The sequence below is a fragment of the Danio rerio genome, chromosome 2 (assembly GCF_049306965.1).
Source record: "Danio rerio strain Tuebingen ecotype United States chromosome 2, GRCz12tu, whole genome shotgun sequence".
Classification (NCBI taxonomy): Eukaryota; Metazoa; Chordata; class Actinopteri; order Cypriniformes; family Danionidae; genus Danio; species Danio rerio.
In genome coordinates this window covers 26,297,049-26,552,062 of record NC_133177.1, presented here as the reverse complement: position 1 = coordinate 26,552,062, position 255,014 = coordinate 26,297,049, and the positions used below count along the sequence as shown (strand labels likewise).

Here is a 255,014-nt window from a genome sequence, read left to right as displayed (position 1 = left end):
TGAACCTTATTTAAAAGGCAAAATTTAAGGGGTTTGACCAGATAGCTTTCCAATTAATATCAATAATTTTTTAATTCCAATAATATTTCCCTCTAGGAGGAAAATTGTGTTTATTTCGTTTCTTAAAGGTTGTTGTATTGACGTAATTGCAGTAATTGTATCTTTAGAGTTAGATTAGAGTGTTCAAAGAAGTTAATAGTGTACAGTTTTTACTCGCATCATTCAATATTTTCTTCTCTGGAAGTCACTCAAAACAAACAAACAAACAAACAAACAAACAAACAAACAAACAAACAAACAAACAAACAAACAAACACATGTTCAACTGCTCCATTAAACTCATTTATTCATTAATTTAATAATTAATTAAATATTTTAATCATGATTTATAGAAAACATTTACTCTGTAAAACATCAGTTCGAACAAAATTTGAACTATTGAAGTAATTTATTGCTCGAGCGTACCAAAATAATACAATAATGTATTGCAAATTCTGTAGTGTTTGTGAACCATCCTATAGCAACATGTTGTATACTGTATTTATTGTCATTTTTTCATTTATTTGTTAATTTTTTTTGGCTTAGTCCCTTTATTAATCAGGGGTCGCCACAACGGAATGAACCGCCAACTTACCCAGCACATGTTTTACGCGACGGATGCCCTTCCAGTTGTAACCCATCACTGGGAAACACCTATACACTCTCATTTACTCTCACACCACAGACAGTTTAGCTTATAATTCTATAGCACATGTCTTTGGACTTGTGGGGGAAACCAGAGCACCCGGAGGAAACCCACGTGAACACAGGGAGAACATGCAAACTCCACACAGAAATGCCAACTCACCCAGCTGAGGCTCGAACCAGCGACTAGTGTTGCTATAAAGTGATCGCCTGTATTTATTGTAGTATTTCCAAATCTTTGTTAATGTTTATTTGTTACAGCATATTAGTATTAATAGGTCGGTGTGTGTTCACGGGTGTAAGTAACTTTAGATAAATTGTCTGTTAAATGTAATGTAAATACTTAAAGTATACGTTAATTTGTACTTCTGCAAACTGTTGTCTGTTGTAGTATTGTAATAATATATCATAGTTGAAGAAACCTACATTACATTACATACGAACAAATACATTCCTGAATGAATCTGCTTTTGAACAAATGATTTAAGCCAGTGATTAACTTACTCATTCTTAAAACAGAGCCTGCATATGAAATTGCCTATTAAGAGTTACATTGCAACCTCTAAATTAATTATTTTATTAGTGTGTAATTACAATCACAGTGTTGTCATTGTAGTTTTTTAATTTTTCGTTAATACATTTTCTTTTGGTTTAGTCCCATTTATTAATCTGGGGTCGCCACAGCAAAATAAACACCTAACTTATTCAGCATATGTTTTACACAGTGGATGCCCTTCCAGCCGCAACCCAGCACTGGGAAATACCCATACACACACATACACTTTTTACAATTTAGCCAACCCAATTCACCTCGCATGTAGGTCTAGTGGGGGAAACCAGGGAAACAGACCTTCTTGCTGTGAGGCGACAGTGCTAACCTGAGCCACAGTGTCGCAAAACTGTAGAATTGCCACAACAAATGAATTCAAGTACTTTACTATAGTGTAGGAATATGTCCATATATGGAATTTGCCTACATTACGCTTAAATGACGGAATGAATCTAAAACAAATACTGTACTTTCCTGAACAAATCTGCTTTTAAACTAATTATTTAAGTCAGTGACTCATTGACTCATTCTTAAAATCACAGGCTCCATTCAAATTGCATATTTATACTTTACATATACATTAATCACATTGCAACTATTAAAAACAATTTTTATTCATATTATATTGATGTGTGTGTGATCTGAACGTACATTCATCAGTTGTCTGTAGTTTTTTGTTTTTGCCAAAATTATTTTTTCACATGCTGTTTATATATAGAAGTTATACAGTTGAAGTCAGAATTTTAGCCCCCTTTTGATGTTTTTTCTTTTTAAACATATTTTCCAATAATAATAATAATAATTCTGACTTAAACTGTATATATAATCTGCCATTAATAACACACTGTTAAAGTTAATGATTCAGTGATTCACTCCTCACCACAGAACTTACTGAAAGTTTTTTTTTTTCTTTTTACTATTAATCTATGACCAACCAAAACCTGGGCAAAACACACTCATCAAAGATTTGATTATAATAATCAGAACATTCCCATAAAATATAAAGATCTTTTTTTGCCACTATCTCACTCACAGTAACTGAATGTCCTACCTTAGCTATGGTCATCATATACAGTTGAATTATTAGCCCCCCTGAATTATTAGCCCCCCTGAATTATTAGACCCCCTGTTTATTTTTTCCCCAATTTCTGTTTGATAGAGAGAAGTTATTTTTTCAACACATTTCTAAACATAATAGTTTTAATGACTAATTTCTAATAACTGATTAATTTTATCAGTAAATAATATTTTACAAGATATTTTTAAGACACTTCTATACATCTTAAAGTGACATTTAAAGGCCTAACTAGGTTAATTAAGTTATATAGGCAGTTCTATAGACTACCAAAAATATATAGCTTAAAGGGGCTAATAATTTTGTCCTTAAAATGTCGTTTAAAAAATTAATAACCGCTTTTATTCTAGCCGAAATAAAACAAATAAGACTTTCTCCAGAAGAAAAAATATTATCAGACATAATGTGAAAATTTCCTTGCTCTGTTAAACATCATTTGGGAAATATATAAAAAAGAAAAAAAATTGAAGGGGGGCTAATAATTCTGAATTAAACTGTATATAAAGGCTTGCAAAAGTATTCATGCCCCTTGAATCTTTACACATTTTCTCACATTACAATATGTGAAAGACCAACGCAAAGTGACAAAAAAATGTGAAGTAGACAGAAAATTCTACATGAGTTCAATTTTTTTTACAATCTCTCCATCTAATCTGACTTAGCTTCAATTATTTTGGAAGGAAGAATGGGCAAAGATTTCAGTCTCGGATGTGCAAAACTGGTAAAGACATACCTTAAAAGACTTACAGCTGTAATGTCAGCAAAATAGGGGTTTCACAAAGCATTAACTCAGGGGAGCTTATTACTTTTGTACACTGCACTTTCCAGTTTCCAATTTTTTATTTTTTATTTCTTTTTTATTAAGGGCTACCTAGTTGCTAAAAAATTATATCTAGCACTTATTTTCTCTTTAAAACAGGATGATAAATTTCTTTGTTGTGGCAATGCATTCAATATTCCTACCTAAATCAAAAAAAGAAAATTCTAGACCAGGGGTGTCAAACTCAATTCCTGGAGGGCTGCAACACTGCAGAATTTAGTTCCAGCCCTGTTTCAACACACCTACCTGTAAGTATCAGACAAGCCTAAAGCACTCAATTAGTTTGAGTGTGTTTAATTAGGGTTGGAACTGAAGCTGCAGCCCTCTACAGTTTGACTTTTAAATTTTAGAATATATTTCACCATTGCAAAAATTTCAAAAACACATGGTTATAAAAAATGCTGTAGCATAAATAACCATTCTTACTTTTACACTGGTAATCGGCTCATCGTTTCCGCACTTAACACCAGCAGATTGTGTTTCATTTTAAAAGAGCGATGTTTGGGGATATTGAAAAGAATATCAACAGCTTTGGGTGGCCTATATTTAGTGGTGTTACTAAACTCAGCGGTGTAAAGTACAGGCAAGCGGATATTCTCTCTGCATGAGTTCTCACCGATTCAGTCTAGTGACCTTTACCAGTTACTCTATACTATAATGACCCATGCTGGCTCACACGTGTAATTCATTGCATTACCCGAAAACGGCTTACCATAATGAAATGTTTTCATTTCTCATAATGAATCATCCAGTTGGAGCCATGGACAGGTCAGAGCTTGACAGCCGGCCAGAGCTTTTAGCCTTATTTTCAGGTTTAATGTTGCACTCGTGTGGTTCTTTCTTTCTTTTTCTTTCTTTCTTTCTTTCTTTCTTTCTTTCTTTCTTTCTTTCTTTCTTTCTTTTTTTCTTTCTCCTTTGGCTTAGTCACTTTATTAATCTGAGGTCGCCACAGTGGAATGAACCCCCAACTTATCCAGCATGTTTTACACAACACATGCCCTTTTAGCTGCAACCCAGTACTGGGAAAATACCCATACACTCTTATTGACACACATGCACTACAGGCAATTTAGTTTATTCAATTCACCTATAACGCATGTCATTAGACTATGGGGGAAACTTGAGCACCCGAAGAAAACCCACACGAACACAGGGAGAAAATGCAAACTCCACACAGAATTGGCAACTGACCCAGCCGTGACTCGAACCAGTGACCTTCTTGCTGTGTGGCGACAGTGCTATTAACTTTTTTCTCTTTATCGATTTCTCTTTTTCTTTCTTTCTTTCTTTCTTTCTTTCTTTCTTTCTTTCTTTCTTTCTTTCTCTTTCTAGCAAATAATTTTTTCCTTCACTTTTCCTTCCTTTCTTTTTTAATTATCTTTCTTTTTCTTCCCTTTCCTTTCTTTTTTTCTTTCTTTCTTTCTTTCTTTCTTTCTTTCTTTCTTTCTTTCTTTCATCCTTCCTTCCTTTCTTTCTTTATTTCTTTCTTTCTTTCTTTTTTCCTTCCTTCCTTTCTTTCTTTCTTTTTTTCTTTCTTTCTTTCTTTCTTTTTTCCTTCCTTTCTTTCTTTCTTTCTTTCTTTCTTTCTTTCTTTGTTTTTCTTTCTTTCTTTTTCTTTCTTTCTAGCAAATACAGTCTTAAAACTAAAAGTTTTTTTGGCATCAATGGCTAAAGAACCTTTAACATTCATGAAATCTTTTCATTCCATAATATTTTTTTCTTCTTTAAATTATTAAAATTTTCTTCACATTAGAAATGGTTCTTTTAAGAACTCTTCACAAACTGATTCTTCAAAACATGCATTTGAAAGCTTTATTTTAAAGAGTTTTTAAGAGACATTTCTTTATTTAGATTTATCATGATGTTTGACTTTTATATATTGTTTATTTTTATGTTTATTTATTAACTGTAAATGAAGTTTGTTAAGCAAATGTTAAACTATTTATTGCATTATTGATAAGGTAAATAAACATTTGCTTGTTTGCTAGTTTATGCACAATGTGCATAACAATGTAAATAAAGTATTGTTTTGCAGTAAAATTAAAGCCAACAGACATGCAAACACACATTGATACACTCTAAAGTCTTTTACACTTTTTTTTAATGGTTCTCATCTTTTAAAAACCTTTTTATCTTTTAAAGCATTACAGGTTTAAAAACTTTTAAAGGTTTCACTAGCTGCTCATGTTTTTGAAGATTCTCTATAAATCACATGAACTACACTGTTGTCCCACCACGAATTGTAATGCTTGTTTCCCGAGCCCACCCTGCAAACCACCCTCTGACACATTACCATGGTCTAGCACCCACTGCAGCAGCAACATCGAAATAAAACAGTAATCTAACTAATTTGAAACATTTCAGCCTGATTTACAGGCAAAGCTGTGAAATATGACTTTAATAATGGATACAAATGGCTTCGCTGCTGTCTGTCTGAGAAACGCGGAGGAGAGTAGAAACTTGTGAAAAAGGCGGCGCGTTTGGCATATTTCTGGCAACACATTTGTTATCAATGAAATGTGAAAATTACTGTGGTGCGACTGTTATGGTTCTTGCAGACTGAACTGTTGATGAAGTCGCTGTCCTGTGGTTGTGCCGTTATTGAGCAGAAGGTGCTTTTATGTGTCAGACTGTGGCATGTGTGTGGTGCCAGTGGGCTGATGGGATTGGTGCTGCCCTGCAGTTTACGAGCCAGCTTGTTTGTTTCACTACTTCATAACAGTGTGACTTTACTGTTGACAATTTGTGTCAATAAGGTATTTAGCTATATTTAGAAACTTTACAATTTTGACAGACTGAAAAAACATCAACCCAAACGGAAAACTTTTTTATTATTAAAACAGTGCAGCTTAATTATACTTGTTAAAACTGTGCCCAGAACATTGAGGGAGCATTTTCTTTTAAACCACTACTGTATGACCTATTGGGTCATTGCACTCACTTCAGAAGTCATTACACCTCAGAAGCTACTTTGACACTTGTTTGGTCCTCGGCAGCTCTCTCATGTTTTATGCACATGCCTTGTACGACCCAAAGGTGAATGGCCTGCCCCGTCTGACACCAATAATATGCATAAGGTAACAGAACAAATGGGATCAAAGAGTGGAGCCTTCATGCTACATCTGCACACAGACCACTCATACAGGCATGTTAGAGTGTTTCTTTGCTTTTACACTATCAGCTATTGAAATTTAGCTCTTTATGGGACACGTTTCACTATAAGCTCCTTCTATGATGGCCATGTAATGTCAGACAGAGCTGTTCCCCTTCGGATGGGGAACTCAAATGCTATAAGTGGATTAAATCCACATATGGGGATTTTGTACAGAAAGCTAATTGTCTGAAAGAGAATGTAAGTGGGCCAATGAAATGCCTAATGAATTGGCAACATCAGTTTGCGCACCTCATGCTTGTTGCTATCAATTTAGCATAAAAGCACAGGGAAAGCAAGAAGACACATCCTTTTCGCTTCAGATACTTCTACAGGCTTCTGAGTGAGTCGATGAGGGTTCCTCCTGCTGTTATCCAGCGATTTCGGGCAAATAAGAGTGATCACCCAGTCCAGAGTGTGTACGCGCAGCGGCAGACGGTCGAGCTGGGCTTCTCTCTTGCCTGGCGTTCTTTGTGTCCGGTCCTCCAGAGCGATGCGTATAAAGTTTTTAGGATGGCGCTCCGACTGTGCGTTTCTGGATGCGGTGGTTTCCTGTCCCTGGATGATGGGCACGAGCAATGTGTTGCATGTCTGGGGGTCTAGCATGTTAATGCGGTGCTCGCGGGCAGTTCATGTCATCATTGCGATGCCATGTTTGTTACGCAATTAAGATCGCGGCTAGCCCTTTCAAAAGAGCGAACTACCCCAGCTGTCCCCTGCACTGCAGCGGGCAAATGGACAGGTCTGAGGATTCCAGTGGGAGAATATCCATCGCCTCTGGGCCAGAGGACCTCCCGCTTCTCCAAGCGCTCTATCAAAGCTACGATCAGAGAAAGCCATCCGTCTAACTAGATGGTAGCCCTTACGCTCGATTACATCAGGGACCAGAAGTCCACTGCGGCATCGGAGGGTTGGCTTTCATTGTCCGATGATGATCCAGACCCGGTCGCTCCCTCCGGGCAGGTGAGTGCTGTCAAACGGATCCTAAAACGGACATGATAGCTGAGATTTCCCGGGCTGCTTCGTCAGGTTGGAGATGGTTTATGCCTCAGCTCCACGGCCGGACTGACTAGATGGGTGCTACGTAGAGGACCAGAGGTCCAAGCCTTCGAAGCCTCTTGTCCCTTCTTCCCAGAGGTGCACAGTAGGCTCACGCAGTCCTGGAGGGCACCTTTTTCTGCCTGTGCTGCGTGTCCCTCCACCCTCACCACTCTTGACGGTGGAGCAGCCAGGGGGTATGAGGCGATTCCTTAGGTCGAGCGCGCCGTTGCGGTCAATCTTTGTCCGTGTGGTGCCTCTTCTTGGCGGGGTTCGCCTCTTCTCCCATCGGTAGGTTATCTGCCTCCCCCAAAGCAAGAGCTTACAAGGCTGTGGGCCAGGCTGCTTCCGCCTTGCTCGCTATGGCCACCTACCAGCGCTACCAAGCGCAGTCGCTGGCCCAGCTGCACGAGGGTGGGTCCGATCCAAGCTAGCTACATGAGTTCCGCACCGCAACAGACTATGCTCTTCAGACCACTGCATGTGCGTTGGGGAGGACGATGTCCACATTAGTGGCCCAGGAGCTCCACCTCTGGCTAAACCTTGGGGATATGTGTGAAGTCGACAAAGTCCACTTTCTTGACTCCCCCATATCCCAGGCTGGCCTGTTCGGCGACACCGTCTGTGAATTCACCCAGGAATTCACGGCGGTGAGAGAGCAGTCTGATGCGATGGGTAATGTCATCTATCAGCGGGACCGTAAGCCCCCTCTGCCCGCTGAGCCATCCACATCTGCTACTTCTCATGGAGCACCTCGAAAGCAGGCAGCACCCCCTGCCCAGGGCGCCATCGCGAAGTGTACCTGAGACAGGTCATCTTGAGAAAAGGGAATTTGCCAATTATTTGGGCCGGGACCCATTTCCAATAGGAATTCCGATAGGAGATTGCTGTCCTCCTGGCGAAGGATGTAATCGAGCCGGTCCCTCCAGCCGAGATGGAGAGCGGGTTTTTACAGCCTATACTTCATCGTGCTCAAAAAGACTGGTGGGTCACGGCCAATCCTAGATCTGTGCATTTTGAACCGCTGTCTGCACAAGCTGTCGTTCAGAATGCTCTATCCTCCGGTGCGTTCGTCCTCAGGATTGGTTTGCAGCAATAGACCTGAAGGACGCGTACTTTCATGTCTCGCGTTCGAAGGTCGAGCTTGGCAATAAAAATTTCTCCCCTTCAGGCTCTCTCTGTCTCCGCGGGTCTTCACCAAGCTCGCGGAGGGTGCCTTAGTGCCCCTTCGGCTCGCAGCCATCCGCATATTCAATTATCTCGACGACAAGATGTTCCGGCACCTCCACCTGTTGGGGCTTCAGGTCAACCAAGAAAAGAGCAAACTCGCCCCCGTGCAGAGGATCTTTTTTTTCTAATGCTGAACTGCTTGAGAGAGTTCGACAGCAAAATAGTGGTCCCACTGAAGTTATTTCAGTGGCTCCTGGGGCATATGGCATCCGCAGCCGATGTCACGCCGCTCTGATTACTCCATATGAGACCACTTCAGCACTGGCTTCAAAATTGAGTCCCCAGACGCGCATGGCACGCAGGCACACACAGAGTCACTGTTACTCCGCTGTGTCGCCACGCCCTCAGCCCTTGGAACGACCCCTCGTTCCTACAGGCTGGAGTGCCTCAAGGACAGACGTCCAGTCATGTTGTTGTTTCAACAGATGCTTCCAGCACTGGCTGGGGGGCTGTGTGTTGCGGGCTTGTGGGAAGGAACCTAGTTGCATTGGCATATCAATCGCCTATAGCTGTTGGCAGTGTTCCTCACTCTCCACCGCGTTTTTCTGGTGCTGGAGCAGCAGCATGTGCTGGTCAGGACGGACAGCACGTCGGCGGTGGCGTCTATCAACCGCATGGGGGGTATTCGCTCTCGCCACATGTCTCAGCTCGCCCGTCATCTGCTTCTCTTGAGTCATACACGGCTGAAATGGTGGCGTCATTCACATTCCAGGCAAGCTTAACTGTGCAGCCTTTATGTCCTGGAGAATGGAGACCCCACCCTGAGTCAGCTGATATGGGCACGATTCGGGGAAGCCCAGATCAATCTGTTTGCTTCCCCTTAAGAACTCACATTGCCAGTGTTTTTTTTTCTGACCGAGGGCTCTCACTGCACGGATGCATTTGCCCAGAGCTGGCCTCGAGGTATGCGCAAATATGCATTTCACCCAGTGAGCCTGCTTGCGCAGTTGCTGTGCAAGGTCAGAGAAGACGAGGAGCAGGTCTTGCTAGTTGCGCCCCTCTGGCTCAACCGGACCTGGATGTCAGATCTCTCCCTCCTCGCGACGGCCCTCCCCTGGCAAATCCCTTTGAGAGAGGACTTACTCTCTCAGGGACAGAGCACCATCTGGCACCCTCGCCCCAATCTTTAGAACCTCCACGTGTGGTCCTTAGACGCGAGGAAGACTTAGGTAACCTACCAACTGCAGTGGTTAATACCATCACTCAGACTAGAGCCCCCTCCACGAGGCGTGCCTACGCCCTGAAGTGGAGTCTATTCACTGAATGGTGTGTCTCTCGCAGCGAAGACCCCCGAAATTGCCAGATCAGCATTGTGCTTTCTTTCCTCCAAGAGAAGCTGGAGAGCAGGCTGTTGCCCTCCACACTCAAGATTTACGTGGCTGCCATCTCCACTCATCATGGCACTATCAGCATCGTGGGAAGGCATAACCTCATCATCAAGTTCCTACCAAACCGTTTAAAGACCAGGTAGTGAGCCTGCAAGTGCTGCCCCAGGAGGACGCAGACCCAGCCCTTTCATTACTTTGTCCAGTTTGCGCTTTGCAAATTTATCTGTGCCACACTTAGAGCTTTAGATCATCTGAGCAGCTCTTTGTCTGTTATGGTGGTCGGCAGCAGGGAAGTGCACTCGAAACAGAGGCTGGCCCACTGGATAGTGGATGCCATCTCCCTTGCTTACCAGAGCCAGGGCGAGCCGTGTCCCCCAGGAGTGCGTGCGCACTCCACTCGGAGCATCGCATCCTCTTGGGCGCATGCACGCGGCGCCTCTCTAACAGACATCTGTAGAGCTGCGGGCTGGGCGACACCTAATACATTTGCAAGGTTTTACAATCTGCGAGTGGAGGCGGTTTCCTCAAGGGTATTAGTTATCCCTTGGTGATTGAGAAAACAACTCAGTTAAGGTGTTGAAACACGCTTGCTGCGCCATTCTCCCCAACAGAAATATGAGCGCTTATTCACTCTGTCAGTAAAGATCCCCGCTTTGGTGAGCTCTGCAGATTTTTCCGAGGCCCCCAGCACTGACTCAGCAGAGGAGTCACTCACTGGCCCCCTACAATGTAGGTCTGCCCTCTGGTCAGCCTGCATTTTGGGTATAGGTGCCCGCTATGCGGGATCCCCACTAGGCGATCCCATATGCTTATTCACCTCACAGGCGGACACATGTCTTCCCTCTCCGCTAACCATCTTATATGTGTACTCCCCCTTCTCAGGGTTAGTCCATATATTCTATCTCCCCATTTGGTTAGCAGGTGGCCTCCACAGCGTCCTCCCCTTCGGGACTGCACGCTTTCTCAACGTACTGTTAATAGGAATTTAAATTCCTAGAAATTATCTAGACACTTGCAGCTCCCGAAAAATATATTTAAATCCATAAATCTTCTTCGAAGTGGGATAATTAAGGGCCAGGGATCATGCTGGAAGACCACGCCTCTCTATGATACAGGTGCACTAACGCTATGCCTGGCTATCCTCTCATCGGAGGCAAAGGTAAGGTGCAGTCATTTTCCAGACATTTCTCCATACTTGGATTAAATCCAATTATAGCATTGTAGTTCCCCATCCGAAGGGGAACGCTCTGGTTACTAAAGTAACCCTTAATGATATCGCCATAATGATTGTTCCTTAGCTGTAGATATCAGTCTCTTCAGCTTAAAAAAGAATGTGTCTTCTTGCTTTTCCTGTGCTGTTATGCTAAATTGATTGCGGGGAATGAGGGTTACTTTAGTAACCAGAGCATTTTGTAATATTATGTCCATCTGCTGCTGAAAGTTTGACATGTATTCTCATTTATCCTACTTTTTTTTTTTTTTTTTTTTAAAAACAGTTTTTCATCAAACATTTAATCACCAATTAACAATAGGGTTTCAGTGCTGAAAAAATCTGCATTTTTTCTAAATGAATAATGAATCAGCAACTTACATATTAAGACAGACTGCTGGTGTTTTTTAATAAAAATTTAAATGGGTCATCATGTGCTTTATTCCTGATGGGTTACTGGCAGTTGGACAACATAATGTACTTTTGAGGCTTTTTTTTGTCAAGAATGTAGTTGTTTAGATTGCAACTATGCAGTTTATTTATAAGTATAGTGTATATTTTAAATATTTATTATTTCGGAGATGCAGTATGTCGGAGGCCATCAGCCTGTCATTGAGAAGAGCAAAGATGGTTGACGTCCATCCACAAGATGGCGACAGAGACTGCATAAGAAGACCTTAAAAACAGCGCAATTTATAACTACAGCTAATCAAATCATTATTAAACTGGGGACTTTCTAAGTCAATCTTTCTTTTTTGTATGTTGTAGTACTGTATTTATACCATATAATTGTAGTGTACTGAGTGTGAGATGGAACTCGCATAACAGGAATGTGTGTATTTTGTGTTGGCCAATCTTTGTATAACCCTGAGTTACTTTTTGGTTCTGTTTGTTTCTAATAAGACTTCTGTTTTTGTTACTGCAGACTAGTATAGTCAACAGAAAGAATAAAGAAATGCTCGCATGTGTTTAGTGTTTTTGCTTATCGCAAACACAACAGTAATCTGGTAGTGATTGTGCTGCTTTAGATATTTCGGGCTTTATCATCTCCCAATCGCAACAGAGAGATACTGCGAAATCTCTGTGGACTGATGGCATTTCAAGCTGTTCAGCCTTATAATCTTAAAATGTGAGTAAAATCAACTGTTTTGTCATTACTTTAGACATTACGCTAAAGAATCATTCAAATGCTAGCTCTAAAGTGACGTTGGTGAAGTAGCAACGGTTTCTGCTGTTCTGACGTCAGCTTCAGATGTGAATGAATGGGTCCCTCTTACAAAAGGGTTTTTAGAATCTCTGTGTAATTTTTTTTTTATCCATGATTATGTTGTTGAACTGTTGTATGAACGCAATATCACATGAGTAGCAGAGCGATATGGCTTTATATCGTCACTGGTGGGATACTAAAACAGGTCACACACCGGATGTGCAGCTCGGCGCCGCAACAGGGCGCACACATGACAGTTGGAAGCACACCAGACGCACACATTTGTATGTTATTTAAAATGAAACTATTCAGAAGGCGGGCGCTCTGTGGCGTGGCAGAAATATGAACAGTGTCCTAAGTCTTGGCTGGCTCTCCGCGGACAGCCGCTGACTTGCGATGCCGGTTTGTGTACCCAGATAGAAACCTATATTTAGGATCCTGAAATGCATTGCGCTGCGTGGCGCATTGCGGAGTGACGCTTCTGGTGTATGACTCCCTTAAGGCACTCAGCCTGCGACCTCACCACAACGCAGACCTCCCACCAGTGCTGATATACAGCCATATCACACTCATGTGATATTGCTCATATATCTAAACTAGAATCAATGACTAACTTATTAAGACAGAAAGTTTTTGTTCTTGACAGCATTAGCCATTTTGATTGAATCAAATGAATAAATGTAAGAATAAATCAATCATTCAACAAGAAACAGACTCACTGCCACCTACTTTAACTGCCAATTTCAATTTGATATTTAAAGGATCCTTTTATCAATTATATTAATAAAATCAATAAACTGTTGTTTCAGTTCTTAACAATTCAGGCTCATATCAGACACTAAATGAAAGGCAGAACCAGGTGAAATGCAAGTGTTTCTTGCTAGTTTTAGCCCAACACAGTTATCATGTTCACTTCCACTGCAAAAAAAAAAAAAAAAAAAAAAATGCATTGCTATTTTGAAGCAACTGCTATAGGCATTGAGGCATTTGTTAGTTCCTGAATAAATGATTTATTCTAATATAGTCTATTACTGTGTATAGTCATATTCTAACTGCATGAAATGCAAGAATAGCATGAAAGATGTCGAACACACAATTAAGAAATCTGGAAAATGTTCCCACATAAAAGTTTACAAAGCAGCCTTATAAGAATCTTAGCCCAGTTTTTAATTCTTTAATCAGAAGAAAAGCCATGGCTACCAATCATAGATGACGATGCCGATTTGAAATGAACATGGGAAGAGTTTCACAACATGCATCTGCTGCAGAAAGAGTTAAGGAATGTTGTTCATTGTCACATGACGAGAGAGAAGACAGGCAATATTGAGCAGCACCTCCCCACAGAGCGCACATCTTGCCCGCAGATGTGCTGATACCACAAACACTTCAAAGTGCCTCCCCTCAGACCAACTGATATTCTGACGCCAACTGTAAATGTCCTGGACACGCAGAGTGGAAAATATGAAACCATTGAAATGGCTTTGGAGGAACTCCTGCAGAAAAAAAGAAGTGCTTCTATTGTGACACTGTGAAAACTTTGAACAAAGGAGTTGTCTTATTGAATCTGAAAGTGAATCAGGCTTTTGCAAGAGAAAAAAAAGGGGAATATATTTTTAGGGATAAAAAAAGTCTTGGCATGTGAGCAGTTTTTGGCTGTGTTTTTAAGAAGTGTCAAATCCTTTTGTACCTATAAAAAAAGTTTGGGTTTTTTCTGTTTTTAAAAGAGGTCTCTTTTGCTAAAAACCATGAAGATTTTATAAGGTGAATGGGATGGTATTGCACAATTACAAATACACATGTCTTACCTTTTGAGACCAGTAAGATTTTTTTATTCCAAAGAAGTAATCAGTATATTCAGGAAAGATGCATTAAACTGGTCAGAAGTGACAGTTTTTTTTGATTATTAACTTTGATCAAGGGGGTGATTTCCATTAACTAATATTGCATACTCTAGTATGCTAGTGTTTATTATTATTGAATACATAATATTTATTAGATACTAGTAATTATAGATAATGACTGTATTTATATACTAGTTATTTAAATTAAATATTTATTAGATGTGGAGTACCTGAAGGACTATACCTGTCAAATATATAAACCAGTTAGAACTGAACAGTAGAAACCTCATATGGCTGATGCCCATAGAAATCAATCAAAACTAAATGCAAATTTTATGTGTTACTAATAGCAACAGAATAGTTACAAGAGTAACTAAACTAATGAAAGTGTACTAGTTTCTATTTAGTTTTCTGTATTAAATAAATACAATCTAGTAAGTAATGATAAAGTACTTAAAGTCACTTCATAAGGGGTTTAACATGTTGTGTGGTAATAGTGTGTGAATATAGCCTGCCATTTTTATAATCACACTTCATTAAAACAGTCTGCAGAAACACGTTGATTGACTTCTCCCTTTGTACATGTAATCAGAATTGGAAAGTCCCGCTCATTAGTGATGATTAGCATTAACAGCCCAGAGTGAGAAGCAGCCTGCTACAATCTCATTTGAATTTAAAGTGACAGCCACCTAAATGGCACAATTTGGATCAAAGCCTAAAAGGGGCAGTTTTAAGTTTTAAAATATCATTTGTGTGGTATTTTGTTCTGAAACTTTACATAAAAATTCTAGACATCAGCGCTGTATTTTAGGCATTGTAAAAATAGGCAAACTGTAATAGATGTGCTTTAAAAGAAAAGGTACTAGTCGAAAATAAGTGCTAATAACATGAAACAAGGGAAAAAAACTACAGGCTTTAAAGGGATAGTTTATACAAAACTGAAAAATCTGATTTCATTTTGGGAAATGTAGGAAGCACGGACTTCCAGAGTATTTGTTTTTCCTGTGTGTCAGTGGTTAGCAATTTCTAACATTCCACAAAAAATATTTATTTTTTATAACAGAAAAAACAAATCTTGTAAGGGCTTGAAACCACTTTAAGGGTGAGTAAATTTTCTGGTAGTCCTACATTATATAATGAATATTATATAAATATACGCATGTATTATCAGGGTTGGGCAAAGATACATTAAAATGTATTTTAAAATAAAATACCAAATAGAATTCTTATTAAATTCAAACCTTATTCAATTCAATTTGAATTCAGTTTTGTTTATAAAGCACCTTAAAACAACACAGTTGACCAAAGTGCTGACAATAGAGAGTAAAACAATGTGTAGCACAAACTTTAAAAGAAAAATTAATAAACATAAAATGTACACATCTCACACTGTGCTAAAAGCTGGATTAAACAAGTGGGTTTAAAGAAGATTTAAAAACAGTAATGGAAGAGGCTTGTCTAATATATAACGGCAGCTCATTCCACAATTTTGGTGCAGTCACATCAAAAGCCTGATCCCCTCTGAGCTTTTGACTTGTCCTGGGCACACCCAGGAGGAGCTGGTCAGCTGACCTGAGTGAACAAGAAGGTGTGTAAGGACACAGAAGCTCAGAGAGGTAAAGGGGTGCAGCACCATTCAGATACTTAAAAACCAAAAAAAAAAAAAAAAAAACTTAGAAATAGATCCTGAAATGCGGGCAGCCAGTGAAAATAAAATAAAACCGGGGTTTTATCCTTAGGTTTAAGTGAATAAAAAAAAAGCTACACAATACAGCAGTCACAAAATGTATCAAAATAAAATACTGTATTTTTGTATTTTAAAAATACAACAAAATACTTTTAGAAATTAGCATGACATCAGCCCCTTTACCATTAAACTGTCTCTTTAATATTCAAAGTAAAAACATGATTTCTGAAAACTTCTAAAAAGTGTTATCGGTTTTGCAAATAAACTCATCATATACCATATCCTGCTGTATAATCTGTCAAATTTTAGGACATCATTATATACGTGTTTCATATGTTGTGTCACTTTGACATCTTTAGGCATAAATCTTTCCTCTTCATTTACTATACATTGCAACTATACCTGATGTTCAACTATTCTGCCATATAAAACAGCCAAAGAAGTAATTGCCACTTTAGCAATTATTTTTTATGTTGCTTGTTTTAAAGACAAACGTTTGGCATCAGCAATTATTTCAAAACTAATTTTATCTGTACAGTATTCTCTTTCTTCAAATGTTTAATATTTTTTCAGTTATTCTTCAAATGGAATCGTTAATAATGTCAAACGAACCAATAAGAGGGTGCATCTATATGATGTCACCATGTAGACTTCTTACAAAGTATTTTACATTCAATCATTTTCTTGTCGGCTTAGTCACTTTATTAATCCGGGGTTGCCACAGCGGAATGAACCACCAACTTATCCAGCACGTTTTTTTACGCAGCGGATGCCCTTCCAGCCGCAACCCATCTCTGGGAAACATCCACACACACTCATTCACACAAACTCATACTCTACGGACAATTTAGCCTACTCAATTCACCTGTTCTGCATGTCTTTGGACTGTGGGGGAAACCGGAGCACCCGGAGGAAACCCACGCGAAGGCAGGGAGAACATGCAAGCTCCACACAGAAACGCCAAACTTCTTGCTGTGAGGCGACAGCACTACCTACTGCGCCACTACGTCGCCAAGTATTTTACAGTATTTTAAAATTACAAAAATACAAGACACTAAAGTATTTTGATACAAAATATTAATCAAAAGGTCATGATTTGCACTCATTAAATAATTGCTTCATACAATTTTTTTTTACATTCTTTGGATGATACAAAACACAAACGTTTCGGCACAATGCCTTCCTCAGTGTGTGACACGATTCTCTCACTCCACTCTTTTGTCCCACAATCAATCATATTGCATCATTAGCTAGACGGCCACTCGATGATTAAAAACAATCTCATTTTCATTTTAATATACCATAATTAACCACACAAGAAATATTTACCTCCACCTTCAAAAACATTATTTCACAGGAAAATAGCATTTCAATCATCATCATTCACTTATTCATGTTTACATCAATACAATTAAATTCCAACAGTCTAAAACATTAAAAAAATAAATGTTCATCTCATTATTTGTATCATTGCATCTTCAAAATCCATGATACACAATATAGCTAAACTGTTAAAGAAACACAGAAAGGTCCAATTTCTCATTAATTTCTCTTGGTGTAAGTGATTTGATTTTATGAATCCAGAACACTTCTCTTTGTAATAATCTTTTGTTCAGATTACCTCCTCTATGTGACTTAAACACTTCTTTGATTCCTATGCATTGTAGTTGTTTAACATCATTTCCAAAATCTATAAAATGTCTTGCGATTGCAAAGTTATATCTTGTCTTCATATACTTGATTTACGTTCGCTAATTCGCAACTTCGACATGATGACTTCCCTATGTATATCTTTTGGCATGGATATTTTAACATGAAGACCACATTACAGGTAGAGCAGGTTATGCATGTTTTTATTTTCATATTTTTACCTGTTGCTGGATTCAAAAATTCTTTACACATTCTTTACACTCAATTTCTGCATGCAAAACAACCTTGTATAAAGGTGGATTTCTTATTTCTAACTATATCGGAGTTAATCATCATACAAAATATTAAGCCATTTCCATCAACTATGTCAAATACAAATTACAAAATACCATTTTGTATTTAAAATACATATTTGAAATATTTGTATCATAAATACTGCCCATCCCTGTAGATTATATATACATATAAATATACAGCATAGAGATCACTATGCAAAAACGTTGACCAGAATCAAATCCCCTATAAAACCAAATATAGTGAAATAAATGAATATCCTTTTGCTTAATCCTGAACTCCATCAATAAATAAGTATACAAGAGCTTTTCATCCATGACTGTCTACCAGATTAGCTGAAAAGCAAAAAAAAAACATGACAGTAAAACAAGCACATGTTCTTTTAATTTGAAGGCCAGAGGAACTCGCACCTGATCTTGTTGGGAGATCCCGCCATGATAGATGTATAAGTTAATAGGGAGTGTGTTTAGAGTGAATGTTATGACACCGCTGAAGTGGCCTGCTGCTTTTGCACTGGTTCACACTTGACAGGCTCAGACAGTTCAGCTCCATATGGAACATATATCACTCAATCTTCCTAACTGCTGCACTTATTAAACTCGCTTTAACACATGGCAAGCGGGCTTCACACTGCAAGCCTCTCACTCTCTCCGTGGTCAGCTATATTTGACTACTGCAGGAGGATTTGATTATGGCGAAATACTGAGATCTGTCATCTTTGCAAGCTCGGCCATAAAGACATTTTTTTATTATTTCTCTGTGGACTTTACTGCTTCACACTCAGTTGAAGCGACACAATGCATACACACTCTGCACATTTATATCTGCACATTTATATAGAAAGAGCTGTTTGTGTGTTTTGGGTGCCATTTTTGCCTATTTTTCTCAATCTGTTAGTTTTTACCTCTCATTTTAATTATATTTATAAGAATTCAAATCTTGTAGAAGTTTTGCTTTTGTTGTTTTGGGCAAAAAAAGTGGTAGTATGCTGTATACAGTATATGTGTGGTGGTAACTTCTCTTTAACTTTTTCAGTCAAGTCTTTTTCCATAATTGCAATCAAAAGGTGTACATTAGGTGTGCACAGTACTGCCGCTCCCTATACGCAGAGTACGCAGGCTGCATAAGGCACCAACTCCGGAGGAAGGCACCATCTCGATGGCTCAAAAATAAAATATTAATATTTATTTTTGTAATATTAACCTAAACTGAGTGTAAATAAAATATATCGATAATATGTCGATAAATACATTTTAAAAATGCATTTTATGGCAAATGCAAAAAACAGGGGATGCAACTTTTTTCCGTGTGCGCGTACGAGCTTATGTGCACCACAGCCTACTTGTGTCTGCGACTGCTAACAGCTTATGATTATAAATGATGCAAGTTGCAACTCTATGCCAGAGAAAAGACAACTGGAGCCGAGAAGAGAAAAAAAGTACAAGATGAATCCCGTGCATTACTTTCAGGTAACTTGTAAATGGTTGGTTTGTTGGTTGTAGCCAACATTAAGTCATTAATAGCCTATTTGTTGAGTTTATGAAGCACTGATCAGCATCAGCGCTGGTTTGTCAACTTGTCTGCGTCAAACTGTAACCAGAAATATCCTTCTTTCAGTTAATATAGCCTTCTCTGAAACGGTGAATATTACACTTAATTTTATAAAGGCTAGATTATTATTTTATTTAACAAACCAACACAATCTCACAGCAACTTGTGTTTTGGTGCCGAAGCATATAGCGGAGTTGTTTTGAAGCCCCTCACCCCAAAGTTTATTTGTTATTTTTTATTCTTTTAAATAATGTAGCCTAGTTGTCTTTTTAATGATTAATAAAGGAATTATAATGCATTGTTTCCTTATTTATCTTTATTTTAAGTAGCAGAGTATTTACAGCTAATGAATAGGCTATTTCTGTCTGTTCGCATCCCGTCCCTTTGTGCCACCTGGTGGCATAGTCACAAACTGCGGTCCTACCTAAAAAAAAAGTTATTTTTCTTTTAGAGCGGCGGCGGTACATCGTGCGGCAGTAATGGCCATATTAAACTCTTACCAACTGTATGTTCATAAATCTGGAAAACATTATATTTTTGGTTGTTCAAGTAAATTAGTGAGGCTAATATTTACCTTTGTCAACAACTGCACCAAATATCTGCATGATTTATTGTTGTTTATGTTTTTTTGCTTTGCTGCTGTACATTGTGTTTTAAACTATGATAGGACATGTTCTATGACTATTCATAATAGATCAATCCATTTGCCCCTCCTCCCCATGTTGATGCTATACACAAACTCAGTTATTATTATTATTATTATTAACTTGTGCAATACTTTACAATTCTGTTTGCACACCAGTTACATACACATGCACAGCACGATTATTTCACTGTATGTATTATTTAGTATAATTTAGTGCAGTTACCTTTGTTTATTGTTTCGTCTATTTCTATACATTTCATATTACTGCTGTAGTCTCTGAGAGCTGACAAGTTCATTTCATTGTATCGGTGCACTGACTATAAAATCTCTTCAGTCTTTACATCAGTAGATTGGTGTGCTTTTAATAGGCCAGTTGTTTTCATTTTTACATAACTACATGAAATAACAAAACTGACTAAAATTCTGTGGTTTCTGAAAGATCAATAACTTAACAATTACTAAAGGTGACACATTTAATATTAAAGATAATTAAACAAAATTACAGGTGCTGTATGTAAGTTTTTGACTCTTCTAAAGCATAAAATATCATAATATATTTGCAGATATTTAAGAAACATTCTTGTTTATCTGAAAAACAATGCTAAAGTCAGTTAATCTGCTTTGAAAATGTGTGTTACGTGCTGGAACATCTGTCTTTGTTTTAATTCTTTTAAATTGCCCAATGTCACTTTAGCCAATTATATTTCAGCAGCCCAGGTTGCCTTGTTGGAAAACTGCTATTTTATTCATTCATACAGAAAGACTCTCAAAGCATGCGTTGGTGACTGAAATGTGACCTCCGGTGGACAGTAGCAGACTCCAAAATAAGACGCAGATTTACATGAGGTAATTTATTAGAAATTAATATTAATATTACGAACGTAAACATTAGGTGAGCAGTTTACATTGTAAACCCGTGTAATAACAACACGCTACAAAACGAGATTTGCAGTGATGAGCAATTTGGCTGTTTGCAACAGACGAAACACAACAGAAATTTAAATACAGCCATTCAGATCCACAAAATATGCCCTCACTCACAAAATGGTGTGGTTTATAATCTAATTAGTACGTAATAAACCTCTTTAACATTATTAAATGTAGATGCTGAATCACTGATATATGTTGGCTTGCACCGAGTCAGTTCTAAAGTTCAATTTTAAACAGTTTATTTTATTTTCAAGATCTAAGGTGAACTATCTGCTGCTGGTTTCAGTAGTTTTGCAATAAATGTTATGTAAAATGTCATTTAAACTCACATTATTAGCATTTAACACTGAATAAAGCACATGAGGTGTACCTGCTGTGATCATCTCATCAGATTTTCTGTTGTTCAGCTGCAAGAAATAGAAGCCTTCTAAAATATACAAAAACTCCTTTTAATATAAAAAATATTCCTTTTGTCACGTGCCAACATATCTAACATACATACTGCACCTTTAAAGGTAATAATGTTATAAATAATCTTGTTTCTTGCACAGACCTCTCATTTTGCTTAATATAACCTTAATCATCAAGAGCCATGAGTATAAATAAACCAATGTGACTTTCAACTAGACAACTTGTTAGTCATTCACACCAATTAAATTGGTTGTTTAAAAGAAATACTGTCCATTCCCAACAGGTTTAAAGGAATTTTTAATGAACAAGTAATGAGTTATTTGTGAACTATGTCTGCTGATTTATGTCATCATTTAGTCACAGTCATCATATATCAACTGAACATGAAAAGTACAAATTAACATCAGTTCTGGACACTTGTAGCTTCCGCAGAAATGCAGTGGTGTTTTATTTGGACCAATTTAAAGCCTGATCTTTATAAACATACCATATTATGAAATCTCGGTTTGGGTGAAATTACTCATTTATTAATAGCCACGTCCCATTTTTGCAGTGCCTGGACCACATCCTGCTCAGTGAATAAGCTGGGAGAAATGTGCAAACCAGGATGCAAATTTTACAAACAACGAAAAGATATTGTCTCATACTAAAGACCTAAAAACAACACCTCTGTTGCAGAAAATGCAACACTAATGACAAATTGTCTTTAAATTGACTAGATCAGGTTTCACGAGGGACAATAGTCTGAACCAGCTGCTTATTTTCTCATTATCATAAATGATGCTCAAAAGAACACATAAACTATTTTAAGCCCAGGGTGAAGGGGAGAAATGGGAAAAGCGCAGCCACACATAGTGGGTTGCTGTGTTCGCCAGCGCTCTCTTGCTGATGGCAATATTGAAGTAATCTCAACCAGATGTTAATTAATGGCTTTTTAAGAGATCTCAGGGAGCGAGGTGGAGAAGCGGCCCAGATTTGCGCTCTGATCTTGGGCTCGCTTGCTCTGTGCCAAGGGCCCGGAGCTCTGCAATAACACACATCATCTGACGGCTCGGCTTCATAGCAACCGGCTTGTTTACACGGACAACACTCGCCACAGGGAGGCTATTCGTAGGCTTCTCTCACAAAAAAAAACTATCTTTCCCTACAATTATGAAAAAATGATATATGAAAAAAGCAGAGTCTGAAGAGTTTACTACAGGATGCCAAGAAGACTGGGATTTTCTTCACTGCATGTGTGTCTTTCTATATACACAGAGCCTCATAAGTGAAATGAAAAGGCTAATGAAGGTGATTCATCATTTGTTTGAAAATTAAAAATTTTTTTTTTGGTTAAAGTCTTTAACCTTAATAACTTAATTATATTAAGTATATAATCAGCAAGACTGCAGGTGGGATTTTTTTTCCAGTGAATTTTTGTGAATTATCATTGGACCATTATGGGGCAGCAAGTGAGTGTTTTTATGAGTAACTGAATTATTCATCTATTGGAGCTACAGTATTTGTACAATTTAGAAACCCTTATTATTGGTGACACCGGTTCCTAAAAGGTGCTATAGGGTGCATTGATTTAATGTGTGAAAGTGTGCTCTGATAGTTATGTGGCTTAGATATGTTAAAACATTCTCCATGACCAGTTTTATGGTATCATTTAAAAGCACAAGATTTGTCTTGAAATAAAATCATGAATATTAAGGAGCTTTGCTCTAAATCTGGGTGAAATATAGGATGAATTATAGTTATACTTGACAAATGGGACAGACAGAGATGCATTTAGAGTTGTAGGTTTAATGTATAAAACATCAGCAGGAATTAATGCAACACAGGCCTATTGGGAATATGTGCACAGGGATACATTTTTGAGAACCAAGAAATATGTACTCGTGGTTACATATGGCTGAATTATTTGTGCAAAACGAACACTAAGACGCAGTACAGTTTGGTAACTATTTATTTTTTGTACTGTACTTCAGAATGTATATATGCTTTACTTGTGTTAGGAAAACTTTTAATTGGACTAAGGGGTGACCTCAAAATGTATAAAATAGTAGGTTGTCCCAATGCTATCTCACTCCACTTCGTAATTTTTTGATTTAGTGGCTAATTCATACTACTTTGTACAATGTAATTTATGCATTTTAGTACAATTTGCTCATCCTCTGATAATGGTTTTGGGGTGCGGTTTGGTGCCACGCTTTTTTTAAGCCTAATTTTTTACATTTTCATACAACTGAACTAAACTGAATTTGTACAAATTCACCACTAAACTAACAAAATGCAATACAGTTACATTTCCCCAGTTGATCAGGCTGCTTCTCGAATTTAATCTCAGTTGTGAAAAGCAGTTATATACAGAAGTACTTACAGATCAACCCAGTCAAAGTATTGTTTAAAACTACTTATAATATAAATAAAAGTCACTTTGTTAAATTGCAGAATTTTCTACATTTTCAAATGTTGTCTGAGCAGAGATCAAAATCCCATAATCCAATACAAAAGCAGAAATGAACAGAAAAACACCAGTGAATCCCAAAGCTATGTAGACAACTGTTAAAATCAATGATTTGAGATTTTATGTTCTGTATAATAATAACTATAATTCAGACCAAAAACTAGAATATTTACAAAATCATCCACAACACAATTCAATACAAGTTAAAAACTCAATTTGTAAATACACAAATCCAATTCATAAATTTAAAACACGATTCAAAAATACATAAATCCAAAACGTAAATTCAAAACACAATTTAAAGATCCAAAAATCCAATTAGTAAATTCAAAACACCATCCAAAAATAAACAAATCCAATTTGTGAATTCAAAACACGATTCAAAAATACACAAATCCAATTCGTAAATTCAAAACACGATTCAAAAATACATAAATTCAATTCGTAAATTCAAAACTCAATTAAAAAATACACAAAACCAATTCGAAAATTTAAAACACTTTTTAAAAATACACAAATTCAATTAAAATTCAAAAAACAAAAAAACAAAAATTCAAAACACAATTCATAATATACAAAAATCCAATTCATTTGGCAAAAAAATGTATGATTTTTCTTGTGAAAAACAGGTTTTGAATTTACAATGTAGATTTTGTAAATATGAATTGTGCTGTTCACAAAATATACTTTCACAAATATATTATTTTTGAGACTGATGGCTCCATAGTAGCGGCTTTAACCCTAAAGCTGTGTTTTTTTTTGTGTTTTTTTCAGGATCTCAGAGCTTTGCACAGGTTTATGGGTCTCACAGTGCCAAAGCGCACTTTATTTGCTCCTCATGTGCACAAGTCTGGTGCTGTTGAGTCACTCTCGATGGTTTTGATCAACAGAACACCATGTACTTCCTTTGTTCCCTAATACAAACCAAACACGAAAACAACTGTGCATTGTTATGTGAGGGATGAGGTTTACACGCATTACTAATTAGATGTAGGGTTGGAGAAAAAACAGCTCTAATCTAAATTTAGACCTTTCTTGGATCTGCTCAGAATAAACCCAGCATTTTCCATTTTCACAGCACATCCAACCTCAGGCAAATAACATATAATTGAAGAACCAAATTGGACTATTAGCAATGCATGATTCAGCTTGTTTGTGAATGACAGAGCGTTATAAGAAACACGACAAGCGGTTGCAATCATTTCTGAAGTAATAAAGCAGCAAATCTGGAGACTTCAGGTATTTCGCCTCAGTCTTTCTGACAATATTTGACATCCGCGATCAAGCTCTATTCAGCCACAGGCCCCACCAAGCCTGACAGGAGGCATTTGTGTTAGTGAGTGTTGTTTGACGCCAAACTTGAAATGATTTCCATCGTCTCTGCTGCCAGATTCTGCTTCAGGCCTCCTTTTGTTCTCCAGTGGGCATTGCAACAATTACGCGACTGTAATGCTAATGGTGGGTTATAATAGACATTGCACTGTTCCCTCCAGACTCAGGATCCCAATAGACTGAGATTACCTAGGCAAACCTCAGCACAGATGGGCAGTGGAGAAGTCCAATTGGTAACAGATGTGAGCCCCTTGAAACGCTGGCTTGGATACCACAGATATTTAAGACCTCAAGGCCATCACAATATTACCGATCAACTACAAATGCAGCACATGTTGTCATAAATCTAATAACACTTAATTATTTTAGAGCTGCATTGTAAAATCACGTTCTGAATGCAAACGAATGCCAAGAGTGCGTTTTAATATTGGGTGCACCATGTGACACACAAGTTGTGTATTTGGGTGAGGCCCAATCATGTCTAATAAACATATGGGAAAAGCATAATAAACCGAGGAGAATGGCTACGAACGCTTGTCCGAAAACCCCAGAGGTGAAGCCCTACACTCAATTACTTCTCTAAACATCCCGCTTTCTCTCCGTATGAGGCTGAGAGACTCACTCAAGCTGTAATCGCTCCGTATCTGGGCAGGAGTTTATTTACGGGGCTGAAGGAAAACAAAAGGGCATTTTGAGCCTAACTAAATAAACTGGCTATTAACCCTGTCCTCCACTTAAACTAATGGATTTAGCCAGTGTTTGCTTTTACTGATACTTGCACAAAGGGTGACATTTAAATGGTGTTAAATAGGTGTGACAAGCTCATGGATGTTGTTGTGGATGTTATACTGCTTTTGTCAGCTGAAAGGTGTCATCACATTAGTCACATTTTAGGGCCAGAAAAGGTTGTCAGATGTCAATAATGAGGAATTGGGGTATACTTCATTGGCAACACAATTAATTAAAGTACTGAAAGTATAAACAAAAAAGGAGTATTAAATAAAACTTACATCATTGCGAAAAGAGGCATAATTCATAGTTTTTTGTATGCTTGTCATACATTAATGCTTCACACATTATGTATTAGTCAAAGATAACACAAGTAAACAAATCATTCAGTTTTGTAAATGAGTCTGTGTGAAAACGTTTTTTTCCCCTATACTGCGTGGGACACCATTAGCAGCAACAACTACAATCAAGTGTTTTTGATGATTTGCAATTAGTCTGTTACATTGCTGTGGAGGAATTTTAGTCAACTGATCTTTGCAGAATTATCGTAATTCAACCACACTGGAGGGCTTTCAACAATGAACTGCCTTTAAAAAAATTTTTTGGCATCTCAATAGTATTGAGGTCAGGACTTTTACTAGGCCACTACAAAAACTTTTTTTTCCTTCAGCCATTCAGATGTGGACTTTCCAGTGTGCTTTGAATCCTTGTCTTGCTGAGTAACCCAAGTTCGCTTCAGCTTTAGGTCACTAACAGATGGCAAGACATTTTCCTTACGGATATTTTGGTACACAGCAGAATTCATAGATGGGTTCAACAAAAGCACATTCCACAAATTATCACCTGCAAAGTCTGTTTATAAAGTTTAATCAGTTTTCGTTAAAATTCCCTATGTAAAAAATGAATATGAGTTGTATTTCCAACTGTAGTTCTGTACAAGCTAAGAGAGCTGATCTGGCAAAAGTACACACATCCTTTACTTAAGTAGAAGTACAGATACTCATGTTTAAAACGACTTTGTAAAAGTTGAAGTACTGACTACACTTTTGTACTTAAGTAAAAGTAAAGACGTACATCCTCAAAAATGTCCAAAAGTAAAAAAGTAAAATGTACAATTTTAGATAGAAAGACCAGAGAAAGCCCACGCAGTATGATCGGAAGGGGACAAAAGGCTTAAGCAAAAATGTTTTTTGAACTGGAATGTGTCTCTCTTGTCTACCTGTGATCCGAACGAGCAAAAGGTGCCTTATTACAGTCTAAACAGGGCAGCATCAGCCATGTTAAATTCGCTGACTCCTTCTGTCACATCTGCTTAGTCATCCTAGCCTTTCTCATAGTAATCTTCATAAACTAACGCATGCATGGTGGGCGATAGCCTTGAAAAGGCTGCACAGTTCAGCACGCAGGCGCGCAATAAGGAAAAATAGACAGACTGCATCAAAACTGCATTCATATTGCGCAATGACAAGAAATATTATAGATCGTGCCACCAAACACATGAAAACAAAAGTAACAACCGTGGTTTAAAAAATGGAAGAAGTAGAAAGTACAGATATTTCTGTAAAAATGTAACAAGTAAAAGTAAAAAGTTGTAAAGTACTGATACCAGAAAATCAAGTACAGTAACAAAGTATTTGTATTTTGTTACTTTCCATCACTGAGCTTAATTAAGTGCACCATACAGGTATTTAGTCCTTTGTAAAGGACATATTGTCCTTTGTAAAACCACACGACTCACTCTATTTTTACTAAAAAAGAGCAAATGATAACGCATAAGCTAATGAATTGAGGTGTACCCTCTGTGGCTGTGTTGCGTGTTATTATGTTCAGCATCACCCAGGACTAAGCCAACTTTTGCTGACAAGTAGTATCTGGGTTCAGACCAGCCACAGGCCTCAGGAAGTTTTCTTCAACCCCACATGTTTAGTTGGCGGTCAGACACATCAGCTGGAGTTATATCCTCTGCTAAGCAGTTTCCACAGGACAGCACACCCAATTTAATGCAGATAGGAGGTGCTTCCAGACAGTTTTTTTTTTTCTGTGGTCACAGCTGCGCTTAAATTTTAGGCTGCCAATCTCAATGACTACTTTGTAAATAGCAATCTTTAAAAAAGTTAGTTGAAAAAAAAAGAGACTAAAATGATAATTTTATGCTATGACTTATTTTAATATATAAAAGTGCTGAGGTAGGACAAAACCTCTTTACTGTATGACTCATAATTGTTTGATAGATTGTCAGACTGTGTATAAATGGTGGGGGATGGCAAAAATTATTCATTATATACAATATATACACTTACCAACCACTTTATTAGGTATACCCGTCCAACTGCTCAATAAAGCATGATAACGTGCCATGTTATAAAGGGCGAATCATCTCAGACTGTTTTCTTGAACATGACAATGAGTTCACTGTACTCAAATGGCCTCCATAGTCACCAGATCTCAATCTAATAGAGCACTTTAGGTGTATGGTGAAACAGGAGATACACGTTATGGATGTGCAGCTGACAAATCTGCAGCAACTGCGTGATGCTGGCATGTCAATATGGACCCAAATATCTGAGGAATATTTCCAGTACCTTGTTGAATCTATGTCACGAAGGATTAAGGCAGTTCTAAAGGCAAAAGGGAGTCCAACCCAGAACAAAGTGGCCGGTGAGTGCACATTGTAATTGACCCTTTGCAAAACACCACTCTACTTCACTAGTGCTACCCTACTAATTTGTGCACTCTCCAAGAAAAAAGTTAATTTCTGAAGAAAAAAAAATACATATGGATTTCACATAAAAGCAGACATAAATATCCACTATATGTATACAAGGGATATATTCAGGATGTGAAAGTAATTCAAAATGAAAAAAAGAGATAGAAGCTATATTCTACAAATATCGTGATGGAAAGTTTGGATCTTGTACATATGATTACATGCCCCTTAACGGTCCAATAACAGCAAATTTTACTTTTACAACAGTCTTTCTTTTTTTTACATCAGTCTTGAATTCATTCATCAGATGACAGTGCCACTGATTGACAGTTGAGGCTAGGATGAAGGATACAATTGTATATTGCCTTGCCTTTCTGGATACACGCAATCTGGGTGGAAAATCCCATAAAGCTGTTTATGCTAACCACCTATGTTACTCTACTATGATGCCTGTCTGACAAAATGGCATAAAGTGAGGGTATAAATAATGGAGTTATTTTATTATTAAATACTGGAAATACTGGAGGGGGGACCACTATGGGGTGTTCGTCAGAAACCAATCATCTGAAAGAGTAAAAAATCGGGCCAATGAAATGCCAATCAGTTGGCGGCGTCAGCGTGCACAGCTGGTGTAAAAGACAATGAGTCATACTATAAAGTAGCCGCTAGTGCAATGCTCGACATCCTTTTGAGCTGAAGAGACTTTCACGCTCAACAGCTAAGGGACAATCATTGTGGCGAAGGTACATAGCATTAACGTTCATCCCCTCAGGGAACGAAGGGTTACTTAAGTTACCGTAGCGTTCCCTTTTGGATGGGGAACTCCAATGCTATGTGGAAACTTCCACTTTGGGGAAATCTATGGAAAACACCACAACGAAAGAACCTTACCGTGTCCCTGGCGAAGGGTGTGCCACGCAGTAGAGCGAGTGCATCTACAACGCCGCATAATGCAGTCTTCCAACGTGTCCCCTGGCCCTTACTGACCTTACTTACCTGTTCAGGTTTAGCCATATTTTACGGGGATACAAAAATAACCTAGTAAAAAGGGTTTTTAATATGACAGTTTGTGGAGAAAGCGTTCAGTCCCGATAGGGAGGATGCTGCGGAGTTCACCTGCAACCCAAGGAGGGGAGACCTGGTGACAGCCTGTGGACTAGCCCTGAAAAGGGAGGAGTACATAAAAGAGGATGGTTGAGGGGGGGAAGAAACCTCCTCCTCTGAGTCCGCAGAGAGAGTAGGTCCTCTCTCAAAGGGACCCACCAGGGGGGGAGAGTTCTGCGAGTTGCGAGGAGGGAGAGTTCCGATTTCCAGGTTCGTTTGGGCAAGAGAGGCGCAGCTGGCAGGACCTGCTCCTTGTCCTCCTTGACCTTGCACAGTAATTGTCGAGAAGTCCTCTGAGTGATCTACCAAAGCATGGTTTCATTGATTTCATCAACTCCCTCAATCACCTGTCAAACCTGTCTTCACCCTGGTCATATAAGCATAAATACAATACATATATAACTCTCTAGATACACACTTTAGGTCGCTACTGTTTCAAAAACCATTTGCAAGTCTGGCACATGATTGCTTTTGGTTTTCTGTGACTTCAGGCCAGTGGGTACTAGATATTGATATGGGTTTTAGGGTTTTGACAAATCCTGCAGCTAACCATGACCAAAGTTTGATTGTGTATGAGAAAGCATCAAGTAACCTGGCTTTTGTACAGGAAATGGAGATATATTGCCCCTAATTGTAATTAAAAACATGAGTGAAGTCTCTGATGGGAACATTTTCCCTGAAGAATGTTCAGCTTCCACTAACTGGTGTGCTCAATTCATTCACAGATGACAGTTCTAAGGCCAACCACTCATGAAAGCCCTGTTTAAAGTGCGTTTATACAACAGTTAGTTCTAGTCTTCAGATTTGATTGGTTGAACAATGTTTTAACAGCACTGATATACAATGCTAAAGTTTTTCCACTGAATTGTGGATAATTGCAGAACAAATGGAAAACACTGTAATTAAGTTTATGATTATTACACACTTTGCTCATGATTTTTTCTATATAAACACAATAAACAAGTCTTTTAAGAATTTTCAAGTTTAAATGCAATCACTAAATGTAAAAGGCCAAGCATAGGCTATGAATAAACTACATCTTAATCACATGACTTCAACATCACATCAAATCACAAATGACACCATATTTTACCTATTTCTCCTAAAACACAGGCGTTGCTCTGCAAAAACAATCTGCATTTACATGCATGCCTGAAAATGGATAAAAGATGTATTATTCATGCTAGGCCAGTAGTTGCCCATGATAATGGTATAGTTTCAAACATGCTTTGAAAGACTATTGAATATGAATATGAATATTTTAATGAACCCTCTACCGCATAGTGTTGCCATATGGCAACATACTATTTGTTCATTTCCCTGCCCCTATTTATTTAAAACCAAAGTTCTAATTTTTTGGGGGTTGGAAATAGTTTAGCCGGGTTATTCTCATGAAACCAGTAAAACAACATGGCACTTAAGATATACTTAAGTATAAAACTTAGTAATTTGTTAACAAAAAAACATTATAATAAAGACAACGCTGTTCTCTACGAAGCACAATGTGTAATTTCAACATAATTTATTTATTTTTTATCATTTTACTGCATTTTCTACTGAAATTCTCATTACCGAAACGTGTCCATGCATGTTTGAACGTGTGTTATGTTGTAATTTAAACAAATTAGCATAAATTTTTTTGAATAAAAACAAATTAATTGTTTTAATAGTTTATCTTGCATGACAAAACAAATAGTTTACAGAATATTCATGTATAATAACAATTAGAAAAAAATTAAAAATTAGGTGTCCGTGACAGATGTTCTCATCCTCCGCAACCATTTTAAAGTCCTGTTTAAACACACATAAAGAGTTTAAATAAAGTTTAATTTTGTATAAAGAAGCACATGGGCCAGTTGTTTTCAGATGACTGCCAGAAAAAAAATCTTTTTTATTTCTCCAGTATAATGTAAATAATGTAAAATTTTCTCCTGCCAAAATGGTTACACGACTTTTTGATTATCATTACCGAAACAGGAAGTTTTCTACATTTACATAATTGTTAGATTTGCAAATTTTTACGAAAACAAACTTTTTTAAAGACTTAAATTTTATCCACTGAGATTTTTTTTAAAATCATCATAGCTTCCCTATTATTTGCAAAACATATTGAGGCACCTTATTCTCCGCAACTCTTTTCTCATATACCGCAACCATTTGGGGACAGTTGCGGTAGAGAGAACATGTGTTTCGGGAATGAGAATTTAAGTAAAATTGCATACTAAATTCAAATAACTCTTTTGAATTTAATGTTAATTTTAAAATGTACTAACTGTTTATATTTTGCTTTGATTTGTTTCAGTTTAAACAGTCAGCAATGAAAAAAAGAAAATCTTTAGCAAAAGCTAGGTTGGAAAAAATTGTACAGCAACCCAGAACTACTTGAGGAGTATAGAAGGAAAGAAAGAGAGAGGTTAAATTTGAAGATGGCATAGCAGGAGTAATTACTAAAAGAAACGCTCTACAGTGTTAGGAAATCTAATCATTTAAGTTAATAATTTATTTTTGATCTGCACACACGCAGTGTACAAATGCGCATACACACACACAAACATACACACACACACACACAGAGGGCCCTATTATACACCTGGCGCAATGTGGCGTAAGGCGCGACGCAATTGTTGTTTGCTAGTTTCAGCTTGGTGCAAGAGTCGTTTTGAGCTTTTGCATCACGCTGTTTAAATAGCAAATGCATTTGAGCTCATATGTTCGCCTATAGGCATTCTGCTCTAAAAAGGAAGGCGTTCTGAGGAGCATTGCTGGTGCGGTGCTATTTTAAGAAACTATAATAGATTTTTCAATAGACCAGAACAAAGTAAATTGTAAAATATTACAAAGCATTTTAGATTTTCGATTTAAATAATTTTCTAGCCTACATAAATATAAAAAAACAATACCTTCATGCCTTCTTCATCTCGGGAGGCTTTTTCAGTTCATTCATAACAATTTGCTTTTGTATAATGTTAGCATTATTAGCAGTATTATTTATTATCTACATATTTATATTTGTTTTATTAAAAACAAGCTTAGATTTGCCCAACTGTCAGGTTTTAGACCATATGGGGCATAGCATGTGTTTTAGGATATAACTCAGTTTTTTGACCACACTTCATTATTATTGTTCATTTTTTCATTTGCTGGAAATTAGAACTGAATTTAGAAATAGTTCTGAAACAAATCTTTGCGCTTAACAAACAAAATTAATAACTTACAGGCTAATTGACGTCTGTGCATAAAAGGTTTTCCTATTAGATCATGCATTACGACACAAAGCAGATTTTTCCATCCTTATATTAGCAAAAGTGGATTCTGACACACCCTGAATGCGTTTACCCCCTACGCTTTGCATTTTGCGCATGTATCGTCAAAATAGAGCCAAGAGTGAGAAAGAGAAAATAACCAAATATGTCAAATATAACATTTATAAAATATTTTGTTTGCAAAAATACTAATTCACCATGATTCTGAAAAAAGATGCTAAGTGGGAAAAACAAACACACTGCATCATACAAAACGTTAAGCCTTTTGTGTAGTCTCTTAATAGCCATATGTAGTTTTTACGGTAATCAAAATACAAAACTTTACATTTCAAATCACTTTGTCAAACAACAAATATCGAAACTTTGTCAGAAAGAAGTATTTTAGCTTCTCTAGAAAGGAATTCCCAAGCAGCATTGTAGATATAGTAATACTAGAACCTAGTGTTTGCACCATGTCATTGCATGAGCAGAGGGTGCTAATCTTCTTTTTGAATTTGTTTTTAAATGGCAGTCTTTACTTTACCTGGATATACCAAGTGTATCTGTCTGTGGACTGCAAGACAGGCGTAACATGTAGTTGCGTAACTTGTAAGTTAGAGAGGCGCAATTTGCAGTAATGGAGATCCCATTGAACCATGTGAGATGTCACAACGAGATGTTGTTGGCAAGATGGTGGAAATACTTACAAGAGATCATTTTCACCAAAGTTTTCTCCAAATTTTTCCACACCCAATTAATTTGATATATTATTATATTTATTCATTTAGCAATTCGCTTACGACTTTGAGCACATCAAGTATGAAGTATACGGTTGGGTTTAGGGTTGTGGCTGGTATAGGCGTTAATCACTGTGATGGTTGGGTTTAGGTGTGGAGTAGGTGTAGATGTTAATAACTGATGGGTACATCGCCATCATGCCGACAACATAGAGTGACATGTGCGTCTCCATGATTTTAATTCTGCCTCTACTACAAGTTATGCCCCCTTCATGTTATGCCCCTGTCTTGCAGTCCGCAGACAGACCCTACTCGGAAATACGGCACTAATTTAAACTTAATAAAAAATAAAAAATGTTTATTTTTGGGCAAAAAATTGTTTTCAATTGGGCAAATGCATGTTAATTTACTGCATAAATATACATTTTTACCACAATCCCCCCAAACAAAATTCAAAATAATAAAAATATTACAGTGTTTCCTCTAGGATTTTTTCCAGCTGTGGCGGCAGGCCTTTTACACAGATCTACCAACAACCTGTGATGTTATTTCAATGACAAATGTCGTAAGCGCAGTATTACAAGTCGAGATCACATTTATGTAATAGCCTACAGCATGGGGATCCCTTTGCTTGCGCGCCGATTTCCTCTGCTCGTGCACAAAACTTCTTGCACATCCCCTCAAATATTAGCCGCTTCAAGAGCATGCAGATCTTCTTGTGTGCTCACAAATGAACGCTGCTGAAGTGTGATTTAGTGTGTTTAAGTCTCCAGCATTTATAAGATTTGCTAGGAATATTTTTGAATGTCTCTAATAGGCCTACAGAGCAATATTTATGCATCCTGAAGTAAAGTGAAATGGCTATACGTCGTGTTTGCTGGCCTCACGCATCATGCACCTGTCAGTCAGACAGTCAGCACATAACCTTAAGGGTAAACAAATGATGCACAGCACTACTACGGTTACAAAATAGTTTGCACTGTTATAATTCACTTACCTTTCAGTACGTTTTGGTGCGAGTATCACCCGCTATTAAAAAAATAAAATGTTTTGAATGAGAAGCTGTAATGTAGTCGTGGCGGGATGAATTTTGGCATGGCGTCCCGCCATGGAAGAATGAATGTAGCGGAAACCATGTATTATATAAATATGATTGCTAAATCATTTTAGCTAAATATAATAAGCTAAAAACTGTGGGTACTTTAGTTGTGCATCCCTTTTTGACTGGCTAAGCCCACAAATTTGATTCCCAAATAAGGGACACCAGAGGGTTAAAGCTGTACTAGAGACCACACTATCTAGTGAGGATGTTGATTTATTTCAGCTTATCCAAGCAAATGGACATTTTTCTTTGAAATTAAAGTTATGTTTTAAAGCACAAATAATAAAGCAAATTTGAAATTCTGTGTTGTTTTTTCTACATTAAATGTTGAACAAAATCTAATAATATACTTAAAATGATTAACCTAAATTCTGCAACCTGTTAATCATTACCGCAACCAATGTTCCTTAAGAGATATTTTGCTTTTCAATGCATGTGCATAATCTACAAATTATGTCCTTTTAGGTTAGCCACATTATTTTGAAAACACATCAGGTTTTATTAAAATACATTAAAAAAAAAGTGTTGTCAGTTGTGTACGGTGTTTCGGTAATGAGAAAAACAATAAAAATAAAAAACCCTGTTAATTTAAAAATAAATGTTGTTTTAGAATCTAAAATAATTTCACATCACTGTTAATGATCCCTTTTTAAAAAATGTCAAAATGAATTAGCTTTTTTGTAATAATCATTTTAGCAGACTGTTGCGGTAATGAGATTTTTTTATTACTTGTTTTGGAAATCATGCTCAAAAAGGTACTAAATGATGTGTATATATTTTTAAATTAATGTTGACAAATGCTCCAGACTTTGTTTAAATTATCTGCAAAACCAAAATTTAATTTAAACATTTTTTTTAAATTCATGTTTGAAAATTTTTAAACTACATTTTCGTGAGAATCACCCAGCCAATAATGTGCTTTGGTTAAGTCATATTATGTGCAGTGTTTTTCTGTGGTGTGATTTCTGACAGACTGGCATTTATTGTGAGTAGTTGCTAAATGCAAATGAAAATTTCAATAAAAATAAAGGATCAACTCATGTCAGATCCCCCAAAAAATCTGAGAATTCCTCTCCAGTAAGTTATGATGACATATTTACAACTCAAAAAGGTATTTATCAAGTTATTAAGTAATTAAATCAATTAAATCAAAACAAACAACATTTCAAAGAACAATTTTTTAATTATAAGGAAAGTTCATTAAAAAAAATTTCCCCAATTTTTACAGCACTTTAATTTAAAAAAAGAAAGAATTTCTTAATTTCTAAGAAAAGAAAAACATTCAAATATTTTATTTATAGATCTATTATAAAGCGTGGAGTAGAGGGTTAATAGCTAAACGCTGAAAATGGTATTGTTTAAAAGACTCCTGTTTATGTAATGTAATTTATTACAGTTTTTTGAAGTTACTTAGTCTAGGCAAATGTTTAAGACCACATGCTATGCACAACCATCTTAAATGAATTATATATTAACATTACCCAATAGCCAAACTGCATGTTGTATTATCCAGCATGCACAGGATGTTAGATTGACATCGTACCCCAATGTCGTGGGAACGTTGCATTTTGTTTGGAAATTAAAATCAGGTTGATGTCAGGACTCAACGTCAGGGCGACGTTAATGTCCAACGTCAACCTAAAATCAACCAAATATCAACGTCTAATGATGTTACAGTTTGACATTGTATGGACGTTGCCACTATGGCATCTATCAGATGTTGGATTTTGGTTGTCATACCTGATGAATAAATGTCAGTATTTGACGTCAATATGTCGTTGGTTTAAGATGTTGACTCGACATTGGATTTTGGTCATTTTCCAACACAACCTAAAATCAACCAAATATCAACGTCAAAATAATGTTGTCAGACGCTGGCTAGACATTGAATTTAGGTAACCTGACGCCACAACCTAATTCTAACCTAATATTAACGTCTTATGTTGTGTGCCTGCTGGGTAAACATAATCAATTCTAACATAAGACATTAGAAGTGTCACATGCTATATATATATAAGGTAAAATTCACCCAAAAATGTTTTTAAAAAAATGCGAAATCACATGTGAGCTGATGCATTGTTTGTTTACTACCGAGAAGACACAATCATGAAACAAGAAAGGGTCCAGGGGCACAAATGATGTCTACTTTAGTGAACAGAACTTGCATAGGCTGTGAATAACAGCTAATAAAGTTGTAAATAACGTTCAGTTTGTTGCACAGAGCGATCATTTGGGAGCCGCGCGGGAAGTATGATTTGCAAGTATGTTTTTTTCTCAGACCGACAGCTGTCATGACATGAGTGCACTCAGCAGTGAAAGTGAAACCAAAAGCGTGCACATCATTTAAATGATAATATCGCAGTTATGATCATTGAGTTATGATAACGACAAGCATGTTTTTTCCTTTATATAGCCTGTATAATGTTAAATATATTGCAAGAGGGAATCTGATAATGACAAATGTCTCATTTTACCAGTGAAAAATAAATGGCCTATTAATGTTGTCAATGACTGATTGCAAGCATATGTCTCAAACATAAATATTCAACTTCAGAATTATGAAGAGTTGTATTCTGATGCCATCCCTTTACTGCGCATTAACGACCAGGACTTATATAAAGCTTATTCAAATCCACCACTCCAAGTCTATACAAAATGTAGCCTTTTAACCAACAGTGGAGCTACACATAGGCCCAATATTATTGTTGTTTTACCATATGTTTGATAATAACAATAATAATAGCCTACTCTTATTAACCTTTATTTTACATCTACATAATCTTGAGAAAGTCATGATCTTGATTTTAAGCAAAACAAAATTGTGATTCTTATTTTACCCAGAATTGTGCAGCCCTAGACATAAGTACACCAGTAAACACTATAAAACAGACAAAATGGGGATGTCCAACAAGTGACCACTGACGTTAAGAACGGTATAAAGCAGATGAAATCAAGATATCTTCTGAGTGATGTTAGCAAACATTAAAAATAGATACCTTTAGACGAGGTTTGCAACGTTCAGAGAATGTCTCATGTTTGCTTGACTGTCTCTTGTCAGTGCAACGAGTTCCAACGTAGGTCTGTCCAGGCCTGGTTCACGAGTTGAAAAGAGCACCATCGAAGGTCTCTGCATCCCAAACTCACAGCAGATGTTGAGAGCTGCAAACACACAAAGGAAATCAAAGCACTGAACAGGAGCGAAGAAGCTATCAGAAGCTAGTAAGAGAGACACGTCTTCCGGAGTGAGGTCAAGGTTTTTGAGCATGTGGACTCTTTAAACACAGTGATTAGTGAAGGTTGTCAATCAAAGATGTGGCAGTGCGTGAGTGTAATACACATATGCAAGTACATTCATGTTCTTTTTCTTTGGCTGTTTCCCCAAAGCCTTTCTTTATCAAGCATAATGCAATATCTTTTTGTCGAAGCTGAGGGCCAAAAGCACCTCTGAACTCAAGCTGCTGTGTTCTTGGATCTGGCTTGATATTCTTTAACCTTGTCTTGGGGAAAAACCCAACTGGCAATTTCCTGTCTATAAATCATGTCAGGTTTCTGTCATGCTCAGCAATAGATGGATTTTATAAATTAAAAGCTTTTCCCAGAAAAAATATCAAAGGATGTGTGTTTAAAATAGTTTAAACATGATTTATGGTACATGATTACATGCATACATGATTTATGATACATAATGCAATTCACAGCGCAGATTATTTGCTTATCTTTTTTTATTTTTATTAATATACATTTGTTTTAAATTGTTATTGTATGTTGTCATTTTTTTGCCGTTTTTTTTTAAATACAATACAAATTATTAAGGACTTTTAGATGAAAGTTTTAGATGAAAGAATTCTGGGTTTTCCTACTTTGGGATCTAAAAGGGGCCAATGTATCCAGGGGCTGTATGTATAAAGCTGCTCAGTGTAGAATTTTACTCTTAAGTGTGTCAAAATTGTAAGAATGACTTCACTTTACTTTTATTTCTAGACTTAAGATTAAGTGTGATTTATAAAGGTTCTTAAGTGTTAAGACTTGGTCTTAGCTCCTGAATTTTTAGGAGTGTTTGGGATGCATCTTAACCTAGTTAGGAGTAACAAGATGGCAGCAGAGTGGAGGAGACCACGCATATTTCAGGAACAAAAAATGTGTTGCAATTAAATAATGGCAGGGGTTTGCTAAAACTTGATCGTGAAGGTTTTCTTTTTGTAACTAATCTAGTCAGAAATGCAATAACTTCTCACACTCTACGAAACAATGCCTTAACTGCAGAAATGAAGGTAATAATGACACTGCGTTTTTTTGGTAACTGGAAAGATGCAACAGTGCATCAGCAATGACTTAGGCCCATCACAATCCACAGTCAGCAGAGTCATAAACAGCACTACAGCAGCAGCACTAACAACACCAAACATAATAAGGCAGTTCATTGACTTTCCAAGTGACCTCCAAACTATAGAGCAAGAGCAAGCAGCTTTTATGAGGATTGTGGCCTTCCCTGGAACCTTCTCTTTCCTTGTTGGAGCCATTGATGGCACTCAAGTTCGCATAATTGCTCCGACTGTAAATGAGGAGGCATATGTCAGTAAAAAAGCATTTCACAGCATCAATGTTCAGGTTGTGTTTGATGCCAATTACAAGATTCTGGATTTTGTGTTAAAATGGCCAGGGATAACACATGTTGCTCAGGTTTTTTCAGAGAGCGGCCTCACTGGGTTCTTTGAACAAAATTATGTATACAGTTGAAGTCAGAATTATTAGCCCCCCTAAATTTTTAGACCGCTTGCTTATTTTTCCCCAATTTCTGTTTAAGGGAGAGAAGATTTTTTCAACACATTTCTAAACATAATAATTTTAATAACTCATTTCTAATAACTGATTTATTTTGTCTTTAAAAGACACTTTTTAAGACACTTCTATACAGCTTAAAGTGACGTTTAAAGGCTTAACTAGGTTAATAAAGTTAACTGGGCAGGTTAGGGGAATTAGGCAAGTTATTGTATAACAGTGGTTTGTTCTGTAGATTTATCAAAAAAATATATAGCTTAAAGGGGCTTATAATTTTGTCCCTAAAATGATACATAAAAAATTCAAAACTGCTTTTATTCTAGCCGAAATAAAAAAAATAAGACTTTCTCCAGAAGAAAAACTATTATCAGACATTCTGTGAAAATTTCCTTGCTCTGTTAAATATTTTTTGGAAAATATTTTAAAAAGAAGAAAAATCGAAGGGGGCTAATAATTCTGACTTCAATTGTATATATATATATATATATATATATATATATATATATATATATATATATATATATATATATTCATTCATTCATTTTCTTTTCAGCTTATTCCCTTTAATAATCTGGAGTTGTCACAGCAGTATGAACCGCCAACTTATGCTGCATATGTTTTATGCAGCAGATGCCCTTCCACTTACTCAACACTGGGAAACACCCACACACTTCTGCATTCACACGTACACTCGGCCGATTTAGCTTATGCAATTAAACTATACCACATGTCTTTGGACTGTGGGGGAAACCGGAGCACTTGCCAACCCTTGCCAACATGGGGAGAACATGCAAACTCCACATACAAATGCCAACTGAACCAGAGACCTTCTTGCTGTGAGGTAATTGTGCTACCCACTGCGCCACCATGACACCCGATGTCATGTAAACATTACTGTAAAAAGTCATTTGACAAGTTTTACACCATATTTTATAAATAAATTATACAGTCTTTTTTCCCTAATATCCCATTTTTGCTTCCTCTCAGTGTGCCATGACAAATTGATTTGACATTTGTCTTCAGGCATCATTTTAGAAAGAACTATGGCTTTATGGATTTGGCCTGAATTCGTCTTTTGTCTTAACACACTAGTAATGTATTCAGTCTTAGAAACACAATTATCATATTTTCATTGATGGAGCCATGTGTTTTCCATCAGATCTCCTCATTGTGCCAGCACAGTCTGGCGCAGAGAAAGTCCTCACACTGTGACTAACACTCGTTCTGTCTGCAGGAATCTGTATTAGATATTAATAGGCAGTGCTGTGAAGTTGAACCTTAGGTGTGAGCTTTTTTTTAAAGTTCTAACATGCTCTAAACTGCTCCCTTTCTCATATAATCCCATACAAATTAATGTGGGAGTGTCACAAAAATGGCAACAAAATTAACAAAAATTAAGAAATAATTCAAGAAAAGTATACCAGTTGCAAGAGCAACAAATATTAACTTGATATCTTGATCATTTGGACAAGTGGCAGACGGTAGATTTTTCCAATGATTCATCTGTGGAACTGCATCTCAATCATCACAAATACTGCAGAAGACCTATTGGAGCCGACATGGACCCAAGATTCACTAGAAATCAATCAAGTTTGGAGAAGATAAAATCATAGTTTGGAATTACATTCAGTATGGGCGCATGCGAGAGATCTGCAAAGTGGATGGCAGCATCAACAACCTGAGGTATCAAGACATTTGTGCTGCCCATTAAATTACAAACCACAGGAGAGGGCAAATTCTTCAGCAAGAGGCATTGAAGATAAATCCAAAGGATCTAGATGAACTCTGGGAGTCCTGCAAGAAAACTTTCGTTGCCATTCCAGATGACTTTATTAATAAGTTATTAGAGTTATTGTAGAGATGTATGGATGCAGTCCTCCAAGCTCATGGGGATCATACACAAAATAATTATTTTCCACTGCACCATGACATTAAATTTTATACTGTACATTATTTCTGTTAAGTTCTGTTAAGCAAAGTCAGACCTAACTGTTGTAAATAATTTTCCTAAAACTTACCTTACCTAAGAATTTTGTCAGGTAGTGTTTTGTATATACTGTATGTATGTATGTATGTATGTATATATATATATATATATATATATATATATATATATATATATATATATATATATATTTGCAATCAGAATTTTTAAACCCCCTGAAATATTAGCCCCCCTGTTTTACAGCTTAAAGTGACATTTAAAGGCTTAACTACATGTATGTTAATTAGGTTAAATAGGCAGGTTAAGGTAATTAGGCAAGTTATTGTATAACGATGGTTTGTTCTGTAGACAAGCTGAAAAAATATAGCTTAAAGGAGTTAATAATTTTGTCCTTAAAATGGCTTTTAAAAATTTTAAAACTGTTTTTATTGTAGCCGAAATAAAACAAAAAAGAATTTCTCCAGGAGAAAAAATATTATCAGACATACTGTGAAAATTTCCTTGCTCTGCTAAACATTGGGAAACATTTGGGAAATACTTAAAAAAGAAAAAAAAACATTCAAAGGGGTTTAATAATTCTGATTGCAACTGTGTGGGTGTGTGTGTGTAAGTATATATATATATATATATATATATATATATATATATATATATATATATATATATATATATATATATATATATATATATATATATATATACACATACATACATACACACACACAACACAATATAATATAATATAATATAATATAATATAATATAATATAATATAATATAATATAATATAATATAATATAATATAATATATCCACACTGAATCAAAGCACCTTAAAGTCAAGTTTGCTTACACTTAAATGCCTCTGCTATTTCTCAGTTTCAAGTGCAGCTCTGATCTTTCTGAATGGGAAACATCAATCAATCAATTCGCATTAATGGTAGGTCTGAAGCTTGAGTAGCATCCCAACACACTGACTGCAGTTCACACAACTATACACACAGTTCTGGTTTTAAATAAATCAGGTAGTGTGTTCACATTACAAATTCCAAAATGTGTGAAATGACAAACATCTTTAAAGGAAGTCTTGTATGGCGTAATAAAACTTAAATGTAATCTCTTACTGAAATATTTAGTAGAATATACATAAAATGTTTACATTATTTAAAACAAAATCCTCGTCCTTTTATACATTTTGGACTAAATGGCACACGATTGTTTAGTAGGCGTGGGTTACATTTTGCATCGTTGATGCCAAATGATTGCATTCGGTGATCTATTGCTGTTACATATTGATATTTGTACTGCAACACAAATCAAAAAATTTAAATACAGACAACATGATTGTATTATTACGTTTGAGGGCAACATGAGAAGTGATGCCAGTCTTCCCAAAGAAGAGAAAAAGAGAATGCAATATCCCAGCTGGCAACTTGAAGTGAAAACAAATATTGGCGTTAAAAAAAAAAAAAAAAAAAGTCAAAAATTGATTACAGGACAGTGAATTTAATATAGTTTTGACATGCACGTTTACATGCATTGTAAGGTTAAAAAATCCAGTGTACTTTAGGAATCTGGAACTGAACCTTTCAGATTGTTCTTACATTATAATACTTTTTGTGTTGTTATTTTGGTGATCAAAATGGGATGATTGGATGTTTTATGGATGTCAATGTTTTTATTAAATCGATTTGCATTTTAACATCATGCATTACATCATCTCATTTTGACATCAAGGCAACAGTATCTGGCAGCAGACTTGCACATGCAATCTGAGACTCGCACAATGAGACACATGCACTCATTAGAGCTAATGTCCCTGTAAGGGGGTACAGTTAGGGACAGGGTTATTTAAAAGCATTGCATGTAGTGCCAGATTGCATGTGCAACCATCAAGGTGCCCACTGTGATAAAAATTATCAGAAATCTAATGTTTAGTGGGATATATCAATGCTTTACCAATAAATAATTCAATAAATCAATCTCTCACCTGCACTATTTTAATAAACACTGTTATTGATTGTGGCGACACGATGGCTTAGTGGTTAGCACTGTTGCCTCACAGCAAGAAGGCCACTGGTTCGAGTGCTGCCTGGGCCAGTTGGCATTTGTGTTGACTTTGCACGTTCCCCTGTATTGGTGTGGGTTTCCTCCGGGTGCTCCGGGTTCCCCCACAGGCCAAAGACATGTGGCATAGGTAAATTGAATCAACTAAATTGGCTGTAGTATAATTGTGTGAAAGAGTGTGTATGGATGTTCCCAGTACTGGGTTGCAGCTGGAAGAGCATCTGCTGCCTAAAACATATGCTGGACAAGTTGTCGGTTCATTTCGCTGTGGTGACCCCTGTTGAATAAGGGGACTAAGTCAAAGGAAAAATAATGAATGTTATTGTTTGTTATTACAGACAGCAAATTTGAACAGTTTATAGGTTTCTGTAAATAAACGAAATAGTAATTGACTTAATAGAAAACACTTAGTTATTAACTAAAAATGTACAAAAATTAAAAAATGCCTCTGAAAATCACTTTCAGGGACATAAATTGCTAAGTAATTCTCCAACCATGATCCACAACAACTGTCTCGCATCTCTGTCTAAGTTACAGGCTCTGCTCCTGAAACCATAAAAATCCAAAGCCAAAAGAGGAAAGCTTTGAAACCAAGCCTGCAGATAAAATCTGAATTTAATAGACAAATGAGGGAAAATTGGATTAGCGATCCAATCTGCGCAGTCATCTTACATCTGTTTTTGGGAAACTGCACTGCTCGTATCACCGCCTGTGATCTGAGTCCTCCACGCTGCCATTGGCCTTCATCACTCAATAACTGGGCTAATGGCCTAACACTTCCCATTAATAAATGACTGCTCCTCTTGGCCTCTCGCTCCTTCAGAGGTGATATTCATCATCGCTCTTAATTTTGTTTATCTTTTCATGCTCTCTCCCCTCTGCGATGCCCATCAATTAGCTACCTTGGCCTGCCTCTTCGTGGCCTCAGCCCGTCGTCCCGCAGGGTCATAGGGTTAATATAAGAATGAGCCTAATTTCCAAACAGCTTTAAGTCCCGTGAGCTATCTGGAATGTGAAGAGGTGATTCTTAAATGTTGCTGTCCAGGCCAAGACGATCAATATATCATGGACAAAGACAGTCGAGAGGATAATATAAAGTAAATGAGCATTGTTGCTGTGTTTCAGCTCTGCAGTTAGAGTTGTTATTGGCCCATTTGCTATACATTGCAGCACTGAAGTCAGAGAATAACAAAACATTAATAAGATCACTCTCTGTATTTGGGATCTGTTGTTTGTTGTTTTAGATTTGATACTGTTTTCATAAGTTTATTATTTTGGGGGCATGCTTTTCAGTCAGTAGGAAGGAAGAGGTTCTCCACTGATCACTTTTCACCAATTTATTTTTTTTTATATATTTTTTTTATTATTAATTTCAATGAACACTTTTTTTTTTGCATTTTACTTTTTTTTTTAAGTCAAGCCATTTAGTCTAAACTAACATGCCTTCACATAGAAGTGACTCTTTTTCAACAGTTTTTGGCTCTTTTTCAAATTGTTTTTCCACACAATTTGTAATTGAATTTAATTTATACATTTTATATCTAATTTCACCAGTTTTTGACACTCAAACAAATATTAATTTAATATACAAATTTGTTTAAGGTAAGTGGTTGCAAATCATTTATTTGGGCTTAATTTAAACAAACAAATTAAGTTGAACTTTGCTTTAATTCATTTGTTTAAATGTAGCCCATATAAATGTATTGCTTACCACTTACCTTAAAAAATAAATAGATGAGGTGCTTGGTGTGGTCTGTAAATGATTGAAAAATATGTTCCTTTGGAACCAAAACTTTGTTAATTGCTTAAATATCCTGAAAATGTGTCAGTTAATGCAAACAAACAAACAAACAACAACAAAAAAAAACTTATAGATATCAGCTTTTTACAAACTAAACGTGTTATAACTTTGGTATGGAAAAATACCCTAAGACCTGTTCTTGCACAATGAATAAAGAAAATGTCTAATAATCTTGCTTTTGAAAAATGAACATACATAATCACAGGTAAAGCAGAGACTTTGAAAAAGGGAGGTGTCCATTCAATTCTTTTCTAAATGAATATAGATAAAAATTGGATGTCTTCGGAAAGATGACTATAATTTAAAATTCAATGTAATAATGTTTTTTTGTTTGTTTTTTATTTGTATTTTTTAAAAATATTTTATAGTATTCTGTTTTATAATTTATTTTAAATGTAATTTTTGTCTAACAAATGTTGGGGGTGGGAAATACATTCTGAAATATCATAAAAGTTGATATTTTGTACTGTTTGCTGGGTTCTGTAATATATTTAAAATCAATAAAAAACAAAGTTAATGTTTTTTTAGTAAATACAAATGAATAAATTTTTTTCAGTGTACATGTTAATTTATGCTATTTTAATTTATCATTTTATATCACTTAACATGTTACAAGAGGTCCTTTATAAAAATACATTTAAATGTGGAATTTAGATTTAAAGTTTTAAGATTTAAACTTACAAAATCACCTATTTTCTCTGCAGATCATACTTGAAATATGATTATTCATAAAACTCAAAAACTTTTGAGGCAACTTCAAGACAGGTGCGTTACTTATTTGCTCTTTTTAAAAGGGTTGATCATAATTATTTAATTATTTTATTTTAATTTAAAAAATTAAGCGTGAGATATTTGCTTGCTACCGCAGTATTTCATCTTCATAGAGAAGCACTCTACAAGATCTGCTTTTAATTTAGCCGCTTTCTCTCCAGACAGCTTGGAAAAAAAGTGTAACATGAGACGTAAAAAGACTGTGAGATAAATACAGCGCAGTATTTATTTATAACGCCGCTGGCCACGCATTAGTTATAGATTGTAGCTTTTGACACAGTATGTAAACGAAATTAGTTAAAATAATTGGATTACAATAAATCATTAATAACTACTGGACAAGTTTCATCGCGCGCTGAAAGGGAAAGTTACATCTTTATTACGTGCATTTGGAGGAGACTTAAAGTCAAGACAGCTGGACAATGTAAACTGCGAGACATTTGTAAAATGTAATTGCGGATTAAAAGTGCTTTGAATTTAGTTTTAGACATGTTTTAAATTAGAAAACCTAAAAAGTAAAAGTATTTTTTACATTTCTAAGAATATAGGCCTAGGGCAAAAATGTTAATTAAATAACCTTATATTATTTTTTATTAGGCTCCTAAATTTATACACTTGTTTTGTTTAATGTTATGCATTTCTCCAAATATATTGTGCATCTATATAAAAGCATGTTATGAGTAACGGGATATAAGACCGCCTTTTTTGTAATGCACACTAGGCCTATTAGATATTACAATGATTATTATAAACAGTTCTGGAACGTTTTACATCAGGATCCTTGTAAGATCATAATTATTATCCTGATAAGCGCCTATTGATTTGGATGAACGTGGATTGATCAATTTAACAAATAATCTGCGCAGAACTGCTACAAAACGGGTTTCATTTTATGATAGCCTATCGTGCTCTGTGTTGCTGACAAACCACATCACTGAGCGAGAAAAAAACTACAGAAAAAATATAAAAATGCAATTTAGCTAAATAACATGAATTAATAGCCTAGACTATAACCTGCCAAATTTTTTAGGCCAACCTAAATGTAGGCTATGGGCCATGGCCTGTGATTGATCGAAAAGTCTAAACTGATTAAAGAATACTCATATAGATATATATGATAGTCTATTATAATAGATTAGAATACAATAATATTCATATGTTTATATTGCAATGTTTATTTTCCTGACTGTAACGTTCGTGAAATGTAGTTCTAAAATCCTGAGGTAACAAATGTAACAATAAGCAAATCAGTAGGCTATTTACGACTTAGGCTACATTGTTATATGTGTCTGTTGTCATTTTTAAAATATCGTTAAATGAGATATCAATGTTTCGATCAGAGTTTCAAAGTTTTCACTTCATTCAGCTTTTCAGCTGTAGGCCTAGCCTATATTTTACAATTAGGCAAGGAAAAAGTATGACGGATTGCCACAAACCTAATGGCAAGATACAAAATATAGCCTATTGAAGTGAACAAAAATAGTCTGTTTTATAGCTAGTTGGATCTTCACTGATATTAGCATTACCACACGACCAATATTTCTTTTGCCTCCTAATAATGCACTGCAAGTACGGCTCATTAAAAACAACCGCTGTGATATTTTATCATACGCCAACAAATAGGCTTCTCTTTAACTTTTCCAATGCTGATTATTTTACTTTATTCAGTCTATATTACAATTTTTTTTTATTGCCTACATTTCGGTAAAATATAGAGCTTGCTCGACGATGACGTTTTATTAACCTACTGTAATTTTGTTTTAGGGCAGAAATGTACTGCTTTATCTGTATTCACAGATATAGCCTTAAGTCCAGCACATAAAGAAAATCATGTAATGGAGGCTGATTAAAAACGTTTCTTGTAGCCTATACAGGCCTAGTTTTGTTTCCTTGCGTTCAAAAAAGGCAAAAACCCTCATTCTTCACAACGACTCGAGGTTTCGATATGTGGCAGATTTAAGGGCAGAGTATAACAATAATAATAAAAGCAAAGTCTCGCGCTGGCACCAGGCAGCGAGCTGGGCTTCGAGGGAGAAATGGGATCTTGGGGGAAACTAATGATGAAGAAAGATCTCCTCAATCCAAGCTCCTTAATTAAATGCACGGAAAGAAGGAGAGAGGCTCTGCACATCTGGATTCAATCTGCGCCCCTTTGATGGCATCAAGTGTTCTTTTCCCAGACCTCGGAGGCTGACAGAGGCACACAGGCAGCCTGGAGCCTGAACTCATGTCATTGCGACACATGCGGAGCTCGATCCCCTCCTGTCGTGAGGCTCTTTAAAAGCGCACGCACGCAATGCTCTGTAAACCCACTGAAAAAGAACAACATTTTAGTGTCACATCACGAGCTGACACCAGTGCTGAACGCACGATACTCATGAGAGCTACGCCAGCGTTTATGACTTTGATCATTTTAAGGGTTCGTGTTACTTAGGATCACTTGAGCTTAACAAGGCCGTTATTTCTTGATTCAAACTTTTCTCCACCACACCATGATTTAGTGAAGTTGAAGAATGCTGCTTGGAAACACAAAATGCATGTTCAGTTAAACCCACCCAGCAAACAATTTTGTGTTTAATAGATGTCTAATGGACATCTAAACGTACACAGCCTGGCTAAAACAAGGCTAAACTTGTGTCAGTGAAAACCTAATTGGAATAGCCGAAATAGTGGTCAATTAGACGGATTAAACAGACTTTTTATGTGTAGTCATTCATTTCTGTTATAGTCTTTTGGTCTATTATTACGTTTAGATAGATTTTCACTGACAACCCAAATTTAGTCTTGTTTTAGCCAAGACGACTTTGTTTAGACATCTATTAGACATCTTTTTAAAACAAAAAATGCTTGGCCAACTGTTGAACGTAACTAGATTTACTGACAAATAATGTTCCAGATATACTGCTAGACTAAAATGAGTCAAAATAATAATAATAATAATAATAATAGCATGAATGAATTCAAGAATTCCGATTAAGCCATTTAAGTATGTACTAGCAATTAAATTGAGAAATAAATAAAATAAGCTTATATTGCAAAGGAAATCAGTTAGCCTACTTAAAATGATCCAATGTTTATCACGTTCAAAATGGATTACGTCATTCACCCATTTAATACTTGGTAGGCCTACTGGTTTTATTCTCATGTTACAACAAAACACAGCGTGAGTATAGTGGAAGAATTTTGAATGTTAATTTGACCTCTAAAACTGATTATATTCAAAGAAACAACAACAAAATTAGGCCTACATATAATAAAAAATGTTCTATATTTTTAAAATTCATTTTTAAACAAGAAAACAGCTGTGAAAAAATTATAGTAAAATTCTCAAATATTTTATGATCATTTTCCGAAAATTGCCTTCTTAAAATGTTTATTTCACTTGTTGGGTGAAAGATGACAACAATAATGCCTATAAAACAATAATTCTACACAGGATATAGCCTGCTAAACAAATTCTAAAATACGTTAATCATATTTGCAGTTGTATTTAAGACAGTTTATGCATGAAACGCATTTTCAATGCATTTCTAAAATTCTGTAATTATTTATATCACGTCATTATTAGACTCCGTATTTCAGTGGAGGTGGAAAAAATAGACGTTAAACGTTTAAACACAGACAAAAACATCGCCACGTAATTAGGACTTCTTGTATGTGTATCATCCTTCCCCAGGGCTTTAAATTTTCGTGTATTTGGCTCTCAGGCTCCCCCCTCAGCGCCAGTGTGCGCCGTTTGAAGTACCGGAGAAAGAAGCTGAGAGAAGCTCGTCCGGCCTCCTACCATTGGGCGTAAATCCTTCATCTGTGCCATCAAACCTTCCTCGCCAGTTTACTCATTCCCTCACTCTGGGAATGAGAGGGGAAAGTCTCTGCTGCAGAGTTAAGAGTGGAGTCATCGGCAAAACTTTGGAAACTTTGGAGCTCTTGAACTGGAGATGTTTGTTCTGTGATGCAGTTTCCCATGAAGACGCGCGATTGTCAAATAAAAGAGAGCTAGCAAATACGCCTTTTTTGGATTCACAAGACGCCGATCTACGGATGTAAAAACAGAAATCGATAAATTTGTCGAGTATAGAGTGGTTGTTTATGGTCGAAACGTAACCCATGTTGGTTGTAGGTAGAGGATATCTTGGGTTTCGTCAATTTGCGTCATGACTTCCAGCTATGCTCATGTAATGGACAGACAAGCCACACTACCAAACCGACTGGAGACTGCGATCACCGCGAATCAGGATCATTTACAGGCTAAAAAGAACTTCTCCGTGAGCCACCTGTTGGATCTGGAGGAGGCGCGGGAGATGGTGGGAGCTCAAGCGGAGGAAAGCGCAGGGGAGGCGGGCAGGAGTATGCTGGAGTCTCCGGGACTCACCAGCGGGAGCGACACTACACAGCAGGAGAGTAAGTGCTGGAGAACAAAATACGAGCCTTAAAAAAAAAAAAGGAGAATCTGGATTATAGTCAATGGGCTTTCCAAATTATATATTTTTTCATAGCAAAGGAAGATTTAAACTTCAAAAGTCACACAGGGGAAAAATGGAAAAGTGTAGCCACTTCTTAAATTACGCAGGCAATTTAGGATCTCCTAAAAAAGGAAATATATTTACAAATAATTTGTACATGCTAATATACATTGATTGTTATCTATTGTTGATAGCACATGCAGTAATAGATGTGATTATCACATTAGCAAATGCATGACAATGACATGCACCAATATGAGGGTCATTTTTTTGACATGCACTATTCTGTAGGGACACAGTGAGAATGAAAACACATTCTTCTTCGTTTACCCTATATGCGTTTGTTTACCAATTTACTTTAATTAATGGAAGTGTTTCAAAATGTTATAGACTATTCCAACGGTATACACGTTTAAAAATAGGCCGTTTAAAAATAAGCCAACGTAAAATGTAGCAAATATATTCTTCGATATCCAAGCTTGTTAAAATAAAATATCTTTATCTATTAAATAAAATTAAAAGTATATTACTTTTGCAGACTTCTAGTAGGCCTACTAGTCTAATGCATGTACGGAAGTCGAGAGAGTCTGTTAAATTTCAGTAGGCCAATTTCTATTTATTTAATATTTACTTCTCAGTATAGAAAACAATAAAACATCTGCAAAATGCATAATAGTAAAAACATTTGAATGCTCAAAAATGCAATGGATGCATCAGCTATCTTTCTGAATGTGATTCGAAAAAATAGTTCAACTACGTTTTAAAAGATATATTACTTAAAAAACTATAATTTACTATCGTACTAAAGTTACTATCGTATTACTCTATTTAAAACTTTATGGAAATTGCTGTAAACAAGTGATCATGCAACCATGAATCAAACCAAATAGTCTTGTTTATTTGACTAAAACTATGTTGATTTGAATTTTTAAAAAGCTCACTTTTAAGGTATTTTTTCGTCAACCGAAATACTAATTAAAACGAAATTAATTTTAAGGGGCCTAGCCTAAATAATAACAGCGTGTTTTCCGTCGGACTAAATAGTACAACTAGGCCTTCAGCAACACGATTTTAAGCATCGTGCGAATGCATTTAGGCCTCTGTGTTTCATTAATATGTTTATTCATGTTGCCTAGTTATTTTGTTAAATAATTTAGCCAACATTTTAGACAGGACTGCTGAAGTGTTGCATTCAAAATATGAATGAGAGAAACCATATAGCCGAACTGAAGATCACCTTATAGACCTATAAGCGCATAGGCTATCAGTTGGCAAAAGACGATAAAGTTTAAATGTTTTTTGCTGTCAAATGTAGACCTGTTCAAGCTCTAGGCCTGCAGTACTGATAACCTCTGCTTTCAACTTCTCGACTTTACGGCCTTGGAGAAATTGGGGCGAATCAATTCGTCACTGTGGTGTTTTCTCTCTACTTCTCTCCGGGAGGTTTTATGGGGCGATTTAAGAACTGATTGATGCATCCAGAAAGTAGCAAGTCTACAACGATTTGCATTTTTCCTACACCAAAAAAAAAAAGGCCTAGATATTATAATTAGCATTTACCTCTAAATCAGCCACAAACTATAGAAAGAAAAAGTAGGATAAAGAAGCAAAAGTACAGAAGACAATTTATATAAGAGACTGTTAAACTTTTTTTCAGGCAATTTAACAAAATCTGTATATTAAAAATAACTGTATAATTTCGTCCTTTTATGTTCCATTTCTTTTGGTGCAATTTAATTTATGCAAGAGAAAAATAAGACTGGAGAACCTAAAATATTTACACATTAATAATTTATTGTTCTGTAGTCTACATGTAAAAAAATCTTTAAAATTAAATCTGTTTTGCAGACCAAAGCAGCAAACATCATAAACACGAAGTTAAAATCTCTCTAAAATTCTGTATAAAAATCATGAAACATCATGACAGAACATAGATAATTACTTATAATTATAATTGTGTTGATATGCTTATAAATGATTATGGCCTGACCATAACTAGATTAGAAAATGATAGTATGCATAATTAGCTAAGCTGTTTTGTGTGTTGTTTAATTTTTCCTTCTTTAGTATTTTTATGTATCATTTATTTTAAAGAAGGATAAATGTAGTGTGTGTAAATGTTTAACCCAGTGGTATGGGTTTGTTCATAATTTACCCAAATTCTGGTTGAAACCCAGCATATACATGTATATACACATTTAAATTGCCTTAATCAAATTCTGATCGCCTATTAAACAATTATTAAACACTCCCAGAGACATTTTAAGAAATGTCTGTTTCTTTTGGTTGAATTTCCTACACAAACACTGTCTCACTAGGATTTACTGAATTGTAAAAATAAATACTTATTTAAAATGAGCAGCAAAAAAATTCTTGTTTTTTTTTTTCGGGGCAACTTAATTGTTTTAGGTTCAATCCACTTAAATTTGTAAAAATTAACGAGTTAGCTTAATTCCTTCATGTAGTCTCAACACAAATCCAGGCTGTGTGGAAGCCAGCCTTTTTACAGTGCAAGAATCTGACCCACATTATAATTTGGATATTCACGTCATATTAATATTTGACTATTTGTGCGCCTCCAGACGAGCAGCTCAACGCAGAGGAGAAGAAGAAGCGTAAACAGAGGCGAAACAGAACCACGTTCAACAGCAGTCAGCTGCAGGCCTTAGAGAGAGTGTTTGAGAGGACGCATTACCCCGATGCTTTCGTCAGGGAGGACTTGGCACGACGGGTCAACCTCACTGAAGCACGAGTTCAGGTTAGAGATTTGTATTAGCCTGTGTTTGACCTTCTCCTTTCTAATGGTCTCCATCATGATAGATCTCCATCTATGCATGACAAGCTCAACACCTTTCTTTAATTTCCAGGTATGGTTTCAAAATCGACGGGCTAAGTTTCGACGAAATGAACGTGCGATGCTGGCAAGTAAAAATGCTTCATTGCTCAAGTCTTTCTCAGGAGAAGTAACAGCCGTAGAGCAGCCCATTGTCCCACGACCCGCACCCAGACCCAATGACTACCTGTCCTGGGGAAGCTCACCGTCATACAGGTAGGAAATCCAACACTTTTTATATGACTGCCTAAATTCACCATTATTTCATCAGAGGGAATATTTGTAGTGCTGGATATTGTAGGTTATTCATAAATGTATGATATTAGACATCAACTTTAGCATATTAACTAAAATGTGAATGCAATGTACTTGTGAATAAATGTTTATAACATTTCATGTCATAACGAAAAATGTGCAAAGTATTTTATGACACAAATTAACTTGTCAAAGGTTGAAATAAAAATGTATATATAATAACTGAGAAAAATTATCAGTAAGATTTCATTTGTTAATATTGGTAAACAATAAGTTTACATAAACTACGAACAGAAAGACTATATTAATTTTAGTTCACATTCAATTTAACATATACTAAACTACTGAATTAAAAATGTTGTTAATGCGTAATGAAGATGCATTGATGAATAAACACAACAAATGTATTGCTTATTCTTAATTTCACCTAATGCATTAACTACTGGTATTTAACGGGACTTTATTGTAAAGTGTTACACAATGTGTGGCAAAGCAGCTTTACATAAAAGTGCAAATACAAATTTGTTTAAATCATCATAAAGCTCTGTTAAACTTACAATATAAAACCATAAATTAGTAAAACAGCTGATTTAGACTGCTTGAGTAAAAACATAAGTGAAATGTAAAAAAAAAAAAGTAATTTCTAAATACTTTTGTATTAGTTCTGGGCAAAGATTAATCACATCCAAAATAAAAGTTTGTTTTGACATATGTCTGTGAATAATATATATATCTATTACGTACAGTGCTCAGCATAATTGAATACACCCCATTTTGAAAATGAATTTTTTTCCATTTCTCAGTGAATATAGGCAATGCTATTTGGTGCATTTAAACAAAACAGATTTATTAAACATATATTTATTAAAAGAATACCTTAGTCACCATACAAATTTAGAAATTGAAAGATAATACAATTCAATTCAGAGCAAAATATTGCAAAAAAAAAAAAAATTTAATTCTCCAAAATTTCAAATATATTTTTCATTTTTTTGCTTCTCTTGCTTTTTCCTCTTTTTTTAAATTTGTATTTAATATTTTCTATAACATAAATTTTGGTGTCCTGGTTTCTGGACCGTAAGTTATCATAAGTTATTTTGTTAGATAAGCTCCAGATTTGGCTTCAGTACTGACTTATCTAATGTATATGCACAAATATAATGTTGTATAGCTTCCTATTAAAAATATGAATTTAAAAGGTAGATTTGTGAAGGGTGTACTTATATATGCTGAGCACTGTATATGTGATACACACATAATACACGACTATACAAAACAGTTTTGTCACAAATATATTATAATTTAGATAATTATTTCATGTGCATATTAATATTATGTCTAAATATATATAAAAAAAATCGAATATATGCATGCAGATAGGCATGGGCTGGTAAAAAATTGCATGATAGATGGTATGATGGTATGAAAGATGGTATGATAACTTTGGATAAAAATCTCACGGTTTCATGGTATAGTTATTACTGCTTTAAAATATGTTCCCGGGGGTCACGGGACAATCAGGAGGGGTCACTTGGTGATTTCCAAAAATCTATTTCCTTTTATTAAACTATTATAATTACAATATTTTATTTTTATTCTAATCTACTTGGGTCTATTGGTGTGTGTGCATTTGTATATTTACAACCACCTCGGAGGATATTGGGGGTCGTGAGTCGCTGACATTGTTGTTTTAGGGGTCGCGAGCTGAAAAGTTTGGGAACCCCTGGTCTATAGGATGTTGTTGTGTAAGTGATTAGTTTTTCAGATGTTTTTCATTTGCTGCAGTTTATACTGGTAACAACTTTCATATACCTTGAAACAGTATAACAGAACATTTTAGCAGTTTTAAAACCGTGAGTTTAACAAACCATGGTAAATCTTGAAACCGGTTATCATCCCATGTCTATGCATGTGTGTATTTATATATGTAATACATATGCATAGTACACACACATATATATTATGTCAAAACATTTTTTTTATTTAGATATGATTAATCACAATTAACCATAATTAAACTTTGCCCAGAACTATTTATTATATCTTATTTGATCATTTATTTATGTATCCCTAAACTCACCCTGCTGAAAAATCTAGCTTAAACCAGCATATTCTGGTTGGCTGGTTTTAGCTGGATGACCAGCTTGGTTTTAGAGGGGTTTTGGCCATTTCCAGGCTGGTTTCAGCTGGCCAGGCAGGAAAATGACCAGCTAAATGCAGCTAAAACCAGCTTGACCAGCCTGGTTTAAGCTGGACATTGCTGGTTTTGGCAGGGCTCCCAGCCTGTATAGGCTGGTCAAGTTGGTTTTAGCTGGTCATCTTCCATCCTGACTAGCTAAGACCAGGCTGAAAATGGCTGGAAACCAGCCTGGAAATGGCCAAACCCCTCTAAAACCAGCCTGGTCGACCAGGTTAAACCAGCCTAGGTTGGTTTAAGCTGTTTTTTTCAGTAGGGCACCCATGAACCTTAGTCCATGTAAGCAAGTACACTTTAAGTACACATTCTGAAAGCAACCGAAAAATAAAAAAAATACAAATCTTCTTACATTTTTGCTTACATTAATGTAAAAAAAATCCCCAAAAAGAGGGTGTCTCCCTGTGAAAACATACATACATACATACATACATACATACATATATGTATATAGATATAGGAATAGATATCAAATATGTGCTTCTTATGTTCGAAATTATTTAATTATTTACTATCAATAAAAAGTGTTAAATCTGATCTTGACAGCCTGTCCTCTTTATTACAGTGCCATGGCAACTTATTCTCCCTCGTGCGCCAACAACACAACAGCCCAGGGCATGAATATGGCCAACAGTATCGCCAACCTGAGACTGAAAGCCAAAGAATACAGCCTGAACCAGGTACCCACTGTCAACTGAAGCGGGCAGCTGGGCTGTCAAAGACTCTCAGAACAATCCCAATGTCCCAGCCCCAAATCTATTGACATAAACAACGTTTTCTGTCCTCCTCTATGTGTTTTACTCTTATCCATCAAAGAACAGAAGCAAACGAGAACAGCTCCAAGGCACCAAGCTTTCCTAAAACCAATGATTTACATTGAACCGTCATGTTCCTGGTATGTGGGGAAATGACATGTGGGAAAATTGAGTTTTGGACAGCACAAAATGGAAAGTTTTCCCTGTTCACACTCACTGTGGCAGCGTAAGCGTGGTCAACCCTTTTGGAGATCGTGGCTTACTATAGATTTCTTTCTTGAGACTCCTGCCGACCACAGGGATTTGATGACCTCTGCGGAATCCATATACTACAATCTTGCGGACATCTGGGGAGTTTTTAGGATTTCCCCTTGATTTCTCATTGGAACTCGTAAATGCGCACTGAGGCCACAAATTGGGATTTGGATATTTTGGTTATTTGGGAACAGAGTGAAATTTGGCTTTCCTGTTACTGGACTCTAAAATCACTCTTCACTGTTGTCCGTTTAAAAAACATGCAAGGGGGTATCGGTTCATTTTGGCATATACAGAACTCTGGCCATGTATGTAAGTGATGAATTCAGAGCTTTGTTGATTATACCCCATTATATTTTCTAAATATATGCATAAATATGTAACATTACTTTGCAATAAAGATGTCCTAGCAATGTAATGTCATCAAGTTTCAGGGGTAGAGTGTCCTTAAAAAAGTTTGTGGGACGCCAGAGAACTATTCAGCATGAATTCAGCATAACCCGAAAAATGAACATTTACTCACCATTTATTCACCCTAAAGTAGTTAAAGTTCTTAATAAATATCAGTTTTCTCCTGTTGAACACAGAAGATGATACTTTGAAGAATGTTAGAAACCATTAGGAATTGGAATCCATGGTTGCAAAAAACTACTTTAGGAGTCAATGGCTCAACAATCTATGAAATATATTATTTTGTGTTCAACAGAAGAGAGAAACTTCTGGAACAAGTTGAGTGTGAGTAAATGATTGATTTTGGATGAACTTTCCTTTGAGTTAAGGTACATGTACAGGGTTCTTACACCTTTTCCAACTTCAAATTCCAGCACTTTTCAAAGACTTTCAAGGTGCATTTTTATGCTTTTCCGGCACCTAACAACCACAGTAAATTATGTTTATATATGCTGGATGTACTTTTTACATTTAAATCCATTGTGCTATTTAAAAAAAACACATCATGACATTTCAACCTAAATTCTTGAACACTTTGGAGCAGAGATTTATTGGGATTGTTCACCCAAAAATTGCAAATTTAAAAAAAAAAGTTCAGTTATTGGATGAAGCATCTTTTTAATTTTGGTCTCTTTCTAGCTAAAGTTGACATCTAAAAAAATGAGCTTACAGTCAGATTGTATTTGGGTGTAGTACCAAACTTACATGAGCAGTCGTTCATGATATTTCATGTGCATTGCTATTCAAAATTCATGTAACAAATGAAAACTTTATGAGTCTGAGAATATTCCTGCAGCAAATTAATGAACTTGTCCTATGTTAATTGTTTTGAAAATCAGTCACCAAATATGGAGACCCTAGTTTGTAAGCTTTCATTAATATTACTTTTTATTATTGTCAATATTACTTTAGGTTAGGATTAAGGTACTGTTGTAACTGTATGCAAATGTCCCACCAGTCAAATGGTAACAGTTTAGTAGTTAAACTATTCCTGAGCACTGCGTTTGGTGTTTTTTAGGTGCAAATATGCATTCTGCGTAAATGTCTCCTAAATAAGTGCATTCGGTCAACATTTTGCAAGAAAAACTGGTTGCATGGCAAAAATTTTATGCATTCACACAAATGATCCAAAATATATTTTGAACTTGCATAGATTAAATCTCGGACGCATATGCAACCAAAATCGGCAATTTCGAGCCCTGCAATTTCAAATTCAAGCAGGTTCAAGCCCTTTGTCTAAAATCCAAGCACTTTTCTAACCTTGAAAACATTAAATTTTGCAGACAAATTGTTGATCAACAAAAAATCTGCTTGGTTTGAAAGCTACTTCTGTTTGAGTTGTTCTGTTAATGACAAGGAACTTTTGGTCACACTTTACAATAAGGTTCATTAGTTAATGTTAATAAATGCATTTAATAACATGAACAAACAATGAACAATACATTTACTGATTTTAGACAAAGGGCTTGAACCTGCTTGAATTTGAAATTGCAGGGCTCGAAATTGCCAATTTTGGTTGCATATGCGTCCGAGATGTTCATGTTAGTTAACGTTAGTTAATGAAAATACAGTTGTTCATTGTTAGTTCATGTTAACTCATGGTGCATTAACTAATGTTAACAAGCATGGACTTGGATGTTAACAATGCATTAGTAAATGTTCAATTATGATTAATAAATTAAAGTGTTGTTCATGCTAGTAAATGCATTAACTAATGAACCTTATTGTAAAGTGTTACTGAACTTTTTTATACACAAAATTAACATAGTACTTTAAGAGCCATTACAGAGAAAAAGATTATGAGACCACATGAAAATTTTTTAGCATTTATTAAGTATGAGTGGCTATAAAGGTCTGATAGCATTTCTTCCAAATTTCAAATACAAATAGTAAAATTTACAGCGTCTTTTTGTTGTGAGTAAATGACAACTTCTCAGAACAACAACTGTTTTTATTTGTTGTGACTCAAAATTTGGGTTCTTGAAGGCCTTGTAAAATTAAAAGATTTTTTTTTAGATTTTATTATCAGCATGTTAGTCTTAAGGATATCTATAATACAGTGTCTTCCAAAAGAGTGACAAAAAGTACATCAAGAAGATTTTTATGATGAGAATGCCTGCAGCATGTCACTTTAGCCTAAATGGATCACCTCATACTTCAGTTTCTCACATTTAAAGGTTATTAGGGAAAAAGTGTCAGTAGTTTACAGAACAAAACATAAAATTAGTTTTTACGCCAACACAAATACCACAAATTATTCTGGAAAAAATAAAATTTTTCATATGGCCTCTTAATTTTTCTCTATAGCAGTATATGTCTCTTATTTTGCAGATGGTTCTGTTGCTGGCAAGTAGTTGCACATATTAGATATCAAACCCTAATACATTATGTATGTATGTATAGCCTCGGAGGAGGCATTTTGGATTAAAACTAGATGAAACACGTCCTCCCACAATACTGGCCCTCTGAATCTGTGCCATTACGCAACAGAAGAAAAGCCAGGTGAAATCATTCAGAAACCCAAGAGCAGTGAGAGTTTAAGACACAAGTGTGCAGACGTAGCATTAGCTTTTTCAAAGCGAAACTGCTCTTTCTTCCTCTCAGTGTGAACATCTACCTTTAAACTGTAAAATAACTTCTCGTCAGGACTCCTGTGGGGCTTCGTCAGAAGTTTAGCAGAAATTCCTGCGGCTCTTTTCCCCTCCGCCCGTTTTCAGCTTCCCTCTTTTCTAGGGTAAACAAAAGCAAGGAAACGACAAAATTTTAGCTAATCAAACTGGTCATTTACAATGTGATCCAAACACTTCAAGTGCTGTTGTTCTTCCCCTGCCAGCTATCGCTCCATTAAAGTGTGTGTGTATATTTGCTTTGGATTTGAAAACGTTTTAAAGGTTGAAGAGAGAGAGGAAAAAAAAAAATTTGGCTGACAGAATCATTTCTGAAAAACAGCCTCTGCCATTTTATTACCTGATGATGGAGACTTTGGTGTCACACGCTGAACTTTAGTTTCTTTAAAGGGCCGACGCTGGTAAATTTTTTTGTTGAACGGGAATGTTTACTTTCAAAACAGTCTGTTTATGGCACAGGAAGCGATCGTTTGAGTTTAAGTGGCCGCGAGCTGTTTTTGAATGGCTGACACTGGCTTGTTTATGTACCTGATGGCTCCCTTGGTCGGCTGATTACATGTGACCTCAGGTGACCTCACAGACAGTCCATTGGAGGAAGGGGGAGCCGGTGAGTTGTTTTTCTTTTCATCTGTCTTTCAGCTCCATGAAAGAAATCTGTCAGCTGTCGTCGCTGTAATGCAGCTCTTTAAATATCGCCTAGTGGTTTGTTTATGTCATGTTTCGCAGATTGAGACTCTCAAGCACAATTATTTTTCTTTTTCTTCAATTTGTCAAAACATTAGGAATATGATCAATTTCACATAGGATATTGGCTGAAAATTAATTATTATTGGTAGTATTAATAAAATTAGTTGTTATTTGGCTATTTATACGTGCATTTTCTTTATTTTACCATTTTGATTATTGTTTCAGTCTAACTCTCACTTAAAGTAAGTCATTCACTTACAGTTGTTTTCAATGCTTTTTGAGGCCTGTAAGTTTTTTTTTAAAATACAAAAATATTTAGACATTTTAAAAAGTACAGTTGAAGTCAGAATTATTAGCCCCCCTGAAAAATTAGCACCCTGTTTATTTTCCCCCAATTTCTGCTTAACGGAGAAAAGATTTTTTCAACATATTTTTAAACATAATAATTTTAATTACTCATTTCTAATAACTATATTATTTTATATTTGCCATGATGACAGTAAATAATATTTGACTAGATATTTTTCAAGACACTTCTATACAGCTTAAAGTCACATTTAAAGGCTTAACTAGGTTAATTAGTTTAACTAGGTAGGTTAGGCTAATTAGGCAAGTTATTGTATAACGATGGTTTGTAGACTATCGAACAACAGTATAGCTTAAAGGGGCTAAAAAATTTCCTTAAAATTAATTTATAAAAATTTTTAACTGCTCTTATTCTTATCAAGATAAAACAAATAATAATTTCTCCAGAAGAAAAAATATTATCAGACATTACTGTGAAAATATCCTTGCTCTGTTTAATATCATTTGGGAAATATTTAAGAAAGAAACAAATTCAAAGGGGGCCAATAATTTTGACTTCAACTGTATATAAATTACAGAAAAATTATAACAGCCTCTGTAAAAAATATTAAGCAGCACAAATAATAAAAATAAACGCTGATAATAATGAGAATAACTTTAGTCAGAAGACAATGTTGTTTGATACCAAACAAATGGCTGCCTTGTGCTTTCCAAAAGCAGTTGGCTTCGGCCTCTTTCATCCAATCCAATAAGTCTGGATTTGGACCATCCCTGATTGCTTGACCTTTAGTGGTTAAGGACAAGAATTGTGTTTTTCAACAATCCAACTCTGAGCTGTTTCTTAAATGATGCATCTATATTAAAATTCCAGTCATTATTCCAATTGTGATGCCTTTAATGTGGCTTCTCCCCACAAGCTGGGCTCGTTCCATCCAATTTACGGCGGAATCTTTATGATCCAAGCAGTTCATGAGTCAAACCCTTTCCAAACACAGCCAGCCTCTGAGGACCTGCAATATACGGGATGTTCACTTTGGAGAGGGAGCCATTTCCTATTTCGACAGTTTTTTTAAAACCATTTTTTTTAACATAACCCTCTTTGAACCATTTATATCAAGGTCGATGGGCCTTGAACGGTTTCTTAACAAAGTGAGTCTCTGGATGGAGGGATTTTTAATGACACATGCGAAAACCTGGACAGAATCATTACTGTCCTCACGCCAACATCAACCAAACACCTAAGAATGAACATATGACAAAACATGTAAGTATGTTCTCAGATGGGACGCTATGCGTATATATCTTTATTCGCACTTTTGATTTCATAAAAAAACAAAAAAGTTCTGCATGTGAGAGATGTGTGAGGAAGCCACAAAAAAAAGAAAGAACAAACAAGTTTCATGTTGTCTCCTCCGTCCCCCTGCCCAGGCGTCCATCTTACCTTTCACAGCCGGGACTCGCTGACCCCAAGTGCTTCCAGATGTCGTCCAGATCTGACCCGAGCCCCGATCATACGTCCCTCCTCAGCCGCGAGCCCACTGACAGAGGCTCCCCGTGGACACACAGCTCACCCCCATCAACCTCCACATCTGGAGCCCATTAGCAAGGAGACAGTCAGGGAGAGAGAGAGAAAATGGGGTGGGGGTTCAGTTAAACTAGCATTGGCTGGAATTGCAGTTTGATCTTTACTCAAGTCGTTACCTTTAAAAACGAGACACTTCTCTTATGTGTTGCTTCTTCTAGAAAACATCGGGTATTAACTTGATAAAACGAAGGAAACAAAAGATAGTTATTTAACTTAATGTAATTTTCCCTTGATAAAATGATAATGTTTGACAAATGTTGAATGTGATGTTTAGATGAATTAAAATGGCCGTCATTTTAATAATAAACAAACAGTAAGAATGCTACAGTAAAAATTTATAAACTGTAGCTTTAACAGTACAGTTTACTTAGTACAGTGCAGTGTTTCTTCTAGGATTTTTTCCATCTGTGGCAGCAGGCCTTTTTTTTACACAGATCTACCAACTATCTATGGCGTTATTATTTCAATGTCAAATGTCGTGACTGCAGTATTACAAGTCAAGATCGCATTTATGTTATAGCCTAGAGCATGCGGATCTCTTTGCTTGCACGCTTTTTCCTCTACTTGTGCACAAAACTTCCGAACACTTCCGAAACACTAGCTGGCAGTAGGTTTTCATATTCCTCTGTGTCGTGTTTCTTTGTAAGTGTTATGTTTTTCTAAATGCTACCTTAACAGCTAGTAGCTAAAACTCGCTTATTCTGAGGCGGGAACCAGTGGACGTGCAACAATTTTAAGGTAAACAAAAAACGTTCCACCTGGACCTCCTTCACAGGACTTGACACTTGTAAACACTTGCTCCAACGCGTTTTCGTGGCTCTTGGTCCCGCCCACACACATCAGAGCTAACAAGCCGACAAATCACAGAGCTTGCGCTACGTGTCGTTGCAACGTGTAGTTACGTTTTTTAAGAGGTGCGCAGTGTAAATGAAATTAAGAGGTGAAGTATAAATCAGCCTTTTATTCATACAAAAATCATGCTAACACCATGCTTAGTTGTGTTAGAAACATGCTAAATCATGTTGGAACCATGCTAACAACATGCTAATTCATAATAGAAAACATGCTAGCAACATGCTAATTTATGCTAAACATGCTTATTTATGTCGGAATCATGTTAACAACATGGGGATCAATGTTAAACCATGCTAACAACATGTTTATTTATGTCGGAATTATGTTAACAACATGGAAATCAATGTTAAAAACATGCTAACAACATGTTTAATTATGTCGGAATCATGTTAACAACATGGGAATCAATGTTAAAAACATGCTAATAACATGGTAATTCATGCTAGAATAATGCTAGTTACATGTTAATTCATACAATGATCATGCTAATACCATGCTAATTTGTGCTAGAAACATTGATTACATTGTTGACTGCATGGATTGTAAACATTCTTTTAGCCAACTTGATACTTTTTCAAACTAAATAAATTACTTAAAACAGGCTTTCTCAAGCCACCATAAAGTTTGACCTCAAACTTTAACTAATTTATGCTGGTATCATGCTATTACCAACCACAGACACAGGGATCAACGTTAAAGCTTTCTACTGACTTGCTTCAGTCTTTAAAGTGGTTACATTGTTGACTGCAGGGATTTTAAACATTTTTAGCTAACTTGATACTTTTTCAAACTTAATAAACTACTTAAAATAGGCCTTCTCATGTCACCATGCACAACATGCTAATCAATGGTAGAAACATGCTAATAACATGGTAGTTTATGCTAGAATAATGCTAGTTACATGTTAATTCATACAAAAATCATGCTAATAATACCTATTCTACTTTGTGTTAGAAACATGCTAATTTATGCTGTAACCATGTAAACTACATGCTAATTCATGATACAAACATGCAAGCAACATGCAAATTTATGCTAGAAACAAGCTAATTCATGCTGATAACATACTAATTTGTTAGACTCGTGCTAATTCATACTATTACCAACCACAGGCACAGGGATCAACTTCAAAGCTTTTACTGTCTTCCTTTACGCCCTATTCACACGGGGCTTCAGCGTCAAAGCTTGACAGAGGGCGTGTCTGAAGTTGGAGCTGAAACGATCGTCATAGAAGCGTCAGCCAATGAAATTCAGTCAGCAATAGGCCACTGTCTGAGCTGGTGTATTTGCATACAGCGATCTGATTGGCTGACGCTTCCGTCGGCGCTTGAAAAGTTGAGCTGGTCCCAACTTCTGCAGCGAGGAACGCTTCTGAAGCGGCGCCGACGGATCCACAATGCAGTTCGGCAACGCCTGACGTCACCCATTCAAAGTGAATGGGAAGCGTTGACGCTGATGCCCCGTGTGAATAGGGCGTTAGTCTTTAAAGAGGTTACATGATTGTTGACTGCAGGGCTCTTAAACATTCTTTTAGCCAACTTGATACTTTTTCAAACTAAATGAACTATTTAAAACAGGCTTTCTCAAGCCATCAAAAAGTTTGTCCTCAAACTTTAACATCTAGGTGCATTCTAATGTTGATACATAATGTTAAAGCATTAATGTATGTGTGTTACCATGTTTTAGCAAATAAAACACTAATGTTCATTCATTCCTTCATTCATTTTCTTTTTGGCTTAGTCCCTTTATTTATCAGGGTTTGCCACAGGGGTATGAACCGGCAACTTATCCAGCATATGTTTTATGCAGACATAAACATATACACACACACACACACACACTATGGCCAATTTAGCTTATTCAATTCACCTATAACGCATGTCATTGGACTGTGGGGGAAACCGGAGCACAAAAGTGGATACTTGTTGAGCTCACAGCAACCTTTTGCATGTTAAACATTATGAAATGAAATCAAAAACAGATCAATATTTTAAGATTTGTCAGGTGATTCATAATTTTGGCCAGTTGGCCACGACTGTATAGATGACACATCCCATTCAGATTTCATATGTTTATATCAGGCTTTTACGGGGTGTTGATGAACTTAAATAAAATATATGGCTGTGTGAATGAACAAAAAGAAATGATCTTAGATCAAGTGCATTTTCTGTGAAACTGGACCACATAAAACCCAATACACCCCCCAAACACCCCAAAGTTACCATGTATTACATTAATGTGAGTCATTGTTTTGTAATTGTTTTCCATGTCAAATCAACTGTGAATTAGTCTTTAAAAAACCAAATGTGCACCTCTATTGTTTAAATTGGTAACATTTTGTGCTGTTACAGTTTGGCAACTCTAAAAATGGAGAGAAGTTCTGCCCAGAAGATAAGTCTTTATGAAGAAACAATAAAAATAATAAAATAATTTGAGGGAGAGGTGCAATGATTTTATAATCTACTTGACCAAAATCCTATAAATATCAACGGATAGGCAAAATAAATTAAACTCTTCAATCTTTAAATCTGGGTTTCTGTTTAATTAAAATAATGTAATATTTAATGGTATGATATACGACATAGGTTTAATAAGTTAAATTGTTCTCTGATATCTACATAGTAGGTTTCTCCAGAGAAGGTTTAATATGCTTATTTATCAGTCCATAGAATCAGAATATATGGTTTATGTCGTGAATATTAATAAGTGCGGCTCCTACACACACAGACACACACACACACACACACACACACACAGCATGATTGTCCAGTACACGGACACATAAACACAATCAGAGTAAAGTTAACCTATTTTGCTCACCAGATCTGTTGTGGATAAAGGCTAAATTGTAATTAAACTTGACAAAAGAGAGGGACAAAGATGTATAGCGTTGTAGAAAACAGCCAGGACTGAGTACCAACCTCTGCATAACTTTAACGTACGGAACAATGAACATGACAGTTGAGCGATTTGACACGAATCAGCAAGCATCTACATGTTTTTGTTGAAACATAAATGTCACAATAAACATGATAAATTAACAAAAAAAATTAACTCAACATACCTTTTGCTTCTCCAAAGTGGCGATTAATGAATGTGCAATCTCTAAATCTTGCATTTTGCATTCTGTAGCGATTTTGAACATGCCTCGTGCTGTGGTTGCCCAGTAACACAGATTGGGGTTCAAATTGGGGTTCGCGTTTTCAAAATAAAAGTCCTACACACACACACACACACACACACACACACACACACACACACACACACACACACACACCTTATCAAATCATCTTATAATATTATCAAATGCAATCTGAGGCTATATTAATTATCTCTTAGCATTTTTATGATCTCAGAACACCAGTTCAATAGTATCTCTTCAAGAGTTGGTGTGCTCTTGATGACACTACTACTCATTAGGTCCGGATGATTGACATAAAGTAGGCTTACATGCAAATGAGGAGGGCTTGGCCTGTGAGTCTCATGACAGTTTTATTTTCTGATTGGATCGTTGTCCACCTGGGTTTACACTTAAGGAATTTCTATGAGAACAAGAAAACAGTGTCTGAGGGTGTTTTTACACCTGCCTTATTTATTTTGGTTGAATCGCAATCGAGTTTGTTTTCCTTCTTGGTGTGGTTCGTTTGGGCAAGCATTATGTAGCAATCGCACTCGAGAGGCCACTACAAGCAGACCAAAAATGCGTATCGAGACCTCATTGAAGAGGTGGTCTCGGTACACTTTCAAACAAACCCTGGAGCAGTTTGCTTGTGGTGAGAACATGATCTGAACTAGAACAGACCCAAGCGCATAAAGTACTGCGCCTTTTTGGACTAATCCAGCTGCCGTAATTCGATGTGATGTACACTATGGGATGTAAAGGAAAAATATTTGTTGACAGCACTTTACCAACAATTTTAAACAGAGAGAAAAACATTACCTGATAAATTGTCTGTAATATTTCGAGAAGATGACCATGTCACAGTTTAGCTAAATTATTTCACCCCCTCCTGAACTGACTTGTTTTCCAGCTGTAGTCGTGCTTCATTTTCGAAATGTATGTTTTGTCTAAAGTGATGTATACAAACTATATAGTATACTATGATCAGGGATACAATCAGCCAGCATAGTCGTCCCTCTATAGTAAAAAGCGGCATGTTGGTTCTGCTTGTTTACTTGCAACAGTTCCATTGGCATTTTCCTGCATAATAATTTTAACCAATTGAAAATCAGGTTAAGAAATACGTTTAATAACATCTGGCCAATGAGTGGTGTGGATTTTGTCAAAGGACTGCATTTTGGTTCTTTTCAACAGGTCCCAACCAAAGCAATTGATGTGGTGTGAAAAGCTTAAAAAAATGGCAGAAAATGCTACAATGTATCATTTGTATTGTTACCCATGGTTCAGACCAAATGAACCGAACAGCAGATGTGAAAGCACCTTGAGGTTCACAGTATGTCCATTTCCATATACTGATCTTTTATTATTTTATTATGCCTTGGTATACCCAAATTTTCATTATAGGGCACCTTTAAAAAAGGCCACTAAATCAAAACATGTAATAATTCACAGTAGACATAATTCATATTATATATTGTCATCAATGTCTTATTAAATCCATTAATAAATGTTTCTTAAACATGGCGACGCAGTAGTGCTGTAGGTAGTGCTGTTGCCTCACAGCCAGAAGGTCACTGGTTCGAGCCTCGGCCGGGTCAGTTGGCGTTTCTGTGTGGAGTTTGCATGTTCTACCTGCATTATCATGGGTTTCCTCCGGGTGCTCCAGTTTCCCCCACAGTCCAAAGACATGCGGTACAGGTAAATTGGGTAGGCTAAATTGTCCATAGTGTATGTGCGAATGAGTGTGTGTGGATTTCCCATGATGAGTTGCGGCTGAAAGGGCATCCGCTGCGTATAACATATGCTGGATAAGTTGGCGGTTAATTCTGCTGTGGTGACCCCTGACTAATAAAGGCACTAAGCCGAAAAGAAAACGAATGAATGAATGGTTCTTAAACATTGTCAGACACATGTAAACTTGAGTTATATAAAATAGTTTATTGTCAAACATATCTCTGTACAGACTGTACTTACTCTTTTATTCTGTAAACATAGTTACTCTCCTTCTCTGATTTTATTGTCATTTAGCGATTTTCCATTTTTTCTTAACCATGTAAACATCTTGATAAATGTAACCTTCTTTAGTTGAAAAATAAAACTCTTTGAAATGTATCTGTATAAAAAAGTACAATTGATTTATATTCATTTGATACATTTATTTACAGTATTTAAGGCAAGTTCATTATTCAAGTAACTGTAGTTAAATAAACTTAACATTCAAAATAGACATTTACTTGACCTTTTCAGCAGATATGATATTCAATTACAATAACTAGTTTTGTAACTAGTTACATTCAACATCTAAAAAACACATCTACATTTTATCATACAAACTTAAAAAATATTTAACTTATCAAAACATGACTGAAGTTCTTTGTAAACAACTTTTCAGTGAACGCAATAAAAATACCATATATTTCATAGTTTTATCAGAAAAGCAAAATTAATATTCAAATTAAATGCATCAAGAAAAAGACTTCATAATGAACAGTATTTAGTCAATAAACTGGAAACATTTGCAGCCATCAGTCAAATCTGACCTCTCAATCATCTAATCTTTCCAAATTACTTATTTCTCTTTTTTTTTAACAATCTGATAATGGTTACCAAACGGCTGCCTGAGAGAACTGCTCCATAATAAATCTCATTGCACACTGGACATGTCACATTTTTTAAACTAGTTTTCAATGATTATGTGTACGTAGATTGGCACTTGTATTTCACCTATGCTCCCATAGTATTTTAATACCTGCAACTGGAGTGCAGAAGGGATAGAAGAAATGCTCTCAGCCTCAACCCATTGTTCCTCTGTACATTTACATTTAGTCATTTAGCAGAAGCTTTTGTCCAAAGTGACAACAAGAGGCAATACACACATGTAGGGCTAATTATACAAAGAAACTAGTAGTGCTCTGAGTAAAGAGAGTAAAGAAGGTTTTTATTAGAGAGAGAGAAAAGAGTGTTTCTACAGGTGGTTTGTCAAGCCCACTCACCTTTGTGAAGCACAATGTTTTTTGCTTTGTTTGTTTGTTTTACAGATATGGAGTGATTGTAAGAAATAGTTTAGTCCAAACAGAAAGTGAGCCCTGGTTTTGTTCACATGAGATCAGGTGATTGCAGAAGAGATGGGTTTTTTAGTTGTTGTTTGAATGATATTAATAAATCAGTAGTCCATATGGTAATGGGAAGATCATTCCACCAGTAAGGAAATTGAATGAAAAGGTTTGGAACGTGACTTATAGCCTCTTTATGATGGCACCAAAGGCAGTGCCCACTCACCAACTGAGGCTCCTGAAGGGGATATAGAGCAGGTGGAGCACTGAGGTCTGCGGGATCCGACCAGATTTCTTGCAGTACGGGAATAAATTTCTTAATAAAACATGGTAGCGGCCGGTAACTCTGGTGTAATTTGAACAGGAGCAGATGGGCTTACAATATAGCGTTCCTGAGTCCAGACGTTATTTCGGAACAGCAGTTCCTCAAAGTTTTACCCCTTCAGCAGTCACAGGACTGGAACCTCAGGTTTAAGGTGACACTCGTGTCTTGTCCCAAAGGGGCAAACAAAAGACATTAAGCCTAAAATCCTTACACAACCTACAGTTTTATCTGTTATCTCTCTCTTTTGGAAGTACCCAAAAGTGTGAGGAACAGCTGAGGAAAAACTTCTTCTTTGGCTCTCGGCGAAGGCGGTCGCTCTTTTCCCGCTCCGTCCCATATCTCTCCTTGCTAGCATGTCTTGTCTCGTCTTATTCTATCTCTGAGGCTCTCCTTGTCCTGCTTTCCAAACGAAAAAGGAATTATGGATTTGATCAACTGGTCTCTGAATGCAATTGACACCATCTTCTCAACGAGATCGCTGGGCTCCGGGGAACCCAGCTGTCCTGCGGGGACGCTCGCAGCTGGATATGTGATGGACGGGTGGGAGAAGTGGAGAGTCCTCTGTCTAGCTGCTCTGTCTCTGGAGGATATTGAAGATATCTACCTATTCGGAACTTTGATAACAGGGTTTCTGCTGATGGGCTTATGCGGGGCCCTGGGATATCGGAAACTGATAAAAGCGGTCAGCGCAGCTCAAAACCCCACTAGGCTGGCCGGCTTGATTGAAACACTGATGGGTAGGGTCGCGAATCAGACTATGGTCCTTGACCGCAAACTGGAAACCATCGAGGTGAAGCTAGCGGCTCTGCAACAAATTTTGGCCAGATCGGGAGACGAGTGATGGACATTAAATATCTGTGAAATTGGCAGATATTGACCTAAAGTGGAAGTATCTTACTGTCTTTTTTCGGCTCTCCTCTTACTCCTGCCAGACGGCCTTGGCTGGAAGTAAACAACTCCCTGGGATAAGCAAGATAAGCAGACGCTCTGAAATTCCTGCCCCTGTCAAGGACACCTGCGGGACTCTGGACTATGCAGGCTCACACACACACACAAACATATCTACAGATAAACATTCACCACCGATCCCCATCCAAACGCCTTCGTGTGCTTTTACCCACGTGGGGCGTGGGCGGGGCTGTGACAAGCGCCGGAAATGGCTGCTGGGCCAGTTGGCTGCCCGCACTCAACGGACTGTTTTCCATTACCCTTGTTCCCATCCCCTCTGTCTATGTTGTGTCTTGCCGGTGTGCTTATGCTAAGAAAGGGCTGTTTTTCTCCCTTTTCTCACTTTGTCCTAATGAAGGGCAAGCTGAGGGGGTGTTTTTTAGCCTAACTGTCCAAATGTATCTTTCTTCGTTTCTAAATGCTACCTCCTAAGATCTGTCTCCCCTGAAAAGTTGTTTGTGATGTTTTGTGTATGGTCTGGGGGGTCCAATTTTCGCTATACGAAAGTGTAGTGACAAATAAAGGCTTGATTGATTGATTGATTGATTGATTGATTGATGATGGCCATAGCAAAGGCGAACGGAGATGAATGTGAGTTCCAAAACGCATTTAAATTGGTAAAAAAAGAAGCACACAGCACATTTTTACCATGATTTTAGACGCAATATGTGAATAGACCATAAAGATTTAACCTGAGAGATACATTACAAGCACTGATCTGTAATAGATAAGTGATAACAAGCTGCGTGAAGCGATTACAAGTTACAACACACAATTAAATACATCATTTGCAAACTACACAAAACAAGGCAAGACTTTCAATCAGGGCCGGTGCGTCAATAGAGGCAACCTAGGCGGCCGCCTAGGGCAGCAGAATAGAGAGGGCGGTGTCCGTGAGACTACTCTCACCACCAGCGCCATCAGTTATATCTGCGTCTAGGGCGGCAGAATAGAGAGAGCGGCGTCCGCGACACTACCCTCAGCACCCGTGCCCTCAGTTATACCCCCCAACTTTCGCTTTAGGGTTGAGGGCGGCGTGACCGTCCTTTGCCTAGAGCGGCCCTGCTTTCAATGACACCTGTTATGATCCGCAGGAAGAAGAAACTGGTCCATATGTACAACTGTAACAAGTAGCCTGCTGACAAAGTTCTGGTCAAAGTCCCACACATAATAGTCTCTGCTGCCCATTCCTTTAATATCAAACGGCTGACGAATCCCACGTTGCAGTGTAGGTTTTGTATCAAAAATCAAAATCTGTACTACATATTTGGTCATGTACCGTATCGACATCCATACGTTCAAGAAAAAGATCCGAACCCAACACGATTTATTTGTTTGACTCTGAGTTGACTGTTTCATCAAAGAATCCTAAGTGTTAATCACGGCGCACTTTTAGATTTAAACCTCAGCTGGATGTTTTCATTCACTTAGTGTTGTGTAACACACACTGCATGGAAGCTCATTTTCATCACCAATAATAGTTAATAGGCTCGTTAAAAACTGGAAGCTGGGAAGCAAAATGATCTACTCAAGAAATGTATGAGGAAGCCATTATAGGTAAACTCATGAAAAATCAAAGCAATAAAATTACTGTGATAACTGCTGTAAAATGAAGGCTGTATGCATAATATATGTGTAATGTTATATCCATAACTTATTGTGTGGTAATGGGTTGCCAGGCCATGTTTAAATCTAGACCTCAACTAGTGTATATACATTAGAATTGTTCAGAGCATTGCCGTTTGTATTTTCAATCTGATACAATTCATGTTGTTGTAGCAATACGATGTTTGTTTGTTTTTTCATGGCTGATGGTTCTAAATGCTTTCAGATGATTCTATATGCTTTATAGCATATTGCTTTTAAATGTATAAATACAATTATACATTTGCAATTAACCAGTTAACAATGATATTAATAGTGCACTGTGTTTAAAATTGTATGACTGATATAACTTGATTTAATAATTAATGTTTATGTTTTCTGTAGAACCACAAATCTTTCCACCTGTTACCTATGTATATGAAGCAAGTGGGGAATGAGGAAACTATAAATGATTAACAAGGCTGATGCATTCTAACTGATGGACCACTGGCAACTCAGTAGAATACCTCACCACTCTGAGAGTCCTGCAATAAAACACGCATACAGAAATATGAGACATTACTACTGTCTGATCGTATCTGCAGATCCATATAAAAAACACAACCAGACATTAGGATGCAAGTACAAACTCTTGCTTTACTATTTAATGCACAGACTACAGTGAAGCTGAATTATTACCCTCCATTAACAAACAAGGTCAATCATACTGCAATCTGTGCTACCTCATCAGAATGTGCAATTGGTCATGCTTTATCTAATAATCAGAGGTAGCGCATCTTGCCAGCTTCAAATGCCTGTTACAATAAACTACTATACAGTTTTAAATAAGGATGTGAAAACATGGGCAGCACATTTTGTCAGCTTCAAATGTCTATCAGAATGAACTGTTTAAAATGTGTTTATTGTTAATTAGAATGGAAGTTCATTCCTATAGACATTCAAAGCTTACAACATGTGCTCCCACTGTTTTTACATTTTTATTTAAAGTGGTAGTTCATTCCGATATACATTTGAAGCTGACAGGAGGGGCAACTCCTGATGAAACAAGAGATTGAGCTACATTTCTGGAAAAAGTAGCCCAAATCGCCAGAACACCTGTTACTGAACCTTTGAGGCAGGTTTAAATAAAAACACACTCACAAAAGTATAATGTGTCCAGTTTATAATGTGGGTCATCCTTCAGATCTGACAGCAACTTCATTTTGGATTTTGATAGTTTATTCCAATAGAGACTCAGATCCCTCAAGCTTTCAGGGTTTGATCTCAGAGCTGAAGCCAAAGCATCACAGCCTACATCTGTGACACCCCAATCATTTAACCTTTAGAAAAAAATTACAATTTTCTTACTCACATTTCAATCCTTAAAGAACAAGAACAAACTTAATGCAGGAAAATGTATGTTTGTTTGATTTTTGTTCACAGAAAATCAACGTTTCAAAATATTTCAGATGTTGTTTTTAATATTTTTTTAAAGGGTTGATTCACTACGATATCGTATTTTAAACTTCAGTTGATGTGTAATGTAGATGTGTAAACATAAACAACATCTGAATGTAATGTGCTTAAAAATTAACGCAAAGGTAGACATTGGCTTTTAGCATAGCAAAGCCTAGAGTGAATGAAGTTTGGGAACTACAAAAAAAAAATACATCTGGGCTGGTAAGATCACAAACGCTTTAGCTTTTCAACACGCACATTCACCACGCACAGCAAAGGGGCGTGGTCAGAGGAGATGTAATGTATTAGCAGAGATAGCTAAAATGCCGCTCAACGCTGCAATTTTCACGACACAAAGAGAGAAGTGCTAACAATTTAATTTTAATTATGTTACAGAGAATTATAAAAAAATATATTGCTCTAGCATTTGACAAAGGACAGCTTCCAGAATCTCTCTCTGTTTAGTGCTGGATTCAGCTAAAACTTTTTATAGCTGACACGGTGGATTGTGAGCCACAACCTGTAAGTACTTTTATTTATTCAAATTGACCTATTACATGCACAGCTTCTAGCGTTAACAGGATGTTGTAGCGAGGATGTAAACAATGGGAAATGCTGTTTGGCACCGCTAAAAATTAAGCTACAAATTCAAATTTATCTGTCCAACTGTGTAAACACAGTCTTTAGCAGTCTCTCTAAGCGGCCGAATAACAAACTCGCAAAAGATAAGTGAGTGCTTTATATTACTTACGCTTATTCCGAATATATTTTAAAAACACTTGTCAGGTTTTATTTTAGAGAGCAGGCGTGAGGTTCAGCTGTTTTCTTGTGTCACAGCGCAAAAGCATGTGTAAAGAGCAAAAACTAGAGTTACTAATATACCTTCACATGACTCACAGCAGTATAATCACTCTTTCTGTCCAGAGAACAAGATGATTGTGATGTGAAATTGTGTATTCCAGTATCTCTCATTCCTGCAGTATTGTTTTATTACAACATTAAGCAACTCATTTGTTCATTAATTTACAGTTAAATAACACTTCATGTGTGAGAGTCAAATGTGATCTTACCAGAGTTTCTCCAGCTTACAGCGAGGATGCTCTAGTACGGCACAGAAAAAAGTGACTGAATCTCCTAGTTTATTCCTGGACAGATCAAGATCTCTCAGTTATGAAGGGTTTGATCTCAGAGCTGAAGCCAAAGCAGCACAGCTTTCACCTGTTAAACCACAACTAGCCAACCTATAGAGTACAATGATCAATTATTAAAGAGATAGCCTGAAATAAAAGCCCAAATCAACATGTTTAAAGCACTGAGGTCTTAAATGACAGAGCAAAAAACATGATCATAGAACAGTTTCATTCAAGCAGGATATACAGTTGAAGTCAGATTTATTAGCCCCCCTTTAAATTTTTTTCCCCCAAATGATGTTTAATAGAGCAAGAACATTTTCACAGAATGTCTGATAATATTTGTTCTTCTGGAGAAAGTTGTATTTGTTTTATTTCGACTAGAATAAAAGCAGTTTTTTATTTTTTAACACCATTTTAAGGACAAAATTATTAGCCCCTTTAAGCTATATATTTTTTTCTAACCTGCCTAGTTAACCTAATTAACATAGTTAAGCCTTTAAATGACACTTTAAGCTGTTTAGAAGTGTCTTAAAAATATCTAGTCAAATATTCTTTACTTTCATCATGGCAAAGATTAAAAAAATCAGTTATTAGAAATGAGTTATTGAAACTATTACGTTTAGGATTGTGCTGAAGAAAAATTACTCTCCATTAAACAGAAAATGGGGGAAAAAATAAACAAGGGGCTAATAATTTTGAATTCAATTGAACACCTATTCGCTTTAAATAATATGATAAATATAAGCTGCATTTATCTGATAAAAGCTTTAATGTTGAGAAATTATATTTTAATTTATGCATTTATTACTATTATTAATATTATCATCATCATTAAAAATACTTTAATTCATCAAAGACACTAGAAATTATAAAAAAATATTATTTAAACAGATTTTTATTCCAAATAATGTTATTCTGATTGAGTCCTGCAAAATAAAATATAAAATAATTGACACAAAAATATGAATGCAAATACGTTTTAATCCATTTTCAACAAGAAAATAATAATAATATTAAAGCTGCAAGCAGCGATGATAGGGACCTCGCACCCGGGCTCACCGCCGCCCGTTGGCCTCAGGATGACAGAGAACAGCGAACAATATTAATTTAAGCCGATTTATATAAAGAACCTGAGAAAATCACACATTCATGCCAAACTTTCTCTTGTCAGCAGGTGGCGCTATGACTGTGACTCAAGATTTGCATGTAGATGCCTTCAGTAGAGGAATCTTATCCACCGTGTGAATTTTCAGCCAGATCGGACATTGTTTGGCTGAGTTATATGTAATTTCCTGTTGCCAGCAGGTGGCGCTATGACTGTGACTCGATGTTGGCATGTAGATGTCTTCAGGAGAGGATTTTAATCAACCATGTAAATTTTCAGGCTGGTCAGACTTTGTGTGGCTGAGTTATAAGCCAAACTATCTTCTGCCAGCAGGTGGCGCTATGACTGTGACTCAATATTGCAATGTAGATGTCTTCAGGAGAGGAATTTAATCAACCATGTGAAGTTTCAGGCAGATTGGACATTGTGTGGTTGAGTTATAAGCATTTCCTGTTCAATGGCAAGGCGTTGAGGTTTGTCATGCCGCCACGGACACGCGCTTCTACAAAATCTCTAGATCTTTACAATATATCATCGCTAGAGCTTTCAAATAACATCACTCAAATTTGCTGCTGATATAATAAAGTTTTCGGAAGGAGTGTATTACAATTTAAAACATGTCATTTCCTGTGGCCAGCAGGTGGCACTATAACTCTATCTGGATATCAGCATATAAACGTATTCAGGTCAGGACTGTTATCAAATGTGTGAATTTTGAGGCAGATCGGATAATGCATGCCTGAGTTATAACGACTTCCTGTTTTGTGGCGAATCGTCAAAGTTTGCAAGGCCGCCACGGACACGCCCATCGATGAAAACTCTAAAGCTTCGCAATTTAACATAGCCAAGGCCTTTAGATGGCAAAACCAAATTTTGGTGTTGATCAGATAAAATCCCTAGGAGGAGTTCGTTAAGATACAACGCCTGGAAATGGCAAAAATGCCACTTTTTCGCAGTAGGAAGTTAAAAATAACTGACTTCCTGTTGGGTTTGAGATATGCCTTCAAGAGACTTTTTCGTATGTTTTGGCATGTTTGAGGTGTGTGCCAATTTTCGTGCATGTGCGTGATTCGTATATCGGGGGCTCGTCCGATTAATTTTTGTAGGTGGCGCTGTCGAGTCATTTTGCCACGCCAACTTCAATATTGTTATGTGGATGTGTTCAGGAGAGGACTTTTATCAACCATGTGAAGTTTCAGGCAGATCGCACATTGTGTGGTTGAGTTATAAGGACTTCCTGTTACATGGCGAAGCGTTGAGGTTTGTCATGCCGCCATGGACACGCCCCTCTGCAAAAACTCTAGATCTTCACAATATATCATCGCTAGAGCTTTCAGATAACACCACTCAAATTTGGTGCTGATACGATAAAATTTGTGGGAGGAGTTTGTCACACTGTAAAACATGTCATTTCCTGTGGCCAGCAGGTGGCGCTATAACCGTATCTGGATATAGGCATGTAAACGTGTTCAGGTCAGGACTCTTATCAAGCGTGTGAATTTTGAGGCAGATCGGGTAATGCATGCCTGAGTTATAACGACTTCCTGTTTTGTGGCGAATCATCAAAGTTTGCGAGGCCGCCACGGACACGCCCATCGACGAAAACTCTAAAGCTTCGCAATTTAACATCGCCAAGGCCTTTAGATGACAAAACCCAATTTTGGTGTCGATCGGATAAAATCCCTAGGAGGAGTTCGTTAAAATACAACGCCTGGAAATGGCAAAAACGCCACTTTTTGGCCGCAGGAAGTCAAAAATATCCAATTTCCTGTTGGGTTTGAGATATGGCTCCAAGAGACTTTTTCGTATGTTTTGGCATGTTTGAGGTGTGTGCCAATTTTCGTGCATGTGCGTGATTCGTGGATCGGGGGCTTGTCCGTTTAAATTTTCTAGGTGGCGCTGTCGAGTCATTTTGCCACACCCCTTTCCGAGACCCATAATAAATGTAAATTTTCACCACTTCTGAGGCGTGTGCAAAGTTTCGTGAGTTTTCGGGCATGTTTAGCCCCTCAAAACCGCGATTCATTCCGCGGAAGAAGAAGAAGAAGAAGAAGAAGAATTAAAGCTGCAAGCAGCGATGATAGGGACCTCGCACCCGGGCTCACCGCCGCCCGGTGGCCTCAGGACGACAGAGAACAGCGAACAATAATATTTAAGCCGATATATATAAAGAAGCCAAGAAAATCACACATTTATGCCAAACTTCCTCCTGTCAGCAGGTGGCGCTATGACTGTGACTCAAGATTGGTATGTAGATGCCTTCAGTAGAGGAATCTTATCAACCATATGAATTTTCAGGCAGGTCGGACGTTGTTTGGCTGAGTTATAAGCCAAACTTCCTGTTGCCAGCAGGTGGCGCTTTGACTGTGTTAATGTTGATATGTTGATGTCTTCAGAAGAGGATTTTAATCAACCATGTGAAGTTTCAGGCAGATTAGACATTGTGGGGCTGAGTTGTAAGCAAAACTACCTTCTGCCAGCAGGTGGCGCTACGACAGACTCAATGTTGTTATGTGGATGTATTCAGGAGAGGACTTTTATTCACCATGTTAAGTTTCACGCTGATCGGACATTGTGTGGTTGAGTTATAAGCCAAAATTCCTTCCGTCACTAGGTGGCGCTATGACTGACTCAATATTGGCATGTATATGTGTTCAGGAGAGGACTTTTATCAAGCATGTGAAGTTTCAGGCTGATCGGAAATTGTGTGGTTGAGTTATAAGCATTTCCTGTTCCATGGCGAAGCGTTGAGGTTTGTCATGCCACCACAGACACGCCCCTCTGCAAAACCTCTAGATCTTCACAATATATCATCGCTAAAGCTTTCAGATGACACCACCCAAATTTGGTGCTGATACTATAACATTTGTGAGAGGAGTTCATTACAGTGTAAAACATGTCATTTCCTGTGGCCAGCAGGTGGCGCTATAACTGTATCTGGATATCGGCATGTAAAGGTGTTCAGGTCAGGACTCTTATTAAACGTGTGAATTTTGAGGCAGATCGGGTGATGCATGCCTGAGTTATAATGACTTCCTGTTTTGTGGCGAATCGTCAAAGTTTGCGAGGCCGCCATGGACACACCCGTCGACGAAAACTCTAAAGCTTCGCAATTTAACATCGCCAAGTTCTTTAGATGATAAAACCCAATTTTGGTGTCGATTGGATAAAATCCCTAGGAGGAGTTCGTTAAAATACAACGCCTGGAAATAGCAAAAACGCCACTTATTCGCCGCAGGAAGTTAAAAATATCCGACTTCCTGTTGGGTTTGAGATATGGCTCCAAGAGACTTTTTCGTATGTTTTGGCGTGTTTGAGGTGTGTGCCAATTTTCGTGCATGTGCGTGATTCGTAGATCGGGGGCTCGTCTGTTTAATTTTTATAGGTGGCGCTGTCGAGTGATTTTGCCACGCCCACTTCATTATTGTTATGAGGATGTGTTCAGGAGAGGACTTTTATCAACCATCTGAAGTTTCAGGCAGATCGGACATTGTGTGGTTGAGTTATGAGGACTTCCTGTTCCATGGCGAAGCGTTGAGGTTTGTCATGCCGCCACGGACACGCCCCTCTGCGAAAACTTTAGATCTTCACAATATATCATCGCTAGGGCTTCCAAATAACACAACCCGAATTTGGTGCTGATACGATAAAATTTGTGGGAGGAGTTTGTTACGATGTAAAACATGTCATTTCCTGTGGCCAGCAGGTGGCGCTATAACTTTAACTGGATATCGGCATGTAAACGTGTTCAGGTCAGGACTCTTATCAAACGTGTGAATTTTGAGGCAGATCGGATAATGCATGCCTGAGTTATAACGAATTCCTGTTTTGTGGCGAATCGTCAAAGTTTGCGAGGCCGCCACGGACACGCCCATCGACGAAAACTCTAAAGCTTCGCAATTTAACATCGCCAAGGCCTTTAGATGACAAAACCCAATTTTGGTGTCGATCGGATAAAATCCCTAGGAGGAGTTCGTTAAAATACAACGCCTGGAAATGGCAAAAACGCCACTTTTTCGCCGCAGGAAGTCAAAAATATCCAACTTCCTGTTGGGTTTGAGATATGGCTCCAAGAGACTTTTTCGTATGTTTTGGCATGCTTGAGGTGTGTGCCAATTTTCGTGCATGTGCGTGATTCGTGGATCGGGGGCTCGTCCGTTTAATTTTTCTAGGTGGCGCTGTCGAGTCATTTTGCCACGCCCACTTCCGAGACCCATATCAACCTGCTATTTACACCGCGTTTGGTGTGTGTGCAAATTTTCATGAGTTTTCGGGCATGTTTAGACCCTCAAAAGTGCCCCGATAGGGGGCGGAATAATAATAATAATAATAATTAAAGCTGCAAGCAGCGATGATAGGGACCTCGCACCCGGGCTCACCGCCGCCCGGTGACCTTACGATGACAGAGAACAGCGAACAATAATAATTTAAGCCAATATATAAAAAAGATCTAAGAAAATCACAGATTTATGCCAAACTTCCTCCTGTCAGCAGGTGGCGCTATAACTGTGACTTAAGATTGGCATGTAGATGTCTTCCGGAGAGGAAACTTATCAACCATGTGAAGTTTCAGGCACATGGGACATTGTGTGGCTGAGTTATAAGCCAAACTACCTTCTGCCAGCAGGTGGCATTATGACTGACTCAATATTGTTATGTGGATGTGTTCAGGAGCGGACTTTTATAAACCATGTGAAGTTTCAGGCAGATCAGAGATTGTGTGGAGATTGTGTTTTAAGACAAACTACATTCTGCCAGCAGGTGGCGCTATGAAAGACTCAATATTATTATGTAGATGTGTTTAGGAGAGGACTTTCATCAACCATGTGACATTTTATGCAGATCTGACATTGTGTGACCGAGTTACAAGCCAAAATTTCTTCTGCCAGCAGGTGGCGCTATGACTCTGTCTCAATAATATTATGTAAATGTGCTCAAGAGAGGACTTTCATCAACCATGTGAAGTTTCAGGCAGATCGGACATTGTGTGGCCGAGTTACAAGCAAAACTACCTTCTGCCAGCAGGTGGCGCTATGACTATGACTCAATATTATAATGTAGATGTGCTCAGAAGAGGACTTATATCAACCATGTGAAGTTTCAGGCAGATCGGACACTGTGTGGCCGAGTTACAAGCCAAACTACCTTCTGCCAGCAGGTGGCGCTATGACTGACTCAATATTATAATGTAGATGTGCTCAGAAGAGGACTTTTATCAATCATGTGAAGTTTCAGGCAGATCAGACATTGTGTGGTTGAGTTATAAGAAATTCCTGTTCCATGGCGAAGCGTTGAGGTTTGTCATGCCACCACAGACACGCCCCTTTGCAAAAACTCTAGATCTTCACAATATATCATCGCTAGAGCTTTCAGATGACACCACTCTATTTTGGTGCTGATACGGGAAAGTTTGTGGAAGGAGTTTGTTACAGTGTCAAACATGTCATTTCCTGTGGCCAGCAGGTGGCGCTATAACTGTAACTGGATATCGGCACGTAAACCTGTTCAAGTCAGGACTGTTATTAAATGTGTGAATTTTAAGGCAGATCGAATATTGCATGCCAGAGTTATAAAGACTTCCTGTTTTGTGGCGAATCAAAGTTTGCGAGGCCGCCACGGACACGCCCATCGATGAAAACTCTAAAGCTTCGCAATTTAACATCACCAAGGCTTTAAGATGACAAAACCCAATTTTGGTGTTTATCAGATAAAATCCCTAGGAGGAGTTCGTTAAAATACAACACCTGAAAATGGCAAAAGCGCCACTTTTTCGCCATAGGAAGTTAAAAATATCCGACTTCCTGTTGGGTTTGAGATATGGCTCCAAGAGACTTTTTCGTATGTTTTGCCATGTTTGAGGTGTGTGCCAATTTTTGTGCATGTGCGTGATTCGTAGATCGAGGGCTCGTCCGTTTAATTTTTCTAGGTGGCGCTGTCGAGTCATTTTGCCACGCCCACTTCAATATTGTTATGTGGATGTGTTCAAGAGATGACGTTTATCAACCATGTGAAGTTTCAGGCAGATCGGACAGTGTGTGGTTGAGTTATAAGGACTTCCTGTTCCATGGCGAAGCGTTGAGGTTTGTCATACCGCCACGGACACGCCCCTCCGCAAAAACTCTAGATCTCTACAATATATCATCGCTAGAGCTTTCAGATGACACCACTCAATTTTGGTGTTGATACGATAAAATTTGTGGGAGGAGTTTGTTACTCCGTAAATCATGTCATTTCCTGTGGCCAGCAGGTGGCGCTATAACTGTATCTGGTTATTGGCATGTAAACGTGTTCAGGTCAGGACTGTTATTAAACGTGTGAATTTTGAGGCAGATCTGATAATGCATGCCTGAGTTATAACGACTTCCTGTTTTGTGGCGAATAGTGTAAGTTTGCGAGGCCGCCACGGACACGCCCATCGACGAAAACTCTAAAGCTTCGCAATTTAACATCGCCAAGGCCTTTAGATGAAAAAACCCAATTTTGGTGTCGATCGGATAAAATCCCTAGGAGGAGTTCGTTAAAATACAACGCCTGGAAATGGCAAAAACGCCACTTTTTCGCCGCAGGAAGTTAAAAATATCCGACTTCCTGTTGGGTTTAAGATATGGCTCCAAGAGACTTTTTCGTATGTTTTGGTGTGTTTGAGGTGTGTGCCAATTTTCGTGCATGTGCGTGATTCGTGGATCGGGGGCTCGTCTGTTTAATTTTTCTAGGTGGCGCTGTCGAGTCATTTTGCCACGCCCACTTCCGAAGCCCATAACAAACGTAAATTTTCGCCACTTCTGAGGCGTGTGCAAAGTTGCGTGAGTTTTCGGGCATGTTTAGCCCCTCAAAACCGCGATTCATTCCGCGGAAGAAGAAGAAGAAGAAGAAGAAGAAGAAGAAGAAGAATAATAATAAACGGAGCAATTCCAATAGGGCCTACGCACCGTTTCGGTGCTCGGTCCCTAAGCCCACTTCCGAAGCCCATAACAAACGTAAATTTTCGCCACTTCTGAGGCGTGTGCAAAGTTGCGTGAGTTTTCGGGCATGTTTAGCCCCTCAAAACTGCGATTCATTCCGCGGAAGAAGAAGAAGAAGAAGAAGAAGAAGAAGAAGAATAATAATAAACGGAGCAATTCCAATAGGGCCTACGCACCGTTTCGGTGCTCGGTCCCTAATAATAATAATAAAAAACGGAGCAATTCCAATAGGGCCTACGCACCGTTTCGGTGCTCGGTCCCTAATAATAAGAAACGGAGCAATTCCAATAGGGCCTTGCACCGTTCGGTGCTCGGTCCCTAATAATAATAACTATACCAATAAAAAAAAAATTAAGATATGTTTAAAAAACAATGATCCCATCTGCTGTTTCTTGTGAATGAATCATAAAAAATTGTAAGTCAATTGTGAGTCAAATATGAACTTACACCATTTTCTCCAGTTTAGAGTGCGGATTCTCCAGTACAGCACAGAGAGAAGTCACTGAACTTCTTAGATCATTAAATGCCAGATCCAGTTCTCTCACATTTTCAGGGTTTGATATCAAAGCTGAAACCAATGCAGCACAACCTTCATTTGTGAGATCATATTTAACAAACCTGTGGAGAACAGTGACACACTCTTCACTCTCACACACAAAGCAGGGTGATACAATCACTTAGGCAAGAGCCTCCACAATGAATAGTGCCAATGCCCGGAAGTGGAGTCTGTTTGGTTTGCTGAATCCTGTGCTTGTTGTTCAACCCTCCCTTTACAAAAAATAACTGCAGTAAATTGTAGTATAACTGCAGTTAAACTAAGTACAATTCCAAAGTTGCAATACACTGAAATAGAAATACAGTTAAAATACAACACAATAAAATTCAACAGCAGTATAAGTTGCAGTAAACTGGAGTAAAAACAAGTAATCTCTGTTATGTTCTCACTATCATAACATTTAAAATACACTCTTGAATACACTAGGCTAAATAACACAGCTACAACGGGAGTACTTCACTTCTTCACTATTTTATTTACAAGAGCACACAAACATAAGCAGTAACGTGTGGGTGCCACCTAATGGCACTGGGGACAATGGCAATATCACATACATAACATTTCCTCCCCTCTTAAACAGAAACAACTCAAAAACATTTTTCAAAAACACAACTATAATACCTTTATCTATTTTACTCTAGAGGTAGAGGGTAGACTGCCTCTTGCCTCGAGCCAGTTCGGAGATTATTCTGCCCCAGATCAGAACAGGCTCACTAACATAACTAATTATAGCTTAATTCAGCAGCTTCTGTTTTCTTATAATGTCAGACGGTTGGGTGGTTTAATCACTCTTGCTGGATAACGTCTAATCTGTGTTGGTGTAATGTCATGTTGTGTCTGACACTCTTCTGATATGTCATTGTTAACATCTTGTTCCCTTGTTAGTGATGCAGAAGAAGTGGCATCTGCAGAGGTCTGTACAGGGGCAGACACATTCTTGTTATCAGGCAAGTCTGTTGAAAGCTTTTCAGCTGTTTGTTTTGGAATAGACAAAAGTTGATCAGCATGACGCCTCCATTCCTCAGAAGTACCCACATCCACAGTATAGGATACTGGACCACTTTGAGCCGTCACCACTCCTGATGTCCATTTCTCTCTTCCCCTGTAATCACGAGCAAGCACAGCATCACCTACTCCAAACTGTCTTGGTCTCAAATGACCTTCTCTGCGGAGAATTTGAGATACTTGGGAGAGCCGCACTGCCGCTGTCACACTGGGTTTTAGGGCATCAAGACGTGTGCGCAACTGGCGTCCCATAAACAACAAGGAAGGGGACTCTTTTGTCGTTGGGTGTGGTGTGTTGCGGTATGTCAGCAGGAATGTTTCCAGCCTTTTTTGTAGAGTAGAAGATCCCTTAGAAACTTTCAGTGCTTGTTTTAGTGACTGAACAAACCTCTCAGCCTGCCCATTTGTTGATGGGTGATAAGGAGCGGAACGAATATGCTTCACGTGATTGGTTTTCAGGAAACTCGCAAACTCCTGAGAGACAAATTGTGGTCCATTATCACTCACGAGGACTTCAGGCAGACCATAATGACTGAACATGTTCCTCAAAACATCAATGGTTTTCTCTGCTGTCGTTGATGTCATGACTTGCACCTCAGGCCACTTTGAATGCGCATCGACCACGACTAGATACATGTGACCCTCACATGGCCCAGCAAAATCTACATGTATGCGCTCCCATGGTTTACTTGGCCATTCCCATGGATGGAGAGGTGCTTGTGATGGCATTTTCTGTATTTGTTGGCATGACTGACACATTTTCACTTGCAACTCAATGTCAGCATCCAGACGCGGCCACCACACATAGCTACGAGCAATGGCTTTCATTCTGACAATTCCTGGATGTCCAGTGTGCAGTTCTTCCAGCACTCTTTTCTGTAGTTTGTGTGGAACCACAACTCTCATACCCCTCATCAAACATCCATGTTGGACAGACAGCTCACTGCGTTTGGAGATGAAGGGTGAGAGTTCATTATTATCTGTCAGGCTGATAGCTTGAGTTCCTTGTAGAACCATTTCGACCACTGTAGCCAAAATAGAGTCGCTCATAGTCTCTCTTCTAATATCAGTGGCACTAACAGGGAGTTTTTCCATCTGTCCGAGGTAGAACAGCTCTACAGCATCGTTCTTTTCTCTATGTTCTACGTGCAATGGCAGACGGGAAAGACCATCTGCATTTCCGTGATGTTCGGCTCTTTTGTACTCAATAGTGTAGTTGTGTGCAGACAAAAGCAATGCCCACCTTTGCATACGTGCCGCCGCCATTGATGGAATTCCATTTTGTGGCCCTAAGATTGTAGTAAGGGGGCGGTGATCTGTGAAGAGTGTGAATTTTCGTCCGTAGAGATACTGATGGAATTTCCGAACTCCAAACACAATTGCCAGAGCCTCGCGCTCAATCTGCGCGTAATTCTGTTCTGCCTTGCTAAGCGTGCGCGATGCAAAAGCTATAGGCTTTTCCTCACCACTGGGTAACATGTGTGAGATGACAGCACCAATGCCATATGGTGATGCATCACACGCAAGTCGAATTGGGTTCTGTGGGTCGTAGTGTGTCAAGACATTTTGCGATACTAATTGTTCCTTTGCCATTTTGAATGCAGCATTGCACTCTGCCGACCACAGCCAGCGCTTTCCCTTGCACAGCAGAGAATTCAAAGGATTCGCTATAGTCGCCAAATTGGGTATGAACCTCCCATAATAATTTAACAAACCAAGGAATGACCTCAGCTGTGTGACGTTTGATGGGGGTGGGGCATTGACAATTGCGCTCACTTTTTCAGGCGACTTGTGCAAACCTTCAGCGTCAATTATGTGACCCAAATATTCCAGTGAGTCCTTGAAAAAGTCACATTTTCCTTTTTCCACATGCAAGCCAAACTCCTCCAGGCGTCCAAGAACTCCATCCAAGTTTTCCAAGTGTTCAGCTTCCGTACGCCCAGTAACAAGAATGTCATCCAGATAGCAATGGACATTAGGAAGGCCCAATAATACTTGATCCATAGCTCTTTGGAATATTGCTGGCGCGGAGGCAATCCCAAAAGGAAGACGAGAATATTGGAATAGCCCTTTCTGTGTGGAAATTGTGAGGAACTTTGAGGACTCCTCCTCCACCTTCATTTGGAGGTAAGCATGGGACAAGTCTAGTTTACTGAAACATTGTCCTCCTGCTAATGAAGCAAAAAGGTCCTCGATGCGTGGTAACGGATAGTGTTCAGTGTGAAGTACAGGGTTTATTGTCACTTTAAAGTCCCCACAGATGCGCACTGCTCCATTTTTCTTCACCACTGGAACTATTGGAGTAGCCCATTCACTATACTGCACCGGTGTCAAAACTCCCATTTCAGTGAGACGGTTCAACTCCTCTTCAACTTTTGGACGCAGGGCATATGGGACTACTCTGGGCTGACAAAACTTTGGTTTATGTTCAGGTTTCAGCGATATTTTAGCTTTTATTTTCTTCATTTCCCCTAATTGTTTAGAGAAAACAGCGGTATGTTTTTGCAGAACACCATCTAGTGTCTTCAGTTTGACTGTTCTTATTTCTTTCCAGTTAAGTTTAATCCGACGCAGCCATTCTTTGCCGTAAAGTGGTGGATAATCTCCCTGCACCACATACAATGGAAGAACAGCTGTCTGTTTCCCCATTTTTACATGAACGTCAATTACACCTTCAGGGCGTAATGCTTGTCCTGTGTATGTTCGAAGAACAATGTCAGTTGAGCATAAGGGCAGATGTTTCAGTATTTTATTATAAGTCTCTGTTGAAATTAAAGAGACTGCTGCGCCTGTGTCCAGTTCCATTTCAAGTGGCAGTCCTTCAACTTCTGGTTTCACCATGATACTGGACTTTTCTCCTGGCTGCGACAGTTTATACAGAGCTAAATCATTGTCTGTTTCATCACCGCTGGATACTGCATCAGCATCAAGATGGTGAACATTTCCTTTTTTACTATAGCCTTTATGCTTAGCTTCTTTTGTTGACCGTGCAGCTTTTACTCTGTTTCCATTCTTTGTTTTTCTATCATCGCTACTCTTTCTACAAACGTGACTGATATGGCCTTTTTTTCCACACGTGTTACAAGTTTTGTCCTTAAACCAACAATCTTCATCACTATGGTTATTCTTTCCACATCGTTTACATTTGTTTACAGTCTTAATCTTTGTAAAAGCGTTTACCGTCAGCGATCCACTGAGTTGATGCGCTTCACGTGACGCTGTTTCCATGGACACCGCCAGTTCTACCGCTCTATGAAACGTCAGTGTAGTTTCAGTCAACAAGCGCTTTTGCGTGGCTTCGCTCTTCAAACCACACACGAATCTGTCACGGAGTGCATCATCCAGATGACCCCCGAATTCACAGTGCTCAGACAATCCTCTCAGCACTGCAACATACTGTGTCACCGTCTCGCTCTCCTCCTGATTCCGCCGGTGAAATCGAAAGCGCTCCGCGATGATCAGGGGCTTCGGAGAAAAATGCTGCTGTAGCGTGTCTGTGATCTCTTTAAAACTTTTCTCTCCCGGCTTGTCCGGCGCGATCAGACTTCGGAGCAATCCGTATGTTTTCCCTCCGATCACGCTGAGCAGCACAGGCACTTTTTTGTCAGCATTAATGCTGTTTGCTTCTACAAAGTGCTCAAATCGCTCAATATAGGTGGTCCATGGTTCCACGCTTTCCTCAAAAGCTTCCATATGGCCTATAGTAGCAGCCATTCTAGCTAATCTAGCTCACTTTTGCTACGCAGAGAAAATAAAGTTCAGGTGCGCCTATCTACTCACGATTCACTGTGGTAGGTCCATGGATAAATTAATCCACCTCGTCGCCAAATATGTTATGTTCTCACTATCATAACATTTAAAATACACTCTTGAATACACTAGGCTAAATAACACAGCTACAACGGGAGTACTTCACTTCTTCACTATTTTATTTACAAGAGCACACAAACATAAGCAGTAACGTGTGGGTGCCACCTAATGGCACTGGGGACAATGGCAATATCACATACATAACAATCTCCTTTACTGCACTTGTATTGCTGTAGTCTAATATGCTAATGGTGTGGTAAGAACTGTACTGCACTTTTGTTACAAGGGGTTTGTTTTTCAACATCTTTCAAGAATATTTTGTACTTTTTTGAGAAATTTTTTTTAATTTAAGTAATTTTCTAATTAGAATATTAAGAGTTTATTTGCAAAATCAAATAATAAAAAATACCTGCAGTGAACTGAACAGTACAGCAGCAGTAGCCTATATACAAGTATAACTGTGGCAAAATTCAACACATCGGCAAAATTGCAGTATAATGAGGTATAAACAGTTCAACTACATTGCAATAAAGTTCAACAGCAGTTAAATATGCAGCACAACTGAAGTAACATTAAATAAACTGAGAGGGGCAATATTGTGATATTTTATATAATTTATTGCACTCAGGTACATAAATATCAAAAGTGCACTTTAGTTTTATTATGTACTACAGTATTGTACATGTATTTCTGTAGTTACTTATACTTCTGAGAAGTGCAATACAATGTATTGTGGTAGACCATTGTACACCAAGCAGGAAGAGTAATAGTTGTACTGCTGTTGTATTGAAGAAGTACTTCAGTTGTATTGCAATAGTGGTATGGAAGTTGTGCTGTTGTAGTACTTCAGTTGTACTGCGGTATAGTTGTACTCCATTATGGTAGTAGTATCACTATTTGTACTGCTGTTGTGCTGTAATAGTTATTCAGTTGTATTGCAGTAGATGTACTGCAGTTGGTTTTGTTGTAGTACTTCAGTTGTAATGCAGTAATAGTGCAATATACTTAAATGATGCAGTTTTTTTGTGTCCAAAAAACTGCACGTTTCAGAAGTTAACTAAACCTGCAGTATTCTTAAAAAAAACTGCAGTCATCATCAACACTTTCCCTGTGACAAAATTCTGTGCTCATTTTAGTCAACATAAAAAATATAGTGGTAGCGCAGAGTTGTAAAGATTTTTTTTTTCATTAAAAATCACACTAGCTATGTTTCCATCCAAAAATGCGAATAAACTTTATACGCAAAACTGGATTATCGCATAAAAGACGTGCGAATAAAGCAGTGTTTCCATCCAAGTCAAAGCGAACAAAATCGTCACTTCTTGATTAACTGCCGCCAAATATCAACAGTAAAAACAAAATTTACTCCAGTAGGAGAAGCTGCATCAATCTTTTCTTCATCTAATAAATGATTTGGGCCTCAGACGGCAATCCTGACCCGCAGTGAATTTGCGGTGGCGTTTGAAGGTGTCAGACGCGGAGCATAGACGCTCTTGATTCTGGAGGTCATTAATATAATAATAACACTAATAGTGAAATGATTAAGGCGTTTTAGAATGACCAAAACAACATTTCAGATGTTTTACAGTGTGCTCAGCCTGCTGGTTTTTCCATTTACACACATTTTGATCATCACATGATCTCTTAACAAAATCACATGACCCTTTTTAATGCGCATACTGAAATTTGTGCAGTAAAAGTGTTTCCATCAAAGTTTATGCACATCATTTTCTTATTGGATAAAAAGGTTATTCTACTTAGTTAAGCTCATAAGTTTATTATGTGAATTTTCAAAATGTATGCGCATCTTTGCTTTCCATGTGCATATGCAAAATGCGCATTAAAATAGGTAGATGGATACATAGCTGCTGATATGTTTTCAAAATTGTTTCATTTCCATAATTTCTGATGTGTAATAAAATAGGGTGATGGAAACATTGCTAATAATACTTACCAAACTGATGTGGATTCTTTAATCACAGGCAGCAGCTTCTTCAACACTTCCAGTCTGGTCGTTTCCACTAACAAATTCATTAATTTCGAAATTTTCCAGCTTCTTCTCTGCTGTCAAAAACACAAAAACCACAGCTGACCACTGAGATGAAGAGAGTTTGGTTTTATGTAGCTGTTCAGTTCTCAGATACTGTCGTACTTCCTCCACTAGTGAATGGTCACCCAGTTCGTTCAGACAGTGAAACAGATTGATGGATTTCTCTAGAGAGAAAACGGTGCTGATCTTCGTCTTGACGTACTCAACTGTGTCCTCACAACTGTCAGAGTTTCTTTTTGTCCCTTTCATTTGTCCCTGCCGGAGATTCTGAATTGACTCCACTGACAGACCCAACAGAAACCGTAGGAAAAGATCCAGATGTCCATTGTTACTCTGTAGACCCTCATCCACAGCTCTCTGATGCAGGTTAGACAAAGGAACATGTTCAAACGTAACTTGCTCAAAGACATTTATGTTTTTGTTTAGACAGGAAAGGTGCGCATAAAGAGCCGTTAGATGTTCCTGAATGCACAGATGAACAAAGGTGAAGACTTTCCTCTGACACAAAACCAACTCGTCTCTGAAGATCTGAGTGCACAACCCTGAGTAAACAGATGCCTCTGTCACAATAATGCCACAGTCTCTCAGGTCTTCCTCATAGAAGATCACATTGCCTTTCACAAGCTGCTGAAAAGCTAGTTTCCCCCGACTGAGGATCATGTCTTCATCTCTCACCTTGTACTCATAGTGCTTCCCACGTTTGACGTTGGTTTGCAGGATCAGGAAGTGTGTGTACATGTGAGTGAGAGTCTTGGGAATCTCTCCACTCTCTGCTTCATTCAACATTTTCCCTAGTACAGTGGCTGAGATCCAGCAGAACACTGGGATGTGGCACATGATGTAGAGGCTCCTGGAAGACTTCAGGTGTGAGATGATTCTGTTGGCCAAACTCTGATCTCTGATCTTCTTCCTGAAGTATTCCTCTTTCTGAGGGTCTACGAAACCTCGTACCTCTGTCACTCTATGAATACAGTCAGATGGAAGGAGATTTGCTGCCGCTGGTCTGGAAGTGATCCAGATGGGAGCAGAGGGAAGCAGATTCCCCACAATCAGATTCGTCAGCAGCACGTCTACTGAGGCTGATTCACTGACATCACAAAACCTCACAGTGCTCTTAAAATTCAGAGACAGACAACACTCATCAAGAACATCAAAAATGAACAACACGGTATATTTATCATCAAATACTTCAATGTTCTTTGTTTCAGGGAAAAAGGCATGAAGAAGATTTGGAAGTCTGAGCGTTTTGTCCTTCATCAGATTGAGCTCTCTGAAAGGAAGTGGAAATATGAGCTGGAGGTCCTGATTCTCCTTCTTTTCAACCCAGTCCACAATAAACTTCTGCACAGAGACTGTTTTTCCGATGCCAGCGATTCCCTTTGTCAGCACAGATCTGATGGCTTTGTCTTGTCCAGGTAAACGTGTAAAAATGTCGCTGCATTTGATTGGTGTGTCCGCTGTTGTTGATCTCCTGGATTGTGTCTCAATTTGTCTTACCTCATGCTCATTACTGATCACTCCACTCTCGCTCTGTGTGATGTAGAGTTCTGTGTAGATCTCATTCAGGAGTATACATTTTCCCTGCGCCGCTGTTCCCTCACAGAGGCTATCAAACTTCTTCATCAGATTTGACTGAAATGTGTTGAGAGCTTCATGTCTGTAAAAGTCTTTACATTAATTAAGCACAATATCTTTAGGTGTTCATTGTCATCATCAGCATTATATAGCTTTTATAAATATGTTTACCAAAGATCAGTCTGTGTGTCTCCACTCTTAAAATGTACAAATTGTTCTGTAGACCCATCACTCATAGACACACAGCTGAGGTCTGGTTTTGGTGTCTTCCGATGAACTGAACTACAAAAAATAGATGCTGAGGTTAATGGATCTCTCTTAGATCTTGTGATCTGTTATATTTATTATAAATATAAGTTATAAATTAGAAATTTTAAGTTAGATCCACTTTTTTGTTGTTGCCAAAAACAATTTTTACAGCACTTCAAGTTAAGCCATTCTAAGAAAAGAAAAACAGTCAAATAATTTTTTTATAGATTTATCATAATGCATGCAGTAGAGGATTAAGTTTAAATTTTCTTCACTTTCGCCAATTGGTGAAATTTTTTCCTCGCCACTAGATCTGTAGAGCTGTGCATCGATGGATTTGCTCTTCAGTGTTTGGACTCTCAGTAGTGATTATTAAACCACACTGAACTGAGCTAAACTGAACTGAACTTAAACTTTAAAACTGAACTACGCTATTTCAGTTTACTATAATCTTTTATGTGAAACTGCTTTGACACAATCTACATTGTAAAAGCGCTATACAAATAAAGGTGAATTGAATTGAAGTTTAACCATATTAAGCTGTTATAATGGACTTAAATAGGGATAAAACGTTAAATGTGACATTGTTCACTTTATCCATAGAATCAGGACTTGCTCTTATGCTAGTAGTTAGTGTTAATTACAAGTAAAATTTCAGATATTTTTGATGTGCTCCACTTGCAGAGGTATGTTAAGCTTTTTCCTTGCATACTGTAATTAACTTAAAACACATCACGTGAAAATTATTACTCACTAAAATTGAAGCTCATTCTTTTGACATCAGAAAGTGTTTGTTATGAGTAAAATTTGATAGAAATGTGATTCCTTTTGCTTGCTGTTAAGAATAAATAAAGCCACGTTAAGCCTTTTTCCCTTATAATGGACTTCAATGGGGAGACAATGCTTGACGTGACGTTTTTTACTTTATCTATGAAATTGGGACTCTTTCTTTTTACAGAAGTTAGGGTTAATTACAAGAAAAGTTTGACAGAAATGTAGGTTTCTCTGGTTGATGTTTAGGTACATTAAGCCAAGTTAAGCTTTTTCATGTTAACCGTTTTAATCTCCCAAAATAATACATTTAGACTGAGAGTTAGATAAACAGGTTCAGGAAATATTAGGTTGGTATATATTAAATATGCTTAATAAACAAACAAGAATTATAAACGGTAGGGAAAAAATAAGAAAAATAAATTGCTTCAAAATGGACAAAATTTTTTGTTAACAAACCCACAGAATTAATACGGTCTTAATTTAATTTAACGGTCCTATTTACACTCACAGAGAGCAGATTCAGACTCTCCAAAACAATTGTCCACGTCCGTTTCTTCTGAGTAGGTTAAATGTAGTGTTTTCTAAAAAAAAGATTGTTAAACGAAAATATGTAACACCTTTAACATGCGGAAACTGTTGATGCGGAAGCCACCTGTGTTCTCTTTCTGAGCACTCACCTTGATTAGCTCTTTAGATAGTCTTTTTGATTAGAAAAATGAATAAACATCTGTCGTTAAAGCACGCACGGCTACATGTAACTCATGACGTAGCTTTATATCGGATCAGCTACTAACATGGCGAGATATCTTTTTCCTTCCACTTTTGATTTGGGACGTGCGGTGGTAACGTCATTTTTACATGATGTCAATTGCTAGATGTTTTTTTAGAGTAAACATATATTATTACTAATGTGCTAAATGTGGGCTTCGTTCAGTAAATGAGTATTATTTTGTTTGCATGATTTTAGAGCAATCACGATTTCACGGTTATTATGATTATTATACATTCTCAACTTCTAATTTTGGAGTAGTGAAATCGACTTACCGATCGCGCTTTATGCAATGCTAATTTTCTCAATTGCAGCTGTACATTGTGTCGTTCTCGTCTGGCCAAACATAAGTGAAAAATAAAAGTTATTATTATTATTAGGCTAAGCATTTATTTTACAGTAATTTTAAAGGTATAAATGATATAATTAAGAAAAGTGCATTGCTTAATTTTAGAGGCAGAAAAGTCACAGTCCAAAGACATGCTCTGGTGAATTGGGTAAACAAAAATTGTGAGTAGTGTATGTGTGTGTGTGTGTGTGTGTGTGTGTGTGTGTGTGTGTGTGTGTGTGTGTGTGTGTGTGTGTGTGTGAGAATGAGAGCGTATGGGTGTTTCCCAGTGATGGGTTGCAGATGGAAGGGCATCCGCTGCATAAAACATGCTAAATAAGTTGGTGGTTAATTCTGCTGTGGCGACCCCTAATTAAAAAAGCCGAAAAGAAAATGAATGAATGAAAGAATTAGATAAGTATTAAAGACTAGAAATAAAGAAAGCACCACAAGTGAGCCTACATATAAAAAAATAAAAATAAATAACTTTAATATAAAACATAGGTTTAATAGCCTACTAAGTAGGCCTATTGAGTAAATTATACTAATCATACAGGCATATGTGCACGCAATTCACTCCCAAAATTGCAGTCTGTTAATTGTCGCCAAGTGTGTTAATGTGAGGACAGTAGCCTACACCGGAAGAAAAGAAGTGCCTATATTTTTGTTAGAAAAATCTTTTTTTTTTAATCTTTTAACTTTATCTTTTTTTTTTATGGGTACTTATCAACAAAATAAACAAGAAGAACAAAAAACATTTGATGTCAAATTAAATGGGTTCAAGGCCTTGATTCCAAGGTCAAAACAAAATCACATTTATTGTCTGATTTTATGTAAACAAAAATTCATTCATTCATTCTCTTTCCTTCAGCTTATGCCTGATTTATCACGGGTCACCATAGTGGAATGAGCCAGCTTATTCAGCATATGTTTTACACAGCAGATGCCCTTCCAGCGGCACCCCAGTACTGGGAAACACCCATATACACTCACATTCTTACACACTCGTACACTACAGCCAATTTAATTCATCCAATTCACCTATAGCGCATGTCTTTGGACTGTGGGGAAACCACCTGGAGGAAACCCACGCGAACACGTAAAGAACATGCAAAATCCACACAGAAATGCTAATTGGTCCATCTTCTTGCTGTGAGGCGACAACCTGCTTGTAGTAAAAAGTTTTACCTGTAGTAATTTTGTACCTGTAGAATGAAGTATTACATTCATTTGGAGAAACCTTGTGTTATAGACATCCACTCTTTTATCACATCATTCACCCTCAGCCAGCTCACCACAATAACACATAAATCTGGCAGTCAACTGGAGCTTATTTATGCAAGACATTGCATTTCACAAATTGTCACCACTAAATATTGCAAATATAAGTAAACAGAAATAATGTACAGTATAGTTTATAAAGTCATGGTGCAGTGAAAAAATTATTAATTATGTATTATTAATTATATGACTCCCATGAACTTGGAGGACTGCCTCCATACATCTTACAATACAATACAATGACTCAAATAACTCATTAATAAAGTCATGTCGAGTGGCAAAGAAAGCACTCTTGCAGGACTCCCAGAGTTCATCAAAATTCTTTGGATTCATCTTCAATGCCTCCTCCATCTTTCCCCACACATGCTCAATAATGTTAATGTCTGGAGACTGGGCTGGCCAATCCTGAAGCACCTTCACCTTCTTTGCCCTTAAGAACTTTTATGTGGAGGCTGAAGTAGAGACGGAGTGCTATCCTGCTGAAGAACTTGCCCTCTCTTGTGGTTTATAATGCAATGGGCAGCACAAATGTCTTGATACCTCAGGCTGTTGATGTTGCCATGCACTATGTAACCCCAAACTATGATTTTTCCTTCACCAAACTTGACAGATTTCTGTGAGAATCTTGGGTCCATGTGGGTTCCAGTAGGTCTTCTGCAGCAATTTGTGATGATTGGGATGCAGTTCAACAGATTATTCATCTGAAAAATCTACCTTCTGACACTTTTACAAATAAACCCAAATGAAGTTATTATTTGTTGCTCTTGCAACTGGGATCGATGACAAGACTTTTGTCAGGTAGTGCACATAATACATGTGTTATTTAAGAAAGGACCAATACAAGGATTGTATATGTAAATGGAACTTTTGTCAGTACACAATTTATTTAGACCAGCTTTTTCTTCTTCTGAATCACAACCTTTAAATGTAATTAAAATGGTTGCCTCTTTAATTTCTGTTGGTTTCAAAATATATATTTAGTTGTGTTTGCTTCATGCAGCTTTGTACTGGTGGCTATGAGGCTATTCACGTATCACATCTAAAACCGTGTGGAAAGTCAAAGATGTTGGTAAGTCAAACACCATATACTGCGTGCAAATTTGCATTGAGCTGCTCTTTAGCCCAAATGAACTGTACTGTTCATTCTCTAATGCTTTAAAGGAAACTCCCTGTTTCCCTGAGTGAAGGAAACAACAGTACACTAAAACTGCAGGAGAAGGAAAACAGGTCTGAGCGGAAGACGGCATGAGAGAGTTTTTCTAACAAAGTAGCCACACCATAAATCCTCAGAGCGGCTTATGGAAGGAAGTAGTGATATTATACATATGTCCCAGAGGCTTTGCACCTTCCTCCCCAGGCTGATTAAGAGGCCTCATTCATAAAGGCCAGAAACAGGCCCGCTATTGTGCTGCCTTATCATAATTCATCCATATATTCAATTCAATCAGCCCCCTGCTGCTGCTCAAAATTACCTCTGATTTATACACTTAATTATGAACCAGAGAACAGCACTGTCATGAAAGGAAAACTAGCATATTATTATTACGTCGAGTTTGATTTGAGAAATGAAAGACATCAAGTGATTCATCCATTTTGATGAACCTGGTTTGAGTTTATGATTTATCACCTTATATATACATTCAACTTTTGTTTAACAAATTACAGATTGTTCAATGCAGGGGTTCCCAAACTTTTCAGCCCGCGACTCCCAAAATGACAATGCCAGTGACTCGTGACCCCCAATATTCTCTGAGGTGGTGGTTATAAATACAGAAACCTTGTATGCAATGATGCACACACACACACCAATAGACCTAAGTCTATTCTTTGTTTTTTTTATGTATGTCAGTGCTGTAAATGGGCTAGAAAGTTTAACCTGATGTTACAAAATCAATCTGCTGCATCTGACAGTATTGCTGTGTCTTTAGTATAATGCAATTACCAGAGAAGTCGCAATCCAATAGAACTATTAACTATAAGCAACTATAGTAACTATATAGTTTATAGTAACTATAAACGACTATTTATTTCTCTTCAGTAGGTTATTGATAAAATACAGTAAGTCTTAAGGTTTAATGAAAAATAATTTATTTTTGAAAATCACCAGGCGACCCCCCTTTATTGACCCGCGACCCCTCTGGGGGTCCCGACCCCCACTTTGAGAACCTCTGGTTCAATGAACAAAATGAATCTTTTTCAGAAAAAAAATATTGTTATTAAAATTAAAAAGCTCTGAGTTATAAAAATAATAGTTGAAGTTTTTGTTTGTCAGTGATATTCATTCATTCATTTTCCTTCAGCCTAATCTCTATTTCAGAGGTCGCCACAACGGAATGAACCACCAACTATTTTAGCATATGTTTTACAAAGTGGTTGCCCTTCCAGCTGCAACCCAGTATTTGGAAACACCCATACAGACTTATTCACTCACTCATAAACTATGGGCAATTTAGTTTATTCAATTCACCTATCCACCTTATTCTTAGAGTACGAGCGGGCGCAGCCATTTGAATCTTTTTGGCTTGAGACTATCGGTCTCATTCACTTCCATTCGTTTTTAGACATTAAAAACAGCTTGTTTTTGCTTGATGTTGCAAACTGATATTTTCTTATTATATGATTCTGCTTTGTCTGTATAGTCATGAAAACACTTGTTTGTAGAGCAAGTTTGACCGTTTTCTGCCGTTTATTATTCCTAGTAATTTCTCTCATATGGAGCTGAATCGGAAGTTCTAAAACAATCCCAAAAAGGAGCACACTTCCGCATTGAAGAATACGGTCAATACCGCATATGTTTGGACTGTTGGAGAAACTGGAGCAAACCCACGCGAACACACAAACTACACAGAAATGCCAACTGTTCTAGTCGGGACTTGAACCAGCAACCTTCTTGTTGTGAGTCGACAGTGCTAACCACTAAGCCACTGTGCCACCCTAGTCCATGTGATCCTTTGCTGTAGACTTTTATTACAGAACGATGGAATGTTAAAAAGGGGCAGGGTTTATTTTTGCACTCCTCTTATTGACCTTATTCTTCAATGCAGAAGTGTGCTCGTTTTTGGGATTGTTTTAGAATTTCCGATTTAGCTCCCTATGGGAGAAATGACTAGGAGTAATAAACAGCAGAAATGGTCAAACTTCTTGTGTTTATGACTATACAGACAAAGTAGAATAATATAATAAGAAAATATCAGTTTGCAACATCAAGCAGCAAAACATGCTGTTTTTAATATATAGAAACTAATAGAAGTGAATGAGACCCGAAGTGTCGAGTCAAAAAGATTCAAATGGCTGCGCCCGCTCGTACACAGAAAATAAAGTGATTAATTTTTCACTTGCAGTAAACTAATAGTTGTAGGGGCGTTGCTAAGCATATTTAGATTTTGATTTTTGATTGAGAATGTTTGATTAATAAAAATTTTGTAATACAGAAAAATGATGCACTCAGTAAGGTTTATTTATTAAAAATTTTGTAAATACAATTTAATTTTATGATTTTTTTATTGATATACTTTCTTGGGAACAATATTCATATGTTTTAGTATTCTCCTGTATTTTTCTATATTTTTTGTTATTTCATATTTTGGTATAATAATAGCATAATATATAATTTATATAATATAGAAATATTTATTTATTTTATATATATATATATATATATATATATATATATATATATATATATATATATATATATATATATATAATTATTAATGAAGAGTTTAAGCAAAAAACAGAAATTAAATGAATTATAAAGCAACGTCAGCAAGGATACATTCAAAACAAAATAAATGTTATATAGTATTTAGTATGGAATAGAATTTAGTATGAAACATTTTCAGCAAAATGTTTCATTAGAAATGTATAGTTTTATTTTATAAAGTTTTATTTAGAAAAATGATGTACTGTTCTTTTGAACTTTTGCGCTGCAAAAAGGATGCAGCTATCAAAATTGTTAAAAATACATGTTTCTTGAGCATAATTTCTGAAGACTGAAGCGATTAAAGTTCAGGTTTGACTACAGTCATTTTAACATTTTACAATATTACAACATTAAAATGTTGGGTTTCACAAAAATCTTTCATGTTGTCCCAACACAAAGGGAACCAATGATGCAAAGTCAACTTTTGTAAGCTGTTTGGACAGAACTGTGTATTGTGTCCTGTCCACTGTCATATTGGAGTGATATAAACGCAAGTCTCTTTTTAAAGGGCCATGACACTCCCCACTTTCGGTTCAGGTCAACCTCAGAAGGCAAAGGGCAGGAGTGGGCGTGGCCAGCAGAGCAGGGAAGAAGGAGGGGAGCGAACAACTGTTGTGTTGTCAGTTAGCTCACAAAATGAGACACAAACCGTGAGGAGACGCTTGAGTTCATAGTTAACAAAGTTAAAATGCAAAGAAATAAACAGTAATTTAATGCCCTTCTACATTTTTTATTTGTAATTTCATATACACACAACTACAATTTAGATCATCATAAAGATAATAGTGTTCATATAAACACTATAAATGAGGGCTTTTCCCTCAATCCCCGAGTGTGAATGCAGACTCAGTGCAGCAGGTCTCTTTTAACCATTAGCTCTGCTAAATCCTTTAGAGGATTTAGGCAAACACAGCAGCACCGCGATGTGTCTAAATGTAAACGAGCTCCTGATAAAAGACAAAGTCCGCCTTTCTCCAATTCTCTTACTGCTCTCCCAAAAAAATGCTTGCTGCACACAAACACCTTTGCTGTATCGGCCCTAACAGCATTGCGGGGAAAAATATGTAACAAACCCTGTGGATCATGGAAACAAACACATACAAGCCTTCATGAATCCGTGGACGCCTTCATGGTCCGTGGACGCTGTCTCACCCATCAACGTAGGATCTCACTGCTTCACACTGACAGGTCTGTCTTGCCTTCGAAAAGCATGCGCAGTCATGAATAAAAAAGAAGCAGGCTCTTCTCATAAGATAAGAAAACTCAGCTATGAATAATAATGAAAAACCGGCGCGTCATCTTTGCACTTGCAGTTTGCGCTACGTTACTCACCTATTTTGATCCTGCCCTAAAAATCATTTTAAACCCGGAAGATTAAATTAGCTGACAAAAGATCATAATTATCCAGTTTTCCCCAAAAGTAAAGCTGACAGGTGCTAACATTCTCTTAACTCACACAATTTTTTAAACATCTCAAAAAAAGTACTCAAGGGTTTTGTGAACCTTTAAAATTGACCAACATCAAAATAGGATCCAACTGCAAACTGCACTTTTCATTTCAAAAAGGCTTGAAAAAACTTGGTATTTTTGATTAGTGACCTTATTTCAGCTTCAACCGTGTCTGTCTCTATCACTGACTGCTGTTTATCTGATGTAAAGCATGATGAGAAGCAGACACGCACATCGGAGCGGTGGGCAGGTAGAAGCAGCTCATTTAGATTTAAAGCCACAGGCTGCAAAAACAGCTACATTGTACTCAGACACCAAAGTGTGCATATTCTAGATTATATAATAAATACTCTGATGGGTATTTTGAGCTCAAACTTTACAGACACATTTTGGAGACACCAAAGTCTTATCTTACATTTCGTAAAAGGGGTAAAATAGGTGCCCTTTAAGTTAAATTAAATTTAAAAGGATTGAACATAAAAAATAAGCTGACCCACACAAAGAATTAAGAATTGTGTTGTTTCAACTATTAAATTAACAATTTGTAACAAATTAAGCAATAAATTGTCATTTTAACAAGCAGCAAAAGTTTTATTTTTATATTGTTACTTTGTATTTGGCCAAGTAAATACATCTTTGAGGGCATAGGTACAGGTATAGTAAAAAAAAATAGTTTAAATCTCACAGACCTTAAACTTTTGCACAACATTATTTGCCCCCTATTTCTTGATATTACAGTTATAATAGTTGTTTCCACTTAACATTGTACCTAACAGGCCTTTATCACAGCATATCTGATTACCTGAAGTGCTCTTCGAAGCAGTGTATCATTTCGGATTCCTAACTGCTGTCAACTTAGCTAAAGTTGCGCCAAAAAGAAGGTTCACTTGGTGAAGGAGCAAAGTAAAGTGAAACATTTGGAGCTGGACAAGAGATACAGTATTTAAAGTATACATTTGACTACAAAAGTAAGTAAACTCCTGCATTAATTTGACGTATAGTCAGTTATCCTGTTAACTTCTGCTTATTAGTTTATTTAGTTAAGAATGAGAAGTTTGATTGCAGTGGAACTCATTAATTCATGAGTAGCTTCCTGTATATGAAATCATTTAAGGTTTCAGTCATACTAATGAGATATTTAATAACATAACTCTCATGCCTATGATTGTTCTCTCCAAACAGACTCTGGTCAGGAGGCCACAGAAAATCTGCCTTTAATTTCCTGTCTGGCAGCAAACCCACAGCCTCAGTTTACTTTCCAATTACCAATTATGACTAATTGTCAGCATGGCGAGGAGATCTCAATCATGTTAAATGCTATTATCAAATTCTTTACATCTGATTCCAGTGAGCGAGTCTTGAGTTGCACCAATTCCCCTCGAATGCATGTTGGATTTATAAGATTGATTTAGCTCTTATTTAAATACAGCTTATTTAATGCCAATAAGTCTTCTAAGAATGCTCTAAGAAACAAAGAAATAAAAAAACTAGTGTTCCTAGCATGCAAACTTCATTATGTCATACGCTGACTTGTTGCAGACTCACCATTGAAACGGAAATCTCTGCCACAGATCACTGATGACCAAGAGTTTTCGTTCGCTTTTATCATATTCAGACAGGAAGCAGTTAGAAAGCCTGCATAAACAAAAAAAATACAGTGCAGAAATTAATCCGGTTGATCTAGCAAGACAAAAACATGCTTGAGTCATCTGTTTTAAATCTGCCGGTAATTGCGCTGGATAGTATTTTAATGATCTTCACTCTCTCTTTCTCTCAGTCTCTTTTTCGTTTCTCTCTCTCTCTCTTTCTCTCATTTGGTTTTGATTTGGGTCGATCAGGATTTCTGCCAGAGTATTTCACAAACACACTGGTGGGCAACCGCAGTAAGCCCTGCAACTGGATTCCAATGTGGGTTTTATTTACATGCTAGATTTACAAGATTCTCTAATTCATTTTCCAGTCCTCCCTAATTAGGGATAAAATTCTGGGTTCTCATGCCCTTGATGGGAGATGTGAGTGTCACACTGAATCATTTTCAGGAAGTAAAGTAGGACGAAAAATTAATGGAACATTTCTCTCTCTTTTTTTGCATTTTATTTGTTAACGACAGTATTTTAAATGTAAATAACCAAACCAATTCTTAAAGCTCGGATGAAGTGAAAGTTGCTGAGACTTTTATTTCAGCATGTTGATGTGCTTTCAACTGAAACACAATATTGAGTAGGCGAGGGACTTTATTTCTGAGCTTCATTCCCTTGTAGCAAACTAATGGTAAAAGCATAAATATGAAAATTGTATTTAAAGCTGTCAAACTGATTCCAACAAAGAAGCACCGATGCTCCAAACTTAGAAGCAAAAGGTCAGACTTGTTCTTGCTTCGTCCCAATTCGCATAATATCCATCCTAAATAATATTAGAAATAGAATATTAGTATTAAAAATAGAATTAGTGTGTCTCAAACCATAGTATGTTGAAAAGAGTATGCCAAACGTTCCCTGATGGTCTACTATTTCTGGTAAAAATTAAAATTGCGGAAGTGTTCATACTCTAACTGCTAATATTGCCCACAATACATTGCACATTTTACTAGAACTACAACTTTGGTAAAAAGTGTAAACAAACTACAAACATGGCAGACATGCAAGACCAACCATCAAGCAGAGAGGCTTCAGTAAAGTTGTTTGAATGAATATCTAGCCAACTGGAACATATTTAAATAGCATTTTCTGTTTTATATTTAATCTGCAACAACAATGTGTACTTATATCAAGATATGTTTGGAAATTAACCTTTAAATGCGTAATTACCCAAAGACCTGAGGAGATTTGTCATGCCATGAAAGACTCACGAATTGCAGATTACCCTGCTGTTGCTTTTCCAATGAGGTAGATAATTACATATGAAAGAAATGTAGATGATGTGACGAGATGATTGACGGCACGTAACTAACAACATAACGATCTGTTAATGAGGAAGTAGTATGTCCCAAAGTTTGTATATTTTTCAGTTAAACACTCAGAAGTATATACTTTTTTTTTTTTTCAAAAAACAGTACAAACTTTTAGGGTCTGTTTAAGTGTGGGAATTGGGACACAGCAATTGTTTGTGTCCATAAGCGCATACTTCCATACTATATAGTACATAAAACAGTATACAAGCCAAGTAATATGTTTAGAAGGCAAGACGCATAGATATATGTGAAGTTTATTTATAAACTAACTTCGAGAGGATCATGTGCTGATGATTGTATGCAGCCAGCCCCGTTCCATATACAGCCATCTTCGTTTTGAAGAATCCCCCACGGTGGCCCAGTGGTTAGCACTGTTGCCTCACAGCAAGAACGTCACTGGTTCTAGTCCTTACCAAGCCAGCCATCGTTTACACTTTCTTCCCGTGCTCACATGGGTTTCCCTTGGGTTCACCGGTTTCCTCCCACCATCCAAAAACATGCTCTGTTCATTAGCTACTACAGCAGTGGAGTTCTCGAGATCTACCTGATCTCAAACTCTCCTCTCGCCTTGCAAACGGAGGGAGCCCTGGGCTCGAGGATCTTATGAGCTCAGGGCTCTCTCCTGGGACAGCATGCCAAACAAGCTTTACAATCAATCATTAGCTAAGTGTAAATTCTTGAAACACTAGATATCGCATATGGACCCTGAGCATGCGTCAATAGCGCCACCATATTTGTACAGTGCTCCCAGGACAAATGTCATTCAACCTTAGTCAAGGCTAAAGCCAATCTGAAGATGCTGGACTATAGCGCTGTGTACAGGTGTAGTAATGCGCAAACAAAGCACCAAGTCACAGTTAATACTCAGCTAATGCTAGTTTTGTTAAATAAAAAAATAAAAAAAATATGACAATAAGATGCTGTGGTGCCAGAATTGTGTATTATTGTCGGCTAAGTAAATGAGTCGTTCACAGAGATTCATTCACGAATCGCTCCCTCAGTTAGAATTAGAAGCAAGAGAGGGGACATGAAGATGATCAAATTTAACAGGGAAGGTGGATAATACTTTTCAATGCACACAAACACTTGCTCTTTGTCTGCTATGCCCGTGCAGTCACTTATCCAATGATGTTGAAAAGTGATGTAAAGCTATAATTTTTATAATTTAAAAAAAACTATTTGCATACTGACCACTGGGAAAACTGCCGATCATAGATATATGTGTAAATGTGCATAAATCTCTGGCTTTGAATGGCCAATCCTCCACTATACCTTGGTCCCACATTCATTTCAAAGGAGCGCTACCCTGTACTAAAATGGCGGCTCTATTGAGGCATTCCTTTCAATAGACAACAATAATGTAGGTGACATCCAATGTAAATATCTATGTGCAAGAATTACCAGATGACCTACTTCTTTCGGCAAGATTCTGAAGTGAGCATCAGATAGACGCTATGCTATCCCATGATGCCATGCGAAAGAATTCATGAATGGGAGTGAAATAATGAAAGTGACGTGAGTAGGTTAAGTGATATTGATAAATGGCAGATGTACAACAACGGAGCTCCATTTATATTACTAAGATTCATTCTATTTCATACTATATATGTACTTTTCGAACAGTCGTGTAGTACATTCAATTCAATTCGTTTTTATTTCTATTGCGCTTTTACAATGTAGATTGTCTCAAAGCAGCTTCACATAGAAGATTATTGTAAATTGAAACAGTTTCAGTCCAGTTTTCAGAGTTGAAGTTCTGTTTAGTTCAGTGTGGTTAAATTTTCACTGCTGAGAGTCCAAACACTGAAGAGCAAATCCATTGATGCGCAGCTCCACAAGTCCTGAACCAAGCAAGCCATGGCGACAGTGGTGTGAAACAAACTTCACCAATTGATGAAGTAAAGGAAAAGCTCGAGAGAAACCAGACACAGTTGGGAATGACCATTTCTCCTATGGCCAAACGTCTTATGCAGAGCTGCAGTCTATTCGCCAGAGGCTGGAGAAAGCTAGACATCCATCGTGGAGAAGCTGCAGATGGGAAAGATCACTGGATGGTGTACAGGCTGGCCCTTCAGGATCAATGCGAGGATTCGTCTGTCCGTCTTATGCTCTCATGCTCTCCACTCAATTCAAATTCAAATGTTGTTCCTACTCGAGTAGTACTGTAGGTGATTTCAGACGCGGCCTTTGATTCACACACCCTTCTAAATTCAACCACTTTCTGGTTAGATGTTTCCAAAGGACTGTCCTCCTCCAACAATTGGCCCAGTAAACAGCAGACACAAATCTCACTGATTAAATGGAGAAAACTAAGGTTTGTGACATGTAGAGCCCATAATTCAGTAAATGCAGCTGCGGCTTAATGGTCAGAAGGTTGGATTTGTGATCTAAAGCTTGCATGTTCGAGTCCCGACACTGGCAGGGGTTATATATGGTGAGAGTGAATAACTCCCTTCCACCCTCAATACCAAGGCTGAGGTGAATCTCTTGAGCAAGGCACTAAACCCCAATGCTCTATGTATGTTAACGATGTATGTGTGAGTTGCTGTGGATAGAACCGTCTGCTAAATTAATAAGAAAAAATACAATGCTTTATATTTCACAGAAACAACAAACATATGTTAGTTAATTTCCACCCAATTCAAGCTGCAGCTTGCTCTTAGGAAAACACTCTGTGTCCACCCCATACAGCTCCTACCAAGTGCAATTGTCAAATGAAATCGCCCACAAAAAAGTTGTACTGACTCTTGACTCAGAGTGGAAAGAATTCCCTTTTTTTTAAATCTGGAAACTCTGACTACAATATCTGGGGGAATAAACGAAAGACCACTTAAAGGGTGGAGAGCAAAGGCGTAGGTTTTGGTTTTCCATCATTATCATCAGCATGCAACTACACAGAATACCAAAAGAGAGTTGTCCTTCCCTGCCATCGCACAGAACGACAGAAAAGATGTGTGAGGAAACAATTAATTTTCCCACACTACAAATGTTAACAAGCACTCTTCAAGTGCCTCAAGTATTTAACAAACTGACTTGATATAAGCCACATGCTTCCTGACATCAAAACACAGCACACATAAAAAACTGGCATGGTATGGGTGCTTTAAAGCTAAGAAAGGAACACTGAACACTAGAGTTTTACCCTTTTTGAATCCATTTAGCCAATTTCTGGGTCTGGTGGGGGCACTTTTATCATATCTTAGCATAGATTATGGGATCAGATAAGACCAGGGGTGACCAAACTCAGTGCTGGAGGGCTGTTGTCCTGCAAAGTTTAGTTTCAAACCCAATCAGACACCCCTGGGCTAGTAAATGGAGCTCTTAATAGACTTTCTAGAAATATCCTTGCAAGTATGTTTAGGCAAGTTTGGAGCTAAAATCTGCAGGACACTGGCCCTCCAGGACCAAGTTAACTTTTCGGTAGTTACATATGTTACAACCCTATGGTTGTCTTGTCTCATCTGTTTCTCTGCTTTGCCTAGAACAGGGGTTCCCAAACTTTTCAGCCCGCGACCCCCAATATCCTCTGAGGTGGTTATAAATACAGAAACCTTGCATGCAATGACGCAGACACACCAATTAAATTTGTGTAAGTGCTTTAAATGTGCCAGAAAGTATAACCTGATGTTATAAAATCAAAATGCATCTGACGCTATTGCTGCCTTTAATATAATGTAATTACCCCAGGGGTCGCAATCCAATAGAACTAGTAACTATAAGCTACTATAGTAACTATAAACGACTATTTTTATTTTCAGTATAGTTATGGATAAAATATGTTAATTCTTATGGTTTAATAAAAATAAATAGATTTTTGGAAATCACCAGGCGACCCCCCTTCATTGCCCCGCGACCCCTCAGGGAGTCCCGACCCCCACTTTGAGAACCACTGGCCTAGAACACATCTGATTGGCCACTTCCAGCTGATTGCTTGTTCCTGATTGGCCTACAGTGTTTTAAAAGCCATGACACAATTTGCTTGGTGGCCATCTTGTTCTGCTCACTTGCTTTGTGTTTGTTGAAACGTTTGTATGTTGTACAGTGCAGAGCATCATATGTTAAAGTTGTGACCACTGAGATTTGTGAGTACTGTTTGTTTTGTGTTTGCTTTGTTTATGGTAATTTATTCCACTGGTTGTTTGACTTTTTTGCTTGGTGACATTGATTTTTGGATCGTCCCTTAAATGTGGTGGCCTGTTCTGTAAATACTTTGTAAATGGTGTATATAAATTGGGATAGTAAGGAGTTTAACACCCTTTTATTTGTAAAACATTTTGACCTCTGTCTTCGTGTTAGGTAGTTAGGATAGTTAATTGTATTTTTTTTTCTTTCATTTTGGATCATGTAAGTTAGAGATTTGAAATAAAAGAATTTTGTTTCTTATTTTGACCTTGTCAGCTCCCGAATTCAGACAATAAATCAATGGCTGTTTCTCAATATGTGTTCTTCAGCGGTCTTGCGTCCTCGTGTTCTCGTGAAATGTCATCATCAGCTGCCTAAGTTCAGTTCCAATACTCAAGACCGCAAGTACGGAGGACGCGTGAAACTTCCCGGATGTGTTCTTGATATCGAGGACGCACCGATGCAGACTTGAGCACCGAACTCGGTCTGGAAGTCCCAGAAGTCATTGCGACTGGAGGTGGAAAGCGCTGCATTTTATCTAGATTTATTATTAAAGTTCAGAGATATGAATTATTTACCTCAGGAGTTTCCCTAAATGAAACGGTGAAAGTAAACATTACCATGGACATCTTAATAAAGGAATAAACACATTAAGGGTGTTTGTTTGCTGAAATTCGTATTAAAATCTGTTTTATTTATATTGTGCAACATAGATTTATAATGTTTTTATGCAAAGTATATGTAATAATGTTCGTTTTGTGGGAAGAAGAAGGCAGGGTCGGCGATATCAGGTAAGCACAAACTTTTATTTATAATGCTGTGTGTGTGTGTATGTGCGTGTCGAGTCTGCAAGTGGACAGGCTCTCCTCTCTCCCGGCTTCTCCTTCTCCTCCCCTTATGAAGGTGTCTCTCCGGCCCAATCACTCGAAAACACAGGTGTTAATAATTATTTATGATTAGACCACTGACCAGCCGCCGGTGTCTCCGCCTGCTCTCCCCCTTTCTGGGTGTTCGATCACGCCTTCCCCACCACAGTATATATTTTGAAAAGGGGAAAAACAATAAATCGCTGTATGAATGCTGTAATGTTTAAATAATTTACCATTTAAAACACGTGAAGGTCACGTGACCATCAGGAAGAACGCAGCATCTCAATTCTCAAAGGACACGTTCTTTGCCCTCGCGGTCTCCTGAGTTCGTTCTTCCGAGGACACCTGGCAAGACCGCTCTCCACAAGAACACAAGTCCGTTCTCTGCGTTCTTGGAATTAAGAAACAGCCTTTGTTTTCACTTTCTTTGCCTTGTCTTTTATGTTGTCTTATAACAACATCATGTACTAAGACAGTCAAAGTTGCTGTTTTTTAGGCTGATACGGATAGGAACTTTAATTCCAGCGTAATAATCAAAAAACCTTGCTGCTGTACCATGACTGCAGCAGGCACAATGAAATTTACAGAATCAAGACCTGAGTAAGAAAATTAACTCTTTGCTAATTTTTGAGCAAGATGCTAATGCCTAATGTTAATGCTAAGTCTATGCCAGGGGTCACCAATCTCGTTCCTGGAGGTCTGGTGTCCTGCAGGGTTTAGCTCCCAACTGGCCACAACACACCTGCCTGGGTGTTTCAAGTATACCTAGTAAAGCTGCGGTCACATTAGAGTTTGAGCATGCGATATTCTGGTGTGCGACGCTGCGAAAAGGGGCGGGATTAAAAAAGCTTATTAGACATTTTTAAAAGCGAGCGATTACTCCATGTTTTAAATTTCTGTCCAGAGATGTCATGTTTTGATCCTCGATTGTTCTCAAGCAGTCAAGTGATGCGATTTTGCAGGTCAGAGTTCACCAAGCTTGAACTTTACAACTCTGCGAAGCATGACCCCGCGTTTCCGGTCTGACGCTGAAAAGATTCGAAAATGGTAAAACTCGACTGTTTAACTCTAGGGGGTTGTAAAATCTTAAAAAAAAAAAAAATAGGTGTTACTTTAAAGTAAATTTGTCTGAATGTCATCAGGACCAACCTAATTAGCATCAACCTGAACACCATTCTCCTACTTTGAAGATCATATAAATACAACTACTTCTGCATCAGTTTAATTTTAAAGTGATTGAAGAGAAATGTCAGTTCTTAGCAAGACTCTGAATGGCTCTTTCGTGCCAGTTGAATCTGGCTCTTATAGCTGTGTGCTGTACATCAGCACTATCGGTTTTCAGCCAGCCCTCAGTAGGGATCGGTGAGGAATGCAGTGCATTTCCCTTCTGAAAGCCCAGTCTGGCTTCAGCCTCATGTCACATGATCAGCTCCTCATCATCAGCCTCACAAACTCCAGCCACTGACAAATTATCTAAAATGGGGCAAATATTAACACAGCGGAGTAGCTGCTGGGTGACTCTGAAGAGCACAATGGTTTTCTGTGCTCTGACGGATGATCAGACATGTCTATGTGTGCAATACATATAACACAACCACACAGCACCATCTAGCATGTGCTACGGTCTAATTCTCTGTGATATTTTGTCCTTGAAATAAAAGCAAAAAACCATATAATTGTTGTTTTAGGACAATGTTTATGCCACTTACAATATAATAGTGTTATATTATAAATATGTCTGTCTTAAAGGGATGGTTCACCCTAAAAAAACATCAGTACTCTCCCTTTACTAGGTCCAAACCTTTACTGTTATATTTCTTCTGTTAAACACCAAAGAAGATATTTTGAAGAAAACTAAAAACCAGTAACCATTGAGTTCCGTAGTTTTTGTTTTTTCATAAGATGAAAGTCAATAGTTACAGGTTTTCAGTTTTCTTCAAAATATCTTCTTTGGTGTTTAACATAATAAAGAAACCCATTTCCACAAACCGGAAAGTGTTTTTTATGAGTGTAATACTCATTTGATGATGTCTAACATGAATTTAAACATCATACCTGTAAAGAAAGGGCAAAGATAGCATCTAGTGACTTTATTTGAAACTTCACTTTGTTTTCATTTTGAGCGTTTGTTTTCAAGTAGACCACAATACTGCAGTGCTATTTGCTATGGGTGATAATGAGTTTCTAACTGCGTGCTTGTGTCATGGGAATAATTTTGCATCACTACAATGTTTTGTAGTCACATCCATATATTGTACTGTAAGTCAATAAAGTAGTTATTGTGACAGGCCTATGTATGCAGACACAAAACACTGTTACTGAAAGCTTCATACTGCTCAGTGTGTCTATATGACATGACTTTATAAATCTGTTCTTTATAATTCCTCCACTTTTCAATGAGCATTCATGTTTTTGATTATAATTAATTTATTATCACTTTGATTAAGTTTAAATAGCACCACAAAAATAGACTGCTGCTTCAGCTTTGCTTATGTGTGTGGTGTGAAAGCTGTTATCCGTTAATAACTGAAAAATCATACTCAAGTAAAAGTACCATTGCTTACTCCAAAATGTAGTGCAAGTAGAGCAAAGTATCTGTTGTAAGTATTACTCAAAGTATGAGTAAAAAGTAACTCTTTTAAAAGTACTCAAGAGTAGTGAGTAATGATTATTACTCTGTGAACGGCTGATGCGTGTGTGTAAACGTAATATTCTGTAGTGCATTTATACAGAAAACACCTGCTATCTTCATATCAGTGACATTCAGTCAAAACAGTCATTGCGTGTAAAGATTCTGGACATATTGTTGGACACTCTTATTGCTTCCAAACAGTTTGCTGCATGTCTTAAGGTAGTTCAGTATGATGCGATTTGATTGGACAGATATCGCATGATGTATTTTCCTAATCCCCATACACAGGAAATAATAAAGTAGTGACTGTAGGACAGATTGAAGGAAAGTAGTGGATTAAAAGTACGATACTGCACTAAACATGTACTCAAGGGAAAGTATAAGCACACATTTCTAAAACTACTTAGCAAATTACAGATCCTGAGAAAAACTACTCAATTACAGTCGCTTGAGTATTTGTAGTTTGTTACTTTACACCACTGAAACATTTGTTAGTGCTCGTTCACACTGGATGCATCTTTGCTTCTAAAAATGCAGGACTCAGTGCTCAGGAATGGTTTAAAAAAAAAAAAAAAGCAGAGCATAAAGCACAAGTGTATCCAGTAAACAGAAACTTGCAATAGTTTTCCGGCCTCTGAGCTCTTTTAAATTGGTCCACTGCTTTGGAACTGATATTGATGAGTAGAGATGCATGTAAAAGTTAAAGATTTAGCAACTTGACAGCATCTAAAACGCACCGCTCACACGCATGGCGTTTCAAAAGACATAATCGTAACTTCACACATGTTCTGCAAGCACATGTTTACATTGAAAAACAATGGAAAAATAGCACATTGGAAAGGAAAGACAGCATAATACTATGATAAAAAGTTAGCTTATCCATGGACATGATTTCTGCAGGAGTCTAGAAGAATAAAACAAAGATGGCAACCTCCATGATTCCACACTCAGTCACAGCTTCATGCCCACACATTGTGCCTTTAATATGAATTTAAAATGTATGTAAAAGCAGGCGTCACAATGGCGCAGTGGGTATCACAAAAGCCTCACAGCAAGAAGGTCGCAGGTTCAAGCTTCGACTGGGTCAGTTGATATTTATGTGTGGAGTTTGCATTTTCTCTCACTTGGGTTTCCTCCAGATGCTCCGGTTTCCCCCACAAGTCCAAAAGACATGCGGTAAAGGTGAATTGGGTAGGCTAAACTGTCCGTAGTGTATGAGCGCGAATAAGAGTGTATGGGTGTTTCCCAGTGATGGGTTGCAGCTGGAAGGGCATCCGCTGCGTAAAACATATGCTGGATAAGTTAGTGGTTTATTCTGCTGTGGCGACCCCTGATGAAGAAAGAGACCAAGCCAAAAAGAAAATGAATGAATGATTTATGTAAAAGCAATTTCGCATTCGAAATCTGTGCTAAAACCTTTCCTACAGATTCTACAGTAGTGTCGAAGCAATCCAGTGAAGTAGGTTTGCGTGTCAGAGCATAATATGGCCCTATACTTTAAAGAGACAATTATTATTGTGTAAGTGCTCTGTAGAGATCGCTATAAGCTTTACCAACTCCATAATCGAGATGATTTACGGCTGTGCGGAGTGCATGTTTCTTGTCCACAGGCAGGTCATTTGAACAGCAGCTGTCTAAACACAACACACGTGGTGTGGGTGTGAGCGATCCAGTGGCAGCATGTTCTCTCTTCCTCCCTCTACATCCCTTCATCTCGCCCTTTTTCTGCAGAAAGACAGCGAATAAAACTCATCAGTTCCTACCACACTAAATCACATCAACGGAGACGCCGATGTGACAGACCAAACTTAAGCCTCTCTTCCTGAAACTCTGAGTACGCAATACTTATTTCATGTCTAGTAATGCATTTGTCTAGCTATTCATGGACAAACTCCAGTTCATTTCCCGACTTTTTTTGTTTGTAGCATATTTTAGCACTGAATGTTGAATTCTGGCTTCAGTTTTCTAACATATGGCACCAACATGGTCCGAAGAGATTCTCCACAATCGGCCATTGGAAATATGACTATGTTAGTCATTGATAATCAGGCCTTGGGGTCTGAATCATGTTAAAGGAGAAGAATGAATACATGTCGTTCTTGGAAAGCACGCTTAAGTTCATGTTGTTCCCAGGCCCTGCTGGTTAGAGGTCCAGTATGCAGAGATATCTGGAGGAGAGAACTGCCTCCCCCCATAATAACTGATGGGTCATTGACAGCTTGTTTTCTACTGGGTCTGTCACTGCCAATCACTCTCTCATGATGGAGTGGAAAAGCTGAATAAAGGGCCAATGACTGAAGGTGTATCTGTTAGTTGTTTTATTCTATTTAATCTACTCCACTGTTGAATTTATGTGGAACTGTTTTGTAGGACAGCTATGAAATTTGGCACACAGACTTGAATTTGAACCCAAATTCATACAAACATGTCTTGACCTGCCAAGATCACATAACTAATGATACACTACAGCATATAACATAACATTTACTAGTTTTAAAAAAGGCAGAAAATCAGGCGCTGCTTATGAAATTCCAACGTTTGTAAGACAAATTTTTGAACCGATAACCTTTCGTGAATGTAGAACAACATTCATGTGCAAAACCTGAGTCTTGACCTTGTCACTGGCCTTTAACCCTAAACCCAATTTATTCATAAAATCAGGAAAAGGATTTGTGAATGAGAATGTGGCACACGTTCCTATAACTCTTTGATTTATAACTGTTAAAAACTAGGGCTGCACAATATATTGTTTTAGCATTAATATTACAATTAGCGCATCCGCAATATTCAAGATATGAGTTGAGTCTAGAATATAGCTGACCAGGAGCCACAGAATTTTATTTAATTACTGTTTTTATATGGAATTTATATAATTTATGGAAAAAAAAAAATCTTTCTCAGAATTTTTGTCTTGTTTGTAGTCCAGATATCTACATTTCAAAGCGAAGACAAGATTATTTTACTAACCCCGCTGTCAGATAATTTTGCTTACTTAAAAAAAAAAATTCCTAAATTTGACTTATTTCTTCTCAAGTTAAAAAACTATTTATTTTACTTGATCTGAGAATGTTTAGATATTTGGACTAAAAACAAGACTATTCAAAGGAAGAAAAGCATTTTTGCATTGTGATTTTTTTTATTTCTGTACCTGAATACTGTTAGGCTCCCTTAACAAACCAAATTAGTCAAATATCAAATAGTGCTATTCAAACTATCTTGTGAATCTGTATTCATATCGTAATATTTATTGCAGAAAAATAAAATATCGTAATGTCAAAATTTTCAAGATCGTGCAGCTCTAGTTAAAACTCTAACTTATGATTGTTATACGCCTAAACTCAATTGGTAAATGCATCCCTGAAATCTAATTGGTTGATTGGAATGTTGTTCCAGGAGATGTTGATCCAACATGTTCCACTTGGTTAAATCATGTTAACTGTGTAGATCTATGAAATTTGATGTGACTTAGACATCACTGTATGAAGCAGTCTAGGGCTATTTTTGGCCAATGGCACAGAGTGCTAAAAAAATTTATGACGAAATATAAAAAAAACTTGCATTTCTGTCTGATAAAACAGACTTATAGAGAGGATTTGTTATGCGAAGACTTCAAAAACTTCTTTAGATATTAAATGTCTGTCTACTTCCTGGGTCTAAAACTATTCAGAGGTAAATATAACTTCAACAGTTTTATCTCTCGTCTCTTTTAAAAGGTAAAACAATTTTGTTTGTAAACTTGGCTCTTCAAAGAAATTAAATCAGAGCATGATGGCAAAAATTAGTAAAGAATTTTTGAAATTATTTGTGTCGTGAATGAAAGTGAAAATTAGGGGGCCCCTAATAGTAACTCTGGGGGTCAGCCCAAATTGACCACACAACACCAATTTGTGTGCAGCGCCACCAACTGGTTAAAAGTGATTGGCCATTTCAAAGAATTCCTAGTGATAGTATTTATGGTTTTAAACATTCATTCATTTTCTTTTCAGCTTAGTCCCTTTATTAATCTGGGGTCGACACAGCTGAATGAACCACCAACTTTTCCAGCACATGTACTGTATTACACAGCGAGTGCCCTTCCAGCTGCAACCTATCACATCTGACACATACACACTCATTCACACACATACATACAGAGAATTTAGCTTACCCAATTCACCTATACCATGTGTTTTTGACTTGTGGGGGAAACCGGAGCACCCGGAGGAAACCCATGCGAACACATGGAGAACATGCAAACTCTACACAGAAACCCCAACTGACCCAGCCGAGGCTCGAACCAGCGACCTTCTTTCTGTGAGGTGAACGTGCTACCCACTGAGCCACTTTGTTGCCCCCGTATCAAAATATTACATCATGTAATGAATTAATTAATTTATTTTCCTTAGTCCCTTTATTCAGGGGTCACCACAGCAGAATGAACAGCCAACTTATCCAGAATATGTTTTACACAGCGGATGCCCCTACATCAGGGGTGTCCAAACTCAGTCCTGGAGGGCTGGTGTCTTGCTGAGTTTAGCTCCAACTAGCTTCAACACACCTACCAGGACGTTTCAATATATATTGTGTAAGAGCTTGATTAGCTGGTTCAGATGTGTTTGGTTAGGGTTGGAGTTAAACTCTCCAGGACACCGACCCTCTAGGACTGAGTTTGGGCATCCCTGCCTTACATCATAAAATCATATATACTATTTAATTTCAAATAAGTCGATTTCCACTTCAATTTACTTCAAATCTACTTTATATTCATATATCATCTCTCAAAATCCACCACATAGTTAAACTGTCTAACAAGCTTCAAAAAGATGAAAAGACTTTGAACTTCCAAAGAGCCTTTTGAAAACGAACACTGAAAGTGTTCTTCGTGAAACTAGTACTTCAGCCACACTGATTGTCTTTGGATGTAAAAACAAACATTTATAGCCTTGGAAAAAGCAGTTTGATGGATAATAAACAGACATATTTCCAGATGATGTAAGATGTTGAAAAATGAATATAGCCATTTTTAAAAAATAGTAATAAAGCACAGAGTAAACTTGTCAATGCACAGGGGACCTATAAAAGAAATTATATTTATTGCTGATGATGTTTTATCGCTCGGCTCACCGCTCTTTCAACTTATTAAACTAACGACTAAACTTGAAGTCAGAGTTGAAACTATGAAACATTCCAATTATTTAAACTTTGAAACATTCTGTTTATTTAAACGTCAAACTATGAAACATTCTATTTATATAATGACGAGTGCATGATGTTTCTAAAGAGCCAAACAAGTAATAAAGCAGAGGTTTTATGCACCAAATGCATGATCAGAAGAAACGGCGACATTTGAAAAGCGAACAAAACAAGAAACCGCTTCCATCTGTTTAAGCTTATTGTTGTAGGCCTCTTGTTCACTTCAGGTCTACTTTATTCACTTCAGTTTTATTCTTGCTGATCATGTTTTGTTCTTTAATGATTCATTCCCCCACCCCCACACCAACAGTTTCTATTTCCTGTTGTTGTTTTCAATTAGGCTGGGAAGTCTTTAAATGTCCCTCAGCGTTTAAACCTGTCTGATCCGCTCTCCGTCATGTTTTTAATCATCTTTAATGAGTGTGCACAGTAAATGTTTAGGACCTGCTAGATGTTTGATTGCTGCCAATATGGATGTGATTGGTAATTGTGGCCTCTGGGATTCCCCCAAATAAAAACCACACCAGAGTTATTATCTCTCTGAGGGCTTCACCTCCTGGATTTTACCCTTTTCTTAACTAACATTGCTTGCCATCTGACTAAAAGGCTTGAAAAAGTGTTGGGTTTTAACAGGGGATGGAAAAAAACAGGCTCTTTCTTGTCAGCTGTGATCATGTATGATCCAGAAAATTCACAATGAACTATTACACTCACCGGCCACTTTATTAGATGTACCTTACTAGTACCGAGTTTGACCCCCGTTTGCCTTAATCCTTCGTAGCGTAGATTTAACAAAAGGAACTGAAAATATTCCTCAGAGATTTTACTCCACATTGACATCACAGCATCACACAGTTGCTGCAGATTTGTCAGCTGCACATGCATTACGTGAACCTCCTGTTCCACCACATCCCAAGGGTGCTTTATTGGATTGAGATTTGGTGACTGTGGAGGCCATTTGAGTACAGTGAACTCTTTGTCATGTTCAAGAAACCAGTCTGAGATGATTCATGCTTTATGACATGGTACGTTATACTGCTTGAAGTAGCTATCAGAAGATGGGTACACTGTGGGCATAAAGGGAAGGGTAGGCCGTGTTGTTGACACGATGCTCAATCGGTACTAATGGGCCCAAAATGTGCCAAGAAAATATCTCCCACATTATTACACCATCACCCTGAACCATTGATACAAGGCAGTATTAATCCATGTTTTCATGTTGTTGACACCAAATTCTAACCCCACCATCCGAATGTCACAGCAGAAATCAAGACTCATCTGACCAGGTAACGTTTTTCCAATCTTCTATTGTCCAATTTTGGTGAGCCTGTGCAAATTGCAGCCTTAATTTTCTGTTCTTTGCTGACAGTAGCACCCAGTGTGGCATTTGTGCCCACAGAACTGCTGTTCACTGGATGTTTTCTCTTTTTCTGACCATTCTCTGTAAACTCTAGAGATGGCTGTGCATGAAAATACTCAGACCAGGCCATCTGGCACCAACATGCAACATTGAACATGCCACGTTCAAAGTCACTTAAATCACCTGTTGCTTGGTTTGAACTGCAGCAGATCGTCTTGACCATGTCTACATGACTAAATGCATTGAGTTGCTGCCATGTGATTGGTTGATTAGAAATTTGCGTTAACAAGCAATTGGACAGCTGTACCCAATAAATTATTATTACCAATTTCTGTTATGTAAAAACCTGTAATTTCTACACATGTTAAAGCTGTTCCATGTTTAAGTCAGGAAATTCCAGCATTCCTAAAAGATAGCTCGCCCAAAACTGAAATTTCTTTCATCTTTTACTCACCCTTTTCTCATCACAAACCTGTTTGGAGTTTTATTTTTTTTTTTTTCATCTTAAGTTTTTTGTAGTTTCATCTCTACAAAAGAAAATCCTTTGAAAAGTGCTGAAAACCAGTAAACAATGACTTCCTATTTGATTTTCCTACTATGGGTGTGAGTGGTTACTGTATTCAAACATTCTTCAAAATATCTTCTTTTGTGCTCAACAGAAAAAAAGCCATAAAGGTTTCAAGTGAGTATATTTAGATTTTTGGCTGAACTATCCCTTTACACAGGCAGTTCTGGCACCTCCATCTGGCCACTTTAAGTTTCATGGGCATTACAGTTTCTCAAAATGTACTCATTGGCCACTTTATTAGGTACATCAATTAAATTGCCTTATTCATTCATTCATTTTCTTTTCAGCTTTGTCCCTCTATTAATCTGGGGTCACCACAGCCGAACGAACTTATCCAGCATGTTTTATCCAGCAGCGATGCCCTTCCAGCCGCAACCCATCACTGGGAAACATACATGCACACTCATTTACACACACACACTCATACACTAAGGACAATTTTAGCATGCCCAATTCACCTATACCACATGTCATGGTGGAAACCTGAGCACCTGGAGAAAACCCATGCAAGCACGGGGGAAACATGCTAACTTCATACAGAAATGCCAACTGACCCAGCCGAGGCTCGAACCAGTGCGCTTTTTGCTGTGAAGCGAACGTGGTAACCACTGTGCCACCACATCGCCCAGTTATGTTGCTTTTTAAAGCAAATATCTAATCAACCAATGACATGGCAGCATTTAAGCATGATGTAGTCATGGTGATCTGCTGAAGCATCAAAATGAAAAAGAAATGTGACTGAAGAGACACAGGGTGCTTCTCAATTATTATTCTTGCATTCTCGTTCCCTTTATATTATTTTAAACTACAGTTCACGCCATTAACAAAAAATTAACTAAGACTTTTACCTCAATAAACTACTAATTAGATGCGTATTAATAGTTATTAAGTTAGAAGTTGGGTTTAGGTATTGGATAGGATTAGGGATGTAAACAAGATCATACTTTATAAGTGCTAATAAACAGTTAATATCTTAATAATAGACAAGTAATAAGCCAGTAGAAAATACTCTAAATTATTACTTTAACTAAAGTGTAACCGATATTATAATTTCAATTTCAAAGGAGGAAACAGGCAGATCACAATACAGGCACATGCACAGACACCAGTTTCCTTTTTATGGAAAAGCAAAGAGATTCATTTTATTTAAATAATTATTAGTAATGTACCTTTAACAGACTACATTAAACTTCAAGCGTTTTCAAGCATTTCCAGAACCCATGAGAATCGGTGGACTGTGTCATAATAAAAGCTCTGCTGCTTTTGTGCCATGTCGCGCTCGTCTCTAATCAGCAAAGGGATACATGCACAGCAAGGGTTTCTCAGACACTGACAATTTTAGGTTTGTGGTGATTTTAAATTTATAAGACCCCTTTTACAGCATCGATGTTGTAATGCATGTAAAACATTTTAGTTGTTCAGGCATAAAATGAGATAAGAAAAGTCATAAGAAGCAGCAGGCGAGCTCTGAAAGTCCATTGAAAATACTAGGGTAAAATAAATTTCCACATTTTAAAGACATGGAGCAGAACAATAGAATTTCATGCAGTTTGATCCGAGACCATTTTATATTTTATATCAATCAAGCAGTGAAGATCACTGATTTTTAAAGAAATCAGATCTGAAATGTGGCTATTTTGTAATGTAATTTGCATGACAGTTCACCAGGACTGATTGAGCTGGCTTACTGAAAAAAAAAATCTGTAAAAACAAATCTGCATATTTCCTATTGCTTTAACACTCCAGTTTTACTTTGACAACTTTTTATTACCATGATAATATATAAATATATAAACATAATATATAAATGTAATAATAATTATCCGCTAGCACATTGTCTGTTTTCATACATTTTCGTTTTCCATTCTAGTTTAATTTAATAAGAGTTCCAGATCTTCAAGGAATCTTGTGTCATTTCAGAAAGCATATTACACCTACACTGGCTGACCTACAAGACAACATGCAAATAAAGTATATAAAAAGAATGGTTTCTTTAAGATTTTGTCTTCATTGCAAACAGATTTGTGCCTAATGAGGAGCAGATTATGGTATGATTCTGGTTTAAATTAAACAGCAGGCATTAAGAGCTGTGGGAGGCACACACTAATGTATTTTCCATGTTTTACTAGAGTGTTTCTAATGTGTATCAGAAATACAGCACTCGTTAAGTTTTAATAAAACTATACATTTTAACAAATAAACCACAAATCAAAGTTGAGCCCAAAATACCTCAGCTTTCTCTGAAAGTGTTCATAATCTGCCTGAAAGGCTTCTTGTATACTGTAATTTCCATACAACATGCTTACTGTTTAAAACTCAAACACAAGAAAGGTGTGCATTGTGCAGCGTTTCTGAAACAATCTATTATTACACGATAACATAATGGATAATTCACAGTGGTTTCTATAAATGCTGTTCCAATTAGTGATAATTGCCCTTTAATAGAATACAGCTGAGCGTATGCTTTAGATTTATGTCCTAAGCCTCAAAACAATGATGTTATTAATAAATATTTGGGTGGGATTTCCCCCGTGGGCATTAGTGAGCAGTGTTGTACATGACAGAAGATGAATTGATCAGAGGTAGAACTCGAATGCTTGTCACATTCACAAATAAATGAACTCCAACGTTGGATAAGCAAAAATCCTGTTCATTATTCTCAATACTAACACACACTTATACACGTTCTAAAGACGATACAGTATGTAGCGATAAAGAAAATTCTATCATTATCATTAAAATTAGTATTCATAAGTTTTAACGAAAGTTTTATAATGTAAAACTCTATAAAATGAATAGCCTGCATGATTATTGGACAACATATGACATATTTCATTCATTCCATGAAGATGTATTCACCTCTAGGGTTCTTTTGCCACCTTGTGGACAAAAACATTACAGCAGGTAAATAAAACTGAAGTACAAGCACCGGACACTTTATAAGGTACACCTGTCCAACTGCCGTTAACGCAAAATTTCTGATCAGCCAATCCCATGGCAGCAACTCGATGCATTTAGGCATGTAGACATGGTCAAGACGATCTGCTGCAGTTCAACCTGAGCATCAGAATGCAAAGAGGGGTGATTTAAGTGACTTTGAACGTAGCATGGTTGTCGATGCCAGACAGGCTGGTCTGAGTATTGCAGAAACTGCTAATCTACTGGGATTTTTACGTGCAACCATCTCCAAGGTGTTAATTGCCTGAAATAGAGAAAATTTCCAGGGAGCAGCAATTTTGTGAGCGCAAATGCCTTGTTGATGCCTGAGGTCAGAAGAGAATGGTCAAATTGATTCGAGGAGGTCATAGAAATGCAACAGTAACTCAAATAACCACTCGTTACAACTGAGGTATGCAGAAGAGCATCTTTGAACAGACAACACGTCCAACCTTGAGGCGGATGGGCTACAGCAGCAGAAGACCACACCAGGTGCAACTCCTGTCAGCTAAGAACAGGAAACATAGGGTACAATTCACACAGGCTCACCAAATATTATTATGCCCACAGTGTGTCCATCTTCTGATGGCTACTTCCAGCAGGATAATGGGTCATGTCATAAAGCATGAATCATCTCAGACTGGTTTCTTAAACATGACAATGAGCTTACTGTACTCAAATGGCCGCCACAGTCACCAGATCTCAATGCAATAAAGCACCTTTGGGATGTTGTGAAACAGGAGATTCGCATCATGGATGTGCAGCCGACAAATCTGCAGCACTTGCTTGATGCTGTCATGTCAATATGGAGCAAAATCTCTGAGGACTATTTCCAGTACTTTGTTAAATCTATGCCACAAAGGATTAAGGCAGTTTTGAAGACAAAAGGGGTCCAATCCGGTACTAGTAAGGTGTACCTAATAAAGTGGCCGGTGAGCGTATGGAATCAGTTTCTTCTTTAACCGCACAGATGCAGTTTTTAGGCATTTAAGCATTATTTTTAACTGGGTTAGATTTATATATTTGTCTAGATTCATCAGACAGCAAGTAATTTTAGGAAAATAAGAATCTGATGTTTGATAAGATTCTATGGGCATCCATCAAGGCTCAGTATTTGGACCCTTCCATTTTTTTTCCCTTTAAAATGTATATTAACTGTCAATATACTGAAACTGCAACCATATTGCTTTTATAATAAATGCATTTCTTGGATAAAAATCCTTGATGGCTAATCATTCTCTATGTTTAAATGGTGATAAAACAGAGATTACACTTATTCACCAGCTCTGTTTATGTTTGATGTATTGCTGGTTTTGACTACAGAAAATGTTATTACTGACATTTCACTTACTAAGGCTGCATTTATTTGACCAAAAATAGAATAAATGCAGTAATATTGTAAAACATCACAATTGTTTTTGTTTGTTTTGCCATTGTAGAAGCAAAATATTTATATTAAATATGCTTTTTTACTTTCAGGATTCTTTGGTTAATTTTTAATACATTAATATTTACAATAAAACAGTAAGAAGAGCATAAAACAATCTTTTGTAACATTATACACATCTTTAGTCTAACCTGTACTCATTTTAATGCATAATTTTTCATAAAAAATCTGCAGTGTGTATTACTTGGTTTCCATTTCAAGAATCTGATTCAGTTTTCCAGACAATGTACAATTAAAAAAAACACTTTTATTTAAAAAGCTGCTTTGAACAAGACTTGAAATATATTATATAATACAATTCTTTGTTTTTACAAACATTCTGATTTGATTTGACTGATTCCACAATAAATAGCGTGTATTTAAGTTTATTTATATGCGGAACAGCTTTTATGATGTGCGTTTTAAAAGCCTTAAGCATCATGCAAGATCAGGTGACCAGATGCAACTGCTCACTCTGACACTGCATTCACGCTAATCAGTAACTAGTTACAATGTATCAAATCAAGATACAGAAATATCCGTTCATAAAGAACATTTGTTCTGTTCAGAAAATGATATGAACAGAAAACATGTCAGACACGTCTTTCATATGAAAACAATTATGTATATATGAAGAAAAAAAGCTAGTGGTTCCTGAAAAAAATTGCACATCATTTTGGAAAAATATAAAGAGTAGCTCATTTCCAGAATGATTGGTCACCATTGACTTCCACTTCCAGTTGATGAACACCATTGACTTTTGTATTTTGTTTTGTCAGTGGTAACCAATAAATGTTCAGATCCCAACATTTGTTTCAAAATATTTTCTGTTGTGTTCAAATCTCACTCCCTTAATATAAATCTTGAAATGACAACACATGGCCTTATGTCCTTGATTTAAAACATAATCTTCCCTTTTTGTCTTCAAAGAATTCCCTTAGATGTGTTTATTTCAACCATCTCCTGAAATGAAAACATGCACTTTGCATTGACAATTCCATTAAAACCTCTGTAGTTTTGCAGTCCTTTATGATACAGTAAGTGCTTTCTGTAAATAAATTCCCTTAATGTCATGATTTAAATATTTGAACTCAACATATAATCATAAATAAAAACAATTGACAAATAATAAAAATACCAACAATATAATAATGTTAGTCCCTTTATGAAGCGTGTCTATAAGACTGCTGGGTTTAGTGAAAACACATAAATGCAATAACAAAAACTATTTTAAACTAGATAATCTGAGCACATCTTTGGCTCTCAGTGAACACAAGATGAACCTTGAAATTCCCTTATATGTGAAGATATAAGTGCTCTATGACTTTACTGGCATACATTTGCCTGTGTGAAAGATTATCCTGATCTAACCTTCACCACTGGGATGGAAATGTCAACCAAAGTGTCTCTGCATGGGATCTGAAGAGTTTCTGCTGTGTGTTCAGTTGACTGAAGGCTGTTCGGAGCTCTCTGAATCCTCATCACTTTCCATCAGTCCAGCCACTTCTGGAAGATCTACAGAAACACAATGTGGAGAAACACATTTTAGATGTGACAGTTTATTAAAAAAGAAAAGCACAACAGCAACATTTATTGTTTGTCTGTTTTTTTTCCACCAAGGGTACATTGCATTGACAAGAAATTTAAATATATATATTTTAATATTAATATTTAAATTTAACAAATTAAAAATAATTTATTAATTCTGGAGAAAATCTAAATCATGGTTTCCACAAAGGCATTCAGAAGCACTACCTCTTTTTACATTTATAATAGCAGGAAATGTTTTTTAAGCAGAAAATCTCTATTTTTGAATTAAGGCTGCGCAATCGAACACTGCGATATTTTGTTATTCTGCGATATAAATTGCGGCAAAAATCCAATTTTACCTGAAGACGTGAATAGCTCTCTTTGGAAATAATTTATCATTTTAGATTAATTTTGACAATTTTGTATGGGAGTGTGCATCTGTATAAAATAAAATAAACAATCTTCAAGCATAGCTAAAAACAATAATGAAAAGGTCTAAATGTGTTTTTCCATATTGTTTGGAATAGTGTAACAGTACAGGTGTACAGTAACTGAATAATCATTCATTCATTCATTCATTTTCTTGTCGGCTTAGTGCCTTTATTAATTTGGGGTCGCCACAGCGGAATGTACCTCCAACTTATCCAGCAAGTTTTTACGCAGCAGATGCCCTTCCAGCCGCAACCCATCTCTGGGAAACATCCACACATACAAACAAACACTCATACACTACGGAAAATTTAGCCTACGCAATTCACCTGTACCCCATGTCTTTGGACTGTGGGGGAAACCGGAGCACCCGGAGGAAACCCACGCTAACGCAGGGAGAACATGCAAACTCCACAGAAAAACGCCAACTTTGCCGTGCTTGCTGTGAGGCGAACGTGCTACCCACTGCACCACTGCGTCGCCCTAACTAAATAATCAAAATGTTAAAATAAAACTGAATCGTCTTCGTATAAATAATCATTGTTAAAGTTACAAACAATACAATTAGTTATGCATGACTGCTTTTAAAATCATTATACAGTAACAGGCCTCAAAAAACATGCAAATGATAAATTATAATCCAGACTCAAGGTTGTGCATGTACACGATGTGACTTTTGTGAAGAATTACATTGTGATATTGATGTTAAAATGACTTATTGTGTGGCCCTAATTAGAAAAACCTTGAAGGATAATATGTTAAATACTGCTGAAATTTTACTTATTTGCAACCACAAAAAAAAAAGATATTTCAAATAGGCAAAAGTTAAAATTCAAATAGTTAAATTGAAACAATATTTCATAATATTACCATTTTACTGTACTTTTCTTTAATAAAGGCAGTCTTGTTGAGCAGAAGAGACTGCTTAAAAGGCATTACTGATATGACATATAAATTATTTTGAAAAGGTAGCCTAAATACATGAAATCAATCTTTTATTATCTGCAATCATTAAATTCTTTAAACCCTCGAGCATCCTTCTGGCCTTTTTTTTTTTTTTCATTTGACTCTTGGTGATCATTTTGGCAGTTAATGCACTTTATGTATTTTTATAAATCTGTTTTTACACTAGGTACAAAATATAGTTCTTCTCATGACCGTTTGGACAACACATTGCCATTAAAACAACAATATTTAATCCCAGTGACATTTAAACAAAAAGTCATCATAGCTAGCAGGCTTCCATTTTGTTGGCAAAGCTCAAAATGTATTACAATTATTAAAAGTTATTTCTAAGTTGGGCTTTTGGAAAAAATCCTTGCTTTTTTCTGTTTTCTGCTTTTGAGCAATGCAGTTTATTTAAATTATGCAACTATACTTATGGCTTTGTACCAGCATAGATAGCAGTTTCTTTTTTCTGCATATACTGAGAATTTTGTAAGCGTATGAGCATCACTATTTTATGTATTATTGCAGACAAAATTAATGTTTCTAATCAGTGACATATTCAAGACTAACAATAAAATACATCGGTGTAGCCTTAAGTACATGAGGAAATTATAATTTTTTTTACCATTATACCTTTTTCTATAAAAAAACATTACAATTCTAGTACCGTCACTAGTTATCTGGACTAGTGACGATAAAGAAAAGGGTAAAAAATATTTTCTTTGCGGCTTAGACCCTTTATCAATGATAAATGATAGGGTCGCAATAGCAAAATAAACCGCCAACTTATCCAGCATATGTTTTACGCAGAGGATACCCTTCCAGCTGCAACCCATCACTGGGAAACATCCATTCACACTCATACACACACATAAACTACAGACAGCTGTATAACATGTCTTTGGACTGTGGGGGAAACCCACGCGAACAGGGGGAGAACAGACAAACTCCACCCAGAAGTGCCAACTGACCCAGCCGGGACTCAAAGCAGCGACCTTTTTGCTGTGAGGTGATTGTGCTACAGTACCTATTGCACCACCATGAAGCCCACAAAATATTATATAGAATAATATTTCTAAAATTTATTTTAATGTATTTACTAACATGAACTAATGAATATTGAACAATGAATATAACAAGTACAGCATTTATTTATCATAGTTCAACATTTACTAATGCATTATTAATATCTAAATTCATGCTTGTTAACATTAGTTGATGCACTTCGATTTAACATGAACTAACAATGAACAAATACTAATACTAATAATTTCAACTAACAATTTTCCTTTTTTTTTTTTTTAAGTTTTCTTTTCCAACCAACATTAACAAAGATGAATAAATACTGTAATACATAGATTGTACATTGTTCGATCATGTTAGTAAATACATTAACTAATACAACCTTATAGGAAAGAGTTACCAAATAATAATTAAAATATGACAGATTTATGATTATGGCACAGACATATTTGTCCTCTAATGCACAAGGGTAAAAAGAGACATCATATTCTTATTCTTTTTTTTTCTCAATCAACATATAATATCATATTTTAGGTTATTATAAACCTCATCTTCTTTACCCTCTAAACTACAATATTCAACAGACACATACCCCATATTATCATCAATTCTTTTAGGGTTGGATTAGATTAAATGACTTTTTATCATACTTTGTAATAAATATGGTTTATGCACATTCAAACCAACACAGCTAGATTCTTTCTCTCAAAAGTACAAGACGTCATGTTATGACCCCTGGTTGATGATTGATGTTGTTTATAATTGTTTCTAAGGTGAAAAAACAAATAAAAAATCACTTTTGGGTTCAGATTTTTGATTGTTAATTGGGAGGCTGACATGTGACCCTCACCCTTTGAGCCATTGCCGTTTATTGAACCGTTCATATGACCTCGCTTAGATACTGAAATACAAAACAACACGTCAGCCATGAGGAGAATCAGTCATCGAGTAACACGATTAAACACAGAAGGTCAAAGAGGAAGTGCGTGTGTAAGGAGTGTCGAGTGTCTTACAGCGCACAATCTTTATAGGCCAGATAAGGATCGTGCAGAGGCTCAGCGCTGCTAAAACGGCCACTCCACCGCTGACGATGACCATGACATAGTGGTAATACCACACACAGGCTGGACAGCAGACCATTGTGCTGGATGAGAGAGAAAACACATATTTAATAAATAAAAAAATGCATCCATACAAGAAAGCAGGCAAAAAAATACACTTACCGACAAGGGTGAAGCGTCTGAATGATCATCACTCCCAGACCATTGGCCACTTTGTCTGTGAAGCTCATCGCACCATAAACAAAAGCCCCGCTATGCTGTCAGGAGGAAAAGAAGTCAGAAACAAGTTAGAAATTTGAACATTCGTGAAGCTAGTCAGTCTGAAGTAGGCATATGATGGTCACGATAGCAATCAAATATTCTTTATTATTATGATGTTGACCTAAGCTTCAAAAAGAGAGGTTTTGTTTTAAGAGGAAAACGAACTCTACATTTGTGTGTGTGTGGCGTTATTGTACACAAATGCTCATGGTGAACGCATTTTAAATTGTAAAAAGATAATAAAAGTACAATACTGTAAGACTTTCCAATAAGCTCTCATTGGTTAGGGTTAGTACAATGTAGGGCTGCACAATGTATTTTCAGCATCAATATCGCAATGTGCACATCTACAATAGTCACATCGCATGATCTGCGATGGCATGTTAAAATTAATAAAACACAACCAAATCTAATAGTGTTAAAAATGTTATTTGTGTGTGTTTTTAAGGTCTGTGACTGTAAGATGTCCAGCGAATGTAACCCATTTGAACATAAAAAGTTTTCCACTTTAACAAAGATGAATTGTGTTTAATTATTTAGTTAATGAAGACTGTACGTTGTAGTTTTACATTTGACTGTTGAATTTCTAAAACCATCATGCCCTGTTTTATTTCATTTTTATCTTTGTTCTATTGTTTTCCTCTATGACTTAATTGATTTTATTTTGTACATTTTTGTATTTTACACAGATGCACTTTGCTACAAAGTCACCCCAATCAATGTCAATGCAACCGTAAAAGCGTGACCAAAAGGGATTGTATTTTTCAATATTGGCATTTTACAGGATTTCTGCAGATTTCATCACATAAAATTTAAGACTTTTTAAGACTCTTTTAAGACAATCATGAATGAAATTTAAAACTTATACAGAGCTAAACACTAAGGATTTTTTTCTAATGGCTCTGTGTTTTTTTTTTATTGCCACAACAGCAAAAAAAATCTAATTGAGTTATTTCTGAGTCACATATTTTAATGTCAAAACAAGAAATATATAATTTTTTCAATATAATACTGCTTTTTTTTAAATGACAAGCTTAACATTGTTAAAAAACATATTTTTAATGGACACGATTACATGAATTATCAAATATATATATGAATGGGTTGAGTAGAACTCCTATTCAATATAATGATTTTCTGTTACGAAACCTCGCCTATTCCATGTTTATTTATAAATATTATGTCCGCTACCCCTTACTTCTGTAAATAGTGCTCTATAATTATCTTGAGGAATTTTTAGTTTTCTTTCCCTGATTAGAGAATGAAATTTGGACAATATATATACTGCGAGTATAAACAGATGAAGTCAGAATCATTAGCCCCCCTTTGATTTTTTTCTTTTTTAAATATATCCCAAATAATGTTTAACAGAGCAAGGAAATTTCCCTGTATGTTTGTTAATATTTTTTCTTCTGGAGAAAGTCTTATTTGTTTTATTTTGGCTAGAATTAAGGTCAAAATTATTAGCCCCTTCCAGCTAGATTTTTTTCGATAGTCTACAGAACAAACCATCAAATACAATAACTTGCCTAATTACCCTAATTACCCTAATTGCTAATAGATAACCTAATTAATCTAATTAAGCCTTCAAATGTGACTTTAAGCTGTAGAGAAGAGTCTTGAAAATATCTAGTCAAATATTATTTACTGTCATCAGGGCAAAGATAAAATAAATCAGTGATTAGAAATGAGTTATTAAAACTATTATGTTTAGAAATGTGTTGAAAAAAAAATCTTCTCCGTTAAACAGAAATTGGGGGAAAAAATAAACAGAGGGGCTAACAATTCTGACTTCAACTGTACGCACGCACGCACGCACCCACACACACACACTGTAAGATGACTAAATCTCTCCAGAATATCAGACCCTAGTAATTCTTATGGAATTTCATGAGACAAGACCACAAGAATTGCTCTGCACTACTATACCGGTCTTTCTAATCTGAGAAGTGATGAAGAAACCAGCTGTTCACCTGTTATATTCAAATCATCCTGATTAAATCTTCCTGACTGTATGTCTTTGACAAAATCAGGGAAGAATGTTGGAATACACTCTTCTCCTTTCACCCCAAGCCCCCCCTTCTTGACCTTTAAGTGACTTACTGATCAGAGCACATTTCACATAAAATGTCCAAGGTTTTAATATGGTGTATAAGGCTTGCAACCTTATATTCATGTTTGGTATCATTTTAAATGTGTCTGTGTGATAGGTAAAGTGGTCTTAATTTCACTGTAACATTTCATTTGTATATGTTGATTTGGTTTTTGGCTTTTTTGATAAGATCTTTGCCAGATGCTCCCTCTCCTTAGAGATGATTACCTCCTCAAAATCACTAGGCAAGGGTCTCAGTGACAGTTTTATTGTCTTGAATTTATGGCTGGTTGTTTTGACTCGAGTATACAAGGTAAAGATGTTATATGGGTCAGGGGGGGATCTTGTAGAAAGACACCCCTTTGCAGCATCTTTAAGACTTAAGCTGCAACGTACTTCTCTGGTCAGGTATGCATTGATAATTTTTTTATTTAAATTTGAGTAATGGATGTTGTATTGTTACAGTCTCATCTCTGAATTGACTTCCTGAATGTTTCATTATGTAATTGGCAGAATTCTCCTGAAATCTTTTATATCCAGTAGATTAAGTGGAGTCTTACGCTACCTTTATGGTCTGGCATGGTTGGATTTTAATTTTAAGACACATTTGACTGTACAGAGCCATTTTGGGCATGTCAGCATGGGGATCTTTTAATCATCTACTCGCTGATTCTAGCAAGATGCATGGGCTTGGCTATTTTTTGCTATTCTTTTAGAAATGTGTTATTATTTGGCAACCGGCCTATTTGAAAATTATTTAATCCTGCACCCTCTGACTAATTTCAGAGTGTCGACAAACTGTCTGTGAGAAGATGCGCAAACCCGGGGCATGGAACTCTAAACGGCATTTGGTCCCTAATGAACGTATAACTGAAGAGTAAGGGAACAGATATAAATCAAAACTCTAAATTAAGTCATAAATGATGAATGTGATCCGTTCTTACAATTAGAAATACAGTCTAAATTTTAGAACCACTTAAATTGGAGTCAGATTAAATTTGGAGCAAAAAACGAATATAAATAAATTCTAATAAATAAAAAAATTCTTTTCAGAAGCACTAAAAAAAGACTAACATGCATTTAACCTTCTACCATGCTGTTAGTTTCGTCATTGGGCAATTAGATGGACTTCTACAATATATATATATACATACACACACACACACACACGCACGCACACGCGCACACGCACACGCACACGCGCACGCGCACGCACACGCACACACACACACACACACACAGGTGTATGTATAAATATATAATTTAAATGTATACGGTATAATATGACTGTTGGTGATTGGATGGATTTTGGACTGGTTGGGTAGCTTTACTTCGACAGAGGAAAATTAAGACCCGCTTAAAATGTTTCAAGACATCGAACACAATATTTCAGTGAATTTAAGAAATTTTAAGGCCTAAAATTTTGCTTTTTAAAATTTAGAAGACCCTGTGGACAACCTGTACAAGTTCAATTGTGCATTACTATTAAAGTTTCTAACTCACACAGACACACACACACAGAAAAACATTTGTTTGATAGCATGTGCTTGATCAATACTTACTGTCTGGTCTCCTATGAGTTCAGCCGTCATGGCAAGAGACATGACCAGGATGGTCGCAGAGCCCACTCCAAGCAGCACCGCTGCCCCATACACCTTATCTCCCATGTGTGTGTCCAGCAGCACCCAATAGGAGAACGCCAGAATCAGCAGCAGACCCAGAAAATAGGTCATCTATCATTGAGAAATAAGAAAAGTAAGTTTAATCAAAATCCTTTTCAAAAACAAAACAAAACAAAACTGTGAATTAAGAAGATTAAGGGCCTAAACTAAAGATTTAAAGGGAACCTGTATATATATTTATATATATATATATAACCTTAAACCAAATTCAATTCATTAATGAGTCTGTTAACATGTAAAGATCTTTATAGAAACTAAATATCTTCCAAATAATATTTTAAGCCCATTTATAATGTTATTTTTCAAAGTACAGTATAGTACAGTATTTTATAAATTGGGTCTTTTTACAATCAAATATTTAAATCTTCAAAAGAAATATTTATTTTAAAACACTGTAAACCCCTGCATTACTGGATTCTGTAAATTGAAAGCAAAAGAAAAAAAAATTCTAAATAAATACCAAATAAATAAATACTATACCAAAGGGATTTCTTTACCTTTGTTGTTATCAAAAGTTTATTTCAAAAGACAAAAAAGTCTTTGTGTTTTTCATATTCTCATAATCTAAATAAATAGATAAACCTTTCATACCAATTGAGAAATACTGTGCCAGTTATGTGCAGCATTTTAATATAAAGAAGTATTAAAACGTGATACTGGTAATTCTGTCAAAAGGGCAATTTTTTATTTTGTTCTCTTTTTCACATTATTTTTTGCACTACTGCTTTAAAAGAAACTGCTCACCAGAGGGGTATCCACTACCTTATTTTGAAATGTGGAAGTTATTATTTCTGTGAAGGTTTTAAAATTACAATTAATTTAACATTATGGGTAAATAAAAACAGAAATAAAATATTGCTGAAAATGGAAACAAGTAAACAGTCTAACCACTTAAACTACAAACCACTAAATCTGACACTGAAAACACATTAAATTTAAAATCTCATGATAATTAATTACCAGATTGCAACATAAAACATAAGAGCCGTTTTGAATGGCTAAAACAAATGGAAGTGAACCGGAAATCTCTGCACACTTAAAAGGATAGTTCAACAAGAAATATTTTTTTCTGTTGCATGCAAAATAATATATTTTTTTATTTTTATAACTTCCATAGTAATACTTCCATAGTTAATGCTTCATAAAAACACAAATACTTAATAAAAGCAAAAAAAAAAAGTTGATTCAACTTAAAATTGCTACACACCTTTTCTTGAGTTGACTTAAGTTACTGTACTGCACTTGACTTAATTTAAGTTAACTTAAAAAGCTCTACAGTAAATACCCTTAAAACTTTAAGTCAAGTCAACTCGAGTTAACAGTGCCAGGTTTTTCCAACATTTTTCAAAAGAACTTTTTTTTTGTTCCAAAAAAAAGTGAAGGTCAAGTAGAAGATCTTCAGTTTTGGATAAATTACAGTATCTCTTTAAATTTCACTCCATCTCTTCCTCGAAAAAACGTGGATATGACACTCCATTTGAGTATCTGAAATTGACTCCAAGTCATAAACTCTGAGCTCAAGGAAAAAAATCATGTCTCCTCAATGAAAATTACGCCTTTATGACAGTGTTCATGTGTGTTCTTGACTCATAAACATGACCACACGTACAGTATATGAGACAGCAACACTGACTGTTATCTCTACAATGTTAAACAATGGAAACACTAGGGTTCATATTTTAATCATGGGACACAAATGCACACTCATACTCACACATTTGCCTATCAGCTTGCTGACAGGCTTCATTATAAAAGAGGAAGCAAAGCCACTCAGAAACATGACCAGAGGAATAGTGGCTATGTAATTCTGCAAGAAACAAGGCAGAGGAGATTCAGTGATCACAGCCTTTATTTTCTCCATACTTGATTGTTGAATTAAAAATAGAGGGAAATATTTCATCCGTCTTACCTTTGGCAGCAGTAGTGTGTAGGTGAGATACATGGAGATGTATGTTTGTGACAGGTTTACTATCAGTCTGGTGGACATATAAAGCAGTGCAACCTGAATAAAAAAGCAGAGTTTAGAGAAGATTTGAACTTTCTCAACAGATTGTTCCTAAATGCAGTGTGTGATTAAGTGATTACTTTGTATGCTGACACTTTAACCACAAAAGACTAAAAATCACATTACATGACAAACCACTACAGCCTAGGGTGAAAGTGTGATACTTTTTGTTACAAAATATATATTATGTTTTTTCTTTTCAGCTTAGTCCCTTTATTAATCAGCAGTCACCACAGCGGAATGAATCGCCAACCTATCCAGCATATGTTTTACGCAGCGGATGCCCTTCCAGCCGCAACCCATCACTGGGAAACAAAATATACATTACAATATAAAAAATAAAGGGGTTTTCACTAGATGGCTTTAACAGTTATATTTGGAAAATATATATCACCTAGGGTCCATTTATGATACCAACATAAGTAAAAACTATGAGTATGTTAGCCCTGAAATGAGGAAAACTGGGTTTTCTGTTTCAGAATGTCAAATAGAGTAAGTCAAACCTGTTTCTTAAAGCGAGGTAACTCTTCTGAACTTTTTCTTCAGAAAAAAATGTTTCTTTTGCTCTCTGTTCCTTTTCACAATTCATTAAGGCACACTGCAGAAATGCTTTTCTTATTAAGTATTTGATCATTTTTAAAATACAAAAATTTCAAAAAAACATTCCAAACGATGCAATTTCGTTCTCAGGAATTGACTAGACTAGATTAGACATTTAACCTTCTATCCTGGGGCATTTTACTTTAATAAAACTGCCAGGGTTGTTAAAATATTATTAATAAAAATCAGAAACATCAAAATGTCAATTACCAAGTACAATCTTACAGTAGCACTGTCTTCATACAAAGTTGTCATACAAAGTTAAATACAACACTCATGATTAACCATTTCAGTAGTGAAGGTCAGGGGTTTCCAAACAATGTAGTTCATGACCCCCAGATTAACAATGCCAGTGACTCGCAAACCCCAATATCCGATCCTTTCCACATCAACTTCTGCAGGAAAGGACTGAATGGTCAGTTTTAATCTGATTCCAGGGTATTTATGACCCAAATTAATGTGCCCACAGCAATGAACAGAGACCTGGTCAGGACTTCTATAAGCTCCTTGCTTAAGACTGATGTTTTATTGTAAACTTTATACTCTCTTTATGTGTAATCCTGTTTTGCAATGTTTCCCTTACTACTGTATTAACATTTTGGTTAATACTTCTGCAATCAAGGTTTAACTCTACCGCAGCTAAACACGCTCATAAATAGCTCAAGTTTAGAGTCCTTTTGAAGCTAATTTGGTGTACTGAACGATTGTTTACATTTTACGTTAATATGAGTGCAACATATTAACATTATAAGAGACTTGAACATTTCTACCTTAGTTTGCATCAAAATGCCTATGCAAATCCCTATACGTCTGAACAAAGAGCCATAAAAACATGTCTCAGGGAAGTTAGTTTCTGATTGGTTAACTTGGCACTAAAGGGAGGATACCAACCATCTTTATAAAGCTTGTGTCCAAGGCCAACGCCCTAAGCAAGTCAAGACAAAGAGCTAAGTAAGCTAAGAAACAGAAAACCCAAGAGACCCCAAGACCTAAGGAAGAGACTTAAGCAGAGAAACCTCCAAGAAAGCAAACACCCCGGAAACCTAAGGCCAGAGAAAGGCTTGAACCCAGAGGACTCCAGGGAGCAGGCAGGGACCCAGACGAAATGGGTTAATCGCACAGCTCAGACATTCACATTTCTGATACCTTATTTTCTTTATTTACCATCGAGAGTCTAGTTAGGTTTAGTGCCTCGCAAACCAGTAGTCATCACGACTGGCCCGCTGCCACTTTAACTTAAAACGACCGACTCCACCCCACTTCAAGACTCTCGAGGACCAAGAACAACCAGCCAGCCACGTGCTCAACAAAGAGAGCTTCTTCACATCACGGAGTAATGCAAGTAACACTTTAAGACTACATCTGAACTGGTATAAACTAAATGCAACCCTAAAGAGACAATGGAAGGGTTAATCTGATTATTTTTGGTACGCTTGGTTAGCTCTTACAAATTCCGAGGTTTTCATCATTACATTATCTCAACCTCTAACTTTACTTTCTGTACTCTTCTCACACTATGAAAGTGTGTTTGTATTAGGTATTAGTTTCTGTTAGATTAGTCAATAAAGTTTAATTTTGTATAAAGAAAGGTGCCTTGATCTTGATCTTGTTACCCTGCTTAAACATAAATGGGTTTTTATTTTCATAGCAATAGCCATTATAAATTCAACTGTCCATTCGAACGATCGCTGGACGATTAATTTGTTCGGATTCAAAGAGTCGATTCGTTTGAAGCTCCGTTGAACTGAAACTTATTCCCATTGAGCTAATCCGCTATATATAATGATGCAGATTATACAAGCAGTTGAATCTAGATTACAATTCGCTACATAAAATGATGAAGATATGCGGGCACATTAATCCAGATTATAACTCGCCACAGATAATGGTGGAGAATGCCTGGGAAGATTAACCTTGAGCTAATTTGCTACAAAACTTACAGTCGTTGTTATCATGATTATAACTATAAATTAAAATTTTATAAAAGTATACTAAATAAATACACTATAATATGACAACTATAGGGTGAAGCAGTGGCGCAGTAGGTAGTGCTGTTGCCTCACAGCAAGAAGGTCGCTGGTTCGATCCTCGGCTCAGTTGGCGTTTCTGTGTGGAGTTTGCATGTTCTCCCTGCGTTCGCGTGGGTTTCGTCCGGGTGCTCCGGTTTCTCCCACAGTCCAAAGACATGCGGTACAGGTGAATTGGGTAGGCTAAATTGTCCGTAATGTATGAATGTGTGTAAATGAGTGTTTGTGGATGTTGTGGATGGGTTGCGGCTGGAAGGGCATCCGTTGCGTAAAAATATGATGGATAAGTTGGCAGTTCATTCCGCTGTGATGACCCCAGATAATAAAGGGACTAAGCTGACAAGAAAATGAATGAATGACAACTATATGGTGAAAGTAATGCATTTTAGTTAAATGTAAAACTGCATTACCAATATTTACGCCTACAACTGCACCAAACTACAGTATCTTAATATTAATCAATGTGTCCCAAAATAATCCCCCATACATAACGTACTTATACACTAGTAGTTATTGTGTGCACTATGTACACAACCGCCTAGCATTAACTAAATTTACTTTATAAACTTTTTTTCTATTAAACATCAAAGTTTGATGAACCAGATGTTATTTTGACAGTGAAAAGCCAAAACAAAACGATAATCATAGTGGCATTTCCAACAATTACCATATCAGCGTCCAAAATGACAGACAGTAACATTATGTTTATTATACACATATGAAATTATGTAGTCTGCCATTTTTGCTGATTACATTAAATTAGAATGCCGTCTGATTGGCTGTCAGTGCTTTTCCAAAATAGGACAGTGATTCGAAAACAGTATATTCAAGCAGTGATTTGCCTTGTGATTGTTACAGATGTGGTGTGGAATCCTTTATAACTACAGAATTGAAGTGATTATTAAAACTTTTATTAATACTAACTTGGTAGAATGAGGGCTGTGTGAGCCAGTTATTCCAGTGCAGTAGATTGGCTGGAGGAGCCACAGTGGTGTTGTTAATAAGTGGCTGCCTCTCCCCAGGACTGGACCCATCCTCCTCCTGAAAGGGACGACCCTTCTCCCGCGTGCCCAAGTGAAACAGGAAGGTGAACACAGCTCCGATTCCCACTACGATAAGACTCAGATTCTGAGGGTGAAGAAATATTCCTGCATGAAGCTTATTAGAGGCATTAAGATCAGTGTATTATGACAATCTAGGTAAATGTCAACAGAAATCGAAAAGGCTAATCTATAAAAAAAAAAAAAACTTGTTCTCTATACACATTTAACAACAACACACCAGTTGCACAAGATGACAGATTTTGGTGTCTGCATCAGATTGACCTGAAAAAGGTATGAGTGTAAAATGGCATATTAAATGCCAGTTTTGAAATATGTAGACTTTCAACATCAAAATATAATGCAAAACAGGCAACCAGTGTAGCAGATATATTAATGTATAAAGGAAAAAAACATGTTCTGATTTGTACTAATTTAAGAAATATATATAAAATATAAAGTGATAAAAATAAAATGTTGCAACATGTGACCAAAGACTAAAAAATAAACAAGACATGTCACTCCTGTAGTTTTGAATGGGAAAAAGTGTATATGGTGAATGAAGCCCTGCCTAGCCTACTAGTATGGGAGCCAGTCATCAATCGCTATAGACTGACGTTTTTCTGGGGAAGAAACTCGGACGAGACGTGTGCTTTTATAACAGTCTGGTGGTCAACTAACGTGCTGGAATCTCAGCGAAATCTTGCTTCACAGACATAAGAAATATATACACATAAAGCTTCAAATCTGTACTTTTAAATGAAGCATTAAAAAACAAGTTTTTTGGTTTTGTAATCTGTATGAAATGAACATGAGGTACAGTCCATCCTGTCAAACGCACATCACATGACAGCAGCAACTACTCAAACACCCACAAACTTGTAAACAAAGGAGTCGCTGTCATTTCTGGAGGAGATTCCCCTTCAGACCAAGTTGTGAATTACTTCAAAAGACCAGCGCGATCAGACCAAGCATTATCTAGATGATGATAAAGTGTAGAATGGTTATAAATGAGGTTGGTGTCGTGACCTCGTTCCTTTCGAGTGTGCATGCGCATTAGCTTGGGCAACATAAAAACATGCCGTATTTGTTTGATTCGGACGCTTAGAAACTAAACTTATCAGACTGGTGTTGTTTAATTTTGTTGGTGATTCCAAATATGTCATGTAATTGTAAGCTTGGTAAAAAGTTGAGGAATTTGATGTTTCCCCATTCACCAAGAATGCCTAAGCATACTGCCTGAGAGGCCGCAGAGTGAAATGACTAGCCTTAAAAGAAACTTTGATGTGACCCTGGAGCACAAACTAAGTCTTATATTGCATAGGTATATTTGTAAGAATAGCTAATAACATACAGCAAGAAAAAATTATTGTTTTAAAAAAAATAAATAAATAAAGGATTAAATTTTCACCCATGAATATATCAAACTGAATTTTTGTTAAGTAATATTCATTGCTAACAACTTAATTTGGTCAACTTTCAAACCAATTTTCCCAAAATTTTGATTTTTTAACTTTAAGATTGCTGACTTTCAAATAGTTGTACAGTATCTTGGAAAAATATCATCCCATTATAACAAACCATTCATAGTCACATTTCAAATAATAATACAATGAAAGAAAAACTCTTGATAACAAATTTGCAAAACTGTGGAATTCAAATGCTGCAGTCAGCTTATCGATACCAATATTCTTCCCTTACGCTCAACAGAAACTCATTCAGGTGTGAATCAAATGAAAGCTGAATAAATAATAACAAAAACAGTAGTTGTGGGTGAACTACTCCTTTAAATGTAGATATACTGTAATGACCAAATGTTTAGTAGAGCACACTAAAAAAAGCTGAGCACTTACTCTGAAAACAGGGATGTCAACCGGACCGAGGTTATCCATAACAGCAGGATCATCTCCCTCTTGGAAATGAAACAGCAGCCATGCCACTGCATACACTGTGATGTTGGCTATCACTGTAAAGGCATACCTGACAGACACAATCAAAATATCATTAAACAAATACATCATTTCCTTCACTACAGGCAATGTCCTCCAAACCAGCATCACAAGAGCAGTTAATCATTACACACACAGAGGTGCATGACCTTACCTGTATGCAGTGAGCTCCACTTTCTCATGCTCACACGACACCAGCTCAGGAATGAGGGACAGATGGGAAATCTGGGTGGCCGCCCATCCAAACTGGAAGATGATGATGAAGGGGGCGAAATAGGTGACACTGACCCACTGTGGAGTGTTCAGATCACAGCCCAGGCACTGGTTAAATATGAAGGGGAATGATAGGAGCACGCTGATGGTCCCTAGATTGAAAAGAAAAGTATGTGAGGATGTATATCACATTTAATAAAATAGGTATAGTTTACACAGAAGTGTCAGTTTACTCTTTATTTACTTCCCCACGTGCAAAATATTTTTTTGAGTAGAACAATAAGGAGGATTTTAAGCTTCGATTGTGGTGCTTGTTGATTATAAAAATGCACGTATATGGCTACTGGCAATTTGATGGTCCACAAACTAGGCATGGACCCATTCTGACAGTATTATTCTGGATGCTGCAACTAATAGTAGCACACTAGCAAGATCAACTCACAGACTTGTAAACACACTTGTAAATATAAGACATTTTTGGGGAATAAAATAATGTTCACCTTCTTGCATAGACTGATCAATCACACCGCTTCTTAAGAAATCAATGTTTCATCAGGAGCCACAGGTAATAATTTTGTTTTGTCTGTATTTGTTCATTTTAATATTAAAGTGCAGGTAGCTGGTAATTTCTACATGACCAGAGGGTGAGTAAAAGAACAGGATTTTTGGGTGAACCCCGGAAAACACAGCATTCACCAAATACTTCCATGTGGTTTCTATGTGGGCTAATTTTTTAAAGAACCAAATAAGAAAACCCTGGAAGTGCTTACTGTATATAAAGCTTAGTAACAACTTGAAGAAACCCTAAAAGAGAACGTTCTGGTCCAAACCTAACGTTCTGGACAGAAGGCTTCCAGGCTAATAAACCGAGAACGTTCTTTGAATGAAAACAAAAATGGTTAGCTGGGACTATCTTTAAAAAGACTTCACTAAAAAAAGAAAAGAAACTTTGTCAGCATTAACTCATGAAGAATGTGCAACCAAAGCGATTTTTAGGTCCTTACATCCTACTTTTGAAGGTCTGAAATGGGAAAATATATTGCTGTTGCTGACTCTCTCTTTAAAGGGATAAATCATCCAGAGATGAAAATTAAATCCCCTCAAATAGTTCCAAACATTTATGATTTTCTTTCTTCTGTTAAACACAAAATAAGTTAATTTAAAGAAAGCTGAAAACCTGAAACACAAATACTACGAAAATCAATGTTTACAGGTTTCCAAACATTCTTTAAAGTATCTTCTTTTATGTTTAACAAGAAAAAAAGCCCACAAATGTTTTGAACCGCCTCAGTTTGAGAGTAACTGCCGAGTAAACTATCATTTTAGGGTGAACTATCCCTTTAAGTACGACGTCACTCACCGACTAGATGCCATGTCTTCCTCTTTCCGTAGGAGCCGCAGCCGGGCGTCCGGTCAGACTCGTAGCCGATGAGCGGTGTACAAACCCCGTCTGCTATCTGCCCCACTAGTAGTAGCACACCCGCGTATGTGTTCTCAAAGCCGAGCACTGAGTGGTAAAACACCAGCAGGTATGTAAACCACATAGAGGCGCACAGGTCGTTGAGAAAATGCCCAACTGAGTAACTCAAGCGCCTGATTACGGGCAGAGAAGCTTCGGAGGAGTCCTGCATGATGAAGGCGACACTCTGAACCCCCGGCCAGCTAAAAATGTATATTCCCTTTAATCCAGCTCAGCATATTGTGTCCTCTCCGGCTTCCTCCTCGCCGCAGGGACAGCAATAACGAGTCTGTGTGAAGTTCAAGGCTCTGGGTCCCTCATTTTCTGTACCTGCCGTCAGATGCTCTGGATTTTTGGTCAGCTGACTTGTAAATGTGTGACGATGGAGGAGGCGCGAACTAACATTTCAGCACTCGCTTTGATCAGTTGACAGCTAGCTTCGCTTTTTAAATCTCTGGTGAGTTATATGCAGCGATGGAGTCACATCCGATGTAAATATTGTATAAAAAATATCCAAATGAAAAAGGTTATCGACTTGATTCGTTTTTGCTGAAAGCACGTGACCAATGACGCGCGATGTTTTGTTCGTCTGATAACACGTGACCGCTTCAACGCGTGTGCGGTTCAAAAGGAGCGGGATCAGGGTTATACATTAGTGTCTAATTTTTGATGGCTTATCCATTTTTTAAATATTTAATATGAAGCCCAATACAACACATATAACATATAGTTACAGGCATGACTATACAGTTTAAATTAAATTCTTCGACTGACTTTTTTAATATTTAAAATCGTTAATATTTAAGATCTAAAAAAAACTACATTGATTTTATGTATTAAGATTGTATCACATGACTAGCTACAGTGGGGAAAATAAACAATGCAGCTCTAAAACAGGCCCGTAGCCAGCCTAGACAGGGGTGGTTCTTTTTTTCTTAAAAAGTGGACCTTTTTGCAGTTATTCGACTCATTTTCTATTTAAATGTGAGATTTAAACACTGCATTTTAAGCTCTTTTTTGCTGAATTAGCTTTTCGGATGGTTACACTTTTCTAGCTTTTCTTGTAAAAAAAAAGTACATTTAAAAATGTATGGATAACAACAAAAGCTCAAGTATTAAAATGGGCTTTTATTTCTTACGAGGTCCAAGATTTAGAAGTTTAAAAGAAGTTACTTATACTATATCTACTTCTCTATAACAACAATACAGTGAAAGCTTGGTTTAAAAGCCTTGTTCGATGAGTTATTTTGATAATTTATGATGGCATAACAGTCCAAATTTGAACCACCCGAAACCCCCCTGGCTACAGGCCTGTGAAAGACAATACATTGTCTAATCCAATTATGTAATCTCCAGTTTTCTATCTTATAGATGTCATTGACCTCAAAATATGAATAAATTAATAATTATTTGGAAATTTATTAGTTAAATCTGCCAATTGTAGTACTGTCTTCATGTCCATATCTTAAAATAGCATTAGTGTTTATTTTTTTAGATTATTTTATATTTTTTATATTTTTCAATATGTAATGTGAAACCCAAAATAAAACATATAAAATATAATCAGAAGCATTACTATAAATCTGAAATTCTACCGGCACTAAAATTCTTAGATTTTTATCTTTTAATGAAATAAAGTCAGTTTTTCAGCATGATCTGGCAAAACTGCAGCCATACATTCACTGAATCATAAATGTGAAGATGAAGTACATCGGAGGTGGGCTATTTTAAATGATTGTAATCTGTGACATGTCTAGTACAGTGGAATATTAAAACATTATGCAGCAGGATTATTAATTGCCGAAACAACCACACATAAAAGACAATACATTGTCTAAGCATGTAGTTTCCAGTTTTCTGTCTTTTAGATGTCATCGGCTTCAAAATAGGAACAAAGAAATTATTTGGAAACTATTTAGTTCGATTTAGTAATTTAAAATAAAGTTCTACCAATTGTACCATTTTCATTTCCATTTCTTAACATTTTTATTAATAATTTTATCATTTACTACTTTGTTTCATTAAAATTAATTTGATTATTATATCACATTTTTCTATTTATTATAATTTTCAGATATTCTAGATATTTATTTTATATTTATCTTAAAATATTTTAATTCTGTTTTCATTTTATGAATCAAAGCATTGATAATTAATGTTTATATTTTCAAACCCTTATACCCTCCACCTGTGGAATGACTTTTCTCTTCATATATTTCTCTCTGTCTAACTTGAAACAGAAGTGCTACACCAAACTTTTATTCATACCCATGAAGACCAATACTATTCTCACATTTACTACTAAAAACGCCATAATATTTTATAAAGAACACTTTTGTCTAGTTCATACTTTTTCTAGTAAAACACTAAAATACACAGTAATAAAAAAATAAGACTTAGTTCTCACTTCATATCAAGTAAATCTCGAACAGATAGTTTACAAATGGTTAAAAGCAGCTGCTCAAAAACAGCCCATTCATCTTTCCTCTCAGTCTGCACTAAAGCGGTTAATTATTAAATAAATCACAGGATGTCACAACTGACTGGTTCTACATTACCTACAAGAAAAGTAAAGTAATTTGAAAGTGTAAAAATATACTGTTTTATCACTATACAGTAAAAACTACAAGAGCGTATAGCCACCTGCTCTTATGTCATTCCAATACTGAATTGTATTACGCAGCTTATGTGCAAAAAAAGCCACAAGTGACCTCTGGCACCACATCCTGGCGAATCACAGCAAGCGCCTCTATATTATCACATGATTTCTCATGTTGCTTAAATAATACCCAAAATTACCCACAGACACAACATGTACCATCTTATGAGGCATAGAAGAAAAGCAACATTTAATAGGTATGTAAATCAATACACATCCTCACTCTGATAGGCAACCTCTGTTACTGCGTATAAACCCACAGACTCGCGCAGTCATGGAGCTTTGCTATGATACACTTTACAACAGTGAAAAAGAAATCTGAGAAATGCCAACAGACTCAAAAGACTGGCATGGAGCGCAGAACAAACCATCTGAGAGGGCCATGGACGCCTCACCTGGATAGGAATCGTAGAGAGGGACACGTTAGTGTTAAATGTTTACTTGGAAAGGCACAAACTATGATTCCCAGGTAACATAATCTAATGCGAAAAACAACAAAAGCACAAGTTTGACTGAGAGAATCACTTTCGTCCCTTTGGGAGAGACCAGCCTGCTGTGTAAATGATCCCACGTCTTGCTTTTATTCCCATTCATTTCAATGGCATAACGGTTTGCTTTTTTTTTGTTTTGTTTTTTTCCTCCCTAAAAGTGCAATTCACAGAGGAGAGGTAATGATTTTGTTTCTCTCCATCTCCCACAGTACCTGAGACCAGCCACTGTGTACAACCTCCTCATCGACAGGAAAAAACAAGGAAGTAAAAAAAAAAGAGAGAGAGAAAATAAACACTAGGAGCGGGTTAAAAAAAAAAAAAAGTTCACACTTTCTACAACATAAGTAAAACTGTTCAATTCAAGGAGAGCAAATCTTCAAAACAACTTCTTAAATTACAAAAATAAAATGAGAGAAAAAAGGAAAGACAATTTACACAATTGGTTTGTCTGATTCCGATGTACATTTCTCCATACGTCAGTCTTTCCTCACAGATTTTGATCCCATTATAATAATAAAAAAAATAAGAAAAGAAAACACCATGGAGCACATTACTCACTCACTCATCCAGCCAGTGTGTCGAGGTGAACAGATGTCTGTGTGTGTACGTGTATGCGAGTCTGCTTGCCTTTAAATTCTCAAATAATGGTTTTCTAAAATACAAGTTTAAACAGTCCATCTGGGTTTAAGTCACATAACGTATATATCTTGTCTTATATCTGACCACTGAAGTCTCCTCTGGTGTCCCACATTGTACAAATATATGTATTTGTTCCACTGAATTGTTTCTTTAGAAAGAGTGTCAGAGTACTGAGGTGAGTCTCTCTGAGTGGATGCCGAAAGTGAGGCAGTGACTTTCTGTTCTGAAGTAGAGCAGAGACAGAAAGGGAGGGAGTTGCTCCACGTTTCAGCTCGAGTCCTTTGCTTTAGTTTTTTTTTTTCTTTTTAGTTTTTCTTTAAACGCACCAGTGACTTTAACGTTTCAAAGATGTTCCTCCTCACTTGTGCCGCTGGAGCGCTTTCCTCTTCCTCCTCTTGAAAAAACAACAGCACCTGAAACAAGTGAATGAGTTGAGAATGCAACATCGTCCTTCGAAATTTTGTCACACAGTCAAGGTTTGGTTTTACAACACTGGATGTCTACTAAAGTTAGTATGAGATCACTGCAGCTGCACAGTGTAGCTGGTGCTTATGTAGCCTGACATTTTAGGAAACAAAAATGCTGCTTTGACTCACTGAAACCAACAGCAAATGAAGTTGCCGAACATTTCCCCAACCTTCCCATAATATCATCTACAAATATTATAGAGATAACTATTGCTGTGTGATTAATCGAAATCGAATCGTAATCTGAAATGTTACGATTAGCCAAATCGCAAAAGGCTATGATCTGATATATATATATGGATTATATAAATTAACCCACCCAGAGCAAATGCAAGACTGCCGTCTGTGTGTGACAGTCTTACTAGTCAATTGAGTGAGCACACTTTTGTTCTGCCCAATCAGAATTGTGCAATTGAACTATGTGGAATGCCCACAATAAAACAAACAGGAAAGCGCGGACAAGTGGGATGATGGCGTGTGCCACTTCAGAGGCATTAACAGACAAATTCATATTTAAAAAAAAAAACGGCAAGTCTGTAATATGGGAATATTTCGATTTCAAAGTCACAGACACTAAATAAAAACGAGTAATTCGTAAGAGCTGTCGCAGAACTGTTCTCACAGCCCGAGAAAAAACAAAAGCCAGCACCTAAAAAAGCACCACAGGCGGGTGTATGACGAGTGTTCTGCTAAAATGTAAACTAAAAGTATTGCAAGTGACACTCAATCTAGTAGCTAGCAACAGCAAAGTGCAATTTCAGAGTTGTTTGTAGCTGTTATACCATGTGAAAAAACATCACGAAGGCACCAGGAGATAACTGACGCCATAACTCACTACTGTTTGCTGTAGAAAAAAATGTGTTTATTTCTGAATATTTATAAACAAATCTGAATAGGACTTGATCTTTTCAGTTCCCTTTTTACTAACACTCACTGCATTTTAGCAGTAAGAAGCTATGATACAGAATATTGAGCTGAAGTTTGACTACAAAATTAAATTGCAAATCAAATCAAAATCGCAATATCTGTTAAAAAATTAGATATTAGATATTGTCCCCCAAATCGCACAGCCCTAGAGACAACTATAGATGGTAGATTGGCAGAGTGTAGTTTAACCTTGGCATGTATTTACATTAGCAGTTGTCTTTGTTTGTATGGACCAAAAAAAAAAAAAGTTATCAAAAATTTGGAAACAGTAAGATGTATTTTTACTGTATTTCTCATTAAATAAATAAGCAAAATTGGCTTCTTTTAAAACATGAACAACATGTTTTAAAACAAGGGTGCCCAAACTTGGTCCTGGAGGAACAGTGTCCTGCAGAGTTTAGTTCCAACTTCCCTCAACAAACCTGCCAGGATGTTTCTAGCAAGCCCAGTAAAAGCTTGATTGGGATTAGAGGTAAACTATGCAGGACAATAGCCCTCCCGAATCGGGTCTGGGCACCCCTGTTTTAAAAGAAGCTGATTGTGCTTATTTATTTGATGAAAAATGCAGTAAAAATTGTGAAAAGGTATTAGAGGTTTAAATAACTGTTTACTTTTTGAATTTAGCTTCAATTTTAAGTGTTTTCAGTGATTCAAGCTGAATTTATTTTCATTATTCTAGTCTTCAGCGTCACATGATCCTTCACAAATCATAGTAATATGATGATTTGCTGTTCCATTATGATGATGATTATGATGTATTATTAAATGTCATGTCAGCCACAAAGGCTTTTTTCAAATATACAATTGAAAACAACAAACAAATGAATACATGATAAAAATTCATACATTTTTCCTGGTGTCACTTTGCTAAAAAATGCAGTTCTATTATGATCAGTTATTATTAGTACATGTAAAAAGGGATTCTTACAGTTTTCAGCGATGACAACTTTTTAGGCTTGCTTCATGGTATTGTGTTTATAGGATTCTTTGTTTGAAAATAAATACATAAAATAATAGCTTTTATTTGCAATCATTTATAATGTCAAAAATATATTGGAAATAAAAACAGATTTTGAATATTAGTTTAATTATTGTCATCCAAAACCTTTTTGGCATGAAATGACAATTATTAAAAACAACAGAGTTAGATATGTTTATAAGCATTTTTACTGAACACATTATCAATATTTTTACTTGAAGATGAGAATATTTAGATATAAAACTATATAAAACATTATTTTAAAAATAAAATTCAATAAAAAACAATATTTTTATTTGAAACCTTAAAAAATAGTCACAAGACCTGAACAGAATAGAACAAATATTAACATTTTGAGATGACATTTTATAAATTTTTGAGATTTAACTTGGAATCTTATAATTTAAACTGTCCTTACTTTTTTTCTGATTTGGGGTTGTATATATTGCCAATAAAAACTATTATTTTGTATGTTAGATTACTGTCATCTAAAGCATTTTTGCATGACAATTATTCAGAACAAAAAATGTAAAAAATGTTATATACATTTTTACCCAAGACATTTTTATATTTTACACTTGAAAATAATATTTAGTTATGAACCTAATTTTAATATCAAAATACCTAAATGACAATATTTTTATTCGAAACTTTAAAAAAAAAAAGTCACAAGAGTTGAACAGAATTAAACAAATATTAACATTTTACTAAATCCCATCTTGACTAATAAATCCAGTTAATCTAGAGAAACTAAGATTGTCAATAGTACATTAATGCATTTAAATGTGTAGTTTGACTGTATACAATCCAAAAATAAATATACAAGACACAAAAATTCAACAATACAGAATGTGTATGGCATAAAGATGTCAATTTGAAATGCAACTTGGAATCTTGTAACTTAAACTGTACTTTTCTGATTTGGGGTTGTATGTATTGCTAATAAAACTATTTTTTTGAATGTTAGATTACTGTCATCTAAGCACTTTTGAACAAAATGACAACTATTCAAAACAACAAAGTTTGAGATGTTTATTTACATTTTAGAGAACACATTATTAATATTTTTACTTAAAGAAGAGAATATTTATTTATAAACCTAATTTTAATATAAATAAACTCTAAATGACAATTTTTTATTTGAAACTTAAAAAAAAAAGTCACAGAACTGAAGAGAATAGAACAAATATTAATATTTTACTAAATCCCATGACCAGGGTCAGACAGACTGCTGACATTTTTTTGTCATTTCTGTGTAAAAAGAAATGCAGATTTATATTAAAGGATTTTTTGAGTATCATAATTAAAAACCTAATATATGAAATAAAAAAAAACTTACTTTTTATCTGTTATTTAATGTTTACAATGCAAATCCAAGTACATCCACTAATTTAAATAATAAAGCAAGTGTCTTATACAATATATCTACTAAATTGCAGAAAATATTACTTTGCAAACTGTATTGTAAATAAATCATATGAACATTTTCATATCAGTCAATAATATTACTAAAAATTATTTTAAAACTGAAAAAATATACATTTACACTAGTAAATAAATAGACCCAATGATGGGCTAAATATCTGTAGAAATCTTTCTGCATGCTCAATTCCATCTGGGCCTACCCATGACTAATAAATCCAGTTAATGCAGTACATCAATGTACTTACTGTTAATGTGTAGTCTGACTGTACAAAATTAAAATAATCTACATGGCATATGAATACAGAAAGTGTATGGCATAAACATAAACATGAGATGCAACTTGGAATCTTGTAACTTAATCTGTCCTTACTTTGTATCATCGGCCACCTCCACCTCAGCTGGGGCAGTTATGGGAGCGTTGGAGTGTCCCGCTGTGGGATCGTCTGTATTTACTTCTCCGTTGGTCGAGCTCATAACCTGTAGATTAATTTGAAGCAGCAGGGAATGTGTTTTTAATTCAGCCAGCAAAGATGAACACTATCTTAAAACCACAGTACACACCAAAGTTAATTTAATCTGTCATTGCATATTTAACACATCACGTAACTTTGGTTGAGGCTTAGTAACCCATTAAGGACACTTTTAATAATTAAACTGCTCAAAATCAGGTTGCTTAGCACCAACCAAAGAAGGCAAAGAAGAAAGGGGGAATGTGAGATGATGCACTGCTTGGTTAGATAATGGGAAGCTAACAGAAAATGAGCAAGTTTAGTTGGAATTCTTGGGACTAACATGTTTTTAAAAGAAACATTACACCCCTAAGGCCCTGATATACTTACATTGAACTTCTTTTTACTTTTTACATTGTTTAAAATTTGAATTTTAGTTCAGTGTTTCTACAATTTAAGCTAAAAATATTTATTTTGTGGAAAACAACGTTAATACCACAAAAATAAGAGAACGTTACCAAATCAAATTTTTGACGGTTTACAGAAGGTTCTTAGTGTAACCTTATTATTATGGTTATATAATCACCTGGTGCTTTATGATCAACCTTTATATAATAATAATTCTAATACGACTACTAATACAACGCCTACTACTAATACTACAACTACGAAAACTACAATTACTACGAAGACTACTTCTAATACTCTGACGACAACTAGTTCTACTACTACGACGACGACTACTAATAATACAACTATTACTACTACTAGTAATACTATGATAACTACTACTATGACGACTCCTATGACTAATACTACGATGACTACTGACTACTACTCATACTACGTTGTATACTACTACTAATACTATGCTGACTACTACAACTACGACAAATAATACTACTACTAATAATAATACTATGACAATCACTACTAATACTACTGCTAATATTACAACAAGTACAACTACTACAAATAATAATACTACTACGACTACTAATACTAATCATAATACTACGACGACAACTACTACAGCTCTGACTACTACAACTACAACTATGACTATGACAACAACTTTGTCTCGATTCAAGCCACCATGACGATGATGTCAGTCTGAAGCTTCCCCTGTCAAGCATTAATGCCGACACCCCATGTTCTCTAATTTTGATCTGTGCTCTTTTTAAAATAACTAATTTTAGTTTTTTTTAATAGCATATTTCTAAAATGTATGGAAGTTTTCAAATGTGCTAAAAATTGGTCTTTTACTTCTGTTAGGGCAACTTAAGATTAGGTTTGTCAAAAGTATTGGTACCAGTCAGTACTAACATTTTAAAAAAGGCCATTTCGCGATAACATTTGAGTGCTGTTGAGCACGTTCTTAAACACCACCCATGGTTTTTAACAGAAATGACTGGAAATGGCCGTGAAGGTAATTGGTTCACCACTCTTCACCGATGCTCACCGAGTGCAAACACAGATAAAGGGACACTGGACCTTAAGAATGTGCTCAAGACTGCTCAAATCTTAGCGGTAAATGGACGTTTTTAAATTTCAGTACCGATTGCTACCAAATACTTTTACTCAATACTTTAGTCAAGACTTGGTCCTATTTAAAAACGGGGCGACTGGTAATTCAAACTTCAAATGAGACTTCAAATGAGAAAATAGTTTTGAATAGATAGATAAATAGATAAAAATAGATAAAAAAATAATTAGAGAAATTTATGAAATGGAAAGAAAAACTTACTGCCTTAGACTCCAGATTAATATATTTGAAGCAAGATGGATCCCAATTTTTAGAATTATACAAAACTAACTTTAAACATACAACATAGATCTTGTTTCGTATATATTGTTTTAAAATAACACTATGCAAATGTCTTTTTTTTTGTCTTTTTTTCCCTTTTTTCTCTCCCCAATCTATTCAGTATCCTTATTGAATATTTCTGATGTATATTTGATTTTGTGTTATGTTCTAATAAAATAAAGACTTCAAAAATCATATCAGGGCCTTTAATAACTATATGTACACAAGCCAACATCCATTTGTCTTGTTTTGCTACTTGTATTCATCATTAGCTATATTCTCATACTGAAGTCACCAGATCCCAAGCCTAACCATCAGAAACGTGCAAGTAATGTGTGTTAGACAAGGGAGGGAGAGAGGAAAAGACCATATAAAAGTTCACAGCTGGAAAATGGACAGAGGAGCGTCTCAAGTGAAAGAAACAGAGAAAGGAAGAGATCAACACCAACAGCATGCAGTACTGCGCAAACAGCCAGTACCTGGACAGAGCCCCCCAGCCTATCGGCCGTGAGGTGCGACCCCAGGAGCTCCCTGTTGGTCACGGGAGTGGGCTGGGACTCACTTCCTTTAGGTTCTGGAGACTGGCATGACGGCAATGGAGGGAAGAGGATTTGGGAGGGTGGCAAAAGGCATAAGAGATGTGTTTTGAAAAGAGGTGAGGGTGTAAAGAAAAAAAGAACAGAACGAGTTTAAAAGAGGAGCGCCTTCCATGCACAAGCAGACTGCACTAGCTAACAGGATAGAGGTGGGAAAAAAGTGTAAGTGGAAAAAAAAACAACAAAAAAAAAAAGAGAGCACATGACATGCAGTGATGGAGAGGGAAGCTCAGCTTTTATCTTTCACAAACAAACAGCTAATTACATCACAAATTACAATATAATGTAATCCTAATTTATTTAAGGGACACTTCAGCATACTGAGAAAATGACAGATCTTGACACTTTCAAAAACTAGTCAGGCCACAGGAAGTTGTGTCGGATTTTTTTGATGAGTTAAACTAAAGAGCAGCCGCATACTGTTGACGTGGGTTCAAAGAGAATCGTGAAATACTAAGATAACCTTTCTCCAACACATAACCAGGGCTAGAGAGACTGTTTTTTGCTACTTCTGCACAGAATTGCCTAAAAATCTGCAGATTTATGTGAAATGATTTTGCGAATGTGGGTGCTGAAAACCTCACACACGAAACATAATTTTTAAGGTTTCCAATTAAAATCCAACTAGAAACACTTGTTTGGCAAACAAAGCTCTCTTGTACATCTACTACACATCAATACACATTTTTACTACTAAAATTCCATGACTTTTCCAAGAATTTTTTCTGAACTTTCAAGTACATTTTCATTACGTAATGTTTCATGTAAAGTCTACATATAAATGGTAAATAATAAGAAAAACAATGACTTTCAAATTCATCAAGCATATTACAGAACATGCAACCAACTATTGTGTTTAAACTTGTTTTTATATCCATGTAAAATTGATTTTGATAATGCTAAAACGGCATAAACAATGTGAGAGCAAGTTTTTGGCCAAAGACAGAAAAAAAGTCAAGACAACTAACGTATATTCAAGATGTCGCTGCACAATATATCGTTTCAGCATGAATATCGCAATGTGTGCAACCGCAATAGTTACATCGCAGAACATGCAATGTTGGGATTATAGTTTATAGACTATGGTTTAATATAGAGTTTAATCATAATAGAGTAAAAGTAAAAAAAAAAAAAGTTAAAAAATTAAAACGGCTTTTTTTCTAGCCAAAATAAAACAAATAAGACCATCTCCAGAAGAAAAAATATTATAAAACATACTGTGAAAATTTCCTTGCTCTGTTAAACATCAACTGGTAAATATTTAAAAAGAAAACAAAATTCAAAGGGGGGCTAATAATTCTGACTTCAACTGTTTAAATGGTCACTTTAAACTATTTTTAAAACATTGGATGGCATTCAGAGTAATTATATTACTTTTTATCACATATTATCTATAACAAAATTGCACAAAAAAGATATAAGGATTAAACAACAGCATCATTTACATCAAAAACAACATCATGAGCGTGTAAAGCCTAGTATCTCACCTGGTTTTTGGTCTGTGGTTGTGCTTTGTCTCTGTTGCTGGGCTGCAGTGGTGTGTCACTAGGCATGGGTCCTATTGGAGTCGGCTGTTCAAACACAGAGAGAACCCAACATTAGGGCTGTGGGATAGGGTATATGCAGAAGTATGCAAAAGGACTTGTAATTTTGCAGTAACCTGGGTCAAACGCTTCCGGTGAACTGCATGCAGTAACAAAATCTGCATGTTTAAGGTCTGTTTAATTTACAAATCAACGATCTTCACTGCCTGACTGATATACGATATAAATTGGGTCTCAGTCTCTACAAGAAGCACTGCATTAAATTACATTTCTCCTCGCCATGTCTTTAAAATATGAACATTTATTTTATCCCAGTATTTTCATAAAGTTCCTGCTGATCCTGATGGGCTTGTGTGTGTAAACGACTTTTTAAACTCGTTTTACGCGCCAACAACTAAATGAAAGCTGAAGTCTACTTAACGGATCATATTTTATTTACATTACAGTATCTATGCCATATAAATTTTTTAAAAAGTCACATGAACCATTCATCGGAAGTTAATCAGTATGGAAAGGAACACTAGCTGTGCATATACCCTATTAATTGAAATTTTATCAAAATCGTAATTTGAACATGCGTGATTTCTAAATCGCCTTACAGCATGAGTTATAATGCAGCAAGCCTTAACAGAGTACGAGAACAGGAAACTAAGCTTAATGACAAATAGCCTGCAAAAACAGGGATGATTAGATCAGCACAGGAGGACTTGGTGCCAAAAAAATGGGGTTAATTTGGATATAGAAAGGCTGATTTAATTTGTAAGACCTGTCAGTCACATATTGCATCTAAAAGTGTATGAAAAGCATGAGGTGCATCGCTTCCGTCAGCATTTACACAGCATTTTGCGCTCGCGGCCTGTCATTACTAGGTGACCATCAACCATTTTCTCAGGAAAAAGACAAACTAACAAAACATTCAAAACAAGATTTATTCATGAAGAAAAGGAAAAAGCACTGGGTGTTTGGGTGTTATGCGTTTGTCTGAGGTAATTAGCTGATCTGTCAGTTCTTGTTGCGTGACTCCTGGTACGTTTGTAGCAAAAAAAGTTTATATGTTTTCAACTAGTAGCCTGGAATACATGCCTGGAAGTAGCCTGGAGTAGTCGTCGTAGTATTCATCATCGTAGTATTAGTAGTAATAGTAGTGTTAGTATTAGTTGTCATAGTATTCATCATTGTATTATTATTATTAGTAGTAGTAGTATTAGTCAACTAGTGGTCATAGTCGTAGTAATAGTAGTCGTCTTTGTATTTGTAGTAATAGTAGTATTAGTAGTAGTTGTCGTAGTAGTCATTGTCGTAGTAGTTGTAGTAGTCATAATAGTATTAGTAGTAATAGTAGTACTTGTATTAGTCGACAGTAGTATTAGTAGTATTAGTAGTAATAGTAGTGTTAGTAGTTGTCGTAGCAGTTATCATCGTAGTAGTAGTAGTTGTAGTAGTCATAGTAGTGTTAGTAGTAGTTGTAGTTATTGTCATAGTAATAATAGTAGTAGTCGTCGTAGTATTAGTAGAAATAGTAGTATTAGTAGTAGTTGCCGTAGTAGTCACTGTCTTAGTAGTAGTCATAGTAGTATTAGTCGTCGTATTAGTAGTAATAGTAGTGTTAGTAGTAGTTGTCGTAGTATTAGTACTAGCAGTAGTCATCGTAGTATTAGCAGTAATAGTAGTAGTTATTGTTGTAGTATTAGTAGTAGTTGTAGTAGTCATAGTAGTATTAGTAGTAATGGTAGTATTAGTAGTAGTTGTCGTAGTAGTAATCGCCTAAATAGTACAAGTAGTAATAGTAGTAGTAGTTGTCGTAGTGGTCATCCTCGTAGTATTAGTAGTAGTCGACATAGTAATAGTAGTCGTCATAGTAGTCACAGTATTATTAGTAGTAGTTGTTGAAGTAGTTATTGTCGTAGTAGTAGTAGTAGTCTTCATAGTATAAGTAGTAGTATTAGTAATAGCTGTCGTAGTAGTTATCGTCATAGTATTATTATTATTACTAGTGTTAGTAGTAGTAGTCATAGTAGTAGTAGTTGTCAAAGTAGTAAACGTCGTAGTAGTAGTAGTAGTAGTAGTCATACCTCGGAAATAACAAACTTGTGTGCCCAAAAGACAAGATATGTGAACGGCCTATTTTACGGCAGCGTCACTAAGAGCGTATGATCTATACATGGCAAAAAAATCTGTGGACATTTAGTGAAGTACACGTGACCATTTCTGATATGTAGACAAGCAGAACATCGAAGTCTTTCTTGAGTTTGACGACACACCCACACACAGTAGTCTATTTTTTTGTTTTGCCATAGGTCTGTTCTAGAGACACTTTGTTAAACCTTTACTTGGTGATGTTAATTAGTTTTGCCTTATGTCTTTTTTAGAGACATGTTACAGGTTTTTAATAAAGATCTAATTGAATTTCTTTGGAAATATGTTTCAGATTCACACTGTAAAACATCTGTGCGTGTCAATATCGTGATTAAAACCGAAATCGCAAAGTTGTTCAAGAAAATCATGAGGTTTTTTTTTTGTTTTTTTTGCCTATATCGCACATCCCTACCCAACATTCATGTTTTGTGTGTATTAATCGCATACAAGTGGTAAATGGTAAGACATCCAAACAGACTTACCAGTGGCTTGCCGACCCAGTCATATTCATAGTCGAAAACATAGCCGTTTCTGTCGAAGAGGTCTGTAAAGAGTTTTCTCAAGTATTCATAATCCGGTCTTTCAAAGAAATCCAGTCTCCGCACGTAGCGTAGGTAGGTGGCCATTTCTTTTGAGAGAAATGTCAAATTAAGATCATGGACACACAAAAAAATAGGTATATGGCCATAAATTTATGTATATTTAAAAAAAAAAAAAAAAGGTTAGCTTACCAGGGAAACTCTCACAGAGCACTTCTATAGGGGTTGCCCTTTTGGTGTCTCCGATTTTCTGATATCGCTCCTTCAACGTGTCAGCCTTAATAAAAAAATAAAAAAACAGCACAGAACAAAAAGATAAGACAGGGTTTTTCTTACATAAAAGTATTACAAGGACACCACCTCCACCTTTTGACAAAAATCAGGTGAGTAGTCATGACTACCGACAGACCCCTGGTGATGCTCAAACACTGGTCATGCATTTATTTACTCTTAAAGTACACGTAAAATCAAAACCATATTGATTTTGTTAGCTCACATTGATAGTTTTGTGGTGAACAATACGTCTGTGCATGCCATTAAAATAAAAGTTTGCCCTTGCAATCTAAAATTGAAATCTAAAAATGCACTTCCTGTTAGTTTTCAGTTAAATTCTCAGATTAGGTAATGGGGCGTGGTTAACATACTTAAACTGTCAGTTTAAGTCAGTCACAGCTTCCGGTTCATGCAGACTTCAATGTTAGCCTTTTTTAAAATAAGATGTTTTACTTAATAAGATTAGCAATTTAAGGCAAAATGTATTTGTTTCAAGTAACAAAAATGTCATGATCAGCACATCACCTCAGCTTCATTTTGAGCCAGGAAAATCTATGTAAGAATATTTGAAAAATTAGATAGTTTTATATTGTAATAGCACTTTTTTACAGCCTTTTTCTGCATGTATTTCTGGAATATAACAATCTAGATTTCAAAAATAAATCTATACAGCGAAGGATGCAATGTTAAATTTGATTTTCCAAAAATACGATGCACACAAAAATTAAATGTCAACAATGGGTGTAGCATTTATTAATTGTATACAGCATGATTAAACATTCAGGAAAAGTGTTTTTATAAACAAATGTTTTAAAATCGTGATTAAAATCGAAATCGCATATTGTGTAACTGCACACATCAGCCAAAAGTGAGCGACCACAGCATTTACAGAATTCAATTTACTTTGAAAACACATTTGGCAAAAATTAATATGCTAGTACATTTAAATAACTTTTTTGACATAAAAGAATGTCTAATCTGTAATTTGATGCCTTTTGGAGATTTTTCTATCTTTCTTTGGCTTCTTTATGCACAATAATACATTTTTATCTGGGGTGCCCAAATTCTTTTTTTTTTTTTTTTTTTTTTTTTTACAGCAAATTAACCCAAAATCATGCTGCAAATACTAGACAAATTAAGAAAATCTGCAACAAAATCAGTTGTTTTAGGCCACAAAAAAATAGAAACAAGTCCTGTGAAATCCTGGAGGGACTGGCTCTGTTTCCATCCAAAGACGCTAATAAATCTCATGCGTAAAACTGTAATAAATCATTTGCAAATAAAATAGTCACTTATTCAAATATCAAAAACATATTATATTACTTGCGCCACAAAAGATGACAACAATTGAACATGCTGTGACTTTGAGGTGTAAGACCGCTCTTTAGAAGTGCAGAAAAGCAAAAAAAAAAAAAAAAAAAAAAAAAAAAAAAAAAATCTTATATATTTGTATTATGTACTATGTACTATGTGTATGCTAGATTTTATTCTGCAAATGTGTTTATCATAGTTTATATGAATTTAATAAACAAAAAGTTGTGCGCATACGCTTTTTTATGAGCATTTTCGAAATGTAGGGGCAGCTTAATGTGCATTAAAACAGCTAAATGTAAACATAGTCAAAGTTGGTTCTTTAAAAAAATTCTTTAAACCTAGAATGGTCTTTTCAGCACATGTGAATAAACAATCTAGTCTCATCAGTTTGAAAATTGACAAATGACATCTCCCAACATTAAGGCTGACTGCACAGAGTTTGTAGAATATAGATCCCACTCTGTTTGCAATACAGGACTGTATAATTGGCGTTGTGCAAATTTTGAGGTCTGCTGATAATGCCTCGGATGTAGCGGAGCTGTTGTTGAAAGAAATTAGGAAGCATTTCATTTTTTTGTTTCAACTGAGATTACTTTTACTTTTTGAATTTCCAAGAAGGACAGAAGTGTGTTGGTTATAATTTGCTTAAATCCACTTTGAGATTTTGTAAACGGGCTTTGGTGTGTAGTCATACAGGCTAAATGAGTCTGGGTTTTCGTTCATGCACTGTAAGGAAATAAGGATAATATATTGGATTTCCTTTAATGGTTTATCAGCCATTCAGACCTTTCAACAACAAAAAGATATACAAATACTGCATGCTTTTATTAATTTTATATTTTCTTTAATTCAATGTAATTTATTTTAATGAGAGTCTATTCTCCCTTTAGGCTATGAATCAGATAAAGTTGCAAACAAACACATTTTGATCTCTTTTTTTGGTCTTCTAAATAGGTCAGCTTATCAAGCCTATATGGATATTGCTTTTTCTGCTGACTTTTTATGATAGTGACAGATAGTGGGGCTTGTCAATGTTTCAGACATTAGCTAAGCGAGATAAGACTCGGACCAGAAGGATAGCATCACAACAAAGTCAAAAAAGCAAACCGAATGGAGAGAAAACTACAACCAAAGATTTGTCCTTATTTGGAGCACAATAAAACAATGCATTCATCTCTCATAATCTGCTCTTTAAAAGGTTGTTCACCCAAAAAAGAAAAAAATATTAATTGCTCATCCTTATGTTGTTCCAATGCCCGAGACCTTCATTCATCTTCTGAACACAAATTAAGATACATTAGATGAAATCCCGGAGCTCTCTCATCCTCCATACACAACAAAAGGAGTCCAGAAAAGAAACCAAAAACATTGTCAATATATCCTTTGTGGTTAAACTGTAATCATACGAAGCTCCAAGAACACCAATGGCACCAAAAAAAAGAGAAAAAACTGTGAAAAAGCTCAAAGAACATTTTTACAGTAAAGAAAAAAAAAACGTAAAAATGACTGTCAATGTTTTCTCTTTCATGTCAGGTCAGGGGGCACACTTACTACAGGCAATATGACGTATTGCCATTAGAAACAGCAGTGCAATGCATAAGCATCATATTGTAGTAGCAAACGCACACCCTGACCTGACATGGACATCGGCAAACAAAGTTAGTTGGTGAACTTCCATTATTTACAATAAATTACACTGAATTACAAATTTTTGGCTGAGAGAGCTTTAAGATTTCACCTAAAATATCTTAATTTGTGTTCCACATATGAGCAAAAGACTAATTAATAACAATTTTTGGGTGAACTGACCTTTTCATATATTTAAAGAAACCCAAATGTAAAACAAGGCACAAATTTTGAAAATGTTTAAATTGCACAGATAATAATCTCAGCTTCTACAGCTCAAAATGCATAAAGCCAGCAAATCTAGTCATTTCTTGCACTCCCCCGACTACAATACCTTCAAGCCTTGCCAAGGCAGACTGCCTCGTAGGAAGTACATAAACATATGACCTAGCGCCTCCAAATCATCCCGCCTGCTTTGCTCTGCAAGACAAAAAGACAAGAAAAGTGGAATGTGCTGGTTATACACAAATCTGTCTTTAATCAGACAAGAGTATTAACTCGCTTCGCCAAGTATTAATCCAAATGCAAAATCCTGAGATAAAGAGCACCTGCATCTTAGCAGTGTGTTAAAATTAAATCAAATTTTAATGACCAAGCATGCAATGATTTGTCACTAGCAGCTAAGCTAAGTTTAACATTAGTCTTTTTACCCCTATCAAATTCTAAAAACACTTCCTAACAGTGGTGTAATGGATCACAAATCTCACGGTTCGTGTATAAATTTATGCATTTATAAATGTAAAGAACCCAAAACGTATAAATCTAACATTATAATTTGAACAATTCATATTTATTTTTAGTCATTTTCAATAAATGGTTCACCTATTCATTCATAAAACGTCATTGCTAGAAGCGTAATTTTTGACTAATTATTCAGTGACATTTTTGATGACTGGTTACATTTTGATGGTTGGCTAAATAATGTAATTGCTGCCTACAACTTTCATTTTTGAGCGTCAAATTAAATGATGTTGATTTTAATCTTTACCATAAACATCAGTGATTCTTTCTAAACTATAAACCGTTATAAACCTGTTTGTAACTTCATAACTCAAAAGACTAAAGACTCGATCTCTTTCTTGATTTTTACAATTTCAGATATGAATGCAGCGACTGGAAGGATTAATAAACATATGCAAATCACCATCATTTATAATTTATGTTGCGTGGGTGTTGAGATCCTGATCATTTAATGATTCATCATGCAGCTCACACTGAATGCATTAATGCAGGCTAAACAAGTAGTGACAGAAAACACCTTTAATATCCTAAGAAACCTAGCACATCCCAAATAACCTACCACAACTTCTTCAGTCATCATTATATTTTACAGGAAAGCATAAATGCTTTCATACATATGATTTGAAATTACGCTAGAGGTGATCTCTCTGCGATCGTTACAAATTTAGGATTTATCTACAAGTTTAAAAAAATGTTTTAGCCTAATCTGCGGGCCACGTGTGTTCCAAACCGTGGGTTGTTATCTATGATCAAACATAATCCATTACACCGCTACTTACTAAACCCTGATTGTTCGAATATGTCCAGTTTCCATGGCTCTTACCCTTCCCCAGGTGTGTGTTGATGCTCATGTAGCGAGCCGTCCCTGTTAAACTCTTGTGCTCCCTGTAAGGGATGTGTTTTTTGGTCTCGGGGTCGATGTATTCTTTGGCAAGTCCAAAGTCGATGATGTGGATTGTATGCTGCCTCTTGGTCCCCGGTCGGCCCACCAAGAAGTTTTCAGGCTTAACATCCCTGTAGATCAGACTTCTTGTGTGCACAAACTCCATCCGTGTGATCTGTAAAAGAGGTTTATTAGAGGCCATGTTAGAATGAACAGTTTGATTTCTTTTTCTTTTTTTAGTGTATGAACTGTATATGAACTGACCAGCTGAATGGCTATCATGAGGACAGTCTTAAGTGAAAAGGTTCTGTCGCAGAGGTCAAAAAGGTCCTCTAGACTGGGTCCCAGCAGCTCCAGCACCATGGCATTATATTTCCCACAAGGCCCGAAATAGTAGACCTGAGGAACACCCTCTGAACACACATGCAAATGCGACTATTAGACAAAAAAACATCTGTAATGCAAAGGCAGGCTGGCAATAGTGTACTCAAGATTATCAGAAAACTAGATAACATTTTTATGTAGCAAACAGCAGTCTTTTTAAGAAAAAAGTAAGTAAAAGACATTAATGGAGTTCAATCCATACTTATGTGCACAAAAAAAAGTGTGTGCATGTGTATGATAGGAATTATAAACCAACAGATTATCAACTCTTGAGAGGGCCAGGAAATACGGTATATAAATACCTGCTAACATTTTTATTATTTCAAATATTTTAATGTGCTTTGGATTGAGCAAGAAAATGTATAACAGATCACACCAGTACATTACTTTCAGGGAGAAAAGATAAATGAAAACCATTTGTGATTTAACCCACAGCAGCAACGTTTGTGAGTTTGACTCATTAAGGTTAATTAGCTCTTTTAAACTGTCCACTTATAATTTAATTGGTTTACATTACTAGTTTGAAATTGAAGATTTCAAGGTCGTGTAAAGATCGTCTGGTTGATGTGCGCTAGCATTACTAAGATGATGAATGAATGATAAATGAATAGAATGATATAAAGGGTTGCTAAGTATTAACCACTGCTTGCACATTACTGGGATGTTTAAACACACTGATAACAATGTTGCAAGCTTGTTTTAGGAGGAGGAGAAGGAGAAGAAGAAGAAAAAGAAGAAGAAGAAGAAAGGAGTAGGAGAAGGAGACGAGGAAGAAGAAGAAAAAGAAGAAATAATAATGGCTTAAGACATAACTGGATACACAGCATTTTATATCCTAGTTCACAACAATGGTTGTTTTGTCAAAATGATTGCTCCTTAAAAAAGGCCTCATTGAGCCACTTTAAACCAAATAAATTATTATTTAATACCAACATAGCAATAACTTCAAAGACATAATATTAAAAACAAATTGTGGAAAAAGTCAGTAGAAACTTATTTTATCAATATTGCCAGCAAGCACTAATGTTGTCTTGAGACAGTGGATTAGAAAGAACCTTAAGAACAAGCACAGAGACTCCACACAAACAGATTCACACTGCAACTTAAGCACAGAGGACTGAGTGAATATGAAAGATTACAGTGTGATGTTTTTATAAAGCTCTTCTCATTAAATATGCATAGTAGAATAAAAAAAGAGTTTGTGGCCTTAAAGTTGGTAACAGAGCTTTGATAGAGCAGTAAGAGACGCAATGCTTCAACCAGGAACCATAATATGTATGGCTTGTTTCCACCAAGCAGTATGGTTCGGTACAGTACAATATAGAACGCATTTATTTATGTTCCCACTGTCAGAAGTACTAAAATAGCAAACTGAACTATACCACTTTTTGGGAGCCTTACCAAATGGATGGAGCTAGACTCTCTTTTAGATGGAGATAGACACTATTGCTTTACAGAAAATCATCACTTGGACATGAAGAAAAAAAATAAATTAAAAAATTTAATAAAAACACAGTTGGACAACTTTAAAAGAACCATTTTTAAATACACAGCCCAAATAACACCATACCACAATGATCACTTTACAATAAACCATGCACAGACAAATCTTGTCTCTTTGTGACGAACAGTCACACACCAACCAAGAACAGGATCTGATGTCAGTTCCTCACTCTTGAGGGCCGTTCACATGTTGTGGTTAAAAACGTCGATTTTGCACATCTTCATATGATATATTGAACTTGAGCATTCAAAAGACATGGTATGTAAATGGCACTTGGCCCATACAGCGTTCTTCTTCAAGCAAGAATGATATTAAAAAAACTTTTCCCAAGTAAGGGTACTATTGGCAGTGAAAACACGAGCCTGATCAGGTTGACCCATATCAAATTGTACTAGTGGTCCCTTGCTATAACGCAGGGCTGATAGTGGAAAAAATTCCTGAGCCTGAACTTTTTTTCCTTGCTGATGTTTTAATTTAAACACATTTATTATATGTATTCGTAGTCATACTTCCGTACTTCCGTACGTAATATAGTCATTTGACAGTACATGTCAGTCAAATTTATTGTGGCATGCTTATGTATGCCAGTAATGTCAGTGACACATGCCAGTGTCAGTGATCTTGTGACATGTGCCAGTAGGTGTCAGTATAAGCACGTTATAAGCACATTAATCTTATAAGTCTCTTTGCTTTAATATTTAAAAATCTTTATGCAAATGACACCTGTTATCTTACATGCATATATGTTATGAGTTTTCAACATGCATTTTATTATAACTTTTTAAAGGATATTATTTAAAATACCTTAAAATGAAAATAAGTTAAATAATAAAATAAATGAATGAATTAAAAACATAGAGAAGTCCATATTGTAGGGAACAAAGGAACTGCCAGGATGCAATAATATCCAGTACAACAGATAAGTGTAACCCCTTCCATACATAAGCATGCCACAATAAATTTGACTGACATGTACTGTCAAATGACTATATTACGTACGGAAGTATGACTACGAATAAATAAATTAAATGCGTTTAAATTAAAACATTGTGGAGTAGCTCAGCAAATAAACTAACTTGCGACGCGATAAATTAGGTTAAAAGTCGCGTAATGATTAAATATGGTTTTGCTCGTGTTAATTAATGTCATAAGCTTCGCCGGGTGTCGATGTCACTGCAGTGACATGCAACGCGACACTCTGAGTGGCACAGGTCACTACACATGTCACGAGCAATTGACACATGACAGTGGAAAACCGGACGTGCCACCGGAAGTGTCACTACACTCAGTGGCATGTGCCAGTGTCATCTGTACGTCGGATGTCATGTCACTCCATGTTAAAACTGCTACTGTGAATCCACGTTCAAGCGCACACAATAAGCTAAAACTCGCCCCAAGCACCGGCAAAAACAAATAACAATGAATGTGTCGAGGAAAGAGTAAGGACATATCTTAATTATTTATTAATAAACTTATTCTGAGTCAGTGTCGCAAAGATCCTGACTGGCAACCTTCTTTTGGACTCGCCTTTACAGTGAAATTCATCTTTACGGATTACATGAAGGACTTTTTTTGTTTTCGATTTGTTTTATTTCGTTAAGTAATCATTTAAAGCTTTCTATAAATATATTTATTATGTCTGTGAGGCATATACATTTTGCTTCATTTTGTTAAGCGCTCCTGTTCAAAAACCAGACGACAGAAAGCGCATAATTTTGGTTTTCTTTATTTTATAAAAACGCTGTAATGTTTTTTGATGTATTACTCGTACTTTGTGAGCAAAAATGACGGATAACTTTAAATTGCTCCCACTGAAAAAATGCAAGTGATTGCTCTGGCGCCTCGATGTCCTGCAAGCTTTTTATAAGCAAACTATGCGCCTAATAGCACACATTCTTTAACGTTTAAGCTACCATTGTTTTATACTTGAACTGTTTTATATCTTTTATTTTAGGCAAGTCGTGATGATCTGAGAAGGCAAACTGATCAAACAGACAATGATGGTCTTCCGCTGGGCGCTGTTCGTTAAAAAAAACAACAAAAAACTTATTTTTAACGAATAAAAAATGCTCCAAACGTTTTTCTAAATAAGCTGAATAAAAAACGAAACTAAATATAAACACTTTGCCATTAGGCTACATACAAAACTGAACTATTTCATAGCTGAAACACTAAGTTGTTTAAGGAGAAGGGGGAAATATATTTTTGTCCCGTCTATTGCTTCACCGTTATTTCGAGAATAAACCCAGCGTAAATATGCAGATGTCATTCCCAAAACATATCAGCGTATATGTGCCGAAAACGAAAGTTTCATACAAATTCTGAATGGATTATAGCCTGGAAAGTGCAAAGCACGCTCCTCTTATTATCACTAAAAAGCGTCACGAATCTTCATAGAGATCTCACAAAGATCCGTTATAATTTATAAAGCTCTCTAAATTACACAATCTTTTATTTACATGGCGTCTACACTCAAAAGATGATTCACGAGCACACAACATGGCACTTAATAAAAACCAATCCGGCGCTTTCAGCAGTGAGTGAATTCTGTGAATCTAGAGAAATGACAGATCAATATCCGTGAACCTGATTTTTTTTTCCCCGCAGCCACAGTACGCCGGAAATCCGGCGTGGTGCCGGAACGCTATCACCCCTGTATAACGTGATTTACCTCTTGCGGCCTCGCAGTTTTGCAAAAATTAGGGCAATTAGATGTTTTTTTAAATTTATTTATTTTTTATTTTTTTACAGCGCATTGTGTTCTGAGTCCTGATTGACTATAGACCAATATCAATCAATCTCCTCCATGTCTCCTGTACAGTACAGAATGTGCTCAACTTGCTGTCCACAGAAAGACCATTGTAAAGAGGGTCACACACAGGATGCACAGCACCATGCATTTTAGAAATGTAAACACAGGTTTATATCAAGGTTCCCACCGGTACCACAAGTCGGCGGCTGTCTGCAGTGCCCCGCTACGACTCGGGGCACTGTTCATATTTCTGCCGTGCCACAGAGCACCATCTGAATATTTTTATTTTAAATAACATGCAAATATGCGCCTCAAGTGTGTGTTACCTCCAACTGTCATGTGTGTGGCGCATCAGGTGAGCGACCCCCTTAAAAATTGAGTGTGCTTTAGTTTTGTGAATCAATGATTGCTGGAAAAAACATCCGCCAACATTATCCGCAAAAGAGCTTTATGAACATTTTGCTGACAGCAACGAATGTTTGCGCCTGACAACAAATTTTGATCTTTGACTTCATTCTGTAAAACGACTTCTTTTTCTATGAAAGTTTTAACTTTGACAGTGTTTAAGCAAGAAGTGGAAAAATGTTAAAGCGTGTCTGAGAAAAGTGTATAAAGTGTGTAGTGAGGGCTTTTACAGCCTTAAAACATAAAAGTTGTAAAAAATAAAGCGGACTACTTCACAGATTTCACATATTGTCGGCTGTTTTTAGAACGCAACTCCTGCCAATAATGATGGACCAATGTACTTTATTTAAGTAAACAGTAATGCACTCTTGGAGGTATTAATGACATGTTCTGTTCTGTTTATGAACTTAAAAAACAATGTTAATGTGTTACTGCTTTAAATATCAGCAAATCTGATAAGAAGTTGTGTGTAGGTGGAGAATCGATGTGCAGGAACCACAGCGCATGCTGATTAAATTGGTCCTATGCGCTGAAAAGAGGATGTGGACAGGATGGGCTAAAAGCAACACACAGTTGCAAGTAGGATGTGGACAGCATAAGCTCTACAACAAAAAAGTGGTCCAAGAACCACTTTGGACCAACGTGTGGTGCAAAATAAAGGGAAAAGAACAGCTTTTTGCTTACCTGCATTTCCCAACTGCTTGTAAAACCTGTATTCGAGATGGAGTTGGGGTGCTCTTGATTTGATTGGCTCCTATGAAAATGGACAATGACAAAAACTTTAGTTTTGGGCGATCCTCTTAAATTACAATAAAGCTTTTCACTCACTGCAATGACCTGGGTTACTGTCGTTTAAAACTTTACTTCTAACAGAGTAAACAAACACTTCACATCTGTAATTTACAAGTGTGATTAGGAAATCTTACTATAGAGTGGAAGTTCAAGTTGTTAATACCACATCGTAGTGATAAATACCTACAGTGTAAAACTACTTTTAGATACAGTGCTTAGCAACAGACAATCACATCTAATATTAAATGCTTTGAATAATAACAGAAAAGTTATTTAAAGTATATAAACGTTTGTTGCAGGGTTCACATTTAAGGAAACATGTCAAGTAACAGAAAACACATCAACTGCAGTGACGGAGAAACCATTTTATTCATACTTTTATACTCTAAAACAAATTTCTTCAAGAAAAAAAAAAAAACGTATAAAATGAGAATGGACAAAGCTAGAGCTTTAATGAAAGCCGACCACATGCTCTGTTCAAATCAACACAAATTCTGCATACATGAAATATCAGCTAATGAATACCCAGGATTAATTATAAAACTCCAACTAAATATAAAATCCAGGATATACAGAGTTTGTATTTAACCAGAGTTTTAATTAACCTTGGATTAACTATAACAAGTGTGAGAAGTCTTAGTTATTTTTTTAACATTGATTTAGCTTAGCATGAAAGCAATAAACAGCCAAATAAATGGAGTGGCACCAGGTTTTGGGTTACAAATATTTCTTTAAAATCAACTGAATTAGGCTAAAAATGCATCACATTAGAAACATTTTGCTGTCAGTGTGAAAGTAGGAACGAAAACCACACAGAAGTCACTTTTAAACAAAAGCTTTGTTGATGAACCTGTAGTCATCCCTAAAGGTCCCATGAGATTAACATATAATAGATGTTAGTATTGTTAGTTTTGAAGATATCTATAAGCTAACGAGCACCAAAAACAGTGACATAATTCACATTTAGAAGATATCAAACTGATTTAAACATGTAAAGCTTGTTGTTCGTCACATCCGCTTAAATGGATCATCGGTTTTATTCACAGCCTCATACTTCAGTTTCTCATCAAATCTTGACCAATTAAATGCTCTCTAGTATGTGACATGCTCCGCCCCATTCAAAATGCTTCACATTTGATGTGCTTGATCTCAACCCCGTTCACTCGACAGCTTTGAGAAAAACTAAAGGCTATTGGCTGTTTTTAAAGGGGAGGGGCTAGACTATGTCCTGTCCTCTCTTTATATTTTGGTTGAGATTACATCAAATATCGAATAAAAATGCACACTTCACAGCACTTTAGAGACCTTTCATGCTCATGGCAATCTAACTGATATGTAAAACAACCACTGGCAGTTCAGTGATGTTTAGGGGCATAAAAATGTAATATAAAGTTCCCCCTACAATAACAAAACAGAATGAAAACAAATCTTAACATTTTAAAGTAATGTATGCCATAATCTACTACACATGCTTTTGAAAATCCAGCATTTTGTTGATCATGTTATGCGCTACATGTCACAGTTGTAAACATGTGAGATTTCTTGTACTATGAGGGGATGTGCCACCACGGCAGCTTTGTTTCCAGACAGGCACACAAATAAAATGGCACACAGAAATGCAGAATTCATCCATCAGATGAAGACTTCAAGCAAAACTCGCATTTTTAATGTTGTGTGCTATAATAATAATAATAATCATTTATATTATTTATATAGCGCATTTCTAGACACTCAAAGCGCTTTACACATTGTGGGGAATCTTCTCATTCACCACTAGTGTGCAGCATTCACCTGGATCACACGACGGCAGCCATATTGCACCAGATCGTACACCAGCTGATTGGTGGAGAAGAGACAGAGTGATGAAGCTAATTATGATATGGGAATGGTTAGGAGGCCTTAATGGACAGAGACCGATGGGCAAATTTGGCAAGAATGCCAGGGTTAAACCCCTACTCTTTTTCGAAGGACATCCTGGGATTTTTCACAACCACAGAAAGTTGGGACCTCGATTTAACGTCTCATCCAAAAGACGGTGCTCACTGAGCAGTATAGAGTCCCCTTTACTGTACTGGGGCGTTAGGAGGGCCCACAGACTGCAGGTTGAGCGCCCCTGCTAGCCTCACTAACACTACCTCCAGCAGAATCCTAGCTTTCCTATCTGGTCGCCCCATCCAGGTACTGACCGGGCTTCAGTGGGCGACAATTTGAGAGTTGCAGAGAGCTAGCTGCTGGTATGCATGAGAAGTTCAGCCCGTGGTGTGTGGGCATCACAACCAAGGTTGATACTAGGTACCATGTAACCACTTATCAACATTGATCTATAAGCATTAACGCCCACTGTGTAGATTTTTACTTGATAAAATGCACACATCATGGTAAACGCAAATGAATTCATCTAAAAGAAGTGACTTCTTTCATTAATATTCTTCTGAGCATGGATGATTTAGGTTAGGGCTATCTCCAAGTGATCAATACTGGTTGGTCCATTTAGTTGAAAGCTGGTTTTTACATAAATAATGTAAGTGAGAGAATGTTGTGCGTGCAGTTTCAGTTAAGTGCAGGATCCAGGGTTGAGTCATCTGTGGCACCAGCAGCTCTGAGCATGCGGAGGAAAGCGCTACCAAGCAGGAGGCAGAATGGAAGAGCCAAATAAATATATAATTAAGTGCAAACAAACAGATTGCATAAAGCCCACAGGATGTATCAGATACTCAGCAGTAGAGACAAAAGTACAACAGGTTTTCTCTTCCAGCACGTAACTCCAAAATAAGCTAACGCTGATAGTCTCTCTACAAGTAACTGGGTGAGTCTTTATGAAGCATATGATATATATATAAGTTTTATATAAATTTATATATAAATAAAATGCACATTTAAATGCAAAAACCCTGCCAAGAGGAGTGTAAGACATGATAATGACAAAATGGTAAACGCAAATAAATTTATCTAAAAGAAGTGTGGTTGGTTTTTGTTAAGGAATTTGAAGTTTTCCTACTTCTTAGTAGGGTTGTTGCGATACTATTAATTCATCTTACGATACTATATCAACTGAAGTTTTACAATACCAAATAGTATTGCGATACTGTAATTCATAACTCAAATTATAAAGAAAATGGTTAGAAATTATATATTTTACATGTTCAAAACACTAACTCCTCTTTGAAGGTAATAACTTATTTTTGGTGTCATGTATATTCAATTCACTTCAAGTTTATTTATATAGCGCCCTTTAGAATAAGGATTGTTTCAAAGCAGCTTTACAATAGCTGCGCATTACTGCATTACTATCAAAAAAGTTGAAGAGTTATGAAGAGTTGAAAACAACCCCAACCAAACTAAAATACTCACATGGAGGAAAAACTTTTCATTTATTTTGCAGTTTGCACAGTCACAAACCAGAATAAAAGCAGGTATTCTTCTAAACAACAGACTAAGCACCATTAAGACACTATGAGACCTGCCAATCATACAACAATTATGTACACGAGTTTGAGGGTATTTACTTTGAAATTTTGCAATGTTTTTTAAAGACGTTTCTTATTCATACAAAGACTTAATTTACTTGATCAAAAACACTGACGAAAGTGTAATGTTATGATTAGAAATGCACCGATTGTACTTCCAATTTTTATTTTTATTGGTAATTGTGATCTACCAATATAAATTTTTGCAGAATTTCTAAATATATATATATATATATATATATGTATATATATATATATATATATATATATATATATATATATATATATATATATATATATGTATATATATATATATATATATATATATATGTATATATATATATATATATGTATATATATATGTATATATATATATATATATATATATATATATATATATATATATATATATATATATATATATATAATATATTATTATATATATAATATATTATTATATAACAAAAATTTACCAAATACTTATACATTTATTAGAAAAGAAAGAGAAATGCAGTGTACATAAAAAAACAACTTTGTATGGAATAAAGTAAATGGCTATCAATTTATATTCTAGTATTTAACATATTGTTTTACTTGGTCTGTTTTATAATAACTGAAATTATTCGGCATGATTACCCTGCCAATACTTTAGGATAGACACACACAACAACATAACTGGAGTGATGTTAAGCTGATTTCTTTACTAGCAACAATCCTAGGTGATGTCCAGATTATTTTGGTGATTCTAAAGGTTATATTTGACTATTTTCCTGTGGTGTGAAGTGTGTGAAAGAGTGACTTAATCCGTCAGGAAGAATGTCTGAGGCGCTCTGATCACAAAAGGTACTGAAATACTCAATATAATTTAGCGGGAAATTAACCTTTATAAAATTTCACTACCGATTGATACCCAACTTTTGACAACATGCGAGCCAGACATTACCATATGATACAAAACAACACATATAATCCAAATAACAACTTAGCTGTACGTTCCTGAAAATAATTAGAATGTAGTCAAGTAGTCAAAGAGAACAAAATCGTCACTTGCTGATTAACTGCCACCAAATATTTGCTGTGGTAGAAGAAGCAGCGGGAATATTTTCTTTATTTAATAAATGACTTGCAGCTCAGAAAACAGTATGCCAACATGCAATTAACACGTGGTGGCGTTTGAAGGTGTCAGACATGGAGCATAGACGCCCTTGACCATTTTTGAGGTAATTAATAATTCAATAACACTAAGACTTTTACTTTGTGAGCATTTAAAACTTATTTGCATTTTGGCTTTCCATCAACCGTTTTTTATGTGCAAAAACGCGCACAAAATGCGCATAAAAATAGGTGGATGGAAACGTTGCTTGTGATGTACAATTTGGTTCAAACAAAAAATATGTAAGACTCTTGTCACCAGTACAAGTAATTACATTGTAATAGCAAACACACACACACACACTACAGGCAGCAGTGAAAGTGGACAACAGTGATTTGAGGACTAAAATGACCATAAATGTCCATTTCTTGAAAATGTCGCTATTCACATGTAAACGAGAAAACAATGACATTATGCATGTGCATGTTTAGGAAGGTTTAGATTAAAGTGCACATAAACATACAACAATGACAGAGCACATGGATTTACTTTAAACAACCTAAGCTAAGATCTTACACACACAGCAACTTTTATGTATTAACCAGTGCTCAACCACGTCGTCACTTTCTTACAGGTACTGTAAACTAACAAGGTGACGGCACCAAATACTGGCCTGCCATACATAATACAGCACTTTTGCAAATGCGTGTCGCAAAAACAAATTGAAAACATTCTTGTGTAGAAGTGATTGATTGTTTGTTTGAGTTTTACATCATGCCAGCTTCTATGGCCTTTTTTATGGTGAGAAAAAGTATACTAGAGACAAAGATTATATTAAAAATATATTATTATTTTTTTTACTAAAAATGTTTATTTGGTAGGGATGCTCAGATCAGGATTTTTGCAGCCGATACAGAGTACCAATTTCTTGCCATGGTGATCGGCCGTTACAGAGTACCAATTCTGATGCTTTAAGCTTTACAATGCCGTACCGACCAGTAGGGCTGTGCAATTAATCGAAAAATTGATTTCGGCTTCTAACGATTTTGAAAAAGCATTAATCAAGATGAAACGATTATTGCATCATATACCACCCCCTTTCCAATTGTACACATTTGTTGCTCTGCAAAGCTCAATTTCATGTGAACATTACTAAAAGCATGTACTGTAATGTAATGTTTGCAGCACGGGATGCGCTTCATTCATTGATGTACATTCAAATCATTCATGTTTTAAAAGCGCAAGAGAGAGCACATGCTGCTGTTGTGTGTGCGCGCTCTCAGCCTCAAAGACGAGCAAAGCACACACATCTAAAGTCATCCTAATGTGAGCGCTTTAATAGTTTAATAGGTGTCAAAATGCGGTGTTTAGTGATTATTTAAATTAACCCTCCTTTGTTTAATAAACAAAAGAGTTGAGAATCAAAAGACATGTGAAAGAAAAACCAGAACGGGACTGCTCTTAAAGTGACAGCACGCAATATACCTGCTGCCTACTGTTTTAATCATTAATCAAACAACAAAAGGACAAAATGAAAGACTTTTGCAACTAGATTTAAAGTTTTTTTTTCTTACAATGAAGATGCTTAAAGCACAGTTTGTTTCATATATTTAATCTATTGTATTTATTTCACTTTTCCTACTTACAGTGAGGAAAATAACTAAGTATATATGCAGTTGATTATTAGCCCTCCTAAATTATTAGCAACCCGTTTCCCTCCATTTTTTGTTTAATGGAATGAATTTTTTTCAACCCATTTCTAAATATAATAGTTTTAATAAATCATGTCTAATAACTGATTTCTTTTATCCTTGCTATGATGACAGCACATAATATTTTACTAGATATTTTTCAAAATACAAGCATTCATATTAAAGTTCGATTCAAAGGCTTAATTAGGGTAATTAGGCAAGTCATTGTATAACAGTAGCTTCTTCTGCAGACAATCAAAAAATATATAGCCAAAGGGGGCTTATAATATTGACCTTAAAATAGATTTTGAAATATCTAAAACTGCTTTTAGGCTTGCCAAAATAAAAGGAAAAAACATTATAGGAAACACTGAAAAATTCCTTGCTCTGTAAAACATAATTCAGGAAATATTTATAAAAAAATAAAAAATAAAAAAAATCACAGGAGGGTGAATCATTTTGACTTCAACTGATAATCGTTTTGAATAATCTTGATTACAACTATGATCAAAATAATCATGATTATGATTTTTCCCATAATCGAGCAGCCCTACCGACCAGTACCGTAACGTATTGTACCACTCAGTGAAAACAAGCCAAAAGAGACCATCACTCGCACGAGTCGCATCAATAAACTGTATAAACAGAGGCCACATCACATCTGTGTGTATCTCAACTGCTGTGTTGGGACTGCTGCGATCACTCCCAACCCCACCCCCCACCCCCCACCCACCCCACATCATTTATCTACTCACATGTAGCGCCGCTAACCCGTTAACAAACACCTGCGATCGGTTCATGAGATCGGCAAGTACCGATCGAGTCATAAAATGTGATTATTGGCCGATACCGATTTCCAGCCGATCGATCGGAGCATCCCTAGTATTTGGTTTAACACCGTTTAAAAATTGCTTTAACAAAAACGCAGTGAATAAGATAAATTCCTCACAGAATTAAAACTATTGCAATCAGATAAAGTATGCTTCAACAGTTAAAGTGTTGTGAGATGCGAAACCTTTAAAACAGTTTTGGACACATTGTTGTTGTGTAAATGAAAAGCCCTATTTTCTGTGAGGCACTTACCAGTTTAATGGCCACATATTCATTAGTGTAAAGATTCTTCCCGAGTCGAAGCTCGCCGAAGTTCCCGCAGCCAATCTTCTTTCCCACCCGAAAATTCGGGCCAACCATAAGCACTCCAGTGTTGTTCCCGGAGCCTCGGCTGCCCCCATGCCCTGTCCTGCTCCCGCCAGTCTTAGACATTCTCTTTCCGTCCTCCGCTTCTCCTTTTCCTCCTCCTCCTCCTCTCTTATCAAAATCCATAAGCTTGTGATACCCCGGCCTCTCCACGATTACTCCACTGCCATAAAATCACAGAGCCACCAAAACAACTAGCAACAGGGGTATGGGGAATGGGATGGAGGAGAGGAATTTAGAGAAAGAGAGAATGGAGGGAATGGCTTATCCACAATATGGCTCTACACATGAACGGCTTTTATTGATGGTGGAATCCAAGGGTGATGTGATTTAGGATGAGGACATCATATGGAAATCTTCCTTAAATCCAACCGCAGAGGAGCTCGTTCTTTGGGAGATGGACACATGCGCACGACCCTAGCTGGTGAAAGTGAGATGCTGTCCAGCGTCGGTTTCCATCCTTTGCACCCACTCCAGGTGGTTCTGCAGAGATTTGTCAGGCATTCCCTGTGTCCATGGATGAACACACAGCATATCAAACTTGCCGTTGAGAGGAAACTGCCGGCACATCAGAAGTACATCTTACGATATCTGGGGCAGAGGAAAGGCACAATTAGCACTAAATAGATTGCAAAAAGGTACACAGAGAACTCCACTCTCTTGGCACCTGTTCCACTATGGTGATGAGAGAGTGACTGCACATTTATGTGAAATTTCTGGTATTTATTCACCTTTATATCTTTTTTTAAACATGCCTCACAGCAATATGGTTCGAGTACCGGCTGGGCCAGTTGGCATTTTTGTGTGGAGTTTGCATGTTCTCCCCATGTTTGTGTGGGGTTTCCCACACAGTATAGGTAAATTAGCTAAGCTAAATTGTCCCTAGAATATGTGTGTGAAAAAAAGTGTATGGGTGTTTCCCAGAGATGGGTTGAAGCTGGAAGGGCATCCGCAGAGTAAAACATATGCTAGATAAGTTGGCGGTTCATTCTGGCAACCCCTGATTAGTAAAGGGAATAAGCCGGAAAGAAAATGAATGAATGAATGAATGAATGAATTAATTAATTAATTAATGGAATGAATGAATGTTGGTCATTAAATAGTGTCTTGTCTTGTGACTTGTTTAGTGTTTTTGACAAATGATCTCTTTTTTGTTTCACACCATCACTGACAGATTGGTATCAGCCCTGATAACTTCCAAAAACAAAAGATTTTTATTGATTATTATTACAGTAATGAAAAAAGCAGCATGCAGTATTGTATTTTGTGCAATGCTACATAAAAACACATACATGTAGAATCCATTTGATATCTGATATCCATACCAACACACCCACATATTTATAATTAAATAAATTGAATTCATTTGGCCGGCAGTGCTAAAAAGCAAATAAACAGAGGAGATGATCATTTGCTACACAGGCCAAACCTGTAAATATGTGGTAAAATCTTACCTTTTTAATTATTTAGGATTTTGAGCAGAAGGCACTGGAGAAAAAGACTACCACAGGTCTTAAGAAGAAATCTTTTTTTGTAAATATTAGACTGACACTGTTTTAATTTACTATAATCTTCTATGTTAAGCTGCTTTGACACAAATCAGCATTGTAAAAGCATTATATAAATAAAATTGAATTGAGTTGAAAAAGCATAAAATATATTTAAAAAAGGAAATGAAGGTGAAACATTACATTTTTCACCCAAATGTATGGTGTCTGCAATAATTTATTTCATTTGTTCATTTATTAATTTTTACTTCTGCCTAGTCTCTATTCCTGAGGTCACCACAGCGGAATGGACCGCCAAATATTCCAGCTCGTTTTACATAGCTGATGCCCTTCCAGCCACAGCTTAGTTATGGGAAACACCCATACATACTCACATACATACACACTCACACACTACAGCCAATTTAGTTTACTCAATTCACCTGTAGCGAATGTCTTTGGACTGTGGGGGAAACCAGAGCACCCAGAGGAAACCCATGCGAACACAGGGAGAACATGCAAACTCTACACTGAAATTACAATAACTGGCCCAGCCGAGACTCGAACCAGCAACATTCTTGCTGAGGCAAACTGAGCCAACATGCCGCCCACAATAATTTAATCACAAAAAAATGTAAAAGACAAAAATATATTAATGATTTTGACTTAACCCTCCAAAGATACCTCAAATATTTTAATCAACGTTCTAAATTTGAATGCATGATGTGTTCCTGTATTATTAAACTACAAATTACGAAAATTAATGTGGTGTATATCATCTAGATCAGGGGTCTCAAACTCGCGGCCCGCGGGCCATTTGCGGCCCTCAGTGCAATATTTTGTGGCCCGCGCCGACCGCTGTACTCTGACAGAATCAGCGGAGCGGGGAGAGAGAGCGCTCCCCGCTCCGCTGATTCTATCCATACACAGCGCGCTTGTCATTCAATGCGCGTTGTCGCGCGCGTTCTGATCAGCTGTGTTGTCGCGCGCGTACTCAAGAGCGGTGTTATCACACGCCTACTAAAGGGCGGGACCGAGGGTGTGTCGCGTCGCGGGGGCACTTTTGATCATTTTGGAAGGGCACTTTCTATGCAAGACTAAAAAGGGCATGTGCACTGCACAGGTTGAGCCCTATGTGTGCACGTGCCTGCCCTGCATCTTATATATATTGATATTATAGGTAGATACAGACTGGTACAGACTGAGGTGACTGGAGTGGGGTGGGGGTGTTTTATTTATACATATATACGCCTTTTTTTTTAGGTGAGGGAATGGAAGTTTTGAGTGAGTTCACCCACTTTTTTCCCTAGGACTTCAATAAGTCAAAGTACAGGTCTAGACTTAATGATGATCATCTTCAAGCCATATTGAGGGTCTTAACTGCTTCCGCTCTAAAGCCAAATGTGGTTCAGATTTGTGAGAAGAAGCGCTGTCAAGTCTCTGGCAGCAAGAAGTAGGCAAAAGATGCCATGTTCAGAAGAACTGTTCATAATCTTCACTCAATGTTCTATTAATGTTCAGGACACTTCATGTTCAGAAGAAATAATTAAAACTGTTAATAATGACATTTGAGGACTTTTCTTTGTGAAATCCCTTATGCGGGCCAGCCTCACCCAGACTTTGCCTCCTGCGGCCCCCAGGTAAATTGAGTTTGAGACCCCTGATCTAGATTGATACACAATGAGCAACAGTTTGTTTTCCACTAATAATGAGTCAAGCCACTATCCAACTTATTCTCGTGGTTTTAATCTCTGCCATCACATCATTCAGGAATCAGAAGGCAGCTAAAGCCAAAAATCTGGCATTTGTGATCATGAAAATTACACGAAAATAAAGACAGAACAGAGCAGAAAATGGACAACCGAAAATAAACTCTAAAGCATTTACACTCACACACATCAGAATATAACTGCATATCTTCTCTGCATCTTGAATTTAACAGATTAACAAACCTGACATTGTGTACTGTGCTTGTTTGCTCTTTTTTTCTTTTCTCTTCAGTAAGTTGCTTTGAATAAGACCATTTGATGAATTCATAAATCAACACTTTTATGGTAAGATGATGATGAATAACAACAATTATACCACACCAAGCACAAATCATATTCATACTCAATTTAAAGACTTCAAATAAAGACAGCTCTGCATTATCATTGTCTCCATGAAAAGCACAATTTAGAGTCAGAGGTTTAAGGGACACGAAACCAGAGACCATCTCCCTACAGGAAATGTTATCTAGCGTTTCTGACTTCCAGCTCTAAAAATACATCCCTCAGGAGCTTGAGATGAAGCCTGAGGTCGTGTGAAGACGAGCAAGAGTCATCCTGGACCCAGTGTCTCAGTTATGTTGTGAGCAGACTCAGAGGGAGGCACCGTGCCAGATGTTACAGATGATGCCTTCCATGGGCTGGTTATTTAACAGAGAACAATGCTTTGAGAAAAATACATAAGTAGGAAATTTACTGTTTCTTAAAAAATAAATTAATAAACTAATTTAAACAATAAAAATAAAACTGGGCTGCCACATTTTTTTTTTATAGGAGAACAATACTAAATAAATTCTAAAACGTTAGTTAGTAGTATCACTGATAAACAAATAGACAGTACAACATAAAAGGAATAGTTTAAGCTGAATTTAAATTGCTCTTAATTTACTCACTCTCAAGATATTGAAGATGCAGGTAACAATTTTTTGACAGTTTTATAGGAAGTTTTATCGGCAATAAAAAAAAAAAAAAAATATATATATATATATATATATATATATATATATATATATATATATATATATATATATATATATATATATATATATATATATATATATATATATATATATATATACACATACAGGCAATACAAAATTAACATATGTGGCTCTTGACAAAACCACCGCTTCATAAGACTTGTATAAAACATCTCAAGCTCAATAGAGAGTTTGCCTTTGCAGATCTGCTTGTTAAGTGTGACGTCACATAAAGCAACTTCCAGGTCCAAGCACTCTATCAAACTCTATATGGAGACTCATCAAATTGTAATAATTAAGATTTACAAAGCGCTGTTATACTTTTGAACATCAAAATTGCAATATACATGTCCATGCCTAATATCTGAATGTGATTTTGGTATCATTTTTGATGCAGCAACTCTAGAGACTAATGTGTACACTACGATTTGATATAAAATTCTCTTTAATGTATGATATGACTAAAAAGTGGTCATAAATGAATATTTTCTCAATTTAAATGAGTAGCGGCTTGGACCTGGAAACAGCATTCCATACGTCACAGATACATCAGGACTTAACAAGGGTTTTGAATTAATCATTATAATGTTGTAAATAATGTTCAGTTTCTTGCACAGACCTTCTGGTTCACAACAAAAGACCTCAGTAGCCATAGATTTTAATTTGTTTACCCTGTATTTACCATTGACTTTAATTAGAATCACAAAGAACTGCAGTTTTAGCTATAACGTGCTGTACTGTTCTAGTGATAAAAAAACAACAACTTTGATGACCTGAGGGTAAGGAAGTAATTGGCAAACTTGACAAACAACCCCTTTAAAAAAAAGCAGAAAGCAGAAATACATGTCCATGTGTAATGACAAGCACATATTAATTGGTTATGATGTATAACTATCCAACAACAACAACAACAAAAGAATTCTGTGATCCATTGGCTGTGATTCAATTAGCGTCAACAAATAGAACTTAACGTCATCATGATTAGGCATGGGATGAAAACCAAGGTTTCAAGGTTTACCGCGATTTAGAAATGTCAAGGTTTTAAAAACGGTACATTTTTATATACCGTTCTAATAATATGTTTTTTACATGATTTTTATGACTATTTTACCAAGTTTTTTTTAGGGCAACAGCATTAGGGTACCTTCCACACTACTGATTAGCCCATGATTGATGAAACATTTAAAATACAAATCTCTTATACACGAACATCCAAGCCAGCTATAGGCCTGAAAAGTGCAGTGGCCAAAAGACATCCAAATATACCTTTTCAATTTGTGAAGAAATCTATTTATGAAACTAATGAAGTAAGAGGTAGTCAATGATTTATTTTAATTATTTACCCTGACATGTTTCCTGTTACAAACTATTTTAAATGTCTATCTTAAAATAAATATATTGTGGTCAATGAGGGAAAAAGTTGGCGTTTTTTACCCAGATATTTAAAAAGAGTAGTAATCACAATACCATGATTTTTTTAATGCAATGTTATCATACTGTCAGAACTGTATACCAGCAATGCCTACAGTGGCTGAGAGAGCTTAACGTGGTGCAATTGAAGAAAACGCGTGCAATTACAAAAAAACACTAGAAAATTAAGAAACAATCTTCATCTGTTTGACAGCACACATGCTGCAAATTCTCAAATTAAAAAAAAACGTACTTCATTTCTCACAACAAAAACATTAAAAAAACTCCCTGCATTGCACACAAAGCAAAAACAACAGAACACAACAGAAATGTTATAAGTGGACCCAAAAATCATGACACACACTGCTGTGCTGTGCCCTTATTGGTCAGTGAAGCTGTGAAGTTTATTTATTTTAAAAATCCCGATTCCATGTCTTTAGTATTTATTAAATAACCTAGTCTAAATAACCATAAGCTAAACTGCCGGGTTCGTCACGTTTTAGATTGTTCTTGAAGCATTTCTGTTGTGTTGTGTGAAAATTCAGCACATTTTATTAATGTTTGTGTTGTGTGGAAATGCAGCTTGTTTTTTTTTTTAAATGTGTGTGCATTGTGAGGATTTGCAGCATATCTGCTGACAGATCTTTTCTCAATTTGCTGGTGTTTTTTGTAATTGCACGCGTTTTCTTAAATTGCAGCACGTTAAGCTCTCTCGGCTGCCGTACATGCCTAATCACGATGCACATATTTTGCATCGCTTTTTAAAATAACCTTATATGCAACAGCATACACAATAGTGCCAAACAATATATCGTTTCAGCATCGATATCGCAATGCGTGTATGCGCAATGGTCACATCTGCAGTTGATATTTTACAGGAGTCACAGTTCAAAACATACACAATTTGTGGAGTCATTGCAAAGTTTATCCATACATTTATCTGCATGTGTTTTAAGGCACTGTGAGTATTACAAGGCACCTTAAAAATTTAGGCACAAGTAATTATGTTTTTAACTTTAATAAAGATTTATTATATTTATATGTATTAGAATAAGTATTGAGCCAGTATAAGTTTGTGACAGTATGATAACCTTGGATATTAATAGCACGCTTTTACGTATCAAGGTATTGTGATTACAGCTATAAAATAAGTTCTTTTTAAATGTTTTGGTAAAAAACAACACATCTGTCACCATTGAACACAATATACAGCATTTCATATTATATATTTTTTCTATTCACAATTCACATTTATAATATTTTCAAAAAGTAAACATGTCAGCCTAAATAATTAAAAATAAATAATTTATGCTGCTTCATTAAAAAAACGTATTTCTTTACAACACATAAAAATTACTTTAAAAACGTTACATACTGTATACCTTAGGAACTTTATAACAAGCGTTTTAAAACCTTGACTTTTTCAAACCACGGTAAACCTTGAAACCGGTTATTGTCCCATGCCTACAATAGATACACTATCCGCTTGTTAAGTAATGACGTGTTTGTGACGTATGTAATACTGTTTCCGGGTCCAAGCCGCCATTCACTTGAGTGGAGAAATCATTCGTTTATGAACACTTTTTATTCCTATCACACATTAAAGTTAATTTTACATAAAGTCATAGTGTACACAACAATCTCTGGGCTTGCTGCATAACAAATACCAACATTTTAACAATTTATAAAACAATGAATCACTTTCTGGCCATCGGATATTAGGCATAGACATATATATTGCGATCGTGACTTTCGAAGGTATTAAATCGCTTTGTAAACGTTTATTATTACCATTTCATAAATCTCCCCATTCAGTTGAATAGAGCGCTTGGACCCGGAAGCCGCTCCGCGTGACATAACACTTAACAAGCGGATAGTGTTACTCTACATTTGATTATTCAGTTTGTGCCTAAATACTGCTAGACTCTAAGAAAAATTCATTTGTATCTTTGCGCAACTGCATTTATTAATGCTTGCTATTAGGGCTTGATATTAACACCCGCCAAATGCGGGAAGATTTCAGCGGCGGCGGGTAAGACAGACACTCCCACTAGCCACTTTGGATGGTCGAATATGCATGCAAAGACAAACTTAAAATTGAGAAACAACACGGCTGACAAAAATAATTGCGTTAGATGAAGGCAATAGAAAGCAGGTGAATGCCAAATAATCCCTTGTGCTAACAGCTGAGGTGAAGTGCACAACTGTTTAAAACGCATGCGCACTCCCATTTTCTTGCATGAAGCAACCGTGTCTAGAAACAATACTGAAACAAAACTGTCCTTTCAAATAGACTAGACAAAAAGTAATGAACATGAACCCACAGTCTTACTGCTTTTTAAGAGCTCCAGATTTGTCTTTTTGTAAGCAGCACCGGTTGTTTTTGTTTTAACCATTCTTTGAACAGATTATTTATGGGTCTAACGTTAACCATGTGTGTGTGATCATCCTTTCATTAACACACAGTATGTTTTTACCTGCTTTCTTTTGCGTTAATATGATTTATTTATCTTTTTTTTTTACAATAACATTGCTTTAATGAGAGATTAACTCCCCATTTGTGTAGTTAACTGATGATCTGGGACCTTTAGCCAGGACCGACTGCTGTGCATTTGTTTTGTTAAATAAAAAAAATATATATATATAGTATACAGCCATAGTTTGCTTGTTTTGACATTTAAAATTTGTGGATAAGAAACAATTAATAGTTTAAGTTTGGTGTGGTCAGATATAAATTTAATAAACCCTTTATTTTGAGCTCTGAAAAGTCATGTGAAATAAAAACTAATTGTAACACTATGAAACCATGACCCACTTGCTTATAATTATTGAGCTCATACACAACACACAGAACGTGAATTGAATGAGGCATGTGGATTGTGGCATGTGGAATTTTAGCTTTTCAAAGTCACATTTATGTGTATAAAATATATTTTCCCAACAATAAAATTGTGGCTAGTGAAAACGGCGAGTGGCTGGTAATGTTGAAAAACTACTAGCCACAGTGGCTGGTGATCAAAAAACTTAATGTCAAGCCCTGCTTGTGATTAGTTTATTATATTTTAGGCAGATACAAAATCATCAAATAACACAACTATGACTTAAAAAAACAGACCCACTGATTTATTATAGAGAAAAGTATGCTCGATATTGTAATATGTATCGCAGGAAAACAAAACATTGCAATGTCAGTTGTTTGTATACCGTGCAGCCCTGGTACACATAATATCATAAAGCCATAGACACTACATTTACTTGCACTCTAATGCTTACAGCATTCATTCCGTCTGCTCAACAAGGTAGCAGTATTTGAAACAATGAATCAACGTTGTAAAATCTATAAAGTTAGCCCTCCAGCTAAGTCTATAATCCATCGTCTCATATCGGATCAGGCCTGATGATCAACATGCATCGACAACAAAACTGTTTTACATAGCCAACAAATGTGATATTAGGCCTGTGTACTCACTGGCCCTCCCTCTGCATTCAGCAGCTGTCCTTATTTATATATAAGCGATTATTAATACGCTCGAAAAATTAAAACGTGCAACATGTTTATATGTTCAAATATATATCTTAAGGGCTAACAAGCTGAAAATAAACATGACGAACGTGCCTGCTGGCCTCATGAAGCTCGACATCAAAGTCTGAGAAAGAAACTTGGGTTACAGATAAAACTCCGAACATATTTCGGTACACCGTGTTCCTTTTGTAGGACCAAATTATACGAACTTAAAGACATCAATAGAGAGATGTTGGTGTGAATCTTCGAGAACTAAAAGGCAAATGTTGTCAGTTAGCCAGTGAGTTGCCAACTAAGCAGCAAATGAGTGAAGCCACAGCTAGCGCGCTAACTAATGTTAGCCCAAACAAGCTAACGATCTGTGGCCTGCGCTCCAGCGAGCTAACGAGTTACTAAATCCACATAACAACACCAGCGCGGTTATCGACACAAAACACAGCTCGTTTTCATCTACAACAACCTTATACATTCGTCAAAGCTATATTTGTTGTCAAGCATATGTATTTTGTTGCCAACCATCAACCGGGCAACTCCTTAATCCCGAACAGTCGAAATTGTTGTTAATTAAGTACACGGAATATTGCGTAAATAGCTCAGGCAGGTTAACATATCAACAGATTAGACACTTTTACCTAGATCTCTGTGGTATTAGTCGATGACAGTCCCCATTTGGTCGGTTTTAATGCTCATTCCTTGAAGCCATTATCATTTTTTCTCCCTCTTCGCTGATGTCTCTTTAAGCCTCTCCGTGCAGCTCTCGCGTTTCCTCCGCTGCCGCCGATCACATCGCTGCCTCTAAGTTGTGAAATTTGCGTAGTTGAGTTTGGAGAATATGGGGTCATAAAATTCCGCGCTCTTCGGAAAAAAATAATGCGCAGTTTCATTCAACGTAAAACTACGTGAGAAATTGAACCGGATGACGTAGAAACTGGTGTCTTCGGTATCTACAAGCTTGTAATAATAGTTAATCTAATTTAGGTGTAAATTATAAACATTGGGTATATATTAATTGGCAATTTGACATGATGGCAATTTACTCCAGAGTAAAATACTAGAGTATTTCTAAAGATCTAGGCTTACTTTTTCTTAAATATTTTCTTAAATGGCAAAACAGCTATATGCGTTTGAAAAAGCATTTTATTGTAGTTTTCTTATCAACAAAAATCATGTACAGCGACATATTCCTAGTGTATATATACACTTTAAAAAGTTGATGTTGGCTTTTTGTTCAAACTACTTTTATAAAATAAGTTGAAACTATTCTTGGGTTTCTTGGGACAACTTAATGGTTTTATGTCCAATCCACCTAAATGGGCAAAAATTTAAAAGTCAACTTAATTTCTTCATGTTGTTCCAACACAAATTGATTTTGTGGGACCCAGCATTTTTTATTGTATGGACATATAAATGTGTCAGTTAAATTATAGTTATAGAAATATACGTCACATTTCTATAGATGATTGCTGTATAATTATTACATAGGAACCATCTGCAGGCAAGCCCAATATTATAATGTTTTTATTAAAAACAGGAAAAGCACATCGCAAGAGGGCTATTTTTTCTACTTTACTCTTTTTAGTTATTTGTCTGACACTTGCCAGTTGAAACGTAAGTTTTTTGTTGTTGTTGTTGAATGTTGTTAATATTAAAATATATTTGGACCTAAAGGATAAATATAAGGCGTTCATATTCACTTAAAACATCCATATTAAAAATATTTAACTCTATTTGGGTCAAAATATGCGATGACCTCATCACATGTTATGAACTATGGTGACTTGTTTTGATAATCCCAACTCGACATTGTAGTTTCTTTGATTTCAATATTGCAGATTTACACATTGTGACTGAAACTATAAAGTTTGCAGCACTAATTCCATCCCTTTATTATGCCGTGACTGTTGCTCAGTGAAGTGATTGGTGGTCTTTGAAAGGTGAGTTGTTTTTCATTTATTTAAGTATCGTGATTACATGACATAATAACACATCCAGCAGTGGTCTTAATAGTTTTGGGTCTCCTTGAAACATTTCCGTTGTGTTACGTGGATATTTGCAAATGTTGTGACCAATTTGTGACCAGTTTCTTCAGTTGTTTGTGTTTTGGGAATTTGCAACATATGTGCTGTGAAATTGATGATGATTGTTTCTTTTAAATTGCTGTGGTTTTTGTAATTGCATGAGCTTTTTTAAATTGCTGCCCGTTAAGCTCTCTTACGCACCGTATTCTTCTTCTCAATGTCAGTATATTGCGCACATTGATGTAGGGGAGAGCGGGGCACAAAGTAACACTTGGTTTTGGTCAAACAATGAACAAAGTAATCGGATTAGACAAACCATATTTTTTTACCAACAACAACACACAAGCCACTCCTACAAATGAGCACTGAAATTATAATCCCCTGACCTATGGTTTCTGTGCAGATTTGCCAAAAGTGACAGGAGTAAAAATGTTATTATTTACTCCACCTGCGGGGCAAGTTGTAACAGACAGGGGGTTAGTTTCAACACATGCTTACAAAGGCAGATTCCACACAGTTAATTTAATTTCTGTTTACTTTAAACAGTAGCCATATTTCCTCAGTAATTGGCTCATTTCTTTTTTATTTTATATAGCACAGTATGTTTATTTATTTATTTGTTTATTGCATAAACACATCTAAATCTATTTCCATTATTATCCATATATCCTTTATAACACAATGTATTTATTTGCATTATTAGCAATAAAATAATTTCTTTTCTATCAAAAAATATTTTTTCTAATAAAAAACATTTCTCTTTAAAGAGTTTTCAACATTACACTCAAAATTAAAAAAAATATTTTGTTAGTTTAATTGGTGTCCAACAGTGTGTGGCTTAATTGTAACACCCTGTTACATCTAACCCAGCTGTGTCGTATTTTCCTCAAAACAGGCGAGCAGTCACTGTGTTTTTAACATCTTTCAAAATGTTTTTTTCTTTTAGCCTAGAAGACAGCAATCACAACAATATAAGATTTAACTAATATATTTTCACAGATTTTTTAAAAATAAAAAAATATCGATTATAAGAAAAAACACTTTTAGGATGCAAAAATTGATTCTCCTGTGTTTCTTATCCAAATTTTAATGAACTTTTTCAATAATTGGCAGGTACACGTCTGCCGACATTGTGGTGAAAACCTTGGAAGCGTACCATGATTAAGCCTGAGTAAATACCTTAAAACTCAGTGTTACATTTACCCCGTGTTACTTTGTGCCCCATGCTCCGCTATACCCCCTAACGTGACAAATAAAGAGCACAGTGCTGTCTTGAAGAGTGCTGAACTAAAGAGATGAAACTAAGTTAAATTTGTTATTCTTGTTTTATCTGCACCACTAAAGCTATAAAATCTGTTTTAAGGAAGTGTTTTGGCTACTTTAACAAGCTGAGACCATTGATGTCTATGCAGGATGAGGGAGCTCTCAAACTTCACCTGAAGAATCTTAATCGTCTTACTAGAAACTTGACAGTTTTGTTTAAAATGATTCTTTGAAGAAATATCAAAGACATTCAACTTTCTGATACTGGTGTTCTCATAATGCATGGGTTTTTGATACTTTACAATTGTATTTAAACTTTTTCTATTGTGTCCTTTGTTTTTAGGCATTGTCGATTGATGACATTTGGAATACATTTTCTCAATACACTTGTTGTTGCACAGATTATTATGTCTATGTTATTGCACAGGTTGCAACAAGAACTGTTATTTACTTCAATGCAATTAAGGGAAGCACACTTTTAAAAAGCATGAATTAAATTTAGTGGTACACTATTTGAGTAAAACCTGCTTCAAAAAGTGTTCATATTATATCCATGTTAAAAAACAGCAAAATTGCAACAACAAAAACGTACTTAATGTTACTCCATGTTATCACGGTTATGTTTTGATCTATTCAGTTCTTGCAAGTAAATAAAAAATAGCCTATTATGCAAAAACAGTAGAAAAAAAGATAGATGTACATGTTCTTGAAGGTTTTGTTTTAGTTAAATGACCTTTTCATTCAAATCTGCAAACTGCTTTTGATCTCAGGGGTGTTTATTGCATGAACTTATCTCATTGTTCATCAGCTGAGCCGCAGACTGGGTAATTTCCTATTGTTTTTGACCTGCAAGTTCCACACCATTCTGCAGAGTGCTTTTTCAGCTCAAACCTCAGGGTTTGGTGGCAGTTCAGCTCCGACATGCACTTTATGAAATTAATTCTGCTGCTGTTTGTTCCATCAAATATAAGTGGTGAGTTTCAGAAAAGGTTCATGCTTGTTTTCCAGTTTTCGGAGAGCTATATCTGTAATTATTTCTTTTTAGGAGGTTGTCAACTCAACATCAGTGTTAGTGGAGGACGCAAAGTTTGCACTGGTCAAGACTTTAACATCACATGTCAGTTTAATTGCTCTGGATATAAGGTAAAACTGATGAAAGGACAAAAAGTGGTGCATAGCCTGCAGTCAAATAATAATACAGTCACAGTCGCTAAACACATTCAAAGTGCAAATAAGAGTAATTCGGGAGAATACAGCTGCCAAACCGAACCGCCTGAATTTATAAGCATTGCTAATGTCACGGTGGAAGGTAAGAGTAATATTTCTTGGATTTAATTTTTCATCTTTATTTATTTTATAACTTCTTTAATTAATATTATTATCATTATTATTATTGTTATTCAGATTGTGTCTTTTCTTCAATATCAACTGAAAGTTCAACATCATCCATGCTGACCAATACAGCACACCAAAATCCAGCAGCGACAAGTAAGTTTCTCCAGTTAACATATCATCTTAATTCATAATTTGGATAATTTTATACAGTATGTGTAATATGCAGGAAAACTAAAGACTTTTTTTCTGCCACCATCAAATGAAAATATCAGAAGTGATTTTTCCTACAGCGAAAATGCATTAAAATGCATTTTTTCAAATAATACAAATTTATCTGTGAATATGGTTTAATTATTATCCCTTTTAAATGTTCGAACTGTGCAATGTTTTAATAAGGCAAATTTATTAAATACAATAATAATTTAATCTAATGTTGTTAGCACTATAAAGTGTTAAAAAGCAAAAGTTGTTGTTATCCCTTAATATTTTTTGTCACCTTTAGTCTTTGCATCTCAGTATATATATACTGTGAAACACAAAAAGTGAAGGTTACTTAAACCATTTGAGAAAACCAATTGCAACAAATTATTTAGGTTTAAAAACGAATCCTAATAAGTACTGTGAACTTAATCCATTTGAGTAAATAAAGTATTTTGAGCACAGTAAAGTCCAATAAAAGAAGAGAACTCAAACCAACTGAGTATTGTATAACCCAGCAAGTTAAGTCAGCTCAAACCGTTTAAGGAAACCGATTGCAACAAACCATTTGAGTTAAAAAACGAATCTATATGAGTACTTTGAACTTACAGTACTTCATTTAAGTTGTAGTAATGAGGTATTTAATTAACTCATTACTTTCAACAGTGAGTTCAAAACTCTTTTTTTAAATGAGTAGAATTAACTCTCAGTCAATTTTGAGTTAACTACACTTATTTAATTTGATAAAGTTGACTGTTGGGTTTCACAATGTAGTTTTATGCATAATTTCTTTATTATATTTTCATAATATTAATGAAAAAGAAAAGAAAAATTATTGCAAGCTAAAAATACGACTCACATACATAAGACAGAATTAGCCCAAAACAGTGTAGTCAACATTATACAACAATAACATTTAATAAATAAAAAATACATAATTGTTGTATTTGCAACGTGTGCTACTAACATGACAATAATAATTACCGGTGAAGGTAAAGGTTAGACATTCTAACAAATATTACTAACCGTAGGGTTTTGCTGCTATAATTCTTAACCCCTTTGTGCCTGCATGTAGCCTTGTTAATTCCCACATAGCAAAATTTCTCTGGCCCAGATCTGGCCCACACAAGCAGTTTTTGCTTGGCCCACATGCTGCAGTGAAATACGGTACATGACTGGACCAAGTCTGGCATCCATACAAGGGTCAAACATGGACCATATCTTAATGTTGATCTTAATGTTCTATCTTAATGTTGGCCAGAAATGTTGGTGTCACGACTGGAATTAAATCAAATAACCCATCAGGCATTGGGTTTTAGACACGCTATGGGCATGCTTTTTTCTTGTATTGACCTGATTGGTCAAATCTTTTTCTTGACTTAAAATTATTGAAATGTGGGTCAAGAAAGGCCAAACTTATGTGGCCCACCCATACATTTTTAACATCTGGGCCAAATACTACACTTGACATATGGCCTAAGTCTTGTGTGCCGCCTTAAAGACGATGCCACTTCTGCTAAACCTGGGCCATATTTGGCCCACATGCTGCATGCCAGTGCCGAATAAATGCCTGCTGTACCAGCTTTATGCCAAATCTGGCCCAGAACTCTGTGCTCCCTGGGTTGTGTCCTATATGAACATGTTTTGCATTTATTTTCGCTAGATTTTAGATTATTTTCTAGAAAATTGTATTTGAATATGTGCCAACTATAATTTCTAGTGGGCAAATGTATACACCCTTCAATGTAACATTTGCAGGAAAATATTTGGCATTCTAAGTCAGAATAGCTTTCAACGGATCAATTCATATTAATAAATGCATTTATTATGTTTAAAAGTTAAAAATTAATTATGTTTAAAAGAAAACCATTTGAAATGCCCCCCCCCCCAAAAAAAGTATGTATCAAATAATTTGATGAATTTGAACACACAAATAACTAATCCATTTGTCTTAAAGTAATGAAACACACACGCTAGTTTCCCTAACAGACTAACATGTGTCAAAAAGTGTATATAAAAAAGCGTATATATAAAAAGAATAGAATTTTTTTGTGTGGAAAAACAGCCAAACTGTGTTGAAAACTCTGTCATTTTGAAAATACCCTTGTTTGTGTTGACAGCGGAGCCTTGAGTTGACAGCAGGACCAAGGTTGTGACTGAAGTCAGTTGTAGTTTTGTGTTTTTCTTCAGAAATTTTAGCTGCAGAAGTTAATGTTTGATCAGCACTTTAACTCTGCTCCAGCGTGTGAGAATAATGTGAATTAATGCATTTACTAACATGAACAAACAATGAAAAATACATTTACTACTGTATTTGTTCATGTTAGTTAACGTTAGTTAATGAAAATACAGTAGTTCATTGTTAACACATGGTGCATTAACTAATGTTAACAAGCTTGGACTTAAATGTTAATAATGCATTAGTAAATGTCCAATTATGATTAATAAATGCTGTACATGTGTTGTTCATGATTCGTTCATGTTAGTAAATGCATTAACTAATGAACTTTATTGTAAAGTCTTACCCAGTGTTGTAACTTTCATTGTGGAAGTAAAAACAGTGGGAGAAGTTAATTTTACTCTGAGGATTGTGCTGTTTATCAAATCATGTATCAAAAAAGTCTACTTTAAGGGAATGATTTAAGTTATTTTTAGATGTTTTATTATTAAAGTAAACAAAATATTAAACAAGATAAATAATTTAGATTTATTAACTTATTAACACATTATACCCTAATTCCCAATGATGTCATTGTACTTTTGGATTAGTCAGAAAACCTTATCCCGTTTACAATTAGCTCAAAATGCTGCTGCAAGGTGACCACATCACACCAGTTTTACGCTCTTTGTGCGTAAAAGGCTGCCTGTGCACTATCGAGTCACTTTTAAAATGCTTCTCTTGGTTTTTAAATCTTTAAATGGCCTGGCACCTTCTTATCTGTCAGACGTGTTAATTGAGCATGAGCCTGGTCGGTCTCTTCAGTCATCTAATCGGAGACTGTTATGCATCCTTAAGTCGAGGCTTAAATGCAGAGGTGACCGTGTTTTCGCAGTAGCTGGTCCTAGGTTGTGGAATGCTCTGCCTCTTTGTATTAAATCTGTTTCATCCTTGTCTGTTTTTAAAACTGGGTTGAAAACTTACCTCTTTGATTTGGCATTTTATCAATGAAAATTGTCTGTTTTAGCTATAATTTTATAAGTTTTTTCTCTGTTGTTATTTGTACTGTGCAGCACATTGGTCAACATCTGGTTGTGTTAAATAGTGATATATAAATAAAATTGACATTGACATTAATGTGTTTGTACTTATAATGTATTTGCCCACCAGCAACTGTGTTGCCTCTTGGACTTTTGACAATACAAAAAGATATAAATCTATTAAAAGATTCATTCAGTTTAGATGAATCTAGAGACCTTCATGATTGTGTTGATATATATTTTAATGAATATATATTTTAGTAACATGAACATTGGAGGGTGACTCAGTGGCCAGTTAACAGAGAAGAATGAATATTAATAGATGTGGAATTGTAAGCAGACTCCCAGAAAAGACATGACAATATATTTTCAAATTTTAACTTCTGTGCTACAGTAAATGAATTTTGTGAGCTACACTTTCAGAGCATCTTCACTGTGTGCTGTATGAACATATGTTTTTCTGTTTCTCCATCAGGGATCTTGGTGCCAGTGCTGATGTGGTACTTGCTGTTTAAAACTTTTTTTTTTCTCATTGGATCAGTAACTGCAGCATTGATAATTGTATGCCAGAGACGCTGAAAAATCACCTGCATTTCTGGTTTATATTTACAAAATGTAGTATTTTTGCAGTGCTGAATTTGAGTCTAGTGTGCTATTCCCTCATGTAATGTCAGGATATAATGTAGGTTATGGAGTGTATCATGTTGGTTCTTGTTTTCTAAAGAAGTCAAAGATAGCCCACATTTTATTTTTCACAAGATAAACTTTGTGATCTCTCAGCATTTTGAATGGATGAATGAATGAATTAACATTCCAGAATATAAGTAGGCCTACATGGTATAAATAATTTATTATTATAAAATAAATAGTTCTTTATGGGCTTCTTTATGTTAAACCCTAAAGAAGATATTTTAAAGAAGATTTAAAACTCGACTATACCATCGACTATATAGCAAACAATGTCAATGGTTGCAAGTATCCAACTTTCTTCAAAATATCTTCATTTGTGTTTAAAAGTAGAAAGAAGCAAACGGATTTGAAACAAGTGAAGGGTGAGTAAATGATGACAGAACTATCTTTTTTGGGCAACCTTTAATAGGCTAGCTTATCTTCTTTACTTTAATGAGAGGGAAACAATTATGCCTAAACTTTTTTTGGATGGAGTGTCTTTTTTTGATAAAAAAAATGTGACAACAGACATGTCAGACGATTGTAACATTACTCTGTATACCACCCCAAGATGTACATTTTTTTGGACCAACTTCTCTGACTGCATTCAATGGAAGAGAGCATGGTTATTACCTGAAAAATTCAGCATATCCAACAAAATAAGAGAGATACATTTTAAGATCTTGCATAATGTTTATCCTACAAATTCCCAAATTGCTAATTATTTTGATATATCTAATTTGTGTACTTTCTGCAATATACATGAAGAGACTTTATTTTACTTATTCTATAGTTGCACTCACATTAAACATCTTTGGAATTACATTATTTTTTATTTATCATCCATTTTTAAACATGATTTAAATTGGTCTATAAAAGATATATTTCTGTATTTCTCGGATGATGATCATGCACTCGATCTGATTGTAAATTTTTTATATACAAAAATAAGTTTCTAAAAACAATACCTATTTTTAATAATTTCCTTGTTGAAATTTCTTATAATATTGAATCTCTTAAGCTTATTAATAAGAAGAAGAATAATAAGTTTCTTTAAGCTTATGACAATCTTTTTTGTTAATGTTTGAGGCTGTGTATTTTTTTCTCTCCCTGTCTTCTTTCTTATTTTTTGTTATTGTATTTTTTCTTCAATGCAGTGAAATTATTATTCTTGTATTCAATAATTTTTTTTTTTAAAGAAACAGCGCAAAAAAAAAAAATAGGCTAGCTTATCTGGGCTATATATGTAGGCTAACGTTAGGCTAGAACAAACGGGACTCGTCTTTGACAGAACTTTGTTTTAAGTGAGTTTTTGTTAAATATAATTTCTATATTTGTAAGATATTCAATAAAGCTTTTACACATTTTCAGAGAAAGTTAAATTATTTTAATGCAGCTTTGTCTTGTAGCTTGTGAGATTTCCACTAACTAATGGCGGGATTTGAACACTTGGGGGAGCTCGTGTTTCTTTACAACCTTGAGTTTTTCAATGCAGATTAACAACACCAACAAAAAACTTATGAAACGGCTTCTTTACTATAGAAATGATTTAATTATCATATTACCATATTTATCAGATTATACCTTAGTTATTCATGCAGTTTCCCCCTTAACACATTAAAACATGTAGAGATAGCTAGCATTACCAGACACTATATAACACACTGTAGGCCTACATAGGCCTACATTCATTTATTTTCTTTTGGACTTAGTCCCTTTATTAATACGGGGTCGCCACAGCGGAATGAACCGCCAACTTATCCAGCAAGTTTTTACGCAGCTGATGCCCTTCCAGCCGCAACCCATCCCTGGGAAAGGCCTACATACAATGCAATTTTAAAGAGTTACGTTTACCCAAAACTGGAAATTTACTCACTATACTACCTCAAATGTAACCTTTGTAAAATTCTTTTTCTATTAAACACAAAAGAAGTTTTCATGAAGAAAGCTGGAAACCTGTAACCTGACTTCTTCGCCAAAACAAATTTTATGGAAGTCAGTTTTCATCTTTCTTCAAAATATCCTCTTTTGTGTTCAACAGAAAAAAAACTTTTGTTGTTTGGAACATGTGAAGGATGAGTAAATGATGACAGAAATTTCATTTTGGGTGAACTATATATTGCATTAGTTTCCTCATTAATCTGGCCCATATTCCCCTTCATTATAGTTTCCCAGAGATCATGGAATCCCTGTAATATCGTCATGTCATTTTAAAAAGGTCCATTCCAGCCATTTTTTGTTCAAGCCATGAGAATCAGGGTTTTTTTTTTTGTTTTTTTTGTTCATCATTTAAAAATTTTACTTCCCATTTAAGCTATTAAAAATATTTTATCAAAATTTATATTTTATTGTTTCACATATTTTTGCCTACTGTTATGATTAGCCTATTTTCACTGTTATTTTAGTCCTTTCCCACTTCTCAACCAAAGATTTCACATTATTGAAGCTTAAAATGACTGATTTTGTGGTTTTTGAGCCTTTTTAAAAATTTACCACCAGTAATCTGCATTTCTTGTTGTTTTGCTGTGTAAACACACACATTTACACATCTTAGTCTCTTTACTTTAAAAAGTAAACACTGAGAGAAACAAAGAGAGAAAGTGTTTAAACACATAAAGCCTTCTGAAGCCTTAATAAAATCTCTTCAACAATAGCATTAGAAAAATCATATTAAAAGGTCTTATTTTAGCAATCGATACAACAAATGTCCTTATTCAAAAAGTCTAAAAAAGTTTATATGCATCAATGTGACGTTTAGGAAGCAATACAGATGACATGGAAGGGAATTGAGCAATGTTCAAAAATCTTTGACAATGAAAAATATGGCAAGCTCCTTCAAACTTTCCGTAATTTTGCATTAATTTCAGCAGTTGCAGAATTGCAAAATTCTGGAGGGACTGCTCAACACAACAACTGTTGTTTTTCTTTACATTAAAGGTCATAGAAATTATTTATTTGTCATTGAAAGACAGAAAATTTGACATTTGTCTTAGAGTGAAAATTCTGTGACTACCTAGCAGAAAATAAATACACATGCACAGAACATTTTCACCGAAATGTTATCTGCACGTTTGACTGACTGAAGGACTCTGATATGCAGACTATAACTAGAATATGTGGTTTGTTCAAGTCTCCATATTCATTAACTTGTAACTGCCATGTTCGCAATGCACGTGAGCTGTATGTTATGGGATAATGCAGTGTTTACCACACCTGTAACATTGGTAGCTTATACTTTACAAAATGAAGGTATAGTGCAGGGGTGGCCAACCCTGTTCCTGGAGAGCCACGTTCCAGCTGATTTCAGTTGCAACCCATATCAAACACACCTGCCAGTAATTATCACGTGATGTTCAGGTCCTAATTAATTGGTTCAGGTGTGTTTGATATGGGTAGCAACTAAAATCTGCAGGAACGTGGCTCTCCAGGAACAGGGTTGGCCACCCCTGGTATAGTGTGTCTACACGGTGGACAGACGTTCAGAGGTAGGCTATTTGTGGTGGACAAGGATAAAGGATCATTTAAAGTTAACCCAGAAATTATTCAGACACCAGATACTATTTTCTTTATTTCTTCATACAGTGGAAAAGGAACTGAAGCCGCTGCAATAAGTTTAAGAAAATATTGAAGCTTAGGTTTGCTTGAACGTGTTCACATCGATTTGGTTGAATGTAAAAGTATTGCACATGCTGCCTTTCTATAAAATCTATCCGAAATTAAGATGAATTTGTTCTGAACAGTTTTCTCATATATTTTTTACCATTACCTAAACTGGTGAGAGATACTGTAAAAAAGCTCCTTTGACAACATGCGGTTCCTTCCCTGTGTTTATCGCTTCATCAAACAGCAATGTTCGAGCAGAAGATGAGCCCTGACACACAGCGAAATCAGTTCTTTGAAGAATGAAACATTGAATCACCTGTGAGAGACTAGTGTTGTCCAATAAGAGACTAGTGATGTCCAGTAAGAGACTAGTGATGAGAGACCAGTGATGAGAGACTTTTGTTATCCAGTAAGAAACTAGTGACGAGAGACTAGTGATGTCCAGCAAGAGACTAGTGATAAGAGACTAGCGTTGTCCAGTAAGAGACTAGTGATAAGAGACTAGTTGTCTAGTAAGAGACTAGATATATAAGAGACTAGTGACCAGAGACCACTATTGTCTAGCAAGAGACTAGTGATAAGAGACTAGCGTTGTCCAGTAAGAGACTAGTGATAAGAGACTACTGTTGTCTAGTAAGAGACTAGATATATAAAAGACTAGAGTTGTGCTGTAAGAGACTAGTGACGAGAGACTAGTGTTGTACAGTAAGAGACTAGTGATAAAAGACTAGAGTTGTCCAGTAAGAGACTAGTGACGAGAGACTACTGTTGTCCAGTAAGAGACCAGTGATGAGAGACTAGTGTTGTCCAGTAAGAGACTAGTGACGAGAGACTACTGTTGTCCAGTAAGAGACTAGTGACGCGAGATTAGTGTTGTCCAGTAAGAGACCAGTGATGAGAGACTAGTGCTGTCCAGTAAGAGACTAGTGACGAGAGACTACTGTTGTGCAGTAAGAGACTAGTGATGAGCGACTAGTGTTGTGCAGTAAGAGACTAGTGATGAGAGACTAGTGTTGTGCAGTAAGAGACTAGTGATGAGAGACTACTGTTGTCAAGTAAGAGACTAGTGACGCGAGATTAGTGTTGTGCAGTAAGAGACTAGTGATGAGAGACTACTGTTGTCCAGTAAGAGACCAGTGACGAGAGACTACTGGTGTCCAGTAAGAGACTAGTGACGCGAGATTAGTGTTGTCCAGTAAGAGACTTGTGATGAGAGACTACTGTTGTCCAGTAAGAGACTAGTGATGAGCGACTAGTGTTGTGCAGTAAGAGACTAGTGATGAGAGACTAGTGTTGTGCAGTAAGAGACTAGTGATGAGAGACTACTGTTGTCAAGTAAGAGACTAGTGATGAGAGACTACTGTTGTCAAGTAAGAGACTAGTGACGCGAGATTAGTGTTGTGCAGTAAGAGACTAGTGATGAGAGACTACTGTTGTCCAGTAAGAGACCAGTGACGAGAGACTACTGGTGTCCAGTAAGAGACTAGTGACGCGAGATTAGTGTTGTCCAGTAAGAGACTTGTGATGAGAGACTACTGTTGTCCAGTAAGAGACTAGTGATGAGCGACTAGTGTTGTGCAGTAAGAGACTAGTGATGAGAGACTAGTGTTGTGCAGTAAGAGACTAGTGATGAGAGACTACTGTTGTCAAGTAAGAGACTAGTGACGCGAGATTAGTGTTGTGCAGTAAGAGACTAGTGATGAGAGACTACTGTTGTCCAGTAAGAGACCAGTGACGAGAGACTACTGGTGTCCAGTAAGAGACTAGTGACGCGAGATTAGTGTTGTCCAGTAAGAGACTTGTGATGAGAGACTACTGTTGTCCAGTAAGAGACTAGTAATGACTAGTGTTGTCCTGTAAGAGACTAGTGATGACTAGTGTTTTCCAGTAAGAGAGTAGTGATGACTAATGTTGTGCAGTAAGAGACTAGTGACGAGAGATTAGTGTTGTCCAGTAAGAGACCAGTGATTAGAGACTAGTGTTGTCCAGTAAGAGACTAGTGATGACTAATGTTGTCCAGTAAGAGACTAGTGATAAGAGACTAGTGTTGCCCAGCAAAAGACTAGTGAAGAGAGACTACTGATGACTAGTGTTGTCCAGTAAGAGACTAGTGATGTCCAGTAAGAGTAGTGATGACTAGTGTTGTCCAGTAAGAGAGTAGTGATGAGAGACTAGCGTTGTCCAGTAAGAGACTAGTGACGAGAGACTAGTGTTGTCCAGTACAAGAGTAGTATTGAGAGACTAGTGTTGTCCAGTAAGAGAGTAGTGACAAGAGACTAGTGATGTCCAAGAGAGTAATGATGAGAGACTAGTGATGATAGAGTAGTGTTGTCTGTGAGAAATTAGAGATGCTACGTGATATTAATGATGCGCTGAATCAATGTTTTCCACCAATGAAAGGTCTGGCTATTTAGGAAATCTCTAAAATAGCATCGTATAGGCACATCAATAAGTATTTTCCCATTGTGAATGATTAATTTTATATTTCTTAAAAGAAAAAAAAAAAGTCTTCAGTTTACTGATGCAGATATATTCATCTAGCAGAAATTGAATTGAGCGTCTTTGTTGGTTCTCGATTTGTTTGTCCTTCAATAAAAAGTACAACAACTGTGTAGTTGAACAATTTTCCATGTTCTTTATTTTGCCTCCCCATAGTTAAATAAAAAACAAAAATGGTACAACCACATGAAAATACAAGATACAACATACTACACCACAGGTCCCTGAAATAAGTGTAGATTAGTCATTCATGTAGTGGAGGGGGGTCAGAACATTCTATGAAAACCGCAATGCCCAACAACAACAAAAAAAAAAAAAAAACCTAATCAAAAACAAAAATAGCAAAGGTCTTTCTCAGAAAGACTACACTCAGCATATTTCCAGGGTGCTTTCCATCAAAAACAAAAACAAAAAAAAGACAGAACCAACTGCATGTATATGCATTTCATGTCTTACTGTAAGACAAACCACCAACTAACAAAAGAGGGGAAAAGTTTTTTTTACTCAAAGTGAGTTCGAGCACTTGGTTCATTTAATGGTTGATCTGGATATTTGCTAGTGACTATATAAATATAAAAATATTTGAGAAGAATTGAGAGAAAAAAAAAACATTAAAGTGTCTACAGTCAACAAGGAACATCAGTAACAATTTAGAAAAAAATTAGCTTTGGTCTTTATCAGCACTTATTGAGGACCACAACACAAACAAACAAACAAACAAACAAACAAACAAACAAACAACACACAAACTTTTAAAAACATTTAAATGCTTTAAAAAAGGAAGATGAAAATCTCCCTTCCTAACACACACATAAATTAAAATTAAAAGGGGGCAAAATAACAGCAGCATGGCACATTGGTGTGTCTGGAGAATTTCTGCACATCTTATTCTCAGATGTCTGTCTACAAGCACAAAAAAGAGGCTAACAGAGTACTTAAGGTCTTTTGATGGAATGATCACCTTTATTCAAACAGTGAATACGGTCATTGATGGAGCCTGTGTGTCCACGAAAATGTTCAATGACTAACTGAATGAATAGTGAAAAGGGAGTTAGAAATGCACCTCTGTCAGTTACTTAAAACCCCCATGGCATGGCAATTCAGGACATTAAGGGAGGAAATATGATTGTGCAACCAATTCCTGTTTTCCTGAGAAGCCAAATACAGAAGCTGTGCTGCACTGCTCCATGAAAGAGGCAAACTTTCCAGTGCAAGGACAAAATTAAATGTAAAATTCATTTACACAGAATGTGTCTTTCTGCTGTAAGATCTGCTTTGGTTCTCCATTCAGAGGTTTCAGCTCCGCTTTGTTTTGGGCAGAATCAAGTGTCATTACAGTAAAGCGGTGGATTGAAGTTTGGTTACATGAGGTTCTTGATAAACAGAATCAGGACTGCAAAACCCCACACAACATGGCTACCATTTCCGCCCTGAATGACTTGAATGAATAAATCAATCGTTTTCCACAAGTCCGAGCAACAGTTATTGCAAAAATTAGTCACAGTCTGCCACCATTACGAGTGACTAGAGGATTAATAAATCCCCAAGACTGTAGAAATACAAATCATTCAGCCGCTGGAGGTCCCGACACGAGCACAAAAGGCAAACAGCAGAAGTTATTTTTCCTGATGCTTTGAAGATAAATGATTTAAGTGGGGTCCCATATGAAAGCAGCTTAAATCCTTTGGTTTTCAAGGTTTTTTGTAAACATCATTGTATATTGACAGATTCCCGGGACTCTCAGACGTCAACAAGTCTCTTTCCAGCCACAACAGCCTTTTTACCCAATCAAAACTTTGTTTTTGGGGACTTTTGAGGTGCTTTAAGTGCTACAAACATGCGAGTCCTTCCCATAAGCGCTTTAGACCCACAAAGCGAGTGGGCAGAGAGGTCAGGGATCAACATACTGCCTAGTCGAAGATTCATATAGAGGTCGACAGGGGAGATCGAAGGCTGGTGAAGGTCATGATAATCAGGCACAGTCGCCCACGATCACGAGCGGGGCGAGGAGCTGGCGGAGTTCAGCAGCACACACTGGTCCTCTGTGCTGACTGCTGGCGGTCTTCCTGCGGTGGGCCAGCTTGGATCTGGACGGAGGAGACAACAGCATGGAGCCAGAGCTGCTGGAGAGAAGAGGAGAGGACAGAGACAGATCCTCACTCTCCTCCCTCTTTGCCAGCTGCCGGTTCATGGCTACAGCCTGCCCCGCAAAGAACGTCAGGTCCTGAGCACTGCCGCCCCTGAGAGAGCACAATGAAGGTCATGTGCGCCAATATTAATCTGCTATTTATGTTTGCTGGATGAGATTTAGAGGAGTATAAGAAGGCACTATACATACCTCTGATGTAGTATGGATGCAGACACAGTGTTGGGTGCACACTAAAGAGAAGTACAACAGAAGTTAGCCACAAGACATGATATACAGCTACATGATACTACGACATGAAAGACTAAGTTCTTTTATTACAAATCGGCAAAATTAAACTCCCAATACACCCAAAATCTGATTAGTTCTTTAAGTAGCCTCATGTCATTTTAAACCATTGAGACTCTATTTTTAAACACAAATGAAGACATTTCAATGAAACTTGAGATGTTCCACCACTCGAATGCTTCAATTGTGTAAAGTCACTTTTAAACGCATGCTTTAGTTTCCTTTTCAAAATCGAGATTGTAGAGTAATGTAGTCTGTGTATTGAGAGAGACAGTACACACAGATGGAACATTTAAATGTGCAACAATAACCCTTAAGGATTTGGTGCACAATACATCCTGTCAATCATCTATCAATCTAGTTCTATGATCAGTGAAATCTGCAACGTGTGATGCATGAAGCAGAGCAAACACTCATTTCAGAATCGTAGTGTCTGCTGTCCAACAATTTTTGTACCGATAAACGATTTGAACTTGGTTAATTTTGAAATATAATTTCTTGAACAAACTTCGAATGGGTTTGAAACAAAATGAGTGGAAAAATGACAGATTATTGAATTTAGTTGAACAAAACATTTAAGAGTAAAATAAATGTCCAAGAGAGGGAAAGAAATCAACATACCCCTTTGACCCATGGGTGCTGCAGGACTTGGGCGGCACTGAGGCGGTCTTTGGCATCCCGTACCAATAGTTTGGTGATGAGGTCTTTGGCTGCAGGGGAGATGTGTGCCCAATCTTTCTCTGGAAACTCATATTTGCCTTCCTGAATACTCTCAAACAGCATGCTCTGTGAATGCATTGAGATGAGAAATGAGAATTTACTATGTTTGAAGTACACTAGTACCACCACTATCACTAGGGCTCATGATCCAAACCTCAAATCACAATCTCAATTTAAAAAATGGCCATTTCCTTTCTCAGAAACAAAAATAAATAGACAAATAAAATCCTAGCTTCAATGCATGCTCTGTGGAAGGCAGTATATTATGCTTTCAGTGATATTCATTCATTTTCCTTCGGCTTAGTCCCTTTATTCATCAGGGTCGGTACAGCGGAATGAACCACCAACTTATCCAGAATGTTTTACACAGCAGATGACCTTCCAGCTGCAACCCAGTACTGGGAAACATCCATACACACTCATATGCCACAGCCAAGTTAGTTTACCTAATTCATCTATACCACATTTGTGTGGACTATGGGGGGAAACTGGAGCACCCAGAGGAAACCCACGCAAACATGAGTAGAACATGAAAACTCCACACCGAAATACCAACTGGCCCAGCCGGGACTCGAACCAGTGACCTTCTTGCTGTAATGCGACAGTGCTGAACACTGAGCCAACATGTTGCCTGCTTTCACTGATATCCTATGATTTAATGGCTTACTTTTTTTTTGGATATCTAAATTGATAACCTGCAGTTCTTTCCGCTGTGGTGACTAAGGGACTAAGCCGAAAGAAGATGACTTAATGAATGAAATTAATAACCACAAAGAAAATTTTTGTAACAGGGCAATCTCCCCAAACAAGACGAGACCACGGTTTTCTAGAATGCACCCATTATTGCAGTTCTACAGGAAGTTTTAAAGCCTTTAGCACTTTTGATATTTGAACATTTAAAAGTGTGTTGTTTACCTGGCAGGCTTGGCAGGGCTCTCCCCAATCCCAGCCACAGTCTGTCCCACAGCGACCAACAAATGGCGGGTATCCACTCAGCATTATGTAGAGGATGACTCCAAGGCTCCACAGGTCACATCGCTTGTCGTAGATGCTGGCTTCTTCATTAAAGGCCTCCACCACTTCTGGGGCCATGTATTCAGCTGAGCCACACTGTTAAAAGAAACAAAAAAAACATGTTGATAAAATACAGTTGAAGTGAGAATTATTGCGCCCCCTATGAATCTTTTCTTTTTGAAATATTTTCCAAATGATGTTTAACAATGCAAGGACATTTTCACAGTATGTCTGATAATATTTTTTTCTGGTAGAAAGTCTTTAGGCCAGAATGAAAGCAATTTAAATGTTTTTAAAAAACATTTTAAAAGGACAAAATTATTAGCCCTTTTGGGCTATTTTTTTCCCCTCGATAGGTGTACAGAACAAACCATCGTTATACAATAACTTGCCTAATGTACCTGGTTAAGCCTTTAAATGTCACTTTAAGCTGTATAGAAGTGCCTTGAAAATATCTAGTCAAACATTTACTGTCATCATGTTAAAGAGTAAATAAATCAGTTATTAGAAATGAGTTTCTAATAACTCATAATAAAAAAAATCTCTTCTGTTAAATGGGGGGGGATAATAAACAGGGTATTTGTATATATAAACCTTAAATGTTGGCATCAAATTAAAATACTCTTTATAGTTTTAAAAGTATATAGTGCTGCTGTAAACAATGCATCTGCGCACTTCATTATCTTGTAAAAAAATAAATAAATAAATAAGTTTGCCCCTATAAAATTTTTCGATTACCACAACCTTTCCTCTTACATTAAAACCGTTTTAAAACAGGGCTATCAGTTCTTTAGTGCGGAGCTATAAGAGTGAGTCTGGTTTCTGCCTGGTCTTCAAGGTAGGCAGTGATTTAAACAAATATGATATTAGAATGAGGTGGTAAATTTTACTAAAGTGGTTATCATCTGGCATCTGAAATCATTCTGCACCAGAGAGTGTCGATGGTGATTCCAGTGGACAGTAACCCTCTACACGGAGTATAAACTGTCATTCAAATCTTGCTCCATTTTATTAGCAACACTCATTTTTCTATGATCCAGTTTCTTTCTAAAAAACAAAATCATGCACCGCCATACATTCTCATTTCAGAAACTGTTTTAATAGGATGCACCACAGGGGGAAAGTACATTTAGTCATCGGACATGCAAGGAAAAGTCTATAAATCCCCCATGCGGTTTTTAAATGCTACAAGGACACCAGTATGTAGATGTGAGGGGAACAATTGAGTCTCTAGTTCTGCTTTCACATTATGTTTATTACAAATACACTCAGTACCATGTTTTATCAGAATATCAGTAAATTGGACAACATGTCCTGATGACCAAGAACAATTACAAGATGAGCAACCAAAGCTACAACAGAGCTGGCAGCACACCCTGAGCTTGGCCTCCCCTGTTTGTTTTCACCTGCAGAGGCATTATCAAGTTCATTGTTCCCAGTTAAGCTAGGGTGGCCTGATCCGATTCAGACCTGGACACGTCAGCGGACAACTGTTCCAGCAGAGCCCACAGGCTGCCACTGCTTCTGTCTGCACTGCGTCATGTGGAAACTAGGCCAAAAGGTTGCTGCTCGAGGGGCGGGTGGGGGGGTGGGGGGTGGGGGGTGGGGGGGGTAAAGGATTTAAGCCTCTACACCGGCTGTGGATAAACAAGTCCCAACCCTGCTCGAGTGTTACATAACACACGCATACAAACAGATCCCCTGAATGATGCACTAATGCAACAGATAAAAACACTCAGTGGGAGTGAACAGAGGAGGTTAGCAGTTTAGCATGCCACATGCAGACAGATTTATTTTTATGAAAGTGCAGTGGTCTGGTAAAAGATGGTTACATAACTATGAGTCACTGATGCAAACGGAGGAAGCTAAAGATATTATGTCCATGTTTGTGTGCAGGCCAAAGGGAAAGAGGCGGCATGTCCTTATTTGACATCCTAAAAAAAAAAAAAAAAAAAAAATTTCATCCAGGACTGTCCTTTGACCATGACAGATATTTGCCCGAGCCTCGGTAACCTCGTAAGAACACTCCATGTTCCCTCAAATCATCAAATCTTTTATTGAAATGTCAGGAACCTCACTTTCAAGGGAACCCGATAACAGGCAAAAATAGAAAGGGTCAGGCTGGCTGCTCTTCTGATTCAGCGTATTTGTAATAAGTACAAGCAACTGAAATTGATGCTAATGACAGGTCAGCTGATTATTGGAGCACAATCGAACCATTTGCACTAGGCAAACAGCTAAAGTACTTGTCTCATGTGGGGGGAAAAAAAAAAAAAAAAAGAGCTCCTCTGTGATTCAACACACAGACCAACGATGATCCCCGATTGTCAGTATATTGCCTGGCGTTCCTACTTTCAGCATGACTGGGCTTTTACATAATGCTCCTCTTTGCAGGAGGAATCTTATGAGCATCATACAAAGCCTCCTCTGTCTACTATCATGGACAGACCTGCTGCGTCCTCATATCGTTAAAGAGGAAAAACAAACAATGCAGACTACAGGGTTAGGATTTGCTTGGCACAAAAGGGTAATGGGGCAGATAGCGGTAGCATTGTGTCAGTTTCAGTAACATGGTTTATGGAGGGAATGTCATCTTGGCAAGAGAGGACTTTGGTTTGGACAAAACCAGGGACTTTCCCTGGTCACTATTCTAGCAAGTAAAACCGCAATTGTGGGTGTAAACTTCCTAAGAACAGCTAAGGGGAAATGGATTAGAGTAATTCAACAGCACTTTCCTTTTAAATACTCTATGCAACACAAGATTTAGACTTCCCTTCTTTAGCAGAACATTACAGAAGTTTTAGTGATCTACAATAAGCATTTCAACAGCAACCTGCAATTTGAGCAAATAAATAAATAAATGAATAAACACCAGTGGCTCCTGACAATACATACATTCATGCACCTACACAATAAGCTTCTCCATCATGAATGCACTGTTTGCCATTTGTATAGGCTGTGGATTAAAGGAAATGCTGAAAATTAATGTTACTGTTGTGCACAACAGGACCACAAGGTTGTCAGAAGCCAATGTTGTTCATTTTGTTTTGCTGGACTTCCAATTTATGAAACACTGATAGTTTCAGGAAAAAAAAAAAAACTTAAAAAGAAAAAAAAAAGAAAAGAAAAATAATTTATGCATCTTGAACCTAAATCCAAGCCTCCACTGGTTTGAGTTTCTGTACATTACAATAAGATATTATGAAAATTGTTAGAATACCTTCGTACTCATTATTATTGGTACTTTATTATTTTTTTAAGTGGTTCCATAATAAGATATGGAAAAATGTTTATTTTTGTGTGAACTAGCCCATTAAATTGAAAATGAAATAGGAGTTGGCTTGTGTGCTCATATTGAAAACTCTAATATGAAATGTTTCAGGTTACTTTGTAGTAAAAAAAAAAACATGACAAAGTAAATAACTTAATTAGGCATTAAAGTTAAGATTAATTTTAAATATTTGTATTTGTGATACAAATATGAAAAAAAATTAAGCGTTTGCAAAACATGATTTTTATTTTTTTTTGGTGATCTAAACCTTTAACCTTATTTTATTGAAATGCCATGGATCAGGGCTGGGCAATTTGGCGTAAAAATCAAAATCTTGTTTAATTGAAAACTATTATAATTAATGAACTATTATTTAATTTATTTTTATTTTATGTTTTTGCCCTTATAGTTCACTGACAAGTTTTGGACCGTAAATATGCTTATATAACAAGTGAGAGATTTTTTTAAATGAGTGTATTGCTTGATTTTAAAATAAAGCAAACACACACCATCTACTATCTATAATTATTTATTTAAACATCAACGCTGAACAACTGAAATTAAAACACACATTGCCTAGAACACAACTCTGCGCCACCCACCGTCGTCACCGCTACCAAACAGTCTAGTCACAAAGCTTGCGCTAAGTGCCGTTGTGACGTTAAATTAAATTTTTTTGAAAAGCACGCGGTATGTGAAGCCTGCGCCAGACTGTACATACGCCCTTGGCAGAAGTATAATATCATAATAATATAATGAGTATCAATCATAATATAATAAGTATAATTCAGTCTTAGAGCGGGGTCACATGACTACACAGTGGGGAAAGTAATTGAAAAAAAAGTTCTGAATTTCGATTTCAATTAAATCGCCCAGCCCTACCATGGATCTGCTCTCAAACATCTTGGAGCAGTTATGATCAAATAAAAAAATTTTAAAATGTGCAGAAGGAACACTGACCGAGTTCTGACCAACCCCCTTCCCATTAAAGAGGAAATTCTTCATAGGGAAAAAAAACAAAAGAAAAAGTCTGTAGACATCAGGAAGAAGAACAGACCATATAAAACCACAAGGCTCTAGTAACCATGTCTGAGTGCTTCAAAAGCGTTTAAAAACCCCAGGGTGTGGCGAGCGAGGGAGGTGAAAAGACCTCCATGAGGAATTGTGTTTATGCTCTCTGGACATGTCGGATTTTACATCTAAAGACCTTTGCCTTTACCTTTCAGACATCAGGAGAGCTGATAAAACAACTTGTATTCTACTATGCTCCTTAATCTGTAATCTTGCTATAATTCAGTGACCTATGGTAATCCTACTCATAAAAAAAAAAAAAGGTTCAACACTCACAAAACTCAGTTACTGGTGGTGACCACTTGAAGGTTTATTGGCGGTGGCTTAAAAATCAACAACCTTTATCTTTGATGTTCTTATATGGATATCTAGGACAACAGTGCAATGAAGTACCAATAAAATCTGACTTTAAATCCATGACTAGCTAGTGATTCATGAAAATCTATTTAAATGTTATTGACATCTCATGGAGAAATAATAATAATAATAATAATAATAATAATAATAATAATAATAATAAAAGTTTAATGGGCAGAATTGAAAAAAAAAATTGAGCTAAAAATACAATAGTATCAAGAAGCATCTACATAAAGTATAAATCTGCAATATTTTGTCAATTCCATTTTTTCCCTCGTTGATTTTTGAAATAATTTAATTTATACAAATAATCTGTGGTTCAGAGTTACAAAAACCAGTCATAAGTGTACATTAATGATATTGGGATTCATCAACTTGGGTTGTCCAAAACCACCTAATACTCAGTAGGTACTGCATTTGAATTTGAATGTACTACTCGGCCGATAGAAAAGTATGTTCCATACAATATGAATGTGAGCAGTATGGAACTCGGATGTGCAACATCTGCCACTTTGTCATGATCACATGCCACACCCGCGTGAGTAACATCGATTCACTCCTATTCATAAATTCTCTCCCAGGGCACCATGGGATAGTGCAGTGTGCATTGGATGCACACACCAGAATCTTGCCAAAAGTAGTAAAACTTCCGGGTACTTCTCGCATACGTTTTTTTCGAAATTCTGTGAATTCAGACATACTACTTGGCTCGAATGCTGATTTTAGCGTACTACAGTATATACTATGAAAGTATGCGATTTCGACAGAGTCTCTCTGCTTGTCAGTTGCGGTCCTTGGGCCCCCCATGCCCTGCACATTTTGTATAGTTGCCTCCCAAATCGCATACTTATACTATTTATACTACAAAATGGCATAGAATAGTGCATAAGTAGTGTGTTCACACTGAAAACTCTAAAAATAATACGTGCACTTTAATTACCCGGATGATGCACTCATTCAGCTGCTAAAATGAAGTGTGGAATGATGGACACTTCACGCACTTAACGTCCGCAGGTTTGCTTACGTAGCGGAAGCGGTGGAGCTATCGGGCGCACATGTTAGATAACTTTATTTATTTTGGATGGTGAAAGGAAAATTCTCCTACGAGAGTGATTATAGCGCCTGCCGATGGTGAATGCGGTTATACTCACGGCAGGTAATATTTGATAAGTCGGTCGTTTATTTCACTGATTTGGCAACCGTCAAACGTCATCAGGGAAACAGTTTGAATTTCCGCTTAGTATATGTTATGTAGTCTCGTCCCAAATGGCACACTTATGTTTTTTTACTATCCTGTTGAGTGTGTAAGTGCATAAGTACATAGTGCATGAGTGCATAGTGTATAGTGTGCCATTTGGGACGCAGCTTATGTCTCTTATTTGACGCACAAAGATTAGTTCATGAATCTGTTAACAAGCTGATGATCTGAATCAGGTGTGTTCAGACATACAAAATGTGCAGTAATTGAGAACCACTGCTTTAACAGAAAGCTGACTAAAGCATTTCATAGAAGCTTCGTTTGTCAAGACAGTACAAAATTTGGCAGAAATAACACATTTAAAAACCTGAAATCTTATATTAGAAAATTGGTCACTCAAAAAGTATATATAGATTTACAAAAATAATTTTCAACCGTTATCCAAATAAAGTGCTAAACAGTGTGCATTACTAATCAAAACAATTAACAGCACAATTTACAAAAAAAATCTACATGGAACATGATCTTTACTTAATTTTCTCATTATGTTTGGCACAACAAAAATCGATCATTTACAAGGCATTGATAAAATGCAATAAATTTCAGGCTATTGCAATAAATATATCCATTCAACTTAAGACTGGTTTTGTGGTCCAATGGCAAAAATGAAACTTAGACTAGTTTTAAATTGTGTGTGTGTGTGTCTGTCTGTCTAAATAACAGCAGCCAAATAACTGGCCTGACATCCTTAAGGGGTTTAACTCACTGGAGTCAAGAGTTCAGGGGTGGAGATGGGAGAGCTGTCACTATTCAGCTTGATCCCGCTTCCCAAGTCAAAATCACAGATCTTCACTGGAGAAATCTACAGATGAAATGAAAAACAACCTCGTAAAATAAATTAAATTAAAATATGTAGCAGATGAAAAAGGCATTGAATACTACTCAACAGATAACCGGGTTGTTCAACAGCACCAAAAATAAAACAAAATAAAAATAAATTACTGTACCCAAAAGATAGTCAAAAATCTGGTCAGAAAAGCAGTGCATGTGTGTTCTCCTCAGATGTTTCATGTCTCCTCATATACAGAGAGAGACTCACCCTGTCACTGTGTTCACAAAGGATGTTCTCTGGCTTTAGGTCTCGATGTGCCATCCCTACAGCAAAGCGAAGACATTATGAGCATATGATGTCTATATGTGCATTGAGACAAGACCTTGTTTTAACGCTGAAACGGATCCTGACCTTTGTTGTGAAGGAAGTCCAGTGCGCTGGCGATGTCCTGCACCACTATGCTGGCTTCCTGTTCATTGAAGTGTTGTCTTCGGTGTATGTGAGTCAAGATTGAACCTGAAAGAATGAAAGGATTCATCAAGATTACGAATCATTTAGATTATTTAATGAATACAGACAATAGTTTAATATTAAGGAAGGTCATTTTTCTATTAAAAGGGCACCTATGATAAAAATCATCTGAGTGTAAGTATAGTGTCCAGTCATATAGGTGTGATGTAAACAATAAGTCTTTTTTTTTAATTTTATTTCCTGATGTTAAAATAGGATCCAAATCCCATTTATGTAAAGGCCCACCGCAACATGACGTAGGAGTGTGATTTTCCCCGCCCACCAAATTGATCGACAGGTGCTATGTTTCTATAATAACAACATGTCCAAAGAAAAACAAATTTGCATATAAACTGGGATTAAAATATTTTTTTACAACTTTGTGATTTTTATAAGTTTTACAAGTTTAAAACCTTTAAAATGGAGCATGTTTGTAATAAAGACAGTTAAACCGCATTGTGTCATTAAACGCGTATATGTGTGTGTGCTGCAAACGGCATTTGTGTGTGACTCAATTCAGAAAGACTTGAATAAACTATGAAGTGTATTTCAGCTTCATCCGAGTCAGTCTCTATCACTGACGGCTTTTTCTCTGATGTAATGCAGGAGAAGCAGACACGCACGTGGGAAAGGTGGGCGGGGAGAAGCTGCTCTTTTGCATTTAAAGCCACAGGCTCCAAAAACAGCTACACTCCTCAGACACTAAAATGGTTATATTTTAAAGGCTATAATATATTATCTGAAGGGTATTTTGACCTGAAATGTTCTAGTTTCCAGACACATTCAGGAGACACCAAAGCCTTCTTACATCTTGTAAAAGGGATAAAAAGGCCACTTTAATACTCAAAAGCAGCATTCATGTGATTGGAATACACCAAAACATTAATTTGTGAAAGGAATTTTGAATTTAATATTGGAATGATATTAAGGATACTCCAAATGTCACACGATCCTTCAAAAATCATTGTAATTTAGTGCTCAAAAACACTACTATTGATTTTAAAAATGGTATTACGGCTTAACTTTTCTGCGAAAACGAATACTCATCTCAATCATTTAAAATAAAGATTTGCATAATTCTCAATTAAACATGCTACATACATACATATTCATAAGCACACACATATATAAAAACACTTACTTACCGCCTCTCAGTTTCTCAAAGACTAAATAAAATTTGTCCTCTTCCTCAAAATATTCCACCAGTTCCAAAATGTTTCTGTCCAGAAAAAACAACAGTATTTAGGCACAAGTTTATTTACTCTACCATAAAATCCTTAACAATTAATTTTAATAGTCTACAATTAGAAATGTTAAGATCTCCAAAATACTCTGCCGCAAAAAAGTAACAATTAATGGACAAATTATTTAAGCACCTTTAAAAATCAATACTTTAGATTACTACTTTTTTTCTTCCTCTCTAGGTCTACTGTATTGGATTTAGTCTCCCACCACTGGAATGCTTGTCAGAAAATCTGCAACTACATGTAATTCAATCAATCAAATAATTTATTTATAATGCACCTTTTTTGGAACAAGTGTTCACAAAAAGGCTATACAGGTACAAGTAAACATCTAAAAATTTGTTTTGATGTAAAGAAACAAGTTCCTATAGTCCACAACTGTTTTTTTTTTGTTGTTTTTTTTTTGTTAATTACATCCTTCGGACAAAGTTTTCACCTAAAAAATCATGTTTGACAAAACCAAAACTTTGTAGAGGCTTTGTAAAGTAGTGTGAATAAAGTATCCCCATACCTGTGGCCCTGACACTGGTACAGCATTTCCACCTCCCTGAAGACACGGCTCCGACTGTGGCCCGGCCTCTTCTCAATTATCTGAATAACATTGAAAGATCAACTTAAATGACCCAATACAAACTCAAGGAAGCACACAGAGTCCCGCCATTCAAGGTCAGAACATTGCGAGTTTGTTTTGACTGGCTTTTTTTATTTTTTTACAACCTGGAGATGGTATAATACTGCATTTCAAGCTGCAAAACTTCCAAACAGGAGCATGTCATATTGAGCTGGAGTCGACAGATCTACGTGTCCTTTTGTTCATCACCCACACACCGCATATGTGGGAGATTAACAGGCACACAGATGACACGCCACTGCCAGTCTACAAAAGAACATCTCGGACCCCTGATTCAGCAGGTCGGCACATGGTCATCAGGCTTTAATAGCCAGAGGACAAGACAGATGATCAAGTTTCACAACATACAGGCCGTCCACACCTTGTGTGCACAAACTAATGGCTGTCCCCTAATTATAAACAGTAGATAAAATTGAAAAACTAAAGTAGAGAACCAAATACCTGTTACTGGGTGCAGGACAATGATCATGTTCTCAACCATGTCAACAATGTTTTCTGAAGAAAAACCGTAATTGACTTTTATAGAAGAAGAAAAAAGAGCTGCACAATACATAGTTTCAGCATAATAGTTTCGTACCACAATACTCGCATCGCAGGATTTGCAATGTTGAATCAGTATTATTGACCGAATTTTGGAAAACACTCATGATTTTTGGAGTTACCAAAACATTTTTTATTTATGCGCGTCTTTAATAATTTAATTCAGTTAAAAAGTATCCAGGCAAAAAAAAATTAAATTTTTATTTAAAATTTATTATATTATATATATAGATAGATATTTATAGATGTAAATATTAAATTTATGTAATGCACTAAATATTGTCTTTTTACGTTTGATTTTTAAATTTCTGCATCTAAATATTGCTAGTCTTCCAGAATATCATTTAGCACTGTATATTTTGTTTGTAGTGTTAATGTTGTACTATATTTCTCAAGGTTTGTGATTGGTTTATTATATTTTAATAATAATCTGTTATTATATAGTCTAATAAAAATCCTCCCAATTTTTCGAAATGATTTCTTTTCAAATAGACATCGGGTGATATTATATATTCAATAATTTCAGAAAAGCAAATACTAAAAGAAACTATATTATAAAATATTTGCCACTATAAATGAATTTTATGCATCTTTCCTAAATAATGGTATTAAATTGACAGTTTAGTTCACAAAGTAAAATTCCTTTTTACAAGAACAAATTTTGGAAACTGGTTGCCATCGACTTTAAAAGTATTCCATTTATATAGTATTCTACTATGGTTGTCAACATTCTTCAATAGATGGAAAATATTGAAAGAAACAAATATTTGGAATCACAGATTGAGTAAACTGAGTAAATGCAATTTTGGTTAGAAAACATGTTAAATATCTATAAAAATAAGTGTTCATAAAAGTAGTATTCATTATATTATCTTGCAGACCCAAAACTTTAAGAGTACTCCGTTTCTAATGAGTTTACTTTTTATTTTTTCTCTGTTTCTAATGAGTACGATTTTAAGATTCCCAAAACTTCGAGTGGGTTGAAAACAGTCTGGAACGTTGGCCGAGGCTGTGGATTATATGAATTGTGGTAAATAAATGAGAGTTTCTTGCACAGAGTGATCAACTCAGAGTGATTCTCCTTTCAGTACAGCAACAGCTCATGGGGATTTAACAATATTCCAAGACATGGGCCATGTGGAGAACCTGCGGATTTCAATTTTCTGTTCCTTTCGGGAAATTACAGAACATTTGCTATGAAATGCCACACGTTTCATTTCCTTTAGATATTACCTTTATATCAACTAGAGGTCAAATAGATGAAACCAGAGGCACTGTGTTGGTTTTTTCAAAGATTAGATGTCCTGCTTTACAATATAAACAATTGAAAAGAGGAAGTTTCTCTGCTGAGCACGCACTGTGGTCATTTATTTTTGTTGCACAGCTGCAGCAGCACAGTAGCTGGAAGGCCATTGTTCCAGAGTAACACAACAAATAACACTGGTTAGAAGAACACAGCTCGAACAACTGTTAATCGAAGCTAGCATCCAACATTACAAACACTGATGTTGAGCAAATGTCCCAGAATAAACTAACTTATAATACATAACACTATACTGAAGACAGGACATATTTATGTTTGCTTGCATCCTTGGCTCAATTCATGCTTCTTGTGTCAAATACATCTTGCAAATATGAGTCAAATACATCTTGCAAATATGCACACAACGTGCACATGCAATCCAATTTAAATGCAACTGTTGCTGTAGTTGCACAATGGTGGAAGACCATTTTTAAACAGAAAGAGCTATAATATGAAGACTAAATTAAATTTCAAATAAAGAGTTATTTAAAAAAAATAATTTCTCCAGCATAAAGAAAATATATCATTTACTTAATTAATGTCATTAACAAAAGCAAGCAATCATAACTGGTGCTTTAAAAATATTTATAGATTTACAGCATTTTTAAAAATATGAAAGTATTATTTTATGAATATTTATATACAGTTGAAGTCAGAATTATTAGCCTCCCTGAATTATTAGGCTAAATTGTCTGTAGTGTATGAGTGCGTGTGTGAATGTGTGTGTGGTCGTTTCCCAGAGATGGGTTGCAGCTGGAAGGGCATCCGCTGTGTAAAAATTTGCTGGATAAGTTGGAGGTTCATTCTGCCGTGGCGACCCCGGATTAATAAAGGGACTAAGCCGACAAGAAAATGAATGAACGAATGAATAGATATTTTTCAAGACACTTCTATACAGCTTAAAGGCTAAACTAGGTCAATTAGGTTAACTAGGCAGGATAAGGTAATTAGGCAAGTTACTGTATAACGGTGGTTTGTTCTGTAGTCTAAAAAAAAATTAGCTTAAAGGGGCGATTAATTTTGACCTTGTAATGTTTTTATAATGTTTTAAAAAAAATAAAATAAACTGCTTTTATTCTAGCCGAAATAAATCACATAAGACTTTCTCCAGAAGAAAAAAATATTATCAGACATACTGTGAAAATTTCCTTGCTCTGTAAAACATCATTTGTGAAATGTTTAAAAAAAAGATAAAAAAAATTCAAAGCGGGGCTAATAATTCTGACTTCAACTGTATAATGAAAAAGCATTTGGGTAAAGTGCATTAACTTTGCTTTCACTCCCTAGATTCTGACTGCAGTGACATTGAACTTGCTTAAAAACAATCAGTGCAGTGAGGTGTAAAATCATCACTTCCATTTCAAACACTGCTAAAAAGGATTAAAACCATTCTGGGTGCAATATGTTAAAAAAAAAAACTTTAGTAAATGGAGTTTAACCTGCATGTAGATAAGAAACTGATTATTTGTTAACAGTATGAACGCTGATTATAGCTCATTTTGCATTATACTGGATTATCATCAATTGATACTGACCTTTACTGCGTATTCTTTATTGGTGATCAGATTGATGCAGGTCTGTACAACAGCATAAGCCCCTTCTCCAAGAACCTCATTTTGTAGTTTGTAAACATCTGTAAAGAAGAACAGGGGTATTTTTTTTTTTTTACACAACAGATAGTAAAGCTCAACTGCAAACTTGAGGACAGACAAAACCGCTTGCCTTCAAAACGTCCGGAAAAACTGTCAGTGGCTCTGCATCTCTTTTTCTTCTTATTTCTCTTCTTGGCATCAGGGATATCGATGGGCTGGCTGGAAGGCATGGCTGTAAGAAACAACAACAAAACAACAGTTATGATGAACAATGTGTGCCAAGTCCATCACTCTAATCTGCCATGAACTTTGCCTAACACAGAATGAGTTCTTGAGGAGATACGCCTTATCTAACCCCGTCAGAATTTACGTCAACCTGCAAGTCTGATAATAGCAGTCAATATTAATGAAACAGCAGGCAAAACAGCTGTACCAGGCCTTGTAGAGCGCTCCAATATGAAGGATGACTCAAGGTGGGAATCCGAATCGATGAATTCATCAGTCTTGAAAGGGTTTTGCCCCTAGGAAAAGGACAACAGGAACATTTTGGTTACCTAGTCTGCCATTTCACACTTACAAAACTTTGTCTAGTATATTTTTAAAAAAAAAGCTACCAACCTTAAAGGAGCGATGGAATCCGGTTACTTCAGTGATCTTGTTTTGCACCATGTTTTCCAAAGGTCCAATGATGTGCAGATTGAGGTCTAAATCACAGTGCTTTACTAGTTCTCCTTTAAATCAAATGCTGATCACTTCTGATCTGATCACCGCAAGGTGGTCGTGCAACAGATAACTCCTGAAAAACAGAGACAGAAACAGGATCATCAGTCTGGCCCTGAACAGATGCTTTTCCACAGGGATAATCTGGAGTCTCGAAGACAGCTCATGTATAGACTTGGTAAACAACCAGGCATTTACTTGAGGTAAAGTTGGTTTTATATTCGCACATTCCAACTTTGTCCTCAATAAAATGTATTTCAGAAAAGTATTGTTCTAAATAATAAACAGATCAAATTCTAAACAGGGAAATCATATTAGCAGCCAATGACCATTAAAAGACACTGTTTACACAGTCAGTTAAATTGCGCTAATGTTATTTAGAAGTGTTACAAGTTTGCACTGTTTAAAGATAACGAGAACGACAAAAAATAAAAAACAAATGTGCAAAACATGCAAAAATAAAACCAACTTCACCTCAACTGACATTAAACATGCAAGTTGCATTACATGCCATTAAAATAATAATAAATAAATAATAAACTACGAAATATCGAATACATATCTTTCAATCTGTTCAAGCTTATTTTAAAACCGGTCAGTGTTTTAGGATATGTAACGTTATTCCATCTGACCGAGGAACCTATCTCTGAACAGCATGTTGTTGCGGTCGGAAAGTGTTGGACAGGAGTTTTTATTGCTCAAAAACAGTTATCAGAAACATTTTATAGGCAAGGGAAAGGCTTTAATCTTACCCCGTTACTAGCCGTGAGGCGCCAGCGTTCACGCCGTTGCTCCAACCCACCGTTTAATTACAGGTTTCTATTATGCGTTTGTCAATTGTGAGCTAATCTTGAGAGCACGGCGCATATATAAGCTCTTATTCCTCACTCCGCCCATTCTATACTCTGCATCCAATGAAAACGATGGCCATGAGGGTCAGAATTAAATACTCAGAACGCCATTGGACATTTTAATTACGAAGGTGGAGCATCAGGTACCCGACGTCATCAATTCAGAAACAGTGTTGAGCTATTTTATTTTATTTATGAATGATTTTTTAAAATGCTTGAACAGTAATAGAAACTCATTAATACTTTTTAGAATTACACAAAAGACAATCAATCAATTTACATGCATTCACAATCTTTTTTTAACCTCATTAATAATAATACAACATATATAAACAAATAAAATAACAAAAATTAACAAAAAATAAATGATAAAGAAAAATATGTAGCAGGGCGGTTACAGTTCTTAAAAAAATGAAGCCAAAATTCTGTATAGATGAATATAAATGTCTTGCTTTGACGTTTCATCTCTCTTGATGTCTTCAAATAGATCTCAAATGCTTTTTTTAAACACCTCTAGTCTTGGGGAATTTTGAAAAAAAAATACATTTATGAATATAGAATTTTAATAATAACAACAAATCATTTATTTTAACTTTAAACATTAGGCCAAACTTTATAATTTCCCATGAGAAGACAAGTCTTACAGATATTTTCTGTTGTATCCAAACTAATCCTTCGTTCCAAAATTTTTGTACCTTATTACATTGGGGAAAAAAACAAGTGTCCAGTTTAGAAACAGTGTTAAGTAGTTCATTGGAGTTTTTTAAGTTGACAAATAAGTTTTGCATAAATACCATAATTTAAGAAGTGTCTTACAAAATACTTCACAGAATCTATCCTGCTAAACATGTTTAGGAAAGATTCAAACTTAATATTTTATCAAGAAAAAAAGCACTGTTGCATCTTTTTTTTTTTTTTTTTTTTTTTACATTTTATTTACTCAAGAACATTTTTAAAGATTTGGAAACGTTTATTAACAAAAAAGGAGTATAAGATAAAAATGTGTTAATTTTAAGTACTGTTTTTTTCCACAGTTTTTCTAATTTTTCAATGAGAATAATAAATGAATAACTTATTTTTAATTTGTTTATGTTATTAGGAAAATACCAAATAAGAAAAAGTGGGCACAAAGTAAACCAAAAATTGTTCTATTTTGTGAATGATTTCAAATTATATGTAAATCCCACGTTTCCCCCCACAGTCCAAAGACATGCGGTACAGCTGAATTGAATAGGCTAAATTATCCGTAGTGTATGAATGAGTGTGTATGGATATTTCCCAGAAATGGATTGCAGCTGGAAGGGCATCCGCTGTGTAAAAACATATGCTGGAAAAGTTGGCGATTCATTCCGCTGTGGCGATCCCAGATAAATTAAAAGACTAAGCCGAAACGAAAATGAATGAATGAATGAACAAATCGTATCTGAGGCGGTATCTAGCTTTTTCTCAATTTAAAGCCAATATGTGAACTCACCTGAGTGCAATAAGTTACAACAACTATATTATCAGGAGTAACGTTAAAAATGATTACAGCTTTATTTAGAAAAACTGTTCTTTTGCATGCATTCTGCTGTAAATATGTTTAGGTTGGTTGACGTAGTTGAGGATTGTTGGGAACTAAAGGTTTTCAAACTTACGATGTGTGGATCTCTGCAGCCCTCTACTGGTCTTTAAGGTAAATTATTTCTAGGCATTTCAAAATAAATGCACAGAGAGATATTTAACAAAATGCAAAATATTAATAAAGATCTCCGTTTTGGTAGATCAAACAAATGTAGATATCTGAATAAAATGTAGAAAAGAAAAACAAACTGCACAACCATGCATTAAAGTGATGCATGAAATATATATCAAATATGAAAAAATATATATAGTAAAAATTTAAATTATGCTATAATTTACTCACCCTTTACTTGTTCCAGACAATTGTATGTTTGTTTGTTCTGTAAATTTGGTTCTGCATATTTTGAAGAATATTAGGTTAGTGGTTAAAGTTTTACAACATTCTTCAAAATATCTTCTTCTGTGCTTAAAAAAGCATTTTTTAACTCGGTTTTGAAATCATGGTTTTATTTGGTCAAATGGCATATAAGCAGTGTAGGTTTAATTTAGTTCGATCAGAGAGAAAGAGGAACAAGAAACATCAGAGAAACATTTCAGAGCGCCTCTCATATTTATTGCACATTAAAAAAATAGTATATAGTACCCCCCCCCCCCCAAAGATTATAGGAGCATTTTTAGCTGAAGTATGTATTTTTATCAGCTTCAGTGTTGATACATTTTTACAATATTTATTAAATATATTATAAAAATGTAAGCTATAAGCAGAGCTTTTTATAACTAGAACGTTCAACAAGATTACAAAGATACACACTACAATCTGTACTGAAAATATATAATCATCTCAAATGTTGTCATCCAGTCAACAACACCACACTCCCACTAGCGGAATAACGTGAACACGTGATCTCGCGATATTTTACAGATGAACGTATCGCACGTAGCAGGGAAGGAAACGGAGTCTAGCTAGATAACCAATTTGTACAGAATTAACATATTTTTGTTCTTTAAAATAGACTCTTTGCTTCGACAAATCCATTCAAAGTAAGTGTAATGATCAATGTGCGTTATACATAATTACCCACAATTACATATGTTCTGAGCAGTAATATGAATGTGATGTTTTGTCTGTTAGCTCGTGCGTCTGCTGACTGCTGATTGTTTGTTTACATTGATTTATCACTAACGTCAGTGGATTGCTTTTTGCATATACACTGTTATTGATCAATTACTAATTGTGTTAAGACTTCCCGTGATTGCTCTTTGCACACACACATTAGAACGTGGCAACGTTACGTGCCGTTTATGCACTGTATTGTATTTTATCTCCTTTATTTAATCTAAAATATAGCAGCGGTGATATCGAGTACAGGATTAAGTCCCGAAGCAGACATCATGGAGGGTATGTCAGCATTACTTCGTCTTCGTTTGATGTTTCAGTAATTATCGAAATTAAATGTCTAAGTAACACTGGTATTATTTGTGCCACCAGCCTGCCAAATGTCCTGTTCGTTTTATGGGTGCAAGAGGACCTACAATAATCCAGAAGCACTGAATGCTCATCTTCAGGACCATCAGAAGAACACGGCTCAATCTCTTCCAGGTATAGGACAAATGAACCTGCTTTTGTTTTTAATACATTTGATGAGGGAAACACTGTTTGAGATTGCTCAATCTCTTATATAATTTATTTTTGTGTTAAGCTATGTCACCGCCTATTCGGTTTCTAATGCAATCTCCTTTACACTTTAGGTAAAGCTTTCCTGTGCTCTCAAATCGGATGTGATGGCTCATTTAACAACATGCAGCAGCTCATGGAGCATATGAGACACCACTACAAGCCAAATTGCTTTTTTCTGTGAGTTTTTCTTCTTTGCATTCTAGATATCTTTGTTCTTTCTTAAATGCGATGCTATTTTTTCCACTTGTTTTTTATAGAGAACACTTTTATTTAAAAAAATATTAATTTAAAGTCTGTGTGAAACTGTAGAGACAGATTGTTATTTTAACATGTATTGGGATGTATATCTGAGTGAAACAGATTATCAAATAAGAAAAAAATATCTTTGTTAGAAAAATCTAAAACAAGTACTGTTTTGTTGATAAGAGTTCTGTTGTTGATAAGAAAAATCTGCCTAAAACGACCATTTTCAATTCTGATATTCTAGTAGTTGTTTCCTATTTTTATTTTTACCCTCTTCTTCTTTATAAAAAATGAGTTTAAGTCAAAAAGCATCAAAACAATAAAAAGTAATACAGTTTTACATATCTTTACTTTCATGATAATGTGTATAGTTTAATTGTGAGCAAATAATAAATAGTCTATTTCATTGAAACAATACATCAAACAAATCTTGTCAGGAATATTTACAACTGGAATCATTTGTCATTTTCAATCTTCTAAATCTTTGTCACTAGATTTACCCCATTTGTCAACAAGACATTATTAGGCAATTAATATATGTGATAAAAAAGGATGCGCACTTATATATTTTAATAGGTACTGGCCAGAATAAGTATGTTGTTTCATATTTACTTAACATATCTGTTATGATGGATGATGATGACATCATTTCACCCATATTTTGACAGTTTTTCTTACTTATTTTAAACATAAAAAACGCCTTTACCTTTAATTAATAGGCCTTGTATGTGGATTAAAATCACTATTGTAAATTAATTTGATGCAGGCACCTTTCTTGTTTTCTTGTCCATTTATACAGTTAAAGTCTGAACTATTAGCCCTACTGTTTATTTTTTCCCTCAGTTTCTGTTTAACGGACAGAAGATTTTCTCAACAGATTTTTAAACATAATAGTTTTAATAACTCATTTCTAATAACTGATTTACTTTATCTTTGCTAAGATGACAGTAAAGAATATTTTACTAGATATTTTTCAAGACAGTTTAAAGCTATACAGCCTAAAGACTTAACTAGGTTAATAAGGTTAACTAGGCAGGTTAGGGTAATTAGGCAAGTTATTGTATAACAATGGTTTGTTCTGTTGACTAAATAGAAATAAATACTAAATAAATGTATAGCTTAAAAGGGCTAATAATATTGACCTTAACATGTTTTTAAAACAAATTAAAACTGATTTTTTTTTAGCCGAAATAAAACAAATAACACTTTCTCCAGAAGAAAAAATATTATCAGACATACTGTGAAAATTTCCTTGTGTCTGTTAAACATAATTTGGGAAATATAAAAAAAAAATCAAAGGGGTTCTAATAATTCTGAACAATTCTGGGATATACAAATGTTTTTAATTTGAGATTATGTACGGTAACTTTAACTTTTCCCAGCTCTTCTGTTATAACACAGATCATTATTTATATGTCCTGTAGGTGTGAGAGCTGCAGGGCCAAGCTGCGTTCTTACCGCACTCTCCTCAAACACCTGCAGACCTGTGCTAAAGTTGCTAAAAACAAGGCTGCAGTAAAGACAGAGCCTGGACCGATACTTGATGCAGACGCCAATGGTGTTCCCCTCACTGACATGATGGATCCATCTGGACCGCTCTTAGCCCCTAATTTGAAAGAGGAGATGGATTCTATGCCAATGCTGCCAACAAATTCAACACTGGCAAACATGCCATTAACCCAGCAGTCTCCAGAAAACGGTGCTTTCATTGACCTTATTTCTGCAGGCCCTGCATCCTTACCTGTTCCAACTCTAAATCCTGCCCCAAGCCAAAACCTTCCCAGCCAACCAGAATCCCCCTACAGCCCCTTTCCACCCACCCTGTCTCCAGTTAACCCAGTCTTCCTGGCGGATCAGGGCCTTCAGCAGCAGCAGAGGTCTCCGAGGTCTGGTCCTCCCAGTCTGCCTGCTTCACCACCTCTGCCATCTTCGCCAGGATCGAACGCCGTGTGGAGGAAGAATCAAGGTGAATGGATCTCATAACACTTTTCTCTGTGAGTGAGGAAAGTCCACTTACAGCCATTATTCACAATGGGTCTCATTTGCTAGCTGTGTATAAACACAAATTTGTGCACAAAATCTAGCTGTGGTTTATTAGTAGCTTTCATACAATTATTTGATAAAAATGTAAAGCTATGTTAAAATAAAATTATACATATTAAGTAAATTAAAAGTCAAAGGTTTTGTTTTTAAATTGTTACTTATGTTCACCTGCATTTTTTGAGATCAAAGATGGTAAAAACAGCAACATTGTGAAATAGTATTACTAGAAATATTATTACTAATGTTTTATTACAATATTTTTCAAAGTATAAATTATTCCTTTGATGTCAAAGCTAAGTTTTTAATATTACTCCTGTCTTCAGTTTTTTCATGAGGAAAACACTTTTTGATACTTAACATTTTTATGATATGCATTGATTTTTAGGTTTTTTGAATTAATACTGGGCAAGAAAACTATGGAGCCAGATCTGTCTCAAAAATAATACATTTACAAAATATAATTCATACATCAACAACTCCAAAATCCAATTTGTAAATTCAAAACACAATTCTAAAATACAAAAGTACAAAATACACAAATACAATTTGTAAGTTCAAAACATGATTTAAAAATACACTAATCCAATTCATTAAATCTAAACAATTCAAAAATACCCAAATCTAAATAGTGAATTCAAACACCATTAAAAATACACAAATATAATTCGTAAATTTAAAACACAATTCATAAATACACTAATTCAATTCATTAAATCAAAACAATTAAAAAATACACAAATCTAGTTCGTGAATTCAAAACACGATTCAAAAATATACAAATACAATTTGTAAATGTAAAACACGATTCGTAAATACACAAATACAATTGGTGAATTCAAAACACGATTCATAAATACACATAAAATTCATAAATTTAAAACACGATTAAAAATAAGATTTAAAATTTAAAAGATTTAAAATTCGTGAATTCAAAACATGATTTGTAAACACAGAAATCCAATTTAAAAATTTTTAAAACACGATTTAAAAAATATACAAATCCAATTTGTAAATTTAAAAGATGATTTATAAATGCACAAATAAAATTAATTTGGCAAAATTCATTTGACTTTTTTTGCTTGTGAATTCACAAATTGTGTGCTGTATTTATAAATTGTGTTTTGAATTTACAAATTAGAATTTGTAAATGTGAATTGTGCTGTGCATGAATGAATTTTATTTTGTATTATTTTTGAGACTGATCTGGCTACATAGAAAACAGTAAGTCATTTGTATCATTACAAATGGGCTTTTTGGTGGATAAACTACTTTTTCTTTTTTTTACTTATTTTAACTCAAACTTTTTATTAGTTGTGCATCATGTTTTCCATTGAAATATTAAGCTGAAATTTTAAAACTGTTTTCAAAATCAGTTATAATAAATGTATTTGAGGATCAAATCAACACGTTACAGTGGTTTCTGAGTGATTATTCGACACTGAATGCTTGTATCATGATGCTAGATAATTTCTTCCACAATTTTCAAATGCTTTTTTTAATAAGTGCAGCTTTGGTTAGCTTAAGAGATTTATATCATAAAACAAAAAACTATGAACTACTACAAAGACATGCGGTCACTCGTTTAGAATAATCTAAACACCTTAACATTAGAATGATATAAAAATAAATTCCTATGTGTATGTATGTATAAAACTTGCCCAATAATTAGTGAATGAGACCCATTGTTCCTTAAATCATCCAACATTTTAGACCCTGTTCACCTGTGTGTTTTCCAGTTTGCTCAACTGATCTCACCTGCTTATCAACAGGTGTGAGTCCTTATGAAAGGGAATTTGTAAGTCACTTGGGGGGAAAATGCCTAAGCCTTGGCCATTGCCATTTTAAGTGAACTGTGTTTTGTCGTGTTGCACTGTCCTGCCAGACCCGTCCGGGCCCCTTATGCACAGATGGAACTCTCCGAGCAGTCAGACTTTAAATAGAGATGAAGTCCAGGTGAGGCACAGAGAATCCGCACACACATTGCTTGAGGGATCAATCAGATCTTCTTGCGTCAAATGATGCTTTTAGATGCTAATCCTCCTCCCCTTCCCCTGCTCTAACCAGGCTCAGTGTTTCCCTGGGGTTGCCATCTAGATGTGTGATTCGGCTAACTCCCATCAGATCCTAAACACATTTGTCCCGGTGCTTCACTAACATGTAATGAGAAATAAGAGTGTGTGCTTTCAGGGACGGTGTTCCTCTACTTGTCTTTTCCCCCTTCCCATTAGCAATTTGCAATAATCAAATGGTCATTTCTGGCAAGGGATGGTGCCGTTTTATAATGATATGTTGAGATGTTGACATTGTTGGCTATTTCTTTGTGCCCATATTCATCTGTACTGGGTCTAATTTTTAATTCAATCGAAAGTGATTATTTTGCTATTTTATCCACCCTTTTCACATGTGACGACTGTGTTGTTGAGTTGCACTTCTGGTATAGGGAACTTCCATTCAAAATAACTGAAGTAAGTCATCAGGGTCTCTGCGGGATCCCAAAAAGTCTTTAAAAGTCTTAAATCTCAAAATCAAAATTTAGACCTTAATAAGTTTTAAATTTGCTGAAATATTGTGTTATAATTAAACGTTATTACATTATTAAACGGGCTCTAATTTTTCTTGTTCATGTACAGTATAGCTACCTAATCTGGCCCAAAAACCCATACAATCACCAAAAAGTGCTCCATGTATTTACTGCTGATGACACTGACCTGGACTGATTGATGTGCATAGATTTAGTTTATTATTGTCTTTAAAACCTCTAATATATATATATTTTTTATTTTAAAGAAAGTTTATGTTGGAAAAAGCATATGGATACAAGTAGAGCTTGTTTGTTTTTACACAATAGTTAAAATATTTTGCTAAGAAATATCTAAAATACTTTAATTTATCATTAATTTATTGTCTTATTATTAAATGTATTAAATTATAATAATTATTTTTCCATCTGGGCCATTTGAAAAAAATCCTTAGCCTTTAGCACTTTGAGTCTAAAATTTGATTCATAATACTCTTTATATTATCTTAGTTTAATGAAACCTGCAGAAACCCTGGTCATTTTCTATAATAAATAGCAACAGATAACCAATATACTTAGTGAAAACTGAGAGAGAGTGACATTAAGCTTGTGTTTATGGTTGGTATTTTAACATGGCATTAGTATTACAATATCTGGAACCAAAATTCTTTAAAATTTTTGTTCTTTGAGTTTTGTTCCTCCAGATTGTTTTCTCTTTGTATTTCCCTTCAATACAGTAACTTTCACTGGGTGCCCGCGGGGTCTTAAAAAGTCTTAAAATATCCTAAATTAAAAAAAAAAATTATTCACTGAAATATTGTATTGTAGGTCTTAAATCATTTTAAACTTGTCTGAATTTCCTTTATCTAAAGCTATTACTCAATCGACTCAAAAGCAATACACATCAATCATTAACAATACATTTCAATAAAACTTTTAGCAAGACTCTATTTATAACTAATGTATAACAATGTATTCTGTTGTGCACACATTTACTTTACTGAAATTTTTAAAGAGTTTTTTTTTCTTAAGTTATGTTGAAGAAAATACTATGTACACAACTAGGATCTGCTTGTTTTGACATTTTATTTACACGTCTTTTGATGGGGCAGGTAATTATTAAATACCATTAAAAATATCTTTAGCATTTAGCCCTATATAAGTCTGAAATTTCATTCTTGATTGTTTTAAAAAGTCTTAAATTTGATTTGATGAAACCTGCGTAAACCCTGTTTCATTGTCTTTCGTAATAGTGCTGGAGATAAACTCTTTTAGTGTTTAACATTATTCATAGTGTGCTCAAAGTATATGTTGACTTGTTGTTCAGTGGCGAGGCGAATATGCTCATCTCATGTCCCAAGTAAAAAAAAAACAAAAAACAAAATTGAACAACAATTGTTTACAGTTAAAGGTCAATATTCACATAAATCACGCAAAGCATTATGAGGTGAAAAGGTGGATATGATGAGTGAAAGTTGATGATCACTGGAGTTCAAGCTCACAGCTCAAATCAGGCATGCTTTTGATCTGTTTCTTTTAAAGGATTAGCTCACCCAAAAGATGAAAATTGTATCATTAATTACTCACCCCCATGTCCTTCCAAACCCCTGCGACTTTCGTTCATCTTCAGAACACAAATTAAGATAATTTAGATCAAATCTGAGAGCTCCCTCGTCCTCCACAGATGGCAATATATGGCAAAAATATCCTTTAGAACTGACCATATTCCTTCAGTGGTTTGATTGGAATATCATCAAGCTACAAGGATACATTTGTGTTTGCATAACAACTTTATTACAAAATTTCTGCTTCTCAGTGTCAGTATATTGCACACGTTTATGAGCACTGCGCACTGACGTATACCTTGGATGTCCATGTGTAACTTCCTGTGTTTGAAACAAAGCTCAGATGCATCTGAGGTGTATGTCAGTGGTGCAACCGGGTGAGACATGCATAAAGAGCACAGCGCTCTTATTGTTTGGGTGAACTAACCCCTTAATGGTGAAGAATTTCTGTTTTTGTCTATCTACATTCTCAGTTTGATACTAATGACTCGCCCATTGATTAAATCTGTCAGGTCAGTCCTTCAACTGCCGGATCCTATGGGAGCACACAAGAGGGCGATACAGTTGCCTACAATGCGGCCACTGCACCCCAGACCGGGGGGAGATGACTGCTCACATTGAGGGCCAGCACAAAAACCCGGGAGGCAAGGCTAACAGCGATCATGGTATGACTTTGTCAACCTCATTTCAATGAATACGTTAATGAAAACATTTTTCAGGTTTTTGAATTTTGCACTGATTTTTGGTCCAGTTTGCAGAATAATGTTGATGCTTTATTTGCTGGACATCAGGGCTGTGTAATATGTATGATCTATGATAATATCGCAGTTGTTGTTTTAAAGCAGAGATGCTCAAACCAGGGCTTGCAGGCCAAAGTTGGCCCATGGTATCCTATGATTTGGCCTGCCATATCATCTGAGAAGAGACGGAGAATAATGGGGATGGTTTCGAGATTGTTAATTCAAATTTAACGTAACCCTTTTTTTGTGTGTGTGTTTGGATTGTTGTTAAAAGCTATCTGAAATTGAATGTTTCAATTCAATGGTGTAAATGAATTAGATTTTGTTCAAATGTAAATACTGTCACTCAACAATACACAGACTTTGGTAAGCAAATCAAGTAAAAGGCAAATTCTGCTTGACTAGTGTATTCCGCATTGAACTCCTGTGTGTTATAAATGTGATTGTTTTTATTGCATTAAGTTAGCATTTAGAAAGTTATACTGCATTAGTTAATACGATTTAAAGTAATGTTTAATATTTATTTTGAAAATATTATGAAAGATGTACCCTTGGCAACTTTAATGTAATATAGTTTGGTTTATATTTACCTTCGGCCCATTGCTCTTAATGGTATTTGGTTTTTGGCCCTTCATACGGAAATGTTTGGGCACCCCTTTTTTAAAAGAACGATAAATAAGTGTTGGATCTTCAAATCAAAGTATGTTGCCTAGGTTACCTTAAAACAGGGGTGTAAAACTCTGTTCCTGGAGGGCCGCAGCCCTGCACAGCTTAGTTCCAATACACTTGTCTAATAAAAGATTGTTAGTTCTATTAAATTTCGTCAGTGCCATTTCAGCTACTAAGGCCCTACTAAGGCCCTACTTTCTGCTGAATCTGAATTGCACAATCTGAATTCCTGGTTTTGAATTTTAGAATATTGAATTTGATGTTCTGAATTACTTCATCTTGAAAATTTGAAACTGTATTTTTACAAACAGGACATCTGCATTCTTGGAATTCAGGACACAAAAAATGTGAAGTTTAAAAATATGTCTATAAAAAAAATTCAGCCTTGAAAAATTCAGTTGTGTTAAATTTCAGATATTCAATATTCAAGTTAGAAATTCAGATTAGGAAATTCAAAATCAAAACAGTTTTAACGGCATATAAGAATTCAGATTCATTAAATTACAGTTCAAATTAACTCAATTCAATTTCAGATTGTTTTGGGATATTTTAAGCTTAATACACACCTCAGCTATCTGAATAAATGCAAAGAGAGGAATGAAAATTGTTAAAACCTTTTTTAGAAAAGTTATTTTCAAAATGATGGCCATTAAAAAAATTACACCTTATCATAAACCATCCCACTTCAAAGAGCTCAAGCATGCAAACTGGCTGATAATGCTAGTACTATTAACAGAATGCCTATGTGTCTTATGTTGCGTTGATGTATTTATGGGAAAAGCCAAAATGCATTGCATGTATGGAATTTAAATTTTTTTTTTTTTATGGCAATAATCATTAGAATATAAACCGAAGATTGTCTTCTATGAAGACGTTTGGTAAATGTTTATTGTGTAAGCATATATAGTATATTTTGATTAGTACTATATATTGCTAAATAGTCAATTTGGACAATTGTAAAGGTAATTTTCTCATTATGTTATTATATACATACTTACATATTATATGTTGTGTTGATTTTTTTAACCCTCAGATTTCAGATTTTCAAAAAGTTGTGCCAAAGAAAGCTAATCTACTCAGCTTTCAGATATTGTGTAAATCTCAATTTACAACAATTGACTCTTGTGACTGGTTTTGTAGTCCAGTGTTGCATTTGATGGTATGAATGGTCGTAAATCTTTTAAAAATACATTGATGTTAAAATACATTATGATGTTATATTGATGAACCTCATTTGTATTTTACAGATGCAGAAATTGGTACTGCTGCTTTACTGGCAAAAACGTCATTGCACTCTGAAAACTCGACATACACACAGCTCTAGCATGAATCAAGATGCTAAACCTGCTAGTTTGCAAAGAACTTTTGATGTTGCTCTTTATACAGAGACAGAAAAGGGTTTCCATTTGATCAACAGAGTGGACTTCAGGATTCTCTATAGTCTGGCTCTCTCGCCATCATTATTCATAAGCGTGATGTGCTGCATGCCTTGTCTCTTAAGTTAGCATTGGAGTCTAGGCTAAGAAAATACAATGCTAGTTTTCACTGAATAATATGTAATAGCATATTTAATTTCAGTAATGTTGTAATATGTCACCTACTTTTTTTTAATCAGAAGTCTATCAACAAGAAAAGAGATTTTCTTCAAGACAATTACAAATTGGCTTCTTGTTATCATGTTATAACATGTCATATTTACAGTTAATTTTGGTTAATTCAGTAATAAATTATTTTGTTTGTAGACCAATTGTTTCTGTAGACTTTACAGTTAGCAAATAAAACGTGTCAAGAAAACTCTTTAAAAAGTGTGAAGTTGTAATTTACCATTTTATTAATGTTTTACTTTGGGTTGTTTTTTATTTAATACTGCTTATAATGTTTGAACTTGTGTAGTTGGTTACTGTAGACCGTTTTGTTTTAAAATATGCTTTTAGAACTACAAGGAAGAGTGACTGGAAACTTTTCGTAAATATATGCAGTAATGGCTGTCATACCTTTAATTATTTGCATAGTATATAAGCACATAATCGTAGTATGCAAAACGTGGAAGAGAAAGCAAGAAAGAAAAGGAGCCATTCTACTTTTATTTTAAAAACTGTCAGTGTCGCGGCCATTTGTTCAAATTGTTCAGTTTCTTCCTTCACACTCCATCAGATGTGTAACAGCGAGGATGCACATTCAATCTACTTCAGCGCTTTTGTAAATAAACTAAAGCGGAACACAGGCAACAATGGAGAACATGGTAATAAGACTTCACCGACACTGCCAGACAGACATTCTAGAAAAATATGCATGATTTTAATATTTAAGCGTTGATATTGAAAGACGCGAGGGCCAACGTTTCTGAGAAGATGGTCTGAATGCTAACTTAGCCAGCTAGTCTCTCTTGCGAGAATTAAAAGCAGGAAACCGGCGGAAATTATTTGTGTCTTTATGTTCATCTTGATCGTGATGAAGATGTGCTTAAATAAACCAGAGTGTCCTTTAAAACCGGTTTATTTGCATGTAGGACAGATGGACTCTTGAGTTCCAGCACTCACTAGCTGTCCGGCTAGTCCGGAGTCTGTCTCTTAACCTAGAGAGCTGCCTTCATAGACAGCATTTTTGGGTGTCACAAGCGCGCGAACGTTCGAACGCTCCAGTAACCGAACATGCTGCCTATGTAGGGTGCTCACGGTGTTTTGAGACGGTCGCTATGAGAACATTCTTCCATTTCAAGGTTTGATGGATGTGTAATGTTAGCTTCTGTAATTATACAACAAAGCTTAGTTTCTAAAAATGTGACAGGATGTTAAATCTGTTCTGTGATCTAGATAAAGCCTCTGATTTGGCATTGGACTATAACTTAAAAATCAAATGTATTAATGTCTTGGCAGCTTTATGTTACGGTTATACACTGGCTTTACAAGGAAAAAACTTAATCATGACTTTAAAAAGTCTGTTTGACATTGGCTGTATTTATCTAACAGTGTTTTCATGAAGTTGGGTTCGGTTTAAACCGGTTTATATATTAAACTGTAATAGTGTTTTATATGATGATGTCATTATTGTAGTTAGGTATTATTAAAAAGTTATTATTATTATAAATGAAGTATATGTACCACGTTATACCAATTAATGTTAACTGCCGTCTATCTATCTGTCTGTCTATCTATCTATCATGTAATCTGACTTGGCTTTTCCATGACTAGATTTTCTTTTGTCATTTGTCAGGGGAGCCACATGAACAAAACAGACAAAAATATCTTTGAATAAACTCAAATTGAACATTTTTGTCTCGTTGTTTTTGCCTGCTTTTGTTCATGTGGTCCCTTGATAAAATGCCAGCTCAGTCAACACTGACAAGGAATTTATTAACCACTAAACTAACGCATTCAAGCCTATCAGTAATTTTGTTACTGTACCAAGAAAAACTGTAAATGGTAAACCATCATGCTCATGATAAATGTCACAGAACTGTAAGTTTCCATCTCCAGCTGTCAAAGAACTAAAGCAGGTTGATTTCTGGCAGACAAACAAAATGTAGATCTGACAGTTCTGTTGCTTTCTTTTAGTTACATTATTACAGTTTGTTCGTGTGTTTGTATACACTATCTGACAGAAGTCTATACAAGTTTTAGGAAAAACAAATAATACTTGACTTTTAGTTGATCATATGGTATGAAGTGGCTTATATGAAAGGCAAAGCCCTCTAGATTATGCTTATTGTACCAAAATAAAATATGATCATGTCTTGATTTTTAATTTTTTAATTAGGACAGTAAGGTCTGACTTTGCTTAGACAGAAGTCTTGACACTTAACAGAAATAATGTCCAGTATAGAATATAAAGTCATGCTGCACTGGAAAAATAATTAAATTTGTGTATGACTCCAGTAACTTATTAATAAAGTCATCTGGAATGACAAAGAAAGCGCTCTTGCAGGACTCCCAGAGTTCATCAAGATTCTTTGGATTCATCTTCAATGCCTCCTTCATCTTTCCCCACACATGCTCAATAATGTTCATGTCTGGTGACTGGGCTGGCCAATCCTGGAGCATCTTGACCTTCTTTGCTTTCAAACTTTGATGTGGAGGCTGAAGTAGAAGTAGCAGTGCTATCCTGCTGAAGAATTTGCCCTCTCCTGTGGTTTGTAATGCAATTGGTTGCAGAAATGTCTTGGTTCATTAGGCTGTTGATGTTTCCATCAACTCTGCAGATCTCTTGCACGCCCAAATACTGAATGTAACCCCAAACCATGATTTTTCCTTCACCAAACTTGACAGAATCTGTGAGAATCTTGGGTCCATGCCAGTTCCAATGGGTCTTCTGCAGTATTTGTAAGGATTTGAATGGAGTTCAACAGATGAATCATCTGAAAAATCTACCTTCAGCTACTTTTGCAAATGAACAACTAGAAATCCAGTTATTATTTGTTACTCTGACAACTGGGATTGATGACAATACTTTTGTCAGGGTATATATATATATATATATATATATATATATATATATATATATATATATATATATAGATATAGGTAGATAGATAGATAGATAGATAGATAGATAGATAGATAGATAGATAGATAGACAGACAGACAGACAGACAGACAGACAGACAGACAGACAGACAGACAGACAGTTGAAGTACTCCTGTTCAGAAAAAGTGATGGTTGACTGTAGTTTTGTCTTATTTCAGTGCACTGTTCAGGTGAAATTGGAGCTGGGACACAGAGCCCAGTTAAGGAAGAAAGTCACTACCGAGGGCTTCACACATGACTGGATGGTGTTTGTTCGGGGCCCGGAGGCATGTGACATCCAGCACTTTGTGGAGAGAGTTGTCTTCCGCCTTCATGACAGCTTCCCAAAACCTAAGAGAGGCAGGTTATGTTTGAGTCAACTTGATAACATTGTAATTTTAGACTCACTGTAAGAAAGTTCAAGGTGCCTTTTAATCAGGATTAAAGTATTAGTGCACTTCCCCAAAGAAAATATCCTAATAATTAACTTACGCTCTTGTCATCCTAGATGTTAAAGGGATAGTTTACGCAAAAATGTAAATTCCATCACCATTTACTCACCCTCAGGTTGTTCCAAACACAAATAAATGTCTTTGTTCTGCTGAACACAAAGGGTGATATTTAAAAGAATGTCAGTAACCAAACAGATCCCATTTACTGCCATATTTGGAAAATAAATCCTATGGGAATAGATGGGTGGCGAGATTTGTGTGGTTATTGACATTCTTCCAAATACATTCCTTTGTGTTCAGCAGAACAAAGACATGTATACAGATTAAATGATGGCAGAATTTTGATTTTTTTTGGGTGAACTGTTCTTTTAGTTTAAAAGAAATTAGTGTTTTTTTGAGGGAAATATGCTGTGATTTTCCTTATAATGGATTTTTTTGGTGCTTAGTGGTTTGAACCTCCAAAGCAGTTTCAAAGAGCTTTTAAATAAGTCCCAATGGGGAATTAGGATCTAGCGAAATGCTGTAATTGATCATTTTCCTATGAATTTTTAACCACAAATATTTGCATTCAAAAAATACGAACAGTTTCAGTAGGTAAGGCCATTTAGCAGCCTATTAAGCTGCATTAAAACTTAACTTTGGATTTTCAAACTACTGAGCACCAGTGTTGAGTAAAGTTACTTTTTAAAAAGTAACATATTACAATTTACTTAATAAAGTACTTCTTATTGAAAGTCCTGTATGTTATTATAGCTTTTTTTTTTTATTAAGATAGGATTAAGATTGTAATACATTACTTTTAACAGTACTTCAGAAGATTATTATGTAGTATGGGGAAAATCCTTAACTTTTTCCCTTAAAAAAATTCCTCAGAAATGTCCAGCACTACACTGTCATTCACTCATTCACTAATCCCTATATAGTGTATATAATAGAAAGAGGGAACGAAAATGAGTGAATTAACTCAGATCCTGATATCCTGATCCAAACATTAGTCTGTCCTGACAATTTTGTCATAAAATATTTACATGTCGCCTTGGTGTAATGAAATTTATGTCACTGTTAATTTGTCACATATAGTTGAAGTCAGAATTATTAGCTCTCCTGTTTATTTTTCCCCCAATTTCTGTTTGACGGAGAGAATATTTTAACACATTTTTAAACATAATAGTTTTAATAACTCATTTCTAATAACTGATTTGTTTTAGCTTTGTCATGATGACAGTAAATAATATTTGACTAGATGTTTTCAAGACACTTCTATACAGCTTAAAGTGACATTTAAAGGCTTAACTAGGTTAATTAGGCAGGTTAGGATAATTAGGCAAGTTATTGTATTTCGACAGTTTGTTCTGTAGACTATCAAAAAATATATAGCTTAAAGGGGCTGATAATTTTGACCTTAAAATGGTTTTTAAAAAATTGAAAATTGCTTTTATACTAGCCAAAATAAAACAAATAAGACTTTCTTCAGGAGAAAGAATATTATCAGTCATACTGTGAAAATTTCCTCGCTCTGTTAAACATCATTTGGGAAATGTTTAAAAAAAAAAAAAAAATCAAAGGGGGGCTAATAATTCTAACTTCAACTGTATGTTGTATTAATTGAAAACAGAAACACTTGCATACTTATTTTCTTTTAAATTACATTTAAAATTAAAGACTGAAAACACTACTAATTGTATTTGTTTAAAAAAATGTGTCAGTATTAAAAAAAAGTAAATTACTTAAATATTTAAAAAATAGACGTGCAAACATGTAATATTTACCCATTTTTGCAGTGTTTCCAATTAAGGTTGCACCTTGTGTAATCTTACATTTAAATGTTTTAAAAGTTATTAAACTTAAAGTTGCTATTTCCAGTGTTGCTCTCCAAAATATTTTTTCTTTTTTTTTAGTGATGGTGTTTATCGAGCGTACATTAGCTGAAAATCAGAGTGAATTGTTGAAAAAAGTTGTGGGACACCAATGTCTGACACTTAATTTAGTGCAGTATATAGTGGATAGGGAACAGCTTAAGACTCATGTTTATTTGTAAATGACGATTCATTTGACTTAAATAAGTCGACGAAAATGAACAAAACCTCACTCAGAAAAACATTATTTGAATTATTATTGAAGAATTCCTATAAATTTGTCAGAATTGCAAACCTCTACTACTTGTTATGCTTGCTTTTTAGTTTTAACTTCTGTTAAACTTGCATAAGATGTGATATAGAAATACAAATTAGCTGGGGTCCGTTCTTCGTACATGGATTACTCAGTTAGCTCAATTGGTTATAGATTTGACACGATTCATGATCGTTTCGTTCTTCAAAACTCTTCCAAGAGTTGTTGTCATAGCAACAGATCTGGTAGCTCAAACCTGCTCGGGGCAGGCTCATTTTTATATAAACAGGATTGGATCTGTCTTTTCAAGCAAAGGTAATACTGAAAGTATGTACCAAAGTCTGTTATCTTCTAACAGTAGTAGTTATTTACACTTGAGAATATACTAAATAGTTAAGAATTTAAATAGATATAAATAAGTAAAATATATATATAAAATATATAGAAATTAAATGTATGCAATATGCACTCTGAAATAAAAGTACAAAAGTGTCACGGAGGGTTCTCTCCCCAAAGGGGTCTAAGAAAACGTTTATTATTATGGACTTTTTAGATACAAACGCGTACTATTTTAAGGTACCAGCTTTAGTACAATTTGTGTAGAATAACAGACATGCACAATATTCAACTTTTTTTTTAAAGGAATAATCATTCATTATTCATAATTATTCATTGCTGATCATGATTTCGAGGATTGATAGATCAGTCCTTCACAAACTTGTTTGAAGATCATCCTAGATCATCTTAGATCATTTAAGCGAGGTACGAAGAATGGACCCTGGTGATATTGCTTTTTTAATTTCCTTTTTTTAAATTAATAAACAATATGCCCTTTATTGCAATAGTTAAATATAATTATGTTTGTTTGAGGTGTGTTTCACAATGCAAATAGTTTTATCATATCAGTGATTTATTTGTCAAAAAATATTAAAACAATGATCTAGATCAATCTTTGTTTATGCTAATCTTTCTTATCCCATGTAAAATATAAGCAATTTTTAAGTAGACTTATAATGTAGATAATGTAAAATAATGCAAACACTGTGTCTCTGGTGCTTTCAAAATATCTTCCTGTTTGCTTGAGTGGTCTGATATGTCAACCTCTGCCTAAGCCAATGGCGTGATTTTTGGGGCAGGGCTATCAGATAGAAGCAGTGTTGCGGAAACCTGTTCGGAAAAAATGGTTATTTCTGCAATTCCATTGTGTCAGTAGTGGGAGATGTAGTGTGGATATGTAGATCGATTTAAATTTATTTCTCCATATCAGTGTACATTGTAAAAAAATGTAACCATACATCTCTGACAGTATTTCTCTTGTTCTGCAGTTTGTAAAGAACCCCCATATAAAGTGGAAGAGTCGGGTTATGCTGGTTTCCTCATGCCTATAGAAGTCTATTTCAAAAACAAGGTGAGGACATCTCTTCGTATCTACAGCAGTATCTGCATTGCTTCATCTGTGACACGAAGAACTGGTATTTCAGGCAAACCGCATTAAAAGAGTTGCGCAAAAGCCTTTTTAGATGTGTGTGAGGAAAATATCCAGCTGTGCTGTTCATAAGCGCTTTGTTGCCAGTATTGGAAAAAAAAACAGATGAAGAGTTTTGCAATTCGGAAAAGGTAAAGGTCAAATAACTAGGTGAATTCAGTATTTGCACTGTGAGCTAGAAGGTTTTAGAAGCACGTAACGGAAAATTGACATGAAGCTGCTGAAATAAAGAGAACATCAAGGTAAATGGATTGTAAACGGTAAGAATGTGTAATCTTGTGTAAATTAATTTTGTAAAACGTGTGAGTTTGTATTGTGCACCTTCATCTTTTTGATATCATTATAATTTAGTATATTTACTTGTCATTTAATTTTTTTACTTTTCCAGAATCAGTAGTAAAATATTCTGTGGGGTTTTCAGTTTTCTTTTATTTCCTCCATCTAATTTTACAGTAAAATTTTCACATGCTGTTAGATTGAGGTGCAGGTTTGATACTGATATTCACCGTTTTATCAGCACAGTTTAAATATATTTCTGTGTGTAAGCCTGAAGATGCTTGTTTCTTCATTGGCAGGAGGAGCCTAAAAAGGTGTGCTTTAATTATGACCTTTTCCTGAACCTGGAGGGGAACCCACCCGTCAACCACCTACGCTGCGAGAAACTCACGTTTAACAACCCCACTCACGAGTTTCGACGCAAGCTAGTCAAGGCCGGTGGGGTGAGCTGGACTATTTGTGTTTGCTTTTGTGTTTTGTACCTCTATAATCAGCTCTTTTCATTGGACTCTCACTCTCATTCTCTCTTTATGTTGAGGTGTTTTTCTCATCTCAGGCTATCGTTGTTCCTGAGGGAGCGGAGATGATGCCTCGACCCAGTCCGGATTATCCAATGCTGCCGACTATTCCACTCTCTGCCTTCTCAGACCCTAAGAAGATCAAGTCAAGTCATGTGGTAAAGGTTAGTAATAATGGCATCTGTTGGTTAAAAGAAATATTATTAGATTTTAGTATCAGTATGTTAGGCTAATTGTCATATATAAACGCGTGTGCTCCACAAAATAGCATTATAAGATTTAAACATCCAAAGCTTGCAGTTTTTACTTCCACCAGAATGGATCTACACTTTTTTTGACATCACATCAGACTTCATTTTCTCATCAAATCTTTTGACCAATTGAAATGCTCTGTAGTATCTGACATGTCCCGCCCCCTTCCAGATGCTTTTTTTAATATGCTTTTCACTTGATGTTCTTGATCTCAAGCTATCTCACTGGCAGAGCTGGGGTCAAAGAAAACTCTTACCGGCCTGTCATCATGTTTCAGTTGAGATTACGTCAAACATTTTTTTAAAAAGTGCACATTTCAAAACACTTCACAAGACCTTTAAAATGAATTTAAAAAGTTTAAAGCATTCCGTGTTTTAAATTTGATTATGTAAATTCTTCAGGTTGATATTCATGTTAAAGGGTCACGAAACACCACAACACATTTTTTGAGCTGTTGACAGTCGTATATGTGTCCCACACAGCTAAAAACACTGTTAGGACAACTATATTTCACTAAAAAGTGTAAATTGGTTGTTTTTGCGTTATTTCAAGCAAATTCGTACTTCCAGTTTGAAACAAATTTTTTAAGCTGTGTCACGACCATGAGATAATAGCGTGTATTCCAGCATGCAGACTGGGCGTCTGTGCCAGAGTGTGTCTTATTACGTCTTACAGTGTGTTGCATTAATGCATGAGTAAGGCTTGGTTCAAACCAATCAGCGCGCTCTATTGTGCAACTTCATTAATATTCATTACTCTCATAGTGTTTAGACGACAGAGACGCCACGTTGTGTTGGAAAAACAAGCGTGAAGTGTTGCTTTAATAGTCTGCTGCAGTTAAGTTTTGTTTTCATTTTCTCTCTGTGAGAGCTCAGACTGTGGATTAACAGTGTACGCGACGCTCGACAACAATAACTTACGTGTCTAAGGAGGAACATTGTTTACCTGAGAGCTGTTCTCATTTGCTAACGCTGACATCCGGATTCGCTTGTAACGTTAGTCTTCTCTTAATAAAGACGCGGCTCTAGTTGCTGGTGATTGTCCTGTCTCTACAGATTTGGTAAGTGAGCGACCAGTGCTCTTTGTTTATTCAGTTTGTTCGTATCGAACAAACTATTGCACCGAGTGTAAACATGTTAGCACTACAACCAAACTTTAACCTCGTGTAGGATTTTTACCGCATTTTGTGACCGGGATAACACACGCAGCTTTCTGACGCTACCTGCCGTGTGCATCTAAGTTTCGGGGAAATGCGGAGGGTTTTTTTTTCTCATTCGCCGTGCGATATCAAACATTGCATGAAAAATACACGCTTAGAGCAGTTCCTCGAATCAAATATCTTGTTTGTCGCGAGGGGCATGACTGAATTCCCTGAATGAAAGAGCCAAACTGCAGTTAAAGTCCACCATTTAATAATTTGGCAAATAATTCGACTACAGATGTCCATGTAAACACAGCCACTTTCTCCCCTGTGTGTGTGTGTGTGTGTGTTTTGACTCTGAAACTCAGCGTGCCCAAATAGACACTCCCACACCATCCCACTTTAGTTCCTCCGACACTCCCCCCTAAACAGAGCTGGACACGTCCACTTTTCAGACTTTTTCCAAAGTAGAGGTGTGAAAACACCCTGCTGAAACGAGGGGGTTTCATGGCCCTTTAAGGTGCTCTATTTATAACACATAAACCTTTGCTATTAGCGACACCGGTGGACATTAAATGAACTGCAGCAAGTCCATTGAGTTATTGCAACATTTGTAATATTTTAAATAGTTTATCCCATAAAAGTCATTTTTGCTTCAAATGACAGTTTGAAAAAAGAAACTTCTTTCCTTAAAGGTTAGCAAAAAATGTAATTTGTAGGTCAAAAGTATTATTATTAAATCAATTGGTTAAACAACTTAACTTGTCTATTTTAGATATTTAAGGCATTCAATGTTCTATATGTGATGGTTTCAATCATCTAAGAGTGTGTTCCCGATAACCATCATTAGCCAACTAAGGTCGCAAGTTCATAGTTAGTTGATTTGGCAATTCCCAAATCCATCGTTCCAGTGAACATTCACAAACTTGTACAATTGCAAACTTGTACACTTGCAACTACACCTCTAGAGCTGTAGTAAGAGGCATAGTTCCTGGTTGTGTTCTATTTCCTGTTATCCCACCTAGGCTTGGGCGGTATCCAAATTTTGATACCGTCAAACCGCCTCCTTATTTTACCCCGGTTTCCGGTATTACCGGCGTAATAAAAAAATTATGACGTAAAGCAAACTGTTGGCTTGAGCCTAAACCATTCAGAAACTGAATACATTCTATGCGACCTTAGGCTCAGTGAGAGAGAGAGAGAGAGAGAGAGAGAGAGAGAGAGAGAGAGAGAGAGAGCACTCGACGCACAGCACCTCTCTCTCTCACACACACACACACACACATCTCTCCCGCGATTTATTCAGAAATTTACTCCCACACCATAAGAAATCTGGCCGGCTCCCGCGGTACTGCAGCGGGAATGCAGAGCTGTAATCGGGCCATAAAAATTATACCCGATAGGTCCCGAGTCCGACAGGTACAGTTTGATTGACAGCTTTATAAAGCCCGAACCCATTTACAGCCCGACATTATTCAAATGTGCTCATGCACACAGCTCTAATGCATTTTTTTCAAGAATGAGTCATTTATATGTTTTAACATCATTTATTCGTAACAAACGTAGACTAGGCTATATGCCACTTGAAAGTTGGAACAAAGAAATAAAGTAAGTCCTCTGTAACATCGTAACATCTCAGCACTCTATAGGTCTAGGTACATGCACTTAGCCTTTAAATTAGCCTACACACAAATGAAAAAAAATCTTTCTTAACAAATCAAATTAAAATAAACTCTAAATGATGACGGGTATTTTGGCAATAACGAAATTAAGATAAAGGCTCTGCAAGGTTTGTTTCTCAACTTCTCTTCACAATCTGGCATTACGGCGGCGGTGAAGCTGAATATTAATAGAATAATGCCACCATTAGCCTGTATACTCTGTCTACATTATGATTATATGGTTTAATTAATATTTATTTATAATTGAAAAACCCTTTACTCACCAAGATTAGGCTACGTGTGTTTGTGGAGGAACATTATTAAATCCACAGGCTTTAGCGCAGTCCTGCGCTCACAGGGTCCAGCAGCTGAACACCCTTTACTGCAGCTACAGGTCGAGATGCAGAGTTCTGATCTGGCTGATTTTGCAAGTTTTGGGTTGGATTGTTTGTTCATCTTCTACCAGTCAGGAACATCCATTTAATTTTCCATGACAGCAGTTTTACTGTAGCGAGAGGCCCCGTCTTTTTACCTGTCAGCTTGCGGTTTAGGGCTCTACCGTAATTCGCAGTGTATGAGCGACCGCGAAATACTTGCGGCTGGAATGCGCTCTTTCTGAGCTAGTGACTGGCTTGACCGCCGTAATAATTCGCTTTTTTTACTACTTCATCATCATTTGTTTCACCTTTGCAGTGATGGATTTTAATGCAGGGATTTAGATTTTTCGGGTCTCGCCGGGTTCGGGCAAAGATCTTTAGCTCTAATGCAGACCTCTCGTTCATATTAGCCACGTCTCCCTTCTGTTCAGTCGAAACTCCCAAACTGCAGGACACTTTGAAGCGCGACACGTCACGTCACCTCTCCCTCTCCCCCTCCCTCTTCCTCTCTCTCTCTCCTCCACACTGTCCCGTGATGACAATCACACATACGTTTTTGTAGGCATTAAATAAAGGATATTTAATATTTTATGACGGTATAACGGTATTGAAACTGACACCGTTGCTATTTTTAGATCCCGCGGTATACCATAATACCGAAATACCGCCCAAGCCTAATCCCACCTATGTCCTATACCTTTCAAACTTTCCAACATTTAAACTTGGAATGATTTTTTAAAAAGTTTGTATTTGCTTTCCAAGTGTTTTTTTGTTTTGTTGCAGATTTAACGATCTACATATTGACAATTGCTCCCCCTTTGTAGTAGACTTTTACAATAAATAAAATAAAAAAATAAACTAAATCCTACTTAATAATAATAATAATCATTAATAAGTAGGATTTTTTCATTTCTTAATAAATAGCCTACTGTTAATTACAATCATTAGCCGTTTATATATGAGTATGCATAGTACTATGATAATTCAGCCGTGAATTATGTCGTTGTTTGGGAAATGCACCCCAGGTAGGGTTGGGCTGATAGACGATGCCATCGTCCATCGCCGATGGCGGATAAACAACACAATGCTAAGCCGCTAAGCGAGCTAATTTCTCGCTTGCGAAAAATACACACTCATACTATTTGTATTTACACTAATACATCTTAGTATTCAAACGGCATTTTACAAGGAAAATGATTCACATCCACACTGTGTTTTACCTAGCATTTCTGAAAAGCCCTCCGTCCACTGAAAACGCACATAACTTGACCACACACACACACACACACACACACACACACACACTTTCATGCGCTTGTCTGAGCTCCAGAGAGCAGTGCAGGTCGGACAGTTTTCAAGAATGTACCGCTGGATCGCGTCTCTCACTATAGTTGTTAAACGTGATATTTAATTCATCTCGTCTCTTTCTAAAACTCTTCTGTCTTTTGAATCTATCAGGTAATGTGTCACAGCATCAGTACACTGCTTCAATCTTTCACTTTCAGTACTTGGTCATTTTAGTGAAAACCTCAGATACTGTAGGTTGGGCACCTTTTTTACCAACCAAGTTTGTCGACGCCATTATAACGACACAGATCACTTCCTATTCATGCGTAAAAAGTGATTGACAGGTGGTAATTTGTGTGTAATTTATTTATTTCTGATTTGTTTATGGGTAAAACAAAGACCATATGGGTCAGGAAGTTGAAACAGTGGGCTACAAATAATTAATTAGTTATACATTAATTAATTATTCATAAAAAATGAGTTCACCTCCGCCTATAATGACGATGCCATCGTCCATCGTGATGTTTCACATTAGACATCGTACAATGCCAAATTGGTCGATATCGCCCAACCCAAACCCCAGGTTGATATTAGCTATAAGTTGAGCTATAAGTAAAATTCTGAAACCTTTGCTATTAGTGACAGCAGTGGTTATTACATGAACTGAAGCTAGAATGTTTATCCAAAAAAGAAAAAAGAAAAAAAGAAATCTTTTGCTTTAAATTACTCAATCTTTTGTCCCTCTTTATAACATATATGAAGGTATTTGTAATAAAACCTGAGATGTCTGTATCTCAATTGATAGTCTATTCTATCAAATAATAGGATGCTTCTCTATGAGCCAATACATTAAAAATAATCCATGTTAGTCAGTCAGTTTAATCCAAACCTTGTGTAGAGACACAAGCATGATAATATGAACAAATTAAAATTAGGCTTTGCCCACAGATAAATAGTAATATCAAACTCGGAAAATGCTTGCTCGATGGTTGAATTTTCTTTTTAACAAGACACATCATAAAGTTGTAGAGAGTAATGCGATATTTACAAAGCAAAAAAATCTCAATATTTTGGGGTATTTGTATGCATAATTTTTGTTTTATGTTGGTACCATGCTTATTCAGGCTTGTCATGGATAAATAATATGACATTAAACCAGGAGTGTGTGGCAGCAAGCCCCTAAAAATGAGGGATTCATCAAATAATTCATATAAACAATTTGTTCACAATGGCTGATTTGTTTAGAAATTCAGTAATGATTGTCTTAATCAATCATTAAATCCTCAACTTCAGAGAATTGTATTAAAGTAGATTGATTCAAGAACAAAAACTAATGATTGTCTAATGTTGATTGTAATGTTGAATGTAGATGAACAAATATTCTGCTTTTTCTCAAAATAAGAAGACAATGTTGTGTCTACAATGCTGAAATGTTGTATAAAATCATTATCACGTTTGCTACTTTGATCATGCACAAATATCCAAGAAAATGTCACTCCTGCTTGTGTGTGCATTATATCACATCTTAGAAAAACACAAAAACCCAGAAAGGGGATTTTATTTTTGCTTTTTTGTAGGAGTCAAGTAAAGATGGAGGAAGTGGGAGCAGCAAAAGCCTTAAAGCCCATAAGGCAACCAAAGAACACCAAGAGCGCACACGAAAAGACTCCGAGAGCAAAGCCACATCCAGAGAGAGCGACCGAGAGGGCAAATCATCAAGAGACCTGTCATCATCCTCTTTTTCCAAGAAATCCACAGACGGCAGAGGAAAAGACGATGTGAAAACGGTGCCCAAAGCTGCCTTCAAAGAGCCCAAACTCACGGTCAGAGAGTCCAAGATGGATGGCATGTCTCCAAAAGGTGGTGGAGGGGTGACTGTTGGAGTAGACACTCGAACCCCGGGCAAACGGCCCTCGTCTGCCAACGAGTCGCCCAAGCTTAGTACCAAGAAACAGAAGAGGATAGGCTCTGAGGGCATGAAGGGTGGAGGCTACAGCAGCAGCTCTCCCCGCATTACCTCAACAACACCCTCCAATTATCCCGAGAAGAAAACCACGAAAGATAAAGGCCACTGGACCAAGATAAAAACTGAGGTGGCGGAAGTCAAAAGGCAACCCGACTCTGATGAATCCAACTCCGAGGATGAAGCCTCTTCCAAATCAGAGGTATGTTTATGTTGTTCCCTCAGTAAAATGCAGTTTGTGATCTGTTACTAGGTTTACATCTGGTATCAAGATGTGTTTTGTTGATCTGATCACAAGCAGACAAAAATACAGGTTTACAGGTCAAAAACTCTTCAGGAGGTAGAGGTTGTCAACAACACATTTGACCAGTTTTGTGCCGCTTTGTGTAGCTTTTTTTTATTGTTTCTTGTCTTGTTCATATGTTGCTCTGGCTTATATATCTATGTTAGGTTAGATTGAGAGGTTAGAAAAAACCTTCCCTCAAAGAAAACAAAGGCTGTGGTTTGTTTGTGTGGATAATTAACTAGGTGTAAACAGGAGTATGTCTTCCACACCTAGGCCCTATTTACATATGGTATTAAGATGCATTTTGTTCAATACGAATACAAGCAGACAGGAGAGACACGTTTCTATTCAGACTTGGCATTTAAAACATCTCTTCTATCCACTTTCGACAACCTTTCCTTGGATGAAGGGTCTCTGGAATGGTGTGTTTATAGGTTGCAAAAATATTCTTGTGCAATTTAGACGTTACACTGTCAAAAAAAAGTGCAAAATATTTAAAAATATTTGTAATTTTTTTAACATTTGTAATTATTGTAAAATATTTACAGTGAAATCATTTAAATATGCATAGTTTATTTACTAAATAATGTAAGTACAAACATAGATTGTATTTTATTTTCTTTCCACTTAGCTTACACATGTATTAACATAACTGACTGCATTTCAATTATTTAAGGAAAATTTCAGAATATCTAAGATTATTGTTGCTTTGCATAAAAAAAAATAATAAATAGAGCATAAATACGTCAAATAAAATAGTCGCAAAGCAGTTTTTCAACAACAAAAACCAATGACTGCTGCTGTTTGGAATGCAAGATGCTCATATTTTTGTAAAACATCTTATTTTAATCAAATAGTAATTTATATTTGTGAAAAAAGCTACATCACTTTAAACTATAGACCAGGGGTGCCTAAACTTTTTTTTTTATGAATGGCCAAAAAACAAACTTGCTGTGGCCCGAAGGTAAATATATTTAACTGTATTACAAAGTTTCCATGAATAATTTCCTTATTTATTTTAAAAATAAGTAGAAAACTTTACTTTAAGCATATTAACTAATCCATTATATAAGATTTTATAATGAAAACATAAAAATTCCATTTATAACCTTGTTTAATGCTGAATACAATTGGGTATATGCCAAGCTAGTGTTGTTCCTATACTGATAAACTTCCGGTTACCTGATATTGTGAGTTTTTTTTTTCCATTTTATCCGGTTCTTTTTACAGCATCTATGTTGTAATGTTATTAAAATACATTCAGTTAAACAGACTTTGGCATTTATTTAGTTGCTCAAGCGTAAAACGAGAAAAAAAGCCGTTTACTCGCACACGCCCGTCAGAATCGGCAGGCTAGCTCAGAAGCTCCATTGATTATACTGGGGAAAATAATTGCTCATATTATAAAAACATGGCGGGGGAAAATGTAATTTAATGTAGTGCTTCTTGTACAATCTGAGACCCACTTTATATCGGATATCGCTCAGCCAGTAGAAATAGGTGATTTAAAAAAAAAAACAGACTTTAAACGTGCAGATTTTGCATTGGCATACAGTTTACCGGAAGCGGTTAACCCAGGTTACTGGCAAATTAAAAGTCCTATTAGCATGCTTCGGCATACCTATAGTCAAGCTGCACCTGCCTTTACTTTCATTTGCTCACTGAGGACTTCAGAATTGTGCTCTATCCGCTGAGCAAGAGTATGTTAATTTTTAAAAAATGTAATCACTCACAATTTACATTAATTTAATTGAAACATTTAATTCAAGGTCGTTTTTTGTAGCTTTAAAATAAAACTAATAAATGAAAGGTTACGTTAAATGAGAAATTACTGTATTAAAACCATTAACATTAGACAAATTTAATTGTTACATTTTAGGGGATTATTTAGCTTTTTTTTATTTTGGTCGGATAGTTATTTTAATTTTATGAAGCCACTGAATTATTTTTAAAAGTGTATGAACAGCAGCAGTCTTCTTTCTGTTTTAACAGAACAGATCTGCTTTGTACATAAATGTCAGGACTGGTTGGAGAACCTTAGTTTTTTTTTTACATTTACCAAATGTAGCATTATCGACATTAAAGTTCATATCCTTATAACTAGTTCATAGGACTGCATGAATCATTTGAATGTGATTTTCATGTACATTTTGTCCGAAAAAGCCAGTCCTATAATCAGGAGTAAATGTCCAGAACCTGCTTTCAGATCAAGCAGCCTTTACTACCCAGAGCTGTAGTTCTCCGACAAGCTGTGCAAATATTTACACATGATTTATTCAGTCTAAAAAATAATCATTGTATGTTTTGACAGATGATTGCATCACTTCTCAATGACCCATGGCTCTGCTGCTGCTACATCCGAAAGTACTCAAAAATAGCACATTTAATAACATGGGTTACTACAAACTGGCTTCATAACTTCAGTCGAGGGTCTGAATTAATTCCTTCTGGAAGGTTACTCTGCAGTTGTGTGATTTTTACTCTGGAGGATATTTACTACTGATTGTAAAGTTTCCCTGACAAGATGTGCATGAGAATTGCATCTTTGGCTAAAATGTGATTTTTATTTTATTTCGATTAATCTAGCCCTACTAGTGCACTTCAACAACACATCCCAAAATGTTTAAGAATATAGTCAATAGATGTAGAATGTCTGATCTTATGTGTTTTGGAAATCCTTGAAAAAGGACAAGCTAAACAGCTTCGTTTACACCTGTATTTACACTTGTGATTAGATTGACTAAAATGCATCCCCGTGGTGTAAACAGGGTTGTACTTAAGTATGCTCTGATCAACCAAATACACAGTAGTGTGTCTGATCATCTGAATTGTAGTAAAGCTCAGTGATGTTGTTTATTTAGCAGTCGGCTCCATCCAGTCCATCAAGTTCCAGCTCAAGCTCCAGCTCTGATTCTGACTTTGAGCCGTCGCAGAAACAAGGCCAAGGTATTGAGTATAATCATGAGTTGTATTATCAGTTGTGTGCCGGCTCATTACGCTTGATTGAATGCAATGGTTGTGTCCAGGGACACTGCGTTCAATGGTCGAGGATATGCACTCTGAGGGCTCTGATGACGACAGTAGCTCTGAGGTTGAGACGCCCATGAAGACGACTCCATTCAACCACGACTCACGGTTTGTGCCATTCTTTTTGAATTTGATTTAAAGTTTAGACCACTTGATAACTAAAATCTATAATGCAAGTGGGTGATAAGTACAGTGCTCAGCATATATAACTACACCCCTCACAAATATATCTTTTAAATTCATAGAAAGCTATACAATATTAGATTAGTCTGTACTGAAGCCAAATCTGGAGCTTATCTAACAAAATAACTTACGATAACGGTCTAAAAACTAGTAAACCCAAACTTATATCTTATAGAAAAATATTAAATATAATTTTTTTTTGCAATATTTTGCTTGAATTGAATTGTATTATCTTTCAATTTCTAAATATATTTGGTGACTAAAATATTATTTTAATAAATATATCTCTTTAATAAATCTGTTTTGTTTTAATACATTGCCTATATTCACTGAAAGCAAAGGTCAAGGTGCTACAGGATTGGCCAACTCAGTCACCAGACATAAACATTATTGAGCGTGTCTGGGGTAAGATAGATTAGGATGCATTAAAGATGAATCTAAAGAATCTTGATGAACTCTGGAGATCTGCAAGAATTCCAGATGACTTGACTTGAAGTGATTTGAATCATTGCAGAGATGTATAGATGCAGTCCTCCACGCTCAAGGGAGTCATACACAATATGAATTCTTTTTTCACTTCACCATGATTTATATTCTATACTGTACATTATTTCTGTTAAGTGACAAGACTAAGGGCCTACTCACACTATGCCATCCGTACCGTGCCCAGGCACGTTTCCCGGATCGTTTGAGAAGTGTGAGTGCACTGAATCGGGCTCAAGCACGGTTCACTTGGCCGGCCCTGGCCCGGTTGGAAGAGGTGAGCGCGGTTCACTTGGGCTTTGGCACTGTACGCTTGTGTGTGAGTGCAAAACGCGCCAAAGCCCGAAACTGAAAGCGAGACGTGACTTTTAAGGAGCTGTTTCATATGGATTTATTAATCATTCTTACTGTTCAGTGAACGCAAACTGCCGTAGTTTATTAAAGACGAGAACTCCTCACAGCACGACAGCTGCGCGCCTTCAGCAGATCTCCTCATTCCTGCAGCACGAGAGCTTTATGATTGTTTATGAGCGCCAAAAGTGGCGGATCTGTTCGGCGAAATATCTGACTGCATGTCACCGCATCCCTAAGGACTGTTTGGCGAAATATTTGACTGCATGTCACTGCATAACAAACGACTGAAACGATATAACTAGAGAAATCTCCACTGTGCTGCTGAGTGAAAGCGCTTCTCACTGAACAGCGCAGCAGCGATGACGTAAGCGTGCCGAGGCCCATTTGTGGTGTGAGTGCGGGCCGTCGGGGGAGACGGGAGGGGGGACAAGCGTGCTTTGGCCCGGTTCGAGGCAACTGTACCTAGTGTGAGTACGGCCTAAGTCAAAGTCAGACCTTACTGTCCTAATTAAAAAATTTAAAGTCAAGGCATGATCATATTTTGGTTAAATAAGCGTAATCTAGAGGCCTTTGACTTTCATATAAGCCACTTCTGATACCAAATGATCCACCAGAAGTCAAGTTATTATTTGTTTTTCCTAAAACCTGGTTGGTCGACAAGACTTTTGTCAGGTAGTGTATGTAAACACAAGAAAACAACACTGTAGATGGTGTATTCTAGGAGATTTTCATATCCCTCAGTTTCGAGTGTGGTCCTGGAAAATCTCTGTTCACACTAAAGAGCTCTTTAGGGCTCTGTTAGCCCTAAAGAGAATTGGGGGAATTAGGGGAAGGGCTAGGGGGTGGAATTGATATTGGGCCTAATACAGTCCTCTCTTTCTTCTTCCCTTGTAGGTCCTTGTACATTATTATCTCAGTCACATAGAAAGAATTTTTAATCCTTTAAGTTCATTCTGAATTTCCTGTTTTCAGTTTGAGCATGGACAGTGAGAGTGATGGTAACGAGGAGTCTCGTCCTCCCAGCCAGGAAGCCCCCTCACCTTCACTCAAACTCAGCTCAGCAAACCTTAAGGTAAGTTCATATTGCATTGCGATGAAACTTCAGACTAAGTTAAGTCTGAAATCGTTGTATCCTTTGTCAGATGTTAGGAAAAAAGAGCCCAGACTCTTGCAATCGCGAGAAGATAATCAAGAGGGGATACGACAAGGTAGGAACGGTAAATAACTCAATCATACTCATCATCACTGATTCAACATTTTATTGCACATAAAGCTACAATGTAAGGTTTAAACGAGTGATCTGGTTGCAGGCTTATACAGAGGAGCTTATGGACCTCCATCGCAGACTGATGGCTCTGAGAGAGAGGAACATTTTACAGCAGGCAACTATATTTTTTATCTATTTTTATGAATATTTTTTGAGATTTATGAATTAGGGGAATATTTTTGTTCCTGGCATAAAAAATATCAAACATTTAGCTTTAAGAATTTTTTAAAAAGCTTAATTAGCAGGAATTTCTACTTTAAGATTGCATTTAAACTGTGGTATGCACTATTTTTAAAATAGCGGTCTGTGCTGATTTTATAGTACAGCTGATACCTCAGAGTAGGTTTTAATCTCATATTTTCACTAATTATAGTGTCGTAATATGTTTTTCTTCTTACAGTTCAAACTTTCTTTAATATCTAGGAACTTAACTCTCATTATTATCTGTTATCTAGTTACCTAGCTGGGGAATATATTAATGCGCTGTGTAATATCATTGCGCCTGCTGCAGCCATGGTACAGCAGTCAAGTTCCTTGATTATGTTGGCATAGTTCCTAGCTGTATCAGCTTAGTAAGTAGCAAATGGTCATTTTCTGTAATCTTAGCACACAACTTAGTAACTACAGGAGAGTCAAACTTTAAATAGGAATATTATCAAACTGAAAAAGATGCAAATGATCTAATTCGGTTCAATTACTTATGCTAAGCTAAGCTAAAAGCCCCCCACTAGACCTGGGGCTTTGTTGAATAGATTTAAAAACTGTAAAATTCTGTTTTTTTCTAAAATTAGATTATATCCCAAAATATCTGAGTGTTCCTTTAAGACCTAAGATAAGAAACTTTCTGTAATACACCCACAGAAGTTGATCTTTTTTTTTTAAGGTGTTAAGAGTGCACCTTCTTGTAGAACCACTTACATGTTCCACGTTTCTTAAGCCCTTATATCTGCTGTCAACTGAAGTAAAAGGGATTTTTGATTGACATATAGTTAAATTAAGAATTATTAACCTGTTTAATGGAAAGAAAATTTCTAAAAACATTTCTAAACATAATAGTTTTAATAAATAATCTCTAATAAGCGATTTCTTTTATCTTTGGCATAATGACAGGACACAATATTTTACAAGATAATTTTCAAGATACTAGTGTTTAGCTTATTTAAAGGGCACCTATGATGAAAATCATCTTTTGTAAGCTGTTTGGGCAGAACTGTGTGTAGGTTGCATGTCTTCATCGTAACACAGATAATCTTATCCACAAAAGAGGACGTGTGCAAAGCAACTGGAATTGAAGGATCTGTTCAGCTCTGTGATCATTTGCACCTCAAAAAAAGAGTTCAATTTTTGTAAATAATGTAGTAAAATAGCTGTAATTCATCACCACAGCCACATGTCAGTACAGTTATAAAAAAGATGATTCAATCCTGGTTTGTGGACTTAAATCAGGTGTATTTTGTACAGTAACATAACGTATATTCATACAGCGGGCGACGCAGTAGCACAGTAGGTAGAGCTGTCGCCTCAAAGCAAGAAGGTCACTGGTTCGAGCTTTGGCTGGGTCAATTGCCGTTTTTGTGTGGAGTTTGCATGTTCTCCCCGTGTTCACGTGGGTTTCCTTCGGGTGCTCCGGTTTCCCCCACAAGTCCAAAGACATGTGGTACAGGTGAATTGGGTAAGCTTAAAATTGTCCATAATGTATGAGTCTGTGTGTAAAGGGGTGTGTATGAATGTTTTCCAGTGATGGGTTGCAGCTGGAAGGGCGTCCACTGCGTAAAAATATATGCTGGATAAGTTGGCTGTACATTGTGCTGTGGCGACCCCAGATTAATAAAAGGACTAAGCCGAAAAGACAACGAATGAATGAATATTCATACAGCAGTGGATATTACTTTGTATCCTGTCACATTTGCCATGCGAGCACAGTCCGAATGTGTGTTTGTATGTGTGCACGCGCATGTAACCTTTATAACAAGATTGTGTGTGACTCGTTGCAGAAAAGCTTGAATTAACTCTACAACAAATATATCAAATAACACTTGGGAAAGTTTTTACTGTGGTAAGGGAGATCTACTTCATTCTTGTTGGTCACTGTGCTGTTTATCTACATAAATGCTACCACACCAGAGCAATACAAACAGATCCCTGACACGTATGTAAATAATCTGATGGGTGTTTTGAACTGAAACTTTACAGACACATTCTAGGGACACAAAAGACTTCTCTTAAATCTTGAAAAAGGGGTAAAATAGGTGCTCTTTAAAGGCTTAACTAGGCAAGTTAGGGTAATTAGGCAAATCATTGTATAATGATTTTTTTGTTCTGTAAGCAATCAAAAAACATATTGCTTAAGAGGGCTAATAATATTGACCTTAAAATGGTTTTAAAAATAAAATAAAAACTGCTTTTATTCTAACTGAATTAAAAAAAATAAGACTTTCTCCAAAAGAAAAAAATAGGAAACACCATGAAAACTCCTTACTCTGTTAAACATCATTTGGGAGATATTAAAAAGAAAAAAACTTACAGGAGGTCGAATCATTTGACATCAACTGTATATGAACTGCATATGCATTTGTGCATTTCAGATTGTGAACCTCATAGAGAAGACCGGCCATTTCAACATCACCAACACAACCTTTGACTTTGACCTGTTCTCCTTGGATGAGTCAACCGTACGTAAACTCCAGAGTTACCTGGAAGCCACGTCCACATGACACAAGGAAGCTGCTCGGCCGTGATTTGTGTGAAAGGAAAGGCCCTTAAATGATCAGGGGGCAAGAAGGAAAGTTACCGAAAGCAACATATAAATGCACAGGAAACAAACAAACGACAAAACGAGCAAACAAACAACAACAAAAACTCTATACTGTAATACAAATAAGCAAACAAAAGAACCAGAGGCTTAACGGGGCGGTTTTCAGGGTTTATCTAATAACAGCACTGCGCATTGCACTAAGAAACAAAACTGTTGGCACAATACTGTCCAAAATGGACAAGATCTCGCATAGGAATGGATGATGAGACACCTTGTATTAAAAGTAAGTACATTTCAAAGCTGGTTTTGCACCAAAGCTGTAACACTGGTGGATCCCTCGCTCTGGCTTTAACGCAGGAGCGATGACTGAAAGACTGTGTTCGCTCTCTACCCTGTCACTTTTCTGCTCCATGTATGTTAAACGTGGAAAGAGCCCAACTCGATCAAACTTTATCTGCATACTGTCTGTGTCCGCATAGCTTCGTAGCCCCCCCCCACGTGTTGGATAAAGTACATATTTCCAAGCTTTGGTGATAGATGCTCCCTCAGATCAGCTAATGGGGGGAAACTATCTGCCTTTGTAGTGCCTTTTTAAAATATCATGTTTTTAAATTATAATCGTTTGTGAGTCTCTTGTTGGTCCTTGGGCCGTTAACATTGAAATGCCTGAAATCGACACTCTTTTGAAGACGGTTTAATAGCTGTCCTGAGAGAACACGTTATGAGAGAACCGTTCTGCATGTGTGATCTTGCGCATTATTGTCTGTTTCTTGATGGTCATCAACATGAAGTCAATTTGTTAACCATTTAAGGTTCTAGTTTATTTAAGTAACTGTGCACTTTTTTCTGGTCACTTCAGTGCTTTGTAACTATCTGATAACTATATTTATGATTATGTTCTTTTTTTTTTACATAGACTTGCAAAAATGTACAGATTTTTGTCAATGTTTTTAATGCATATTATTGATTACTCGATCACTTGAGAGAATATGCACAGAATGAAGAGGGTGAGTTTTCTTTGTTGTATGTATTCCAATGGTGCAATTGGGAAAAAAGAGAGTCTTCTGTTCACCTGAAGTATTATACGAGTGAATATGTATTTGTGTCAGATACGTATTGTCTGATGATACTGCTTTTTAAAAAGCATACCTGCTTGACATGTTATTCTTCATTGTCGATTGCCAGTTACCCTTTTTGATTCTCAATAATGTATGGTTATAAAGTAAACAATGTTTTCAGTGAAACATTTGTGTTACACCATGGGGAAATTGCAGTGGTCTTTTTGTTTGTGCACGATTAACATGTACACTGTAAAACCCAAAAAGTGAAGGTAACTCAAACCATTTGAGAAAACCGATCGCAACAAATTGTTTAAGTTCAAAAACTTATCCTAATGAGTTCTGTGAACTTAATCCATTTGAGTACATGAAGCAATTTGAGCACAGTAAAACCCGATAAATGAAGAGAACTCAAACCAACTGAGTACTGTAAAACCCAATAAGTTAAGCCAACTCAAACCGTTTGAGGAAACCAATTGCAACTTAAACCTTTTGAGTTAAAAAAAAATAATCCATACGAGTACTGTGAACTTACTCCATTTAAGCTAAAGTAATGAGGTATTAAATTAACTCATTACTTTCAACACAGTTCAAAACTCTTCAAATGAGTAGAATTAACTTTAAGGGAATTTTGAGTTAACTACACTTATTTCATATGATAAAGTTGACTGTTGGGTTTTACAGTGTAGAAATACTAATTTGGAGGAATGTGCATGTGATGCTCATAACCTTTATACAGTTTATACACTTATACTATTCTCTGGCTTTTAAAAATAGAGAAGATGGACATAATAAATTCACATAATAGATACAATATGATGCACAAGGTAAAAACACTTTAAATAGGTATCTTGGCTGTGCTTGCATTTCTGACAAAACAAAAAGAAAGTTGTACATAGCTCAGCATATTGACTACGCCCCATTTTGAAAATTAATGTTCTCCATTTCTCAGTGTATATAGGCAATGTATTTTGGTGCATTTAAACAAAACTGATTTATTAAACCGATTTATTAAAATAATATTTAAGTCACCAAACATATTTAGAAATTGAAATATACTATTTAAGCAAAATATAGAAAAAAATATTACAACCTTTTTTTTTTTTTTTTTTGCTTCACTTGATTTTTCCTCTTTTTTTAAATTTGTATTTAATATTTTTCTATAAGTTTGGGTGTACTTTAGTTTTTGGACTGTTATCGTAAGTTATTTTGTTAGATAAGCTCCAGATTTGGCCTCAGTACAAACTAATCTAATGTATATTCACAAATATAATATTGTATAGCTTCCTATTAAAAAAATGAATTTAAAAGAGATTTATGAGGGGTGTACTTATATATGCTGAGCACTGTATATATTAGTGAAAATAGAATCATTACATTATTATTTTGTACCAGTGTTCGTAGTGTTTTCAAATTAATGTAGAAATAAATTTATGGAATAAAATAAAAAAAATATGAATTAAAGATTAAAATCAATAAACCTTAAAATATGAATGTTATATAATCTAATGAAAAGAATAACTAATACATAAATATGTTTAAAAATATTTTTAAAACAATGCAGAATTTATAACATTTAAATAAAATAATTAAAAATGTGATCAAAATCTTTATGGAATGTTAGAATAAAAGAAAATACACTGTTAAAATTAGGTTTAAATAATCTGATTTGGGCGAGGCAGTGGCGCCTCAAAGCAAGAAGGTCGCTGGGTTGCTAGTTCGAACCTCGGCTCAGTTGACGTTTCTGTGTGGAGTTTGCATGTTCTCCCTGCCTTCGCGTGGGTTTCCTCCGGGTGCTCCGGTTTCCCCCACAGTCCAAAGACATGCGGTACAGGTGAATTGGGCTGGCTAAATTGTCTGCAGTGTATGAGTGTGTGCGTGAATGTGTGTGTGGATGTTTCCCAGAGATGGGTTGCGGCTGGAAGGGCATCTGCTGCGTAAAAAACTTGCTGGATAGGTGGGCGGTTCATTCCGCTGTGGCGACCCCGGATTAATAAAGGGACTAAGCCGACAAGAAAATGAATGAATAAATGAATCTGATTTGTATTGTAGTTTAACAATAATAATACAAAAAGTATGATTAATAATATTCAAATAAACACACAATACCGGTCAAAAGTTTTGGGACAGTAAGCTTTTTAAATGTTTTAAAATAAGATTCTCCTGCTCACCAAGACTGCATTTGTTTGATCAAAAATACAGTACAAATTGTAAAATAGTGAGATGTTCTTATAACTGTTCAAAAGTAAATTATCATTTATTTATTCATTTATTCCAGTGATTTTAAAGATGAATTTTCAGCTTCATTACTTCAGTCTTCAGTCACATCATCCTTCAGAAATCACTCTAATTTTAGTAATTATTAAGCCTTACTATTATTATTATTATTATTAATGTAATAAAAGCAATAATGACTGGAGTCATAATTTTATCTGAAATTACATACAATAAGAAAGCAATTATTTAAAATTTTAATGAATATTTAACAATTAAACAATTATTTTACATGTAATAAATGTGCCTTGATGAACAGAATAATTTCCTTTAAAAAAAGAACATGAAAAAAAACTGAAGCCAAACTTTTGACCGGTAGTGTATAATCCAAACTTTGACA

General features: G+C 36.1%; 6 protein-coding genes, 2 long non-coding RNA genes and 1 pseudogene across 36 annotated transcripts; 4 read left to right on the top strand and 5 right to left on the bottom strand.

Annotated features, from left to right (window-relative positions):
* Nucleotides 1-11,364: 11,364 nt before the first annotated feature.
* LOC103910044 (uncharacterized) lies at nt 11,365-66,509 on the bottom strand. 7 transcript variants are annotated; one of them, XR_012391676.1, is made up of 6 exons: nt 66,399-66,509; nt 62,596-62,654; nt 62,336-62,483; nt 59,892-60,003; nt 37,705-37,867; nt 11,365-13,786 (listed from the first exon to the last, which is right to left on the bottom strand). It is a non-coding gene; the product is annotated as an uncharacterized lncRNA (long non-coding RNA). The 7 variants fall into 7 exon arrangements; XR_012391682.1 differs by lacking the exon at nt 11,365-13,786 and adding an exon at nt 27,967-29,994; XR_012391678.1 differs by lacking the exon at nt 11,365-13,786 and adding an exon at nt 35,875-36,538.
* On the top strand, nt 50,098-57,251 carry prrx1a (paired related homeobox 1a). The gene is given in 4 exon segments (NM_214734.1): nt 50,098-50,470; nt 53,115-53,290; nt 53,400-53,581; nt 56,380-57,251. Coding segments are annotated over 4 exon segments (738 nt in total). The 5' UTR covers nt 50,098-50,223; the 3' UTR covers nt 56,513-57,251.
* Nucleotides 90,345-103,851, bottom strand: LOC561897 (NACHT domain containing pseudogene; annotated as a pseudogene).
* mfsd12a (major facilitator superfamily domain containing 12a) lies at nt 122,857-141,253 on the bottom strand. Of its 2 annotated transcripts, XM_005171209.6 has the most exons (11): nt 140,829-141,222; nt 139,410-139,620; nt 139,160-139,286; nt 137,191-137,394; nt 133,544-133,636; nt 133,349-133,441; nt 131,515-131,685; nt 127,762-127,856; nt 127,552-127,682; nt 127,389-127,439; nt 122,857-124,123 (listed from the first exon to the last, which is right to left on the bottom strand). In XM_005171209.6, the coding sequence occupies exons 1-11, from the start codon at nt 141,097-141,099 to the stop codon at nt 124,050-124,052; spliced, it is 1,521 nt and encodes a 506-aa protein (XP_005171266.1). In that variant the 5' UTR covers nt 141,100-141,222; the 3' UTR covers nt 122,857-124,049. The 2 variants fall into 2 exon arrangements, with proteins under 2 accessions (XP_005171266.1, NP_001038437.1); NM_001044972.1 differs by lacking the exon at nt 127,389-127,439 and having other exon boundaries at nt 140,829-141,253.
* Nucleotides 141,254-143,752: 2,499 nt separating this feature from the next.
* csnk1g2a (casein kinase 1, gamma 2a) lies at nt 143,753-183,621 on the bottom strand. Of its 3 annotated transcripts, XM_005171206.6 has the most exons (12): nt 183,506-183,621; nt 173,594-174,298; nt 166,152-166,221; nt 160,687-160,835; nt 160,363-160,597; nt 159,133-159,218; nt 155,778-155,862; nt 155,529-155,674; nt 152,854-152,937; nt 151,250-151,351; nt 148,885-148,991; nt 143,753-145,129 (listed from the first exon to the last, which is right to left on the bottom strand). In XM_005171206.6, the coding sequence occupies exons 2-12, from the start codon at nt 173,831-173,833 to the stop codon at nt 145,075-145,077; spliced, it is 1,359 nt and encodes a 452-aa protein (XP_005171263.1). In that variant the 5' UTR covers nt 173,834-174,298; nt 183,506-183,621; the 3' UTR covers nt 143,753-145,074.
* Nucleotides 183,622-186,793: 3,172 nt separating this feature from the next.
* On the top strand, nt 186,794-192,930 carry LOC141378057 (uncharacterized). The gene is made up of 4 exons (XR_012391638.1): nt 186,794-187,127; nt 187,200-187,463; nt 187,559-187,642; nt 191,361-192,930. It is a non-coding gene; the product is annotated as an uncharacterized lncRNA (long non-coding RNA).
* Nucleotides 192,931-197,767: 4,837 nt separating this feature from the next.
* Nucleotides 197,768-215,934, bottom strand: mknk2a (MAPK interacting serine/threonine kinase 2a). 2 transcript variants are annotated; one of them, XR_012385271.1, is made up of 14 exons: nt 215,846-215,934; nt 214,992-215,169; nt 214,807-214,894; nt 214,504-214,605; nt 214,317-214,414; nt 210,819-210,898; nt 210,209-210,282; nt 208,965-209,069; nt 208,729-208,876; nt 208,488-208,583; nt 201,726-201,920; nt 200,712-200,876; nt 199,995-200,035; nt 197,768-199,896 (listed from the first exon to the last, which is right to left on the bottom strand). XR_012385271.1 is itself a non-coding variant. In NM_212723.1 (14 exon segments), coding segments are annotated over 13 exon segments (1,419 nt in total). In that variant the 5' UTR covers nt 215,043-215,169; nt 215,846-215,934; the 3' UTR covers nt 197,773-199,628.
* A 2,484-nt stretch (nt 215,935-218,418) lies between these two features.
* On the top strand, nt 218,419-228,768 carry znf414 (zinc finger protein 414). 6 transcript variants are annotated; one of them, XR_012388378.1, is made up of 8 exons: nt 218,428-218,548; nt 218,859-218,906; nt 218,997-219,107; nt 219,257-219,362; nt 220,853-221,394; nt 223,354-223,424; nt 226,067-226,219; nt 228,211-228,768. XR_012388378.1 is itself a non-coding variant. In NM_001115051.1 (7 exon segments), coding segments are annotated over 6 exon segments (996 nt in total). In that variant the 5' UTR covers nt 218,419-218,548; nt 218,856-218,899; the 3' UTR covers nt 228,288-228,768.
* A 333-nt stretch (nt 228,769-229,101) lies between these two features.
* On the top strand, nt 229,102-252,604 carry mllt1b (MLLT1 super elongation complex subunit b). 14 transcript variants are annotated; one of them, NM_001040384.1, is given in 12 exon segments: nt 229,102-229,205; nt 231,645-231,825; nt 235,352-235,434; nt 236,088-236,231; nt 236,345-236,470; nt 242,602-243,189; nt 246,135-246,219; nt 246,300-246,408; nt 248,293-248,392; nt 248,463-248,537; nt 248,631-248,702; nt 251,173-252,586. In NM_001040384.1, coding segments are annotated over 12 exon segments (1,704 nt in total). In that variant the 5' UTR covers nt 229,102-229,193; the 3' UTR covers nt 251,302-252,586.
* Nucleotides 252,605-255,014: the final 2,410 nt, after the last annotated feature.

Bases quoted from the DNA above. Each gene is read 5' to 3' on its own strand.
- znf414 (XM_021480706.2), top strand. The intron at 219,108-219,256 runs GTATAGGACAAA...TTTACACTTTAG, and splicing joins CACGGCTCAATCTCTTCCAG to GTAAAGCTTTCCTGTGCTCT. The intron at 226,220-228,210 runs GTATGACTTTGT...TGTATTTTACAG, and splicing joins CAAGGCTAACAGCGATCATG to ATGCAGAAATTGGTACTGCT.
- csnk1g2a (XM_005171206.6), bottom strand. From the start codon at position 173,833: ATGGATTTTGATAAGAGAGGAGGAGGAGGAGGAAAAGGAGAAGCGGAG. The intron at 160,836-166,151 runs GTAAGCAAAAAG...ATGTGTGTTCAG, and splicing joins CAAGCAGTTGGGAAATGCAG to AGGGTGTTCCTCAGGTCTAC. The intron at 159,219-160,362 runs GTAAGAGCCATG...TTTGTCTTGCAG, and splicing joins CAACACACACCTGGGGAAGG to AGCAAAGCAGGCGGGATGAT.
- mfsd12a (XM_005171209.6), bottom strand. From the start codon at position 141,099: ATGCAGGACTCCTCCGAAGCTTCTCTGCCCGTAATCAGGCGCTTGAGT. The intron at 133,637-137,190 runs GTTAGTATTAAT...TTTTTTATTCAG, and splicing joins CACAGCCCTCATTCTACCAA to GTTGCACTGCTTTATATGTC. The intron at 127,857-131,514 runs GTAAGTATTGAT...TCCTCCTGACAG, and splicing joins AACTCATAGGAGACCAGACA to CATAGCGGGGCTTTTGTTTA.
- mllt1b (XM_005171212.6), top strand. The intron at 243,190-246,134 runs GTATGTTTATGT...TTGTTTATTTAG, and splicing joins AAGCCTCTTCCAAATCAGAG to CAGTCGGCTCCATCCAGTCC. The intron at 248,538-248,630 runs GTAAATAACTCA...ATCTGGTTGCAG, and splicing joins GATACGACAAGGTAGGAACG to GCTTATACAGAGGAGCTTAT.